Consider the following 287,695-nt stretch of genomic DNA (forward strand, 5'->3'; position numbering starts at 1 on the left):
AAGGCAAGCACGACTTTATGACAGAGTATAACATGTGTGGGGAAAGTAATGGTAGGAAACATAATTAGTGAAGGAAGGTTGGAGATACGATTTTGGAAAGCCTTACATATTGTACCAAGGAACTTACAGGTGGCAGTACTGGGGCTTCAAATACAATAGAATTTAAAACATGAGAATGACAATCAGATTTGTGCTTTGAACAGACAGCTTTGGATGGAGAGTGAAGCATAGATTAAAATGGGAAGAGCTCATAGGAGGAAAACTGTTTAGTATGTTACTATAATACACAAGCCTGTTAACTTGCAGTGTTCCTCAGTAACACGCAGCAACACCACAGAAGCAAAGAATGTGCTTGGTTGGATTCATCCAGGATTGGAAATTGGTGGGATGAGAGGGGCCTAAGAAAAAGAGGTAAGTGACCTGAAAGAGTTCCCGAAAGGATCCTTGAAGTGAAGGACTGTGGGGCACAGGCTAGGAAGGGGAGGGAGTCACGTTAAGCAGTTGACAGAAGGAGACAGAGGAGCTGATGAAGTTAAAGACATGCTGAGGTCGGAGAGTAATTTATGGCGCCATAACCAACCTTCATTCTTTTGATTTGGGCAAATGAATAAAATCTTTTTTTTTTCCCTAAAGCTTCATCGACTAGAAAATGTGAAGATAAATGTTTTCAAGTTACATGTCTTCTAAAAGAAGAAATTCAATTCTTATTTGTGTTACCACAAGACATTTATGAAGAAAAAAAAATGACTGTACCTTAAACCTACGTAGATATTTTATTCAATTTAAACTATATTGTTGGTTTTCTTCTATATTAACAAATGTAACTATAGCTCAAGCATAAAGAATGGATTTTTGATCATTTAATAGATAAAATGACTTAAGTCCCCAATTCAATGTCAAGCATATCTGAAACTGACAAAGGTAAGATGAAAATGACAAAAGAATAACAAATAGTACAGGAAACCAGTTTATTTAGGTAAGGAATAATCAATTTAAGCAATCTTTATCTTGAAGGTATATGTTTTGTCTATATAGTTAGCATTAGACCTTTGTGAATAATGATGATGCTTTCTTCTTGTTATGGTCCCTTAAGCACAAAATTAAAATCCCCAGTGTTGCCATGGGAAGCACTTAAAATGTCCATGATTTTGTTTCCCTTGTATCGATTAAAATGGCAGATTCAAATTATCTTAAAAGTTAGTACAAGCAGTGGCCAACTTTTCAAAAACATTTTATTTTTTATTGATTTTAGAGAGAGAGAGAAGGGACAATTTGTTGTTCCACTTGTTTATGCATTTACTGGTTGATTCTGGTATGTGCCCTGACCGGGGAACTGAACCCATAAGCCTGGTACATAAGGATGATTTAGGTTGAGCGCTTTTTGGTGAGACTTTCTCATACATGTACTGGTGATTAGACCTAACATACTATAGAACCAATGAAGCAAACGGCAATGTTTCTGAGAAACACAAACTTTCATTTTGGGATGTGAGTAACACTTCGAAAACAGGAATCAAGGTCTTTTTTTTTTTTTTTTCCCCTACCTCTTGGCCACAGATGGCTCCAGGGGCGTGGCTGGAAATGACACAGGGTAGGCAGGGTTCAGGCACTATAAAGCTAAGTAGTGCCTGATAGCATAGTCTTTGGCTACTTTTCAGTCAGGCACTACCTTGTCAGGCTAACACTTTCTTTCCTTTCATCACAAAGATTAAAGATGCCTGCAGTTGGTTCCCTTTCCACTGAAGCAGCAACTGCCTTCAAGGGGGGTAGTTGGGCAGGAAGGAAAAGGGCATTTCCCCCTGATTTGGATTTGAAGTGAGCAAACAGCTCTTTTATGATTTTTATTACTAACAGTGAGAAAATACAAAAAGTTTAAAAGCTCCTTCTTAAAGTACTTCTGCATGCACGTACTTTTTTTTCCTTCCCAAATGGAAAGACATTTCTGTACCCAGACATTAATCAGTTTTGGGGCACCAGTTTTTCTAGAAAGAAAAAAGAACTTAGGCTAGCATGTAAAAGAGACTCCTGGGTTCAAGGGCAGAATTTTCCTGGTACGGAGAAAGGAAAAAGGAAGTGGGTAAGAACCAAAGCGCTCACTGGTTGTCACTGCCAGCCTTCGTAGACCTCAGCAAGGGGATTTCCGGGGAGGAGACTGATATTCTCAGCAGCTGCATCGAGGAAGAGGAGGACTTCATATTACCTTTGGGCCAGCTAGCTACAGAGACTTGCCCCAAGTAGTTGCTGGCTTAGAATTGGGGTAGATGAATTGGGAAATGCCCATACAGTATAGTTAGGAAGGATCTACATAAAACTTGCTGGAAGCTGAATTTTTTTTTAATTTTTAAAAAGATTTTATTTATTTATTTTTAGAGAGGGGGAGGGAGAAAGAGAGGAAGAGAAACATCAGTAGGTTGCCTCTCGCACACCCCCAACCAGAGACCTTTAACCCAGGCATGTGCTGACAGGGACTGAAACCAGCAACCTTTCCGTTCGCAGGCCAGCACTCAATCCACTGAGCCACACCAGCCGGGGCTGAATTCTTTATTGACATGGTCACTAAAACATTCATGGCAGAGTGGACCACAAAGACCCAACACAGCACACCTACTAAACACATTCAAATCAGACCTATTAAATGTGACTCCTTTTGACTGCCAATTTTGTACAACGATCACCCATCCACTCAGTTTTTGGAGTCAAACAGCTTGCTCCAAATTTTCAAAATGACAGGCTAAAAGACAAACTCATTAACTGAAATAAGCTATTAGGCCTAATCAAGAATAGCTTAATATATTTCACTCTCTTCTTTGAACATTTTACTTAAGTGCTTTACTAGAGCTACTAGCTCAGGGTTCCCTCCAAGTTCATCAATTTGTTTATAGGCTTTAGATTCAAGCTCTTTAAGAGTATTCCGAGTGTATTCAAAAGAACCTACAGTCTCAAGATAATGCACACAGTATTTTTTAATATCTATGTTTTCGGTTCTCTGGCGCAAGATATTCTGCACCTGGGTGCTTTCAGGCCTCAACCAAATAGCATGAATAGTAGGGAATGAGAACTTTCCCTCTGTTAGATCTTCACAAAAGCTTTTGTTTTCACTATATTCTTTGGAGTGTAGATTAGCATAATCATCCCTAATTTGGAAAAAGAGCCCAAGTGTATCCAGTATTGGCTTTAAATCTTCTTTGTAATCAGAGAACAACTGCATGAGGCCCACTGCTAACCCAAAGAGTCCACCTGTTTTCTGCAGCACCATAGCTTTGTACTCGTCTTCAGTGGGGCAAGTGTAGTTATCCCTCCAGTATATGTCCAGGCCTTGTCCCTGATGGAGTTCCAAAAGCTGGCGGGTAAAAAGCTTGACTGCATCCGGGTGATCGAGGGTTAAGACTTTCTCTAGGCCAAGAAAATACACGTAATTGGCAGAATTGATGACAGATGGAATTCCATAGATGCTGTGTGCCACTGGAAAGCCACGTCGGAGTTTTGAATTGTCTTCAATATCATCAATGAGTAAACTGGCATTATGCAACATTTCTGTCACTTCGATGATAATCTAAAAAAGACAGTTGAAAATTTCATTTTTAAAAAATATTTGAACTATTACATTAACAGAGGAGGGCCTCAAGTGTCTTAGTTTTCAAAAGTAGTAATTACTTAGCAACCTCAATTTAAAACAATATATTGCATAAGCATTAAATACAATTAAGAGCTAGGAGTAGTTGTATGTGATGTCATAAATTTCTTGGGGATTAAGAATGAAGTTAGAATTGCCTAGATACCTGTAGCTTGTCTTCTGGGACTTTTAGCCAATGATTAAATGCCTGTGAAAGTTTGGATCTCACTTGTTTACCTGCAATTAAAAAAATAAAATTTGGCAATAAATGCTTTAATTATTTTAAAAAATCAGAAATTTTCTCTAAAACCAATCAGACTAGATAAATCCATCTCCATCAATCCACTACCCACTACAGAGCTTGCCTTCTACTGCTGGGCCACTACTGGCGCCTTCTGTCAAAATTCACATTACAAAACAACCAACCTTAAAATTAGGGCAGGCAAAAGGGATTCCAAATACTTCAGTAGCCTACTAGTAAGCCTACTACTTTCTTTTAAATAAATAAATAAATTAATTAATTAATTAATTTTAGAGAGAGGGGAAAGGGGGGAGAAAGAGAAGTAAAGAAACATCAATGTGTGGTTGCCTCTCATGCGCTACCCCACCAGGGACCTGGCCTGCAACCAAGGCATGTGCCCTGACTGGGAATCGAACCAGTGACCCCTTAGTTTGCAGGCCAGCACTCAGTCCACTGAGACACACCAGCCAAAGCTGGCCCACTACTTTTATCTCAACTTGTATCTACAATTTTGGAATGGAATGGGGTTTTAGGACTCCTGATCTAACTTATTCCCTTTGAAAAGGATGTCAGTCTAGTTAGTGGCAGTAAATGAAGCTCTGTCCATTTCAGAGAACATATTAGAGAATACAGGTATTTTTAATGAAATGTACATTGCTGCTGAATTGCCTCATACAATTACCTCTTAAAATTATCTACCATTCCTTGCCCTGGCTGGCGTAGCTCAGCGGATTGAGCACAGGCTGCGAACCAAAGCGTCGCAGGTTCGATTCCCAGTCAGGGTACATGCCTGGGTTGCAGGCCATGGCCCCCAGCAACCTCACATTGATGTTTCTCTCTCTCTCTCTTTCTCCCTCCCTTCCCTCTCTAAAAAATGAAATAAAAATAAAATCTTTAAAAAAAATTATCTACCATTCCTTTAAATTAAGGTTTTAGAGATTGGATAGCTCTGCTGCTTTCCTACCAAAAAGTGAGACTACCATACCCTGGAGTATTGCCCTTTAACATCCGAGTTTGACCAGGGCCATTTATTTTCTAAATATTATCTTTTTCTTATGTGGAAAGCTCAAGAGATCTCAGGTAGTAGTTATCACCATAAGTCATTGTAGCTCAAATATAAAGGAACGAGAGACAAAACCCACAACCAGTTCATTCAATAAAAATGCTCTATTAAGCTCTCCACTAAAGTGAATGCATGGACATTTGATTTGCAGAGTAGGTATCAGAAAAAAGTTACATAAAAAGTTTCAGTAAACAAAAACAATATTTTCTAAGTCTTATCTATGTTTTTTTCTCTGCACCAATCACCCAAACAAATGAAGATGCAAACTGTCATCACATATGCAAATGGGACAGTTTCGTTTTCTGGGAGCAGTCTAACAGAAGGACCTCGTAGGGTTCAAGGAGCACTATCTTCTGTTTACTAACACTTCAGGTGGACATGGGCTGGGTAGTAATTATATACTTAACACGTCTGACTACTTTCCAGTTTAACAAAGGTCATTCTGGGCCATCCTTACAATGTACAACAGTGCAAAGTCACCCATGCCACTTTAAAAAGCACATTTAGAAGATGAAGAACATAGACAATCACGGTAGAATCACATTTTTTCCTTCACTTCAGAATTTATGCAGGAAACAGTACAGTCAATGGCCTGATTACAGGTGCCGTAGTTTTAATATATCCCCCCCTACTCTGGACAGACTCTAGGGTCAGGCTCGATACTCCTAGTCCCCAAATAGTTTGTAACGGAGGCTGGCCGCAGAGATCCTCCAAAAGTAAAACCAACCACAATTACTGTGTTCTTTTTAAGACCTTGAAATGGCCAACACCCTCCTGCAGTCCCTCTTCTTCCTCCACTCCCAACTCACCCTCTACCACCCACTGCAAAGGCCTGGGGCCTTGTACTAGGGCAAATAAGCAAACATCAACTGCACCAATTTCAGAAAATCCTAATATCAACAATCATAATTCTGTTAGCAAAAGTACCTTTATAACAGAATAAATGGTCTGGCCCACCTCTAAGTCACTTTAGTAACCCCAAAACTTTTTCTGAAAAATGAGTTTATTATGCATAATAGAATTTCCTATTTCTTTAGGTTATATTCTATCATGGATGCAAGAGTACATTTGATTTAAAAAAGGTGAGATACCTAATGACAGTTTTATTTAATTTTCAAAAACTTTATTCATGACACATATTTTACAAAAAACTCCCTCCCCCTGTAAATGAGCTAAAAAAATAAAATCCACCTCCCTGTGCTCACCTCCTCCCATTCCCTCCAAATAAAAGGGAAAACAAGGGGAAAAAAACCCCAAAACTGGGGAAAAAAAGTCCCCAAACCCCTCAAAACAAGGTGGCATATTTCCCCTGGGGGAAGGGGAATTTATACCAGAGCTGCTGGGAGCTAAGGATATCTGGCTCTAGAAACCTGCAAATAAAGACAATCAAAACAGCCCCCCCCCCCCCAAAAAAAAGAAACAAAACAGATCAGCAGTCAATCCGGAGGGGCAGGGAGCCACACGGGGGCGGGGTGGGGGCAGACCTGGAAAGACAGAAGCAGGTGGGAGGGACTGTGCGAGTCAAGGAGGAGATGGAGAGGAGGTAACAAGCAGGACAGTTTGGTGTCATTCCAGAGCCCTGGGTTAAAGAAACAAACACCTACCACCTACCCCTGGGCAGCCCCCAAGGGGGTGAAGTGAGACAGGGAAACAGGGAGCGCAGCTTGGGCAGCTGAGTCCACAGCACATCCCCAGAATGAGGGAGCAGCCCCTGCCCCACTCCCTACAGCAGATCCCTCCTCAGCAGCTAGGTATGGGATTCTCCTCCTTCCACAGCATCTCTCTCTCTCTTTTTTATCAAGGTCATCTTCTGTTTTTACATGTTATCTAGAACACACATGAAGGACCCATGGGCATGGACAATGGTGTGTGGACTGACTATGGAAGTGGGGGTGCACTGGGGGTGCACCGGGTGGAGGGGCAAAGGCGGGAAATTGGAACAACTATGACAGGATAAACAAGAAAATATTGTTAAAAAACTTGTTATCTAATTGTTTAAGATATCACTTCTAGATAATGAGGGTTAAAGAAGTGATACAGAAGTTCATTATATAGGGTAACCACTAAGGTTGAAGTGTAAGTAAAGGTAGTCCCTGCTTTGCACAGCAGCAGAGTGTCTGAAGTGGGAGATGCTTTTTAGACTCTTTTTAGCACTGATAACAGATTCCAGCCAGTGTTTGCCAACTTGTTACAAAAGGAATCAAGCATCGGATGGGTACAGTGCAGGAGAAGCAGTGCCACGTTTCTCAATGGAAGACCCTGAAATAGGCAAAGCTACTAGCTGCTGAATGAATGCCACTCAAAAGCAGTCTTCTTATAGCTTTTTCTTAAACAAAAGGTGACCTTCCTTTGCATTTTCCATTTCTGTCTTCCCTCCATTCTTTTGAAGCACTGACATTAGCAGGGGTGTCTCCATTAGGACCTACCGTAAGAAAAATGACACTACGCACAATGGTTTCCAAGGTGTAGCTGGGGAGGTTCTACACTTTTGGCTCTGATGACCATATTTATCCCCTCAGACTCAAAAAGAATAGAAATGCACATACTACCACTGAGGCCTGCTCACTAAGGTATGTATTGCAGAACAGAAATTAAAATGTGTTTATTGTGATGGAGCTGAGAACATCATTAAAGTCAAGCCACATTATGGGTTAAATAGGTTTTTGTGGTTGTTAACTTATCACCTTTTATATTATTTCTATGAGAAAGAGCATTTTAAGTAATTGGTTTATAAATAAATTTTTATTCCAAGAACTCACACTTACTATATGCATGCATTTTACTATTATTTCTCCAAAGTTAAGAAATAGTGCAATAAAACATGTACATACACATAAACATGATTAGGCAGGTTTAACTGTAGGAAGCCATGTCCAGGTGGTCCATCTTTATATAGGAATAATGATAGTTATGCTTTTAAGTAATTTAGATGTTACCATTGGCTCTTAAAGGAACTAGTAGTAAGAAACGCAGCATATGTGTGTAGCGGAAGGTAAATGAAGCTTTTTGTCTTTGCATGAACTAGCATAGCTTTCCTTACTCTCTATATAGCAATATGTGGCATCCATAAAGAATAAAACCTCCAAAAAAGTACTCAAGTGTTTTAAGTATATTTATTTTTTTAGGTATGTTATATACTTGGATATTTTTTAAAGGGTACCTCAAACATGTCCCTTTTAAGAACAGAGGTTCATTTTTCTTATGTGTATAACCTTAAATAGAAAAATCTCAAAAGCTGGCAAGTCTAACCTTTCCTGTATGCTGACACCTGAATGACCCCTACTATATAAAAACCACCCTCTATGGACGGTAATGCTACCTGGTAATTGAAGCAAGTACTTGTACGGTTCTAGAAGAATCCTCTGGACTTTTTCTTGAGTCTTCTCCATTGTTTCTGAATTTCAAAGCTAATCTGTTAAGAAAGAGAAACATGTATGATCTCATTAACTAGATTATCTTTGAGTGTCAAACTGCAAATAAATTTTTATCTCAAGGTGTTTTTGTAAAGCCAATATTTCAGTCTGTCTAAAATTTATACACATGAAATCTTGAAAACATTATGCTAAGTGAAAGCCAGTCACAAAAGACCACATACTGTAAGATTCCATTTATATGAAATGTTCAAAACAGGCAAATCTATAGAGACAGAAAGCAGATTAATAATTGCCTAGGGCTAGGGAAGGGGGGATAGGGAGTGTCAGCTAACAAGAACCCGGTTTCTTTTGGGGGGCATCAAAATGTTCTAAAATTAGACTGTGGTGGTGGTTGTACAACCCAGTGAGTATGCTAAAATCCATCTAATTATATACTTTAAACAGATGATGTAATATGTAAATTATATCTCATTTAAAAAAAGGAAAGCTTTCACTCAAGTAATTGATCAAAGTGTTCACTTGTATTTTCAAGTTACAAAACTTGTATTAAGCCTTTCCTTTTTACTGGACTATAAAAGGCTTATATTGTTGCATTAAATCAACGTTAAAACAAATCTACAGAATTTGATTTTATGTTTAATTGAGTATGTAAATTAGTAAACATACTTTTTTCTATGAGCATTGATGAATGCTTTATATACTATTAAAATTTAAGAGGAAACGTTTCTCCTCTATTTTCTGTACAATCAATCCATTTCAGAGATTTTTTTTTTTTTAGGATTTTATTTATTTGTTTTTACAGAGTGGGAAAGGGAGGTTTGACAACCAGACATCAATGTGTGGTTGCCTCTCACATGGCCCCCACTGGGGACCTGGCCCACAACCTAGGCATGTGCTCTGACTGGGAAGCCAACTAGCGAGCAAACCTTTGGTTGGCAGGCTGGCACTCAATCCACTGAGCCATACCAGCCAGGGCCCATTTCAGAGTTCTGATTTAAGACATGCATTAACTGGAATGCAATTATATTATTAAAAATATTCCCCTGGCATTATTATTCTGAATTTTACATTTACTTCAATATTTCCCAGCATACCAATAACTCATTGTCTTCCTAGAATCTTCCTTTATTACTGAATCTCTCTTGCTGTGTAAAAAATCTACTATTTTTATTTGTCCTCACATTAGGAGTTTTCTAACTGCTCTCACATTTGTGGTACAGTTGAGATTTTTCCTTTTTATCTGCTTTCTTTTGCTTCTTGGGACAATGATTTTATCTTTAGGATCATGAATGTAAAGAATTGAAAAGTAAGTTTTAAAATAATTTACTCTTCAATATGTAGGTGAAACAATCATAAAAATGTTAGCACCCCATTAAGTAAATTATCTTAGTAGTATGATTTCAAAGAGAACATTCCATACAGAAAATTTCTACATTTGCCTTGACCGATAATTAATACTAAGTATATCGCAAGGGAAATAAAGTCTAGAAAATATTTTGAAATAATCTAAAAACCAGTTTAGTAACCAATTATCTATACTGTTTAAAATTTGACATAGGTTATCTCATTCTCTTTTTAAAATAATTAATTAATTTATTTTTAGACAAAGGGGAAGGGAGGAAGAAAGAGAGGGAGAAAAACATCAATAAGTGGTTGCTTCATTTGGACCTCTACTGGAGACCTGGCCCGCAACCCAGGCACGTGCCCTGACTAGGAATAGAACAGGCAACCCTTTGGTTCGCAGGCCAGGGCTCATTCTTGAGAGATGAAAGAAAATGATATGCAGGAATAATAACTGCTTACGTAAAAGACAAATATTTACAGATATAACAGAATAGCAAAAAACATCTCTTATAGACTTCTAGAAACCAATTGGTCCCCATTTCTTCCCTTGCTTATCTTCTTCACAGCCTCCAGAATACATTTGACTTAAATTAAAAATCAGTAAGACCGTCATTCAAGAATTCGCCTTTGTCTCTGGATCAGTAACATGTAACTCTGTTGAACTGTTTCAATTTTTAGTGGATGTTATTTTTTGACTTAAAATATTAGTTACAGATGTTTAAAAATTATTCTTTCCTTAGCTCACTCAGGTAAGTTTAAGAACATTCACTTAACAAGTCAATGTTCCTTTCCCAAAGGACTTTATACACAAGTAGTCTCAGCAGTGGGAAAACATAGGAATCTCAGTATTTCTAGGTATTTCAAGGTCTAAGGGTTTCTACACCCTGTGGCACATGGTCTGACCTGCCTTTTTTTTGGGTTAAACTCAAAGATAATAAACTATCTTGTACTAGACTTAAATGTAAAGAACTATTAACTTGTTACTGATCTCTATTAATTTATTAAATTAAATAACAGTACAGAATGCCTATGTGAATCTGAAACTACTCACTTTCAAAACTAAAACTGCTTTAAAATTGTTGAAACAATGGATGGATGAATAAATACGAAAAACAGGTTCTGTCCTACTGACTACAATAACTTCCAGATTGGGTTCCACCCTGCATTAGCTAGTGATCTTTGCAAAATTCAAATCTTCAAAAGGGAGATCTCTTTCCACCACACAAAACACCTTAACAAATTGTGTAAGGTTCTGCGTCCCCACCCCTTCAGCCTCAGCTCCTCATACTTCAAAAGCTCCCTTTTGACACATGGCTTCCCAACATGTTAATCTTTCCGCCTGAAATGTTCTTCCTTAGTTAACTCCTGCCAACACTTCTACTCTCAGGTCGATCCTCTCTAGCTCGGGTAAGCCTTCCCTTAGGTCCCTAACCCAAAATTCCCTAGACCACATTCCCCGATTACCGAGTACCATAACTCTGCTCCGTAGCACTCACCGCTGTTGGAATTTCACACTCGCACGGGTGTCCATTTAGTGCTCAGTAAATACTCGAAGAACTGATCTAACGAACGGAAAGTGTTTTCTAACGCCTTAAGAAGATGAAATCATGCACGTGAAAAATGAAAACAGCAGAAGAAGGGTCTAGTTTCAGAATATCTATATAGAGACATACAAATGTAAGCGCAGCTGTGAAGCGCAGGGATCCCTTCCACTTAACTCCGGGAGATGACGGGTCTGCAGAAAACGGCCTGAGATGCTGGCGGGGGATTTAAACAACTCTGAAGCCGACTTCCAGAACTGGCTTGGCAGAGCGCCTCCAAGAGTCGCTCTGCCTGCAGAGTCGCAGGGTCCGGCAGGGTCCGCGAGGGTCTGCGAAGCCCCGCTTACTTTCCGCTCAAATGCCCCCTTCCGCTCCGCTCCGTGCCCTCCTGCTCCTCCCCTTCTCCAGCTAGCGGACGGAAAATTCATACACAATCCGGTTCAGCATCCGGGTCTTCACCCTCCTTCTTTCTTTACTGCAGGCCCCCCCCCCCCCCCCCGCATCCGGGTCTCCGCAGCCACCACCGCCACAGCCACTCACGGTTCAACGATGAGATCACAGCTTTCGCGGTGCCGTTCAGGGAGTAGCAGTACCCAGCATCAACTTCCCATTTTATAGTTCAAACCGCGGCTCTTCCTGACGCCTACACGAACCCCTCCCCCTACTTCATCACTCAACTCTCCGCCCTCCTCAGCCACCAGCCCCGCCGCATTACTCGGTGCGAGAAAATGCGCCATCCCGCTCATACTGCGCAGGCGTCGTTGCCACCTCCCCTCTGCTGTGTCGCCCCGCCCCTTCCCCCTCCCCCAGTCTCACGCAGGCGCGGGGCGTTGCGGGTCTTGCAGTTTTTGAGGCCGAGGGCTTGCGCACTGACTCCACAAGTCGGACTACATTTCCCGGGAAGCTTTGAGGTAAAACTTTCTGTTTCCATAGAACTGGTGGGAAAATGGCGTCGTTGTTTGTATCTAGGGGACCAATACAGACAAGGTATAGGCGGGTTCTAAAAATCCCTAGCCAATCCGAGGTCGTCTAAGAGGCCATCCGGGAAAGAGGTAGGGAGGGAAACAGCCTAGGGGAGGGGAGAGCGGAGGGAAGGGGGGATTCGGGGCGGGGGGAGCGATGTTTGCCCGTCAGTCGAGTTCGGAGTGAGGAGCTCGGGCGCCGGAGCGGAGGAGACTCCTCAGCTTAGCTTGCCGCCGCCACGGCCACCGCCTGGACCTTTGCCCGGAGGGAGCCGCAGAGGGTCTGTGGCCGCAGTCCTCTGGAGGGCAGTGCGACGGGGGCCCGGACTCCAGTCCGGGAGGATTTTTCGTCGTCCCCCTCCCCCCAGCGAGGGAGCCCGAGCGGCCGCTAAACAAAGGTACCAGTCGCCGCCGCGGGAGGAGGAGGAGCCGGAGCTTCAACCTCGGCTCCGCTGGACCCGCCGCCCTTCTCCCCCATCTCTTCCCCGGGCCTGTTGGTTTGGGGGGGGGCCGTGGAGGGGACTCTGGACGCGCTGGGGTTGGCGCTCGCCTCAGAGGAAGGTAGGGCATTTCTGAGGCTTTCGCGGGCTCGTCAGGGGTCCTTTAGGGAGCCTCCGGGCCCAGCGAACGAGCGGGGAGGATCGTTGTAGTGGGCTCGCCGGACGCCCGAATTCTGGGCCTCCGCCTGCAGAGCCCCCGCCCCCCCGCGGTCGCCCCAGCCCGGCGGCCCCGCTCACGGTTCGGCGAGGGCCGCGGTGGGGGCTCAGCGAGCGCGGGGGCTGCGCTCCCTCCCGGTCCTCTCTTCCCGTCCCCTGTCCCCAAGGCCCGCAGGCGGGGTCTGTTCGGCTGGTCGGTCCCCATCTCGGAACGGGACGTGGGCAGCGGCCCGGCGGGTCAGTCCTGCTGCGACCCGCGGGGCCCTTCGGGCCGCTGCCCGCTCGGACGCCGGGTGAGCCGAGGCCCGGCCGGAGCCGGCTTGTTTTGAGTTTCTTCTCTGACAGAAATGGCGTCATTGTCGGAGACGGGAAACTCCGTCGGGTCCCGACAATGGGGACGCTAAGCTGTCGTGCTGTGTGGGTGGCGGGGTGTGCTGGGTGGCGAGGCCAGAGCGAGCCCCGCAAAGGCGTCTCGCGGGTTCGACGGTCTGTCTTGGTTTCTCCGCCTCCGCCGGTGCAGCGGGTGCCTGTAGCGTTGACGGGGTGTCTTTTGTTTCCCCTCCAGGTGCAGGTGAATCTGGTGTTTTCGAGGGCATCGCGGTCCCGGAATCATCATGAAGGTAAGATTGCCCACGGAAAACGAATCTCTGGGGTTGTAGGATTCAGAAGTGGGGGCTGTTGGATCGAGGTCGTGTGTGGGGGGCTCCGAGTGTCGTGCTTGGCGCTGGGTGCCGAGCCTTCCCCGGGAGACGAGGGGTTACTGGTGTGGACATTTGCGCTGTGAGTTGGAGCCGGTTTCACGGTATCGCACTGAGGATGGTTGTCCCATATAGAACGTCTCTTTTTGCCGGAAATAACTATGTTAGAGTGTTAGAAAAGGTAAAACAGAAAAAGCAGGTCAAGTAATTTGACTCTAGAACCTGAACTGTATTGTGGTTCTATCAGTTACACTGATGAAAGAAAATCTCATTTATTGTGTTTAACAGTACTGTGAATTTCAAGCAGAAGACCTATTTCATTAGCCACGAAAATAGTCTTGAAAGATTTTTCAAGAGAATGTTTCTCATTTTTGCACAGCTGAGAGATAGCAGTTGTTCCTTGTATTTCCAGGATTATTTGGTTTATTTTTCTTTGTTGATCTATTTGGTCTGAGAATTGTCAGATGCAGTGATGCATTGTGATAAAACGGATGGCCAGGTTCCTATTAAGTGTAAACATGTTAACTGAATGGAAGATATTGTCCAGAAAGTACAATTTGCTTAATTGGTGGAAGAAATTCTAGCAATAAAAGTAAGTATAGGCTGTTTTTTCACTTTAGAGAATATGTAAGTGAATGTTGTCATTTTTAAAGGCACCCTAGACTAAAAGCCTTAGGAACCTGAAATGACTCGATTCAACTGGTGGAACTGAAGAGGCCTGCAGATATTTTTTACCCGTCCCAAATTCAGAAGTGCTTGAAAAGGGTAGTAGTGTGTGTTCACCAGTAGAGAAGTGCAACAGATAGTATGTTAAAATGTAAATGTCATCTACTTTTGACTGTTCCTTTGAACAATTTTTAAACAAATTTACTTCACTCTTCAGATTCAAGACTGCTTTTATAGTACTGCATCCAAATTAAAATTTGTGATGCTTGTGTTTAGGGAAGAAAGTAAAAGCGGTGGCTACTTAAATATTCATCAACTATACGAAATAATTAAGTTCAGTCCAGTTACTTTTTAGGCTTTTCACTTTTGACTTTGGGGTGCTCTAAAGTACCTAACATGTTTGTGTCTGCCGACTGCTTACCTCATCTTCATGTGAATGAAAACCAGTCAGTAATGTTTCTGAATGAGTACTTTTTTGTTAGTTGCAGATGAGACTAATTCCTGTGACCTGTATAAAACAGTTATGAGTGACTTTGTTAGAAAAAACGTATACCTTGCTGTTGGACAATAATTTAAGAGAAGTGTTGGGTTGAATAAGGTATAATAGGTTCAGAAGCTTGAATAATTAATGCAGGATTTCTCTGGAATGAATGTTGTAATCTCACAGTTCCCAGTGTAGTACCTGTTAATGTCTGGTTAAAAGAAATGTAGTAAGTTGAAGGTCTTTTAGATTTAATTTTTTTCCTTCCTTTCCTTTCTTTCATTTCCTTTTTCTCCTTTTTTCAACTTGTCTTCAAAAAAAAATGAAAGTACATTGGAAACTTTAACCTTAAAAGTTTCATAGTGAGTGTTACGCAAATGCAAATTTTGGGGTATCATTTTAGAACTGCTGCTTACAGATGTTCAGCATTTCCATTATTGCTGCTTATGAAAAGAGATATTAGTAATGTTAAAAGGAGTTGTTAAAGTAAATTTCTAATTTTATACAAGAAGAACTTTCTGTTATATAGTAGGTTTTCTCTTAGAGAACCTGCTAGTTAGGAATCAGTAGTACTAAAAGAGTTAGCTTATTTTTTACAACTGAAATTTCTTGTGTGGTGAGACTTGAGAGGCTGCCCATGATTGGTGTTTTGCTTTAACAAAATTGCAATTCAAAAAGTGTTTAGTATTGATTACTTTGGGCTTAAATTTTCTTTTTTCATGTTCCCAATTTCTATAATGATAACAGAGCTATAAAGGGACTTATGCCATTTATTAGATCTTACTAAACATGTATACTTTGAAGTTTGTTATGTCCTATTAGTTAAAAAAATTTATTGATTGATTTTATAGGGAGTTAGAGGGAGGGAGGGAGAGAGAGACATTGATTTGTTGTTCTGCTTATCTATGCATTCGTTGTTCAATTCTTATGTGAACCCTGATGGGGGACTGAACCCTAAACCTTGGCCTATTGGGACAACACTCTAAATGACTGAGCTACCTGGCCAAGGGCCCAACAATTTTTAGAATTTCATTAAGTGACAGTGTGTTCAGGTAATTGAAAAAGTGTTTAGTAATGTTCTTTTGGTTGTTGCTTTAAATCTTGAGATAAATAAAAAAATATATATATATCTCATTTTAAGTATTACATGTTTTAGAAGCACTTTTCCTCTGGTAACGCCTTCAGGAATTTATTTAAATAAAGCCTCTGTACTGATTGGTATATACTATCTTATATATTTTTTAAAAAGATTTTTTTATTTGTTTTTGGAGAGAGTAAAGGGGAGAAAGAGGGGGAGAATCATTGATCCATTGCTTCTCATACACACCCTGATTATGGATGAACCAGCAACCCAGGCATGTGCCATGTGCTCTGACTGGGGAATCGAACCATAACCTTTCACTTTGCTGAACGATGACCAACTGACTGGGCCATACTGGTCAGGGCTATCTTGTGATATTTTTGTCCAGTGTGTTTTTGAGAAATCTGACTAACCCAGTAACAGTTTTGTGTTTTAACATAGGTGTTATGTTGAATTTATTTTTCATACTTTTTGTTTGAACGTTTTATTTATTTTTAGAGGGGAAGGGAGGGAGGGAGGGAGAGAAACATCAATGTGTGGTTGTCTCTCATGCGCCCCCTACTGGGGACCTGGCCCACAACCCAAGCATGTGCCCTGACTGGAAATGGAACCTGCTACCCTTTGGTTTGCAGGCAGGCACTCAATCCACTGAGCCATATCAGCCAGGGCTGTTTTTCATGATTTTGATAGACCTTTCAAGGTCAGTGATAGCACATTATCAGGAAATGAAAGATTATTAAAGCTTCTAAATCATTCCAAGATTTTAATCATGTCAGGTTTATTTTCTACCTTTTCCCTGCATCTATATTATTTACACTACATTGCAGTAGAATTTCAAGTGAAATTGGATGGATAGGCTAGGCATTTCAGACTCTTTAGGGGGGTAAGTGATACAGATAGTTGTATTTTGAATCTGGGAGATGGGTTTTTCACATGTATCATACTCTCTTCAGTAATCGCTGACTTAGGTCATATACAAATAATGGATTGATTACAAATGCCTGTTTAAATGCCCTTTGCTTGTGTGCATGTTCTTACTTCCTCTTCTCCTCCCTCCCCTCTTCCTTCCCTGCTTTTCTCTGGCTCCCCCTTTCCTTTCTTCCTTTCTTTCCTCCTTTTTCTTCCCTTTCTCCTTTCCTCTCCCCCTCCTCTCTCTCCCCGTGTCCTCTCATCCTTTCCTTTTTTCCTTCCTTCCCCTTTCATAAATCATTTAACAACTCCTACTGTGTGTCATTCAGCATGGAATGAAGGTGAATAAGCATCAGACCTGGTCTCAGTGAGCTCACAGTTTAGCAGAGGACACAGAGAAAACAAAACAAAGTGCATATTGAATTCTAAGAGCATTGATTCGACATAGTATGGTAATTATAAGTGCTGTTGGAGAACAGAAGAGGATGTCTAAATCAGAGAGCCATGGAAAGTCCTCTGGTGGAATTGACATCTAAGCTGAGAGCTAAAGATTTCACTAGGCAAAGAATGGTAGAAAGGAGTGTTTCAGACGGAGAGGAAACAACATTGGAAAACAAAGAAAAAAGCAAGGCAATGTGTTTGGAAACTAAGTAGTTTGTTGTGGATGAATTACTTTAAAGCATGATGTGTTCAAGGTGGCAGCAGGAGAGCAGTGATGGGAGATGATGCTAAGTTAGGGAGTTAAAAATTTTCTTGAAAGTTTTCTTGAAAGTTACATGCAACCGCTGAAGGTTTTTCAGAAGGGGTAAAGATGTTGGGTTTATATGAATACATCAAAAGGGCCTGCCAGTGTGACTCAGTCTGTTGGACTTTGTCCTGCAAGGCAAAAGGTCTCGGGTTGGTTCCCAGTCAGGGCACATTCCTAGGCTACAGGTTTGATCCAGGTCCCTGGTTGGGACGAGTCAGGGAGGCAACTGATCCAACTGATCGGTTTCTCTCTCACATTGATGTTTCTCACCCCGCCCCCCAAATAAATAAATAGATAAATAAATATTTTTAAAAATATAAAGGGATATCTTGGTGGACGGTCTGGAGATGCCAGGCAAGGACCCCAAGAAAGAAGTGAATAAGGGCCTCAACTACTGCACAGGCAGTAGAGCAGAAGGGACAGATCTGAGCTATCTAGGAAGTGGAATGTAGGACCTAGTAGCTTACCCTGGGGTGGGAGGAAGATGGAGGTTCCTTGGGGCATGAGATGGATGTTACTACCGTTTGAACACTTGTTATTTGAGTAATAGTGAGTAAAGATGAATGGGGTTTTGCGTATTTAAAGGACCCATATGAGATCCACATTTAAGTGGGTCTACTTATTAAGATGTAAGATTAAGAGAGCAGGTAGGATGGAGAGAAGTCAGAGGCTTGGTTACCCAGTGTGAATGTTAACTTCATAGTTAATATTTAACTAAAATATTCAAAGGGATTTAGATCCATAATATGACAAATGTATTTTGTCCTATAAATTTGTGGTGTTTTTGATGAAAGGCAATTTTGTAAAATACTGACTTGTTTTCTGTCCAAATTGTTAAGTCTTTGCTTATTGTAGTTTTAAAAATTATGGTAGTTGAGTACATATTTCTCTGAAGAATATGTTTTTGCTAACTTAGCCTATAAATTCAGTCATTGAAGGGATATTGTATACCTTGTTTGTATCAAACATGATTCTAGGTATTGAGGATACATCAGTGAACAAGACAAGAGGTCTAACCCTGAAGAGTTTACTTTTTATTAGGGCAGACAGACACCAAGCCAAAAAAAAAAAAAAGAAAAGAAAAGAAGAGTGGTAATTGCTATGGAGAGAAATAAAGCAGATTCAGGCTAAGAGGTTAGAGTGGCAGAGGGTGTTACTTTAGATTAGATGTAATGAAGGGCCTGTTTGAGGAGATGACATTTAAGCATCACATGAAACAAATGAGGTAGTGAACCATTCATTTATCTGGGGGAAGAGCACTCTAGCCAAAAAGTACAAGTGCAAAGACCCTGTAGTTTGGCCTGTTTGACCTTGGCATATTTAAGGAGCAGGAAGAAAGCCTTTAGGGCAAGAATGGTAGGAGATGAGGCTAAAGAGGTTACAGGGCTAGTACAGTATAGGACCTTGTAGGCCATGGTAAGGACTTTAGGGTAAAATTGGAATGTGCAAGGGGGTTGTTGAAGGGTTTGAGCAAGAGTGCAGTGGTCTGATACATTTTCAGAAAGAACAGTAACTGCTGTGTAGGGAACAAACTGCAGGGAGCAAATGTGGAAGTAGGAGATGTGGCTACCACGTTAGTTCCAGTAAGAGAGGCGATGGAGAGGTGGTGGACCATGGCAAGAGATGGCTATGTTGAAGATAATATTTGAATGGATGGGATATGAAGGGAAAGTTCTGCTTGCTGCTACTTACAGATGACAACCTCACGCCCCTTTAAAATTTTTATTTCTGTTTATTTATTTGTTTGTTTGTTTGTTTTTGCTGTCATTGATTGGTAGATGGGATTCTTAGAACTGAGTACTGCCAAGCAGGTATTCCCAGCTCTTAGCCTTCCCTTATTACTGAGCAGTGAACATTCAGATGAGCATTTTATTTGGTTGTGTTTCTGAGTTTTAGAATATGAGATCAATTTCACTTCTTCGAAGTGTGCAATTCAGTACTTTGTGTTTTCACAAAATTATGCATCCATCACTATTTTCCAACTCCAGAACATTTTCATCTTCCCCCCAAAAATCCTGTACTTACTAGCAGTAACTCCCTTTGCTCCCTTTCCCCTGACCTTCCCCAGGCAATCTCTAACCTACTTTCTGTCGCTCAGGACTTGCCTGTTCTGACCCCTACCACATGAATCATACAGTGCGTGGCCTTGTGTGTCTGACTCCTTTCACTTGGCTTAATATTTTCAGGGGTCATTCATTTTGTATTATATGTCAATTCTTCATTCCTTTTTATTGCTGAATAATATTCCATCTTACATTTTTAAAGTATTTTATTTATTTTTAGAGAGAGGGGAAGCGAGGGAGAAAGAGAGGGAAAGAAATATTACCGTGTGGTTGCCTCTCGTGAGCCTTCTTCTGGGGGACCTGGCCTGTAACCCAGGCATGTGCTCTGACTGGGAATTGAACCAGTGATCCTTTGGCTCACAGGCCTCAGAGGCCGGCACTCAATCCACTGAGCCACATCAGCCAGGGCAATATACTATTTTATTGATATACCACATTTCTTTAGGCTGTTTATTAGTTGCTAGACATATGGATTATTTCTACTTTGCAAACATTTTTTATTTTTTAAAAATATTTTATTTATTTATTTTTAGAGAGGGGAAGGGAGGGAGAAGAGAGGGAAAGAAACATCAGTGTGTGGTTGACTCTTGTGCATCCCCTACTGGGGGCCTGGCCTGCAACCCAGGCATGTGCCCTAGACTGGGAATGGAACCAGTGACCCTTTGGTTCACAGGCTGGCACTCAATCCACTGAGCCACACCAGCCAGGGCTATTTCCACTTTTTGACTGTGAATAATACAGCTTTGAACATTGGTATATAAGCTTTTGTTTGAACATATATTTAAAAAATTTTTGTGTCCTAGGAGTGGACCTTTCTATTTGTAGGGTAGTAACACTACCTGTGGTAACCCTGTTGAGAGCTCAGTGTTTAGCCTCAGATGTTTTGTGTCATTGTAGTAAGTGGCCACCAGGAGTTGGACATTTAAAAAATTCATTCAGCATTTATTATTATTATTATTCCTCATCTAAGGATATATTTATTGGAGAGAGAGAGGAGTAGGTGGAGAAAGAGAGGAGTGGGTAGAGAGAGAGAAAAACATCCGTGAGAGAGAGAAGCATCAATCAGTTGCCTCCCATACACGCCCTGACCGGGGATTGAACTTGCAGCTTAGATATGTGATCTGACTAGGGATTGAACCCTCAGCTTTTTAGTGTATGGGATGACACTTTAGCCAACCAAGCTACCCGACCAGGACCATTTAACATTTATTGAACACTTACAGGCTAGTCTCTGTACTAGCCATTTAGGACATAAAAGTGAACAAAACATGTAGACAGTCCTGGCTCTGTGGATCTTACATTTTAAGGTAGGGGGAGAGTGAGCAGACAAATAAGAATGAACATAAATAAATTATCTAGTTTGTTAGATGATAAGTAGTGTGGAAATAAGATGGGAGCTGGGTAAGGAGGGTAGGAGATGTGGCGGTTCAGGCAGGTTGTAGCATTATGCAAGCTGGTCAGATAGGCTTTATTGAGAAGACTTGATGAGAGTATGTGAGGGACTTGTCATGTGGCTTCGAAGGTAGCTCAGTGAATTGTACAGAGGCCAGGGTAGTTGGAGTGGAGTTGGGAGGGACTGGGGTCAGACAGGTAAAGAGATGCAAGTTGGGGGTAGAACAGATCAGATCAGATCACCTAGTATCTTGAAGGCCTTTATAAGGATTTTGGATTGCACTGTGGTAGAAATACGGGGCAACTGGAGGCTTTGAATAGAAGAGTGATGTGGCCTCATTACAGACTGGCAAGTTACATTTTTAAAGGCTCACTGACTGCTGTGTTGGAAACCAGCTGTAGGCAAGTTGAAGACAGAAGGTGACCATTTAGGAAGCTATTTTAATAATGGATGATGGTGGTAGTGATGGAAGGAGACTTGGGGTGGTGAACACAGAATACGATATACAGATGATGTATTATGGAATTTTATATGTGAAACCTATGTAATTTTATTAACTTACGTCACCCCAGTTTAAGGAAAAAAGAAAAAGGATGGTCCTAGATGGGTGCCGGGTAGCTCAGTTGGTTAGAGCCTTCTCCTGTATACCAAAAGGTTGCAGGTTTGATAACCAGTCAGGGCACATACCGAGGAGGCCACTGATCAATGTTTCTCTCTCACATCGATGTTTCTCTCCCATCCCCCCTCACTGCCCCACACCTTCTTCTCTCTAAAATCAACAGGCATGTCCCCTGAGGAGGATTTATAAAAAAAGATGTTGGTGGTGTATGAGGTGTGCCAGTGAGGGGAGTGAGGAACAGTCAGATTCTAGGTGTCTTTTGAAGGTAGGGCCAACAGGCATTCCTGTCAGACTGAAGGTAGGGGAAAGAGAAAGAGTGAAGGACACCCAAGATTTTCTGCTGGATAACTGGAAAACAAATGAAGTTAGGATTGTATAATTTTTGGAAATAAGCATTTATATTTTGTATTTGTCAAAAATCCTGACTGTTGTATTGCTCTGTGAAGCGTGATTATAAACAAATTATGGATAATGCTGTATTTTTTAGTAACAGACATTTAAAATAATTGAAAACTTTTATTCTTTTTTTTTAAAGTATATTTTATTGATTATGCTATTATAGGGGATGAAGTGACTGGAAAAGGGTGAGTGTCTAGCAAGCCTTCAGCAGCCAGGCAGTGGCATCGTCCCCTCTCTGACCCCTCCCCCACATGCAGAGCCACAAAGCAGTGAAGTGGGTTGTCCTGCCTTGGTGAATACCTAAGGCCCCACCACATTCATCTTAACAAGTGTGCTAAGCAAGGGAATCAGAGCAGCTCCACCTAATACACAGAAACAAACACAAGGAGGCTGCTAAATTGAGGAGACAAATATAGCCCAAATGAAAGAACACATCAAAACTACAGAAAAAGAACTAAGTGAAACAGAGATAGCCAGCCTATCAGATGTAGAGTTCAAAACATTGGTGATAAGGATGCTTAAAGATCTCATTGATTATGGCAAACGCATAAGGCAAGAAATAAAGGCTACACTGAGTGAAATAAAAATCCAGAAGGAACCAACAGTGGAGGGGATGAAGCTGGGTTCAAATCAATGATTTGGAACATACGGAAGAAATAAACAATTAGCACAGAAGAAAGAAACAAGAATTCAAAAAAACAAGGAGAGAATAAGAAGACTCTGGGACATCTCAAGGCATGCCCACATCTGAATCATAGGGATGCCAGGAAGAGAAGAGAAAAAGCAAGAAGTTGAAAACTTATTTGAAAAAATAATGAAAGAAAACTTCCCTGATTTGACAAAGGAAACAGACATGTGAGTTCAGGAAGCACATAGAGTCCCAAACAAGTTGGACCCTAAGAGGGCAATACCAAGACATACCATAATTAAAATGGCAAAGGTTAAAGATAAAGACAGAATCTTAAAAGTAGCAAGAGAAAAGGGGAGTTATCTACAAAGGAGTTCCCATAAGGCTGTCAGCTGATTTCTCAAAAGAAACCTTACAGGCAACAAGGGACTGGCAAGAAGTATTCAAAGTGATGAAAAGCAAGAACCTACAACCAAGATTACTCTATCCAGCAAAGCTATCATTTATTTTTTATTTTTAAGTATTTTTATTGATTATGCTATTATAGTTTTCCCAATTTTTCCCCCTTAATCCCCCCTCCACCCTGCTCCCCCAACCCTCCAGCATCCCCCCCCACTTAGTTCATGTCCATGGGTTGTACAGGTAAGTTCTTTGAGTCCTCTGTTTCCTATACCCTTTTTTTTTTTAGCTCTCCCCATCTATTATATGCCTACTAATTATGATTCTTCTTCCCTGTGCCTTTTCTGCCTATTCCTCCCTATTCCTCCCTTCTCCCTCTCCAGTGAAATCCCTCCTTGTGATGTCCATGTCTCTGATTCTGTTCCAGTTCTAGTTGTTTGCTTAGTTTTTGTTTTTGTTGTTTTCTTTTAGGTTCATTTGTTGATAGTTGTGAGTTTGTTGCCATTGTACTGTTCATATTTTTATCTTTTCCTTAGATAAGTCCCTTGAACATTTCATATAATAATGGCTTGGTGATGATGAACTCTTTTAATTTGACCTTATCTGGGAGCACTTTACCTGCCCTTCTATTTTAAATGAAAGCTTTGCCGGATAGAGTCATCTTGGATGTAGGTCCTTGCCTTTCATGACTTCAAATACTTCTTTCCACCCCCTTCTTGCCTGCAAGGTTTCTTTTGAGAAATCAGCTGATACCCTAATGGGCACTCTTTTGTAGGCAACTTTCTCCTTTCCTCTTGCTTTTTTTAGGGTTTTCTCTTTATCTTTAATCCTGGGTAAATTGATGATGTGCCTTGGTGTGTTCCTCTTTGGGTCCAACTTCTTTGGGACTCTCTTGGCTTCCTGCACTTCCTGGAAGTCTATTTCCTTTGCCAGATTGGGGAAGTTTTCCTTCATTATTTGTTCAAATAAGTTTTCAATTTCTTGCTGCTGTTCTTCTCCTTTTGGCACCCTGTAATTAGGATATTGGGACATTTCAGGTTGTCCCAGAGGTTTGTTTGTAAGACTTTCTTCACTTTTTTGAATTCTTGTTTCTTCATTTTGTTCTGGATGGATGTTTATTTTTTCCTTTTGTTCCCAATCATTGATTTGAGTCCTCCTGGTTTCCTTCCTGTCACTGTTGGTTCCCTGAATATTTTGCTTTATTTCACTTTGGATATCCTTCGTTTGTTTTTTCATTTTTCAACCAAGCTAAATCAGATCTGTGAACATTTTGATTACTAGGGGCTTTAAATTCTCCATCAGATAAGGTTGGCGATCTCCTCCTTGCTTAGTTTTCTTTCTGAGGTTTTGCTCTGTTTCATTTGGGCCATATTTCTCTGTCTTGATGCACCTGAGAAGTTGTAAGAGGGTGGGACCTTAGGTATTCACCTGGGCAGGGCAACCTGCCCTCTGCTGCCCTGGTGGTGCTGCCTGTGAGGGAGGGGCTAGAGAGGGAACAGTGCAGCTCAACTGCTCGTCTCTAGCGCACTTTCCAATAGACTCTCGTGTGAGACTGGGAGTTTCTCCCACCTGGGCAATCCTAGCCATAGTCCACAGTTGGCTCTGAGTCTCAGTTTTCTCTGTAAGTCATCCCCTCCTGTGCAGCCCCCAAGCTGGCAGCCAGCCCCACTCCCATGGTTTTTCTGAGTCGGCCAATGAGGTCCCACTGTCTTACCATCTTAACTGGTCTGGTTGCTTTTTCTTTAATTCCTTGGTTGTCGGAGTTCCATGCAGTTTGATTTTCTGGGGCTTTGGTTGTTGATTGATTTTAAATTGTTACCCTTTTGGTTGTGGGAGGAAGTGAGAGGTTTCTACCTACACCTCCATCTTGGCTGGAACTCCCCAAAGCTATCATTTAGACTTGAAGGACAGATAAAGTGATTCCCAGACAAGGTAAAGCTAAAGGAGTTCATCATCACCAAGCCCTTATTATGTGAAATGTTTAAGGGACTTATTTAAGAAAAATCAAAACTATGAACATTAGAATGACAACAAACTCAAAACTACCAACAACTGAACCTAAAAAACAAAAAGAAAAAAATTAGCAAACAACCAGAACAGGAACAGAATCATAGAAATGGAGATCACATGGAGGGTTATCAGCGAGGAGGGAGAGGGGGAAGAATGGGGGGAAAGGTACAAGGAATAAGAAGCATAATTGGTAGCTACAAAATAGACAGGGGACGGTTAAGAATAGTATAGGAAATGGAGAAGCCTAAGGACTTTTATGTATGACCCATGGATATGAACTAAGAGGGGGATTGCTGGAGGGAAGGGGGATACCAGGCAGAGGGGGGCAAAGGGGGTAAAATTGGGACAACTGTAATAAGCATAATCAGTAAAATATACTTTAAAAAGTACTGTAGGAACCCAGCTCTGTAGTGTCATCTGTTAGTTGATCTGCTGCCAGTTTTCTTAATAGAAGTACAATAGTAGTTTGCATATCTTTCTATTCTTACCATTAAAGAAACAGGTAATCATCTGGTCACTACTCATTTTATATTCTAATTTTCTTTTGTCTACATTGCTATACAACTAGAAAAAGAGTTTTTATTTAATTTCTGAAATGTTAGCATGTACATGATTAGCTTAAAATGTTCAACTTTTTTTTAAAGATTTTATTTATTTATTTTTAGAGAGAGGAGAAGGGAGGGAGAAAAAGAGGGAGAGAAACGTTAATGTGTGGTTGCCTCTCATGCACCCCCTGCTGGGGCCCTGGCCCACAACCCAGGTATGTGCCCCACCGGGAATGGGAGCAGCGACCCTCTGGTTCACAGGCCAGCACTCAAGCCACTGAGCCACACCAGCCAGGGCAAATGTTTGCCTTTTTGAATTTCTAAGAAGAATCCAAATGTTTTCAGTTATAAATAAAGATCCTTTGATTCAGGGAAATATTTTATGACATAACTTTAAAAGGGTGCTCAGAAAATCTGGAAGTGTAGTTTTTACCACACTGGGTATTATTTATGAAACTATTTATTATAAAAGTTAATGTAAGGCCCTGATCGGTGTGGCTCCATTGGGCGTCATCCACAAAGCAAAAGGTTGCCAGTTCGATTCCTGGTCAGGGCACACATATCTGAGTTGTGGGTTCAGTCCCCATATAGGGTGCATCCAGGAGGCAACCCAGTCACTGTTTTTCTTTCACAAGGCTGTTTCTCTCCCTCTCTTTCTCCCTCTCTTCCTGTCTAAAATTAAATAAATAAAATCTTTAAAAAAATGCTAGTGTGTTTGCTCTGGCCTTTTCTGCATTCAGTTATTTGTCTAATGGGGTCATCTGTGGCAAGGATGTACTTAGCTTTAGTATACAGTTTGAGATACATATTAAATTTTGCATTACTCTGCCTGGTGTGAGTGTTTTTCCAGCTTAACATTGGTGTTTGTAGTCAGGTGGTAGAGGCTGGGTCTGTGGGTCATTATTATGATTTGTAAGGAAGAAAATCTTACAGAAAATAGTGTATGTATCACTTTTAAACTATAAATTTAGCAGTTGTCAAAAGAATACTAATTCCGTATATAGTTTTATATTATTAAAATGTGTCAGATTATAGTATATCTTGCACAGTGGAATGGATGCTTTATATAGACTTTTCTTATTTAAGCCATTTTCTTCTAATTTATAGATAAATTTTTGGCAGTGTGACTTAACTCTAGGATGTTTGAAGTCCTGTGTCAAGGTTTTACAAGTAACAGACTGCTGTCTCCTAATTAGTAACCTTGCAGGATAATTGCTTATGAGAGCATAGTCATTAGTAACTGTTTAATAAGTTTCACTGAAAATCACGTTTTATCACCTAATAGCAGAAATGAAGATTATAAACTGTCAAACCTTTGAACAAATGACATTTAAAGAAAAAAATCACTTTGTACTCATGGTAAAAATTATACCTGAATGTGATTATAAGGCCATTTTGGTTTAGTTGGAGTGCCCAGTAAACAGTGTAGTTTAGTGATTATAAAAGCAGTATGGCTGGTGTGTGTGGGGGGGTGGATATCTCAATCCTAGTACTTTTCTCTCTGTACTTTCCTGTTGGAGTTTGGATGAGGTGATTTATTTTTGAAATGAAAGTAGACATCAGTTTCTTTCTTTCTTTTTTTTTTTTTGTAAAATGGGGCTAATATTACCTTACAAGATCCTGTAAGTACTAAATGAAATAACATTTAAAATGCTTTGTGCTGTGTTTGGCAAAGTTCTCAGTAGTCTGTACATGGTAGCAGTATCATCCTGGTAAAAGCCTGTCACTCCTATTTATAAACAGGTAGAATGAGGATTCTTTAATTAAGACCGCTTAGGATTGAATTGGGACTGTTCTTGCTTACCAAGTTGTGGGGAGTTTTCTTAAACTTTCGAAGAAGTCTGGTGGTATTGTCTAGAATGAGGGATGGTTGCGGTACTTACCTCATGGGATTGTTGGGAGTGCCTAAATGTAATAACAGGATCTACTACATAGTAAGTTCTCAATAGATTGCTGCTATTGTTATTAGTTCTATAGAAAGAATGCACAAACTCTTGTGAATTTAGGCTTTCAGTGTGATTTAGTGACTAGATTTTTTTTTTTTTAACTTAAACATTGATTTGGAAGTTTGGGAGAAAAATTGTAATTTTCTGATTAAGATTAAAACTCATTATTTTTGTCTTAGTGGAATCCTTTAAAACAAAATGTTTAATGGAATGTGAAAACCAGATTTCTTTATTCTGAGAACCTGTTGCTCCCATTTATCCTGTCCCTTCCTGTTGCAGAAACTTCCTCTCTTCTAATGTGCTGCTGGCTTGCTCAGATGAGATTCTTTCAAAGGAAAAGTAAATTTTACTTCCAAGCCTAGAGAGTTGTTACTGGATTAGGTGAACCACTGTAGATATTTATTTGCTGGGTAAGCCACCTCTAGTCTTGCTTATTTATGTAGAGCAAAAAAAAATGTTTCTCTTGATCAGATCACTGCTCTGATACGGCATTTAGTCACATGAAGCTGGTTTAGTACGGTGAGCTTGAGGGCGGGGGTGGGGAAGAGTACTGGAGCCCTGCCAAACCTGCAAGTCTCTGCTCTAGAGGAGGAGTAAAAGGGCAGCTGGACAGGCTGGAAGACAAAGGAGCTACTATTGCTGTCAAAGTTTAAATGGGACAGTTTGGCTTATGCTTATTTGAGAGTTTGTTTTTAAATTTAGCTTTTCATATTTTCAGTTTTATCTTGGTAAGGATATCTCACCAAGGACCCATTTCTGTTTTTTATCTAAGTATCCTCCCTTAAAGTAGTTCAATGCTTTTTTTAAAAAAAGTTGTTCAGTGTCAGAGGGCTTTGACATTTACTAAGAGATCTAATTTTGCTTTCTTCCAACTTGGAGAAATATTTTTCTAAGCTAGTTCTGTTTCTAACAAAATTAAGGAAGGTTTTTTATTACTACAAGAGCAATACAAGTTTGTTATAAATAATTAAAAATTACAGAAATGTATACAGTGAAGAGCAAAAGTCATTACCTTCCCCAGTTTTACTTCCTGTTGGCAACTTGAGTTGACAGTTTGGGGTATGTTCTTCCATACCTTTTTATTTGCACATGTAGACTTGTATATGAGTAGTTATTTTGTAATGTTTGCTTTTGCAAAGATGGGCTCATCTATACATACTGTTTGGAAACTTTTTATATCTTTCTATACCAGTACATAACAGATCTATGTCATTTTTTTTTGATGGCTTTAGCAAGATTTTATTTGTATTTAATATGCTATCTTCCTTAACAACAACTGATTTAGGTGGGGCAGCAGTCCCCATCCTTTTTGGCACCAGGGACCAGTTTCCTGGATGATTCAAGTGCATTACATTTCCCTCCTGCTATATGGTCTGGTACAGGTCTGTGGCCGGGGGGGCTGGGAACCCTTGGTGTGGGGCACCACGGTGCTTTTTGGCTTTAAATTTTGGTACATATGTAGAGGCTCACTTACAGCAGTATTTAGCACTCAGTGGTATTGTTACTCAGTACATATTGTTAATTTATTTGAATTAGTAGTAGTACCTAATACTACTAGGTAGTGAATAGTCTTTGAGTCATCTGTAACATTTTTGATAGTGTCTCATAGCCCTATTATTATTATAGCTGCTAAATACTAATGAAATGTAATTGCATGAGATTGCTATTAAAAGGTAAACTTTGAAGGTTAGTGAGGGAGAATCCTGTGCTAAAGAATCTAATGCTGTTCTTGGGATCCCTAGAAGCATTTATTAGAAAGGTTAATTTTGGGACACACCACTGTAGGCAGTGACCCCAGCAGATGGTAGGGTCAAAATATGTGGTTTATGAAGAATTTTTTAACAGTACAGTTATAGTGTCCTAAAATGGCACATTATGTTTCTAAAGTTTCCTATTCATTAGTTATTTCTTATCCCTTTGAGGCAGGTCAGCAGCATTTTTTCCTTTTTTATGAGTGAAGAAGCAGATGCAAAGATGTTGAGTGATTTGCCCACAGGCACACGTTAACTGATGGCAGAGTCTGTTCTCTTGTTAGTAAATGGAAGCATGTTGACTCTACTAGTTATGAGTAGTAAGGTTGTTGCCATGTAGTGACCTTCTGCCGGCTTTGGAATAGTGAATGTAGTTTAGAAATCCTTTACCGGCCCCGGCTGGTACTGTAGCTCAGTGGATTGAGCGCCAGCTGCGAACCAAAGTGTCGCAGGTTCGATTCCCAGTCAGGGTACATGCCTGGGTTGCAGGCCATGACCCCCAGCAACCGCACATTGATGTTTCTCTCTCTCTATCTCCCTTCCTTCCCTTTCTAAGAATAAATAAATAAAATCTTAAAAAAATCCTTTACTTGCTTTCTTCGTTGAAAGAAAGCGGCTTGAGAGCGCGGGCTGGGAACCAAAGTGTCCCAGGTTCGATTCCCAGCCAGGGTACATTCCTGGGTTGCAGGCCATAACCCCCAGCAACCGCACATTGATGTTTGTCTCTCTCTCTCTCTCTCTCTCTCTCTCCCTCCCTTCCCTCTCTAAAAATAAATAAATAAATAAATAAGAAAGCGGCTTGAAAGCTAAAATTTACTTATATTATGGTATTAAATATTTCATGTAAACTTACCCTATTCTCTTAAAAAATAGAAGAAATCATAAAATATATTAAAATTAATCAGTGCACTTAGTTCTTTTGGGAGAACCTTTCTAGCTTGAAAATTAGTATTGTGATTAGATGAGAACAGTATAAAACTTTGAAGAGTTAATATTATGAAGTGGGAGAAAAATTAGTCCTCGGGTTATATGGCCACAAGTAGTTTTGAGTTGAAACATTGTGGCCCACAGAGCCAGAAAAGGCTTTCAGAGACAATTTGTCCCTTTGGATTTAGACCCCCAACTCTAGTGCCAAATGACACCGTAGAAATTTATCTAGGCCAAAAAAGTATTTACAATCTGGGTGGCATCACTTAAATTGTAAGTTTACTTGGAACCATTCTCTATTTACTTGTTTGAACTTGATTTATTAATCTATTCCCTCTCCTCCAATATAGGTTTTTTTCTCTCCTATACATGCAACTTTTTTTCCCCTAGCTGTAATCTTCCTATGTTGGTAGAGGAAGGGTAGGGGCAGTTTTCAAGTAATAAGCAACTATTATATAAAGATTTAACTTAAGAAATCATACAGAACATGAGAATTATATATTCAATTTGAGTAATTGCAGTTTTAAATTACAGTTGTTTATGATTATTTTGTAAGTGCCTAGTTGATATTCTTTCTTTGAAGATAAACTTGGAGAAGTGCTGTTTTTAATATTGTCATTTCTTAATTTTTTGAGCCATCTTTTTACTTAACTCAAAAGTCTTTCAACTCAGAACTCTGGTGCTGTGAGAACGAACATTCAGAGTGAAGGAGTAGGTGGTGGAAACGGCTCTTAGATATGCCTCTCTGGAGTGTATTTTACATATTGTCTTCTTCATTCCTATATGCAGCTTAAAATTTGAGGGTATGCTGCTCTAGAATAAATTTAGCACATTTCTATGTGAATAGTCACTAGGTCATTTTGTAGATATTGTAGATGGTAAGAGAGGTCTGCTAATTCTGTCTCAGTACAAATCTGCTTCAAGTGAGTGATTGAGGTTTTCTCAGTTCTGTGGTTGGGAAAATGGTTTCTTTCTAGATTGCATTGTCATGTGTTCTTTGTACATGTAACTGCAGTTTGAATATGGTTTAATGTGACCAGTGATTTGATTCTTACAGCATGACAGGGTTCTCTTGACTAGAGTATCTTTCCTGATTCAGACCCTTCCCTCTATCATGACACTTACTACGTATTTCTAACAACACAGCTATAAACCACTCAGGACAGGAAGTAAACACGCACAACTATTTATTTTCATAAATACATCAGCACAAAATCAGTTTCAGAAAGTTCTGTGTGCCCTGAGTTGTAAACTTAGGCTCTCAAAGTTTGTTTTACATATATCAAATATTTTGTAGTGTTCTTTAGAATACAGATATGTGAATGATTTGAGTTTGATAGTAGATACAGTACTGTATTGAAATTGCTGTCTAACTTTTTTTTTAAGAGAGGGGAAGGGAGGGAGGTAGAAGGAGAGAAACATCAATGTGTGGTTTCCTCTTGCATGCCCCCTACAACCTGGCTCACAACCCCGCCATGTGCCCTAGACTGGAATCGAACCAGTGACTCTTGGTTCGCAGGCCAGCTCTCAATCTACTGAACCACACTAGCCAGGGCTGTTGTTTAACCTTTTAAAAGTTAACTGTTAGTGCCTCATTTTAATGGAAGTGGTAATTTCAAGCACTACTCTTGTTAAACTTCATCAGAGGTGTATTAGAAGCAAAAGATGTGATGTGTGTCAGGGTACACTGTCACTTGCCTCATCACCCTGATGATAGGTAATATAGTGAAATAGGATTTGTTACATTTAAATCTGCTTGCCTCTTAACTAGTTGCATGACCTTAGGCAATTTATTTCTTTGAAACTTATTTTCAGCACATGAAACATGGGGAAAATAATATTTGTTGTTTTGTTATCAATTAAATAAGATCATACATGCAGAATACTTATTACCATGTTTGGTTTATAAGTGCCAAAAATAATAGCTATAATATATTGGTGGGGGGAAAGCCTCTTTACTATGTGTCTTCAAATTGTTGTGTTTTTTTTTTAAGATTTTATTTATTTACTTTTAGAGAAAGGGGAAGGGAGGCAAAAAGAGAGGGAGAGAAACATCAGTGTGTGAAAGATACTCTCGCATACCCCCGACATGGCCTGCAACCCAGGTATGGGCCCTGACTGGGAATCAAACCAGTGACCTTTTGGTTTGCAGACTGGTGCTCAATCCACTGAGCCACAACAGCCAAGGCAAATTGTTAATTATTTAGATAGACTTTGTGTGATCAGTGTGCATTGCACTGGCATAAAATAGAGTGCTTATTACCTATTACCTGTGCACCTAGTTACTGAAAACCAAATTCATATAGTTTTGTTCAGTCTTTGTCCTTGGAGCCCCACATTTTTTTCCCTTTCCTAGTTCCTTTTTTTCTCTCTGGCGTTTAATAAAAAGAGAATTAAATAGAAATTTTCTACTGGAAAATATGTGTTTTGGGGGCAGTGTCTTTTTAATAGTGTAAAATTCAGGCCATGGCTGGGTAACTTAGTTGGTTAGAACATCATCATGATATGCCAAAGTTGTGGGTTTGATTCCTTTGATTCCCGGTCGGGGCACATAAAAGAATCAATCACTGCATGCATACAGAAGTGGAACAACAAATCGATGTTTCTCTCTCCGTAGTATAGTTTTCATCTCTTACCATACATTTGACCCTGTTTACGCATTTCCCACTTTCTCCATTCCACTTCTCCTTTTGTAATCACCATTTGTGGTCTAAATTTGTGAGTTTGTTTTTGTTTTGCTTAGTTAGTTTGCTACCTTTTTGTTCTGTATTACACATGTAAGTGAAATTATATGGTTTTTGCCCTTTTCTAGCTGACTTGTTTCACTCAGCATAATGGTCTCAAGATCTATCATGTTGCAAATGGTGGTATTTCATCTTTTCTTGTGGCTGAATAGTAGTCTATTGTGTATATGAGGATGTATATGTATATATCACATCTTCTTTATGCAGTTGATCTAAGAATACCTAGGTTGTTTCCGTATCTTGGTATTGTAAATAATGCTGCAGTGAATATAAGGGTACACACATCTTTTTCAAATCAGTGTTTTCATATTCTTCAGATAAATATCCAGAAAGGGAGTTTTTGGATCATATAATATTTCTGTTCTGAATTTTTGGGGGAACTGTCTTGCTGTCTTCCATAGTGGTTACTCCAATTTACAATCCCACCATCATTAAGAGTACACACTTTCAAATCAGGCTCAATTCTCATCCTGGCACTATTATTGACTTGTGACGTTGGGCAAATGACTTAAGCTTCTCTGGTGCTTAATGTAAAATTCTGAAATGAGGATAGTGATAAAACCTACTTCCTACTTTGGAAGGATTGAATGCAATAATTCATGTAAAACATTTAGCATGGTGTCTAATATTGGTGAGCAAGAGCTGTTAATTATTTTTATTAATAATGATAAATAGGAGAAGAGATAAGTAGTGGATGGGTATCAGACTCTAGGGTGTGTTGTTTAGAGCAGTGCCATCATTAGGAATACAATGCAAGCCATTTGTCATGTAAATGTTCTAGTAGCTGCATTTTTTAAAGGTAAATTTATTTTAATAATATTTTGTTTAACTTGGAATATCCAAAAATATTGTCATTTAACATGTCATCAATGTAAAATTATTGAGATAATTTACATTTTTTCATATTAAGTCTTTGAAGTGTGGTGTGTATTTTATATTTGTAGCATATTTTAATTTGAAGTCGAAATTTTCATTGGAGATACATGATCTGTATTGAGTTCATAAAATTTATCATTGTAAAAGTAGATTCACTTAGAACAGGATGTTCTAAACATTCATAAAAGTTTTTTAATAACCCAACTGAATATTAACATTTAAGTTTGAATTAACTAAAATTACTGGATCCTATGGTAGTCTTATTATTAATTTTTTAAGGAAACTTTGTATGTTTTCCATCGTGGCTGTACCTGCTGTGTACCCCGATGTTCATTGTGGAGCTTGCCTTCTTAACAGCCACACCACCTCTTACTTTGCTGGGTGGAGTGAAAAAACAAAGGGAAATGTTTCTCTCCCCTTAGAAGTTTTTCTGGGTTTCTTTTATGGAAGAGCTGGAATGGAGTGATGTAGAGGAAAGTGAACAGTCTTTCAGCTGTTCGTTTGGGTGTTTAAGAACAGGACTAAATACTTAAATTCCTGTTGGGCATTAAAAAGATACCCAGTAAAGCCACATTCTTTTCCACATCCAGATTTTTTGTATTATATGTTTAAAAGCTGTCAGGGATTCTGAAGACTCTTTTCAGATGCCAGGATAGTGCTTTAGGCAACTTACCAACCACCACTAGATAAGAATTATGGATTCAAACTCTGATGTAGTCCAATCTTCTCACTTGGCTCACTTGATTCATAATCCAGTACTCCTTTCCATTATATCCTAGAGAACTGCCCCACTTCTAAACCAGCACCGGGATTCAGATTGCCTCATCCGCAAGAAGTGTTTGTATGAGTTCCTAACACAGCTCCTTGATATGTTAGTGTCTGGTGTTAATTTTTGACTAGGCTGAACTCTCAGCTTTTGTTGTCATTAAACTTTTGGATAATTTTTAAAAATGCAGTTTTTCCCCCTAGGAGAACACTGAAAACCTTTATATATATATGAACTTGGATTGGGTTCAGACATTAAGGTGGTTGTAGAAAGTACAGTGAGAGACTTATAAGACTGCAGCTTTTGGTGAATGGAATGCCTGTGTGTGTGGATTGAAGCCAGCTTTCATGGCAGATGTTAACAGTGTGGTTTAGTTCCCCATCTCTGTGTCCCTGAGTTCTAACTTAACTTGTCCTGATTGCAGTGTTAGCTGTGATTATGTATTGATGAAACAAACTTGGGTCCTAATTAAGTCTCAAGTAAAATTAAAATGGAACAGTATGCTACCTAAGCACTAATCTGCTAAACAAATATTTAATTCAGTCTAGTGCCTAGGCACAGTGACTTTATAATGCAGGTAGTAATTTTTACATATATTTAATATGATGTAATTAATTTTTGACTAATGTAAATATCTTATTTGAAACATTATAAAGTTTTAAATTTTTGGAAAATTCTGGTGATACTCAAATTATGGAGACTCAAAGTAATAACAGTAGAGGATTAGAGATGAATACACTTCAGATAACAAACATGTTGTACTATTAAAACTTTATTGTGGAAATTTGTCCTGACTAGAGTGGCTCAGTGAATTGAGTGCCGGCCTGTGAACCAAAGGGTCACCAGTTTGATTCCCAGTCAGGGCACATGCCTGGGTTGCAGGACAGGTCCCCAGTAGAGGGCACGCAACAGGCAACCACACATTGATGTTTCCCTCTCTCCCTCCCTTCCCCTCTAAATTGACATGTAATGCTAGATTGATTCACTTTTAGTGTTGCTAAGACAGGTTAGTGGTTTCAGGTGTTGTCAGCCTTATCTATCTGTTATAAAGTTCCTATTTCATTCCTTGATTTTAGTAGTCACTAGTGATTGTTAACTGATCCATTATATAAGGATTGCAAACTGGTGTTCTAATTATATCTCTTTTGACATCATATGTATTTATTGATTTTATAATACAGAAGTGCAGGATAAATGATTATTTTTCTTCTCACTTTGCTGGTTTTTTAGAATAATGGGTTTGTGCCCTAGGAACCTCCTAAAATGACCAGGAAATCTTTTTTGTTTTCTTTTAGTTGTTTTCTTTTTATTTATTTATTTATTTAAAATTACTTTATTGTTATTCAATTATAGTTGTCTGCATTTTCTCCCCACCCCTCCCTTCCACCCCAGCCAAACCTCCCTCCCTCCCCCTTGGTTTTGTCCATGTGTCCTTTATGGTACTTCCTGAAAACTCTAGTTTTTTAAATATCATGGATTTTAATGTATTATATGTGTTTTAATCCATTGTGGTTGCTGTTTTTGATATTTCAGTTGTCTTATCTTGGACTAGTTGGATCCCTTCAAATGGATTCCTGTGTTCTTTTGAACATGATCCGTTTAGTTTTTGATAACTTCCTTGCTTTCTGGCACAAGGAGCTTAGATTCATCTTGTACATTTCCTGTCCCAGACCTGGGGTCAGATATTACTTCAAGGAGCCTTGGTATTCTCAAGTGGTGATGGTTTTTAGAAACCACAAGTAGGGTTTTAGGGGTGTTCATTGCTACTGGTTTTGTATTGCTTTTAGGCTTTTTTTAGTGTTTAGACCCAGGAAATGAGGTGGTTTTTGTTTCTTTGTTTTTAAAGGGAAAGATAAATGACTTCGTACTGATATTTCCAGTTCCCATGAAAAAATCACACTTTTGACTTACATTATTTATTTATTTATTTTCCCCCGCAACGCTGTCTAAGTCTGTATAACGGCTTGTCTCATGGAGGAGAGTGCCGGAATAGGTTAGAGTCCATTGCTGTAGCAAGCTTTAAATTATTTTTTGTGTCTTTAATTTTATGCTGAGAATCTTAGTTCCTAACAATTTTAATATATTACATATCACATATATAAGTTTTGAAATACCAGTACTAGTCTTTTTAAGAAGGTTTTTATTGGATTTATTGGGATGATGTTGGCTAATAAAATTATGTAGATTTCAGGTGTACAGATCCATAATACATCATCTATATATTGTATGTGTGCCTACCATCCAAAGTTGTCTTTTTAAAATTTTCATTGTTGTTCAAGTACAATTTTCCATTTTTTACTCCCATTCCAGCCCACCCACCCAACCCTCCCCACCTCCCTCCCATTTCCATCCACCCCTAGTTTTTGTCCATGTGTCCTTTATACTTATTCCTGTAAACCCTTCCCCTTTTCCTCTGAAATTCCCTCCCCTCTCCCCTCTAGACACTGTCAGCCTGTTCTCTATTTCAGTGTCTTGGTTATATTTTGCTTGTTTCTTTGTTTTGTTGTTTAGGTTCCTGTTAAAGGTGAGATCACATGGTATTTGTCTTTCACCGCCTGGCTTATTTCGCTTAGCATAATGCTTTCTAGCTCCATCCATGCTGTAGCAAAGAGTAGGAGCTCCTTTCTTTCTGCTGCATAGAATTCTATTGTGTAAATGTACTATAGTTTTTTTGACCCATTCATTCACTGATGGGCACCTAGGGTGCTTTCAACACTTGGCTATTGTAAATTGTGCTGCTATGAACTTTAGGGTGCATAGGTTCTTTTGGATTGATGTTTCAGGGTTCTTAGGATATAATCCTAGCAGTGGAATTGCTGGGTCAAAAGGCAGATCCATTTTTAGTTTTGTGAGGAAATTCCGTACTGTTTTCCATAGTGGTTGTACCAGTCTACAATCCCACCAACAGTGCAATAGGGTCCCTTTTCTCCATAACCTCTCCAACACTTTTTGTTTGTTGCTTTGTTTATGATGGCCATTCTGACTGGTATAAAGTGGTATCTCATTGGGGTTTTAATTTGCATCTCTCTGATAGCTAGCGATATTGAGCATCTTTTCATGTGTCTCTGGATCCTCTGTATGTCCTCCTTGGAGAAGTGTCTGTTCAAGTCCTTTGCCCATTTTTTAATTGGGTTGCTTGTCTTCTTAGAGTGGAGTCATATAAGTTCTTTATATATTTTGGAGATTAAACCCTTGTCTGACATGTCCTTGGCAAATATGTTTCCCCATACAGTTGGTTCTCTTTTTATTTTAATACTGTTTTCTTTAGCTGTATAGCAGCTTTTTATTTTGATGAGATCCCATTTATTTATTCTTTCCTTTATGTCCCTTGCTCTGGGGGACATATCAGTAAAAATGTTGCTGCGTGAAATATCTGAGATTTTCCTGCCTATGTTCTCCTCTAGGACTGTAATAGTGTCATGGTGTATATTTAAATCTTTTATCCACCTTAAAGTTGTCTCTTTCTGTCACCACTTACCCCCCATTTCCCTCTTCTGTCTCCCTCATCCCCTTTCCGTCTTGTAATCACCATACTGTTTGTTTCTATGAGTTTTTTGTTTTGTTTTGTTTTGTTTTGGCTTAGTCCCTTAACCTTTTTTCACCCAGCTGCCAACCCCTCTGGCTGTGAGTCTGTTCACTGTATCTATGATCTGTTTCTATTTTGCTTGTTTATTTTATTCCTTAAATTCCACATACAAGTAAAATCATATGGTACTTGTCTTTCACTGACTGGTTTATTTCACTTAGCATAATGCTCTCCAGGGTAGTCTGTGCTATAATACTAGTCTTGTAAGACTAATTAATGCAATTTAAAATTTCTTTGTGTTTTGTTTTGTCATCAGTTGTATTCCACTAGGGATTCAAGGAGAAAATAATTATTTTAAAGTGACTTGAAATAATAATTGTTCCTTTGTTCTTATACTGCCAGTTGATAAACAGGTCATTTATTTCAGTTTGTCTTCTATTTTTTAGGGATTACCCTGTGTTTTCCTTTTTAACTTTTTTTTCATGTAAAGTATTTATATGGTTTCATAATGTTGGGGGCATTTTTAAAATGCTACTGGTTGGCATATCATCTTTCTTTGCATGTTGTACCACTAACTAAAAAAATGAAGTCTTATTTCACTGTGTTTTTATTTAAAATTTAATTTATGCTTGCATGAGTTTCACCCTAACCCCCCAACTCATGTGAGTTTGTTTTTATTGGGATGTTGCATTCCCATCTTCCTGGGAGAGCTTCCGGAGCTCTTTCTGTTTCTTGGAGCTGCTGCTCCTGCTGCCAGCAGCTGCTTCAGGTCCACTGCTGATTGACTGCTCCTTCGAAGAGAATTTGCTCTTTTTCTTGGGGACACTGCTGTTTCCGGCCTCTTCAGGTCACTGACTGGTTCCTCTTTGGGGGAAGAGTTCTTCCTCTTGGGAAGACTTTCACTGCCAGTTGTCTCCTCAAGATCTCTACTAACCAGCTCCTCCTTGGAAACCGGTTTCCTTCTCTTGGGATGAGATGGAGATAGTGGGCCTTCCATTCCCTTCTCCTACAGAGCCTCCTGGAGCTTTTGGTTTTTCTTCTTTTGGGTTTTTTACCTCCTCCAGGCACACAGCCAAAAACAAACAGCAGGATTTTACACTGCCCCACCCCGACCCTCCAGTTGAGGACTTCTGAGAGGCAACTGGGGACAGAACCCCTTGGCCCAGGACACAGAGGTATACTCCAGTCAGCTCTGTGGGTGTTTGTGTGAGCTTTCAAGGTTCAGATTTAAAAGTTTGGTGTACTTTTTCCCTCTGACCAGGTGGTTGCTAGATGGCAGTAACTGGTTCTTGTTTATATATTGCTTTTTAAACCTTCAAATATTTTACTGGGTTTTGAACATATTGTATGTCATTAGAAGGCAGATGGAACTGTAATTGCTTAAAAGTTGTGTTTGTGATATCTGCAGATAATCAATAAATATTCCCTGTAATCCCTCCTCAATTAATTAATGATTTAAAAATGTTTTGCAGGCTGATACAGTATATTGGATTTATGATATAGAGTCAAACTTCTGGATTATGTGACTCAAATTTGCCAGACTAGGCACTTTTCTTATTGCCTAGCTGCCATGGAAATAGATGTTAAAATCAGCTCTTGAGTAGGTAGGTGGTGACAAACTGGCTATACTGTTATACTGGGTTGCTAGACTTTATTTGGCCCTGTCTTCCTCTCATCCTTTTCTTTCTCCTTTTCTTAAGTATCTGTGCTCTTTAGAATATTTTATCTGGCAAAATCCCAAGGTGACGTCCCTAGGTTTGGGAAATGGCTTTTCTTTGCTTACATTTGTACTGTTTAGGTAAGATGCTTTACCTCATGGATTACTGAATTGGCATTTAAAAAAATCAGTTCTTACTAGTTTAATATAGTTAAGGGATACAGACTGCTACATAGACTTTTTTCCCTCTTTATTGAAATAGGTACATTAATTGTTTTTTAAAAATATTTTATTTATTTGTTTTTAGACAGAGGGGAAGAGGGGGAGAAAAAGAGGGAGAGAAACATCAATGTTTGGTTGCCTCTTGCACGCCCCACAATGGGGAGCCTGGCCCGCAACCCAGGCATGTGCCCTGACTGGGAATTGAACTAGTGACCCTTTGGTTCACAGGCTGGCGCTGAATCCACTGAACCACACCGATCAGGGCGAAATAGGTACATTAATTGTTAATACTTCCTAGGAAAGGTCTAGAAGGACCTATAACAAGTTGTCAACAGTGATTATCTCTAGAGCATGAGAGTATAGAAGATGTTTACGTCTACTTTGTGCGGTTATGATGTTTGATTTTTTTATTAGCGTGTACTATTTTATTATAAAATTTTTCCACTTCTAAAAGTAGTCAGTAATTCAAATGTAGAAAAAACTAAGGGAGGAAAAGTAGAAATCATCTCTTGTAACATGTATATTTTTGGCTTTGAGTCTGACACTTAATTGTGTGATGTTGATTTTTACTGTACTTAGGTTCTAAGGAAAACATTACCTATGTCATACTGTTGTGAGAGTAAATTGGATGATACTACAAAAGCTTAGTGTCTGGCACTTGGTGAACAATCAATAGAATAGGAGCTCTGGTCTTTGTAGACCCTAGATTTGCTGTCCTGTAGGTTTTGGAGAGGCAGTAGTATAGCTGTATAGATGTCAGGAGTGTATTGTGGGCATCTTAGAAGAGTTCGTAATTTGAGTCTATAACTCTTTCTTGGAACCTTTTTCTTGACTGTTTCTATTTCAGCTTCTCTCTCCTATAAGTATATTCTCAAAGGGCTCATTTCCAGTGTTTCTGCCCAGCAGAGACATTGGGGTCCACTTTGTACCTGTTCTGTTATGGTTACCTACCAATAGATGTAAAAATTTACTTCACCCAGTAAAAATTTAAAAGATGGCACCAAAGCAGGAGGGTTTGTCTTACATTGCCTCCCAAAAGCAAACTGAAAATAAAAGTAAATAGGGGAACAAACACTTGAAATAAACAACTAAAGATTACCTGAAGAGAAGACACTTAGCCAAGGACAGTCAGAAACAGCCTCGAGACTGGTAGAAGGGTCAGGGACACAAAAGGGGCCAGCACTCTCTCACAGGTGGAGGCCAAGGTTGAGGCATGACTGTGGGAGCTTCCCCCTGAGAAGAGTGAAGCCTGGACTGCAGGCTGGGCTCCCAAGCTCAGAGAGCCAGCGCTGGGATCACCTGCCCACACAGGATCAGCTGGTGAAGGGCTGTGGGGGTTTTTTCCCCGCTGGAGAGGGATGGAGCCAGCTGGAGACAAAGCCACTTTTTCATTTTTTTAAGGGCCCAATGCGCAGGATTAGCATGCACAGCCACACACCTTGGGCTTGGGTGAAGGAGGGCAGTGCAGTCAAGTCTCATGAGGAGAGTTTAGAGTGGGGGTTTGGCTGCCGGCTTCCTGGTGCTAGGACATACCTCCATACCCGCAGCAACCATTTTTCTTGACAAGAGCAGGTCCCTCCCAGGGGAAAAACAACAGCATCCACCCTGTGGGAATCCTATTACCCTACTCTCTGGAATCCTCCTAGCCCCATCCTCTGGAATCCCACTAGCTCTACCTTCTGGAATCCTGCTCACCCTACCCTGCATTCTTTTTTTTTTTTTCTTTTAAGTTTTTAAACTTATTTTTATTTTTATTATTGTTTTTCTTTCTTACTTTCCTCCAACCTGCATTTTATCCCCTGCTCAGGAGACAGCCATATAGGCAGGCTCAGGGGTCTTAGAAACTGGTTTTAGGGCACAGCCATTGTACACTTCCCCAGGAACTGGACTAGCGCTTCCCCTTCATGAGAGAGCCTAGGAACACCCTCCTGGTTTCTGGCAGACACAAGTTCTGGGCTCTGGAGGCCCTACACTCTTTCTTACTAGGGTTTTCATCCTGCTGAGATCAGGGAAATAGTTTGGGACAAACTCAGATGTATGATACAGGGATGGGGGAATACACCTACCATCTTCCCTGAAGTCTGGCACCTCCCACGGGAGATCCAGGGATCCTATCCTTCTGATTCCACCAGAAGCTGTCTCAGAAACAGATGGGTCAGCAGCTAGACGACCGGCAGAACCACAGGCAGAGGAAGGTGGAGGTGGATCCTGCAGTGCCTTCAGTCATTAGTTGACCCACCCCTGGGCCCTGTGCTGATAAAAAGCCAGCCTTTTAGAGCAGTGAGGCCAATCCCAGACACAGCCAAGCCCAAAGGAGACAGCCACAAACTGGATCACTTGTACCTTCAAACAGGATGCCTAGAGCTACACATGGATGATGTCTGACTTTGACGTACACCAGCTTCAAACAACATCAGGGATGTATTAAGAGGGAGAACCCACCAGGCAAACACTAAACCCTGCTGTGATGAATTTGACTTTGTTCTATTTCATTTTTTTTCTTTGCATAGCTTTTTATCATTTTTTGTTTTTCTTAAAATTTTTAATTTTTTCTCTATTTGCTTTCAAATGTTGTATTTTATTCTTCCCTTACTCCATTTTCCCTTCTTTCCTTTTATTTTTTTAAATTTTATTTTTCCCTTTCTTTGTTCTGTGGCGATTCCCTGTTTCTATTCTGTACTCTTGATGTTTCTCTTCCCTCTATCCTCTCATAATCATTTTTCTTTCCTTTGGTCATCTCATATTTGTCTTTTTCCTATAATATTTTATTTCTCTTTAAACTTTTATTATTATTATTTGCTCTTTCATCATTGATTATGTTCTTTTCTTTTCTTTTTTTCTGGCCTGTGTGGGTTTTGTTTTCTGTATTGTTTTCTGTCAGTATCTGTACAACAGCATGCAAGATGTGGTGGGAGTTGAGCCTCACAAACAGCCAGCTGGTGGGGAGAACCCACCAATTCATGGCCAACAACAATCAAGACCCAAATACAATGGGAAAGCCAACATAAACTGTACAAGGAGCATTCCTAGAGCATCCAGGTCAGGAAATCAAGGGGCCTGCACCTGTGAGTCCCACAGGACTCCTACCACATAAGGCCACCTGTGAAAACAGGAAGTAAAAGCAAATCTAATATGTAGAAAATAACAAAAACAGTTAGCTAAAATGAGGAGACAGAAAGAAATAACCCCCAATGAAAGAAAAGGAGGAATCCCCGAAAAAAAGCTAAGTGAAATTGAGGTAAACAGTTTATTTGACATAGAGTGCAAAGTAACGGTTATAACAATGCTTAAGAAACTTAGAACTACAAGGAACTTAGTGGAAACAACATCAGCATGGAAAAGGACATAGAAATCATGAATAAGAATCAGTCAGAAGTGAAGAATGCAGTATCTGAAATGAAGAATACACTAGAAGGAATTAGAAACAGGCTAGATGAATAGAGGATTGAATCAGCGATTTGGAAGACAAGGCACAGAAAAAACAGCAAATCAGAGCAACAAAAATAAAGACATAAAAGGAATGAGGGTGGTTTAATGGAACTTTGGGACAACATGAAACATAACAATGTTCACATCATAGGAATACCAGAAGGACAAAAAAGTGAGCAAGAAATAGAAAACCTGATTGGAGAAATAATGATAGAAAACTTCCCTAACCTGGTGAAGCAAAAAGTCAAAAAGGTCAGGAAGCACAGAATCCCAATCAAGATGAACCCTAAGAGACACACACCAAGACGCATCATATTAAAATGGCAAAGTTTAAACATAAAGAGAGAATCTTAAAGGCAGCAAGAGAGAAACAGTTATCTACAAGGGAACTCCAATAAGACTATCAGCTGATTTTTCAACAGAAAGGCTTCAGGCCAGAAGGGATTGGCATGGAGTATTCAAAGTATTAAAAAGCAAGGATCTTCTTCCATGACTACTCTATCCAGTAAGGCTATCATATAAAATTGGTCATAAAATAAAGAGCTTCCCAGAAAAAAAAAAGACTAAAGGAGTTCATCATACCAGACCAGCATTGCAAGACGTGTTAAAGGGACAGCTTTATTTATTTATTTATTTACTTGTAAACACAATCTCATTTATTGTTCTGTGGTTGTTAAATTGTATTATAATACAGATTTTCAGACAAACTAAGAATCTTGACTGCAGGCATTACCTCAAAATCAAAGGTTGCTAATCAGAGATAAAGTGATACAAAGTGGTTGTAATCTGTTGATCTCCACAGACAGACTCTATACTTACCCATGTGCCATGCCAAAGTTAAAGGGATTGCTCTAAGAAGAAGTAATGCAAAGAGAGGGACATTGATATAAAGGAACAAAATGGCAGTGATAAGGACTTATCAATAACATTAAATGTAAATGGATTAATTGCTCTAATCAAAAGACATAAGGTAGCTGACTGGATAAGAAAACATAACCCGTATATATGCTGTCTACAAGAGACCCATCTCAGAACAAAAGACTTACACAGAATGAAACTAAAGGGATGGAAGAAAATATCCGTGCGAGTGGAGACAAAAAGAAAAAAGCTGGGCGACCAATACTTATATCTAATAAGGTAGACTTCAAAACAAAGGCCATAAGAGACAAAGAAGGTCACTACATAATACTGAAGGGGTTGGTCTTACAAGAGGATGTAACCCTTATAAACATGTACATGCCTAATATAGGAGCACCTAAATACATAAAGAAAATCTTGATGGACTAAAAGGCAGAGCTCAACAGCAATACAGTGATTTTAGGGGATTTTAATAACCCACTGTCACCGTTGGATAGATCTCGCAAACAATAAATCAGCAAGGAAACAGCAACTTTAAATGACAAACTAGGTCGAATGGATTTAATATTTACAGAACATTTCTTCGCAAAGCATCAGAACACACATTCTCCTCAAGTGCACATGAATCATTCTCAAAGATAGACCACATGGTAGGACACAAAATAAGTCTGAACAAATTAAGAAAATTGAAATTGTATCAAGCATTTTCTCAGATCACAAGAACATGAAACTAGAAATCAACCTCAATAAAAAACAATCATTCAACTACATGGAAGCTACGTAGCATATTATTAAATGCTGAATGGGTCATCAGTGAGATCAAGGAAGGAATCAAAAAGTACCTGGAAACATGAAAATTAACATACAACAACCCAAAGCCTGTGGGACACACCAGAAGAAGTCATGAGAGAGAAGTATATAGCATTATGGGTGTATCTCAAGAACATAGAAAATCTCAACATTCTAACCCTACGCCTAAAAAGAACTACAGAAACAACAACAAACAAAGCCCAAAAGAAGTGGAAGAAAGGATATAACCTCAAGATCAGAGTGGAAATAAATGACATGGAGAATAAAAATACAATTCAAAAGATCAATGAATCTGGGAGCTGGTTCTTTGAACATATAAACTATTGATAAACCTTTAACCAAACTTATCAAGAAAAAAGAGAGAGGACCTAAATAAAGTCAGAAATAAAAGAGGGGAAATAACAAGGGATACCACAGAAATACAAAAGATTGTAAGAAAATATTGCAAACAACTATATGCCGACAGGTTGGACAACCTGGTTGAAATGCATGAATTTCTGGACTCATACAATCTCCTAAATTGAATCAGGAAGAAACAGAATACATGAGTAGACAGACAACAACTAATGAAATTGATAGTATCCAAAAAACTCCCAGCAGTCAAAGGGCTTGGACCAGATGGCTTCACAGGCAGATTTTACCAATCATTCAAAGAAGAACTAACACCTATCTTCAAATTATTTCAAAAAATCCAAGAAGAGGGAAGGCTTCTAAGCTCTTTTTACAAAGCCAGTATTATCTTAATTCCAGAACCAGGTAAAGACACAGAAAAGAAAAAAAAACTGTAGGCCAATATCCCTGATGAACATTGGTGCCAAAACCATCAAAATATTGAAAATCAGAATCAGCTATACATTAAAAAGATCATACAGCATGATCAGATAGGGTTTATTTTAGGAATGTAAGTTGCTACCATATTCGCAGATCAATAAATGTAATATATCATATAAAATGAAAGCTAAAAATCACATGATCATATCTTTCCTTAGCTGGAAGAAAAAGCATTTGATAAAATTTAGCACCCATTTATGGCTTAGCAAAGTGGGAATAAAGGCATCATACCTCAACATAATAAAAGTCATATGTGAAAAGTAAAGGTCAACATCATACTCAGTGGACAAAACCTAAAGCTTTTCCTCTAAGATCAGGAGCATGACAGGGGTGTCCATTTTCACCACTCTTATTGAGCATGATATGGAAGTCATAGCCACAGCAATCAGACAAGAAGAAATAAAAGCCATACAAATTGGAAAGGAGGAAGTAAAACTATCATTTGCAATTGATAATATTGTACATTGAAAACCCTATAGGATCCACCAAAGAACTACTAGGCCTAATAAATGAATTGAGTAAAGTAGAGGAATACAAAATCAATACTCAGAACTTGATGGCATTTCTGTATGCCAGTAATGAACTATCAGAAAGAGAAACAAACATCTCATTTACTATTGTATTAAAAAAAAAAAGTAGGACCTAGGAATAAATTTAACCAAGGAGGTAAAAGACTAAGTATTCAGAAAACTATAGGACAGTGAAGAAACTGGTGAAGATACAAATAAGTGTTCATGGATTGGGAGGATTAACACCATAAAAATGTCAGTACTACCTAAGTCAATCTATAGATCTCACTTATAACTGGAATCAAATGAACCAAATAAACAAATGAACGTAATAGAATTAGAGGCACAGGAACATGAAACAGACTGACAGCTGTAAGAGTGGAGAGAGTAGGGGCAATGGTTGAAAGAAGATGAAGGGATTAGCCAAAGAATATGTATGCATGATTCATGGATATGGGCTCCATGGTTTGGGGACTGACTGTGGGAAAAGGGTGTGGGCTGGGGGAATGTGCCCAAGGGGGAAAAATGGGGACAACTGTAATAACATAAACAATAATCAAGACTTAAAGCCTATAATAAAATAAATAAAATAATGTAGAAACTGGAAAAATTAAAAGTCATTATTTCAAGTTTTATGTATATTGTAGAGGAGTCTCCTTCCCCAACCTTAAAGTGGGTCATGTTATTTTATTTAAAAAAATATTTTTGGTCCTTTTTCCAGGTGTCATTGTAGATATAACCTAGAATAGTTGAAATTTCCAAGAGCCTTTATTGATAAATAAATCAGTAATGTTGGAATCGAACCTTTGAAACTGGAACCGTTCCTAGAGGAACCTTTCCTAGAATATTGGGGATGCAAGGTTTCTGGAAGCACATACAGCTCTTCACAAAAGCAGACAGACTCTTGGGGACATTCAGGGTGATGGAAACATTATATCAAATGTAATGAAATGCAGGAGCAGTCAATGTATATTATAGGATATATTCATATTGTTGATGTCCAAATATCTATTTTTTAATTTAATTTTTTAAGTGGTTAAAATACTTACATGGCAGTAAAGTTAAAAGAAATATAAAGTAACATAGTAAAGAACGTTTTATCCCACCTCTTTCCACTTTCTGAGTTTTTTTCTTTATGGGCAGAGAACCACTGTTGTTTTCTTATGTATCATTTTGGTGTTACTTATGCATATAAAAAGGAAACACAAATTTGCCTCCTGGTTTTAAGCTTCACTTTAAAATCATAATAATCTGTGTTTTTTAGTTTTGTCTCTTAACACATCTGTGAGATCTTTCTGTATCAGTGCATGAAGAATGCCCTCATTTCTGTCTGTTTTTATTTTATTTATGTACTTTTTAAATTATATTTTATTGATTATGCTATTACAGTTGTCCCAGTTTCCCCCCCTTTCCCCCCTCCACATAGCACTGCCCACTCCCTCAGGCAATCCTCCCACCATTGATCATGCCCATGGGTCATGCATATAAATTCTTTGGCTACTGCATTTTCTTTACTGTACATCACCATGGCTATTCTGTAATTACCTATTTGTATTTCTTAATCTCCTCACCTCTTCACCTATTTCCCCTTATGCCTCTCGCATTTGGCAACAATCAAAACACTCTCCATATTTATGATTCTGTCTCTGTTCTGCTTGTTTCTTTAGTTTGTTTTTTAGACTCAATTGTCGATAGATACGTATTTATTGCCATTTTATTGTTCATAGTTTTGATCCTCATCTTTTTCTTAAATAAGTCTCTAACATTTCATATAATAATGGTTTGGTGATGATGAGTTCCTTTAGTTTTTTTCTTGTCTGGGAAACTCTTTATCTGCCCTTTGATCCTAAATGATAGCTTTCCTGGGTAGACCAATCTTGGCTGTAGGTCCCTGCTTTTCATGAGTTTGAATATTTCGAATATTTCTTGCCAGTCCTTTCTAACCTGCAAAGTTTCTTTAGAGAAATCAGCTGATAGTCTCATGGGAGCTCCTCTGTAGGGAACTAACTGCTTTCCTCGTACTGCATTTAAGATTCTCTTTATCCTTTGGCATTTTAATTATGGTGTGTCTTGGTGTGGACCTCCTTGCATCCATCTTGTTTGGGACTCTCTGTGGTTCATGGGCTTGCATGTCTATTTCTTTCACCAAATTAGGGAATTCTTCTTTCACTATTTTTCAAATAGATTATTAATTTCTTGCTCTTCATCTTCTTCTGGCATTCCTATGATACAGGTGTTGGAATGCTTGAAGTTGTCCCAGAGGTTGCTTACACTACCCTTGTTTTTTTGGATTTTTGTTGTTGTTCCAATTGGGTGTGTTTTGCTCCTTATGTTCCAAATCATTGATTTTATTCTCAGCTTCATCTACTTTCCTGTTGTTTCCTGTAAATTGTTCTTTATTTCAATTAGTGTATCCTTCATTTTTGACTGATTCCTTTTTATAGTGTTGAGATCCTCACTAAGTTCCTTGAGCATCCTTATAACCAGTGTTTTGAACTTTGCATCTGATAGATTGCTTATCCTCATTTTGTTTAGTTCTTTTTCTGGAGTTTTGAGCTGTTCGTTCATTTGGGCCATGTTTCTTTGTCACCTCATTTTGGCAGCCTCCCTGTGTTTGTTTCTGTGTATTAGGTGGAGCTACTGTGGCTCCCTATCTTGGTTGCATGGCTTAATGTAGTAGGTGTCCTCTAGGTTCCAGTGGCATAGTCTCCTCTATCACCCAAGCTGAGTACTCAAGTTGTACCCTTCATGTGGGCTATGGGCTAAAAGGTGGGCTATACTCTCCTCTTGTTGGTACTTGATTGCTGGTGGCAGGTCAATGGGAGGGAGTTACCCAGGCCAGTCAGCTGCAAGGATCGGCTGTAACCACTGACCACCAACCTCTGTCCTTCGTGGGAGATCAGTTGTGCAGGGGCAGGGTGGTGGTGCTCCTCGTAGTCTATAGCTGTCCACTGGGTGTGCAGGCCCTGGGGTTTCCTGGATGGTGCAGGCCAAGGTCAGCCCCATCCTGTGTTCTGCCCAGGGCCACCCTTCATGAGCTATAAAGCAATCTGAGATGGCTGCTACTTGTGCTAGGCTTGGAGATCCCCAGGTGAAGCCAAGCTATGAATCTAGGCTGGCTGTTGCTAGTTTTGTGCCAGGGTCTACTTAGCAAGAGGTATCAGGGCTGGGGACTTACTGTGGCTGGCTCTTGCTTTTTGGTGGGATTTTTGAAGTTGTGAAGCAGGAGCCAAGACCAGCCATTCACATGGAGAAATCATGATGAACAGTTTCGGTGGGCCCATAAGTTGGGTGGGATGGAGCACCAGGGCATCTCTAGGGCGGGGCAAACAGTTTTAGCAAGTTGATGAAGTCTCAGATATGGCACCTGCCTGTCAGCTCTGTGGCTCTGTTGGGAGAGGGCTCAGAAAAGAGACATTGGCCACCACCCACCTTTATGTCTGGGAGAAAGCTGTTCCCCACCTCCCGCCTTGATGCCAGATACTTCAGTTCTTCCCTGTATGCCACTGATGCCTTTCAAACTGGTAATAGAGCTCCCAGTAATGGAACTCCATGGGAGGGAGTCTAGTAAGTCTGTGTGTGGGTTCTTTAAAGGGAACTGCTTGGGACTCTAGTGGTTTCTTCCACCCACTCAATACTCACTGTTTTTTGCAGCCAAAAGTTATGGGGACTCATCTTCCTGGCACTGGAGCCCTAGGCTGGGGGATGTGGTATTGGGTCGGGACCCCTCACTCCTGAGATATCCCTCCAAAATTTATTTATTTATATAAATAAATAAATAAATAAATAAATAGGTATTTATTTAGGTGTATGTAGGTATGTAGGTATGCATTGTTTATGCATACAGTATGTATTGTTTATACATATTGTTATTACTGCTGTCCCAATTTTTCCCCCATTTGCCCCCATCCACCCAGCCTACCTCTCTTGCCCACAGTCAGCCCTCTTTCCATTGTCCATGTTCATGAGTCATGTTTTTTGACTAATCCGTTCCTCTTTCTTCTACCATTCTCCCTCTCCTTCTCCCCCTCATGCAGTTATCAGTCTGTTCCATGTTTTCATGTCTTTGGTCTGTTTTTCTTGTTAGTTTATTTTGTTCATTAGATTTCAGTTTAAGTGAGGTCATACAGTGTTTGTCTTTTGCCAGCCGGCTTATTACATTAGCATAATAGTCTCCAGTTCCATCCATTCTGTCACAAAAGGTAGGATTTCCTGCTTTCTCCCTGCTGTGTAGTATTCCATCACTTAAATGTACTATAGTTTTTCTATCCACTCATGTACTGATGGGTACTTGGGCTATTTCCAACACTTAGCTATTGTAAGTAGCATTGCTATGAACATAAGGGTGTGTAAGTTTTTTTGAATTGGTATTTCAGGATTCTTAGCATACACTCCCAGCAGTGGAATTACTGGGTGGTAAGGCAGTTCCATTTTTAATTTTTTGAGGAAATTCCATACTCTTTTCCATAGCAGTCTGTATTTCCACCAACAGTGCACTAGGACTCCCTTTTCTCCACATCCTTGTCAGCACTTGCTGTTTGTTGATTTAGTTATGATAGCCATTCTGACGGGTGTGACGTGATATCCCATTGTGGTTTTAATTTGCCTCTTTCTGATGGCTGGTGATGCTGAGCATTTTTTCATATATTTATGGGCCATCTGTATGTCCTCCTTGAGAAGTGTCTATTCAGGTTGTTTTCCCATTTTTTAATTGGATTATTTGTTTTCCTGGTGTTGAGTTGTATGAGTTCATAGTACATTTTGGAGATTAGACTCTTGTCCAGTGTATCATTGGCAACTATGTTGTCCTGTACAGTTGGTTCCCTTTTTAATTTGCTGAGGATTTCCTTAGTCGTGTAGAAAGCTTTTAACTTTTTAAAAAGGTTTTATTTATTTTTGGAGAGAGAAGAAGGGAGGGAGAAAGGGAGGGAGAAAGGCATCAATGTGTGAGAGATATATCAATCAGTTGCCTCTCACACACCCCCAAGCTGGGGACTTGGCCCACCACCCTGGCATGTGCCCTGACTGGGAATTGAACCAGTGACCTTTTGGTTCGCAGGCTGGTACTCAGTCCACTGAGCCACACCAGCCAGAGCTAGAGACTTTTTAATTTGATGTAGTCCCATATGTTTATTTTTCCCTTTGTTTCTCTTGCCCTAGGAGAAATATTGGCAAAAATATTGCTTCGTGGGATGTTTGAAATTTTATGTCCTATGTTTTTAACTAGGACTTTTATGGTATCATGACTCATATTTAAGTGCTTTTTCCATTTTCAGTTTATTCTGGTGTATGGTACAAGTTGGTGTTCTAGTTTCATTATTTTGCAAGTATCAGTCCAGTTCTCCCAACACCATTTATTGAAGAGACTGTTTGCCTCCTGAATTTTTAACCGCCACAGTGTGTATGTGGGACCAGACCATCCCATGTCTCTGCCCCTCCTAGCATTCTGGAGGGGTGTGATTTCTTTAATTCTGTAGTTGTCAGACTTACATTCAACTCAGTTTCTGACAGTTCTTAGTGATAATTGTTCTGTATTTTTAATTGCAAATTTGATGTGGTTGTGTGAGAAGGCGGGCCATATGTAACTAACAATGCTGCCATCTTGATTCGAAGTCTCTGTTTCTTTAACAACTTTACTGATGTATGATTCTTACAACAAAAATCAGCCATTCAAAAAAATGTATAGGGTTGTGCATTCGTTACCACGGTCTGGTTTTAGAGCATTATTCACCCCAAAAAAGTTCCCTCCTGCCCATCTACAGATAGTCCTTGTTCCCATCTTCAGCCCTAGCCACCCCCAGATCATCTCATTTGTTTTTGCAGTACTATATTAATTAGTCTATGGATGTAGTGTAATTTATTTTACCATTCCCCCTACTTTTGGACCTTTGGGTTGTTGTCCACCCTTTGCTTTTGCAGCAGTTCAGACATGTGCAATAGTATCTGTAGGATAAATTCCCTAAGGTAGGGTTACTGGTTAAAAGGTATACACATTTTTTATTTTGATAATTACTGCCAATATTTCTTCATACAGGTTATAGAAATTTCCATTCTCCCCAGCAATGTGACTCCTTGTTTTTTCAAACCTTACCATCTAGTATGTACCCAACTTCTGAAATTTTGCCTGCGCAATAGTGAAAAACAGTCTCTTAGAGTAGTTTTTATTTTCATTTCTCTTATGAATGAATTTTATCATTTTTTCATATGTTTAAGAACCACTTAATTTTCTATGTCAACTACCTCTTCCTATAAAATGTCCATTTTTCTGAATGGTTAAAAATGACTAATTCCCAGGTATTCTTCCTATATGGGAGATTATTAGCTCTTTGTTACTAGTATGTATTACAAATGATTTTGTTAGGGTTTGTCATTTGTGGTTGGATTTGATAGCTTTGTGTAGGTATTTTGTTATTGTTTTTGTAGCCATGCAGAGTTTTTTATGGTTAAATTTATCACCATTTTTTAATAGCTTCTGAATTTTGAGGTAATTTGCCATTTAAAGTGAGGGACGTACGGAATTTCCTTCTAAGGTCATAACTCATCATTTTTAATTAAATTAGAGATTTATCTAGATCCACTGACTTGCATCTGTGGTGAATACCTTAGAATATAAGCTGTGTCGCACATGTACGATTATATCTGTTGGATAAACTTAGAGTGTATGTTCCTGAGGCTAGGGTTATATGTGTTTTTAATTTTGATAATTATCATCAAATCAAATACGTGTATCTTCCAAGCATATTAAGGTTTTGCATTGCTAATAACTGGTAAAGAGATGATTATTGATTTGTGTTCAAGATGCCAGATTGTTAAATTCCCCCAGCACTGGAAAAGCTTTGGTTGAAGATGGAACACTTTCCTGTAAATAAGAATCTTCTTTTTCTTATTATGTTTTAGCCTTCAGGGGACCAGAATTATATTTTAGAAATTATTGGAGAATTTGCTTTATCTCCTAAAATAAATGCATATTCTATTTTTCTCTCTTGACATCTGCCCTAGAGCAACACTTGCACAGGTCTGTAAGAAATACATATGGACATGTTTATTGCAGCCTTGTCTGTTCTAATGAAAAACTAGAAGTCATTTAATATCATTAGTAGAGGAGAAGCCAAACAAACCATGGTAAATTTCTACAATGGTTACACCACAGGAATAATTTGAGAGCCAGTGTTTATTGATTGGAAAGGTTGCCCAAATAATTTTTGAGTGAAAAGGAGAAGTTGAAAGACAGTGTATTAAATATAGTACAAATTATGTAAAAATATTCTCAGAATATTACATATGGATACTTCTACATGCATATAAATGGAAGAGTCTGGGAAAAAAATCTGGAAGGACATATGCCAAATTAGTAGATGGGGAGGGGACTGGGATTGGGTATAGTAATTTAGGATTTACTTTAACCTTTTATTATTTGTACAAGGATAATAGTTTCATAGACTGCATAACTAAGAGCTAATTTTAAACATCTGTTGGCATTAAAAGTGTTTTTTTTTAAGATTTTATGTATTTCTAGGGAGGGAAGGGAGGGAGGGGGAGAGAGAGAGAGGGAGGGAGGCATCAATGTGCGGTTGCTGGGGGTTATGGCCTGCAACCCAGGAATGTACCCTGGCTGGGAATCGAACCTGGGACACATTGGTTCCCAGCCCGCACTCAATCCACTAAGCTACGCCAGCCAGGGCTAAAAGTGTGTTGTTCTGAGCACAGATTCTGGTAAATGCAAAAAAGGAGACTAGACGGTACCTGACACAGGTTGACAGTAGTTATGTTGATGAGAGGTGTGAGACTGGGAAGGTGAAGGGGGGAGACATTTACTTTTTGTATATGTCTGTATTTTTATATTTTTGTAAAGCAAATGAATATGTGTATTAACCTGTGTGATTAAAGGAAGACTTCATTTTGGGGGACCAAGAATTCATATGAGAACATGATCACATTTTATCAGGCTCATTTAACAGTTCTTAATGAAAATAGTAGCTACTAGTTGAATCACTAGATAGAGAACAAAGGTATAGTTTACTAATTTGCTGATAATTAGTCCTTCATTTGCTGGATATGATGCATATTCATCATTTCAGGGCAGATACATGAATAAAAATAAGTAGACCCTTTCCTACATACCATTATGAATGTTAGTAGTTTCTAATACATGCAAGATGGTAAACATAGAGCTCTTCTTCCCTTGTAGCCTCATCTGGAATTTTCTTTTGTTTTCTGTCTTGTTTCTGCTGCCTCTCTTGCAGTCTGGATCTCTCTCTAGTTTACTTTTGTTAATTTACTGGTCCAGAATCCAGATCTGTTCTTATAAAATGGGAATCAACAGTGGGAAGAAGAATGATGAAATCCTTCTTTATCCGTTTATTCAGTTAGTTTCTAAATACAAAAATGTTTCTAGTTAATCCTTCTCTCTCCATCCCTACCTTAAAACTCATTCTAGATTATGACAAGAGAACCCTAACTGGGTTTCTCTGACTTTGTCTTATATTCTTGGAGTCCACTTTCCACAGTGATCTAAGACATCAGATTGGGTTATTTCTCTGCATAAAATTTTGCAATGATTTTCCTGTTGCTTTTAGGCCATACTTCTCCCTTGGCTATCAAAATACTTCTTGATATGGTCATTAATAATTGTATCTCTTTTATTGCCACCTCTCCCCTTGTATTAGAGTTCTCCAGACTCTCTGTTTCTAATTTCAGGTCATTACATATCTTGATTCTTTTTCCCAGACTATCAATCTGGGGAAAACCAGGTACAAGTTTCCAGAGTATTCTCCCAGTAGAGTTACACAGGACGCAATGAATTGTCATAATATACCTGGAATGTTGCCAACAAGAAAGCTTGTTAGAGACTTGGGCCCAGTGATTTCATTGGAGGGCAGTCACATAGGCACGCCTTGCCTGACACAAACCCAAATTTTCAGCTCTGAGAATGAAAGCAGGTGTCCAGCATGAAATATATTGTTTGTACATACGGTTTAGGCACAGTGAACCACTTAGTTGGTTAATTGTGGGAACCACCCTGAAATCCATGTCCCCATAAATTCCCAGATGCAATCCAGTGGCCCTACAAGTAGGCCAAAAGTAGCAGTGAGGCCTGCTGTAGTACTTTCTTTTTGTAGAGAAGTATTAGCTTTATCTTTTCTTAGTTTTTACTTTTTGCATGGATTTTATATTAGTTTCTGACATTTTTTGCTAGAATCTTCTTTCACCACTTTTTCTGTATTATTTTAAATGAATCTGCTTTTATTGCCTGAGTTCTGTGTATATATTAAGTATTTTTTTATTATTTAAAAAAAATTTTTTTTTTGAGTTTTTTTAAAGATTTTATTTATTTATTTTTAGAGAGGGAAGGGAGGGAGGGGGAGAGAGAGAGAGAGAGAGAGAGAGGGAGAGAGGGAGAGAGGGAGAGAGGGAGAGAGGGAGAGAGAGAAACATCAATGTGCGGTTGCTGGGGGTTATGGCCTGCAACCCAGGAATGTACCCTGGCTGGGAATCGAACCTGGGACACTTTGGTTCCCAGCCCGCACTCAATCCACTGAGCTACGCCAGCCAGGGCTTTTAAGTATTTTTTTTAACTATCACCATCCTGACATCTTTCAAGTCTTATGGCTTTCACTTTGGGTCTGGAAACCAAATAGAAATTCTGTTACAGGTTCCCAGTGAGAACCTAGAGAGAGAACCTCTAGGTCATGGGTTCTCAAACTGTGGGGTGCATCAGAGTTCCCTAGAAGGCTTGCTAAAACACGAGTTGCTGATTCTCCCCCTCAGAGTTTATGCCTAATTCAGGATGTCTGGAGTGGAGCCTGATAATTTTGCTTTTCTAACAAGGTCTTAGGTGATGCCGATGCTGTTGGCCACGGGAAAACACTTTGAGCACTTCTTTTCTAGTTTATAATATAATCCGCAAACTATGTAAACCAGAATAACGTAATCTGCAAAAGTTACCTTTGGGGCACGCCTACCTAACACAGTACACTGAAAGTGAATGAATAGTCGAAGACCACCTTCAACCCCTCTGTGTTGTGCAGCTGCCACTTTTCCCACAGAATGTGTGTGTTCACAAGACACAATATAAGAAATTTTATTAGAAAAGCTTACTTTCAGCCCTGGCTGGCGTAGCTCAGTGGATAGAGCGCGGGCTGGGAACCAAAGTGTCCCAGGTTTGATTCCCAGCCAGGGTACATTCCTGGGTTGCAGGCCATAACCCCCAGCAACCGCACATTGATGTCTCTCTCTCTCTCTCTCTCTCTCTCTCTCTCCCCCCCTTCCCTCCCTAAAAATAAATAAATAAAATCTTAAAAAAAAAGAAAAGAAAAGCTTACTTTCTTCTTTTAAGATAAATAAGTAAAAGATTTCATATTTTTGTGTGCTCAGTGAATCCTCTCCACACCACTTAGAATTTATTATACCTGGGTAATCACAGTCCAGTGGATTCTCTCAGTATTTTGGGGGGGGAAATAGATTATCAAGTAGAATTTATTTTTGTTTGTTTTTTTTACAGCTAGGAATGCTTATGGAAAAAGATGCCATTGAAATATTTTTCATGACCTCAGTGTGGTCAGAGAACCCCAAGGAGGCAGAGTTTATCTGGTGGCTAAGTGAGCATGGTCCTCTCAGTAGGTGGCAGGGCAGGTTTGACAATGAAATTCTGAAAATGTTCCGATACACATGGGATCCTGAGGTTGATGAGCAACCTTTTAACTTGTTCGATTGGTATAATTTTTCTAAATGTCCAGGTCTGATGAGCAATCTGATGTAAGCTACCCTGTTAGAATGCCTCAAAACTGAGTCTTTTTGGCTCTCAGAGCCCATTGAAAGGAGGCAAGATGGAATACCCTGGAAGGCCTGTTACATATCTCTGGATATTGTCTGATCCTTCCTCCTGCCTTCACTAATGATACCTTGTGTTCATTTATTTAAATAACTGTGCAGTGGGAAAAGGGAAATAGTTCTCCAAATGTGGGAGAGAACTGTTGGGTATTGGCTTTGATATAACAGCAATTTCTGGCAACTCAGCACACTACCAAAGTGATCTAGCAATAAGACTAGATGCATATGGAGAGTCAGGAGATAAGAGTTTTGGCCTAAGTATATTCCTCTACCCCTATCCCGAAATTATTTTTTTTAGTCCTAAGTAAATAGATATCCCTAGCAACTAACAGAATCTCCATTTACTGTGATGTAATACTGTAGGAATTGCCAAATAAAAGCCATTTGGTGCTGCCAGTAAAAGCTTGAAAGAGGCTGGGATGATGGTCGGGAAAAACAAAGCCCCAAACAACACAACACAACAATAACAACAACAACAACAAAACAAAAAGGAAAAAAAACTAAAACATGCATACACGAAAATAGGGCATTAAATAGTCTCACAATATCACTGTTTATCTTCCCTTGTAGGTACTGATTTTGAAGCTGATGCATTTGACCTCTCAATAAAAGCTGCCTCCCAGCATATAAAGTGTTTTTGAAATAGAAATAATTTTACCTTAAGGGAAATTTCATGTAGTGCAGGGCTCTGCTATTGTCTAACTACTTTGGTTCAGTAAATCTTTCTTGAACTCCTCCTATCGTAGGTGCAATTCTAGGACCGGGGCATCCAAAGATGAATTAGATGCTATTTCTGCCGTCAGTTGCTCAATCTAGGAAAGAAGACAGCTACAAATCATTAAAATTCAGTGAGAAATGTTCACTTCTACCTTATGTTCGGATCCATTTTGACAAGCAAAGCCAGTATATAGTATGGCAATGAGTATTGTAGCATTGGTGATCAAAGGGGTTAATACATTAGCACTCTGATAGAACGAATTCTGTGATTTAGAATGTTTATTACATTCTGTGTGGGTCAATTTCTTTTAGTCACTAGACAGGTAATGGATAGATTTTCAAGTGATCATTACTCATTCTTTTTGATGGCTTCTTTCAAGGTCATGTTTTTGAGGATGTGAAACAGGTAAATACTTGGTTGGTGGGCCACATAATGGTCAAGTGGGAAAAAAATAGCCATAGCTCCATTAGTAATGTCATGGGCCCAATGCAGGCTACCCAGGACTCAGAGCTCAGTGAAAGGCCCAGTTATCTGTCAACAGGAGAAAATGTACATAGGTGGAGTTGGAGCCCTGTGGGCCAGAGTGACTAGTAGTGCAAAGCTGGGTCTTGCTCATGGGCAGTGCGGTAGGAGTTCCATCTGAGCGAATTATGGAACAGGATGTACTGTTAGGTGTCTGCGCTGTTGCTCTGTGGTTTCCCAGTTGCTTAAAAGGAGAAAATGGGGGGGAGAGGTAAAAAAAAAAAAGGAGAAAATGTTAGATTGAGCCATGTATGTAAAATTGCCAATATTTGTCCGTTTTTTGATCTATAAAGATAGCAATTTCATATGATTTAATCTAACATTTGTTGAGTACTTATCCAGGACTTGTCAACCTCTTAAAGACTTTAAATGTTACCTAATTTAATTAAAAACTTGTAAGTACCCTGCAAGATAAATTGCCAGCCCTTGGAGAGGAAACCAAAGATCAGTGTGGTGGGTTGACATGCTCCAAGACTGTTACTAAGTATATGAATTGCATTCTCTCCAGTTCCAAAGCCAGAGAATGTTCAAATTTGCCAGGGCCTTAGTGTGTACACTGAGCAGGTCCGGTAGACAACAACCACTTTGAAATTAGATAACAAACAGAAGTGGATTGCATCAGGAGAGCTAGTGGACCAAAACCCAGACCTCCAAGTTCACAGGATTTCCCTCATTATTCTCTCTGCTTCTGGTCACGACCATCTCCCTGCCTTTACTTCTGTCTGCTTGTCATTCAGGGGTCCCTAACCCCCTGGCCCGGGACCGGGACCGGTTCTGGTACTGGTACCAGGCAGCATCTAAGGAGGTGAGCGGCTGGCCCTCAGGGAAGCTCATTTGTGTTTACAGCCACTCCCCATCCTCACATTACTGCTGGAGCAGTTCACCCCTGCCTCCTTTCAGATCAGCATTAGATTCTCATAGGAGCGCAAACCCTGCTGTGAACTGCAGCAAGGGGTCTGGGTTGCGCTCCTTCTGAGAATCAAATGCCTGAGGATCTGAGGTGGAGCTGAAGCAGGGATGCTAGTGCTTGGGGAGCAGCTACAAATACAGATTATCATTAGTAGAGATGTTTGACTGCACAGAGACCGTAATAAATCAATTGCTTGCAGACTCATATCAAATCCTATCAGTGAGTGGCAGGTACCAATTAAGCTGTTTCTGGTGACAGGCTAGAAAGTCATTCCCTACCCCCTTTCCCCCAACCCATGGAAAAAATTGTCTTCCACAAAACTGGCCCCTGGTGCCAAAAAGGCTGGGGACTGCTGTTCTGTTGCATTTATCCTCTTCTCTCACACCTTCCCTACCTCTGTCTCCCTCTTCTGCAATCATGAAGAACAAGGTACACGAAGGTTGCTACAGCACAGGTAAGACTATATAATAATTATCAATCACTTTATATTGTAGAATCACATTTAAAATATGGAAGAACATTCAGACTTTCTTAAGTGAAGAATAAAAATTTATAATTAAGAGTAGTTGATCAAACTATCTGTCATCAATCTATCTGGTTAGTTATTTTGCTAGGGAAAATATCTGGGATGGTTGGTATTCTAATAGTCACCTTGAGAAGACGACACTTAGGCGAATCTGATTTTTTTCCTTAGTGTTTTACCATTATTTTTATTGCAGTGAAACAAAATATTGTTATTTTCAAGTCATCAAAAAAAATTTGGTTGGATGGAGAGTTTTAAGGATGATTAATATTTTTTTGTAATAAAGCACACTCTTAGAAAATATTCTCTAGATATACCCATAGTGACTTATCTTGTGACAATTCAAAATGTTATACTTATTGCCTGTTAATTCATGCCAGTAGATCTCACTAACATTCCCAGATAGATATAAACCATAACAATGTCAGTTTATAACTTCTCTTTGTAATTACGACTTTTGAACTGGCTGCACCAATAGGCTTCTCTAATTTCCAGATCTTAAAGTTTAAATATTATAAATAAGCAGGGTGTGTACAGAGATTGATGATACCTTAAAGCAGATGCATTTTTAAGTACCTCTTAGAACAATGTCTTAAATACAACAGGGATTTAATAAGTGTGCTACTCAGTTTATTTCTCTCATACCTCTTTGCTGGTGGTGAGCATTCTAGTTAGAATGTCTATTTTGAGCCATTTAAACTTGTAGAAAAATGCAGGTACTTTCTGTTAATGTCTATGAGTATGCATCGCATGCATCTCTCTGGTTAATAGATGTGGATCTAAATCCCGTGGAATAACTTAAATTTTAGGAGGAATGTTAGGAAATATAGGTAGTGTTCAGAGGATATTTTTTATTTGGAGGAAAGTGTTCCTTTTCTTTTCTAGTACACCAGAACTTTTACAATCCAGTTTTATAAAAAAAGTAACTCAGAAAGATGGGTAAAGAACATAAATCGGCAATTCATAGAAAAAGATATGCAAATGGCCAATAAATATATAGTACTTTAAAAATAATTTATTTTCATCCTGGCTGGTGTGGCTCGGTGGTTTAAGCACTGGCCTGGGGGCAGAAAGGTCGCTGATTCGATTCACAATGTGAGGGCACACACCTGGGTTGCCGGACAGGTCCCCAGTTGGGGGCGTGTGAGAGGCAGTGGGTCGGTGTATCACTGGCACATTGACGTTTCTCTCCCTCCCTCTCTTTCTCTTTCCCTTTCCATCTCTCCAAAAATAAATACATAAAATCTTTTTTAAAAAACCTTTAAAATAATTTATTTTCAAATAATTTCAAATTTGTAATACAGACAATTCATACAGTCTATCATTATCTTTACACTTTTTGAGAGAGAGCTTCAGGAATGATGTCCTGAGCACCCTAAATACTCTCCTGTATAATTCCCAACAGAAAGGACACTCTTCTTTCTACCCTGTACTCAGCCCTGTGAGTAAATCAGCATTGCTGTACCACTGCCATCCTCTCCACAGAGCCCTTTCGGGTTTCACCAACTCCCCTAATAATGTCTCCTTTTTTTCTTTTTGCTTCTCTGGTGCCCACTCTATCCAGGAATACATGTTGAATTTGATTATCATGTCTCTGCAGACTACTTCAGTCTAAACTGTTTCCCGGTGTTCCCATATTTCATGTCCTTCGGAGTTTTAAGGAGTACAAACCTTATATTCTATAGCATAACTTCAACCTGGGTCTGTCTGATTTTTCTCATTATTAAGGTCACTCTTGGCAGAGGTATACCACAGAAAGGAAGCTCTTTATTCTCATTGTATCACATTATTCCACCACTGATAATTGAGTGGTATTCCACGATTGTGCCAGGATCCTGTTCTTCCTCAGACCTTCACTGATCAGTTCAGCATCTATTGACAACTCTGCTACATTTTTAACATTAATATTTTGTTATAAGGAGGAACTTTTCTCTTTTTACCATTTATTATTTATCGGCATTTATTCATTTATGTGTCAGTATGGACTCATGGATGCTGGTTTAATTGAATGGGTGGTAATTTGTTATTAATTTTTTAAACTTGAGGTGTAATTTATTTAAAATGGAGTACACACATCTTAAGTCAATTAGTTTTGACATATGTATACATCCCTAACCAGATAATAGGACAACCAGTACTTATTTTAACGCTCAAAAGTTTCCCCCATTTGGCCATTAGGAGTCCCTTCAAGGTGACTCCAGGTCCCTTTGAAATGTCACCATCATTCATTGAGTATTTCCTTACTTTCTGGCACAAGTTGTTTCAGATTCTTCTTGTAATTTCCCTAACTTTGAAATCAGCCATTTCTCCAAGGACACCTGGTTCCTTTAACTATGTGATAGGATTTAGAAATCAGGAAAGCTGTTGCTATGCTTTTTGTTACTGGGCTGTCAGATGCTCTGAGGCCTTATTGGTGGACAGTTAGGAACATATGTGAATGTGTATATACTCACACATACACAGAGACAGTCAAATATATATGCATGTGCACATGTACATCTGTTAATACTGTTTATTTTTTCTGTGTGTATGTGTTATCCATTATATGACCATGCATTCACATTTCTAACTTCAGTCCAATACCTTAGACTTCCTTATAGCCTTTCCCCTTCCTTTCTTTTAAATTTCTTTGGCAGTGAGAAACACGGCCCCACTATCCTTGGTGTATTTACTTATTTGACCAATCAGTTTGCTTATTTGGTCAGTGTGGCAAATCTTCCAATGATGCTGAAAATTTCCTCTGTCCCTACTCAGCTTCTACCGTGTCTTCAGCCACAGGGACTGCCTGCGTTTCCATGTGGCTCCCGCACAATTCTCTATGCCTTGTATACTCAGCGTCTACACCGTTACCTCCTGTGTCTCTCCAACCCTTACCCTGCACCGCCCCATGTCCTGGGATGCCATAAAAAGGAAGAGAGTAAAATCAGATTGGACGTTTTTATTGCCTCAGTGCACCCATTTTTGTATGTCCTAAAAAAATGTGCATTTAAGTTTTAAGCTTAGTTTTTAAGTGATACACCACATCCTTTGGTATATTAGGTGTATTTTTTCATTCATCTGTTATAATTAACTCCATCATGGTTTTAATGCTTCTTTGAGATTGTCATATACAAAAAGGTCATTTTTTAATAGATTTATTTGTGTGTTGAAGTAAATACCGGAGGTTTTAGCATCAAATTTAACACTCTTGTTTTCTGATTTCTCCTGGATGCATTGGCACTGCCTAGTAACTAGTTCGAATGCTAACTCTTTTAAGGAAACTATCTCAATAAAGTGTCCTCTAGCATGTTTTTCTTTTTAATAAATAGATCTTGAATAACTGAACATTTCCTAGGCTGTGTCAGCGTCAGCCGCTTGGAGAATTGAGTCAGCTGCTCTTTTTCTACAGCGTTTCGTGTGTTGGTGCACTGCAGCCCAGGGCACAGGAGTGATCTCTGTCCGGCTGTTGGTTCATTTGTGCACTTACACATTTCCCTGGCATTTTGGCTTCTTGAAGGATTAGTATGCACCATAGCTAATTTAAGATTGCTTATGCTTTTTAGTGTTCCCATGGAATTCAATGGTTTTTAGGTGCCAGTGAGGACATTTGGTAGGTTGACTAGAAAAATAATTGTTTAAGCAATGCTGATAACTGTGAAGGTAGCTGTTGCCTTGACAACTAGGAAACTGTTCTGTTTGCTAAACAAAGGGACGGTAATTTAGTAGTGTAATTTCCTTTTGGCATGGAGGTGCTACATAAAACATTTTATTTTAACCTCTGAGATGGTCCATATTATTGACCGAAATCAGAGAAGCAGAACAAAAAGAGAAGGTAAGAGGTTTTTTTGATTTGTTTTTGGTTATACACATGTTTACCTACCAGGGTAGGTGTTGATAAAAGGGCTGCTCTGTTAATCAGCTTACTTTGTGTATCTCTACTTGGACCAAAGTACAGTAGCCTCAGAATAGTTATATACATATAGTTGTGTCTTTCTGCCACACTAAAGGGTTGTGCTACACTTCCTTACGGAGCACCTTCACCAGGACTTAACCTCTCTTGCTATAGAATGCAACACGATTATTTCTGAATTGAATAAAGGGGTTAATATTTAAATACCCCCTCATATATGCACACAATTATACTGGCATCTGCTCTTTATGTGGGATCTTCATTTGTAGAGGACTTACACATTTTTTTAACTCATAATTTTCTCCCAGATTACTAAGTAATAACAACAGACTTTATCTGACACTGTTTGCTGGGCCCTACACTTTTCATGTGACATTGTAGTCCTCATCCCTGTGAGATCACTGTTATTTTTTAAAAATATATTTTAATGATTATGTTATTACAGCTATCCCATTTTCCCCCCTTCACTCCCCTTCACCCAGCACCCCACTACCTACTCACATTCTCCCCCTTTAGTTCATGCCCATGTGTCATACTTATAAGTTCTTTAGCTTCTACATTTCCCATATTATTCTTACCCTCCTCCTGTCCATTTTCTACCTACCGTCTATGCTACTCATTCTCTGTACCTTTTCCCCCTCTCTCTTCCTCCCACTCCCCTGTTGCTAACCCTCCATGTGATCTCCATTTCTGTGGTTCTGTTCCTGTTCTAGTTTGCTTAGTTTGTTTTGGTTTTTGCTCTAGGTGTGGTTGTTAATAATTGTGACTTTGCTGTCGTTTTACTATACATGTTTTTTATCTTCTTAGATAAGTCCCTTTAACATTGCATATAATAAGGGCTTGGTGATGATGAACTCCTTTAACTTGACCTTATCTGAGAAATACTTGATCTGCCCTTCCTTTCTGAATGAAAGCTTTGCTGGACAGAGCAATCTTGGATGTAGGTCCTTGCCTTTCATGACTTGGAATACTTCTTGCCAGCCCCTTCTTGCCTGTAAGGTCTCTTTTGAGAAATCAGCTGACAGTCTGATGGGAACTCTTTTGTAGGTTACTGTCTCCTTATCTCTTGCTGCTTCTAGGATTCTCTCCTTCATTTTTACCTTGGCTAATGTAATGATGATGTGCCTTGGTGTGTTCCTCCTTGGGTCCAACTTCTTTGGGACTCTCTGAGCTTCCTGGACTTCCTGGAAGTCTGTTTCCTTTGCCAGATTGGGGGAGTTCTCCTTTATTATGTGTTCAAATAACTTTTCTACTTGTTGCTCTTCCTCTTCTTGTATCCCTATAATTCAGATGTTGGAACGTTTAAAGATGTCCTGGAGGTTCCTAAGCCGCCTCATTTTTTTGAATCTTATTTCTTTATTCTTTTCTGGTTGGATGGTTCTTTCTTCCTTCTGGTCCATACTGTTGATTTGAGTCCCAGTTTCCTTCCCATCATTGTTGGTTGCCTGTACATTTTCCTTTATTTCACTTAGTATAGCCTTCATTTTTTCATCTAATTTGCGGCCGAAATTGACCAATTCTGTGAGCATCCTGACTACCAGTGTTTTGAACTATGTATCTAATAGGTTGGCCATCTCTTCATCACTTAGTTTTATTTTGGGGGGAGCTTTGATCTGTTCTTTCATTTGGGACTTTTTTTTTTGTCTTGTTATGCCTCTTAGGTAGTGAGGGGCAGAGCCTTAGGTGTTCACCAGGGTGGGTCAACCCAGTTGCTAGGTTGTGACTCTGTATGTGGGGGCTGGGTCAGAGAGGGAACAAAAGCACCTACTCCTCTCTCTGCTGGATTTCAGTCACTTCCCCTGCTTCCCACAAGCAAATTGGGCCCTTCTGGTGCTGATTCCTATGTGGGTGGGTTTGTGTACGTTCTGGGACCCTGTGGATCTCTCCAAAGAATGCTCCTATGAGGCTGGGAGTTTCTCCGGGCACCTCAACCCCCACAGGTGTTTTCAATCAGTGGTTTGAGGCTTTATTTCCCTTCACTGGGGCTCTGGGTTGTGTGGTCTGTCTCACTCCCTAGTTTTGCCTGGTTTATCTGCATGTGAATGTGGGACTGCCTGGTCCACTAGCTGCCTTGTGTACGACGCCCCTCCACAATCTGCTGCCTACCTGGGTCCTCCCTTTGCTTCCCAGGGTCTGCCAGCCACTGCTTTGCCGGGACCCCTCTCCTCCTGGCCACCCGACTGCACTTCTCCTACCGGTCTGGATGAATGTGCCATCTTTAACTCCTTGGTTGTTAGACTTCCATACAGTTCAATTTTCTGTTGGTACTGGTTGTTTTTTGTTTCTAAATTGTTGTCCTTATTTTGGTTGTGTGAGGAGGCACAGTGTGTCTACCTACGCCTCCATCTTGGCCGGAAGTCCTGAGATCACTGTTATTATCCTGAAGCACGGAGGTCCTAGCTCAAGGTCACCTAGCTATTAGGTGGTAGATTTGACCCTAAACATCTAATTCAAGAGTCTGTGTGCTTGATAACTGTATTATACTGATTCTCATTAATAAGGTCATCCAAAGACATTGGAGAATATAGAAAAATATTAGTAAGAAAATTCAAAATAACCCATAATCCCATTTGTTACAGATTATACTTTTTATTGTTCTGATGAAGTAATATAACATCTGGGGTTTCCTTTAAAATAATCAAGAGGGTTTTTTTTTTTTTTTTTTTTTTTTTTAAGAATGGGTAGGGGTATAGATGAGACAAAAATGTCTGAGTTAATTATTATAGGAACCAGATTATGAGTATATGGGGGATTTATTAATATAGTTCTGTTCCTTAGAATACATTTTAAAGAGCAAAGGGTACATGCCAACTGCAAAAAAACAAACAAAAAAGAACATTTTTAAATTTATTTCTTTTAGTAGCTTATTTTTTATTACATTTTTTCCAGTACAACTTACTCCCTTTTATACCTTCTTCCACCTCCACCAACCCCCGCTCCCTCACACAGAATGAACCTTTTAAAAAATAAAAACACATTTTGAATACACATACTTACTCGTTTTACAACTCCCTTTCCCATAGGTTAACTCTAACTGTTGTTACTGTCTTTATGATGTATGTTTTTTCCTATATGTATAATATATACATGTACCTTTGATTATTTCTGCATGTCTAGGACTAGGAAAAAGTATACTATTTTAAAGATATATACATATTACCAAGTATCTTGTGGTATGTTCTCATTAGATTTAGTACTGAAAAATATATTCTGAGGAATATTGACATTAGTTGAAGAAGCGAGGAAAGAGGTTTAACTTTTAACTTGCACTTATGATAAGCAGTAACCTTATTTAAAATGAGGTTTTGCATTTTAAAAAGAAAAAAATGTCAGGGTGTCAAATCTGAATTTACATTACAGGGTGGACAATTGATTGCCCACATTGAGTGTTTTATAATATTAATAGTAATTGTTAACAGCTAAATACTTTAGGCATCGTAACTGATTGTTTCTAATATTGACCATATTTTCCTGATGTGAAGACAAGTTTAAAGTTGTCTACAGAAACGTACCAAGTTACTGTGAGGAAAGAGCTGGTATTAGGATCCCATGCTTTGAAAGCCTGTGCTGTTAGTCTGCTTTATACTACCCTATGCTACACTGTGATAGAGTGATTTATGCTCTGTTAAAACTACATAAACAGACCTGATCATGTAGAATATAGATTTTGTTTTTCTGTACAAAATCTCATTCATATTTTGGTTAGCCTAGTTTTACTTCTAGATGATTATGTGTCTTGAAAAGTCCCATTTTGACCATCTTTGTAACCACGATGCTTTGAATAGGGTTTGTTAAACAGATGTATGCAGACCAAGTAATGATGAGAATTTAGAAACAAAGAAGTAACTTACCTAGTGTGGTCCAGAAAATAATAGAGGCAGAAGATCAGAGCATAGATCTTTGCTTTTTTTCCTATGCACTTTTTAACAAATTAGCACTGCTCTAGCCATGAATTTATTATACATTTGGGATTTTATTATATTTTAGTTTCCTTTGTAAGTTTTTTCTAATAGACATATTCTTTATATGCCTTGCTAATTTCTTTTCATGTGTTCTAGCTTGAAGGGTGGAAACTGTTACCCTTCACAATACTAATTTGCCCCCACAATATTTGAGGTAATTACTACTTTTTTCTGTCAACATGGATTTTCATTTTTTATAAGGATGTGGGGTGGACCTAGTTTGGAGGGAAAAAAATCCCCTCTCTCAAATTCAAATGGAATGAATCTGCTCAATAAGCATACTTATAGTTTGCTATAGTGGGAATGTTGCCAGTGTTTAATATAAACATTAATGAAAAGAATTCATAAGTGGGTTTCTGTGTCCTAGTAATCCAAATATATTACTATTTTATTCCTCTTTTTGTTAAAAATTCTCTATAATAAAAATATCTGAAAAGCTTATTTATTTGTTCCTGAGTAGACACAAATGTATAACTTTTAGTTGATTTCTTGTTCTCATCTATGTTTCACAATTTCTGGTTCCCTATAACTTTACTATATTTGTCTGTGAAAATAAAATTTTACTGGCTACTAAGGTGCAAACCATGTTAATGGGAGTGGTTGCATGTTGTGAGCACTAATGAGCCTGTATGATGAAGATTGTCCCACTGGGTTTTCATGTCTTTTAAATTTTTTCTTAAAATTTCTGAGTGAAGTACCATGAGTCATTTCATATTCTTGCTAAAATAAAGCCACTAGCTTGTCTGGAATGTAACCATATTTTCATCAAGGAAAATGACATTTTAGGAGGGCTGGGGCAGGTAGGTAAAGTAGAAATGCATTTATTGTTAACTTTAAGTGCAAGAGCAGTGTAAAGTTACAATTATAGTTAATTAATGATATCCTTAAATTTAAAAAGTAGTAATGTAGAAGTGTAGAAAATATCTTCATGAGAATACACTTCTGTTAGGGCATAAGTAGATTGAAATAACAGGCATTTTCCTAAGTAGATTTTAAAAATTGTATACCTGATGTGTTTTATGTTTCTTTATTCTTTCTTTTTTTAAAGTATTTTATTTATTTATTTTTAGAGAGGGAGATGGTAAGGGAGGGAGAGAAACATCAATGTGTGAGAAACACATCAATCGGTTGTTTGCTCATCACATGCCCCCAATGGTAACCTGCCCCACAACCCAGGCATGCGCCCTGACCGACAATGGAACTGGCGACCCTTCAGTTTGCAGGCTGTTTGTTACTCAGTCCACTGAACACACCAGCCAGGGCTCTTCTTTATTCTTAATGACTGAGTTGCCAGTAAGGACGTTGGCCTGATATTTTTAGTTGTAGCACCCTTGTCTTGGTTTATGTAATACTTGCCCACCTTTAAAAAGGGTTATTAAAATTATTTGATATGCTGATGGGCATTTTTGTTATATAGCATTAGAATATCTTTCTTTTTTCTTTTTTTCTTTTTGAGATGTTAGCCACAACTATTAGGGATAAAGTTCTTTTAAGATCTAAATGAAATTGATATTTCATTATTTGTTGTTGTATGACAGTGTTTTCTCCCTAATGTTTTATGGAATTTCTTCAGGATAGTAATGTTAATAGGAGGGAGAAAAGGCTCTTTGGACAAATAAATTGGGAAATAATGAGGCAGAGTGGGAATTCATTCCATAATCCAGTTTCTTTTTGGTGGAACTTCTTGGGATATTAGTTTTCCTTAAAACACTTTGGTAAAAGCTACTTACACAATCTTTCTTTGGCTATAGAATTGATGAATATAAGGAGAACTCCTTCGAAATGTAGATCCTATGCAGAAATGTACCTGATTGTAAAACGTCAGAGCAGCTAGAATACGACTATTAAAAACTAAATCACAAGTAGGGAGAACTAAAATACTATTTACTCTAGAAGGATAAACAGACAGTGAACTCACACCCCAAAGCATTTGAGACATTTTTGCTAATTTTTACTTGAAACCTCCCAGATTGAATATTGTAGTTTGAATACATGTAATTCCCCATGCCCCTTTTGTGCCATTCTGTCTAAGAATTGTCTAGTTAGGGGCATAACAAAATTATTCTCAATTTGGGTGCTTATAAAGACATACCCTATTTTAAAAGAAAAATTTCTCAGACTTTGAACTTTTAAGAATCTGTCTTGTGGTTATATAGTAAATATGTATTTGAATGGATGGTGGATGGAGGAGGGAGGAATGGTATGTACTTGTGATTGAGCTAATTCATATTATGGACTGTATATTTTGTATAGAGAAAAATGTGCTTTTATATTTTATATGATGTACATTTATGCATTTATATAGACCTTATTATACATACTTTACTTATTTTTAGGGTATTTTATAGATTGTTCTTGTTAACAAATACACTCAACTATTATAATTTCCATGGCTTTAACAGGATTGGATCTGCCCTTCTGAGATCTGAGTGTGGGAAAGAATTAGAGAGTTTAAATCTAATTTCTTTTCATTTTTAGGCCCTTGATGAGCCTCCCTATTTGACAGTGGGCACTGATGTGAGTGCTAAATACAGAGGAGCTTTTTGTGAAGCCAAGATCAAGACAGCAAAAAGACTGGTCAAAGTCAAGGTACAGTATATGTAGATTTTATAAGTTGTATGTTCAGTATTTAATATTTAAACTTTAGTTTGGTGAGTACATTTAATAATTTTTTTGCAGGGTGAGTTTAGTTTCTAGGAGTAATGGTTGTAAAAATACCTGAGAAAAAGCATTGTGATTTTTGGTATTCCATTTGGAATGGAATTAGATTAGTACAGTTGGTTTTTTTTTTTTTTTTTTTTTTTTAAAGATTTTATTTATTTTTAGAGAGAGGGAGGGAGGGAGAAAGAGAGGGAGAGAAACATCAATGTATGGTTGCCTCTCATGTGCCCCCACTGGGGACCTGGCCCGCAACCCAGGCATGTGCCCTGACTGGGAATCGAACTGGTGATCCCTTGGTTCGCAGCCCACGCTCAATCCAGTGAGCTACACCAGCCAGGGCTACAGTTGGTATTTTTTTAATGTCACTTTACTATATACATTTGTTATTGTTTGTATATAGTAAACAATGCTTTTGTTAGCATTTAGTAAACAATGCTTTTGTTAGCATTTTGCAGCTGGAAAGGACCCTAGAAGTAATGTTTTGGCTTAGCCAAAAATTGATTTTTGTTTTTTTCCCATAAGATGGCTGTGGTAGCACTTAGTTGTCTTTCAATTTCATTTGAAACAATTTTGTTAGATTGTTACAACTGTCATATCAGCGTGCATTTTATTTTGTTTTTTAAAGATTTTATTTATTTTTTAGAGAGAGGGGAAGGGAAGCAGAAAGAGAGGGAGAGAAACATCAATGTGTGGTTGCCCCTCACACACCCCTTACTGGGGATCTGGTCCATAAGCCAGCCATGTGCCCTGACTGGGAATTGAACCAGTGATCCTTTGGTTTGCAGGCCTGTGCTCAAGCCACTGAGCTACACCAGCCGGGCCTCAGCATGCATTTAAAATAAAATTTATTAAAATTGGTGAATTTTATATATATATATATTTTTTTAAAGATCTTATTTATTTTTAGAGAGAGGGGGAGGGGAGGAGAAAGAGGGAGAGAAGAGACAGCAGTGTGTGGTTGCCCCTCACATGCTCCCCCCACTGGGGACCTGGCCCACAAGCCAGGCAGTGCCCTCACTGGGAATCAAACAGGTGACCCTTTGGTTCAACAGGCCTCCACTAAGCCACACCAGCCAGGGCAAAATTGGTGAATTTTTACGTAGACATTTTAATATTGAAAATGGAAGAAAATACACAATATCTTTGGCATATTATGCTTGATTATTTCAAGAAAGGTAAAAATGCCACTGAAATGTAAAAAGAGACTTGTGCAATGTATAGAAAAGGTCCTTTTGACTGATGAAACATGTCAGAAGTGGTTTGCAAAGTTTCATGCTGGAGTTTGCTCTCTGGTTGTTGCTCCACGGTTAGGTAGACCAGTTAAAATTGGTAGCAATCAAATCGAGACATTGAGAATAGTCCGTGTTATACCACACAAGAGGTAGCTGACATACTCAAAATACTCAAATCAGTCAAGTTATTGCTGAAAATGAAAAATGTGTCTTTTATTTTATAGAAAAACTAAAAGGACTTTTTGGCCAACCCAATAGTTTAGTTCCTTAATTTTATTATAAGAAAAATGAGGCTCATAAAGGGTTAGTGATTTCTCCAAGGCTATTATAGCAAATGTGGCAGAGTGGGAATTATCCTAGTTCATTAATTTTAAGACCCTCTCCTCCATTTTATTCATGAAATTGTGATGCAATTTATAATTGATGGTGCCTTAGGTAACTGAACTATGGTAGTTGTTGATTTCTTATCTCTGCCTTCCTTGAAAAGTCTTTCTAAAATATTTGTGTTTTGTCTCAGATAATAACAGGAAAAGAGCTGTAACTGTTTACATTTTAATAAATTATTAGTATTGAAAAACATGGGCCAAGTGAAATATTTGAAGGTAGATACTTATTTGTCAGCTATTGAATGGCAAACCTTGCAAGGAACTCTGTTAGGTGAGGAAGGGGGGGTATGAAGATGACTTCTGTCCTCAGGGATTTATAATCCAGATGACCAGATACCCTGTAAAACATTGGTTTAACTATCACCAATTAAACAGGCCATAGAGGTGTTGCACTTCCAGTGCAGAGGATCACTGTCCCTTTTGAAGCTTTTTTCATGCCCACGTTCCTTCCTTTCTCCGTCCATCCATCTATCCTTCCCTCCCCTCCCTCCCTCCCTTTGGTGTTTAAATAAAGTTTCCTGGATGATTCTAATTTTTATACTCCCTAGTTAAGAATTGTGGTGATAAGGCCTTTTAACAGTTAGCCTGTAAGATGTTAGTCTAGGACACACCCTATATTCAGTTTTAACATGCCTGGTGCCTGTGAGCTCTTTTGTGATTTGAGTATGTGGGTACTCTTACAGTGCTCTTACAGAGAGAGGCATTTCCTGTTCTGACTTCACACACTGGTGTTTCCTGAGCACTCCTTTTTTTTTTTCGTTTTTACTACTGTCTTAGAGATGAAGAGAAAGGTTGTTACAGTTTTCTCACTCTCAGGGACAGGGCTAATATTAGCACATGTAACACCTTAGTGTGAATTAGACAGAAGCCCTGCTTCCCAGTGGAGAGCCTCCTTAGCAGAGCCTGAGGTCCACATGAGCATTTTTGTGCTAGTTAGAAAAAGGTGTTCCCTTTGGGCAGGAAAACAGTGTTACTCCAGGACCCATGCTTTGGTCTGCAGAACAGACTAGATTTTAGCCTGAAATTGCAATCTCAGCTGGTTTCTCTCTGTAATGAATAAACCAGCTAAATGACATGTAGCACTTCTGCCATTTCTTCCTATTAATATAAGGCAGAAAACTGCCTCTGTTGATAGCACAGACTACCAAGTACTACCTTGTGCTTTATAAATAATGGGCATCTAAAAATTATTATTGGCCCTGGCTGGTAGCTCTGTTGGTTAAAGCATTGTTTTGATAAACCAAGGTTGCGGGTTTGATCCCTGGTCAGGGCACATACGAGAGACAACTAATGAATGCATCAGTAAGTGGAACAACAAAATCCATGTTGCTTGCTCCCTCTCTCCCTCCCTCTTTCCCTTTCCTCTTTTTCTGTAAAAATCAGTCAATAAAAAATTAAAATTTGATGTTTTGTTTTGTTTGTTTGTTTTTGCTGCTCCACAATCTGTTTATAATTTGCCCCAACTGGGTAGCTTGGTTAGAGAGTCATTTGAATCACCAAGGTTGCAGGTTTGGTCTCCAGTGAGGGCACAGGCAAGGGTCAGCCAATGAGTGTGTTGGGATAAAACAGCAAGTCGGTGTTTCCCTCTCCTCTTCTCTTCCCTTCTCTTCTCTTCTCTTCTCTTCTCTTCTCTTCTCTTCTCTTCTCTTCTCTTCTCTTCTCTTCTCTTCTCTTCTCTTCTCTTCTCTTTTCTCCTCTCTCGTCAGTAAATAAGCTTTTTTAAACAGTAAAGTCTGTTTATAATTCAAAGTTAATGATTTTCTCAACATAATGGTAGTATATTTTTTACCAGTTTTATTTCATTTATGATTCAAAGTTAGTAAGTTTTACAATTTGTTGATAAGCTTTTTCACCACCAGTTTTTATTTATTGAGCATTTACTGTGTGCTAAGCACTATATAAGGTATTGAAACTCTAGTGTTAAGACCCAGTCTCCATCCTTAAATGGCTTAGAGTCTAGGTGATTGACACAGTTGCCTAAACATATTATCTATCTATCCATCTATCCATCCATTTAATTTTTTGTCCTTTCATTTTTCCTAGAGAGAGGGGAGGGAAGAAGTTGAGGGAGATAAACATCGATCAGTTGCCTCTTGCATGTGCCCCAGCCAGGGACTGAATTTGCAACCCAGGCATGTGTCCTTACTGGGACTGTACCCACGGTCTTTTGATCTGCCAGATGACACCCAGCTAGCCAGGACTAAACACATAATTTGAATAAAGGGCTTTTGTGAGGCGGAAATGCCTTCAGTGCTATAGGTATAGGACATCTCCTTTCATAGCTGGTTGTGAGCCTATTAATGGTTTAATTCCTGTAAGAACTCTTGCTTTGTATAGGGAAAACAACTTTTACTATACTGAATACTGGAAGCTATCTTGTTTTTCACCAGCTAAATATTAAACTTGAACCCTTTATTTTAGCATACTGTCCTCACATCAGGTTTCCCATTCTCTGGTTTCTATACTGATCTAAGAGAGTACAGTACAAGTTCTGGAACTAGACTGCTTGAGTGTGAATATTAACCTCAACCCTGTAGCAGTTCTGGTATCTTGGACCAGTTACTACTTATATTTTTGTTCCTCAGTTTTCTTATCAAAATGGGAACAGTTATACCTACCTAATAAGATTGTTGTGGAGATTAGATGTTTGATACTTGAGCCTGATACTCAACTCTCATTAAATGTTCATTGCTACTGCTTATTATTAAGCTAGACCATCACAAAATGATATATATTAGACCCTTGAACAACATGGATTTGAACTGTGTGGGTCTGTTTATATGCGGATTTTTTTTCAATAAACACTGTAAATGGATTTTTTGTTTTTTATGATTTTTCTTAACTTTTTTTCCTCTAGCCTCATGTGTTGTAAGAATGCAATATGTAATACATATAACACAGAATTTGTATTAATCAGCTGTTTATGTTATTGGTAAAACTTCTTTCTGGTCATCAGCAGGTGATTAGTAGTTACATTCAGGGGGAGTCAAGTTAATACATGGATTTTTCAACTGCAAGGGGGTGCTGGCTCCCCAACCCCTTTGCTGTTGTGCAGGGTCAGCTGTAGTACTCGTAGCCTTAGATCTCTGCCTCTTTCTTCCTCATATTTTAGAAAAAGAAATTATTCAGCTAAACTAATAACTAGTAGTATTGAATAAAGTATATGTGAAACATCAAGTAATTTAATCTGGGAAATTGTTTAAATAATAAAATTTTCAGTTAATCTACTCAGGGATTGAGATTTTATATAAAGTTAGGCAGAGCTTGGTTTAGATTACTTGTAATAAAAATGAATTCATGTGGGTGATGAGCTTGTGTTGCTTTGTGTATGCGTGTCTGTGTGTGGCTAATTAAATTTATAATCTCTAGGTAACGTTTAGGCATGATTCTTCAACAGTGGAAGTTCAAGATGACCACATAAAGGGCCCACTAAAGGTAATTCATTTATTTATTCATTATTAATTCCAGTGCTTCAGTGGGAAACATTAATACTTACACTTGGTCATTTCTTTTTAATTCATTGAGTATTTTGTTAATGCGTTGATAAATAGGTATTTCTTTCTAAAGAGACTAATAGAAAAAAAGTAGATTTAATGCTCAATAAAGCCTGATAAGATAGATAGTAAAACCTAGCTGTTTAGAAACCAAATGAACATCAAGGAAGCACTGACTGCTTTTTATTTACATACCTGTTTCAGTCAACATGTTTCACTGATTTTTAGTGAATGATGGATTTTCCAGAATAGGTGATGTAATCTATTTACATCATTAAGATTAAGAGATGTACATTCTGTGATGATGTGAAAAGTGGGAAAAACAAAATCCAGAGTGTTTAACTCTTTGGAGCAACTACCACAAATGAAATTTTGGGGGAGAGTCATCAGGCAGTTATAAGTGATGAATATGTTTATATGTGCAAATAGTGTTATTTCTTTGTGTTCATTTTTTGTCACTGGCCGGAGAAATAAGTGCTGCCTTACTTTCTTGCTTACCAGGGAGCAAGCCACAGGGAATGTGTGGGTAGCTTACCATGTGCTCTTTGGTTCTTTCGAATGTCTGAAAATGGACATTGGCCTGGCTGGGCGAATTTAAAGGAATGCTAACAGAATTGAAGAAACATTTGTAAACACAAGAAAAATCCTTTATTCATGAAGCCGTAGTTTTAAGAGGTTTAGATTGATGTGTGTATTTATCAGTTTTTGTTTGTAGTTGATTTAAACACTTAATTGGATCCACAAGGCATTGGTACCTTGCATGTGTATTAGGTACTGTGGCAAACTAAAACTTCTAAGTTTTTTCTGTTTTGCCTATGTAAATAATTTTTCATCATTTTTTATTTTGTAGGTGTTATTAACATTACATGCACAACTTTATCACTTCAGGACAAAGGAACAACAACATGCCCACTTATGACATAAGTCACTATTTATTTAGTAGTTAGTATGTGCTAGTACTAGACATCTTCTGCATGCATTGTCTTTTATAATCCTCATAAATGCTCTTCACAGAAGAGGAAACTGAAGGAGGTAATCTGACCAAGGTCTTGCTGCCAGTAATGGTAGGACCAAACCTCTGCAGGCTCACAGCCTATGTAACTGAAGCACTGTGTGCTCTGGATGTTCAGAACACATATGCCTCCATGCTTTATTTGTGTTTTTGCCTCATAAGCATAGTTTGTAGTTGCCTGACTTGCCTGTTCACTGGGCAGAGGCCAGCTGGTACCAGCTACAAAAAATGTTCAATGTTGTGAAGGGATAGAAAAGGCAACCACTTCATATCTTCAAGCGTCTTGCTCTCCTCGTGCTCCAGCCTCTTTGTAGCATAGTTGGTTTATTTTACTGGGTTGGCTTTTATTTTCTTAAAATCAAAAATTATTTGTGATTTATTATTATTTTTGATTAGGACTTAGAGAACCATTTTGATTTTGACATAGGCAAGCATGTTAAAATTTGGTCTCAAGATTGTTAAAATATTATTTACTATAGTTTTTTTGTATGTAGATTTTTGAATTGTTCCCTAATATCCTCAGTTGATAGAAAGCATCGACATTTGGATAAATGGTTCTGTTAGAGAAAATAAAAGTAATGGTCATTTGATCTAAATTTATTTTTAATGAGTTCACATGAAAATAATACCTAGACCACTTGAGTATTAAATTAAAAAATCATACTGTGTATTTGTTGACTGTAGTCATTTTACATGAGTTCTGTTAATTCTACAGTTTCCTTCCCTCCTTTGGGCATTATGTGGAGTTAACAGTCTCTTCTCTGAACAAGTTAATTTTGTTAATACTGTAAAGACCATATACATTTCATTTTATTTTTATTGAGGTATAATCAACATAACATTATATTAGTTTCAGGTGTACAACATAATGGTTCTATTTTTGTATGCATTTCAAACTGTCTGTCACAATAAATGTAGTTAACATCAACCACATGTAATCACCAAATATTTTCTTTTTCTTGTGACAAGGACTTTTAAAATTGTCCTGTGAGCAACTTTCAAACATGTGATGATATGGTATCATTGACTGTAATCACCGTGCTATAAATTATATCCTCATGACTAATTTTATAACTGGAATTTTGTACCTTTTGACCCTCTTCACCAGTCCCCCACCCTCACCTTTGTGGCAACCCCCAATCTGTTCTCTGTAGCTGTGAGCTTGGCTCGTTTGTTTAGGTTCCTCACACTAGTGGTCTCGGTCAGTGTTTGCCCTTCTCTGCCTGGCATTACATGTATTTCACTTTTGCACATATTATCTTCTATAATTTTCATGATGTTCTCAGGTTCCATCCATGTTACATGGCAGGATTTCCTTTTTTATGCTAAATAGTTACATATACACACCACCTATTTAAAACTTTATTCGTCGTATCACCGGACACCTAGGTTGCGCCCATGACTTCTTGACTCTTGTAAATAATGTTACATTGAACATGGAAGTGCATATATCTTTTCAAATTTAGCATCTTCATTTTTTTTCTAATAAATACCCAGAAGCATAATTGCTGGGTCCTATGGTAGTTTTACTTTTATTTTTTGAATTACTTCCATTGCTTGCTGTAGTGGCTTCTCTAATGTACACTCTATCGACAGTGCACAATGGTTCCCCCTTTGCCACATGCTTGCTGACACTGATTTCTTGTTGATACTAGCCATTCCAACAGGTGCGAGTTACTGTCTTACTGTGGGTGGATGTGCTTTTCTCTGATGTTTAGTGATCACTTTTTCATCTGTATGTCTTGGAACATCTGTTGGCTCTCTATCTGTATGTCTTTGGAAAAATGTCTGTCAGATTCTCTGCCCATTTTTTTATTTGTTTTGCTGTTGAGTTGTATGAGTTCTTTATATATTTTGGATATTAACCCTTTATTAGATTAATGATTTGCAGTATTTTTTCCCCATTCAGTAGATTGGCTTTTCATTTTCTGATAGTTTCCTTTGCTATGCAGGAGCTTTTAAATTTGATGTAGTTATAAAGACCATGTAAATGTAAAATAACTCAGCACTTGAGACTTCAAAGCTATTTTTTAATTATCCCTACCCTTCCCCAGCTTTCTTCAAAGAGGAGTGGAGAGATGGGGCAGGGACAATTTCACATCCAGTGGTTTTGGTTCTCAAAGTGAGGTCTAAGGACCCCAGCTGGTTCCCAAGACCCTTTTAGGGCACAACAGACATGACTGTTTTATAATAATACTTAGGTATTATTTGCCTTATTACTTTGTTGATATTTTTGCTGTTGGTACAGAAACAGTGGTAGATGAAACTGCTGGCACCTCAACATAAATCAGTAATTTTATTCTTTGCCACCACGACTCGATTTTTAAAAAATAAAGCCACTTTTTGTTTTGCTCACTTGTCTTCTAAAAACTTTTCTAATTTTTTAAAATACTTTAGGTCGGAGCTATTGTGGAAGTGAAGAATCTTGATGGTGCATATCAGGAAGCTGTTATTAATAAATTAACAGATGCAAGTTGGTACACTGTAGGTAAGGGAATAACTCTTTTTAAAATGTATTTTTGAAGATAATACAAACAAAGCAAAGTTTCCTTGATTTACTTTATCCCCTAGTACCACAGACATTATTATTGTTAATGGTTAACTTTCCAGATATTTAAAATTTTATTACATTAATATGTGCATAACATAATTTGAAATTATTTACTTGTATGTATTATACAATTAGATTTCTACTTTTTTTCACTTCAGAGTGTATGTTAGAGAATTTTTTCTGTCTTTAACTGTTTTTAAATGTACATTTAAGTATGTTTATCTTATACAACAGATAGAGGAGTTTATTAGTAATACATTTTATAATACTTGATATACTAGAACTTGTTTTCTTTTATCAATGATATTCCAGTGTGGTTTTTTTTTTTTTTGCTATTAAAATAAATACTGAATTATGCTGAATTAAGTGTCTTCTGTACATGCCCATTATTCTCTTTCCGTGGTGTACACATTGAGTACTAGACAGGGACTGACGTGAAATGTACTTTTAAAACCTCAGTTAGGTAGCCCTGGCTGGTGTGGCTTAGTGGATGGATTGAGTGCTGGCCTGTGAACCAAAGGGTCGCTGGTTCATTTCCAGTCAGGGCACATGCCTGAGTTGTAGCCGGGTCCCCGGTTGGGGATATATGAGAAGAAACCACACATTGGTGTTTCTCTCCCTCTCTTTCTCCATCCCTTTCCCTGTCTCTAAAAATAAAGAAGTAAAATCTTAAAAAAGAAAAAAAAAGTAGGTAATGAAAACTGCCTTCTTTAAAGACTATTAATTTATACTCCCTGAACAGTGTATGAGTGTACATGTTTTTCCAGTCATTGTCAAAGTTGATGGTTGTAATCTTTTCAATTTTCGCCCATCTGGACACAAAATAGTCTCAAGAGTTTTGTTTTAATACACCCCTCCCATGATTTACTAGTGAGATTAAACATCTTTTCACGTGTTTATCAAAAGAAACATATATACAGGATGGGGGCAAAAGTAGTTTTATACTTATTCATATGGCAAATAGTACAGTAATTAAGAAATAATAATAATACAAGAATAAACTGTGTTTTGTGCACTTACAGCTGTGCTTTTGCCCTACCTGTGTGTTTTGAATTGCTAATTTATAGTATCTTCCCATTCTTCTTTTTCCTCTTAGGATGATTATCTCTTTCTTATTATTTTTGGGGTGTGAGTTCTTTATATATTCTGAATATTAATGCATTGCTGCTTTAGTTGCAAGTATTTTTCTCGTACTGCTTTACTCTTATCTCTACTATCAATTTTCATGTCACTTTACCTGTCACTTCTTCCTTTGTAGTTTAATTTTGAATCTTGTTTAAGAAGACCTTCCTTTCATCGCTGTTAAATTTATTTTCCAGTGTAGTCTTCAATTTATAGTTTCATGTTTGTTTTACAAACAACTTTTTATTCCACCTGTCATTGATTTTTTTAAACATTCTGAAATACAGTAAAAAATTTTTTTCAAATTGATAGCCAGTTATACTGAATGGTCATAGTTTCTATGTTTTAATGACCGCAGAGATAAGAGTAAACACCTAATTAAATGTTTTTGGTAGCGTCAAAATTTGATGGAGCTTTGAAATAGTATAGATGAGTTCTTATATTTTTGTGGGATGAGGAAAAAACCTGATTAAGAGAGAGGAAAGTTTTGATTTTTGACACATAAAGAAGTATTTGACTTTGTATAGGTTACAAAACTGAGCAATTCTGTGTAGTAAATTTTTATGGTAATTAGGTGTGGTTGTTAGTCTCATAAATGTGGCACTTTTACTATTGAATATTTTAGTTATAGCAGTAAAATAATGTACTAAATTATTTATCCAGCCTCACATAAATGTGAAGTTTCATACATTATCTAAAGACACTTTTGGTATTTAGGTAAAAACCGCTGTTTCTAAAATCAAGGCCTAGCAATGTTTTTAAAACGGAGGTACCCTCTTTCCATGATTTGTGAGTAGTGCAATATATGCTAAAATTTTATCATAAAATACACATATGTTCTGTGTATGTACAAACTTGTAGTGAATTTGGTGGGACATTTTAGGACTTGAAGTAAGTAGCTGAAAACTACTTATTTGGTGAACGAGAGGCAAGTTCATCGGTCAGGGAACATTTGGCAGTGTCTGGAGGCTTTTCGGTTATACAGCTGGGAAGGGGGTGCTACTGGCATCTAGTGGCCAAGGGTACGTGTGGTGGTGTACAGTGCACAGGTCAGCCCGCGGGAGAACATGACCTGGTCCAAAATGGTAGTGCTGGGGCCAAGAAACCCTGCTTTAAATAAAAATAGGGTAGTTTTTTTAAGGGCAGTCTGAATATATAAACTTTGTGCTTTTTCTGCTTCTTAGGTATTTGCCAGCAGGAAAACTTGACTTTCCTTGACCACATTGAGAAGGGTTAATTAGCATTTAAGTAGTTTTGTCTTGAAATGCTTACTTATTTTTATTTGGTATTTCAGAATAAATGCTTATTTATAAGTGAATGCTTATTTATTTTATTTGGTATTTTATTTGGTACTTTTTTAAGGTATATTATTTTTTGCTAGAAATAGGAAGAGATACTGTAGGTTTGAAGTTGTCCATTAGAAAACATAAAATGTAAACTGAATTTCAAATGTAATCTTTTTAAACAATAGCTCTATTTGCACTCAAAAATTAAATAATTTATATCATTGTGTTAACCTTTGAAAAACTCTTCAGTAGTTTCCGCTTTTACCTCCTCTCTAGTTTTCGACGATGGAGATGAGAAGACCCTGAGGCGGTCCTCCCTGTGCCTCAAAGGGGAGCGGCATTTCGCGGAGAGTGAAGTAAGTCACCGTCTAATGAGTGGACGCCTCCTAATAACTGCTACTGTGGGGAGCACAGTTTTGCTTCCTCAAATCAAGCAACTTATTTGTTAATCAGAAAAATGCATCAATACATAATACCATTATAATATAATCTGTGAAGCCTGTTTAGGGCCTTGTGTGTGAGTGCCAGGTTCTGTATTCTCTGCCTAATATTTTGTAAGCATTTGTCCACAAAGAAAATACAATGGGCTTATTTACTTGTTATCTTCAGGTCATTTTTACATAGATTCCTTTAATTGTAAATGAGTATATAAAAGAGATGTCTGATTCATAATCCACTTGAACCCCATATGTAGTTACTTACTATAAGCAATCCCTAGCTACTTCAGCTAATAGGTGATATGATTACGGCCTCTCCTTAAAGAAGTCTTGCTTGACTGTTCTTTCTAAAATTGTCCCTTATTAATTTTGGGGCATTGGTTTCATTTTCTTTATAGCATGGATCATTCTCTGACATCAAAATATGAGTAGGTGCTTAATTATTTGTTTACTGTCTGCCTTTCGCACTGGAATGTATCACAGGGGCAGGGACTTGTATGTCTTGTTCACTACTTTGTTCCCAGTTCCTAGAACAGTGTCTGTCTGGCACAGGGTAGGAACTGAATAAGTGGTAGCTGGACGATTAAATGAGGGAACTACATGCACTTCTCAGTGCTTTAGAGGTGTGCATACATTATTGCATATACATTATGAAACAGAAACCATTCTTTTCTTCTACTTACAGATGCTGGTTAGAGATGGTTCTCAAACCCGTACTTTCTAGTACCAAATCTATGCTCTGAAATTAAAAGGTGTTCTTCAGTTACTAAGAATGGAGAGTTCACCAGGTTTTGTAAATCTGTAGTCTGCTGTTCAGAATTTTTTAAGTGGACATACTATTATAAATAGTGTTATATTCTCTAGTCCCCCAAGTCTATAAAAATTAGCGCACAGTATGCCCCAACCATGATTTTTTTCTAGTCACTATTTAAAACAGTGTTTGTGGGGGACATTTAATATTACTTATCAAACCATTAGACTTTATATTATGGGATTTTTGGGGGTCATTTTGAAAATATTTGTCCTTCCCTTAAACAATTGAATTTCTATTTCAATTCAGAATCTGTATTATGATTCCAGCCTATCTTTTCAGTCTCATATTCTACCATCTCCCTGTATGTCGCCCTTAGAAGACTACTTGGTATTTCCTGATTGTGGTTTATACTTTGTTTGGCTTCTGCTGAGCCCTGTTCCCTTTAAGGCCGCTAGAAATGCTTCCTCCTCCATGATGTCCTTCCTGAGCTCTCTGACCAAATTTGATCTCTTTATCCTTTGATGCTTTTGCCCTTCCCTTATTTGATGGTGTTTTGGTTACTTTTCTTATTTTCTCTATTTGTTATCTTAATAGACTCTCCTTTTCCCAGCAGTATTTTCTACACAAAAGCCTTTAATAAATATTTTTTGAATTAATTGTGAAGGTTTAAACATAGGAAATGCATACAGCTTTAGGGCAGATGCAGTGAATTTGGCTTCTTCCACTGATGAAGTAACAATTCTTTCTGAGTTTAGGTAATTCTTAGAAATAATTTCATTTTCCTTAGAACAGATGTACAATTGTAGTGAGTCAGTGAATATAGAAGGCTTGAAAACTTGATTTTGTTACGTGAAGGCATGTGTCTTATTTAATCCAGAGAAATATCTAAAATATTAATTTTGCTTTTGCAGGAGAATTTTTAAGTTGGAGTAGCTAATAAGACAGTTGCAGTGTAAAGGCTGAAGCAGTACAGACAAGTACCTTCCTGGTTCCTCTTGCCCTCTAGGAGGCTCGGTTTTACTGTGTACATCTTACACACGAGGGCGGCTGGAATGCTGGCACAGTTTTCCTTTCCCTGGTGCCACATGCCAGGTGCTGCGCTAGGCAATGGGGACACAAGGGCAACGTGGCACCTGTTAGAGGAGAAAAGGCATTAAACAAACAAACATATTTTAAGATTGTAAGTGCATTAAGCTCTGTAAAGACCTGGCCAGGAGTGTATTTATTTAATCTACCATCTATATATTTTTTCCCTTTGATATTTTTAAAAAATAGCTTTAATTTTTTGCAAGATTACTCAGCATCGTTATTATTAGTAATAACGTTGGCCTGTGAGAGAAAATTTCATTATGCCGACTTTATTTTGAGTCACATATCCTATCAGTAAGCCACATACCTAAACAAAGACTTAAATTCAAGATTTCCATGATAAGAGATCACAGCAGCACTTCAGTCCGTTGGAATTCCAACGTTAAAATCGCTGGTTCTGGCCTTGACCAGTTCAGTGAGGGTGTTGCCCACCACTGACATCTGTTGGAGTGGTTGGGTATTTCTACAGATGATTCACAGTTTGAATATTATCCAAAAGTGGTTTCATCAGCTGGTATTCTCTGTGTAGTTACTACGTGGAATTGAAACCTCTAAGGAAAGGTTTGATAAGATCCCAGCTTCGTTATTTCCTGCAGCGCATTTTTGGTAACAGGGCCACAGCCAGTTTTCTTCTAGACCTGGGTGTCAAACTCATTTTCACTGGGAGCCACATCAGGCTTGCGGTTGCCTTCAAAAGGCCAAATGTAATGTGAGGACTGTATAAATGTAACTACTCCTTAAGTAGGGGCAAGGAGCTTGGCGCTGCTGCCGGGTAGAAACAAGGTGCCAGGCCACATAAAACAAGGTTGAGGGCCAGATTCGGCCCACAGGCCTTGTGTTTGCCACCTGTGCCTTAGGCCTATGGCATTTTCTTTGGCCTTTAGTATAGCTAGGAGTCTCTGGTTTTTGCTCTTTTGCAGTGAGACAGGACAATTTCTACCCTCCCTCAGTCTTTTTCATCACTTGAAGTAAAAGGCTGTCCTGTGCTTAATGCAGATTGAGGCCAGGCCAGAGATACAGCTTCTTACTGTTCTCATTCTTTGTTACATACCAGGGAGAGAACACAGTTTATTTGAAAATTCCTATATGTGGTTCCTAGATAACTCTCCAGAAATCCTGGGGTTTTTTTTTTTTCCTCAACAAGTTTATTTGAAAATTCCTGTATGTGGTTCCTAGATAAGTCTTCAGAAACCCTGAATTTTTTTTTTCCTGAACAAGTAAAATGACAAGCAGATGCTTAGAATGGAAATCACAGTGTACAGGATGGGCAAAGGTAGGTTCATAGTTGTAATACAAATAAATAATACAACAATAAATTAATAATAATAATACAAGAACAAACTGTTTTGCATACTCTCAGCTGTAAACCTACATTTACCCACCCTGTAAAGTAATAGGAATCTCTGCTTACAAGAGTGCAACCTTAATAAATGCTGAAGGGGCATTTAATTCACCTGTGAGCTTGGCAGAAAGTAAATCCAGATTAATTTATTTTCCCTGTTTACCAAATACAGTACTTTGAAATTTTTACCCTTGGGAAGTGTATTTAGGAATTAATCACAGGTGACTTCTAAATTTCTGCTGGCATGTTATTGTATTTCGGCCAACTTCTGTCTCCAAATACTTTTAAATGCCCATTTACAAACTAAATTTGAGAGATTAGGTTTATTTGATGCTTTATGGCTAGCACTGTTTTCCTGTACTGTATTCATTGTTGTTGGATGTGTAAGTATCTCAAATACATTTATGTATACTCTAATGAATTATACAAAGTAGATTGTTAATATACTTCCCTTTTTCACAGTTTATCATGGTCTCAACAAAATTACCTCAATACTACAAATAAAGTTAAAAATTTCCTTTTAAATATTAGCATTAGTGTATATTTAGATATCTGATCTTTAAATCTAAGTTGATGGGCAGTGTTTGATATAACATCGTGGTTTGTAAGTTTGAGAAGTCTTTATCCTAAGTAGTTCCTCACTCTGACTTTTTTTATCCTGGCAGTTTTCCTGGGACCTTTAGTTTTCCCATGTTTAAGAAACTGTAATAGCAAAGGTTTTATTGGAAGGATGAAAGGAATAGCAATTGTGGAAAATCTTTAAAATGTAGAAAAATAGGAATATTATCAGAATTGATATTCAGAGAAGTAAAGTTGGAATAACATCTTCAGAAATCATTTTAGAATCCCTTTTTCTTCATTTTGCTTTTTAATCATCAGCCACTTCCTTGGCTGGACATCATAATTTTGATGGGGTTAGGGACAAATGGATTGACATGAATAGTCAGTTGATAAGAAGGAAGAGATGTTCATTTATTATTATCTTTATACTAAGCACAACATTGGATACTGCATATTGGAAAGGAGGGAAAATGATAAGGTATAGAAAAACTGATTTTTACATTTTTTTTAGCAAATGTTTATTGCAAAAAATGTTTGCAAAGTAATAATAAAGCCTATCTCAAGTTTTTTTTTCCAAGCGGTTGGATGCTTATTCTGATCATTTTGTTTCTGTTACTTATTTAAAAATTTATTTCATGTATAACAGTTCCCTGTGTGCCAAGAAAAATTTGAGCCACAATTGGCCCCAATCTAGGAGTATACACCCTGTGTATAGGTGTTGTTTCTCTCAAACCTGCATTTCCACTGAGTTGTGTTTGTTCAGTTTTGTATTTTAATCATTGTTAGAAGTCTGTCAACCTTCAAATAGATAATGATGTCATCTAGAGAGAACACCTATGCTTCTTTCCACCTTTTTTTCAGTATTGGACTCAAATCATTTTTATTCTAGTATCTTTGAAATGAGAGTTTCTATCTTTAGGAAAGTTGTATTTTAGTCTTCCTTGGGAGGAGTTTTTAACCTCAAAATTGAAGCATATTCTTAAACTGATTTGGTTTAAAGCGAAGAAAGAACTTGCAACGTAATAACTTTTTATGGGTTTATGTTCTTACCCACAGACATTAGACCAGCTCCCACTCACCAACCCTGAACATTTTGGCACTCCAGTCATAGGAAAGAAAACAAATAGAGGAAGAAGATCTAATCATATGTAAGTCCATTTTCATAACTGTTAGTTAACCCTGAATTAATTTCTCCTTTTAGTATTGTTTTAATAATTACTAATTTTAAATTGTAATTTACAAAATGCTAACTGGATCTAATAGTAATTTTAAATCTAATAATAATGGCAGACTCCATAGCATGGGTTCTTGTGGTTCTCCATGTTCAACCAACCTTAACAGCTGTGTGTCTACCTCCTGTTTCTTCCTACATGTACCTCGATGTTGTAGTCAAAATGGAGCTACTCAGCATTCCCTGAATACATTGTTTTCTTGATATCGTGCTTTTATTCATGCTTTCTTGTCTCAGATGCCACCCTTCCATGTCACTGTCTCACTCATTCATTAGTTCTCAACAGAAATGCCCCTATTTTTATGTGAACCATTTGTGTCTTTTCTACTCTTTCTTTGAAAACAGACGTTTTTTATCCTCTGAACTTCCTCTATATTCTTTGCATTTACTTAATGTCATCGACACTATTTCACCTCTTATTATAATGTTTTCCCTTCCTGATAGTTTTACTCTCACTGACAGGAACTGTCTTACTTATTTTCATGTTGCCTTGTGGTTGTGTCACATATTCTACACATTTAACAAATCACTTTCAATGAAATGTGCCCAGGCTCCAAAAGGCTAAATTAAAAAGGAACACGGGATCAAGGGGTCATGAAATTTCAGGACATCAGAGATAAAGAAGCAATCTTCAGACAGTTCCAGGAAAAAAAAATTATTACAAGGGCCTGGGAGACAGAATGGCGTCAGACTGCTCCAGAATAACTCTAGATAGTAGTCGTCAGTGGAATGCAGAATGGAAGAATAGAAGTCTCTATTAAAAAGGAGGACTTGATTCCTAGTATAGTGGAATATTTATGGGGGACATTCAGTAATTCCTCCCCAAAAATTATATAAGAAAAGAAAACTATATCATTAAGGTGGAGGGTGGGAGGTGGTTTAAATATAAAAGTTATGTCCTTGTAACAATGGCAAGTCAATAGAATAAAAGTCTAAAATGTATAAGTAAAGAAATACCAGCATAAGAATATTATTTAGAGGTAAGATAGTAACTATCAGAGGAACACCTGAGTTAAAAACAGTTGCCTCCATGGACCTGAAGAAAGTTGGAAGGAATGGGGCAGGAGGATATAGTTTTTCATTAAATCTATTGGAGGTTGTTTTGAAAACAGTTTTGAATATTTTACTTTGATGAAATTTTAATGTGGCTTAAGCCCAAATATTGTTAGAATAGCTATAAATAAATATTAGATGAATCATTGAAAACTTTAGTGTAAGCCAGTGCTTTCTCATTCAGTATACAGAATCATATATTAAATGTAATTGTGACCAAGCTTTGGAGATAGAAATTGGGTAAGCACTATTTTTCATATTACTTAGTTTCAGCCTTAGAGCAAACCCATGAAGGTAGGTATTAGTTTTATCCTTATTAAAAATTGGGGAAATTGGCCACAGAGACAGTAAGTATCTAATTCAAAGGACACAGGAAAGAAAAGGACCAGGACTTGAACTCAGCGGTGTCCTGTAGGCCTTTTCCGATTCAGTCAGTTGACTCTCCTTTGTTTAGAGTATTTCGGTTACTTTCCAAATTAGTTTTAACAGTAAATAGTTAACGACTCGTTTGAAGGAGGAAATTAAGACTTAATCCTTGCATTGAAAAAAATATTTAACATTTTTTACTTTTCTACTATACTTAAGATTCAAGCCATGAGGGTTTTTTTCCCCCCTCACTGAATCTTTTAGAAAATGTTTTTCCTGCCCTGGCTGGCATAGCTCAGTGGATGGAGCTCCGGCTGTGAACCAAAGTGTCGCAGGTTCAATTCCCAGTCAGGGTACATGCCTGGGTTGCAGGCCATAACCCCCAGCAACCGCACATTGATGTTTCTCTCTCTCTCCCTCCCTTCCCTCTCTAAAAATAAATAAATAAAATCTTTTAAAAAAAGAAAATGTTTTTCCTAATTACCAGGTGAACAATTTCTTTCACTTGTGATTTAGCTTGCTGGTGACTTTTAGGCTGGTGAGCCTAAAAATTTAGGCTACTAAGGTTGTAACTGTAACTGTTATTTACTTTACTACATATGTCATTGTAAAATGAGTGTTCTAGTTTAAAAGAAAAATGTACAATGGCATTATTAATATGAAAGAGTTCTGTTGTGATTATTAGATACTATTATTTAATATTGCTTCCAGTTTTTTGTTCCAGAGGGCTGTTACATTGCCTTAGAATACTCACTGAAACCCTGATAAATTAAATCTTTTGAAATTTCTTTGAAAATTAATGACTTCAATTGTGAATTAAAACTTTTATCTGCTGTTGGTCTTGAGAATTTTCCTGTAGTTGTATAGTCAGATCTTAATTAACTGTGCCTGCTGATCTCAGAACAGTGAGGTTGGGGGTATTTAATGTAAAATTACTTCATTAGTGAAGGTTTCCACTGCTCTAGCTCTCGAGAGTAATGATGTGGCTTAGAGTTGTTGCAAAGGCTAAATGAATGAAAAAATTCTCGTCAAACTACTAGTATGTAACATGATTTAGTTTATAGGTGAGTACATAAAAATTCTGCTTACTAGCATTTATGTTTGACAGGCAGGACTGTTTTGGACTATATTATTTTTAAAAACAACATTCCAGGCCCTGGCTGGCGTAGCTCAGTGGATTGAGCACGGGCTGTGAACCAAAGTGTCGCAGGTTCGATTCCCAGTCAGGGTACATGCCTGGGTTGCAGGCCACGGCCCCCAGCAACCGCACATTGATGTTTCTCTCTCTCTCTCTCTTTTTTCCTCCCCTCTCTGAAAATAAATAAATAAAATATTTAAAAAAAACATTCCCATATTATTTTCTATTATATACATATTACAGGAAAAAGTTGTTTAATCCATCAGTAATTTCTTTTAATTTTGAAAGTAATGCATTCCATATTTAGATATATTTTACCTTTCTACAAATGTTATCCAGAAGTATAAAAATAAATTTAAAATAAGTTAATTTATAGACTATCAAATACATTTACAAAAATGTATTTGACCAAAATACATTTGGTCAGATACAGATAAATGTATGGCCAAAAATTATATCTATTAAAAAGTCTGTTATGTTTCTTAGTTAAGGTCCCCTTTTCTTGAGTACCTGAAAATAAAAATGCAGTTTTCACTGAGCAGGTTGATCTTTGCTTTCTAAAGACTCTAGCAAACATCCTAAGTCAGAGATTTCCATGTTACAATCTCTGTGTGTAATGAGAGATTTGATGTTGGAATTGTGTTCTACTTGTGCAACATAGAAGGGTGTGCAACGCTCACCCTTCAGGCAAACTAAAGGGTGAGTGTTTAAAAAAAACCAGTATAGGAGATGAAGCCGAGCTCATCAGTGTTCTTGTGCTTGCTGTTTCTGCCCCTCATCACCATGGTCAATCCCACTGCCAAGAGATAATGTTCTTGCTTTGCGCTTAGTATAAGCTTCGGTGTGTACACACCACAGGCAAGCACTGCAGTGAAATGTCCATCTCCTTGATTACACTTCCTCAGACTTTTCTTCCCAGAATCACTCTTTCACTTTTCAGAGTGATTTTCTACAACAGTCTTTTTTTTTTTTTGACCTTCATTTCCTCTTCCATCGTAAGCACCTCCCCCCAAAAATAGATGTTCATTATGATTCTCTGATTGCCATTTATAACTTATTTTTGCGCAAAGATAAATAAGGTTATCTCTTTCCCAGGATTCCCAGGATTCCCTAGACTCCATTGTTACAATAGTATATCACTACCTTTGTTTTCTGTTAACAGCTGTTAATTCACATACCAGTAGTTTGCCTCAGGTATTCCAAAATTGATTATTTTTGACACCTTCCTTTAATTGACTTTTAATTGAATGTATAGTCTATCTTTAATTAACCCTAATATATTCAAGTATATATACTTGAACCATTTTTTTCAATTTTAAGGATTTTATTTATTTTCGGAAAGAGGGGAAGGGAGGGAGAAAAAGAGAGAAACATCTGTGTGCAAGAGTAACATCAGTTAGTTGCCTCTCACACGCCCCCAACGAGGGACCTGGCCCACAACCCAGGTGTGTGCCCTGACCAGGAATCAAACTGGCGACCCCTTGGTTCACAGGCTGGTGCTCAATCCACTGAGCTACACCAGCCATGGCCAAGCATTTTCTTTTTTAATGATTATCATCCTTTAATGCAAAAATTTTCATGCAAGTTGTTGATTGTTTTGATCAGTGTATAACTTGACTGAATTTTGTTTTTATAATTTACCCATCATGTGCAGAGGTTTTGTTTGATTCTGCCTAGAGAATATAATGCCTGAAATTGTAGAACTATTTGTGTTCCCTCCCCCACCCAGTTTTCTCCAGTAACCTGGGAAATGTGTATGTGCACCTGCTACGGTAGGAAAGCAGTCTACCTGCTCTTTCCCCTTTAGAAAAAGAATAAAGCATAATAAGGGCTATGAGGATTCTTGTTAGGGATTATTTATGGATACAGGTTTTGCCCATTGAGGGTGCTGAGATTTTCCCAGTAAAGTAGTGATTTGAAGTTGGTATATTTACAGGTCTGCAGATCTTTAAAAAAAAATCATTAAGCTATAATTCACATATCATAAACTACAGTCTTTTAAAAGTGTACAGTGTTTAAAAAAAAAAAAGCTATGGCTCATGTGGCGCAGTTGGTTGTATCGTCATCCCATAGACTTAAAGGTTGTGAGTTCGATTCCTACTCAGGGCACATACCCAGGTTGCAGGTTCAGTCCCTGGTCAGGGGCATGTAGAGAGGCAACCAATTAATGTTTCTCTCTAAAAGCAATGGGAAAATGTTCTCCAGTGAGGATAAATAAATAAGTAAATGTGTACAGTGTTTGGTGTTTTTTAATATGTTCTCACAAATTTGTGCAACTAGCACCATTATGTAATTCCAGAAGATCTTTTTATTATTTGCTGCTTTATTTTGATATGTGGATTTGATATATGGATTTGATATGTGGATTACATATTTAGATATGTAAGTATATACATGTCCATATATTCTGTATGTTTTAATCTCTAAGAAGCTATAATTGTTGGTCTTTCTAATACCAACTAATAGAGATTTTTAATTCACTGTACAAAATTTGAAATGAGTTAATTACTTGCCCGAAATAATAAGGACAATTGAAGTAAGAACTGCATTTCAAAGACTGAGCTTCTAAAGTTCCTGGCTCAGTTTTCTATTTGCATCTGATCATTTGCTATTCTGTGGCACATGTCTTGTCTAAAGTTCTTCTCATTTGATTTACAATTAATTTAAAATTAGTAGTGGTGTGTGTTTGGCTGTTTGTTTTGGTAAACATCTCCATGTCATTAGCTTTGTTTCCAGTGGCATCATCAGATGTGGCTCTGTAAACAAATACCTTGTCACCAAAGAAGCAACCGTGTCGGAGGGGAATAAACACCGAGAAGGTTCTCAGTCTGCTCTCTTTGCTCCTTATTTTAGTTCATCAGTTTATTAAGCACTTGTGTGTAGATAATTTCCTAGCTAAGCTTCTCTAAAAGGAAGACTTAAAGGAGTCTTAGGCACAGTGGTGTGATTTATCTTGGTTGTGTACATTACAGTGATTGTATACATTTTGTGATTTTGGGAGAAATAAAATCAGAAGTACTACAGTAGAAAAAATTCAGTCTATTCAGTTCATTTGTTTAGTCAACAGATATTTATCGAACATCTACGCTGTGCCAAGCACTGTTCAGATACTTGGAATTTATCAGTGAACAAAATGGGCAATTACAAAATGTCTGCCTTTAGAGCTTATATTCATTCTCTTATATGAGGGGATATAAAGAATAAAGTAAAAATGGGAGAAACAAATAAATTATATGATATGCTAGATTTGTAAGTGTGGAAGTAACAAGAGACTGGGGCGGGCAGGTTGTAAACTTGAATAAAACGGTCAGGGTAGCCTAATTGAGATGACATTTGAACAGAGACTTAGGCGAGGTGAAAGTAGAGGCTTCCAGGCTCTTCTGCAGAGTGGTAGGGAAATGGGGTGTAGTCTCTGGTGGAGAAAGTGAAGTCGGGATTTTTTTTTAAGTGGGAGAAATAATGTCATGCTATGGAAGTAACAGTATGTTGGTGCACTCAATCTGATGGAGGCAGAAGAATGGGCACAGGAGAGAAGCACGCGTTGCTGGAATGAAGTCTGGAATGCATGACAGGGGAAGGGAATCTAGTCCCTAAGTGGGGAATGGCGTTCGAGTGGAATGCGGACATTTACTGAGGAAGGCATTTACTGAGGAAGGTGGGTAGATGTTTTATGTTGCCCGTCAGTGTGTGTAGCTTTCTGGCACTGAAGCCTTCACACTTCGTAAGTCTTAAGAAAGAAATTAGAACTTCTATGAAGGTGCAGATGACTTTGTTAACCAAGTAAAGCCCAGTTTTCTCTTTCTGTGTTTTATGGATATGAGATGTTGTCTGTGACATTGTGCCTTTCTCTCTTGCTAATGATAATGACATAAAGGACATCCATAAAACCCTAGCTGAATGAGTCTTCTGTGACTCCTTTAGAGCAGTAGTTACAGTTTTAAGGCTGGTTGTATCTATAGTCATTAGAAAGCGGAGGGATAAAAGTCATTGCTCTGAGATGTTCTGCTGCTCAGGTGTAGGAGTCAGGCTTGTGAAGTCCGTCGTTACTATCCCAAGTTATGTGCCTGTTTTAAGGTTTTATGCTCTGCTAATATGAAGATAGTTGGTTTTTCCTACTACCTCTGACCTACTTTCTAAGTTGGGTTAAACTGCTTTAAGTGTCACTTGAACTACAGTATTTCTCAGTAGCAAACTTGGAAGATTTATTTTTTTCTCCCCCAGGGGATAATTTTTAAGTTATTTGATGATTGAAATCAAATAGTGATATTCTCTATGTTACTCACTATAAAATCTTTACTATTATAATAATTTTTGCTTTCTTTATATTTATATTTATATTGAGATGTATAAATATAAAAGGGTGACATTTATATTGTCATCCCTTTGGAAAGGCATGAAGACAAATATAGAATATGCTGGGTTCATCCTAGCCAACCAAATAGAAAAATCCTATTTAAAGTTTTTTTTCCCAATCTGTCACCCTGGCTGGTATGGCTCAGCGGATTGAGCGATGGCCTGGGAACCAGAAAGTTGCCCTTTCGATGCCCAGTCAGGGCCCATGCGGGGTTGCAGGCCAGGCCCCCAGGTGGGGGTGTGTGAGAGGCGACTGGTCAATGTTTCTCTCACACATCAGTGTTTCTCTCCCTCTTTTACTCCCTCCCTTCCCCTTTCTCTAAAAATAAATAAAATATTTTTTAAAAGTTTGTCAATTTACATTTTTGTCAGTAAACTTGGTCATTGCCAACTATCTCAACAATGTTTTCATCCCTGTAGTTAAGCAGTAATAGTCATTATTCTGTTTTATTTTATAAAAAGAACTTACATTGCAGTCTATTCAACATTTTTTAGTGTCTTATTCTGAGAGAATTGCTATGATTTTTACTTCCTTTAATATCGATTGTGGGCCTTCTTAGCCACCGGAGTTAGAGAATTTTTTGTTTTATGTTTCTTTGTCCTTTTAAGTAATTTTACTTTTTATTCTACTTTTCTCTAACATTAAATAGACAGTGTTAGATCCTTTTCCTGACATCTTTCTAATTTACTAGTTCAATATACAATATGATTGGAAGGAATTTTTAACATAATATGAAAGAATCATATCGTGCACTTGATGAATATTTGTGTACATGACACTGATGATCACAGTGATGCTGTCTTACCAGGGTGTCTCCTGTCCCTTCTCTGGCCCCCAGTGATAAAGATCTGCCTTCCCCCTTTTAAAATTAGCTTTGTACTGAAAGTGTGAAATTCTTCTCTCTAATTTCCATAATCGGAGAGTAGGATCTAGTATATTTTGCTGGATATAGAAAACTAAAATTTAAATGAGCTAGTCTGTAGATATAAGAAATGGGATAAGATTTCTAGAATACCTATATTCATCAACTTGGTATGTTTATTCTTTGTGAAATTAAGTGGAAATATCTTATTGTTTTCTTTCCCTAGACCAGAAGAAGAGTCTTCTTCATCCTCCAGTGATGAAGATGAGGATGATAGGAAACAGATTGATGAGCTGCTAGGAAAAGTTGTATGTGTAGATTACATTAGTTTGGATAAAAAGAAAGCACTATATTTTCCTGCATTGGTGAGTAACTTTAGTATAAAAGAGCTTAATTTTCAACTGTGTAAGTTCATGAAAAAAAATCATCTTAGTGTTTTTCATGGTACAAAATGACAAATGATTTTAGCATTATTTAGTTCTGACAAACATTACTTTCAAAATCATTTTTTGAGTACACAGAACTCTTAAAGTCATTTAAGAAACGCAAAATCATTGTAACTTTAGCAGGGGTGTCCAATCTATGTCCTGTGGGCCGCACACGGCCCAGGATGACTATGAATGCAGCCCAACACAAAATTGTAAATTTACTTAAAACATTATGAGATTTTTTTTGTTTTGTTTTCATTAGTGTTTGTGTGTTTAATGTGTGGCCCAAGACAACCCTTCTTCCAGTGTGGCCCAGAGATGCTAAAAGACACCTCTGCTTTAGAGGCTAGGTATGTGGGAGTTAAATGAACTGCTCTTTATGTTGGGAAATTTATAATGCAGACTTTGAAAAGTCATAAATCCACCATGTATAAGATTGCAAAAGAAGAACAGAATCTTCCTTGCTGCTGTTGTCTGCAAATGATGTCTATTTGTCATTTTTTCAGTGAACATATTTTGTGTTCTTTATTTTAAGTGCTTAGTGTAGTGTTTTGTGCAAAATAAGTGCTCAATAAATTATGATTAAAACCAGTGAGGGCCATTATTTAACAAACAAATACTTGATGGTACATATGTACTTCTGTATGTTTCTACCTATCCATTCAACATTTATTGGATACCTATTATGTGCAGGATTGTGCTAAGACTTTTACAAGGATTGCAGGGTAGGTGTAATTATATATCCTCATTTAGATAGAAATATGGAAATGAAGTAGCAGGAGGTTAAGTAATCTGTCAAGCTTTGGTAATGGCAGTCTGCTTAAATGTTAGTGTATGTGATCATTCTTTCCTGAAGCACTAAGATTTTTTATAAGAATTTCTTTTGTAAACATGTTTTTTAAAAGTTTTGGGTTTTTTTTTAAACAACAGGAATATTAAATTTTTTACTGTTAATATTTTCATTATCAATTAAAGATTCACCATAATTTCTAAACAGTTTCTTTGATAATGAGAAAAATATTTGTGGGTTTATGATATGGAAAGGTCAGTAATCTGCTTAACTGTACATTTTATTAATGTTTTAAAAATAGGATTATTGATATATGTTTTCCTCCTCCCACAATTGAGATCTTTTGGACAGTTATGAATAATTTTGTCAACCAGAGTATGACATTGTGTTCTAAATCTGACAATCTTGACATAATCACATAATCAATATTTGCATTTGTGTTTTTAAAATTTTTATAAACTGAGTAAGTTTTACAAGTGTTTGGTAACATCATCATGTTAGAAAACAGTTGCACACTCTTACAAACTGTAAATAACCGAACGTGTACCAATTGCATTTACTCTGCTCAGGTACTGTGCTAAGATTAACATAAGTGGTTGCATTCAGTCCTGATTGAGGCTGGAAAGTATGTGGCGTTGACCCCCATTTTAAAGGGAGGACATCTTAGCTTCTGTGACTCATACAGTCTTCCTTTTCAGTTTTTTTCACTGTTTTTTCTCTAACCAAACTTTACATGTGTTCTTCAAGGTATAGAATAATCACTTTATGTCCTGCTTAGGGTGATGTCATCCACCTTCATAGCATTGGTTGTAGAGATAACAAACCTCTACAAATTGGTTGTAGAGAAATGCCTTAGGGACCAAGAAAGTAATGTAAACCAGTGAACAGGATAGAGTAGGGATTGTGGCGTCTGTCAGAAGGGAGTGAGCCCATGAGTCAGTCGCCACTGTCAGCACTGGACAGAATTATTGTATGTGTAGTTGCCAAAACCCTCAGCTCAGGAGCAAAAAAACAAAGTGCTAGATTTGGCTTACAGTTTTAGACCTAAGGTTGAGACTCCTGATATTGAGGTTGTTGGCTCTTAAGTTTATATCTTAGAGTTCGAATCTCTGTTCTCAGCTCTATCCTGGGCATCTTTCCACTCAGTATTTCCACTTGCATGTTGTTTACCCACCACTGCATTTAATAAGCCAGCCTAAAAGTACATTTATTCTCTCCTTCCCCATTTTCAAACTTGGTCCTTCTCCGTTGTTTCCCTTCACAGTGAATGACACCATTTGCACGAGGCAGAAACCTAAGCATTCTCTTCTCTCTCGCCTCGTCACTTCCCTAATTATGTCTACTATTTCTCCTTCCTTTAATTTGCCATTGCCACCACTCAGCTAGGTGTTTGTAGTAGCTTAGTCTCTTTCAACTCTTACTCTTCTCCAGTCTTTTTTTTTTAATGACAAAGTAATTTTTTTAAAAGGCAAATCTATGATATTATCCTACTTCAGACTCTTCCTTTTAAGATTTTAGATTTTGTCTTAAGAATTACCATGGCCTCCAGACCGGAACATCTGAATCCTGCTTATCTCTCTCCTTCAGCCCAGGCAGAAAGTCAGCCGCACTGACCTTTTGCTTCCTGGAGTGGTTCCAGCGGTTGTGTTCTCAGGGCCTTCTCATAACCCCTTCCCTCTGCTTGCAGTGCAGCCTGCACAGCTGAGCGTCAGTGTTGTCTCCTCCAGAAAGCAGGCTCTGACCATCAGATAAGAACTTAACACAATAGCGATGACGTAATGTGCCCTTATTTGTTTAGTGTTCCTCTGCCGGCCAGAGTGTAAGCTCCACGTGGGGCGGCGCAGTGGCCGCCCGCCCTGTGTCTTGCTCAGCATCCAGCACAGTACCTCGGTGTAGTAGTTAGTGTCTGTAGAATGACTGACACGAGTGACTGAGCCAGTATTAAGTATTATTTCAGGACTTTTTTGAAGTGACAGGAAAATTCCCTAGATGCTGTGAAAGACTTCGCATATAAGAGACTTTCATCAGTGAATTAATTGAGGATGCTATCAGTGTTTAAGAAATGCTTATTGATGCAGGGCAATTAATTTCATACAATTAGGAAAATTGTTAACTAACTTTTTCAAAGATTGAAGTAGAACTCACCTGTTTTGGGCTCCTCTGTGGCCTGTGGTGAGAGTACATGCCTTTATGTACCTACTGGCGTGTCATTTTTCAGAGCTACTGAGACAGGCCTTTAAACAACCAGTCCTGCTTACTTAGCCCAGTTTTCATTCAGAAATGTACTATCTCATTAACTTGTTCTTGATATACCTAGAGGACTATCTTGGAGTTAAAATAATCAAAATTCATAGGCCTCTTGAATTAGCATTGCTTTGGGAAGACATACTTTATCCTCACTGTAAATAGCAGCTGAGGCGATTTCAAATAAAATAAACTTCTAGTGTTAGTAATAAATCTTACACAGACTCTAGAAAGGTACCCATTTGGAAGTGTTTACTTTTTAGAGTGAGTAGTATTTGAAGAAATGTAACAAGTGTTAAAGTGTATATTTAAATATAAATAATGGTAGAACCTTATCTCAGGCCTTTTTTTAGGATGGAGACTGCTCGGATTAGGGTTCTATATCTGATCCCATCTGGGTTCCTGTCCTCCTCTCAGCCGTGGTGCAGACCCTCGGCTAAGGCCCTGGCTGTCCATGCCTGGCCAGGATGTGGTCCACAGCTGGAGTCTAATCTGGCCAGGCTTCTGCTCTCAGCACCGTGCCTGTGCGGAAACGGTGCGGGCGGCCCGAGGCAGGGAGGATGTAGGATAAAAATTTAAGGTTATTTCTGCGTGTTCTCACATGTGTGTACCTGTTCGCCCCAAAACTAAATTTGTTTTTTAAACTAAGCTGAAAATATTTCATAAAAGGATTTAAATAATTGGTACTTATGTAACTCTCTATAGATATGCTTTTAGTTACAATACTTTCGTACTTTTTTTAAAAGGTGGTTTGTCCTGATTGTAGTGATGAAATTGCTGTGAAAAAAGATAATATTCTTGTTCGATCTTTCAAAGATGGCAAATTGTAAGTATAATTCATTTGGTATGAAAAAAATATGCTGTTTTTCCAAATTAGAAGGGTAAATGATACATTTGTTATTTCCAGTGATGTTACTCTTTTACTTTTTATCATTGAGAATGTTTCAACATATGAACATTTTTCATACTGTTAGTGTGTGTAGTTTTATAGTATGTCTTTCCTCGTTCGTTTTGGTCTGTGCTAAACTGTATTCTTTTTAAACTATACTAATTTGTGAATTTTGCCTTGAGATTTGTTGGGGCAAATTTGATATATCTATCATATCTACCACTTGATTGATATATTAATTGATATATTTATTCTTAAATGTCTTATTAAGAATCTTTAATATTTTCCATTGTGTGTAAATGGTTGTGTTGATAACCTGTTGTATAACATTGACCTCTGCAGTAGTCTGAGGATTAAAATGGGTTGCTATACATGTATATCAAGTGTTAAGTGCTAAGAAAGTGATTTTTCGTGTAGAACTTTCTTAGAACTGAGTTACGAATTTCTATGGGTTTTTTTTCTCTAAGAATTAATGACCAGAAAAACCATATACAGGGTTTAAAACAAGTAATGTCCCCTTTTTATTATAAAATCTTTTATTATAAAATCATAAGCATATAATTCTGTAATATAACAATATCACACTGTATGACATTTTAGGTGAAATGTTTCAAATTAAAACCATAAATTATTACATCCATATTATTACCCTGTCAACCACATTCAAGCAGGCCTTACTTCTGCTGGAACCTGTATTTTAAAAGGATGATGATGTTTTAAGATTGGTGTTCAGGTTTTCAAGTTCTGAAAAGTGATTTTTAAAAACAATCTATGAAAATCATGTTAACAAAATTGAGATAATCAGAAATTTAAACCTGGAAATTGAATACTGGTTTGATGATATTAAGAAATTATTAACTTTAAAATGTGATAATGGTATGATTATATTTTTAAAAATAATTTTAAAGCTCTATAATGAAATACCATAAATTAAGTTACAGAATACTTGAGATTTGCTTTAGAATAACCAGTTGCGGTGGGAGGGAGTAGCTAGGGGTGTAGATGAAGCAGTGATGATGAGTTCACGATTATTGTACTGGGTGATTGTAGGGGTTCATTGCACTATTCAACCTACTTTTGTGTATATTTGAAATTTTTTAAGTAAAAGTTAAAAGACATAGGCAAGCTGAAAAATGTTTTTGAAATAATTTTCAGGCTTTTTTGGCTTGAGTGACACAAGCCAAATGGAGGAAAGCTGAACAATAACTTATTAGTGCAAAATAGGAAATACATATGATGTGGGATAGAATTTCTTACAGTTATTTGCACCCTTATAGTTGAGGAGTTCTACAAAGTATTTTAAATTGTATATTAGAAGTTTGCCTGTGAATCTAAAATACAGTTTGAAAAATTGTTAAAGGAACATGTACAAAATAAATAAGTACATTTTCTCCCAGTATTAAAGTTAGTAATTTCTTATGATTGTCCTCAGATAATGGCAGATTCTTACTGTTTGACTTTTTATTTACTGGGTTCATGCACTCTGCTCTCCAAACATATCATTTATTGTTATTTTTAGTAATTCAGTATTTTAGTGTTCCTTTTAGCTAAGGGCCCTCAATATTTGAGAATACCTGTTGTTTATAAAACACTTCTTAAAGGTGGGGTCCTTTTGTAGATGATGTTTACATACATTAAGCCCCTACCTAACATTTTATTTGGAACTTGCAACCCTGTGTGCAGTCACTTTCACTGTAAATGTCAGTATTTCCATATTTTCAGTAGCTTTCTGTGGTGTATAATTAGACTCTTCTTTAATGTCTGTTGTATTTTTGTGTTTTTTTCTTTAAAATTAAAAAAATAATACAGTACTTCAGTACCGAGAAAGGATGTCCATGAAATTACTAGTGACACTGCACCAAAGCCTGATGCCGTATTAAAACAAGGTAAGGGTAATCTTGGAATAAATGACAGTTAATTTAAACACTGATAAAGTGTTTTTGAAGATTAAATTTTCTTTTGGTCTTTAAAGAATATTTTTTCAAAGTAGTCATTAAAGTTATACTTGGGTTCTCTGTGACTTTGACTTTCATAAACCCATGTGTCTTTTTTTGGGTGGTGCTTTGTTCTTTTTAATAAAGCACACAGGGTAGGTAAAATTAAAGCAATACCTGTAGCTCTTTATTTTTCTTTTCAAAAATTCTTTTTTATTTATTTTTAGACATGTCTCTTGTTATCATAGGTTTCCCTTTTCTTTTTCCAGCTTACTATTATTTAAAAGTGTGAAAGAATTCTATCAGTGGCTATTATTATAGTCTGGCTTTTTCCTTTAAATAAAATGTTAGTTTTTGAGGATGGTAGAAACAGGAATCAAAGTAATCTTGATTTGGCATTTCTTATAATGTAACAACTGTTTTGTTATGTTGTCATGTTATGTCACGTTATGTGACACTACGTTATAGTAGATGCTGTAATTGCATTTCTTACTAGATTTTTGCCGTTTTGAATGGCCATACATTTTCTCTTTGTGTATATTCATCAAATCCAATAATGTGCTGGGTAGACTGGTTAAAAATCATAAAGAATTTATGATTTAGTCCTCACCAGTTTAGCTTGGTTGGTTAGGCATCGTCCTGCAAACTAAAAGGTCTCAAGTTTGTGGGTTTGGTTCCCAGTTGGGGTGTGTGCAAGAGGCAGTTGATTAATGTTTCTCTCTCTTTCTCCTTCCCTCCCCCTCTCTCTAGAATCAATAAAAGGGAAAAAAAGGAATCTGTGATTTAGGGTTTATTTTCATGTATTATAAAATGAGAATGACTATGTAATTAAAATTGATGCTAATTGTTAATATAATTTAGGTTTAACTAGAGATGTAGAGAGCATATTTATAGTATATTTTCAGGTGTTATATGTTCATCACAATGGCTCTGCCTGGTATGTAATACTGTTTCATTGTCAGTTTGTTAGATAAACAATGAAAGATTTACCCATCTAGTTCTGGCTGGGTGGCTCAGTTGGGTTGGAGCATCATCCTGTGCACCAAAAGGTTGAGGGTTCAATATCTGGTCAGGGAGCATGTCTAGGTTGCAGGTTCAGTCCTATGTCAGAGCACGTACAGGAGGCAACCAATATATTTCTGTCTCTCTCTTTCTCTCTCTCTTTCCTCTCCCTCCTTCACTTCTTCTCTCAAAAATCAATAAACATATTTTTGGGTGAGAATTTAAGAAATTAGAAACCAGGAAGATTTACCTATCTTACAGTTGTTTATTTTTTACTTTATTTTTTAATATTTTTAAAATATATTTTATTGACTAGGCTGTTACAGTTGTCCCATTTTCCCCCTTCTTTCCCCTCTACCCTGTACACCCTCTCCCACCCACATTCCCCCTGCTTTAGTTCATGTCCATGCGTCATGAGTTCTTTAGTTTCTACATTTCCCATACTATTCTTGCCCTCCCCCTGTCTATTTTCTACCTACCATCTATGCTACTTATTCTCTGTACCTTTGCCCCCTCTCTCCTCCTCCCACTCCCCTGTTGCTAACCCTCCATGTGATCTCCATTTTTGTGGCTCTGTTCCTGTTATAGTTGTTTGCTTAGTTTGCTTTTGTTTTTGTTTTAGGTGTGGTTGTTAATAATTGTGAGTTTGCTGTCATTTTATTATACATGTTTTTTATCTTCTTTTTCTTAGATAAGTCCCTTTAACATTTCATATAATAAGGGCGTGGTGATGATGAATTCATTTAACTTGACCTTATCTGAGAAGCACATTATCTGCCCTTCCATGCTAAATGAAAGCTTTGCTGGATAGAGCAATCTTGGATGTGGGTCCTTGCCTTTCATGACTTGGAATACTTCTTTCCAGCCCCTTCTTGCCTGTAAGGTCTCTTTGGAGAAATCAGCTGACAGTCTGATGGGAACTCCTTTGTAGGTTACTGTCCCCTTATCTCTTGCTGCTTCTAGGATTCTCTCCTTCATTTTAACATTGGGTAATGTAATGATGATGTGCCTTGGTGTGTTCCTCCTTGGGTCCAACTTCTTTGGGACTCTCTGAGCTTCCTGGAAGTCTATTTTCTTTGCCAGAATGGAGAAGTTTTCCTTCATTATTTGTTCAAATAACTTTTCCACTTGCTGCTCTTCCTTTTCCCCTTCTGGTACCCTTATAATTCAGATGTTGGAATGTTTAAAGATGTCCTGGAGGTTCCTAAGCCTCTCCTCATTTTTTTGAATTCTTGTTTCTTCATTCTTTTCTGTTTGGTTGTTTCTTCCTTCTGGTCCACTCCATTGATTTGAGCCCCAGTTTTCTTCGCATCTGTATTGGTTCCGTGTGCATTTTCCTTCATTTCATTTAGTATAGCCTTCATTTTTTCATCTAATTTGCAACCAAAATCAACCAATTCTGTGAGCATCCTGATCACCAGTGTTTTGAACTGTGCATCTGATAGGTTGGCTATCTCTTGGTCGCTTAGTTGTATTTGTTGTGGTGGTTTGATCTGTTCTTCTGTTTGGGCTTTTTTTTTTTTTTTTTTGTCTTGTCATGCCTGTTACGTGTGAGAGGCGGAACCTTAGGTGTTCACTAGGGCATGGCAACCCAGTTACTGGTTGTGACGCTCTGTGTGGGGGCGGGGTACGAGATGGAACAATGGCACTTGCTCTGCTCTCTGTTGGATTTCAGTCCCTTTTGCTGCTTCCCCCAAGTGAACTGGGCCTTTCTGGTGCTAATTCTTGTGTGGGTGGGCTTGTGCACGTTCTAGGACCCCGTGGGTCTCTCCAATGAACTCTTCTGTGAGGCTGGGTATCTCTCCCTGCGCCTCAACCCCCACAGGCATTTTCAGTCACTACCCTGAGGCTCTATTTCCCGGCGCTGGGACCGCTGGGTCAGTCAGCCACCTTGTGCGCAGTACCTTGCTTCACAATTGCCTCCTGGCTGGGTCTGCCCGTTGCCACCATGGGCCCAGGGTCTGCCAGCTGCTGCCTGCACACCCAGGGTTAGCCCGCTGCTGTTTTGTGTGCCCAGGGTGCCTTGCACGCCCAGTGCCACCACTTTTTGTGCCTTGACTCCTCTCTGCCCGGCTGCCTGACTCTACCCTTCCTACCAGTCTAGATGAATGTTTCTGTTTTAACTTCTTGGTTGTCCGACTTCCATACAGTTTAATTTCCTGTCAGTTCTGGTGGTTATCTTGTTTCTAAATTGTTACTGTCCTTATTTTGGTTGTGGAGGAGGTACAGGGTGTCTACTTACGCCTCCATCTTGGCCGGAAGTCCTGTTTTTAATAGGCGTGCTTAATTTTTGTTTAAAAGAAGAAAACGGTTTTCTCTTGTATTTGTTTGAACCTCGGTCACCTTCCAATGGTAGCAATTTCGCCATCTATAAAAATGGTGGCTTGATGCTTAAGATTGTTAGGACTAAAGGAGCTTCTACACGGAAGACCAGTTAGCTCAGTGTCTGCCACATAGCAGACACTTCCTGTCCGCAGTGTTTGCACAATAGTTACGTTTTTGTAGACAAGTCAGTTGTCCAGTTTCTCCAGTTCATGTAGTTTATGATCTCTTTCCAGCCTTTGATCAGGCCCTTGAATTTCACAAAAGTAGAACTATTCCTGCTAACTGGAAGACTGAATTAAAAGAAGATAGCTCTAGCAGTGAAGCAGAGGAAGAAGAGGAAGAGGAAGATGATGAAAAAGGAAAGGAGGATAACAGCAGTGAGGAGGAGGTAAGTAAATGCGTTTGATGCCTTTTACATTAAAAATTATAGTTGTGATGTGGCAGAGGAGTAAAAAATTACAATTGGGTTTCCTTTGTGATTTAGGATTTGGCATAGAGTCTCATTAATCACTTAAATAGTTTTAGTGTTAGAATTATTTCATAATAAAATCATATTTGTGATACTCATCATAATCAAGTACTTTGCTTTGCTTACCATAAAATAGAAATACTGTTTTGTAAAATTAAAAATAAGTATAGTTATCCCAGTAACTTCAGAAACATTTTTTAAATTTTATTTATTAATTTTTAGGGAGAGAGGAACGGAGGGAGAAATAGAGGGAGAGAAACATCAATGTATGGTTACCTCTCACATTCCTGCAACTGGGGACCTGGCCTGCAATGCAGGCATGTGTCCTGACTGGGAATCGAACTGGTGACCTTTTGGTTCACAGGCTAGCACTCAATCCATAGAGCCACACCAACCAAGGCAACATTTCTTACTTTTGCTGTGCTTTTGGTTTATTAGATGATTAAGGAAGCATCCATGTACTATAGCAGAACTTTCATATGCTTTTCACTGTTGTGTAGACAGCTGTCACTTTATAAAGTGTTTACACTACATCTGCATATTTTATTGAAATTCCCAGAATAGCATGAAATATATATTCCATCTAGCATTAAAAAATAATCAGCAAAAAAGTAAAGATCAATTATAATCTTAAGTGATTTTATCTAATATAAGTAGATGGTTAGTTCTGATTAGATCATAAATAAGACATCTGAATTTATATGGATCAAGGAGCTGAAATGTTAGATTTTTGTTGTAGCTGGTACTTTAGGTCTAGAGTGACAAGTACAAGAAAAAGACGTTCATGATATTATAGTGATGTCATACCACTGTACTCTTTAGTGGTTTGTTGAACAACTTCATAAAAGTTTTAGGTGAGAAGTACAGGTAGTGAAGTCACCTCTGTATTTCATCATGAAGTGAATTGTATTTAATGTTTTCAGCAAATTAAATTAATGTCAATATATGATGTTTTAGGTAAGTTATGGAATTCTGCCGTGTAACTGTAGTAAACAACGATTAATGACATAGGGTTGTTTTAGAGCTTGTTTTATGATATGATGATCTGCAATGACAATGTGCAGTATAACAGTTTCGCTGGCTCTAGTTCTGTCCCATACAGCTTTCTGTTTAAAAAATCCCTTGCTTAAAACCTTTCAGGTGGCTTCTTATTCTAAAAGTCAAGCTTCACTTATAAGATCGCCTTTATAATCCAACCCCTTCTTCCTTCCTTCCTTCCTTCCTTCCTTCCTTCCTTCCTTCCTTCCTCTTTCTCTCTCCCTCTCTCTCTCTCTTTCTTTCTTTCTCCTTCCTCCCTCCCTCCCTCCCCACTTGGAACTTTATGTTGTAGCAGTATCAAATTACATGCCTGCTTCTACTCGCCTGTGTACATATAGGACCTCTGCCTACAATGCCCTTTTCTTCCTTCCGCTCGTCAGCCTGGCACACTCCTGTTCAGTTTTCAAGCCCAAACGTACATGTCACCATTCTAAAGGGAAACCTCATTTGCTAGTCTAAACTACTACAGTTCCTTATACATATTTTGTCATTTGTGTGTATACATACACACACATACATTCATACATAAGTACATTGATATATGTCTGCTTCTTAACTCCCCTACTAATCTATAAGCTCCTCGAGGGTGGGGTCCTTGTCTTACTGGGGCCCTCACATCCAGAGGTGTCTGACATAGTATGCAATATTATATAACAGATGATCCATAAATGTTAATTACCAAACTTTTGGTGCTTAGATTTGTGTTTCATAAATGTTTTTGCAAGAGCAAGTCTGGTTTCCAGTATAAAGATTTTCTTATGTTATATACCAAGTGGGCTTAAAATTTTTCCATCGGGAATAAATTTGTCAGTTTATGAAAATCAAATATTATGCCACAGGGACATTTAAGGTAATATCTAGAAAACAGATTTTCTTAGACTTACATCAGACTACTTTACCAAAATACAACATATGTAGACCGTGTTTAAATTGAGAAATACAGATTTATCATAAGCAAATTAATAAATTTCATTTATTCTTCTCTGCCCAACAAGCAAAGCTAATAGTTTCTCCACTTGAGTTTTTGTCTTTAACTGGCCTTCCTCTGATATGCTAGCTTTTAACATAAAGGGGTAAATTTCACTCAAACAGTGGCATTAGACACGTGATTTTTAAAAATTAAAATGATTTAGACTACCGATAGAAAAGTATGCTCCAGATTTTTAGTATTAGAAATACATTTGCCTCAGCCAGAGTAACTGTGAAGTCTCGGTGTATATTTTGGACCACTTCTCTGCAGTTACTCCAAGTCAGTGTGCATTTTTCTTTCATTTGATTCAGCACCGACCTAGTGCCTCCACTTACTGGTGCTCATTGAATGTTTGTTGAATGGATGATAGTCACTGAATCGATGAGTTCCTCAATCTCACCTACTACCCTGCTCCTTGCAGGTTGCGTCAGGACCAGCTCCCTACTGCCACAGCCCCTGGCCACAGCAGCAAGAAGCTAGTCCTTCCCTTGTAATTGATAAATCGGGGAACTATTTTATTACTTGAAGATTTCCCTAAGTCTGAATCTTCAGGTATTGTAGATCAAGTTCGTTCCCCACTTCACTGATTTTACAAGCTTGAAGTACTACACAGTGGGGCTGTGTGTAATGAGGATACTTGTAGGTATAGCTCCTGGGACCCACACTTGTACAGTTCCATGAGGAGCAGTAATCGAGTCAGTTTTGATGTTAAGTTTAAACCCTTACCCCACTTGAATAGCTGAGAGAAGGTCTTCTTGAGCCTGTGACTGTGACTTAAAGAATTGATCTCTTATGTGGTAAAAAGTTGATGGACCATCTATGTAGTCTCGTTTCTCAAATGAGAATTTACATTTGGGATGGTCACTATGGAGATACCTTTTAGGACATACTCCTCTCTAAAGCATGAAATGCCTACACTTTTCTGGATTTGAACAGCTTAGTACCAAGAAATAATTTTTATTTGGTAAAAGCCTTTGAAATATTTTAGCGAGTATTATTAGTCTTTGCTCTTGGTAGGAAATCTGCTTGTATTATTAAATGCTTAACTAAGGAAAATATTCTGTTCTGTGACTAAAATTAGGAAGAAATAGAACCATTTCCAGAAGAAAGGGAAAACTTCCTTCAGCAGTTGTACAAATTCATGGAGGATAGAGGTGAGTGTTTTTTTCTTTTTTTTTTTTATGTTAATGTTATAGGTATCGGATAGATAGCTAACGCTTGGAAAATAATACTCCTGTTTATCAAGCTTCACGTCACTGGTAATGGCTGTCTTTTTGATTGCCAATAGCATGGTGTCCGTCACATAGAAAATGGAATGAAGAATTTGTATTTTGATAGATATCATGGCCACGGATCCATACATATGTGTGTGTTGTCCTTTTTTCACACCCATCAGTAGGATCCCGATGAATTCTTACACTAGGGACCAGCAGCAGAGTAGGAATCCTAGTAGCACCATTGTATTTGTACCTGCACAGATGCCACTAGTCAGAGGCCTCCTTCTCCAGAGTCATTGTTGGATATACTTGGGCACGGGGTGTGTGGTATGTGGCTACAGTCTTAAGATGGGCCGCAAGTCTTTTTATAAGAATTGCTGCATACAGGGAGAGCCAGAAATAGAGAAATGTGGCAGCATCTCAAGGTGAGCCTTGGCTTAGCTTATTGAGTCTGCCTAGTGTTGATGACATGAAAGGGTTGTGGGTAGGAAGAATGGGTAAACAGCCTGCAGTGGTGACCGAGTCCTCTGGTGACTGCTCTTCACTGCTGTTCAGAGTGTAGTTTCTCTTTCCTGGGAAGATGCGAGCAAAGGAAGGGAGTCAAGAGAGGCAGAAAGCTTTCTAGCTCGAGCAAAAGGAAAAAAATGAATGAATAATATTTGGTAATTAATGATTTTTAAATCCTTGTTTACATTGCTGATGAGTAGAAACTGCTTTTGTCTTTTGCTCTTATAAGTGATAATGGCTACTATAATATAGTTGTCTTTTGTTTAATACACATTGTCCTTGATTCCTGTGTTATTTCTTTTATGAACGGAGGCTTGGCCTAAGAAGGTAGGCTATTTCTTAGGCTTTTGTATAAGATAAATTAAAAAGTAAAGAAAATGAATAAAATCTAATATTAGAATAGTGATAAAGGAAGATTATGCCATCATAAATTTTTTAGAAAGGGCCACAGGTTGTGTATGTCTGTCCTTCCTGTTATTTCCTCTACCACTTCTAACGTTTCCTGGTTGTAGTGTCCTTGCCCTACATTTTCCCTTGTTAGAATGAAAGAAAACTATAGCTTTACGCGAGAAGCATGTAGAGTAGTAGTGATTTAGTAAAGTGCAAAGAAAGTATCACAAAAATAACTCACTGTGGAACAGTGCCCTTCACTCATTTCAGTGCTTTCTTCAGTTCTACCAAACCTTGTTTCCCCGATTTTTAAAACTTTTGTTTCATTGGTATTTTATTTTGCTTCCTTTGGTAGTTATTCTTTAACTTATTAGGGGAATGAAAGTGGAATGAAATCAAATACAGTTTTGAAAGTTTGGTGTGAGAAAAAAATTTAAATGAAAGGGGCTTAAGTAGTAGAGATGTTTTTGATTATAACAAGGGATTTTTTTTTCCCTTATATATACATGGTGGGGCAAAGTAGATTTACACTTGTGAGTTCTCAAGACCTAGTTTATTCTTGTATTAGCATTTATTAATTGTGTTATTGTCCATGAGAACAACTGTGACCCTACTTTTGCCCACCCTGAGTGCACGTGTGTGCACATGCATATGCCTTCAGCTCTGTTGGAGGTGATGTGTAAGTCTTGAAATTTTAAATAAAATTTTAAAGGTTTTTAAATTTTAGGTTTTGATTGGGGGGGGGGGCGGGGGGGAGGGAGAAACATCAGTGTGTTGTTCCACTTACTCATACATTCACCGGTTGATTCTTACATGCACCCTGACCAGGATCAAACCTGTAACCTTGGCTGGGCTGCTAACTAGCTGGGCTGCCCGGCCAGGGCTGTAGCATGGTTTTAATATATTTTGTTTTCCTCAACAGGCACACCTATTAACAAACGACCTGTACTTGGATATCGAAATTTGAATCTTTTTAAGTTATTCAGACTTGTACACAAACTTGGAGGATTTGATAATGTAAGTATTACAATCAGAAGTGCAACTTTTTTATCGTGTTTTTTTTATCTAAGATTCTTCTATTCCAGTTAGTAAAAATGGAAAGTACAAGTTAGAAAAACAGCTAGCCTCCTCAGACCAAATTTAAATTTAATTAAAGATTTTTTAAAATAAGCTTTCTGACTTACTGATAAGTTTGTCAAACTTTCATAAACCACCTGTGTATGTCTGAGTCACAGCATAACCATATATTGGTGGCAATTCCTGCTTTTTATGTCTTCCACTAGACTGTCCAGTCCTGGGGGGACAGGGGTCTGTGTTAGTATTCTTTGTATCTCTTCCATTGTGCCTTCCGTATATATATAAGTATATATGTATTTATAGATACACATTTATAGATACACATATGTATCTATAAATACATATATGATATAGAAATGTTTTATGTTTATGTTTTATATTTATATATCCATATCTCTCTCTCTCTCTCTCTCTCTTTTAAGATTTTACATATTTATTTTTATACAGGGGAAAGGAGGGAGAAAGAGAGGAGAGAAACATCAATGAGAGGCAACATCAATTGCCTCTCATGTGCCCCCCTCACTGGGGACCTGGCCTGCAACCCAGGCATGTGCCCTGACTGGGAATTGAACTGGTGACCCTTTGGTTCACAGACCGGTGTTCATTCCACTGAGCCACACCAGCCAGTGCCCAAAATCTTTTTTTGAACTGAGGAAATTATCTTAATTTTGCCATGATGTATGGGGCCCATCTGATTAAGACTATTCTGTGAAACAAATTTGTATAGAATAAAATGCTTTAGTAAAATCCATAGAATTCTTTGACTTACTAGCTTTTAAGTTTTATGGGACATGATATATCATTTTAAAATTTTTATCTCTGTTTCTTCATTATAAATTTTGATTTAGGAAAATGGATGTTTTATTTACTATAGCAGGGTTTATTTAAAAGTCAAATGGCCTAATATGTCAACGTTTGTAACTCTTGAGATTTGTAAGAGTACTAAAACTCAACTTTAAAATATTGTCAACCAATTTTTGATTTAGAATTCATTGAAATTGATGTTTTTCATTCCTTTTGAGACTAGAACCAATAAATATAAACATTTATTTATATATACTGTAGTTATCAAGATCCTATTACGTTCCTACCTTTAATTTGGGAGTTTGCATTTCATTTTGTCCATTAGATTGAAAGTGGAGCTGTTTGGAAGCAAGTCTACCAAGATCTTGGAATCCCTGTCTTAAATTCGGCTGCAGGATACAACGTTAAATGTGCTTATAAAAAGTAAGTCACTGTACTTGATATAGCTATATTCATTTTTTTTTTTTGTCTAGAAGGCATGAAGGAATTTATTGTAAAACTGAAGCTAATTCTTCTAAGAAGAAATCAGAAATCTTTACTATCGTAAGGATTTCCTAGAGTGTATTCTATGAATACTAGATCTATGAAACAGTCTGTGAAGAAAGGTTTTGTGGCCAAGTGTATCTGGAAAGTACTTTGTAGAGTTTAAATGCCAACGTTTTAAAATTCAACTAAACCTAAGTTTGAATCCTGGTTCTGTCAGCTCTCAGCTGTGGGTGCCCTTGGACCATTTATTTCTTCTCCAAGCCTCAGTTTCCCCATTTGTAGATTGGGATAATATTTGTCTCACGGGATTACTCTGATGGTATTTTACATGTACGGTGAGACCCAGCGCCTGGCATACAGGCAAGTGCTCAGCAAATAGAGAGATGGTATCACTAGTCCTTCTAATAGCTACTGCTGTTACAATTACTGTATTTAAAACTTACGACTGTCTTTTCCCTTTTAGCATAGTTTTTTTAAAAACATTTTATTTATTTATTTCTAGAGAGAGGGGAGGGAAGGGAGAAAGAGAGGGAGAGAAAGAATGCTCAGTTGCCTCTCGTACATGCCCCAACCCAGGGGCCAAACCTGCAACCCAGACACGTGCCCTGACAGGGAATCAGACTAGCACCTCTTCACTTTGTGGGGCAGCACCCAACCAACTGAGCCACACTGACCAGGGCATAGTTTTGTTTTTGTTTTTGTTTTGTTTGTTTTATGATTTCTTTTTGAAAAATGTTTCTGTTTGGGTTTAAAAGGTTGGGAAGAACTGAACTAGAATAAATTAAAATATTGATAAGGCTTAGTATCTGAAAACTTAAAAGAAGTGAACACATTTTTTAAAAAACAACTCTGCAGTAATATTTTGAAATATTTTTCCAAATGAAATTTCTCTTCTTGTTTATAGATACTTATATGGTTTTGAGGAGTACTGTAGGTCGGCCAATATTGAATTTCAGATGGCACTGCCAGAGAAAGTTGTTAATAAGCCCTGTAAGGAGTGTGAAAATGTAAAAGAAATAAAAGTTAAGGAAGAAAATGAACCAGAGATCAAAGAAATAAAGATTGAAGAAGAGGAGAAGATAATACTGAAAGAAGAAAAGTCTCCTGAAGATGACATTGAAAGAAAGGAAAATATTAAACCCACTCTGGTAAATCAGATATTGTCCTTTGCTGCCTTTGGTTCATTTTCTGCATCCTCTGTAAAGTTTTTGTAGTTAGTTTATTGTATAATTTTATATTTTACTCTTTGTGCATCTTCTTCAGGAAGTGCTATTTTTGTGTTTAAAATAGCTGTTTGCTATTTTTGCCTGGTGTTTTAGTAATGGCAGGAGTTTCTTAAAATAACTAATAATTTTCTCAGTATTAGTATTGGTCGGTACTTCCTTTTGCTAACAAATAGGTCATGGAATTAGGTTGACAGTATTTACTTTTGTTGGTTTAGTTGCTCTGATCTTTTTCTAGGGAAGTAAAAAGAATTTATTAGACTGTATGCCTACACAAACTGATCAGGAAAAAGAAGTTAATATGAGAAAAACAGGAGAAAATGAAAATCTGGACAATAAAGATGATGAGATAACTGGGGTAGATGAGCCCCTCAGCATAAAGGTAGAAGCTGAAGAAGAAAAAGCAAAATCTGGGTAAGAAATTTGTTTTTGGTTAAGATGCATTTGGCTGAATGAATTCTTGTAATTTGCTCTTTGTATGTGTGTATATGTATAAATCTAATTTTGATTGACAAAATATAGAATAATCGACTGATTTGCATTTATTACATTAATAGCAGTTTCTTCAGAGACCCTACTAATGTAAATGTATAGCAAAAGATCATAATTTTGATTCATTCTTCTTGCTCTCATCATGGAAATTTACAAAATTTTGAGCTAGAGAAAAGCACTTCTTACTGTATTAAGCTCTGCTAAATAACCAGATAATATAAATTTGGGGAGATGGCTTTACACAATGTTTTATAGATGATATGTTGGTTATAGATTTTGACAGTTGTGCTCATTTCTTATGCAAAAAATAAGAATGGAAAAGTGCTAATAGTTAATTTTTAAAAGACCAGAATTCTTATTTTGTGTTTTATGTGATAGTAGCATTTACTTATTTTGGTCAGTTTGGAATAAAGAATTATTAAACAGTATAACTTTATGCACTGCCAGTGGGCCCCTGGATTTTATAGGTGATCTTTGATGTCTAATCTTATTTCTAAGGTTTAAAAAACCTAAACATCCCTCATTGTTAATAGTCCATTTAAGTAAGTACAGCAAATTTTCTTTTATCAATTTAGTATTTTTCTGACATTTGGCCAAAACATGAAGCAAAGGAGGAGGAGAATAAAAAGAAGAACATGCTTAGATGAATATAGTAAAAGGTGTTTGTTAATCTTTGTTACATATCTGTGTGTAGAAATGTATATTTTAAATATTCCATACTGTTATTGGAAGTTACTTTGACTACTAAGAAACTTAGTATTCAGCCTTTTGCCTAAAATCTCTTGACATTTTTAGTGTTCTTTTGAAATTTTGACCTCAGCATATAGATAATCTTGGAAGGAAAAAAGTGGGTTTAGGTGAATATAGTATAAGTGTTTGCTTATTCTACTTGGTTACAGTTCTCTGTATGTAAATGTTTATTTGAAGTATTCCCATGCTGCTACTGGAGACTATATAGCTGTTAAGAACTTAGTAAGGATTCACCCTTTTGCCTAAAAATTTGACTTTTAAATCTGTAGATATTTTTGTAGCATCTACTGTGTGGAAGGCACTCTGATAAGCCTATATTTTTTTCTTTGTTACTAATATTATCTTAATTTTTCAAACTAGTACTTTAAAAATCTTATTTTATTATAAATGTATTTTATAGGTTTTTGGTAATTCATTTAATTTTTCACCTATATGGCTTTTTTGGTTACTACAGGTATATGTCATACCACAAACTGAAATTATCCTGGTGTGACTACTATAATTTGATAGATGTTCTTTAGAAGCATTGTGTGTTAAAATGTCCAAAAGTGATTTCTGAATTGTATTAGATCAGTGCATAGAAAAATTTACAATTATAAAGAATTAACATATAAGTATTTTTCTAGTGTGTCAACTTTAAGTAATTAGCTACTACCAAGAACTTTCAGTAACTTGCCTTCCTGCTGCAGGAAAGGGGGATTAAATAAGGTAATTGATCTAAAATGCCTGGTTCAGTGCCTGGCCCATAGTAGGTATTAATCACTTGGAGCTTTTTTCTTTAATTTGTTTCATTGTAAGGAGCGTGACATCAAACTGGGAACATTTGATATTTCTTTGTAAATTCAGATGAAAAACTCTTCCTGGTGCATTTGGTTTCCCAAAATGTAGTTGTCTAAAAGATAAAATGTGTGTGTATGCGCATGTGTGTAATGCATTCACCAACCTAATTTCTTTAACCCATGTGCTGGTTTGTTCTACACTTTCAAAGGCAGTCTTTCTTGGCATTCTGTGTTCTGGCTGGTTTAGTGCATTTACCTCTGATTTTGCCACTGAGTTCTTAGAGTAGAATTTTCTATGGCTGATTCAAGCCAGTAATTGTGTTGTCTGCTTCTTTATACTTCAGTGTATTATTTACATGGCTTTTATTTGGTTTGTGTCTGAAATTGATGGTAAATGTGAAATTTTTATTTTTAATTTTTTTGCTTTGATTTATTAATCCAGAGTATTAGATTTTATTCAAGATTAAATAAAGGTTCCTTTGGCTGCCACTTAAAGTAGGGTTGTGCTTGCAATCTTGTCATTTACCAGTTGTGCTCAGTGTATTATGTAATGTAAGGTACAGTTCAGAGTTTTTTCATTTTTTAAAAATTTTATACTCTTTATTTTATGTCTCTCTCATATGATGATGCTGAGGTGCATAATAAATCTCTTTGGTGCATAGTAAATCTCTTGTTATGGTAACTACAATACAGTTCCTTTTCTTCCTAATATTTTAACTGCTTTAATTTTATATGTGTATATTGTATATATTATACATATAAAACATTTATCTAAATTTGTTCATAGCAATTGTATTATTCAGTGGAGGACCTCATTTATCACTGCTCAGAAAAACAAAACAGAAACACATTTTATGGTGGTTACGTTTGAAAATCTCTTGCTTTTTCATGTGGACTACAATGTGCAAAGGAAAATTCACTCTCATTCCCTCATGTTTTAGATCGAGCCTTCCTTTGTGACGCTTACCCATTTTTGTTGCTCTTGGATGTAGTTAAGTTCTCTGAGATAATTTATAAGAAACAAACTGTGGAAGAGGGTATAAGAGGGATAAATGGTATTGAAAAAATACAATAAAAAATAAAAAGAAAGAAAAATAAATAAATTTGTTAATAGCTTATTATCCACAACACCCTTTCTGATAATTTCTTGGATATTTTAGCCATACTAATAATTCTTTCGTTATGGAGCTGTTACTGTATTTTCAATAATAGAGTTCATAGTGTTTTTTTAAGATTATAGTTGGTTTTATTTAGGTTTAAATTCTTAACTACCTATTTGTTTAACTGTAGATGAACCTTTTTTTTTTAAATCCTCATCTGAGGACATGTTATTGTATTTAAAGAGAGGGGAAGGAAGGGAAACATCAGTGTGAGAGAGAAAACATCAATCAGTTGCCTCGCATATATCCCTCCACCGGGGACTGAACCTGCAACCCAGGCATGTGCCCTGACTGGGAATCAAACCCTTGACCTTTCGGGTTGTGAGATGATGCTTGAATCAAGTGAACCAAGCTGGCTAGGGCTGACTGTAGATGAGTCTTTAAAGTAGGAATAATTCCTGCAAATCTTTGTAGACTTGGTGATGTATTTTTTCAGAGAAAAGTGATACTTGTGGTACTTTGTGAACTTAGACTTGATGTCACAAGTCTTTTATGGTTTTCTTCATCCCTTACTATGTAGAAGGAAAGAGGTAGGAAAATAAAAAAGCATTATAGTGCTGCTTGTATCACTATTTATAGATTGTTTCTGTTGCCTATATAGTTACATAATTAGGAATGGTAAAATATGTTATTGCTAAAAATGTCGCATATAAGTGTAAAATTGAAATTATCAGTCGAGGTAGGCTTTTTGTATAAATATTATTTCTATTAACTTTTAAAGCTTAATTACTTAGCTGTCTTGTGATTCTGTTTTATGATGTTTATTCATTTCTCAGCTGTAAAGTGATAAATTCTTTTTGAGAAAAAACTTGTAATAAGTATATGTATACTGCAGAGCAGATAAAAACTTAACTAAATATAGTTGAGTTTTATACTAAAGCTTGGTTTTTTAATCTAGTGCTTGGAAAGATTTATGATTTGTGGCTCATATAAAATGAATATGAATACTCAATTTTAGAAAGAACATGATATTGAGAAGATCAGAATGTTTGCAGTGCTGCTTCTGAATGGTTTAACTCCTAGTTTCATTTAGCACTTTCACGTTGAGAGAATCAGAAGAGAATTTTAGTGAATATGTGGTACAGAGCAGAAACTAGGGTGAAGTTTAGAAGCATAGAAAGAAAAAAAACAACATGATATTATTGCGAAGTTGGTAGACTATACTTGTGAAAGGTAAAATGTTTTAGTGCATAACATTTGAAAATTTGCTTGGAGCACCTTTTAAAGTTATTTAAGACTAGCCATTGGCCAGTAAACATCTTTGTTTTAAACAACCTGAGGCTGGAAATACTTGAATGAAAAATAATTTTAGTCAGAAAATGTCTGAAGTGTAATGATTTTTGTTTTTTGTTAACTGAGGTGTAAAACACTTTTATAATAAAACATGAGAAAATTGTTACAGTCAACTGAGCTAGTTTCTTGCTGTTCAGCACAACTGCTGTTCTTCTGACTGTTGGAAATTTTCTTTTAATGCACTTACTTTTCAGTGTTCATTTTCTCTAAATGTATCTCTTCTCTAACCATGGTCATCTTAATACAGTTTTAGTTTTTAATATAAATTGAAAATCAGAGAATTTCATACACATGGAACCTGCTGTGCCCGGAACAATCACAGCCACAATTTTTATCAATTTATGTGGTTTGGAACTGAAAAGCTTATGAAGTATCTTTTATTAACTGCAATTTTTTAAACCTTTCAAGAGATGAAACGAATAAAGAGGAAGATGAAGATGATGAAGAAGCAGAAGAAGAGGAGGAGGAGGAGGAGGAAGAGGAAGATGAGGATGACAACAATGAGGAAGAGGAGTTTGAATGCTATCCACCAGGCATGAAAGTCCAAGTGCGGTATGGACGAGGGAAAAATCAAAAAACCTATGAAGCTAGTATTAAAGATTCTGATGTCGAAGGTGGAGAGGTCCTTTACTTGGTGCATTACTGCGGATGGAATGTGAGGTAACTTGAGTTTTAGCTAGTGATTGCTACCTAAAAACACTCATAAAATAATTTCCTATTTTAAAATTTAATTAAATTACAGTCTTATTAGTATTTCAATTGAGGTCATAGCATCACATAAAAATAGTTTTTAGCATGTAAATGCCATGCTTAGTGACTTCCTACCTACTGTTTTCAGTACTCAGAAGATATCCTTAGTGTCTAGAACACCGGATCCCCACAATTGGTTTTTACGTTACTTATGTAGATTAATAAAAGCAACATTTGGTGAAAATGATAGGAAAACCTCTTAGAAAAGTGTGAAAGAGATTTAAGCTTCTTGATCTCCATAAACCAATTATCAGACTTCTTTCAACTACCTTGCTGTAGTAACCTCTTGTAATCTTCTTAAGCCATCATATTTCTTTCCTTCAGTAGGCAGGGATTTTAAAGTGAGGTTTCTCAGGAAGCTTTAGCTATTTCAAGAAGGCCTTATCTCCTCTTTAACATTGCTTGTGTTACAGCATTTTTCAGAAGCCTCGGAAATTTATTTTCATGTTTGAAACAATGTGGATATAATGTAAGCAGGTCTGCTTAACTAAAATAGAGTGCATTTTCTCACTTCTGACCTAGGGAAGTGAAGGGCAAGACAAAGGTTTGGTTTTAGGTTGTATTCAATGACTGAAGTTTTTTTCTTACACAAGTTTCCTTTGGTTTATCCAAAGAAATTTTGTATTTTAATTTTATTCAAAGTTTATAAGTTAATTTGGCATCTCATCATTTAGGTATCTTTTAAGGTAAACATATCATTTTGGAATGTTTAATATTATATTTGAAATATAGCCTATAATAGAGTTGTAGTCCTTGGAAAGGTAACCATAGAGTTTTAAGTAGTGGTTTCATGGTATGCCTAGTGTCTTCAAGGAGTACAGTTCTCATGCTTAATAAATTGTAGTGTGTGGTTTGGGAAGTTACTAAGAAAATATCATCTCAAATTTTCTTTAAAAAATACTGTGTTTCTTAAAAGTACCTTTTGTGTTGTCCTGTTGCAGCAATAGGAAGCTCTAGAAACATGTCTAATCTGATTTCCTTTCTTATTTTGAGGAAAGTACCATTCTGATCCATTCTGGAGCTTGGGGAAGAAAATAGCAACTTAAGTAATAAGGAAATATTATTTAGGAGAGGTGGGGGGGACTTTGTTGTTCATTTCTAGCCAACAAGAGTAACAGAGTTTTGAATTTTAAGAATATCTACAATCAGTGTTGTCCTGAAACAAGCTTTTCCAGATACTACTTTTAACATCATAATGAATCCTTTTTGGCTTTTGGTTCTTCTTCTGCCTCTATGGTGCACAATTTCTCTCCACTGAAGGGCTGGCTGTTCCTATGTTCAAAGGAAGACACTCGAAATCTCAGATATAGCTGCTCTTAAGAATCTTTTACCCAGTCTTTTGATATTTAATCATTCTACTAAATGATCTTATTAAATATAAATGTAGAGGGAGTTCCATTTTTGCCTAGGATATAAATATTAAATATGTTATTTTAAAATTAGGAGAAAATTGAGTCAGCAAAAAATTAATAATTTCTACTAATTCCCATAAGGTAGATGAAAGCCACATCATCTTTTGCCCTTTCCTTTCAGTTCTGGTTATTTTGCTAGTTTATATACCAAGGCTGTTTTCCTAGTAACCTTTATAAAATGCTTTAAATGCTGTGATGGAGGGATAGAATTTAGACATTCTCTTACTTTCACTATAATTAGGGCTTGGTTATTTCCTATTAATTGTCTCATTAAACAAGAGAAGCTTAGTATATATGTGAGTCAAGATATTCATAAAAGTACTCTGCAGTTAAGATTCAACTTTCAGTTTTGTTAGGAAAAGATTAACTAAAGGAAAATATCCTGTCCTAAGAGCACTTGGATTTTAGAGGGTAGAAAGAACACTCAAATTCAGTATTTTAGCTTTGAAATTGATAGTGGGTTGGGTAGGATAACAGAAGATTTTAATTGAGGCATTCATGTTTTTAATAAAATAAAAAGGAAAATGAGAACTAGTTCAACAAGACATGCTTTTGTCACTGAGAAGGATGCAATCTCCTCCTGACAACTCAAGCATTTGTATGGTGTGAACGTTGAAAAGAAGAAAACTTACCATCTTGGTGAAGACCTGTAGGGTGGATCTCTACACACTCCAGCATCGTAGAGAAAACAGCTGTACTTCAGTAGATTAAGCCATTAATTTTCCTATAGTCAATATAGCAGCATTCTTCCTTCTCTCTACAATGATAACCAAAGTCTATCCCATTGATGCATAAGAAATCACTTATGGGGAGCTTTTGAGATCTTGCTCCCCAGCATGTGTCGTCAGTTTGGCTCAAATAAAATCTTACAAAAAGGAAAAAAAAGAAATCACGTATGATTCTTGCTACTCCTTCATGTCTGAAGCTAATCTAATGAGGACCACAACAAGTCCTCATCAGCTCTACAACTATTTTCACATTATTTTGGGAAATTCAGCTTGATCTCTGAATTTACACTTGACGTGTGAAATTAAAAATGAAGATTTATACATGAACATTCACGAAAATAGTTTTATCTTCAGTGGCAGTCATTCATTACAATAGCAACTTAGGAAATTTCATGTGCAGCTGTTTATGTGAGTTTTGTGTGATCTGAAATATTATTTTCTACCAAACAGATTTTTCTTAAAAAAAGAAAGTATTTTAGTTTTTAAAAATACTATTTGCTTGTAATTTCCACATTATTCTTTTTTCCCTAAAGTGCTATATAAACCTTTACATTAATTTTATTTTATACTGGTATTTCACAGCTGAGATATGTTAATTTTCATTAAACAAAGGATAATATCTGGATCAATTAGTGTTGTTTTTTATGAAAAAAAAAGACATTTTTACATGCTTACATTAATTTTACTGGAAATAGCCAGAGGTCTGGATGCTAAACCACAGAATGAACTGTAAATGGTACAGTGCTGCTATAGAAATTTCAGATGTGATGACCATACATGAAACTATTTTTCAAAACTATAGAATTTACAGAGTCACCACATGTTTGGAGTAAGTTTTTGCTTTTTTATAAATTTTTTTAAATTTCTAGAAGTATCATTTAATCTAGAAATATAGGAAAATGCATAAAAGTAGAAAGAGATTACTATTAATATTGTAGTGTGTTCTCTTGTAGTCTTTTAAAACGTATATCTCTGACATTTATAAAAATTAATCATACTTTAGTAATTTTTAATAGTAGGCTCTCTGTTGTATTTAATTTCTGTTGATGATGTTAATATTTTATGTGCATTTTTAGTATCACTAGCTAATTGATCTTTTCACTTACAAGTTTCTAAGTCATGCCATAAATGTGGGATTGCTTTTTGAAAATAAAGTTACACTTTGAAATTCACCTACCATAAATTCTGTTATGTGTGTTGGTTTTATCCTTGTTTATAACAACTCTTCTTGTTCAGTAATAAAGCTAAGTGTATTGGAATGATCTAGACTATTTAGCATGGGATTTAAAACATCAATATTTTATGTGTTGATGCCGATTCGTTTTTCTTCATTCATTTCCAGTTTGGCTTTCCATTATCAAGGATTTGGGAATTTGATACGGGAATATTATTTTTTATTTTGAGGATCACCAGCTGCATTAAGAGATACCCTTAAATAAAAGAGAAAGAGGAAAGAGAATAAAATTTCAACTGTAAAACTCTTAAAGCAGTAACACAACAGTTAATTCTACTTCATATTATAAGTATAGAAAACAAATACTTAAATATGTAATTTGAAATAAAAATATATTTCACTTAAAAAACACTTTATTTCTCTGAGCAAATTCCCTTGGAGGGAATTTGGGGTAGGGGAATACTAGTAAAAAGTTTTCACAAGCAAATGGGTTCAGTCCCACTTTTGTGAACATTTAGCTGCTGTTTATCAAGCATTATTCCCTTATTTGGCAAACATAAGTTCAACTTCTATGTGCCAAATAGTATGCTTGGCATTAAAGACACAAATAAATGGTCTCTGTTTAAGAATCTATTGTCCAGGGTAGGAAATTACCCATCAGGATGTACAGCCCATTGATCCTACTACCCCTGCCCCTAATGCCCTCAGCCCTCTCCTCAGGCTGCTTTTGTTCTTGTCACTTGTTAGAATGATGTCTCCTGACCCCATCCTGTTCTGTTGCTCTGTACTACTGTACTCCCTGGCAGAACCACAAGAACCCTGATTAAACCTAACTCCGAGTCCTTGCCTGCACCTAAGCAGCTGATCTTGGGTGGAAGAAAGCAAGCACCCACTGGCTGGTTTTATTTTAAATTTGTGGCTCTGAACCTCAAGTGGGCACTTGGTATTCTTCCATTTACCCTCCTACTTTCTTAGAAGACTATTTTATACTGTTTCTGGTTTTGTTTCTTTGAATTATTTTTTAAGGTATAATTGACTACATTATATTAGTTTCAAGTGTACAACATAATTATTTTATATTTGTTGGTGAAAGGATCACAATAAGTCTAATTAACATCTGCCACTGTAAAAACAGTTGCAACTGTTTTTCTTGTTTATTTTTCTTTTATACCTGTCTCAAAATTAAGGAACCATTAATCACTTGTCCTATCATTTGTCTTTTTCTGTTTGTGTGTTTTCTCCCTTCTAATTATTCCCTCCTTTTATCCTTCTGATGTCCATTTTAACTTCTGTTCTTTGCCTGTTTTTCTGGTCCTAATTTGAACTGATTTCCTGATACTGAATTTTTCTAAATTACATTTTGGAGCCAAAGGGATTTGAGTTCCTGGAATATAACTTCCACGTAGGACTGTGGGTAAATTTTTTTTCAGTGTTCAAGCTTTCTACATTACTTCACATTATGAAAGTACATTTAATTTTAAAACATAAGGGGGAAGTCCCAGTTCCATATCCCCTCCATTAATATCCCTTACCGTATGTAGAACAGTACGTGCCTAGGATATGATAACTAGTGAGTGAATATTGAACTAAATTGGACCTCCTGGCAACAGAATGGGAGTAGAGCAGAGATTAAAATCCAAATAAGAAGGCTACAGAGACTAAATGGATCAGGACAGATGTGGCCTGGCTCTCACTGTAGCCCTTTAGGTTCTGTTATATAGGGTAACTCTTAATTTTCCGGGGGCCTGTCAAACTGTTTTCTAGAGACACTACACACCATTCTCCATTCTTACCAGCAGCGTATTAGGGTTCCATTTTCTCCATATCCTCACCAACATTTATTTTTTGTTTTTAAAAAATGTTTATTATAGCTAACCTAGTGGGTGTCTCCTTGTGCTTTTGTTTAGCATTTCCCTCATAACTAGTGATGTTGAGCATCTTTTCATGTCGTACTACTTACTGGCTATTTGTGTATCTTCTTGGGGAAATGTCTCTTGAAGCCTTTGCCTAGTTTTGAATTGCTTGGGTTTTGTTGTTGAGTTTTAGGCATTTCTTCATACGTGCAGTGTATTAATCCCTTATCAGATATATGATCTGAAAATATTCCCTCTCGTTCTGTGAACTCACAGAATTGTGTTTTCATTCTCTTGATAGTGTCTTTTGATATAGAAACATTGTTAATTTTCATAAGGTCTGATTTATTTTTTCTTTATTGTTTGTATTTTTGGTGTTGTATCCTAGAAAATATCACTAGATCCAGTGTTATGAAAATTTCTCCCATGTTTTCTTCTAAGAATTTTATAGTTTTAGCTCTAATGCCTAAGTTTTTGATCCATTTTGAGGTAATTTTTATGTGATCGTGATAGTCAGTTCTTTTTAATGACCTCTTTGGGTCATACTCAGGGCCTATCTCCTGATTAGCGCCAAAATGGGGTTGAAAATGAGAGACTGGAGTAGATCTGATTGGAAATACTCATGTCCTGTGACATACCTTCCCCTTTGTCTCTTTTTGTCCCTTTAAACGATTTTGTCACTTAATTTTAAGCTTAATTTCTCCCTTCTCCAGTACATGGACCTTCTTCCTTTTTTCCTTTACCTCCATGTAATCTGATCCCTGCCATACTTTTATTGTATATGCTGTTGGATTTAGAAATATTAATTAAAGAGTACAAATATGTTCTGTTCATGGGCTCTGAAGTAATTGTTCTGGTAATGATAGAAAGGAAAGTGAGGAGATCTAGGGAATTGTCTGCTTTATTTCTGTAGGGTGAAAGTTAAAGAATTTTAAGTGAGGACCAGTTGACTTTGATTTCCCAGTAAGTACGAATGTGCGAACTCGTTCTAGGGGTAGAAAGGGAACATTGCCCTGGCCTTGTCACCAGGCCTTCCTGTTCCCTTGGCATGTTCCCCATGTGCCATTCTTCTGCTCCTGCTACCTCATAGTGGCCTTCTCCTCCTCCTCCCTCACCTCTGCAGACCCTGTATTAGTCTCCTAGCCTAGTCACTTACGCTTATGACATAAAATATATTAAAATAGAAAAGTACCATGGCCATCAAAAGGCTATGAAAAGCTCTTTTGCTGCATGCGAGATGCTTTGTATCAGATAGTCCTTAAGGTGAGAGTAATTTGAACACAAAGTAATTTTTACTTAAAAAATGACTTTTGAGTTGACTGGTTTTTCAGTGCAAGTGAAAAACATTTTCTTTGTGATAAAGGATGAATAATGAGAGAGAGAGCAAGCGGGTAAGAGACAGACACATGAATGTGAGAAAGGAACATTAATCGGCTGCCTCTTGTACCTGCCTTGACTGGGGATCGAACCCACGACCTAGATATGTGCCCTGACTAGGGATCAAACCTGCATCCCTTTGATGCACAGGACAACATTCCACCCGAGCCACGTGGCCAGGGCTTGGCTGCTTTTAAAAGCCACTAATCTGAGTCACAAAATACAGTGAGTGTCACAGTTGCTAAGCAGTTGCAGTGGTCTTTATAAATAAAACCTGGCACAACGCTCTGTAATTGTTCTTCACACTACATATTACCTCTACCTGAAGACCTATACTACCTTTGTTTCATTTTAAATGCTCTAGGAAAACCGGTTGATATAATTACTGTACAATTCTCCTGGGGTGGTTGTGTCAAATCCTAAATTATGCTATAATATTCATGTTTCTGTCATTATGCTGTTACTCTCTTTATTATGATGAACACCATTCCTGTGTCTTTGTGGATTTAACGGTGTTACATGAAGTAGGAATATGAAATGTTAATAGCATGCTTAGAATTTTAGTTTTGCAATAATACTTTTTCTTTTGTTATATCTTAAGTATTAAATTACTACTAAATTATTACTAAAAGCATTAGATTCTGTTCAGCGTGCCTTCATAAATTTTGCTTTAGATATTCTCTCAGATTAAAAATATATGTGTAAATTGAGATTATTATGGAAAACTTCAGCAAGTAGATAAGCATCAATAAAATTGCTTGTAAAGTTTATTATTTATAGCTAGTACTTTTTTCATCATGACTTGGTCTTTTTCTATACAGTGTCATACTTTTTCCCCCATAGTTTATTTTTAAAGATTTTTATTTATTTTTGGAGATAAGGGAAGGGAAGGAGAAAGAGAGGGAGAGAAACATCGATCAGTTGCCTCTTGTGTCACCCCAGAGGGGGACCAGCTCGAACCCCAGGCATGTGCCCTGAATGGGAGTTAAACTGGTGACCTTTGGCTTTGTGGGACGCTCAACCAACTGAGCTACACCTGTGAGGGATCCTATAGTTTCTTAATTAAGGGAGGAAACTTCCTTGCCTTGCAAAGATAGTGTAAATTTCCACTTAGATGTGAGGTTTTTAAAAGCTTAGTTGTATTGACATATCTTAACTGTTTGTGTTTGGGTAAGCAAGATATAAAATACACATCGCTCAGCAGTTACTGAGTCTGTCCATTACAGAAAACAAAATATAAGTGATTTAAATATTTTACTTAATAGTTATTAGATTTTATCTTCTATAATATATGCATATTTCAGGTAGTAATTATTTTAGTATTATGTCAGTTTGGTTTTGCTTATGAAATTATTTAAAAATATCTTTATTCTGCTTGTAATTACTTTTTAATCACTAAGATTATGTCTTTTGGGTATATATTAATGTATGTTGATGATAATTCTTTGGAAATGATTTATTTGGGTTTAAGAAGAACCAAAATCTCAATTGATTCTTGTATCTAATTGACTAGCATTCTTTTCCATTTTTATTACTGCTTAGTGGTTCCTTGGGTAATTTGCCAACACGTCCAAACAAAAATTATTTTCTTTTTTGAATTTTATTTTTCTCTGGTGAGAGCAAGTATGTTACGGGGTCTCTGAATGGTTTCTTCTAGTTTTGTATATTTTAACTCATCACATTTTTAAAATTCAAATTCTTACGTGGCTTCTTTCAGAAGGTTCGGAAGGTTTGTATTGTGCCTTTTGTAATTACCATTTAGTGTTGTCGTCTTTGTATGATGGTAAGCTCCCCGTGGGCGGGGGCTGTGGTGCATTTGTGCTGAGCGCCCAGAGCCCTGGGCAGAGCCCATCGTGTACTAGATACCTCACACGTGTGTGTCGGGTGAGTCTGTCCTTGGACATACTTCTGGTCTTGAATTCACAGAATTTCTCATTTCAGGGCCCTCTGGTGCAACTCCTTCATCTCACATTGGTCGGGGGGGGGCAGGCTTTGGAAGTTCAATGAGTTTCTCGTACATCTTTTTTTTTTCATGTTTGTTTCATTAGTTAGATGATCTTAGCAAAAATATTCTTATGTCAGTCATGTATATGTTTGAAACTATTTTCCTTAGTACTTTAGTTTAAATATCAGGTAAAATACTTGTCTAGATCCTGTGCATTAATTACAATGAATTTATTGATAATCAAATTTAAAAAGTAATGTCTAATCACTAACAGACTTAATTTTCTCAGTATTGGTTTTTAATATGTGTCTCAATATATGTTATTCTTTGTTTTTAAATTAATTTAGTAATCCTCTTTTCCTGGCAAACTATGTTTTGTTATGAAGAAGCCAATTGCTCTCTTTTGATCATAATTTCTGAAGGTAAAGTCCAGTAAAGGCAGGATAGCTTATATCAATAACCCAAACTACCTGTGTTTTCCCAGATATTCTCATAAAACTCTGTTGCTTGGATCTAAAATTGCAAACCATTTTGTTCATAGGCCAACCACTTGGTTTAAATTTTTTCCCTAGTTCTAAAGCTACATTGTCACAAAACAAGATAGCTGACAGCAACAGGCCTGCTGTCCTTGGAGAGGAATCTAGGTGTTTAACAGTCAGGGGGACTCTCTGGGGACCTATTTCCCTAAATAGCTCTTACATAGTGTTCTTCCCAGGCAGCAAGAGATCACATCAAAATATGCACACTAAGGTCTGGATTCCATCTGTGGTGGTTAAAGCAGGGTCAGAAACACTGGACAGCCCCTGTACAGGGGTACCCATTGCAGCTGAGGGGAGGACAGTGTGCTGTGTATTTGGGGATGTCTGAAGAAAGGACTAGAAGCATTGTAAAACCAAGAAATCTGCATTTGACTTAGTTATTAAGATTCTTATATTTTTTAAATTCCCACCCAAGGATGTGTTTACTGATTTTAAAAGTAAAAAATCAGTGGGCGGAGGCAGACGGATGTGGATGTGAGAGAGAAACCTCGATTGGCTGCCTCCCATATATGCCCTGACCAGGGATCGAACCCACCACCTTTTTGATGTGTGGACAACACTCCAGCCAACGGAGCCACCCTGCCAGGGCAATATCCTTGTGTTCTTTAAGAACGTATCTAGAGGGATGAATGGATGGTACCCTTAGGAAAAACTGAGAAATTTTATGGTCCTCTGTTTCTTAGCTGCAGTTTGCTGCTCTTTGTTCCTTCCCAGTAATTTCCATTTTAATGATAGTCAAGAATTTTGAGCTAAGTTTATCCTGTCTTCATTAACTACTTTCTTATATATTATGCCTAAAATTAATTTATTGTAGTCTGAAGTCTCTTTTTAATATATATTAAATATACTGTATAAAAAGTTCAAGTTTATAAAGAATAAACAAGATCAACTGCAGCTTTTTCTTGCAGTTCTGAACTCAGTTCTCTTCATTAAAGTCTTTACTTTAGGTTTTTGATAGGGAATCAGAGATCTTGACCCACTAATATTGCCTCCTTTATTTAAATTAACTGACAGTAGTAAAATCAAAACTAAATTGGCCTAGCCCTTTGTTACATAATTTAGTGTCTGTAGGAAATATTATTCTTTTGTACCTGTTTTTGTTTTTTCCGCACCTGAATTTATAATTCTCTCCCTCCTGTTCTTTAAAAGTGTTCTGTAAAGAATACATTACAGAAAGAACACTTGAATAACACTCTGTAATTACATAAAAGGGAAGGAACATTTCCTGTTTTTAAAATATAATGTCAGTTATAGTGTTGGTTTATTTTCTGATCACCTTTTTTTTTTTTTTTAACCCTGGTTAAGATTTAATCAGGCAAGTAAAGTGCTATTTAGAACCTCATTAAGTTTTGAAATATTTGTTATCAGTGGTCTCAACCTCTGTTTGCTAAGGGCATTTGAAGTTTGAAAAGCTCCCTTCACCAAAGTTCTCACACATTGTTTTCACCCCTTCTCCCTCTTCATACTGTGCGTTTTTAATGAGGTGTTTTCAGTTGCTGCTTCATCTTCCTGGTATCGCACAGTTGTAACAGGCAGTCCATTTCCCCTGCTCTAACTCTCCACGTGGTGCTTTTTGACAAACCTATAGCTTGCGAGGTCAATTTGCCTCCATGGATTCAGTTTCTTTTTAAAAAATATTTATTTATTTATTTTTAGAGTGAAGAGAAGGGAGCGAGAAAGAGAGGGAGAGAAACATTGACATGTTAGAGAGACATCAGTCAGTTGCCTCTTGCACGTGCCCCCCAAATGGGGACCAGGCCTGCAGCCCAGGCATGTGCCCTGAACGGAATCGAACTGGCAACCTTTCGCTTTGTGGGTTTATGTTCAACCAACTGAGCCACTCCGGTCGGCAGGACTGGATTGAGTTTCTTAATGTGTGAAAAGAACTCATTGATTTTTAAGGCATGGTCCTAGTTCCAAAAGCTATTATTCATTTTATTGAAAAAGAACATAAATCTGACTCAGAAAAGAACAAATCTTAAAAGGGTACTGTTAGAACACAGGGATATCTCAACAAACTAACAAAAAGCACTGAGAAGCCAACTAATCAAGAAATCGTTGGTCTTTCTCTTTTGCCTTTTCTTATTTCTTTTATTCTTCTTCCTTTTTCACCTCTTTTTTTTTCCATTCCTGCTTTTTAGTTCATTCTTTCACCATAATTTGAAATTAAAGTCATTTCAAATCAAATAGCAAAAATAAAGGAGGGGGGGGAGAGAGAAAAGAAAAAGAAAAGAAAGGAAGGAATGAATCATATTAGCTAGTATTTATAGAACCATAAGTTACCACATAATTATTCCAATGGGAAACATCTAAAGAATTTTTCAAGGAATCACCTAAAATCATACAGAATATTATGCAATATTAAAGCAAAAATTTTAGCTAGAATAGTAAGGCCCTAGTATTTGATTACTACTATTCAAATATTTTAGAAGTGTACATAGCTTGTTTCATGTAATTCCAGAAGTTTTTTGTTTTCTGTGTAGTCCAGCACTCTTTCCACATACAGTTGTACTCACTAGTTCTTCTAATGACCAGTCCTCTCATAACATCCTTACTTTATAATTGGGTAGAGGAGAAATGATTACTGATAAGGAGAACATTCTGAGAATGTCCTAAATTAAGTTACAGCAGGACAGAGGTAGAAAGTTAATCAGTTAACAACTGTGGGGAAAACCCCAGAAAAACAGCTTACACTCCTGAATTTGTGTTGGAGCCTTGAGTTAACTTCCAGTGGCCATTTCCATGATGGGCATCCTAGAGAGCATAGCGGAATAGCTGACCACCAGGTGCCACCGCGTCCCGCTTGGGCAGCCAGCTCTTTTCTTCCACGCTGCATACACCAATTCCAGAACTAGCTCCACTTCATCTTACTCCATCTCCTTTATCTTTAGCCGATGTAAACTTGTTCAAGACAACTTACATTTGCCCTCCCCAACTCATTGTATAGAAGAGTCCCGTCGGCCCCAGGACGGTGGGCTTGTTGTCTTTTCCATCCAGCCCTGCTGCTGCTGGTCTAGACGGATGCCCCAGGACCTGGTCATTTCCTGGCTGGTGTGTGGCTCCATAAAGCCTCTCTCTCAGAAAAACAAGATCTGAGAGATCTTATTTAACCTTACCACACAGCATGTGTGCGCTGGTTGGTGTAACTTAGGCGGTGGGTGTTGGCCTGTACCATCCCCAGTAGCTGTTATTTCATTATGTGTGTGTTCCTTCTGTCTTGTTCCTAAGAGAATGTAAGCAGCGTGTGTTATCTCTGAGTCAGAGAAGTCTTACTTCATCCCAGTGAACATTTTAACCATGGAGGCAATAACTGTTTTTTGCTTGTTTGATGTGTTTCATGCCCTGTGTAAAATACAGAAGTGTATATCATGGTGGTAGTCTTTTTTAAAAATTGATTTTAGAGAGAGGAAATGGGGGAGAGAAAGAGAAACATTGCTTTGTTCTACTTGTTTGTGTATTCATTAGTTGATTCTTGTATGTGTCCTTACCAGGGATTGAACCCGCAATGTTGGCGCAGCAGGGTGGTGTGTGCTGCCTGGCCAGGGCAGTCATGGGGGTAGCTTTAAACTGAAAGCTACCCTAATTCTACCCTAATTTGAAATACAATTCATGTCAAAAACCAAGCTGAATTAAGTAGTATTCTTGTTGGTAGTAAAAATGTCTGGTATTGTAAAACTCAACATAGCAGATAGTCTGGCTAAGAAAGGTTAAAAAAAACCCTAAGAAAATAAAAACTTGTTTTCTTTTAAAGAAAGTACAACTACATTAAAATAAGAGGAACTTTTAGGAATTCACGTTCAACTTTGCAGAGAGTGGAGATATTTTTCTCTTTGTTCTCTACCACTACAATTTTGGAAGGAACGAGATTGCTTTCTTCTCAAGAATGATGCAATTTTCAGTATTAATGGGAAAGTTAAAAATACTGCACATATACAAGTAGGTGCTGCGGTGCCAGCATAAGTACCAAAAGGAGTGTGTTTAGTTAGAAGAAAAATATTTGCTTTAAAACTTCTTAGAGTACTTACCAAATATTTGATCCTGAAAAAACCATATGTGGTATGCAGTCTTATTTTTATATATTTTTAAATGCAGTTTTACATTAGACATAAAAAACTGATATTTGAGAATGACTTGACCAGAGGCACATACCTAGTTATAGGGAATGTAAGGACTTTCCTGGAACTCATTCCAGTCCTTTCTCATTCTCTATCGCTGTGGCCTCAACAGCTGCCAGCAGATACAGACACTCCCCTGGTGCGGTTGAGCCCTGAGCTTTCCTGCAGCCAGTGGTGTAGCTGACTCTGCCCGGGAGTCATTACACATACTTTCTAGGTGCAATCTAGAGCAAGAATGTAATGTATTTTATTAGTCAAGTAATAGCCCAAGTCATTTACGTACTGACTTAGGGCCTCTATTACTTCATTTAGTACATCTATAATGAGGATATTTTAATTTAAAAGCTCATTTTTAGTTGATCATGTTGTGGAGTTAAAAAATGCCAGTGAGTTTCCATTTTCCACAATAATGTATATAACTTTTGAATGTAAAGTGTGGTTAATTTATTCTTTCTTAATTGAATTTATTAGGGAGGTTAATTTGTTCTTAATGTTCCTTCTTTCCAGCTGAGTTTTTACAAAAGTGAACTGCCCCTTTTTTGCTTTAAACAAATAGCTTTATTGTAGTCGGCAGTGATTTGCGTCCTGCATGCAGGGAGCATTTCAGAACACTGAGAAACCTGGCAGAGCAGTGCTTTCCTAGCCGTTTTTTTCTAGATGATATTTGGGGAAAAAAATATCTCCTAGATATTTTTCCTAGGTGACTTTGCATTATCCATATGTTATTATACAGTGCTCTCTGGCATACAATGTCATTTCAAACTGGAGCATATTACCTTAGCTTCTAGCTGACACTGTGCCCTCGGGCAAGTCACTTCATCTGTCTCTTTGGTCCTTGGCAGCTTTGTGCATCAAACCAGGAAGTAACTAAATGATCTCCAGGGTCATTTCCAGTTCTAAAGTGTTGTCATTCTATTCATGAGTTTCACTTTGATACGGCATAAGTATTTCTGGGGTGTGTATTTTGCTTATGTATATTCATTTCCTTTAATTTTAGATATGATGAATGGATTAAAGCAGATAAAATAGTAAGGCCTGCTGATAAAAATGTGCCAAAGATAAAACATCGGAAGAAAATAAAGGTAAGTACTTATTTTTCTCTATATTATAACTTTTATTTTAAAGTATATTTTATTGATTATGCTATTACAGTTGTCCCATTGCTTTCTCCCCTTTATTCCCCTCCGCCTTGCACCCCCCTTCCCACCAGCATTCCCCTCCCTCCTTAAATTCATGTCCATGGGATGTATATATATGTTCTTTGGCTTCTCCATTTCCTATACTATTCTTAACCTCCCCCTGTCTATTTTGTACCTACCAATTAATGCTTCTTATTCCCTGTACCTCCCCGCCCCCATTCTTCCTCCAACCCCTCCCCACTGATAACCTTCCATGTGATCTCCATATCTGTGGTTCTGCTCCTGTTCTAGTTGTTTTTGTTTAGGTTCAGTTGTTGATAGTTGTGAGTTTGTTGCCATTTTCCTATTCAGGTTTTTGATCTTCTTTTTCTTAGATAAGTCCCTTTAATATTTCGTATAATAATGGCTTGGTGAGGAAGAACTCCTTTAACTTGACCTTATCTGGGAAGCACTTTATCTACCCTTCCATTCTCAATGATAGCTTTGTTGGATATAGTAACTTGGATGTAGGTCCTTGCCTTTCATGACTTCAAATACTTCTTTCCAGCCCCTTCCTGCCTGCAAGGTTTCTTTTGAGAAATCAGCTGATAGTCTTATGGGAACTCCTCTGTAGGTAACTGTCTCCTTTTCTCTTGCTGCTTTTGAGATTCTCTCCTTATCTTTAATCTTGAGTAATGTAATTATGATGTACCTTGGTGTGTGCTTCCTTGGGTCCCACTACTTTGGGAATCTCTGAGCTTCCTGGATTTCCTGGAAATCTGTTTCCTTTGTGAGGTTGGGGAAGTTCTCCATTGTTATGTTTTCAAATAACGTTTCCATTTCTTGTGCTTCCTCTTCTTCTGGCACCTTATGATTCGGATGTTGGAACATTTAAAGCTGTCCCAGGGGTTCCTTAGTCCTCATTTTTTTTGAATTCTCATTTCTACATTCTGTTACAGTTGAATGTTTATTTCTTCCTTCTGTTCCAAATCATTGACTTGAATCCTAGTTTCCTTCCCTTCACTCTTGGTTCCCTGTATATTTTTTCTTTATTTCACTTTGCATAGCCTTAACTTCTTCCTCTATTTTGCGACCATACTCGATCATTTACATGAACATCCTGATTACCAGTGTTTTGAACTCTGCATCTCATATGTTGGCTATCTCCTTGTCACTTAGTTCTTTTTCTGGAGTTTTGATCTGTTCTTTCATTTGGGCCATATTTCTTTGTCTCAGCATACCTGTTGTGTTATAAAGGGTGGAGTCTTAGGTATTTACCAGGGCTGGGCAACCCCACTTGGCTCTGTCGGGGAGGTGTTTTACAAGGAACAATGCAGCTTGCTCCACTCTCAGCCAGTTTTCAATAACTCCTCCCTCTCGTTACCCACAAGCAAATTGGGCCTTTCTGGTCCTGATTCCTGGGTGGGTGGGTTTATGTATATTCTAGGACCCTGTGGCTCTTTCCAACGAACTCTCCTGTGAGGCTGGAAGTTTCTTCTGCCGCTACAACCCACACAAGTGTTTATAGCCAGATGTTTTGAGGCTTTATTTCCCCTCACTGGAACCCTGGGTTGCACTGTGCATCTCGCTCCCCAGTTTTTCCAGCTTATCCACCCACAGATGTGGGATATCCTGGTTCACCTGCCCAGTTTCAGGTTTTAAAACTACCAGGTTGAAATTGTTTCTTTTTTAAGTGAATATTTAAGCCTATTTTGATTTAATATTGAAGAGTTTGTAACACCAATTATTAGCAGTGTCTTGCTAGTCTTGGCTATCTGGTTGCTAATTTATTTTAACTATGCAAATGTAAATATTAGACAAAAACTTTTTGCTCATTCTGCAGTGTTTGTTAAATAACTTTGAAAAACATCTCTTGCTCTTTTTGAGGGGCTTTTCATATATTTTTATGTTATTTAATAATATATTTTATAACTGAAGAACTAAAGTTAGTATTAACAATGTTACTAATAAATGTCATGATAAATGATGGCTAACATGAAATATTTTTTCTTTAACCTAGAATAAATTAGACAAAGAAAAAGACAAAGATGATAAATATTCTCCTAAAAACTGTAAACTTCGGCGCTTGTCAAAACCACCATTTCAGACAAATTCCTCTCCTGAAATGGCATCTAAACTGGATCTGACTGATGCCAAGAACTCTGAAACAGCTCATATAAAATCCATAGAAATTACTTCTATCCTCAATGGGCTTCAAGGTAAATATAACAGATATACTGTTGCAAGTAAGTTGTTGTTGTTCTTCATTTTGTAAATCAAATTCCATAAAATTAATTCAGTGAAACTTATCAAATTGTTTTTTTAATTGAGCCAGAATTTTGGGGGGCTCTGTTATTACTTGAAATAAAACCAGTTATTGATTGAGGTTTGGAAATATTTCTGTTAATATACCCGGGGACACCATTAAATTTTAGTTAAACCTTAATATTCATCCTATTGTACTGATACTGTGCTTTTTTCAGGTACCATTCTTTCTGTCGCCAAGTATAGTTTGTTATGCCCTAATAGACTGAAGTCATGTTGACTTTTTGGGTGAAGAATAATTAACTTTGCTTATCTTGATTACGTTTATTATGTCCTCTTTTTATGATAGCATTACTGCTTAATATTGAAGGCAAAATGAAGTCTAACTATTAATAAAAGTGATGAGAACAGATGGAGGGGGAGATTTAGTAAATCTGTTGGGGGGGGGGTCTGGTCTATATCTCCATAAAAAGTATTTTATATTTTTCATAACTTGAGTTCAGGTTTTTTTATAATTTTGAGTGTAATGGAAATTGGTTTTTGTCTAACTTCAGATGGATATTTACTTGAACTTGTTCTGTAAGCCAAATGCTTTAAATATATTAAAACATTTTTCATAATTTCCTAATGTATCAGACATGCAGAACAATATATGGGAATATATATATATATATATATATATATATATATAAAATTTAAAGAATAATGTGAACATTTTTATATGTATCACAGTGGTGAATGACTGACTAGTATTTACTTAAAATAATTCCGAATAATCTAACCACTACGCTGTATACCCGAAGCCAATACATAACAGTCAACCAAAGATGCCTTCATGCCATTCAATGAATGTAATAAAGATGCTGGTAAAATAGCATTTGCATTGAATTTGGAGAAAATAGAGTTACTGAGAATATTAATAAATAATAAATCTCAACAAAAAGAGTTTAGTATATCTCACCCAGAAGTAATTAATATCCTGATTTTAGTGTAATAATTACTTTTTTAGCATTGCATTAAAAAAATATATATATATATTCCTAAAGAGGATAATTGTTTTAAAAAACTGAGTAGCGGTCTTAAGCTTGGCTGTATAAGAAAAAAACACTATTTCCACTCAGACGAAGGCTCCCTGAGAATGCTATCTGAAGAGTCTTCAGGTCATTTTCTGGTTTCATATTCCTCTTCTCGAAGAGTGTACAAAAGCCATTTTAAGGGAAGTCAGAGGGGACACGGTCATAAGGGAGTCTGAAAAACATCAGTTGTCATCGTACAAGATGTAGTCGTACTGGATGATCAACAGGAATATGCTCTAGGGGTGTAGTAAGCTGCTCTGTATTTTTCAATTCTAGGCTTATCATATATATCTCTAGCTTTCAGGTGTCGGTCAAAACAAAATGTTTTAGCTGGGTAAAATGATGTGGTCAGCTGATCCCAGTATTGGGTCACAATACGTGGAGCGGGGTGGAGAGCAGGAAGTTCACCACCACGTGGTTAAAACAAGCTTAACACAGATAAAGAATCTAGTCAAGTTCAAAGACTGTCGGGCCATCAGGCATCTCGGGGATGCCAGCTCTCGGACTGGCCCCCTTTGGCAGTAACCCAGTGCTAGTCGAACTGCTTTCCTTCTGCCTCTGGTACAGGCTTTCTTCTGGGGGCGGGGGGTAGGGGGGGGCGGCTATTCGAGGGGACACTCCTCAGAGTGCTCCTTGGGACTTTTCGGTTCGGGTTGCTCACATCTTTTTCACTCTTCGATACAATCTCTTTGTTCTGGAGCACGTCCCCTAGTAACTTTTTAAGAAATCATTAAGAGGGGAGGTAATTTTTTAGAGACCTTGTCTGAAAATGTCTTTATTCTATTCATGTTTTAGCTGGGTTGGAAGTTTTTCCTTCATAATATTATTGGCGTTGTTCAATTGTTTTCTGTTTTGTTTTGTTTTTTGCTTCCAATGTTGTTTCTGTGAAGTCCAGAGCTCTTCCAGTTTCTGATTCCTAGTATGTGGCATGTTTTATCTAATCAGTTCATTATAGAAGACATTCAGGATATTTGTTATTTTTCCTTTTGCAAACAATTCAGTAGTGAACATCACATTGAGGTACTTTTAACATTTCAGATATTTTCTTTTCCTTTGGCCATAGGTTAGACACCTCAGATATTTCCAGTTAGAAAACGATTATTGCTATGAATGTGTATGGATATACATATAGAAAGTAAAATTGAGCCCTGGCCAGGTAGTTCTGTTGGTTAGAGGCTTGTCCTGATACGCCAAGGTTGTGAGTTTGATTCCTGATCAGGGCACACAGAAGAAGCAACCAATGAGTGCATAACAAGTGGAACAACAAATCGATGTTTCTCTCTCCCTCCCTCCCTCTCTCTCTCTAAAAGTCAGTTAAAAAAAGAAAGTAAAAGAAAAATTAATCCCACCTGTGAATGTAGAACACAAATAGGCGTTTATACTCTGGGCATGAGATGGGCTGGGAACAGAATGAGAAGGGCAGGTGGAGTTTGGAGTTCTCCGGAGAAGCTGAATGTCTCCAGACAGCAGTCTTTCAGGTGTTGGCACTAGATACCCCCTTGAGTAAATGCGATCCCTGATGAATCCCCTTGTGGAAACTTATCCATGAATAAACTGTCAACACAGAGGTGCCAGTGAAGTTTTAGTAGGTCATCCTTACATGTGAATAATCAAAGAGAACTCCAGCATAAAAGATGGAGACAAAAACAAACAGAAGAAATGACCTTTGAAGAGAGGGATAATGAAGGTAACAAAAAATGAACTATTGTGTCTCTGATTACGAAATAATCTCAGACAACCTATGAGTATCTGCTGATTACTAAATAATTGCAGAGAACCTGTAAGTATCTGGAAACCAAGAATGACATGAAAAGAAACAAAGAACAAGAAAAACTTGAAATTAAAAGTGGAAATTAAAATTCAGTAGAGCACTTAGAATTTAAAATTAAGGAAATCTTCCAGACAGTATAAGAAGGCAGTGATAGAAATTTTAGAGAAGAGATAAGTGACAAAGAGTGTCACTCCAGGAACAGTGAAAACAGGAAGAAATTAGCAAGTTTCTCTCTCTCTCTCTCACACACACACACACACACACACAGACGCTGGTCTTTGAATGTACTCATGTGTTTATATCTCTTTTTGTGTTTCATGTTGGGGATACTCTAGCACTGCTTCTAAAATCACCTAATACCATGAGGAATTGGGAAGCCATGGAAATTTATCTAGTTATGCATATCTGGTTATGTGTCACTAAAAAAATGAATTTTAAAAAATAAATAACAAAAACCGACTAGGGTTTTGTTATGAACTGTCTCACAACTGTATTATTGACTTTGTGATTTGTACCTCATTCCTTAGCAAGTGTTAGATATAGAGCTTGTTTTCTCACTCTCTTTCTTGGTGTATGTGTGTATGTGTGTGTATCTGACTAATGTCAAATAAGCCTTGAGGGAGGGAGAAATTAGCAAGTAACTAAAAGAGAAAATATGTTTAGAACTGACATAAATTTTTAAGTGGAAAGAGCCCACCAAGTACTTGAAGTAATGAAGAAAAAGCCATGCTTTTATTATATTATAATATCATAATGTTATATAATAGCAGGACTACAAAAGTCACCACAAAGGAACGAGAAAACAAATAAAAGTAGTGCTTTCAACACAATATGCAAACGAGTCTGTTGTACCTTCAGAATTTTGAAGGAGAGTAATTTTCAACTTGGAATTCTGTACCTGACTAAACTAGTCATCACATAATGAAGTTTGAGGGTCAGGATGTACTCAGACGTATAAAGACAGAGAATATTTTTTCTTCCATGTATCTGTTTGAGGAAACAGCTAGGTAAAGTGCTCCAACACAATATGAGAATAAACCAAAGAAAAAGGAAGATGTGAGATTCATTTACCAGTGGGTCTAGGTCAAAAGCAAGCGTGCAGGGAATTCGCTTGGGATGACGGCTGCTAGAACTGACCTGGAGAGCAGCCCGTCAGGTGGAGTAGAAAATAGGCCTCCAGAGTAGAGATTCAGTAAGTAAGGAGACTGGACAGGATGCTTGACTTCATGGAGCAATCGGAATAAACGTGAGAGACATGAAAATGGAAGACAGAATGTGTAGGAAAGGATGTTAGGAAACTCTTGGAAAAATCAGAGGCTGTATAGGAAAGGAAATACTGAGTGTACTATTTATTTCTTCAGTGAACCACATTTATATATGTTATAAATACTATAATTAACATGTATATAAATTAAGTATGGTGAAGGGGGGATAAGGATGTTAATAAGAGAAAATCCTCATTGCTTAAAGCAGGCTAAACTTCATAAATCAGCAAATAGAATATTGAGATGATGGTGATAACTGTCAGAAGAAATAGTTATTACCATATATATGTATTGCTTTGATAATTTAAAAACTTAGTTATGTAAGAGCACATTGTAAAGTTAAAACATTTTTAACCATCTTAACTGTATCGATTTTTTTTTTTTTTTTGCTTTTAACATACTTAGCTAAAGAACATACTATGTGAATTTCTCAGTACAGTGTTATAGTTAAGATTTTGAATTCTGGAGTCAAGTGACTTAGATTTCATCTTGACTTTTTCTAGCTCTTTGGGGTAGTTTAACCTCTAAATTCTAGTTTTCTAAACTATAAAACAGGGCTGATAAAAACATATGCCTCACAGGGTTATTGTGAGAGTGAATGAGAATATCTGTGAAAAGCTTATCAGAGTACCTAGCGTGAAGCAATTTCTCAATAAATGTTAAAGTCATAATAAAAGCTATTTTTTTTACTCTTAATTGAATTTATTTACTATAACATTTAAAAATAGTATGAATATTTTTTATATAAGATCGTTAGTTGTGTCATTCTTTAAAGAATTTGTTGTGGAAATCCCTTGTGTACAAAAATCTTTGAATACTCATTGCTATGAGGAAAAGGAAGGCTACACTTTTGTAAGAATATAGGTTTTGGGGTTAGAGCAGCCCGAGACTATATCCTGAGTCCACTGTTTTCTGCTCATTGGTTGGAGAAGTTTCTTTTTTACAATCAGCTTTATTCAAGTGTAATTTACGGACAATAATATTCACGGCTTTTAGGTTTACAACTTTATGAATTACGGCAACAGAATATAGTAGTAAAACTATATGGCATGATACAGCCATTTCCACCATTGGGTGAGTGTCTTCACTCTGTGAAGCCGTTTCCTCACTTTTCTGTTTACTGTTTACAATAAAATGTAATAAAACCTGTCAAGTGGGATGGCTAAAGCATAGGGGCCAATACATAAAATTCCTGGCACAGAGGAGACATTGCTAGTTGTCTTAGCATACTCATCATTTTTCCTGTTTCTTCTTTTCCAGCTTCTGAAAGTTCTGCTGAAGACAGTGAGCAGGAGGACGAAACGGGGGTGCACGACCCAGGCAGTAATGGCAAAGAGGAATGTAAGACCGATTATCTGACCCACGCCAGAAACGACCTTCTTTCAAAAGAGCAACAGAACAGTTCATCTTTGCTGGAAGAGAGCAAGGTGCATGCAGACTTGGTAATATCTAAACCAGTGTCAAAATCTCCAGAAAGATTGAGGAAGGATATAGAAGGATTGTCTGAAGATTCCGATTATGAAGAAGATGAAGTCACAAAAAAGAGAAAGGATGTCAAGAAGGACAACACAGATAAATCCTCAAAGCCACAAGTAAAACGTGGGAAAAGAAGGTATTGCAATACAGAGGAGTGCACAAAAACTGGATCACCCAGCAAAAAGGATGAGAAGGCCAAAAACAAAGAATCGCTTTGCGTAGAAAATAGTAGCAACAGCTCGTCAGATGAAGATGAAGAAGAAAAATCAAAAGCAAAGCTGACACCAACTAAAAAATACAACGGTTTGGAGGAAAAAAGAAAATCTCTGCGGACGACTGGTTTCTACTCAGGATTTTCAGAAGTGGCAGAAAAAAGGATAAAACTTCTAAATAACTCTGATGAAAGACTTCAGAACAGCCGAGCTAAAGATCGGAAAGATGTCTGGTCAAGTATTCAAGGACAGTGGCCTAAAAAAACACTGAAGGAGCTCTTTTCAGACTCTGACACTGAGGCTGCGGCCTCCCCGCCGCACCCTGCCTCCGAGGAGGGCCCAGCTGAGGGGGTCCTGCAGACCGTGGCCGAGGAGGAGAGCTGCTCCCCTAGCACCGAGCTGGAGACCCCTACGCCCACCAGTGCCGACAGTCAGGCCCCTGAGGAGAAGCCCATGGAAATCAGTGACAGAAAAGCGGAGTTTCCAAGTAGTGGCAGCAATTCAGTGCTCAATACCCCGCCTACCACCCCTGAGTCGCCCTCCTCAGTCACTGTCACGGATGCCGGTCGCCAGCAGTCTTCCGTCACAGTATCAGAAGCGCTGGCCCCAAACCAAGAGGAGGTTCGGAGCATCAAGAGTGAAACCGATAGCACCATCGAGGTGGACAGTGTGGCAGGGGAGCTGCAGGACCTGCAGTCGGAGGGGAACAGCTCGCCCACGGGCTGCGACGCCAGCGTGAGCTCCAGCAGCAGCGCTCCGCCCGAGGCGGAGCACCCCGAGAAAGGTGAGGGGCGGGCGGCCTCGCCTGGTGTGAGTGTGGGGAGAGTGGAAATCGGACCAGTAATTTGAGTAGTGAATAGAGGAAGGCATCTCAAAGCTCGAGAAGGATCTGATGTCCTTGGCACCAGGCCGCAGTCCAGACCTGTCTGAGACTGCATTGTGCCCTGGTGGACTTGAGCGGCTTAAATGTGTTTCTGGAACATTCTCTTTGCAATTGTAAAATGCGGTTTGTCACAGACATTTCGGTTTATGGACAGACCCTCCACCCTTAACCAGATGCTGTGCGTAGGGGTTTGGAGCAGCCTCCCGTCCCAGCACAGCTCATCCATCTGACTGATGGGGTGCGTCTGTGGAAGAGTGGGGTACTTTCCTGGGTGCGTATCTGCAAGCGAAAGACCAGTGTGTACATTAAAACCTACACTAATACTTTTTGATTTTCTGTGAAGATGTGAAAAGTGGAAATTCAAATTGGTACTTGCCAAAAGTTTTGATACTTATTGGGAGTGCTATTACTATACTTCTGTCATCACTTTTCTTACAAACCACTTCATTTGGGTGTCAAAATCAGAATACTCTGGTCTGACAGTTGGCTTCAGAGCACACTTTTCCACTGTGAATGTAAAGTACTAGGTAGGGTATGTCTTGTATATGACATGCCGGGTTTTACTGGGCTAGCTTTGGGTTTTTAGCTAAGCTTAAAGAGATACAAAAGTCCCAGTTTTCTCAGACAAATCTCCCCCCCCTCCCGCTTTATTGAGATATTGACATAACCTCGTCACACAAATCTTGATTTAAAACATTTATTCTTGAAAAATAAGTTTTAAGTAAAAAAAATAGTTGCAGTTCAATTGGGATATTCTCTGTTCTTCCATAGTCACAGGAACAGGTTCTCTGATTGTATTTGTGTGCCATGCTACCTCATGGAACTGAACTGTCCAGACATAAGTAATCGTCAGAACTAAAAAAGCCTTTGTCAATAGATGATTACAGAGGCTTTCAACAATAATATTAAATTTTAATGATTATAATTCTTAAGAGATTGTACCCTTAACTGTGTTTCTCATATTTCGTGAAAGATTAAAATTTTTTTTAAAGATAAGGTAGCCCTAGATGGTGTGGCTTAGTGGATTGAGTACCAGCCTGCAAACCAAAGGGTTGTTGGTTCGATTCTCAGTCAGGCCACATGCCTGGGTTGTGGGCCAGGCCTCCAGTGGGGGGGGGGTACAGGAGAGGCAACCACACATTGAGGTTTCTTTCCTTCTCTTTCCCTTCTCCTCTCTAAAAATCAATAAATAAAAATTAGGGTCATCAAGGAACATATATAAAGGACCCATAGACAAAGCCAAAGGGGGTGTAGGATTGAGGGTAGGGGTGGGTGGGAGGGAAGTGGTAGCAGGTAATGGAGACAACTGTACTTGAACAATAAAAACTGCAAAAAAATGTAAATAAATAAAATCCTTTAAAAAAAGATAAGATAGCCTGTCCTTTCATAGACTAAGTCAATATTACCCTTTTGAATTTTAATCTTGATTAGGTTAAAAAGTAAGAAACATGAGGACTTCAAAATTAGGGCATCAGAGACCATCTGCTTTATCTAATCAAAGCACATAGTATTTTTTTAGACGTTATATTTTTTTGGGTATAAAATTTTGAATGCCTATTTCATATGACCTCATTTTAATAAAAGTGCCTGATATTAGAGAATTTACATTATATTAAAAGTTAAAATGTAAGTCTTGCTATTGCGATTTAGATTTAGGATTTTCCTCCAGTTTATTCTACATTAAGCTATTTGTTTCTTGCAGTTGAAAGTTTTCCAAATTAAATTCCTGAAGAAAAATCAGGCACATATTTTTGAGAGTTTGTGCTTCAGTATAGTCAATATTTAAGTCACCTTGTTTACGTTTCATTTTGTTATATTAAAGTAGTTTTAGGAAAAGTTAACAGTAGATACAGCCCACTAAAAAAAAAACTAGGAAGTTGCAAACTTCCATTTTGACCAAGGAAGCCATGTCTTGTTAACTCAGAGTTGATTTTACCATTGATAATAGGGCTAAGAAACTTTTTCTTAGCAAAAATGGCATAATTCTATTCTAATATTAATTGTATCATGCCATTGCAGCATCTGACATTGGAACTGCATAGATAGGACTTTATCCATCTCTGGAAAAAAAAGCTTACTGTATAGTGTGGGAGAAAATAGTACAGTTAGAATCAGAAACACAGCAGATGCTGAGGACCAAATTAGTAAAGAGAAAAATGTAGAGACTACAGTTTGGAGCAGTGATTAATCATTGAAGCCTGAGCACCAGGGAAGGTTAGTGAAGATTCAGGACTTGGGCTAGTCCTCGAAGACAAGGGAGACATTTGTAATGTTTTTGGGTAATTTCTTGCCAAGAGGATGAACCAGTTTTTACAAATGTGCTGGATTTGTAAATGGTTTTTGTGTTAACCCGTTCCTTGGGAACTAAATTATTGTGAATTACTACTAAAATTCATCCCATTACATCATTTAAAATTATGTTAATATCATTATAAGATATATCATTAATATTTTAACCTGTAATTAAATCTTAATATTTTGCTTTTACTGAATTTTAACAAAATTTAGTTTTTATTTTCAGTATATACCTGTATTTGAATTACTACTACATTTCATAAATTCTCAGTACTATATGGAGAGCTATTTTCAGTTTATATCTGATTTTTCTAAGAAGGATGTTCACACTATTTGCTTTTCAAAAAACTAACATTTTTTTGTGTTCAATAAGTCAGCTCATTAATAATAACTTATTTTTTAAGTAATACTAAATTCTATACTAATTTATAATCTTCTAAAGAACATGTGTAGTTTCAGAATTGGTCTGTGCTTGTAAAATGCGGCATTAATTTATACCTAGGAAAAGGTTGGTTTTATTTTGTGTTACTTAATAATTTCTTTCCTCTTGTAGCCTGTACAGGTCAGAAAAGAGGGAAAGAAGCTCAGGGAGGAGGAAGTTCATCGAAAAAGCAGAAACGAAGCCATAAAGCAACAGCGGTAAACAACAAAAAGAAGGGGAAAGGCAGTAAGTGTGAAACCTCTAATGTTTTAAATACAAAAGTTATGGCGGATATGGTGATCACTTTGTAAGGTATATAAATGTTGAATCCTGGTATAGGCCTGAAAGCAATTATTGCATGTCAATTATAATTTAAAAATTATGGCAGATATATTTTTCCCCATTAAGGAAAGAGTGTTCAGGATATGGGAGTGGTCAATATTTTAATTTTGTCACTACCTTCAGAAAAGTCACACAGAAATCTTCTGATCCTAGGTAAATTCTAGGATTAAGCAATTTGGTCTTATTCAGCAGTGGTACTGATTGCTGTTGAATGAGCAGGTAATCCTTTTTAAAATAACATCAAATATAATATAAACAAGAACATCTCCATGTGAGTTGTGTGTCCCATAGTTCTTTCCCCTTGTCATTTCACATTATGAAATGCTTCAATTGTGTATTATTTTTACTATGATGAAATTGATTGCTTTGTAATTCTTCAAGGCAAAAACAGCCTAAAAGAGAACAATCAAGGTAGCCTTAGAGCTTTCATCCCAACAACTCCAGTTACCACCTTTACCTCTGGTACTTCCGACTGTGTGGCCAGGAGTTGCTATGCACAATATATATACATTGGTTAAGTGTGCTCTAACTAAAGCCTTAACTTTAGCAATGACTCTGTTCATTGACCTACAGGAATATATATACTGTATTTCTCCTGAGGCTGCACATTTTATCTCTCTTTTGTAGACAAAGTGAGAAGCAGAAAATATGTAAAGAATTTTTTTTCAGGTGCCCCACACTGACCTCCTGCTGCTCTTCCAGGAGATTCCTGCCACCTCCACTGCCTGACCTTTGCTATCGGCCGGCTTGGCTGCACTTCAGTGCAGAAAAGGGTTATGCGGCCAGCTCCCCGAGGTTCTGCTGAGCCCATATGACTTCCAGGCGGTGAATATGGCGTTCCTTGGGGCCCCGGGCGGCTGTGCTCAGCAAGGCCATGAAAGCCAGGCTGAGGCAGACCACTGCATCAGAGTGAGGCCAGGCCTTGGGGGCTTAGTTAGGAGTTGCCAGGGGTCCCAGAGCAGCAGTGGGGGGATGGGGAGGGGAATTGATTAAAGAGTGTGTTACGAGTGTGGAGTTTCTTTATTCTTGAAACACCACTATGGGAGGAGTTGCTGTGTACCTTTCCTATCTGGAATATTTTTCAGGCCTTGAGAGCCTAACTGTACTTTTTTTTTTCTTTTTTTTTTTTTGTTAAATGAAGAAACAATAAATACATACCAGTTTGATCATCATGTATTTGGAGTAACTGACAGGATATTTAAACCATTTTTTATTATACTATGATATTTTTGTCTTCAAGATTTTACCATTTAATGACATTTCCTAAGAAGTGTCATCTTCAGCAAGCCAGTTAATGTCCGTGTAATATAGAGATATAGCTGTTAATTGTATTCTCACATTTTAATTATTGGGCTTACACCTTGGTAAATCAGAATGAGGATACCACTGTCTGAAAATAATTTAACTCTCATGTAATCTAAACTAACACATCACAATCCAGAAAGGTAATTGATGGGAGTATCGGTGCCATCTCCTAGTCACATGATAAACTGACAAGGTGTTAAGTAAGCACTTCCATTCTGTTACTGAGGCTTTAGTCAGCAAAGACAGATGTAACATAATATTACATAGACTTCAGAATTTTTCCTAAATCACTGAATAGATTTACTAGGTTAAAACTGATGCTTTATTCAGTCCTCAGGCTCTTAAGAAATTCACTGTATATATCAAAGTTTAGAGTTTACTCCCGAATAATCCGTACTGAATATGATGATTAATGCATCATTGTGGCCAAAGTAGTAGCATACATATATGCAATCTAAAATGTTAAAATTAAGAATTTTCTATAATAAGCTTTTTTTAATAATTTTTTAAGTTTATTTATTTTTAGACAGGGGGAAGGGTGGGAGAAAGAGAGGAAGAGAAACACCAGTGTGTGGCTGCCTCTCACATGACCTCCACCAAGGACCTGGCCCATGACCCAGGCATGTGCTCTGACTGGGAATCAAACCGGCCACCCTTTGGTTTGCAGCCTGCACTCAATCCACTGAGTTACATCAGCCAGGGCAATAATAAATAATGTTAAAAGATTCTGTATTCTAATTTGTGTATGTTAACATAATAGAATAAAAGGCCATTTATATAATTACTGTATATTTGATAGTCTACCAACTATAATGGAAGATTAGTTAGGATTTTTTTTTTTTAATATTAGTGGCAATTCAGGTAAGAAGAATTTTTGTTTTTGTTTTGCTTAATTGTAATGCTGGTGCATTTGTACATGATGGTTTTCCAGGTTTTTAGGCAGGATCTATAAAACAACTTGTTTACTGTAGTAATATTTAAATGGTTAATTTTAAATTGTCCATTAAAATCTGTGACAAATTCTTTGTTACTTTCCTGTTTACTAATGCTTTTCTTTCTCTCTTTCTTTCAGCAAACAGTAGTGATAGTGAAGAACTTTCTGCTGGTGAAAGTGTAACTAAGACTCAACCAGTCAAGTCTGTTTCTGCTGGAATGAAGTCCCATAGTACCAAATCTCCTGCAAGGACGCAGTCTCCAGGAAAATGTGGGAAGAATGGTGATAAGGACCCTGATCTCAAGGAACCCAGTAATCGATTACCCAAAGTTTACAAGTGGAGCTTTCAGATGTGTAAGTGACAGATATTAAATCGACAGTTAATCTGTAGAAACTTTACCTTAGTAGCTCTTGGTGCTAGTAATTCTGAAAAAGAGGTTATAACCAAACTTAGACACAATAACCAGTTGCATTGTAGAGACTTTGTTTGGATATTGATTTGAATAAACAAATTGCTAAAAGAAAAAAATGTAAGGCAGTTGAGGAAAATTTATCCACATTCTTGACAGTTAAAAATATATACAATTTTAACATTTTGGTGTCTTCTTAGTCTTTTTTCTAAGTATGATTTTTAATGATATATTGTGCTGATACTATACATGAATATGGAATTTTAGCACATATTTAGGTTATAAGGTCTTTAATTCTATACACTTATTAGTTCAACAAATACTGTGCATATATTGTGTACCAGGCATTGTTCTAGGCTAGGAAAAAAACCTTAGGGAAACGTGATTTACAAGCCTTATTTTTAGTTTTTCTGTCTTAACCTCATTCTACAACTACACTCTATGTTGTTTCTTTTGTATGTTAAAATTTTGTTAAAAATACATATTAATGAAAGTTTTAACTCCATAGCGGACCTTGAAAATATGACAAGTGCTGAACGCATCACAGTTCTTCAAGAAAAACTGCAAGAAATCAGAAAACATTATCTGTCATTAAAATCTGAAGTCGCTTCCATTGATCGGAGAAGAAAGCGTTTGAAGAAGAAAGAGAGAGAAAGTAAGTGTTTTGACCTTGCATTACTTAAACATAAAGTAGCTCATGACTCCGCTGTTCAACTCACGTGAGTTTGTGTATCTTCAGGCAAGTTCTTTAATCTCTCTGACTTACTTTCCTCATCTGTAAAGTGGAAACATTTGTCTAAAGAAAAATCTCTCAAAGAATAATGTTCACTTTCCTAGAGCTTACAGTCTGCCCCTTCAAAAGTCCTAATACAATTTCAGTTAGTGAAAACCACTAAAGAGAGAATGGAGTGGATCTGAGGGAAAGACCTTGGCTTGATTTCCGCTCGGCCGCCATAACGGAGTGCATGGTTACAGCGGGAGTGTGTTTCCATGCCGTGCCAGAGGCTGGACGTCTACGGTCAGGGTGTCAGCAGGTTTGGTTTCTCCTGAAGTCTGTCCTTGGTTTGCACATGGCCGCCTTCCTGTGGCGTCCTCTGTGCACAGGGAGATAGAAAGAACCTCTGGTGTCATGTCTCCTTCTACAAGGACACCAGTCTTGCTGGATTAGGGCCTATCCTTGTGACCTCACTTAACTTTAATTACCTCTCCAAAAGCCTGATGCAAATACAGTCACATTGAGAGGCAGGGATTCAACATAAAATTTTGGGGGGGGCACCATTCAGTCTATAAAAGGGTCCTAGGCAGAAAGAGAGAACAGAAAGTATTCCCTAAAATAGAGTTTCTCAGATTTAAAACCGGTGACATTTTGGGCCAGATAATTCATTGCTGTGGGGGGCTGTCCTTTAGGATGTTTAGCACCCTCTGTGGCCTCTACCCACTGCATGCCCCTAGCACCTCTCAGTTATGACAACCAAAAATATCTCCAGACATTGTCAGATACCCTCTAGGGGGCAGAATCACTTCAGCTTGAGAACAACTGCTCTAAGGTGGGAACACACTTGGTACCTTCAGGAGTGGAAAGAAAATCATTGTGGTGATAAAGTGGTAGAAATACCAGCTGGATAAGCACAACCAGGAGTTCAGGCTTATTCTAAGTAGATGGACATCTATTTGAAATGACATGATCTATTTATAGTTATTCAAAGAACTCTGTTTGCCATGTGGAAAGTGGACTCTGGTGGGGGGGGGGCAGTGGTAGAATCAGTGTTGACCAGGGAGCCCCCCTGCAATAGTGAGATGGTGGGAACTTGTACCAGGGTGGCTTCGATAAAGATGGAGAGCAACGAATATCGGGTTACCAGCACTTGTTGGTGAGTTAAATGTGGCGGACGGAAAAGAGTTTGGGTGACTTGTTGGTTTTTGGCTGGAACAACTGGATACTCCACACCAGAAATGAAGAAGACCTAGAAAATACAGGTTGTAAGTTGGGGAGCACACAGAGGATTGATTAGGCATTCTGTTTTACTCCTGTTACTTTTTAAAATGCCTATTAGGCATCCAACGGCACCAACTGGAATGTCAGATAGTGGGATATTTAAGTTTGTAGCTCAGGGGAGAAGTCAGGACTAGGGATATAATTTTCAAATCATTTGCATGTCTATAGTATAACAGTTACTACAAATGGTTTTTAAAGTCGTTAAGAAAGTCACCTAGGAAAGAAGTATGGGTAGGAAAGCTGGGGTGAGCCAACTTAGAGAGTGAGGCTGAAGAGAAGTCAGAAGCAGCAAGACTTGAGAAGAAGCCTTGAATGAAGAAACCGGAGAAGGTGGCTAAGGAAAGAGTCTTGGGGGGCGGGGAGTGGTGTGGTCAGCTGTGCCAGAGGCAGTAGTACAGCTGTGGACCCTTTTATTTCATCCTGAAGAAGCATTAGTCTTCCATTCTCATTACCAAGTAAATTCATAAGAATCTCCAAACATAGAAAGATATAGGAGTTAGGAGGGGGGGGAAGATGGTTGGGTGGATTACAGATTTTTCCTGTTGGATTCAAAGCTCCTTTTGACATTTTTTTCATTATTACAGAAAGCTTACTCTCCGTTTTATTTCCATGTGCTGACAGACTGGGCACGTGACGTTTCTCCGTCTGGCCCGGCCAGGAGCGTATCTTGGTCTATCCTTCTCCATTCTGTCTGTGGTTTGGCACGGTCTAGCCACGTGAGAGACACTAGGTTTTCCTTTGTTTACCATATGAGATTGTGAGACTCAACTGCTCTTTTTTTGTAATTTATTGAGTTGACTGGGGTGACATTGGTTAATACAATTATATAGGTTTCGGGTAGAATAGACTGCTCTTGTAAGCTAAATGATTTTGGAGAGTACAGCAGAATTGTGTGGTCTAGTGTTTTATTTCTTATTATTGTGGTATACATGTTTTATTAAGCTGTTGATTTGGTTTCCCTTTCCTTAGGTGCTGCTACATCCTCATCCTCTTCTTCACCTTCATCCAGTTCCATAACAGCTGCTGTTATGTTAACTTTAGCTGAACCATCCATGTCCAGCGCATCACAAAATGGAATGTCAGTTGAGTGCAGGTGACAGCAGGACTTGCTAAAGCACTTTGCACTTAATGGCTGTTGAGGGCCACGTCTTTTTTATACTGCACAGTGGCACAAAAAATCAGACAAAGCACTATTTTATATTTAAGAATTGTTTCTTGACAAGCTGACTTGGCACTTAAGTGCACTTTTTTATGAAGAAAAAGTACAATGAACTGCTTTTCCTCAAGCAATAATTGTTTCCAACTTGTCTGGGAATGTGTGTCTGGTGACTTGAAGGCCTTCCACTATGGCGGAGGGGGGCTTTTCACTGCCTGTAGAGACAACACAGTAAACGTAGTCACTGGTGGGCCAGAACACGGTAAGGTAACTTACTGTATATCTATTCCCTTGTATTTTGTTAAAGCTGGAACATTTGATATTTTTCCATTTATTTATGAAAAAATATGAACCTATTTTCATTTGTACAAGCTAATTGTTTTTTAAAGAGGGTCACCTCAGGGTGGCTTTAATTGTATAAGTCAAGCACATGTAATAACTTCAAAACCTGCAGTTAACAGGATAGCAGACATCAATCCTGGTAACCAAATATTAAAGATTCTCTTTAAAAAAGACTGAACATGTTTACAGGTTTGAATTAGGCTAAAAGGTGTTGCAGTGGCTTTTCATACCCCTTCAAATTGGAATGGAACTACTGTACTTTGCCATTTTTCTATAAATCAGTATTTTTTTTTAATTTTGATATAATACATTGTGTGAAAAAAGAAAATGGCTAATAAACTGTATTAAATCTTAAACAATGTATAAAGATTGTACTTAGCCAGTTCAAAGTGTATATTTATTCATAATGAATTATAACAGTTATATTTTTGTGTTTTCTTGTAAATGTTTCTTTTCCTTAAATACAGATAATTCATTTGTATTGCTTATTTTATTATGAGCTACAACAAGAGGACTTCAGGAACAAGTAAACTGTATTAGTATGGTTCAAGGTTGTTGATATAAACTGTCTCAAAAGGATGGTTGTTATTTTAAGTATAAATAGCTAATCGGGTGGTAGGCCTATAAAATTAAATGCCTTGTATAAAATCCAAAATGAACACAGAATTGTTCTCACTTGTATTGACTTTATGTTGTATGATTCCAATCTCTGTTCTGTTTGGCACTTGTATTTAATTCTACACCTTTGTAAGACATTTGTATATTGCGGATGTGTTCATTCAAGCTATTTAATACCTGGCACTGTTAATACACAGTACTTTACTGTACAGACTGTTTTACTGTTTTAATTGTAGTTCTGTGTACTTTTTTTGAATGGGGCTGGCATGTTTCATTTGTTTTCTGGCAATACGACGTGAGAATTTCGAAGCGTTTTGTTGTAGATGCTAACGTGTCAGAATCCTTTACATTCAACTTTTCTAAGAAAAGCATTTTCAGTCTTGTAGTGTGTGCTTACAGTAACTAATTTTGTTGAAAATGGTTTCAAGTTACTCAGATTTGTACAGGACTGTAAAGATTTGTTGAACAGCAAAACATTGAAAAAAAGCTTATAGAATAAAAGCTATAAAGTATATATTAGGATCTGCAAACAGTGAAGAATTATGTAATATATTGTACAAATGTAAGCAAAGGCTCTGAAATAAAATGCCATAGTTTGTGAATCATTGATTCTGTTTCTAAAAGATTAAATAATTTTAGTATATTTCTGTATGTGATGACAGATTGAAACATAACATCTCCAGCCTGTGTTGTCAGGAGGGGTTAATTGACGTACAAAAAGGGGAATGTTCTACCTAGAAAAATTAAAAGTTCACTAACTAGATAGAGGATTTATTAGGCATTCTTGCATCTTTGTACATACTGTTTTGCTTGAGACTGAGCATGATGAATACTTAAGATTTGTTATCTAAAAGAGAAAAATCAAAAATTATTTTTCTTTAACATACTTGAAACCATTAACAGCAGCTGCCCTTTTTTTTTTTGTCTTTTGATTTACAAGACCCTTTTTGGTCTCTGACTAGTGCACTGTACCGGTCGCACATTAGGATCGCTGGCCTTTGTTAAAACAGTAGTCAGTAGTCAGGCCCCCCCCCGCCCCAAAGTCCTGTTCAATTAGTTTGGGATGACACCTACATATTGATCATCTTTTAAAGGTCTTCAGTGATCTTAATATGCCTTGGGATTAAGAATCACTGCTTTACTTCAAACCTTTTAAAATCAATAATTAGTTTTTTGTCCCATTTAATGAACTTTCCACAAAGAAAAAACTTCTTTAAAACAAAAGAAAATACACTATTTTAAGGCCTAGAAAGCTCAAATGGGTATTTTTAAAGCACCTTTGGGATGACCCTTTATTTTCACAGAAATTAGTTTAACTTCTAAGGGATGAATTTAAAAAAACTATGGAATAGTGCATCCCAAAATTACTGTCCTAAAATACTGGATCCCAGAAATGCTCTGGGAGTTCATTGTCAAATGTATTTTGGAAATGCTATGTATAGCACATTCCCTTCTTAGAGCCTCAGTGTTAGCATATTAAAAACTTTGAGAAGACCTATAAGGAGATACCTGACCAACCTTCTTTATCCTACTATCTGCAGTTTTACCTGATCATGAAACCCTGTTTCTCAAGGAACTACTAATATCATCCACTTTGTGTGTTATAGAAACTGTGTTCTAAAAGAGAATGATTCCAAACTTTGTTGGAGTTTTACATCCCTAGGCTTCTCTGCCCTCTTCCTGCCTGCCCTCCCTTCTTCCCAGCCTCTCTGGAGAGTTTTAAGAATTTCATGGTATTACTAGAATTTTGACTTGTTTCCTCCTGATGACCCAAACTGTATTTTATCAACCTAGTTTACAGTCTCTTATACAATTAATATTTTTTTTTCTTCTTTACAGTGTTCTCCCAAACCTTTTTTCCTACTGAAATAACTAACCTCAGGGTGAAGTCTTGTTACATTTCTTAACCTGAGAGATTAGGGAAGATGGAGCAAATTCTATGAACCCCTGACACTTTTGTTTATATTTTTCTTTTTTTAACTTTTTTAAAAGATTTTATTTATTTATTTTTAGAGAGGGGAGGGAGAGAGAGAGAGAGAGAGAGACATCAATGTGTGGTTGCTGGGGGTTATGGCCTGCAACCCAGGAATGTACCCTGGCTGGGAATCGAACCTGGGACACTTTGGTTCCCAGCCCGCGCTCAATCCACTGAGCTACGCCAGCCAGGGCTACTTTTTTTTAACTTTTTAAAAATTTATTGATTTTAGAGCGAGAAGAGAGGGTGGGGAAGAGATTTGTTGTTCTACTTATTTACACATTCACTGGCTGGTTCTTTTATGTGCCCTGACTGGGGATTAAACCCATGACCTTGGTATATTGAGACATAGTTCTAACCAACTGAGCTACCCCACCAAGGCTTGTTTGTATTTTTCTATGATGAGTCCTTATACTTTAAGAAAGTCTTCAAAAGGGATTAAGTGATCGCTAAACGATTAAAAACCAGTTCTGAACAGCAATGGGGATCATTTAATTTTAACCTGCTATTTTCAGAGTTTTGGCTAACATGATGGGTTTTGTATGTATAAGATGTAATCCCCCAGAGGAGTAGTTTCATGGTTTAGTTTTTTGGAAGTAGCATACAAAGTATAAAATAGTGTATTTAACAAGTCCATAAGAGGTTAAAGGGGACAGTGTATGAGCATACAAGAACGTGATGGCTGATGCTCTAGTGACACAGGAGATGTAAATATTAATTAACATCCAAGGCAGGGAGTAGGGAGGCCGGGTCACTGGAAATGGCATATGTGGAGGAAGAGGAAGGCCAAGATGTGAAGAAGTTGCAGTATGTGGATAGGAAGTGATTTTTTTTTTTATAAAATTAGGCAGAATGGGTAAGGAATGGGATTGGGAGACATAGATGGAGATGCTTGAGTAACACATGGGGACAGTGGGATTTTTCTCATCTTTGTGAAATACCATAGATCACAATTATGAAAAATCAAAATAAGGGGCTCAAAAATCAAAACCAGGTCCAAGCAGCTTGGTTTTATTTTTTCTTGAACTCACCTGAGGTTGTCTATAAAAGGTTGCATATATGCCCAGTGACTTGACTTCTGTAAAGCAGCTTTCAAAAAGCCAAGTCTGTTCCCATAGATTCAAAGTCAAACCCTATTTTACCACCAAAACTACTGAATTCAATGATTTATCTAATTACAACCTAATAATTGGGTTGGCCAAAAAGTCCATATGCTTTTTATTTTTTTGAAAAATAAAAGACACATTTTTCATTTTCACCAATAACTTTATTGATTTGAATACTTTGAAGTATGTTGGTTATCTCCCACTATTGGCTTCTCTAGTGGGTAGAGGCCAGGGGTGTTGCTAAATGTCTTTCACAGCAAAGAATTATTTGGCCAAAATGTCAATAGTACCAAGAAGCTTTGCAAACAACTTCTCACATTCAATCAGTCACAGCACCTTCTCCATACACTGCACAAATCTTTTTTTGTGTTTCAGTTGCATCTTTACCTTTCTTGAAATAATAAAGTGTGACATGCCAAATAGGTATATCTTCAATATAAAAATGACTGCACAAAAATGGATCAATTTTGGTAAGTTTTTTAAAAATATTTGATTTTAGAGAGATGGAGGGGGGGGAGAAAGGGAAACGTTGATGTGAGAGATACGGTGATCAGTTGCGCCTTACTTGTGTCCAGCTGGGGACCAGACTTGCAACCTAGGCATGTGTCCTGACTGGGAATTGAACCGGCAACCTTTCAGTTCTCAGGCCAGCACTCCATCTACTGAGTCACACCAGCCACAGTGGTAAATTTTTTTTTTTTTAACGCAGGCTGCTATGACAGCTGTCACAAAACAGTCTAACAAAATGTTTTAAATGAAGTTAAAGACAACTAAGCGCTACTAGAGCCATCTTACAGAAAAAATTAAATGAACGTTTATGGCCAACCCAAAATTTATCTTTTATTACCTAAAAGTCAACTTATGAAATATTCACTAGATATAGCATATAGGGATAGAGAATATGGGATGAATAAGACTTATTTACATCTAGAGACACTTTGAGTAACATTAATGCAAATAAATACTTGAGGCTTGGAAAAATATGTTCATATATTATAAATGCCCAGAAATTTTTGTAATGAGATGGTAGCTAAGCTGGTCTTTGAAGGATGGGTACAATTTTGCAGGTGGAAATGAGGGGGTAAAGAGTAAGAGGGCAAGTTGGGGAGAAGGAATAACGGGGAAAAGGAAAAATGGAAAGAACAGAAAAAGCTAGAATATAAGGGTTTGGAAGGAGATGAATCTGTGAAGCTAGAAGAAAAAGTTTAGATTGTCAAAACACCTACTTTTCCCAGTAGAATGGCAGGTTAGAGTGATGGTCTCCAACTATTTTTAACTTTATTTTGAAATAATGTCCAATTTCAAAAAAGTTGCACGAGTAGAACGAAGTCCGTGTACCCTTCACACCCATTCGCCAGTTAACACTGTGTTACCCTCATCCCTGCAACCGCCTTCCTCTCCAACAATTTCGGGGTTTCCAGCGTGCTCTCCACCTGCTGGGACTGACCCCTCCAGACCCGGTCTGACTGATTGTCATTCATACTGAGGACCTCGGCTACTCCTGGGAGACCCCTCATTCCCCAAGACTAGGTTTCCGTCGAACAGAACCGGGAAGAACGTAATTCCCGCGCTCGGCCCGCCTCGGCGGAAGCAACGTGGTTCTCGGCGGAAGTTGCCGGGACGCGGAAGTGCGGGCCTCTGTGCTGCATTTACCGGAGGCCTCAGGGTGAGGATGGCCCTAAAGGGGAAGGACAAAAGGAGGAAAGAGGAGAGTGCCGCGGCGGGGCGAGTGGCTCGGGCGGGTGACCGGCGCCGCGGTGTCGCGGAACCTCAGGCGTCGGTCTCTGGGCGGAGCCCGGACGGCGGCGGCGGCGGCGGGAGGCCTGCGAAGGCTGACTACCTGGTGGGACAGGTGGCCGACAGCTTGGCCCGCAGCGGGCGGCGCTCTGGAGGCGGCACCGGTCGGCTGGCGGCGCTCTTCAGCAGCGGAGAGTCGCAGCTCCAACCCCTTTACGTGCCCGTGCCTCCTGTAAGTCACCGGGTTGTGTGCCCAATGACCCGTCCGAATAGCTTTATCACGAGAGTACGGCTGGGAGGGCCTGGTTCGAAGGCGGGGTGGAGAGGATGACTTCTTGCCCTTTCGTCCCTGGGCCTGTCTGTGAAAGAGAGAGGATGCTACTTTAGGCGACTAATTATCAAAACAGGATGCGATCTCACATGTAACTTCACACTTTTAAAAGGAAACCACCAAGAAAAGGAAGCGGGATGAGAAGGAAGAAAGTGCATCCCAGATTCCAAGGCCACTTTTGCAAGAACCTGCAAAAAAGGCGAAGGTGAAGAAACTTTCTGATGCAGACAAACAATTGGCCTACAGGTTGGTAAATTTCCCTCTTAGTTGGTTAAAGCATTTAGATGGTAAAGAAACTGAGATTTTTAAACCTGCAATAGCCATCTTAATTTTTTTTTCTCGTTTCATAGTTCTAATTTTAACAAAATTTATAGTATGGGAAACCTCATCTGTATTCAAAACTTGAAAAGATAATTATCTCCATGTACGGATCAACAGCAGTTAGGAATACTGGGTCAGTCGTCTTCGCCCATGTATATCCCCTCCTTATGTGGAAGCAAACCAAAGACTTACGTTTCATCTATAAATATTTCAGCATCTTTATAAAAGATGGGTTGGTCTTCTTAAACTTCTTCAGGGAGCACATTCCCCTCATTTGCTTAGATGTTGTTCTTTTTGACAGTTTATTTGAATCAGGATCCAAATAGTACCAACACAGGTTCCCAGTTAACTTTCTTCTTAGGTCTGTGAGGCCTCTTACTTCTCTGTTCTCTCTCAGCAGGTGGTCTTTGCCCATTCTGGAAGCTACTAGTTGCTAAGGGTTTTAAAACTACTCCTTTTTATTCTCCTACTTAGTATATCTGTGCATGTCCTTAATTTCTTCCCCCTTTTCTCAGAAGAGTGTCTTCCACCTTGTCCAAGGTTGATCAGTCACCTGTGCTGTGTCTAGCTCATACCTTTCTCTTTGATCTGCCCACCATATAAATGTACTTAAAAATCTCATCAAAAAAAAAAAAAAAAGAAATCCAGCCGAACAAAATCCTTAGTCTGCAGTCACGTGTCTTTGTTTGGCACTGTTGCCTCTGCCCTTCCCTCCATAGTCAGGCTGTCAGAAGAAGTCTGCGTGTGTGCTCTCTCCCTTGTCTTCGTCTGTTTTCCCTTTCAGGTGTTTGCAGTCTGGCCGTTGTGTTTGTTTTTATAGGGTCTGACCATATTTCTGAAACAGTGCTCACTGAAGCCATCCTGACCTACTTGTCGTATTTAATAGGCAGTACAGACTTTGTCTTACAAGGTTTCTCTGTTTCATTAAGAGAATTTTTTAAAATTTATTGACTTTACAGAGAGAGAAACACTGATTTGCTGTTTCGCCCATTTAAGCATTCATTGGTTGATTCCTGTATGTGCCCTGACTGGGGATCGAACCATGACCCTGGGGCACTGGGATGATGCTCCAGCCAATGGAGCTACCTGGACAGGGCTTCTCTGTTACACTTTACATGGCTGCTTTTCTTTTCAAAGCTGTTGGTTTCTTTCATAGCAGCCTCTTATGATTGTCTTTTTGTCTGTTACTTTTCAGTGTTATTTTTGGTAACTTTACTTTTGACTGCTGCTTTTAAAAAAATACATTTTATTGGTTATGCTATTACAGTTGTCCTATTTTCTCCCCTTTACTCCCCTCCACCCTGCACACCCCCTCCCACCCATATCCCCCCTCTTTAGTTCATGTCCGTGGGTCATACATATAAGTTCTTTGGCTTCAACATTTCCTATACTATTCTTACCCTCCTCCTATTTTCTACCTACCATCTATGCTACTTATTCTCTGCACTGTTTCCCCCCCTTTCCCCAGCCCACTCCCCTGTGGATAACCCTCCATGTGATCTCCATTTCTGTGGTTCTGGTCCTCTTCTAGTTGTTTGCTTAGTTTGCTTTTGTTTTTGCTTTAGGTGTGGTTGTTAATAATTGTGAGTTTGCTGTCATTTTACTATACATATTTTTTATCTTCTTTTTCTTAGCTAAATCCCTTTAACATTTCATATAATAAGGGTTTGGTGATGATGAACTCCTTTAACTTGACCTTATCTGGGTAGCACTTGATCTGTCCTTCCATTCTAAATGAAAGCTTTGCTGGGTAGAGCAATCTTGGATGTAGGTCCTTGCCCTTCATGACTTGGAATGCTTCTTGCCGGCCCCTTCTTGCCTGTAAGGTCTCTTTTGAGAAATCAGCTGACAGTCTGATGGGAACTCCTTTGTAGGTTACTGTCCCCTTATCTCTTGCTGTTTCTAGGATTCTCTCCTTCATTTTTACCTTGGCTAATGTAATGATGATGTGCCTTGGTGTGTTCCTCCTTGGGTCCAACTTCTCTGGGACTCTCTGAGCTTCCTGGACTTCCTAGAAGTCTATTTCCTTTGTCAGATTGGGGGAGTTCCCCTTTATTATTTGTTCAAATAGTTTTCCACTTGCTGCTCTTCCTCTTCTCCTTCTGGTACCCCTATAATTCAGATGTTGGAACGTTTAAAGATGTCCTGGAGGTTCCTAAGCCTCTCCTTATTTTTTTGAATTCTTATTTCTTCATTCTTTTCTGTTTGGTTGTTTCTTCCTCCTGGTCCACTCCATTAATCTGAGTCCCAGTTTCCTTCCCATCACTATTGGTTGCCTGTACATTTTCCTTTATTTCACTTAGCATAGCCTTCATTTTTTCATGTAATTTGTGACCAAAATCAACCAATTCTGTGAGCATCCTGATTACCAGTGCTTTGAACTGTGCATCTGATAAGTTGGCTATCTCTTTGTCTCTTAGTTGTAATATTTCTGGAGCTTTGATCTGTTCTTTTGTTTGGGCCATTTTTTTGTCTTGATGTGTCTGTTAGGTAGTGAGGGGCAGAGCCTTAGGTGTTCACAGGACGGGGCAACCCAAGTGACTGCCTTGTAACACTCTATGTGGGGAAGGGGTCTAAGAGGGAACAGTGGTGCTTGCTCCACTCTCTACTGGATTTCAGTTACTTCCCCCACTTCCTGCAAGCAAATTGGGCCCTTCTGGTGCAGATTTCCATGTGGGTGGTCTTGTGAACGTTCTAGGACCCTGTGGATCTCTTCAACGAACTCTCCTGTGAGGCTGGGAGTTTATTCCGGAACTTCCACTCCCAACCCCCACCGATGTTTTCAGTCAGTGGTTTGAGGCTTATTTCCCCAAGCTGGGACCCTGGGTTGTACCGTCAGTCCTGCCCCCCAGTTTCACCTGGTTTATCTGTGCACAAATGTGGGACCACCCGGGTCGCCAGCCACCACCTTGGCATGAGTCCTCTCCAGCTGGCTGCCTGACTCTGCCCCTCTTACCCCTCTGGATGAATGTTTCTTCTTTAACTCCTTGGCTGTCGGACTTCCATACAGTTCAATTTTCTGGCAGTTTTTAAATTGTTGTTGTCCTTCTTTTGGTTGTTCTAGGAGGCACAGTGTGTCTACTTATGCCTCCATCTTGGCCGGAAGTTCTTACTGCTTCTTAAATAGTGATTTTCCTCAGGATTCTGTTGGCTGTTGTATCATGACCCTTTTTCACTCTTCATTCTGGCCCATGTCATTTGTGCCCAGGAGCCACCATTCTGACCTTGCTCCTGATCTCTAAACCTGTGTGTCTGTTTGCCACCCAGTGCCGGTGTGTTCCACGCACACCTTCATGTCAGAAGTCCTCACACTGACCTCATTGTCCTCATCAAGCCTGTGCTCTGCGTGGGTGAGACCACCAGCCTCCCAGTTGCCTGAGCCAGGGGCTTGGGAGTCATCTTACACTCCTGCTTTTCCCTGAAAGTCTAACCAGTGGCCCAGTCCTGAGGATGTTGTCTTTTAATTATCTTTTAAATCTGGCTTCCCCTCTCCGCCTCCTCCCTTGCTCTGGCTGGTCTGTTGTCTTCTCAGCTACATGCAGTTATAACTGTCTCCTTGCTGGTCTCCCTGGTCCAGCCTCCTCCTCTTCCCAGTCATCTACTCTGCGGCCCACGTGATCCTGTTCGGGCATTTTTGAAGTCTTCAGTGGCTGCCCATCCTCGGTAGGCACAGTCCTGTAGACCTGGTTCCCACCTTATTGTTCTCTCTCTCAGTTCCTTGCACTCCTGCTGGGTGCTTTTGCACACCACAGCGAGCAAAACGCTGATGCGGCGGACCTCTCCGTGGTGGAGCTCAGGCTTTAGCAGAGAAGCAGTCATCAGTATTTGCTGAGGACTGACTGTGTGGGAGGTGCTGCCTCTCCTCTGAGGGGTCTTGTTTCTCTCGTTTCTTTTCTTTTTTTTTTAAGATTTTATTTTTATTTATGTTTAGGGAGAGAGAGGAAGGAAGAGAAAAGGAGGGAGAGAAACACTGATGTGTGAGAGAAAGATGTGCATCGATCAATTGCCTCACATCAGGACCTGGCCTGCAACCCGAGCATGTGCCCTGACAGGGAATCGAACCTTCGACCTTTCGGTTCATAGGCTGGTGCTCAGTCCACTGAGCCACACCAACCAGGGCTTTTTTATGTTTCAGGGTTTCTATACCACATATTATAGATGTTACCATTTTATCATGAACTTTCCTTATTTCTTCAGAGACTGGACTTCCGAAAGGACTTTGATGGTCTCTACTGGCAGAGGCTAGAACTAGTAGGAACCCAGGAGATACTAAAAGAATGAATGACTCCTACTCCCTGTTCTCTCCCTGCACTCCTTAAGATTCCGGATCAGTTTTCTTGTTGGACTGATGCTCAGACCTCGTTTTATCTATGTGCCCCAAGACTGTATATTGTATTAGCCATTTCAGGACTTACTTTTGACAAGCAGAATTTTTCCTGGTGGCCAGATTGCTTTTATAAGGTGCTTTGCAGGCATATTGACCTTTATAGACCCCTAGGGGGTGCTGCAGTACTCCTAGAGTTCCTGAGAAGAGAATGGAATTAAGCATTGAGATAGTATCAACTAAACTCTGAGAACATTATCTAAACCCACTTTTGTTTAAACAAATTTTTGTTGTTCTGCTGTTACTTGGCAGTTGTAACATGTCTTCAAAAATGGAGCTTCACTTTTTCTGACTGTTGCGTTTTCTAAAGATACTAGTTTCCTTTTGATAACACTACTTTTAAAATTTAGATATATTGGCAAATGGTATGTTGATACTGAGGAAAGCCAGAAATAGGAAGTATTTTTCTAATCACTGTGCTTTGTCAAATACTGGGCCTGACTTTCATGACTCATTTCTTCCCTTCCACCTTTTTCTTCTTTTTTTGCCTTAAAAAGAGAAAATGCTTTAGCAAGTGCTGATTTAGAAGAAGAAACTCACCAGAAACAAGGGCAGAAAAGGAAAATGTCTCAGCCTGGTGTTCAAGTAGCAGATGCAAAAGTACTTGATGATGTAGATCACCCAGCTGTCAGTCAAAGGAAGAAAATTCCAATCAACCCAGAAGAAGAGAGGTTAAAGAATGAGAGAACTGTGTTTGTGGGGAATTTGCCCGTCACATGTAATAAGAAGGTGAGTGTGTAGTCTGAATGCTATAAGGATTCAGAGAAGGTAATAACTCGTAGCTTTGTTTACTGTTCCTTTATTGAGTAAGCACACAGTAAGTCACTGGTATCTACCTTCATTATAAATGACTGCGGCAGGCCTTACTGGTGTGGCTCAGTTGGTTGAGTGTTGTTCCACAAAGCGAGAGGTCGCCTGTTGGACTCCCGGTCAGGACACTTGTCTGGGTTGCAGGCCCAGTCCCCGGTTGGGGCGAGAGGCAACTGATTGATGTTCCTCTCCCTCTCTTTCTCTCTCCCTTCTCCTCTCTCTAAAAAAATAAATAAATAAATAAAGCCTTTTTTTTTTTTAAATTTTAAAAAATGACTACATAAATCATTCTGCACATTGCTTCTATTATCCACTCCTCCATTCCGTGCCCATAGTCACTGCCCTCATTCAGGCTTTTGCAAATCTTATTTTATTCATTTATTTAATTTTCATTTTTCTTTACTATTGATAATGCTATTACAGTTGTCCCCACTTTTTTCCCCTTGGCTCACCTCCTCCCAGCCCTCCCCCCACCCGTTGTCCGTGTCCATGGGTCATGCATGTATGTTCTGCAAGTCTTATTTGAGTTCGGTGACCCAGACTTACCTTCTGTCACATGCCAGTAGGTGCAGGGGTGTTGATCTCTTTCCTTCGCTGTCTTTTTCTGGCACTTGAAACAGTTCCCCACACATAGTAGAGGCTCAATCAACGTTTATTGTGTAACTGAATGAATGTGTCCAAGGTTTCCTCCATTATGTGGGGCTCACTAAACCAAAACGTGCCCTTTCCTTTCTGTGAGTTCTTGTGACAGTCACGCCATTGGCATTGTCTTATGTCAAAATCCTGCTCCTTTTTTATTTTTAATGTTCTTTAAATTTTTAAAAAAATTTATTTTTGAAAGAGAAGGAGGCATTGATTTGTTGTTCCACTTACTCACTTATTTGTGCATTCATTGGTTGCTTCTTGTACGTGCCCTGACTGGAGATCGAACCCACCACCTCGGCGTTTTGGGATGACGTTCTAACCAGTTGAGTTACTTGGCCAGGGCCCTGCTCATCTTTTGAAGGACAATTTAAGTTCCACTTCTTTAAAAACAAAGCAGTACAAAAAAAAACTGACTTCCTGGTTTATCCCTCTCCTTCTTACACCATTATCTCCTTGCATTCAATGTGTGATTATTATAGAACAGAACATATTCGTAGAATAGTTTTGGTTATTGATCTTCTTGTTAGATTATAACAGGCTTCAGGGAAGGGAGTGTGTGTGTGGTGCTTTGCACGTTCAAAATATTACTTACAAATTAGAATCGATTGTACTTCTAGCTGCGGAACATGTATTCTAAACATCCTGAGCCAGTCGTTAAGAACAGTGTGTAAAATTCACACCAGATCTTTCTCTTCAGTCCCATGGTCCTAATTCCAGACCTCTGGGGAATTTCTCCTGGTGGTGTGAACATTAGAATTAATTTCTAGTTTAAGCCTATGTGAGAAAATAAAAGAATCTATAGAATTTATAATCTTAGTTTAACATGTGGTAAAGATTACCAAAGATTGGAACACTAAAATGTTGTGTACCTCGTGAATAGTAACATGAACTTCTGTTGCATTTTCTTTTTCGCTAAGTTTCAGTAAAATTTGTCTTCCAACTTGAATGTCACCTGCTTTTTCTGAAATGTTCTTAAAATAAAGCCTGGCAGGGAAAGAGTGTCAGACAGTTGTACTTGATTACTTTTTGTAACACTTATTTGATGTTCTGAAAATAAACTAAAGTATATACATATTTTTTATTTTAGAAACTGAAGTCGTTTTTTAAAGAGTATGGACCAATAGAATCTGTACGATTTCGTTCTGTGGTATGTCTTCTTTCCCCTTAAAACTGCATAATCCTACGTGGGGTGGGCTGGGATGGGACTAAAAGGCAGAAAACTGTACTTGAACAACAATTAAAATAAAAATAAATACATAAATAAAATTGCATAATCTTGAGACATACTGCATTTACATCAGACTCATTACCATGGTGGTATTAGTGAGGTGGATAAGCACTTGACTTGAACCTTTTCCATCAAGATAAGAGTTGCTCGTAGCATTTGTTGCTGACTCTCATCTTTGTTAAATAATTTAGTGAGTCTACACAGTAAACAATACCCTTGTAACTCAGACCAACGCTGTATTCTGCAGGGCGGACGGGTGGCTTGCGTTTGCCACATCAGGGGAGTAGGCAGGAAAGTTAATACTTCCTGAACAGCATTTATGGGATCGTAGGCTTTCACTGTGGGCCTTTGTGTGGCTGCTGTGCACAGTACCTACCCTCTGAACCTAGAAAGACGAAGTATGTTTTAAGAAGTCAGTTCAGTGTTAACACTGCACAAGTAAGTGGTATCTGACTTCACCAAGGGAGCACTCTGGAGACCCGTAGGAGCCCTGTTTCTTGGAGCCTGAAATGAGCATCATCGTATCTTTTAAATGCAATTAATGTGTGTTAGAACCCAGGAAATGTTATTCCTCGTCTCGAACTGTTTCTCACGTGGCTCTCTGACATGGGCTTTTTCAGCCGTGGCACTGTTACCATTGTGCCAATGATTCTTTGCTGCCGGCGGCTGTCCTGTGCATTACAGGACACCTAGCAGCACCCTGCCCACCCCAGCTGTAACAACCAAAAACATCTCCAGACATTGCCACGTGGCCCAGGGGGCAAAACTGCCCCCGTCTCTAAAAGTAGACGTTTCCCAAGGCTGTAAGCACAGTTTCCAGAATTCTTATCATGGTGTTTTTTCCTTACTTTTATCACATGTGTTTTTTCTGCCCTTCTGAGTCCCACTTCCCCACATCAGATGCACTTGGGTGTCTTGCCGGGATCCCTGTGCTTTCCCCATCTGGCCTTTGCTGCTTACTGAATTTCTATATGATTTAATGCCACCAAGCTGCCTTGTCATTGCCCTTGACTCTTCATCCCACCCAGATTAATTTATTGATTTGAGAAGGAAATATCAATTTGTTTTTCCACTTATTTATGCATTTATTGGTTGCTTCTTGTATGTGCCCTGACCAGGGATCAAACCCATAACTTGGGCGTATCAGGATGGTGCTCTGACCAACTGAGCTTCTTGGGCAGGGCATACCTGCCTCTTTTTCAGCTGTGGTTTCTTCGCAAGATGAGTCATTCATTCCTCTTTCCATCCGAGTTCTCATTACCTCTTGTCAGAGTAGCTGCGGAGGTCTGTTATGGTCCCTACCTGCTGTTAACCTCACGTTATCCAACATGCCCCTGTCAACTAAATGTCCTAAAGGACTTCTCCTTCCTGTGACACCTGCCTTCCACTGCCCCCCCAACCCCCCCGCCCACACGAATGTCACAGCACAAGTGTTTCTGAGCCAGTGTTTCCCTAGAATGCGTTCAGTCACATTATATCAGCCAGGTATTTAGAATTTAGTTAGTTAAAATGTAACTAATTTGAAGTACTATTTCAAATAATGAATTTTTTAATACTTTTTTTTTTCCTTTTAAAAGATTCCAGCAGAGGGAACTATGTCCAAAAAGTTGGCTGTAATCAAGTAAGTTTATAATTAGAGAAAGGGAGTACTTTTAAACTCTCTTCCATTTGGGTTAAAATAGAGATCATTTCTTTGCTTCGCAGGTTTTTGTATTTGGACAGTGCGTCATGCTTTCCTATCTCCTACGTCCGTCATAGCACTTAAATTTGTCCAGTGTTTGTGTTTAAGCCTTAACGTGAATTGTAGGGTCACAGGAAGTGTCGTAAAACAATCTGCTAGACGAGGTGCCATGAGGAACTTCAAGGATGTTTAATTAGCTGTAGTGTTGAAGAGCATAAGAAAATTGTGCGCCCAAATATTTTAGTATAAATCATGTCATATTTCATCAGTTGTAAGTTACACATTTTCCCCAATTGTAACATTTTTGAAATTAAGATGCTTCATAAAATCAGGGTTGCCCCATTTGGTTGCTGTTGGCTGCCCAGGAATTCCAGAAGAATTCCTGATTGTTTCCAGTGGCCCCCTGGGGGGACCGCCCCCCGCCAGGACCTCTCTTAGTTCTCTGTGTGAGTGTTTGGAGACCAGCCTGGTGGTGTGGCTGGTGCTTCAGGTTCTCAGGGAACCTTCCCTGCCCTCCGTCCCACCTGGGCCCAAGGGTGAGACATGCAGGTTTCCTTCCTCTCCCTTTATTTTTCATTTTTTTTAATTGAAATAAAATTGGTATATAACATGTAAGTTTAAGGCATACAATCTATATTTTTAATTTAACTGCAGTTTTATGCAGGGTTTTCCATTAGTCTCCCAGTCTTGGTTATGTTTTCTTTCTTTTTTTTCCTTAATAAGATTTTTATTTACTTTTAGAGAGAGGGGAAGGGAAAAAGAGAGGGAAAGAAACATCAGTGTGTGGTTGCCTCTTTTTGTGCCCCCTACTGGGAACCTGGCCCACAACCCAGGCAGGTGCCCTGACTGGGAATCAAACTAGTGACCCTTTGGTTCACAGGCTGGCTCTCAATTCACTGAGCCGCACCAACCAGGGCTCTTTTCTTTGTTACTGGTACATGAAATGATGGATTTTACAAGCAGAGGTGTATAAATTACACATTAGATTTATACACATTAGATTTATATATAGAAATCATTATGTTAGATAAAATATAGTAGTGTAAGCCCTGGCTGGTATGGCTCAGTGGATTTAGTGCCAGACTGACTGAACCCACAACCTAGCTGTGTGCTCAGACCGGGGATGGAACCTGTGACCTTTCGGTGCCTGGGACGGTGCGCCAACCAACTGAGCCAGTGGGCCAGGGCTGCCTTCGTAGTTCTGAGTGCTCTCCTGCAGAGATGGTAACCTACCAACACTCCCACACCTTTACCAACAGTACGTTTTTGAGCTCTTTAATCGTGGCACCCTGGTAGGTGAAAGTGGTACTTTTTACTTGTATTTCTCTTATGTCATTGCATTCAAATCATCGGTGCTTCCTTTCACCTGACTTGTTGCTCTCATTTACACATTTTTTTCTTTGAATGGCTTCTTATTTTGTCTTTCATAATTGAGAGTTTGTTAGTTGTTTGGAGGATAAGTAGACAGGCATTTCTATTTGTACACAATTCTTAGCATACGTACCAAAACCTAAAGAGTCATGTAGTTATGATTCTCTTCTGAACAGTTATTCCCATGACTTTCCAGCTTAAAATTTGGAGGCAGATTTTTCTTAATAGAATATCAAATGCCAATATCTTCAGATATTGATACTCTGTAATGTGACTGTCCCACTTGTTAATAATTTAATAGCATGTACACTGCATAGTCAAATTATTAATGTTTCATGGCACATCGACAAAATTACTGGGAAAACTAGACTTTTTAACAATTTATTTTAATGATGCCTTTTTGTCATTTTATTTATTTATTTTTAGTGAGAATGGAAGGGAGGGAGAAAGAGAAACATCGATCAAAAGAGAAACACCGATCAGTTGCCTCCCACATGCCTACAACCAGGGACTTGGCCTGTAACCCAGGCCCCGACGGGGAACCACACCAGCGACCCCGTGTTTCACAGGCTGATGCTCAACCCACTGAGCCATGCCAGCCAGTGCTATACCTGTTTTTTTCCTTCTGGTCAGATTAGCAGAAACTAATTTTTTTAAAGATTTTATTCATTTATTTATTTTTAGAAGGGAAGGGAGGGAGAAAGAGAGAGAGAATCAATGTGTGGTTGCCTCTCACATGGCCCCCACTGGGGACCTGGCCTGCAACCCAGGCATGTGCCCTGACTGGGAATCGAACCTGCGATGCTTTGGTTCGCAGCCCGAGCTCAGTCCACTGAGCTACACCAGCCAGGGCTACAAAAACTATTTTTTACTGTGTTGCAGAATTTTAGTAATTAGTTTATGTGTGCCATGAGATTTAAAAAAAAAGGGGGGTTGAAATCCTCTTGGGCAGTGTGGGAGTGGCGGGCTGGGCGTGTGCTGGGCACCTTAGAGACGGCAGCTGCATGGTCGCTGCCACCCGAGCTCCTGGGACCCGCCGCACTGCTGCTCTTACTGATCTGTGGGGTGTTCACAGAACATGTCCTTTCTGATTTCAGCTACAAAGATCCTATTTTCATTTGCTGTTTTGGTCGGCTTATGGGGAATTTTGCCATGTAAAATTTTTTTTGCTTTTTCATATAGTCAAAAAAAAGTTTAAACCTTTTTCCTTATGGTATAATTTACCTTCAGTAAATCGCACAGACTTGAAGCCTACAGCTTTGTGATTTTTCATTTGTACGCACTTGTGAAATCATTGCTACCATCAAGATCCTGAATACGCGATCACCCCAAGTGTCATCACCACCCCACCCTGTCCCCAGTGACCACCGAGTTGCTTCCTGTCTGTATGCTGGTTTGCATTTTCTAGAATTTTGTGTGGTGGACTTACCATCCAGGATGTGCTCTTGTCTGACTCCTCTTGCCCAGAGTGATGGTTCGAGGTCCGTCCATCTTGCTGGCTGCTCAGTGTGACCTGTGCCAGGTGATAGACATTCAGGTTATTCCCAGCGTTTGGCTGTCATGAATAAAGGTAGCAAAACTAGGTCATTTCTACTGAAGAAGTACCTGCAGTTCTTCTGGGAGGTACTTGCTGGGTCTGATGATGGGTGTATCCTAACTTTCTAAGAATGCAAATTATTTTACCTTAAAATTATGTACCATTTTACGGTCCCACCAGCAGAGTCGGGAAACTCTGCCTGCTTCATAGCCTCAGCAGCACTTGGCGTTGGCGGGCATTCGTTTTAGCCATTCTAGAAGTTTGTTGTTGTGGCTCTAGTTAGTATTTTGCTAAAGACTGAAGATGTTAAACATCTTTTCATGTGCTTATTTGGCAATCCTTTGGTGAAATGCCTTTGGTTCATAAATTTTGCCTATTTTTTAGTGGCTTGTTTGTCTTATTACTGAGGTGTAAAGAGTTCTTTGTGTATATTGGATACAAAACCTTTTTCTGATATGTATGTTTTGGGTGTTTGCCCTAGTCTGTGGCTAGCCTTTTTAAGGGTGTTTTCTTTTTTTTAAAGGGCACGAGTTTTCAGTGGGGTTGAAGGTGCAGTCCAGAGGGCGCTGTTTGGAGGCTGGTGCAGCAGTGGCCCAGCCTCTGGTGCAGGTTCTCTGTTTCTGGGAATCACACCTGGGCCTGATGGGCTCTCCTTCCTTTGGCTGCCAAACTCTGCCTTATGCCTTCGGTGGATCTTGCCAGGTGGCAGGAGGCCTCCCTCCCTCTGGCCGCAAGGGGTCTTCCCTGTGCTGGGGGTAAGAGGTGAGGTGGGGTGGAGAGTTTGCTGCTCCCGCCCCAGCAGCTTAGCTGCCTCCCCTCTTGGGGAGCAGAGTCTTGGCGGGGCTTTGAGTCTGCCACACACCACCTTTGGCCCACCTGTTCTCCAGGTTTGTGCCCCTCCCCCATGGATGTTCTTGGGCTCCTCCCTGCCCTCAGTCTTTCCTGCAGACCCCAGGGGAGCAGATGAGTGGGCACCCATCCTCTGTCAGCGGCCTCCAGGGGTTCCATGTAGGCCCAGCCTGCACTTTGACTTAAGATTTCTGTAAAATAGTAGCTGGAACCTTTCCGGCCCACCTGGGCTTGTCTGGGGCCCAGCCTGTGAGCCAGTGCTCCCCAGATGGGCCTGTCCTCCCCAGACGGGCCTGTCCTCCCCAGATGGGCCTGTCCTCCCCAGATGGGCCTGTCCTTGCTTGTTTCCAGGCAGTCAGCTTCCCCTTCTGCTCTCTGCTGACTCAACACAAGTCATGATGCCGTAGCTTACTGGCTTCTTCTTCCTTACGGCAGGCAGGAGTTATGCTCCTCCTGGCTCTCTCCCTCCGGGGTAGAAGGAGAGCTCTGTGTGTCATGAACACCTGCGTGTCTGCATGTCATAAGTGCAGCCTTCTCCATCATGCTTCACACAGACCTGTTCTTGCTGTGACGCAGGGGCAGAGCCACAAGCTCTCGCTTTGTAGTCCCTGCGCCAAGGAGGTCATTTCTCACAGAGTAACAGAGTACACTACAATTAGGGTTTTTTAAAATGTTACTTTCTATTTATGTTGTCTTGGGGTTTGTCTTAGTTTTTGAGGCTGCCATAACAAAATGTCACAGACTGGGTGGCCTGTAAACAACAGAAACTTGTTTTTTCGGCATTGGAGGCTGGGAAGTCTGAGGTCAGGGTGCAGCAGGTTGCGTTGTGGTGAGGGCCAGCTCTTCTGGCCGTGTCCACACATGGCTGAAGCGTCCCAGAGCCCGTGGGGTCTCTATTATAAGAGCACTAATCCTATTTATGAGGACCTCACCTTCATGACCTAAACATCTTGCAAAAACGCACCTCCTGTTGCCATCATACTGGTCACTGAATGGGTTTCGACTTAGGAATTTGGGAGTGAGCCAACCATGAAGACACTAGAGTTGTGCTGGGATACGCTGGTTTCGGGTGTTGGCAGCAGCACTGTGTTGCATGCAACAAGCAGAAGGTCTGGAGTCAGCCAGACTTGGCTTAAGTCCGAGGTTGGCCACCCGTTAGCTTATAATCGTGGCTGTGTAATTCTCCAAACCTCAGCATCCTTATCCGTAAAGCCATGTGGGGTTAAATGAGATTTGTAAAATGTCTCACACATTGTATTAGGCATTCAATAAATCATAGTTGGTGTTAGCAGTACAAATCCGTTAGATAGCATATTATTACAGAATGCTGTGGGTCATTCCTTGACATTATTTTCTAGTATCTTTCTTGGTGATGCTCATTTGTTCATTAGTAATTCTGTTACTTCGAAACATAGGGTGATGTCTTCAGGGAAGGATCTGGGGTCATTACTAGGCCCTTTTGCTAATTGATCACATCTAAATTGTATCAGCAGTTTGCAAACCTAGTGAATTAATAATGATTTTAGGTATTGAGCAATGGCTGCAGTCAATCAAAAAGAGTGAAAACTGGTCCTAACATGCCTCCTTTTGTCAGGACGCTGCCTGCAGTGCTGACAGAGGGGTCACATCTGAGTCTGATCAAGGCTCTGTGTCCAGCTGCCAATTTGCTAGAAATACAAAGGTCAGAGGCACGTGTTGAAGTGCACTGTGAGCCTGCAGTCAGCAGCGTCCCAGCCTGGGAAGTTCCAGACAGTAAGATAAAGACAGAGAAAGGGGGAACCTGTAGCTCAAACAAGACTCAGAAGATGTTCCAAGGGGAAAGTGGACAAGACCAAAGTACAGTGTCTAGGGTCAGACCCTCGGGGGAAAACCACCGGGATGCACAGGAAGGTGGCGCCTGTGAAAGTAGGAACCAGGGAGCGCCAGAGAGCCAGGCTTCAGGGCCAGGCTAAACTGTGTGTGTTTGTGCGGTGTTTATTTTACGGTAAAAAGGAGAAATCAGGTTGCCTTTCATTCTGTTCATGTGTGTGGTGGATACAGAGCATCAGCTAAGGGCATGGTTTCCAGCCTGCGGTGTGCCCCGGGGGGCCCTGCTCCTTCACAGTGAGCATTGGTAAGAAGGCACCGGTTCTGTGTTTTGGCCAATGTCTGTATAAGTATATAAGTGGCGTGTTGTTTTTGAGTAATTACTAAACATTTATTGAAAGTGATCAAACTTTCTCCAGGAATTCTTGTCATATGTGCTGATCAAGAGTAGAAAATAGGCTGTTTTTATATTGGCAACTTTGAGATGAACAAATTTTACATTGTCTTGTTTTTTTCTTTCTTGTTTTTGGTCTAGACGTAAAATTCACCCCGATCAGAAAAATATCAATGCTTATGTTGTATTTAAGGATGAAAGAGCTGCTACTAAAGCATTGAACAGGTAATTTTATCTCTTTGAGGTCTGACAGAGTTATTTAAGTGTTTGTGAGTACCCTTTAATCCTTTGGTTTCACTTGAGACCAAATATTGCAGTAACTCAGTGCTCGTTTTTAACAGCCACTTTTCCTTCGTGTGTGCAATATAGAAACGGAGCCCAAATTGCCGACGGATTCCGTATTCGAGTAGACCTCGCGTCAGAGACCTCGTCTGTAAGTACGACAGGACGTGAGTTGTTTAAAGAGCTTAGCTAGAGTCTTGTAGAGGGAATCGTTTTCTCCTGCGATTCCGCTTGAAGAGGAATGGAGTTGGCAGTTTGAGCGAAGCACAGAAGGGAACAGCCTTTGCCCTCTGGTCACAGCGTTGGTCCCTAGAACGATGGGAATTAAATCACATTAGCTTTAGGAACGCAGCCCCCACCCCCCTATCAAGTTAAGTTATCATGGACAGTCAGGCTGGCAGGCATGTTAGAGATTACCAGGGCAAGCACCGTATTTCCTAGACTGCAGCGTAGGAAGTTCACTTATTTATTAAGTTTTTGAATCTTTGCTGGGCGTCAGGCGTACAGTGCTAACAAGGTAGTCTCAGGTCTCCGGGTCCCGGGGTGAAGGTGAAGAGCGGGTGGGCTGGTTGTGGCATTACTGTTCTGTGACGAATTCTCCGCAAATGCTCAGAATGCGGCATTTGAGTCAGGAAGGTGCCGGCGAGAAGGGACAAAGGAGGGTCTCCAGGAGAACAGGTGTTACATCAGTGTTGCAAGATGAGTCGGTGTTACCTGGAGTGGGGGAAGGAGCCAGAGGATGAGGATATTCGGGCAGGAAAAACAGCAGAGATGGTGGGGAGCAAAACTTAATTTGCTCAAGGGACAGCAAGAGCTTGCGGCCCCGGTTGTTTCGGGGTAGAGTGGGCGGGGGCAGTAATGAGTGCTGGTGGGCAGAGAGGTTGAGGCCCTGGGCTCCACGGCGAGCCTGGGTTTGTCGGGAAGCTGTGTCACAGATTCAAGCAGAGTTGGGGGACCAGGTCTACTCTTTGAAATGGTCTCGTGCAGCGAGCGAAGGATGGTTAGAAGAGCCCACCGCGGAAACCTGGAGTGTGTCGCTGGTGGTGTCAGAGCAACCTAGCGGGACAGTGACGAATGCCTGGTGACCTCCCTGGCTGTGGACCTAGCACCGAGTCCCCAAACCTAGCATGAGGGCCGAGTCCACTTGCCCGCTGCCCTTTTAAATACCGTCGTATTAGCACTCAGCCACTCCATTAGGTTACTGTGCACAGTGGCAGAGGCGAGTAGGCGCAATAGCGCGTGGCCCATGAAGCCAGAAAGAATTGCTGTCTGGCCCTTCACCCCAAACATAGCACCCCTTCTTGAGCACTGCCAAGTGTCGGTCTCGTTCCCTGTAAACAAAAGCCCACTCCCACTCCAGCGGGGAAGACGGAAGAGGACGGGCTCAAATGAGCCTGGTGTGTGGTCAGCACGGGAGGTCCCGTGCATGGGCCGAGGGAGAGGCTGGGCTTGAGATGACTCCGTTGTCTGTTTCAGTGAGTGATTTTCCTGTCTTTGTGTTTCAGAGGGACAAGAGATCAGTGTTTGTGGGGAATCTTCCATATAGTAAGTTTGTTTAAACAAAGTACCAGTTTATTGTTAAATTAATGGAAATAACCACGGAGCAGTAACTGTTTTAAGAGTAACTTTAGGACTCGTGGAATGTAACCTGACTAATTTTCATGGGCCGTGTAACTTGCTGTGTTATGAAACCTCTGCAGCTTCCTAAGGTGATCCCGAGGCTTTGCTTCCACTTTGGTTGGATGTGTTTTTAGGAGTTGAAGAGTCTGCGGTTGAGGGCCACTTTTTGGACTGTGGGAACATCGTGGCAGTGAGGATCGTGAGAGACCCGCTGACAGGTGTTGGCAGAGGCTTTGGCTACGTGCTCTTCGAGGTATGTGCTGTCACTGTTCTTCAAAAGAACATGCGCCGGGAGGGCTGTCACCCTCAATCAAGTCCCCGACGTCAGAAGCTGCCATAATAGAATACTGTAGCTGCACCTGAACATGTTCCAAGTCCCCACTGTCCATGTCAGTGTCAGTGAATGACTTTTAAATATTGAACATTAAAGGTGTCACCTCTCTGAACCTCCACCTCATAAAATGGAGAAGAGACTGACGTGTCACTCGGGTAGAAGAAAGTTTTAGTCTTTGTGTGAAACCGGTTCCATTTAGTTCTCTGAATCTCAGTCAGCGTTCCATGCCTGACCCTGGAATATACTTACAGTTAGAATATACATACCAATTGATGGCCCTTCGTTACTCTTCCATCACAGCATTACTGCATTTCCTTTCCATTATTTCTTGTGCCTTCGGGTTTTTTTTAAGATTTTTAAAAATTTATTTATAGAGAGGGAAGGGAGGGAGAGAGAGACAGAGAGAGAGAGAGAGAAACATCAGTGTTCAGTTGCTGGGGGCCGAGGCCTGCAACCCAGGCATGTACCCTGACTGGGAATGGAACCTGCGACACTTTGGTTCACAGCCCATGCTCAATCCACTGAGCTACGCCAGCCAGCGCCTGCCTTTGGTTTTTTTTTGTTTTGTTTTGTTTTGTTTGAGTTGAACCTACACCTGTGAACATACAGTTTTGCAACCCGCTTTACGTTTTCTGTTGTATAAGCATGTCCTGTTGAACAATGGAACATAGTTTATACTGTCTTTTCCCTAATGCTTCCCAAATGTTAGACATTTGCAGTGCTCTCTATTTTTCTCTGTAATAATGAAATAGGAGTGATTATGTTTTTTCTCCAAACATTTGCTTGCATTTTTGTATTGCTTCTTTAAGATAGATCCCAACGGGCTGTTGCAGACCAGTCAAGATATGTGACCATCCTTAAGACTTGTGACATGTATTATCAGATGGCTTTAGAAAAGCTGCCACAGCCTCTGTCCCTGTCATTACTGTGTCGTAGTTATCTATTTCTATGTTCCCTGTCTTCTGTGACCTGATAAATTTCTAAACTTCTTCTAAAAACATCTCATGTATATCCAGGGCTGTTTGCATTTTAGTAGTTCTCATTAGAGTAAAAGAATGATAGGGTTTGGGATCTAAGTGAAACTGCACAAGGCATGTAGTCCGACACCTCAGGCACTGTAGCAGACAGAGTCAGCTGAAACATCAGGCCTTCTGCAGAAAGAGCCTTGTGCAAAAGGGGCTCATTGATTTGTAAAAGGTTGCCCATGACTGACTAGTTAGTTGGAAGTTCATTTCACAGTGAGAAAAAGGAAGGCTGTTGGGCCGTGACTTATCTGATAACTTGGCAAGGCAGCTTGAGTGCGTCATGGGGAAAAGTGTGTGGGGAGCGTGACTGAAAGGAGACCACGGCACGGCCGCTGACCGCCAGGACCGGGCTTCCCAGACGTGCAAGTGGGAGGGCTCCCACATGTGCGGGCTGTTGGGGTGCAGTAAAGGTCGTCATTTCTTTGCAGATAAGTTTCTGGTTGGAATTTACACGCATACACACATACACATATATGTATATATATAATCTGATACAAATATATACTTGTGTATTTATATATTTGTGCATGTTATGTCTGATACATGTATATAAACATACACATATATATACACACATATATATATTTTTGTTTTGCAGAATACAGATGCTGTTCATCTTGCTCTGAAGTTAAATAATTCTGAACTGATGGGAAGAAAACTCCGAGTCATGCGTTCTGTTAATAAAGAAAAACTAAAACAAAATTCAAATCCCAATTTGAAGAATGCCAGTAAACCTAAGAAGGGATTTAATTTTGCTTCAAAAAATGTAGGACATTCTAAAAGTTTATTTGTTGGAGAAAAAGCTGTTCTTGTCAAGAAGAAAAAGAAAGGACAGAAGAAAAGTGGACGAACTAAGAAACAGAAAAAACAGAAGTAGCCATCTGAATTGTTTTTTCCTACTGAGTACTATTAATAAAAGTGTGGTGAACCCGTGTATTGAGTTTCAGAATTTTTTATGGGTGGTGTATGTGAACATGGAAACGTTTTCAGTTTATTTGCATTGTAACAGTACCTTTGAAGCATCTGTGTTAAGATGTCGGCAGGTTAGTTACCACCAGTTATGTGTTACTGCTAATGATGAAAGAGATGATTTTAGAGTTAGGGTAAACATTTAGAATTTTAGTGGTTATGTATTATTTTAGTGTATGATACAGATACATAATTAACACATAAGACAGTTATTTCAAGAATTACTTTGAAATGAGAGAATAAATTAAAAAGTAAATTTAAAGAAAAATAAAACGCCAGCCCCGAGGTTGCTGGTTGATTCCCAGTGAGGGCACATGCGGGGGTTGCAGGTTCAGTCCCAGGTCTGGGTGTGTGTGGAAGGCAACCAACCAGTCAATGTTTCTCTCCCTCTATCTCTCCCTACCCCTCTCTCTAAAATCAAAATAAATAAAATAGCCTTGTCTGACGTAGCTCAGTGGATTGAGCGCGGGCTGCGAACCAAAGTGTTGCAGGTTCAATTCCCAGTCAGGGTACATGCCTGGGTTGCAGCCTATGACCCCCAGCAACCACACATTGATGTTTCTCTCTCTCTCTCTCTCTCTCTCTCTCTCTCTCTCTCTCTCTCTCTCTCTCTCTCTCCCCCTTCCCTCTCTAAAAATAAATAAAATCTTTAAAAATTGTTTTTAATTAAAAAAAATTTAAGAAAATTAAAATAATAAATAAAACATTAAACTTTCTTACTGATTGGACCTAGTCAAAGTATCTAAACAGCTACAATGGGAATACTGATAAGGTCTAATTACAGTCCCTAAAAAGGGGTTTGAGGGCTTTTATATAAAACAGCCACTAATTTTTCTTCCTTTCTCTTACACTTGTGATAATTGGAGTTCTGGGTTTTTATTTTATCAACCAAATGATAAAACAAACAGGAATATGAAGTATTATGTGTTGCTAAACCCCCACCTAGACTAAGGCTAAAGGAATGCCCTTGGAACCATAAGCCAGCAAGGAGACAAAAGCTTATCTCCCTGGCAGGAGTGCTGCTTCTGCTGCTTCATTCATAACTGAACCCCAAAGCTTAGTCGGTTAGCCAATGACGGGTAGGATTCCCCATGGGGGGGAACAACCTAAGACAGGCACGATCACGTGGGAGGCCGCTAAGGAAGGACTTTGGGAGCTACAGCAAAAGGGGGTGATGGGCCCTGGCTCCTCAGCTTTGACATAGCCTGAGTTCTCATCTTCTGGGAGAAAATCTCCTTATCTCTTGGCTGCCTTAGTTCCCTTGCTCCACCTAAGCCTGAAATAATGACAGGGTGGTGCAGCTCTGTGCTGAAAAGGGAGGTTCCCCGGGTGATGAGGCCTAAGAAAGAATATGTAAATTACTGTGAAACCTGCTTTGTTTAGAATGCTCTCAGTTGAATGAGAAGGGTCCAAGAAGGAAGTTAGTTTGTTCCTTAAAGTTTTACAGCTCTTTGATCCTGCCTCAAAATAGGCCCTCAGACTTCCTTGTTATCTATTGTTTGATCCTTACTTCCTAGCAATGAGTAAAGAGCTTTTACCTGAATTCTTATGCAAATGAAACCAATAAAAAGCCTCTCCGGAGGGGCAACAGGGCGCTCTCCCCACCAGGGAGGGTGGCCAAGTGGCGCGCTCCCCACATGAGGAGTGGCCCTGCTGTTCCTATTCCCCCATAGGACCTGGTTGTCTTTGTGCATGTTTTTCTCGAGTTTTGACGAGCCATCCGCAGCGTTCCGTGATCACTGCTGACCAGTGACCCATGCATCAATTATGTAAAATGTTGCTCTTCTTGTTTGTTAACCAGTGATTACACTGGTTATTAAAGCCCTCGGCAAATTGGCTATAAGCAGGTTTCTATTTTTATTTCTATTCTTTCATTTGAAAGGTACTCTCCTAGGAAACCATGTGATTCTTCAGTTTATGTTGCCCATAGAATGAAACAGTCTTTCAAAAAAATCGTATTTAAAGGAAACATCGTCTGATACAAATGGTGATTAAGTCACAGTGTATAAAAGTTCAACAAGGGACAAGAATATCATTGCATTCCCTTGAGACTTAACTTGGTGACACAGCTGGTGTCCCTGCTCACAAATCCTACCAAGACAGCTAAGATACCAAGTCTGTGCCCAGTAGGGAGGAGTAGGAATAAACCAGAGGGTGCCAGGGGCTGACTGGAGGCAGGCAGAATCGGACACGTATCATCCTCCTCAGGTGGATAAGGGGACTGGGAGACTTATTACTGATTATTTTGACAATCCTGTCTTGGTATAGCACAAGGAAAACTTCATGAATCTTTACAGTGTGGCTCTGTAGAAAACAGCTCCATTGTCCTGTATCCAAGGGTTGAGTATTTTTTATGGTTACGTAGCCTCTCTAGTGCTTAGAACCTTGTTTTTTCATAAGTATATCCTTATTACTTGGTGTGTGAACATTTTTGCACATATTTCCAATTAAATTTAAAGATGCATTATCTATAAACTACATGGACTAGATCTATAGTATACAATTTGACTGGGTATATTTTATTTATAGGGTACATTATATGTAGTTATGTGTTCCGTATAGTAAAAATGTCTATAGATTCATATAATTTTAGTGTCCTGAACATGGTGGGGTTTTTTTTGATTTCTCAGGTTTTCATATAAAGAGCCCTGGACTAGGGTGTCAGGGCATGTGATTCTTAACCCAGAGGGCTGTATGTGACCTTGGACAAGTCTCTATCTAAATATCTTGGTTGGTGAAATAAGGGTCTTGGTCTAGATCAGTGGTGTCACACTTTTCTGACTCTGACCTACAGTAACTTTAATTTTACACTGTGGCCAGTACAAAGATGGGGGCAGGTAACTGACACGAAAGTTTCATATACTGATCTTAACTACAAGTGTCGGTGTCAGATATTTTATTTTATTGGAAACACTGGTAATGGCCCACCAAGGTCATTCCACAACCCACGAATGATTCCACTCACAAACAAGTGTCTAGGGGACTTCCAGACTGTTTCTACTGCAGGATTCTTATGACAGATACTTAGAAATGTAGTGGGTAAGGGCTTCACAGGTGCTGATGTTGCTCTGCTTTGTGTAACATGTCACCCGGTCTCTTGCACCTCATAGCAGTGACCTCCACATTCATGTTGTATTTACTATGCACAGCGTGGGGACAGGGAAGGGTAGTCCATCTAGGGGCCATGTAATGTCCCGTTTTCAAGAGGGTCAAGTTCTCAGCATTGGGTCACCTGTGTAGCCTTCCTTGGACAAGCCTTTTGTGTTCCAGTGCACCTGGGGCTCAGGATACACCTCTATCCAATGACGTTCCCTGACAGCTTTTAGGGATGGGAAGAATAAAGAATGTTTGTGTGCAGGGTACAAAGAATGTGCAGTCCTCTGATCTCAATAATTTGCTTCAGTACATACGCACCTTCGAGCCCTTCTTACCCCACCCCAGTCCAGGCACTGCACTTGTGTGTTGGGTCCAATTTCCAGTCTTCCATAGGGTCTCCACTTCGGAGAGTGGAGTTGTCATTTAAGCTGAAGGGCCTTCCCAGGCTCCAGGTTAGGGCTTCCAGCCTAATGTTTCCAAGGCACCCTTGCAGTAACTTCTGACACCAACTACCCAGGGTTAGCCCAAACTTCACAGGTTAAGGGCACAGTCCCTACAGGACAACCCTCACTTTAGACAGCTGTCACAAATTGGAGGGGGAGGGGATGCCCTGGGCCACTGTTCTGAGCAGCCAGTCAATGTTAGTGAGGACTGGGGGTCCTCACTAACCCCAGGTTCAACAACCCACTGTAAGGACTCACAACTGAGGAATGTCCTGTAGCTATGATAGGTTTTATTATAGCAAAAGGATACAAATCAAAGCCCGCCAAAGAGAAAGCGGCGTGGGGAGAGGCCTGGGAATGTGCAAAGGTTCCATCGTCCCCTCCCTGGGGGGTCGGCACCCCTCCCGGCCCTAGACGTGGCACACCGATGTAACCCTGGGAGCTCCTGGGCTCCGTGCCCAGAGTTTTTATTCGGGTTTCACCGTGTAGGACCCAAAGTTGAATTCAACCCCCGCCCCCCTCGACTCCCAGATATGACCCGGATCAAAGTACCAACTCCACACTCGCACTGTCCGCTAGCCCCTGGGCCAGCCCTTCGGCGTAACTCCCAGCCAGGGCCGCAGAGAATATGTTACGGAGTTTGAAGTCAGGAAAGGAAGGATTTAAGGAGATGGCGCCATGCCCGGAGTCACAGGTACCTCCTACTCAGAGACCTGGCTTCCAGGGGCTTCCGGGGGATGAATTACACAGGGAGACATCGGTTTTCGTGGTGCCTGAGAGTGGAGTCGGGTCCCGGTCTCCACCGCCCGGGGGCTGCCAGGGCGGGGCGTGCTTGGCCACCACATCGGCCTCTGCGGTCGGCCGTGGAGTTGTTCCACCCAGCTTTGCAACGGTTTGTTCTGTGTGAAAGTTCTCCTTTCATGGGTCCAGAGCCCAAACAACTGAGGCCGTTTAGTTTGACCCAGCACCTGGTTTCTAAGACTTACTGGATGCTGAGCGAGCCTCATAGTCCTGAGGTCTTAACGATTACTAGGTAGGGCCACTTTGAGTCAACGGGGGAAAAAAAAAAATCAAAACCAAAGGCTGGATTAAAGAAAGTAAGGTGTCTGCGGGCTTAACAAACAGCGACCTTCCTGTCACTCGGGGCGCAGCGCTTCGGCGCACCGGCCCAGCAGCGGGCAGAGGACCCAGGGCCCTGGGCTGGACTGCCGTCTGGTATCTGCCCAAGGTTTTGTCTTTTAAAATTTAACCTACATATATAATGTTTCGTGTGGCTATAAAACTCACGTTTTCTTTTCTCCTTCAATCTCTCTTACCGGTTATATTTTTCTAGCATTGCTGCATCTTGTTTTCTTCCACCTGGAATACCGTATTGTAACATTCTTTTGAAACTCAATAACTAGTTATGGTGCTTTTTGCAAGATGGGTTGTGACTGGACTAGAAACAAGTCGCAGGCTGGCAACACTTCAAAAGAAAGTGAAGCATTTGACGTCAGCAACCTTGCACCCCCGCCAGCTCCAGTCGTGCGTACGTGCACGACCTCTCGCACACTCTGGATGCAGACTCGCACACCACTGCAGGCGTCTCAGAGACCCCGCCCACGCCCCCTGCGCAGACGCAGAAGCGGTTCGCGCGCCACCGCGCAGGCACTGCGGCGGGCGGCCCGGGGGCCTCCGCGCAGGCACTGCCCGGGACTGACGGTGGTTAGGGGTCTTCTGCTCAGGCACTGCCGCGGACGGCCCGGGGGCCTCAGGTGACGGGGCCGGAAATGGCGCGCTCGGCCTTTCCTTTTCCTCCGCAGCGAGCGCCAGTTTGAGCGGTGCGGTCCGCTCCGCTGCGAGGGTTCGTAGCCAACGGCTTCTTCTTTGGACCCCACGGCTGCGGACCCCTTACTGCGGTCGAGAAAAGATGGTGGGCCGGAACAGCGCCATCGCTGCCGGCGTGTGCGGGGCCCTCTTCATCGGGTACTGCATCTACTTCGACCGCAAGAGACGGAGTGACCCCAACTTCAAGAACAGGCTGCGAGAACGTGAGTGGGCCCCCTGCCCCGAGCCTGCTGTCTCCCGCCATGGCCGCCGCTCCACCTGTGCTCCCTCCCCGCCGGGTGGGCCCGGGGCGGCGGGTCGCCGCGTGGTGTTTAGGGCCTGGGGCGAGGAGCCACCAACCGGAAAAAGGTGTCGGCGCTGTCGCGCGCCCCCAGGGCTGCTCTTTTCCCTGCGTGATCCCTCCATTTTGGTGGAACGGGAACGATTTTCCCATTTTGTTTTCCCCACTTAGGTCGTATAAATGCACTCTTGTCTGTATTAAAACTTATGGCGTGTGTTGTGGGGAGCTTGGGTTTCTTTCTTGGCGTTCACCTTTTAAAACCTATTTTTAACGGAAAAGTCTCGTTTTTTATATTTTACGAGTTTCTGGGTGAGCCCAAGTCCTCAAATACGACGCAGTATCGTCGTTGCATTCTTAAACCCTCTTGGGAGCTTCGCTCTAAGTGCTTCCAAGATATGAGTGAATGCTACAGAAATTGCAGGAGAGTCCAAAGGACTGCGCTTCTCTTGTGGCTCAGTCTTATTTCATACCTGCGACATCTTTTGTGAGGATTTTTCACGAGAGGGAAATCACGTCACCACAACCTTTGTGATCTTTGAATTCTGGAGGCATACTCACTTGCAACAATAGAAGAGCACATATGTTGGAATGAGAAATAGTTTGTAACTTACCTGGTTGCTGAAACAGTTATTGAAGTTAAATTTGATATGTAAGTTATTGAAGCTCAGGAAGAACAAAGTGATTCTATTTCATAAGATTTCTTTAAACTCGATGTGTTCAGCAGCCACGTGTAGCTAGTGACTTCCGCAATGGACCACGCTGACCTCATACCATCTACAGCATGACAGCGAATTCCCAATCTCACGTCTTAGGCTGGCAGAGACAAAGAGATAATTTATCTAATTTAAGGTTAGGTAGACTAATGGAAAGAATGCTATTTTGGATTTGGCACTGAGTTTCCAGGCCTCGTTTAGTCACAGGTTAGCAGCATAATCTTGGGATTTCTGAATCTTATTTTTTTAGGTTGTAAAGTCAAGTGAGGTAATGCCACTTGGCTTCTCGTTGGTTTTGTGAGGAGTAAGATGTTTGAAGTGTCCGCCACCGTTCCTGACTGAGGGGAAGGTCCTCCATTAATAAGCCGGCCATAAGTGTAACTATCGGAATTTCGATCAGTTTCCCCTAGTTTCAAAAGTAGGTGCAGATGCAAAGCTCTGTACAGAATGGATTAACACTTTCTCCTTTGGGAATGCTGCAGTCCTTACTGTTGGAAACCTTGAGCAAACTAATTTTTGGTTTAAATAAAAACTACGATTTTAGGCAGATTAAGAAACCTGCCCTTTCAAAATTTATTTTCCATCTTTAATTCATTAATTTACCCTCTCATTTGAGCAGTAGCCTAATGATTTAAGTGGTCAGGTTTAAATTATTAGCTGAGTAACCTTGGGCAACCTACTTCAAGGTTTAGTTTCACTTTTGTAAAATGGTATAATAAAGGTGGAGTTCCATAGAGGCCTGTCCCGTAGTAATTGATGAATGCTGAAGATTGATTATGAATATAATTTATTTGATATTTCTTAAGCAATTAAAACTTTAATCCAGAGTAGTTTTGTAATCTGATTAAAGATAATTGTGTGATTGGCTGATCTTTAAGAACTTGAGGGTGTCTTGCATTTGTGTAATTCAGTGTAGTTAATTTTGAGTTTTTATAGTCTAATTTCTAATAGTTGTATCTGCAGAGTTTCTCAGAGGGTTCACTTTGGCTTGTTAGCTTTTTAAATTTTTTTTAAGGAGTCTTTAGGTTTAAAATAAGGTTTGAAATTAGATCAGGGATTCTAATTTATTTGGATTTTTGTGTCTCAATAGCAGCAGATTATGAGGCCTGTTGTGGCATAATTTTTATTAATTCAGCTAATCATTAATAAGTGAAAATTATTTATAATAACTTCCAAATTATTATTCTCACCACAGGTGTGTTTTTATACAGTACTGTATAAAGCGATTCATCATTTTAAAATATATTAAGTAATCTTGGTTAAATGAATGCTACTAGAATGACTTAAATTTGGGACTTCTTGTTAGCTTATATTTTTTCTGTATTTTTTATTTTGTTTGTAAAATATTGATTGATTGATTGATTGATTGATTTAGAGTGGGGAAGGGAGGGAGAAAAAGAGGGAGAGAAACACCATACGCCCCCAGACCCCAACCGGGTACCTGGCCTGGAACCCAGGCAGGTGCCCTGGCGGTTCAACTGGCAACCTTGTGGTTTCCAGGCGAGTGCTCAACCCACTGAGCCACACCAGCCAGGGCTTTAATATGTACTTTTTAAAAAGTAGACAGTTTGACCCTTTAGGCTTACACAATAGCCCTTGAGACATCTAGCCAATACTGAGTCAAGGCCTGATTTTGCTGATTGGTTTGCTAGCCTGTTACCATCTGTCCCTTTATCATAGAGATACTGTATCTGAAAATAAGTTAATGTAACAAGTTGTCTTATGAAACTAAAGCCAGAATTGTAATCTTATTGCTAGAAATTTAGAGCAATTAACAATCTTTAAAGTTGATAATTGTATCCAACATTCAGCAACAACACACTCCTCTCCACTCTGTAAAAGAGCAGTTATAAAAGTGGATAGTAATGGAAACTAAGTTTCTCTCTACTGTTTTTTTTTCTTTTTTACCATTTTTGTCATTTTACATAAATTATAGCTGTGGTATTTCTCTGTTTACTCCGTGAACTTGCCATGTTCCTTTCTGAGGTGACTTTTACTTTGATGGAAACATCTTCACTTCTGCAGCATTTAGAGGCAGCTTAGAGTAATGCTGGAGCGAGTATACGCGCTGTGCAGTTCAGCTGCCTGGGTCCGAGTACCCGTGTACCTCTTAACTAGTTGTGACCTTGGTCGATGTTCTCATCTGTAAAATGGGAGTGATAATAGCACATGTCTTCATGTTACTGTGAGGATTAAATAAGCTAACTATATCATTTAGAATAGCGTCCTGGCATTATAGTATTTAAAACTTACCGAGTGCTTACCTTAACATCAGCCGTTCCTTGCCTTCACGTCAGTTTCCTCTGTGAAGTCTTCCTTCCATCCTCTCCTGGTTTGGGCGCTCTCCTTGAAGCACTAGTCTGTGCTGTGATGCTTAGGAATTAGTTAACCTAGTCTGGTGTCATTCACTATTTCCTGCCGAAAGAGGGCAAGTTGAGGGTAGAAAATATTACGTGTTCTTTTTCCCCACAGTTAGTTGCCCAGTGATGAACAGTGAGGAAAGGTGGTTTGTTAGGAAAAATGGGCAGTCTTCAAATTAATATGCAAGATCCACTTTAACCTGTAGTTTGCTGTTGAAACTGCTAAAATTGTATTAAACCATATAATAGTAGCACTTTGTTTTATGGGGGTGGGGGTTGGCAAGAGATATGGGTGTGGTTAAAGCCAGTTTGAAAGGTTAGTTAAAAAAGAAGGAAGGCTCCCTGACCACAGTAAATTACGAGGCGAACAGCTCGCACTGCTTCTTCATTCACGGTAGGGATTCGGATTTGTGGAGCACGTTTGCTTGCTTGCTTACTTGCTTTATTATGGCTTTGTTCTCACAGTAGTAAAGTTAAGGGAGCTTTGTCTTTGGAAAGCAGGGATTTATGTGCTTGAGATCATCCAAGTAATAAGTATTAGAGCCTTACTTTCTTAGGAATGCCATATGGCTATTCTCCGTGTCACTGGCAGTTTTTAGCTCAGGAATTAGTATTGAACTAGATCAATAACAAATGCTTATATCACTTGTTATGAACCAGGCACTGTTAAAAAGTACTTTACCCACAGTAACTCATTGTATCCTCACAGCACTAGCGCGGATACTGTTCTTAGACCAGTTTTGCATAGGAGAGAAAGTGGGGCCAGGTCACTGTAGCTTGTCCAGGCGGCACTGCTAGTAAGGGGAAGAGCTGGCGTGTAAACAAAGCCTGTGCTTCCTCTGTGCCAGCACCTTCACGGGGGGTGTGCGATTAACCAGCAGTTTAAACGCTGTTCGAGTCCTATTTGGTTTTAAGGGTTGACTAAGTGACAATTAAGATTTTAAACATCTCGTACTCCTGAGATGTAATATTGCTGTTCCATAGCAAACACAAGACAAAAAAAAAAAAAACATCTTAGAGACTGTAGGCAGAGGTTTGTTTTCCTCATTTAGCCAGCAATAGTTGAATTAGAAATTTAGCATTTTTGTCAAATGTGTAAACTCTTTTCTTTTTTCTCCCCTCCCCCTTGTCCATGTCTCTCTCTCTCTCTCTCTCTCTCTCTTCCCCTCCCTCCCTTCCTTCCTCTTTAGAGAGAGGGGGAGGGAGGGAAAAATACAGAGATAGAGACATTGATGTGTGAGAGATACATCCATCAGTTACTTCTCACATGCCCCCAGCTGGGCACCCAGGCATGTGCCCTGGCCGGGAATTGAACCAGGTGGGCATTCAGTCTACAGAGCCACACCAGCCAGGGCTATTTTTTTATTTTATTTTTATTTTTTGTAAAGAAAATTTTCTTGCCCTGGCTGGGTAGATCATTTGATTAGACCATTGTCCCAATATGTCAAGGTTGTTGGTTCAATCCCTCATCAAGAGACATACAGGAATCAACCAATAAATGTATAAATAAGTGAAACAACAAACTGATGTTTCTCTTTCCTTTCCCCACTCTCTCTCAAAAAATCAATAAATAAAAAAATAAATAAAAAAAATTTCAAATGCTGAGTCCCCCCGCCCCCATTTAAGAATGCCAGTCAGTGTTCAACATTCAATAAATAGAATCTGTTACATTTCAGTAATGAAACTCCCTAACAGTGGTGGCTTAATTCTTGCTGATGTTTCATGGCCTGGGAAGGTTGCAGGGGAAGGCTTGCTCTTCTTGTAATTTACTCAAGAGACCCAGCTGTTAGAGCTGCCTCCATCCTGTAAATGACGGATCCTAAAGCCCCTGGTCAGGAAATGTGACATTGCCCAGCTCCTTGACCAGTGGACCTATTTGTGTGACCTGACCAGCAGGTTGCAAGGAGACCTGAGAGCCCAAGCGTCAGTAATGTTTTGGAAAGGCAATGAATGGCTGCCACCGCATTTAGACTTATTTTGATTCTCATTTTACCAATGACAAAATGAACATATTTCATTTCTTACAGGAAGAAAGAAACAAAAGCTTGCCAAAGAGAGAGCTGGACTTTCCAAGGTAATCACTTAATCTGTTTTTTGTTTAAATTGTACAGGGGCAGGCAAAAATAGGTTTCCAGTTGTGAGTAGGAGAAACAGTTCATTCTTGTATCATTATTATTGTATTTTCCATATGAACAACTGTAAACCTACTTTGCCCACCCTTGTATCATATACTTCATAGGAATAATTACTTAAAACTACTTCAAGTATATATTTTGAGAAAGCTAGCTTGATGATCTATTTTAAACTATAGCTTGCTGTTTTTAGGAATAGTTAAGTGAGTTCAATTGTAGATTATCCATCCAGTCCTTCCTTTCCCCCGCCCCCCCTTTTTTGGCAATAATAGCAGACACCTTACTGTCTGAGCCGTATTTAAGGGGCACTAAGGTGGTAGTCTCCAGAAGACATTTAAACTAGTGGGCTCAGACATCACTCAGCTGCTTCAAAATAATAAAGTAAAACATTTATTAATTTTTTTCTTTAGAAGAACCACGTGCAATTCATTTCAAAAGTTATGTAAGATTATTCGCACCCACTGATCCAGAATCTCATCACTTGACATTTTTTCACTTAGATGTAATATGTAAATGTAGATATAAATCTTTTTATTCATTTTTTTCTTTTCATAGATCCTGTGTTCATGATTATTTTAAATGACCACATAGGTTTATCTGCTTGATAAAAAAATGTCTGTGACATGTGTAAGTAAATTAAGTAAGTAAATGTTAATCAATGTGAACATAGCTTTTCTATTTTATTGACATTAGTTCCATTGTCTGGATTCCCAGGACTTGGACTACTGGATCAGGAGTGGTTCTTTTTGAAGCCAGTTGAGGCAAGACAAAATTTTTTTTTAAATCTATATTTTTCAATTGGTAGAATTTCTATCATTTATTAGTTAATTTTTTAAAGATTTTATTTGTTTATTTTTAGAGGGGAAGGGAGGGAGATAGATAGATAGAGATAGAGATAGAGAGAGAGAGAGAGAGAGACAGACAGACATCAATGTGCGGTTGTTGGGGGTTATGGCCTACAACCCAGGCATGTACCCTGGCTGGGAATCGAACCTGGGACACTTTGGTTCCCAGTCCGCGCTCAATCCACTGAGCTACGCCAGCCAGGTGAGGCAAGACAAAATTTAATGGATAAATGTTGCATTTTGTTATTTTGAAATATTTGTAATCAGTGCAGCAAACTGCCTGGGCATGATCATAGCAAAGTTGGTAACTGGGAGACAACCACATGCTTGTTCTGTTGTGTCTACACTACCTTTCTGAGATGTGTCCATCACGTTTTTAGTGGTCAATTCAAGGGTAGAGGAAATAGGTATATTAAAGACATGTGTCGGTATGTATTTTTAGATTCAGGTATGATCAAATTCTTGCTGTAGGTTGGGGTAGTCAATGAGAGATGCCTTCACTTTCAGAAATTAAAATCTTTTTCACCCATGTTGGATAATGGGAGTGATACATAATATAATCCAAAAACCAAAACCTTACAGTAGTAGGACTCTAGGGTTTTAAATAAAAAGGAACTTTTTAATAGTAAGTTTACATTTTTAAAAAGACACACTAAATAGCTGGTGGTATTATATATTATCATAATCATTTGGTCTGGTGATGTGTAACAAACTGTAAAACAAAAACACAGAAATGCAGGCTTGTTTAAATAAAGCTGCTTACAACTGTAATAGCAAAAAATTAAAAATACCTCAAATGCCCAGCAATGATTATGCAACTGTATATTCCTTAGGGGTATATTCTATTACCATTTAAAAATCATCTTTCAGGGCATGTAAAATGTATACAAAATAATGTTGGAATAGAAGAATGTATTGAGTACAGTTACATAAAAATCTATGATAATGATGGTCAAAAAATGGTAATGTGTGTGTTATATGGTAGAGGTATTTATTCCTTTTTTACTTCAGGTTTGACTCACAGCTTTCTAAGAACTGTTCAATACCAGTTTGATCAATAAATTTTTTTTCTTACATTTATTTCAATGCAGATACTAAACTAATCCTTATGAGTTTTGTTGAAGAGTAAATTTCAATTTTTGGTTTTATTTTTAGTGGTATGATTGTCTGTGTATTGGTTATGTCCCCTGACATAATTTTGTTATCAATTATTGACTATTCTGCTTCTAGTTACCTGACCTTAAAGATGCTGAAGCTGTTCAGAAATTCTTCCTTGAAGAGATTCAGCTTGGTGAAGAGTTACTAGCCCAAGGTAATAGTCGTGTAAGAAAACAAAATTCAACCAAGAAAATTTGACATCTACGTGGCTTTATTAAGCGGTTTATGAATAGGGCAGCATCCTGTCTAGCAACTAGAAGGACGCTCTTTCCAAGGAGTTATACAAAATGGAAGGTTTTTATAGGAAGCAGGGTGGGACATGGGAGCTGTTAGTAAAAGAAAAAGGGTTCTGTTGGGGACATCTTTTCTTGGTGGGGGGGAGAGGAAGGGTTCTTACCATGCAGATTGCTTTTTTCTGTGGGGCTGGGGGAGGGCCTAGATGACAGAGTACTTTATTGGTTCTTGACCAGAAAATTGCAGACTGGTTCATTAAGATTATGTTTCGGGGAGAGGTTGGAAATGCAGTTAGATCAGACGTGAAATCTAGGTTTGGTATCGGGTTTTTTTTAAGACAAGTGACACTGTAGGGCCAATGTAATTTTCTTCAATAGTTATTAAAAGGCTAGAAAACTAGGTAGAACTCTCCCCGCTGATGTAAGTTTTTGATGATAAGGGGCTTTTTCGGTGTGCTGTTGTCACCACACCTGGTGTTCTGTTGCCCATTGCACACAGAGGAGACACTGCTCTGAGGCAGCAGGTCCTCCACGGAGGACAAGGTTGACCTGGCAGGCAGCCAGGCAGGACCAGAGACAAGGCTCGGGTTCGTCTCCCCGAGTGAGGACTTGGAGGGAGTTCAGAGGGGCAGAAGGAGGAACTACACGTGCTGTGTGTTCTGACTCGGGAGTCTTGGGTGGACAGTCTAGGAGCCAAGCCATCTAGGGAGCAATGGGGAAGGTGAGAAGAAACAGAAAAGAATTCCGGGTGGGCCGGGTCGTTCACTGAGATCCGGGTGCGGCAGCCTTGCTTCTGGGTCCTGACCGCAGGGCGGGTCTGTGCACAAAGGCCCCGCCACAGGTGGGTTTGGGTTCTGGCTGCCACGGGGCCAGCTGGACCTATTTGTTGCCTCTCGGGCCTGGGTGAGCCCCCGGGACCCGTCTGACCCAGCCTGGTCCAGGGTCTCTGGACGCTGCGGAGAAGGCCTGCTGTTACCTCCCAGAAGACACTAAACACTAGGGAACACTACCAGGTTCTGGCCTCGGTGTTAGGGCCCTGTTTTCAGTACAGCTGTTTCTTAAACAGTTACTCTAACTTCTGTCTAAATACAGTCTTGTGCCCTGGCAGGTATGTCTCAGTGGGTTGGGCACTGGCCTGCGAACCCAAGGGTCACCAATTTGATCCCTGATCAGGGCACATGCCTGGGTTGTGGGCCATGTCCCCAGTTGGGGACGTGCAGGAGGCAACTAATCCATGTTTTTCTCCTTCCTTCCTCTCTTCCCCTCCCTCTAAAAATAAATAAATAAAACCTTTTAAAGTAAATACAGTCTTGCGTTGTCATGTAATGACATTTTGGTCAAGGGTGGACTACATATGCAACGCTCAACCCTTAAGATTATAGTGGAGCTGAAAACTTCTTGTTGCCTAGGAACATTGTAGATGTTGCTAGGCAACGGGGTGTTCAGCCACACATTACTTACGTGTTTGTTGTCATGCCTGGTCTAAGCTGTAGGGAACAGGATTTGTCACCCCAAATTGTCTCTTCGGCAAAAGGGTTATTTTAGGCTGGGTAATTTTAAGAAACACTGACATGGGAGCAGCTCTGAAAACGAAGGAGAAGGTGCCCTATGTGAAAAGTATCTACATGTGTAAGGGAAATCTCCCTTTGTCAGGGGGTCTCCCTCTCCTTGTACTGGGAAGAGGGTGACCTTATCTCTAGAAACTTATCAGTGCAGAAGACGGTGACTTCAGTCTAGAATAGTCTTACCTTGTTTACTGTGCTTTTCCCGGTCACCTCCTATAACCGACTTCTCCCCACCTCCATCCTCTTCTGTCTTCTGCTGGAGAGGGTGTTTAAGGGGGTGGCTTCAGCCACCTTGGTGAGGTTCTCCGTTTTGTTGGGTCTCTCAGGAATACAGATAAACAGCTTTTGTTTTTCTCCTGCACAAAACCTGCTGCCCTGCCAGTTGTATAAAGTTACAATACCTTTCTATGTTTAGATACGCCAATACTTAGCACTGTGTTACAGTTGCCTACAGTGTTCAGTACAGTAACCTGCTGTACAGGCTCGTAGCATGGGAGGTGTGTAGTAAGCTCTGCCGCCTGGGTGTGTGTAAGTAAGTGCATGCTGACGTTCGCACACTGCTGAAATTGCGTAACGACGTATTTCTCAGAATGCAGCCCCATCATTAGGCAGTGTGTGACTGTTCCAAGACAAGCTGTTAGGCATTTAGTAATGTGAGGGTTGTGTTATTTAAGACTGGCTCTAGAAATTAATGTTTCTTGTGTCGATACATTTTGAGTGAGTCTTATGTTCACTTGATACAGAGAAGGTAATGAATAATCTTTACAATGGGGACATTTTAAGTTGTTTAGAGAATATAGTCATTGCACAATACTTAAAAAATTTCTGTTGTGAAATTGAAATGATCAAATTGAAAAATGTGAGAACTATAATTCATTCAGTAATTTAGTCTTAAAATATTTACAGATATTTTTAGTGTTAAATTAGCTCTTCTCTCAGAAGTAGCTTTAAAGTAATTGCTGTCATTAATTTAAAATGTATTAAGTTTTGCCCTGGCCAGTGTGGCTTAGTTGGTTGGGTGTTGTCCCATAAACTGCCAAGTCACGGGTTCGGTCCTCAGTCCGGATATGTACAGGTGGCATCTCACAGATCTCTCTCACACATCGATGTTTCGCTCCCTCTCTTTTTCCCTCCCTTCTCCTCTCTCAGCATGTCCTGGGGCAAGGTTTTTTTGTTTGTTTGTTTGGTTTTGGTTTTTGTTGGTTTGTTTTAAGCTTCAAGTTTTTCTTACACTCATCACTGTATCGTAAGAGATAAAGACAGTATTGCACTGTATGCTTTTGGTTTTTTGATTCCTTTATGAGAACAGACTAAAAGTTTAAGATGGTGACAAACCATCTTTACCTTTTGTTGTATCTTTCCCAAGAAATAACTTTTTGCCCTGGCTGATGTGGCTCAGTGGATTGAGTGCCAGCCTGTGAACCAAAAGGGTACTGGTTCAGTGCCCACTCAGGGCACATGCCTGGGTTTGCTTGTGGGTGAGGTCCCCGGTTGGGAGTGTGCAGGACAAACCAGTCGATGTTTCTTTCTCCCTCCTTCCCCTCTTTTTAAAATTAAATAAATCTTTTAAAAATTAAAAATAACTGGGTTTTTTGAGGAAGTGATTATCTTTGGATTGTGAAGTAGGCGATAAGTAAAAAATGGGAAAATGACTTAACAGAAAATAATTATGTGACTTTTTTTCCCCAATACAAATAAGAAAAATGTGAGGTTTAATCATAGAGCACTGAAATCATCACAAGGATTATTTGAGAGGATATAATTATGTTACTTTAAAAAAACTTTATTAATTTTAGAGAGAGGGGAAGGGAGGGAGAAAAGAGAGGCTGAGAAACATCAAACAGTTTCTTTTTGCTTATGCCCCAGCTGGGGACTGAACCCACAACTCAGGCAGGTGTCCTGACCCAACAGCGAACTGGCAACTTTCCCTCTTTGCAGGATGATACCCAACCAACTGAGCCACACCAGTCAGGGTAATTATATTACTTTAATATCTGAATAGAAGATTTTGCATGTGTAGTGATTCATATCTGTTTTTAAGGATTATAATGTTTCAGTTTATGCAGAACATTCTCAAGTAAATGATGTTCTTCATGCTCATAAAGATGTCTATACTACCAAAATTTTCTTCTAACTCCCCCAAAATACAAACATTTTAAATTAATTTACACAGATAGTAGAATATAGTGTACTCCTTATTACTTACATTTCCATTATCTTAGAGATTCGTGCACTGTGGCCCTTTGTCTGATTTGAGCTGTTAGATCCAGATTGAGGACAGTTACCCATGGTGATGGGGCAGGTTAAGGAGGGACAGGGAACAGTTGATCTTTTGTCCAAGTTCAGTCCTACACTTCAGCCCAGCACACCCAGAGAATTACTTAGCTGCCCAGCTTGCTTTCTTTTGGTGGAAACTAACAAGCCAGCCAGAGGTAGAAGACTCAGGTGGTGAGGATCAGAGTACAGGTCAGTATCAGAGTAAGCCAGGTGGGGAAGCATAAGCACTGTGGGCGGTGAACTTCATTGCTCAACAGGTTCCCCTTCATCCAGGCCTCTTCCCTACATGTGTCCCTTTAACTGAGTAAGGTCTTATCTCAGGCTGTGTGACTGGGGGCAGGCCGCACGTGCAGACAGGAAACGGCTTCACCTGCACTGAGGGGCTGCGGTTGCTCACACACTGTTCACAGTGGATTTGGAGATCTGGGAGGCATCTCAGTGATCCCCTGTGTTCCACGCATACCACTGTGGTAGCTGTTTCCACTTGATACCTGTGTCTAAAGATACAGGTTGTGATGCATCGATTCACGCAAACACATTTTCAAGTACATTTTGTCCTTCGTGCTCATAAAGATGTCTAAGTTACTACCGAGACTTCTACTGTCCCCAGGCAACCATGTAATTCCCCTTGGTGCCTGTAAGTCAATGGCTGAAGTGAGTATTCCATGGCCAAGCGGCACCTTAATTTTCAAGTCAGTGGAGCCATTACTGAGTCTGTTGATGGAAGTGCAAGCCCATGCAAAAGACCCAAGTCTTGTATTTTAGATTTTCTGTTTTATTTTTAATGCTTCTTTGCTGAATTCTGCTTTTTAAACAATTTTTAAAGGTTTTATTTATTTATTTTTACAGATACAGGAAGAGAGGGGGACAGAGAGAGACACTGATGTACAAGAGAAACATTGATTGGTTGCCTCTCGCATGCCCCTAACTGGGGGACCTGGCTTGCAACCCAGGCATGTGCCCTGACTGGGAATTGAACTGGCATCCCTTTGGTTCACAGGCTGGCACTCAATCCACTGAGTTACAACAGCCAGGGGGTTTTGTTTGCTTGTTTGTTTAAAAGAAAATATAATTTCTTTTTAATTTTATTGTGAACCTTGAACTGCTCTAAAAAATTTGTAATAAAAAAGATTTCAAATAGAGGATTTTTAATAATGTACATTAAAAGGACTTCCTGCGTTGAAAAGTCCTGTATAGAATATTTAATTTTAAACTGTATTTAATAGTGTAAAATTCATTTGCTCTGAGAATTTGGGGCAGTCTTTGGAGTATGATTTCAAATGGAATTAACTGAGAATAGGGGCCACCTCTCAAGTACTTACTCAGTTAGGGAAACCTTCAAAAACTATATACCTGGTGTAATTTTTTTTCTTTCAAAAGTAGTACAACTATTGCAGGAATTTTTTTAAAGATTTTATTCATTTATTTTTTAGAGAGGGAAGGGAGGGAGAGAGAAACATCAATGTGCAGTTGCTGGGAACCATGGCCTGCAACCCAGGCATGTGCCCTGACCGGGAACCGAACCTGCGACACTTTGGTTCGCAGCCCGAGCTCAATTCCCTGAGCCACACCAGCCAGGGCTATTGCGGAAAATTTGTAGGTAAATAAAAAGACTAAATCCTACTACTCAGAGATAACCACTGTTTTTTTACCTGCTTCTTCCTGCCACTTCTATTAGTATGACCATTTTGCTTATAGCATCACTTAACACATATTTTTTAACTTACATGTGGTAATACAGTACCAGGGATTAGTTTAAGATGAAATTGGCTCTCTCTCTTTCTGCCTCAGTCCCCAACTTCCTGTTCTCCCTTCTCATAGAAGGGTGTTCCATTGTTAGCAATTTCTTATGTAATCTTTCAGAAATATTCTGACTTACAAATAGTAATATACGTGGACGTTTCTGCACCTTAATTTTCCCCCTTTTGTATGTGTATTGGAGATACCTCATACCAGCGCATACAGGCTGGCCCGTCCTTGTTAATGGCTTCATAATATCAGTTACATGAATGTACTGTAGATTATTTTCAAGTTCTTACTTACATGGTGTTTTTGGTCTGTACCGATTAGAGGTGCAGTGAAGACTGTAGAGTTGAATTCCTGACAAAGGCAGAGGCTTTTCAGGTTCTGTGTGTTTTCCTGTCCACCTTCCAGGCGAATACGAAAAGGGCGTGGACCACCTGACCAATGCGATCGCCGTGTGCGGACAGCCGCAGCAGCTGCTGCAGGTGCTGCAGCAGACACTCCCCCCGCCGGTGTTCCAGATGCTTCTGACTAAGCTTCCCACGATCAGTCAGGTGAGGATTTGAAACGTCATGTGATAAAAGCAGAACCTGAGAATTCAGTGTTTTGGGGACATTAGCATTTAAAAATGAACCTAGTGAAATGGTGGAATCATGAAACTCATCCATATAATGAAAATAGTACTCGAGACAATAGTGCTTGGAATTTTCTTCCTGAGTGGAAAAACATCCAGGTGACTGGGAGTAAGACCTAGTGATCGTGTCTGAGAGATGGATCCGGAAGTGTGCCTCTGAGAGTGACGTCAGACCGTAGTATTCCAATCCCAGAATTCAGGCCATTCTCAACTACTTCTTGACACTGGCTTTCTGCCCCCTCTCATGTGCGGCCCTGCATGCAGGTCCGAGGCATGATGGAGGAGCCGGGATGGCATAGCCTGGCGAGTAGGTTGTAAAGGACCCTGGACCCCTCTGACCTCGCTTGTCGAAAGGCCCCAGCGCCTCACGTCTGCCAGGGTGGGGCTTGGGTTCAGCATTGTTTCACTACATCCCCAGATCCCTACTGAATAGGGCGAAAGGTGACACCATTTGTGTACACAACCCGTAACTGAAGAGTTGAGTAAAGCTCCTGCTGTTCCTTTTTAATCCTTTCCAAGTGAATCTACTTGTTGGAAGGGCATATCTGTTACATGTTTTAATTTCTACATTTGGTATGATTAAAAACTCACTAAAATGATGGTGTAATTCTTCAAAATGATCTTTACTCCACTGAATTGGAAAGGGGTGAAAGAAGACAGATCCCAGAGATTTATTAGGGGAGAGGGTTGAAAAACCAAGGAGTTGGTCTTAATCTTTTTTATTTTGACTGATGTGGTTCCCCGCCTGTATTAGAACCCTTTATTAAACGTTATTTGCACTTTGAAAAGCAGCCTAGTATGTAGAGCTTTGGGGAAATTGACTTGAGGGGGATGTGATATCTTGAAATATGGATGAATTCGGGATGAAGCCTTAATTCCTTTCTATAAAGATGACCTTTTTCACTCAGCTAACTTGTCTCATGTTATCTAGAAATGTTGTTTTCAAGGTACTAATTGGAGAATACTGCATTCTTTCTTCATATAAGGATTTGGAGCATTTCCAGGCCAAGAAGGGAAATATTTGGAGCATAGAATGCTCAGCATTCTTAGCACTCATCCGTATTTTCAGTTTATGTAGGAATACAGAGAGATTTTGAATTCATTTTCACTTCAGTTATGTAATTGTCGCACATGTTATGTAACATGTAGCACAATAAAATGGTATGCCTCCTTTACTTGTTTGAATTTTGAAATGAGACTGACAGTAGTTATGATCATTATTTTCTTAGATGGTAATGTATAAAGTGTTTAATGTTGAAATCTCAGAATAGGTAAACTTTAGGTAGATCTATTTCTTGGAATACAAAAGGCATCTCCTTTTTTAATTTTTATTTAAACAAAGGGCATTTTTGTTGAACCTGATTATATCCTTATACTTTGTAAGAGTTAAACATATTTTTCTTCTTTCAGAGAATTGTAAGTGCTCAGAGCTTGGCTGAAGATGATGTGGAATGAGACAAATGTCAACACAATAATCTCCATTAAAAGATGTTTTTAAAATCTTAACTTGGAAGATGAGCAGCTCTGGGGGAATAAGGGCAACTAGGCTTGGTATGGACTGTCCTACACTAAATCTACCAAAGTCAACTTCTACTTTGTGTAGATCCATTCGTCTTTTATTTATTTTTCCCAGTGAAGAGTGTATTTTGATAGAGCTTTTCATTTTATAAATACACTATCAGTTACTGAAATATCATGGATTTTGTTTATTCCTAAAATGTGTAATTAAAATGTACATATAACATCATATTACGTACATCAGAAATATCCAGTGCTCAGTTTTGAAAGGCATTGAAAGCAGGGGGAAGCTGAAGAATGGACTTTTTTTAAGCTAGTACACTTGGCTGCACATCAGGAAATTGGGTGGAAACATGATTGTGTTTATCAAAACTGGGCATTAAAGTCTTTGAGACCACGCCTTTGCGCTTAATCCCGCAAACGTGTAAGATGTGCTGCTGTGCGGAGCTAACGGCCTCACCCGCCCTGCGCATCGGTCTGGAAACGTTTTGTTGGAGGTGGTGGCTTACTGTGCTCTGGATATTATCTCCTGGTGTTGTAGGTGCATGAACTTGCAAATAGCACTGGGAACTAGATCTCTGTGTGCCCCAGTGTAGCTGTCCAGCTTCTCCAGTCACTGCTGCCTGCCCACTTGCCTCACTCACGAGATGAGGGGGTTGGCGTGCGCACCCAGAGAAGCGTCCCTTGCAGCTCTTCATTTGGTCGTGCTTCAGCATTATGAAATCCACCCTTCTGAGGGGCAATCAGGCCTTGCATTTTTTTATTCTCTAAATTTTGCATGCTTGCCTGGCTTAGTATTTCTGAAAGTATTTTTTTAAGGTATTGTAACATTGTTTTTCACTGGAATCATGTGGTTCTGTCACTGCTCTTGTAAATTAATCTGAAATTTAACCTTTAACTGAGATGATATGCTTGTAAAAACCTATTTCTTTGCTTTTATCTTATGTACCTCCTTAATCCTTTAATCTGATCCATTTATCTTGTTGTGACGAGAATAAGGTATAGCCTGTGGCTGGAGACGTGAGAAGACTGGAGGTGATGGGACCTCTTATTGACAAAATAGTGACATTATCTGCAGTCACAGATTCGGTATCAGACCTGAGCATAAGGGTCTTGGGCACTAATAATGATCTGCTGAACCAAACAGCATCTCTGCTTCTGTTCTGTCTAAAAATCTCTGCAGCGATCTCAAAGTCTCTTCCTACGTGTACTAGGCTTTTTATTTTGTTTTACTTACAAACTTCTTGAACCTCGGGCTTTGCAGTGGCTGTGGTCCAGAGGAAAGAGTTTGGGATACGACTCCAGTTTCTGTCTCTGGACCGCCACCCCGGCCTTGGACAAGTCGTGTGGCATCTCTGAACTTCTGTTATCCCCTTGTACAAAAAGAGGACCAGGCGACTCACACATTTAACGACTTCCCCAGGTTCCTTCCAGGCTTGTGATCCTGAACCTTAAAACAGTGCTTTTTTTACTACACCTAGCACACGCTTTTTGGGGTGACCAGTAGAAACATGCTAGTTAGTCAATTTTACTAATAGAATCCCCAGTCCAAAGCAGAGGGTCAGTTGGTCATTGGTCAGTGAGTAGCAACAGTCTTCTAGCTTGTACCCGCCCAAACAAAAAAGTGTAGAGAACAGAGGCCACCAGAAGGTAGAGAAGAAGGAACATAGGGCCAGAGGGAATGTGGGGTTGGGGGGGAGATCAAGAGAACAGGCCTGGAAACCCTGGGGACTGGCAGGGGCCTGGGGGAGGGAGCCCCGGAGCCTGGAGTGCATCCTAGCGGGAGGTCACTGTCACTCGCTTGCAGCTGAAGCCTGGCTCTGATGAAGGCTTGCTGCGGGGGCAGTGGCCTCTGCACTTCAGAGCTGACTCAGCCAAGTGCACATTCTTATTTAAATAAATGAGAGCTTTGGTGCTTTAAAAATAGGTACCACTTTTGAAAGCCAGCTGTGTTAGGTTAAAAAGAAAATTTGCCCCCAGCACATAATTGCTGAACAGTCCCCTGGAACCAGGCAGTCACGCTGATGCTGGCCACATGGTGCGCAGCCCCAGATGGGAGCGGAGTGGTGGCCGCCGGCCTGTTCCCCTGTGCTCGTGTTGCACACGTAAAATCTTCGGATATGGGAATAATAAGTGCACATTGGCATGCCTTTGGGGGAGGAGGTCTGTTTGGTTCCACGATCTGTACTTCAAGGGAAAGCATTCGAACGGGCTCGCCTGGTAGCAGCGCTGCTCTATTAACAGATTCCCAGGACTTGTGTCCACACCTCACATGTAAAACCTCGTACAGTGTGCATAGTAGGCTAGCAGGCCGTCGACCTGCTGCTTTCTGACCCTGTTGAATCAATCTGTGGCCCAGAGTGTGCAAATGAAATGTTATTGCAGAAGAGATTATGAGATAATCGGTATATCGTACAAAATTTTCTTTCTAGTAACATAAATGCAGTTTATCATTGCTTGTGCCTCAACTGTTTAAGTGACTATTAAAGGGCTTGGAGAACATTTTGGCTTGGTGTTTATTTGCAGAAGTGAATTCTGAACCGGGTGACTCCCAGGTCGTGGCACCCAAGTGTTTAGGTTTCAGCCTCCCTCCGAGGGTGTTGGCAGCTGCGCAGCTTCTCCCCAGGAATGTGCACATTTGCCTTTGATTTCAGGGGGTTCACAGATTCAGGCTAGGAGGCCCCTGCCTGGATGTCAGGCAGGCGAGGACTCTGCAGCCGTGGCTGTCCAGCTGCAGCAGGTGTCGGAACCACCTGGAAGGCTGTGACAGCAGACTGCCAGGCACTGGGCTGGGCCAGGAGCAGCAGGACCATTGGGCCCTTCTGTCGGGTTCCCAGGGTTCGATGCTGCTGCTGGTGGGGGGTCCTGCCATGAATGAGACAGACAGGGACGCTCAGCGGTGATGTGGAAGAGGTGACAGGACGTTCCTGTCACTGTCACTGCTGGCTGTGGTCAGACGGGGCCCTCCAGCCCTCTGTGACAGTAACAGTGAAAGTGATTGAAACGCCAGCACTCGAGTGAGCATGATCTGAAGCATGAAGACCGTCATGCTCAGGTGATGCATTTAAGAGGCCAGTCCATTACAGGGTGCTCGAGGGGAGTTTCTCCAAACTGGACGTGATGTTGCTTGCTCAGAAATTACTCTCCGTAAGCATTTTAGTAGGGAGTCTTTAAATTTCTATTCTAGCTTTGGGGCAAATCAAATAGATTTTTCCCCTTTGGGGTACAAGGTTTCTAGGACTGTGTGTGTGTGTGTGTTTGCCTTTTAAAGGCCATAGCAGTGTTCTGGAAACAGCCCGGAGGCATTGTGGGGGCACTAAACACTTTAATTCCCACCGGTAGTGGTCAACTACTTTGATGTCAGGCTAACAAGCTAGGAGTTGGGCTGGACAGAGGGAACTGGGGAGGAGGCTGTGGTTACGCTGGAGCTTGATCTGGCACCTGGTGTTGAGCGGTGTCCCCATGTGTCACGTGCTGGCACGCGGGCACGTTCAGGGAGAAGTGGATCCCGCTGGAACTGGGCTGAGATCGGGGTCCGTGCAGCCCTGCCTGCTCTCCACACAGGAGGGGACGGACGGAACTGAGCTGCCTGCGCTTGCTCCCTGGCGGTGGGCGTCTCCGCAGAACTTTTCTCAGTTCACTCAGAGCCACACAGAAGAGCAGTCCCCAGAGAGGTTGCTCGCCCTGCTCAGCATTCAAGGAGGACAACTTTGTGGTGCTAGCAGAGGCTGATTTCCTCTTTAAGACCAGTTGTTTCAACATCCCGTTCCTAGAGGGCACGCAGTGGCTTCCAGCAGCATCCGCTGCGGTTCCACTGTTAAGCAGGGCTCTGGTGGCAAGTGTAGAAACCCCGTGGGGAAGAGGGGTCCAGCTGGGGGCACGGGCAGCTCCAGCCCACGCAGACGAGGTCAGGAACATTGCGGAGCTCCAGGAAGTGCCGGCCCAGCCTGAGAAACCTGCCCGGTGTCCTGCAGTGAACGGAAGACTCCTGGTCACCCCCTGCCCCCCGCAGCTTTACACATACAGCTTACATGTGTTTAAGATGTGCAAGGGGTGTTTTTGATGGACTGCATTGTGAAATGATGACCACCTTCAACCTCCTTAACATCTGTCACCTTGTCGTCACCTTGGTGTGCGTGGTGAGACTACGTAAGACCTACAGATTTCAAGTGTGCAGTGCGTACTCACTGTCGTTGCACACTCTACGCTAGATCTCTTCCCACCTGGGAGTCTACCCTTCGACCACCGCCTCCTCGTTTCCTCCAGCCCCCACCCCAGCTCTTGGTAACCACCCTTCTTCCACTCTGTTTCTGTGGACTTGAGGTTTTTGGATTCAACGCATGAGATGCAGCGTTGGCCTTTCTGTGTCCGGCTCATTTCACTTAGCGTGTCCTGCAGGTGCATTCGTGTTGGATGTGGAGGAATTTCCGTTGAAGGCCGACTGCCATTGTATGTGTGAGTCACATGTCCCGTGTGCGTCCATCCACAGACAGACACTGAGGTTGTCTCCTGGCTCGGCTGCTGTACACAGTGCAGGCACCTCCGAGACGGGGGTTCCACTTCCTCCAGACGTACACCCAGAAGTGGGATCGCTGGGTCATGAGGCAGTTCTGTGTCCAGCTTGTGGAGGACCCTCCACGCTGCTTCCCACACTGGCGGCACGAGGCTGCATTAGCACCTCCAGTGCACGAGGGTTCCCTTCTCCCCGCACCCTCACCCACTTCTGACTTCGCGATCCCAGCCCTTCCGGCAGGTGTGAGGTGGTTTTGTGGTTTTGATTTGATTTGGTTGTGGTTTTGATTTCCTCTCCCTGATGATGAGTGATGCCGAGCACCTTCTCGTACACATGTTGGCCATGTGTCTGTCTCTGGAAAAAAGCATTCAGGTCGTGGGCCCGTCGTAAAACTGGGTTGGGTTGGGTTTTTGTTTGGCTATCCAGCTGTATGAGCGTCTTACATTTTTTGGATATTAACCACTTATCAGATACGTGTTTTGCAGCTATTTTCTCCTCTTCTGTAGGTTGTCTCTTCTTCATGTTGCTGATGGTTTCCTTTGCTGTGCAGAAGGTTTTAGTTTGACTGAGTCCCAGCTTATTTTTGCTGTTGGTGTCAAACACAAAAAACCGTCGCCAAGGCATGTCAGAAAGTGTTGAACTCTTGAATCCGTTTCGAGTTGATGTTCATGTATGGTGCAAGTAAGGCCCCATTTCTTGTGTTTGTGTTGGGAGCCAGTTTTCCCAGCACCGTTCATTGGAGAGTTGGCCTTTCCCTGTTGTATATTCTTGGCTTTTCCGTCTAGGATGAGTTGGCTGTAAGATTCAAGGTTTATTTAAATCAGGGACGGTAACCTGCACTGTGTGTAGCAGAGGAGGGCTGTTTCTGTTTATTTGTAAGAGTCGGAGCACTTTCCACTTAGAAGAGGAGACCTGATGAGCAAACGGAACGCCGCTATGCGACTCAGGTTGCAGGGGGAGCGGCTGCTGCTGTTCTCGTGGGAACACGGAGCTCGAGGAGGCGTGAAAGCACACAGTGTCCCCGAAGTCTTGTCAAAGCTTTTTATAAGACGAACGTTTTTGTTCTTTATAATTGTGCAGTGTCTGACATGAAAAGTCTTTGCCTGCCCCCAAGTCACTGAGTGACATAAAGCTCGTGCCTCGTGAGTGTAGGTCGTGACTTCCCAGGCTCCCATCGCAGGCTGGACGGGTGGGCAGACCCGAGTGTGCAAAGGCAGGGTGGGGAGCAGGTGACCTGCAGCAGGTCTGGGGTGAGCCGGGGTGGGAGCCGGGACCCTGGGAGGGGCCTCGGGGCAGGCAGCTGGGCTCCTGCTAGAACCGAACCCTCGCAGACCCCTTGTGTCTAGAAATTCTCCCTCGCTTCTCCATGCTTCCTGTGTGATGACTTCTCTCTGGCTTCAGTGGCACCTGTACCTGACGACCCCCTCCTGAGCCCAGGTGGGTATGTCCGCGGGCACCTCAGGTGACGTGTATGGAACTGAATTCACCCCCCCCCCGCCACCCCAAGCCTGTTGCTTCTGAGCCTGCTTCTACTTGACCATCATCCTCAGACCTGACTGCATTCCATTGGTGAAGGAACCTTGCCTGTCCCCAGTCTCAAATCCAGCCCACTTCCCTCTGGCCTGGGCGCTGATCCTCGGGCTGCTGCCTGAGGGGTTGTTCTGGAACATGTCCCTCCCTCGTGTGACGCCCGAGCCCATACCGTCCTGATTCGCTCTCCGACCTCGTCCCTTTGTGCACAGAGGGCAGGGAAAGCATCCCCTCCAGCCTGGCAACTAACAGAGCTCATTAGGGGAGACGTACAGGCACGTTTTGGGGGGTTGGAGATGAGTGGCTAGCCCCTGTGCTTGACCGGGTCAGGGCAGTGGCCCGTTCTGAGAGACCAGCCAGCTGTGGGGCGAGCAAGGGTACTGGCCTATGTCAGACACTCCAGTGTCATCTCCTGCCTCTGGACCTTTGCACGTGACATGCCTGTGCTAATGGCCCATGCCCTCACTGGTGTCACCTTCAGGTTGACAGGTTCTATGATGCCCTCCCAGGGCAGGTTGACGTGCCCCTTGGGGGGTTCCTGTAGAACGCTAGGGTGTTCCTCCTGTGGCCCAGGATCTCGGGAACTTGTCCCCCTTTTCCTGCTAGGTCACTCCTAGGGATGCATGTCATCGTCGTTGGATTTCCCAGCATCTGCATAGCTGCACGCTTAGTAAATCCTTCGTGGATGAACAGAAATCCAAGCAGGCAGAAGTAGGCTCAGAACTTTTCCCGATGAAGTTAGTGTAAGCTTCTTTGACCACGCCGCAGGGGAGGCTGACGTGGGAGTGTTGAGTGAGGGGCGATGAAATCTGTCTTTAACGCTGCTCAGTGGCTGAGTCACTGGGTCATTAGAAATACACAGAGGCTGAGAATAGAAGGGAACATACCTGGTTATTCTTACATTTGACAGCCTCCTCGTTTAGCAAAATGGCAAAAATAAATTTTCAGAAGCTAGTCTGACAGTCACTGAAGTAGCGTTTATGAGGTTTTCAAAAAACAACTTAGAGTCATCCTAAACTATTTAATTCACCCTTGAAAGCTTGTGAAATGTGGGGGTGAGTTGTGTGTAAGGCTGCTGCTCCGTGGGCCGGTCTGTACCCTGGCTCCCCAGTCCCCTCCGCAGGATGGGGGCCTCGCCGTGGTCCCCCTGAGCAGGACGGATGTCGCACAGCCCAGGTTGCACCTCACGCAGCACTTGGAGGTCTCGGAGTTCAGTCAGCTTTCACGGATGACTTATTTCTAAATTTGCTTTTGTATTCAGAAAAGAGGCTAGCTAGATGATCCTATCCTCAATAAATGCTTGATGACAAAAGACAAGACTTTCCAAACTTCCTGACTTCCAAGTTACTTTCTTAGACAGTCACAAGCTCAGTTTCAACAGTATTACAACCTCGGAGGGACTGCGGTCTCAGGAGCGTGTTGTGGTTTGAGTTTGGCTCTGTCACGCACAGGCTGTCTGACTCGGGGTAATGAGTCACTTGGGCACTTGATTTTTTAAAAAAGTATTTATTTATTTTTAAAGAGAGGGAGAGAAACATTGATGTGAGAGAGAAACACGGATTGGTTGCCCCCTGTACACGCCTGGAACCCAGGCATGTGCCCTGACCAGGAATCAAACCAGCGACCTTTCAATTTGCAGGACGACACCCACAGGGGTCAAGTTTCTCAGAAATACTTCCTGAGCGTTGGGTCCTCGTCAGTAGAACGGAGAGAAGGTGAGATAATGTAACGATGTGCTCGGATGCTCCCTTCGCTGCTAGGGCAGGAGTTTTTACTATGACCTGCCAGTAGGCGGGAAGTAAATACTCACTGAACTGCCCTGGCGTCGGGGGGCATGAGCAGTCAGGTTATTTGACCTGGATTAAACTGTTCTAGAACTTGGCAGTGTTAGAGCTGACTTTCCTCTGTGGGCTCAACCTTACACTGACTCGTTCCATTAAAAGTTTCAGCCCTGGCCAGGTAGTTCGGTGGGTTAAAGTGTCTCCCTGTGCTCCAAAAGGTTGGGGGTTCGATTCCCGGTCGGGGTATACAGGCAGCAACTGATAGATGTGTCTCTCCCACACTGATGCTCCTCTCTTCAAAACCAATAAAGATATTGTCAGTGAGGATTACATTTTTTAAAATGAGTTTCAGGGTGGAACGTAAGCCAGCAAAAGGTTTACCCTTTCTTTTTTATCAAAGACAGTACCAACACTCAGATGTTGCTAAATTTGCTTTTGTATTCAGAAAAGAAGCTAGCTAGATGATCCTATCCTCAATAATGCTTGATGACAAAAGACAAGACTTTCCAAACTTCCTGACTTCCAATTTACTTTCTTAGACAGTCACAAGCTCAGTTTCAACAGTATTACAACCTCGGAGGGACGATGTTGCTAGATTCCCTCCTAAACACTCCTGGCGTGAGGGTTTCCTCAGACGTGAGAGTAGACCCGGGCACTCATCTGAGGCCCACCCCGAGCACGTGTGGGTAGGTGGGGGCGGGAGGCCGTGTGGCCATTTCTCACGGAGACATTTTTGGCCGGTGGTCTTTGCCTTTCATTTGGGTCAGTAAGGGAGGACGTTTCTCTCCATTCTCCATCTGAAAGGAAATGGCCAGCCAGAATGCCTGCTGGGTTAAGGGGGACTTCCAGCAGGAAATTTGCAAAATTCGCATGTTCTTTTGCCACGTGCAACTTCTCTCCTGCAACGAAGGCTTACAGATCGGGCTGTCCTTGCTTAAGAAGGAAGTTCCACCCGTTTCTGGTGGGAGAGGGGGAGCTGTTGCACGTGCAGCCTCCAGGCGGTGGGAGAACTGAGTGCTGCGTGGGGAGGGGGCGCCGCGCAGGCATCAGAACAGCCGTCCCTGCAGCAGGAGGTCACAGTCCCACTGACCGCTCACCCGGCGTGCTCTGCAGGCCTCCTGCTGCCTGGCTCACATCATCTCAGCACACGGCTAGGGTCCTCGCTTCTCTGAGAGGTTCTGGGGCACCCTCAAGTGCACAGTCACACAGGGACACCTCAGAGGACTCCCACCTCTGTGTCACTGCATCGCGGCCTCGAGCTGGTGCACAGTGCTGCCTGGGCCTGCAGGGCTGGGCTCCCTCACCACGGCTGGGTGAAGTGTCCTTCCACCCTCCGGGGGGCCGTCCTGCTGGGAGACGCCCCGACACTGGACTCCTTTCTGAGAGACAGCACCCCTCGCCAGTCCCTGGAGAGATGCTTAGGCTCTCCTAGGCTCTCTCTCGATACTCTGCTTCAGAGAGATAACAGTCGGAAGTAAGCATTTTTTATCAGGCCTGCAGCCCGATCTTGTCTCTTGACACTGACTTGGAGAATCATCATCATCATGTTTCCCTTGTTTTAGCTTAGCTGATGCTCTCCCTAAATAACGTTTTGTAACATTAAAAAAACACCCTGCATTTGTTCATGGTTTTAACAGCTCTAGATGTTTTTATATTGCATTCTCAAGGCTGGGTGGAAGGCAAGGCTTTTAACAGAGTACCCCACAGTGTGGAACTGGCGAGTCACTTGTTTGGCATCTCCGAGAATTAGCGATGAAAATGTGTCTGGGTTGGTCTGTCTGGGGTGCCCCGCGCCACCCTGCTGCAGGCCGCGCTGCGGCAGAACAGTGTTACGTGCTGTGCAACAGGAAGCGGACACACTCCTCCCCTTGGCAGGAGCTCCTGCAAAAACCCACCGCTGGTTTTCTCCAGCTGGAGGTGACCCTGGACCACAGTGCATCCCTTCCGGTTTCATTTGTGCTGCGTGCCTGGTGCTTCTCGTGGTTTCTGGGAGCATGCAGTCAAAGCTGATGAATTAGACACAGGTCCCACCTACAAAATCTGGTAGAGCCTGACGGAGAAAACCTGCCTATGCCGAATAAACAAATACGTAAAGCAGCGTAAGTTCATACTGGGAAGTGCTTGCCAACACGAAATACCTTTGGAGGGCTCGTTCCTCTCAGCTGCACGTCACTCCAACCGTGCCTCTGCTCTCCCAGAGCAAAGGGCCCCCCTGGCTCAGTGACTTAAGGTTCCGTGGTCAGTGGCAGTCCCGGGAGACGGCTGAGCAGGCATGTGCTCAGCAGCCCAGAGCCATGTGTATGTGGAGCGCACGCATCATCAACTGTGTCCTCTGACCTGTTTAAAACAGTCACGATCCCACACGTGGCTCACTCCGTGCAGGAGGGTGTTGGCAGGTGCCAGTGGCTGCAGGAAGCCCACACTCACCGAGTCAGGGAAGAGTGCCCCACCCTCACGGGCCTGGGTGTGTGTGGGCGTCGTACATAATGGGCTTCACATGGGATACTGCCGCACTGGCCGGCTGTCCTTGGGGCCCCTGCAAGGTTTGGGGGTTTCTTTTAATCCTCACCCACAGAGGGGGAGAGAAACAGCAGTTGGTTGCCTCCCCACACACCTGGGATTGAACCCACGGCCCTTCGGTGCACAGGATGACGCTCCTACCAACAGCCACCTGGGCAGGGCGCACATCGGCCTTTTGGGGCAGGCTTGTCACCGCCAGCTGTCATTTCGAGCCTCCTTGAGCCGGTCGTGTGTCCCGTGTCACCATGAAGTGGAAGGGCAGTGCCCGGTGAGCTGTTTCCTCCGTGAGCAACCCACAGCTACCGCCGCACCGCGAGGAATCTCCAGCTCCCTGCATTGGGCTCCACGCCACGGGGTTGACCCTGGACCAGCCTTTTGTGAAGCAAACACCAGAAAGTGGTGTGGTGTCAGGTGCATTTTTGCAGAAGCACAGCCCCCTGCTCTGTTCTGCATGGCCGTGGGCACAGTGCTGGTCATGGCTGCCGTATGAGAATCATATTTTTCAGGTCTGTTCTTTCCCGCCAGGTGGGGGCGTTAGACATGCGAGAGGAGGCGCCAACACGACCCCTAGCCGGTGAGCGGCAGAAGCGGAGGGGAACGTCGGCACCTGTGGCGGCTGGAGCACAAGGCCCAGCGGGTCACCCTGGGCGACGGTGGTGCTGCCCACTGGCTGGGGACATGGAATCAACAGCTAGGCTGAGCTTAGAAGCTCAGAGTCCTTGGCTCTGGAACGAGGTTCTAGTCACGAGATGAAACGCTGGAGCATTTATTTCTTTAGGAAAAGAAAAGTTCATCCTGGAAAATGCGGCAGGATGGCATTCTGTGAGGCGGTGTCTCAGGTCCCCATAAATTACAGCTTTATGTGGGAACGTGCCAACCGAGAGGGTGTGATTTGGAAACGTAGTCGGACAGAATTCCAGGTTGGTCTTCAGAGCGCTTCAAAGCAACCCGTGTGGCTTCTATATTAAAAGCAAAGAATAAAATGTAGCGGAGGGCGTGTAGCTCTTAACGCCCCAAGTCTGTATGATCAGAGCAGCAGTCGGGTTGGGGGGCCACCACGGGGCGGGGAGCAAACATGCTCTCTGGGGTCAGAGACAGGGCGTGAGTCCGGGGCCTGCCGCCTGCGAGGGGACGCGCCCCCCTGGGGCTGCAGTCACTGCCTTCCCGCGGCCGCGCGCCCCCGCCCACGTGACGTGCCCGGGCGCGTGCTCCAACACCTGCGTCTGCGCAGACTCAGACACGACATGACGTCTCCCATCTTACAAGCGCCTCTTGACCCCCTTTCTCCTGCAAACTTGGCCCCCCGTTTCTGTCCTCACTTGACGTTAGAGCAGAGCGTCTCCAGCCCGTGTGCACTGTCTCCTTCTCGTGCGTTCTCTGGGGACCCCCTCCCCGCTCAGAACTCGCGCCTGGCCCCTTCAGCAAGGCTGCTTCTGCCAGGGACACCAGCGACCTCCCTGGTGCGGGATTCTGGGACCGGTTCTCAGTCTCGGGCCCTGTGGCCCCTCAGCAGTGCTGGGGGCGCCCCGGCCCTGCTGCTGGGAGCCTGTGCTCTGGGCTTCAGGGCTGGGCCCTCTCCGGTCCTCCGCCCGCCGCGCTGGCCGCTCTCTCCCTGGTTCCCTCGCTGGGTCCTTGCACGTCTCTTCCTGCTCTGCTCGCTCCTCGCTGACCCTGTCCAGGCCCCAAGCCTTCAGGTTCCTCCAGACACCCTGACGGCTTCACCCTGAGCTGCGACCCGGGTCCCCACTTCCCACCGTGCGCGTCTCAGAGACCTCTCCCTCGGGAGGTGTGGGAATCGAACCCTGTCTCCAGACCCGCTCCCTGGGGTCCCCTCTGCCCCAGTTAACAGTCCCTTCAGCCTCCCAGATGCTCAGGCTCAAGCCTGGGGAGGCCACCTTCCGCCCTCTCTCACCCTGACGTCCAGCCTGCAGGAGACCCTGTTGCCTCTGCCTGTGCTGTGCCCGGAGTCCAGCCTCTCCCACCACCGCCCCTGTCACTCTGGCCTGCGCTACAGCCCGCGTGACGAGCTGTGTGTTTTGTTCCATTTATCTATGTAACACCTGTCTCCTCCACAAAAACGTGCTCCAGGAGGGCCGAGTCCTCCTCTCCAGTTGGGTGCCCTGCCGAATCCCCAGGGCTTAGTAACTGTTGGTGCCCTCACTGGTGCAGCTCAGTGGGTTGGACATCATCCTGCAAAGCCAAGGGTCCCTGGTTCGATTCCCCGTCAGGGTACATGTCTGGGCCGTGGGCCAAGTCCCCTGGTCTGGGCGCAAACGAGAGGCCACCAATCAATGTTTCTCTCCCTCCCATCCTCCCTCCCTTTCTCTCTCTCTTAATTCGCAAATGAAGGCCTAAATGAAGCAGTTGGTGAACAGCAGGTACTTGATAGATGGGTAAATGGTAGGTATTATTTTTGTCCTTAGATATCAAATTTTGAACAGGAAATTTAAAGAGAAACATTGCTCCATAAGGGAGCAAAAAGACACAGCCCGAAGGTGGGCTTTTGTGCTGGACCAGTTCCTTCCAGTTACTCAAAATTTCACAAAGGGAGAAGGGGGGAGGGGGATGTTCTGGAGGAAGAGAATTCAAAGGCTCTGACACTGGATGCATTGTGTGGTCCTCGACTGTTTGAGCAAAACAACTTTAAAAGCCATTTGTATAATATACAGGGAGATCTGAATATGAGGTGGTATTAGACAACACTGAAAATTATATTGTCTTAGCTATTTTAATAAAAACTGATTATGTACTACAATAACCATTTTGTTTATATATAAAAATTAATAGACTTCCGGCCAAGATGGAGGTATAGGTAGATACTGTGCCTCCTCACACAACCAAAAGGACAACAACAAATTTAAAAACAAAAAACAATCAGAACTGCCAGAAAGTCAAACTGTATGGAAGTCCAACAACCAAGGAGTTAAAGAAGAAATGTTCCTCCAGACCAGAAGGAGGGGTGGAGATGGACAGCTGAGGGGAGGGGACTTGTGGCAAGGCAGCGGCTGGAGGAGCAGTGGTCCCACATTTGCAGGCTGATAAACCGGGAGGAAAACTGGAGAGTGACACAGACCGCACAACCCAGGGCCCCAGCTTGGGGAAATAAAACCTCAAACCTCTGAAAAACCTGTGGGGGTTGCAGCAATGGGAGAAACTCCCAGCCTCACAGGGTCCTAGAATGCACATGAACCCACCCACCTGGGAATCGGCACCAGAAGGGCCTGGTTTGCTTGTGGGTAGTAGGGGAAGTGACTGAAAACCCAGCGAGAGCCTAGCAAGCAGCATTGTTCCCTGTCTGGCCCCTCCCCCACAGACAGCACCACAACCCAACGTGATTGCCCTGCTCTGGGCCAATACCTAAGGCTCTGCCCCTTCCTACATAACAGACCTGCAGAGACAAAAAATATATATATATATATATATATAATATATATATATATATATATATATATATATGGCTCAAATGAAAGAACAGATCAAAGCTCCAGGAAAAACACAATTAAGTGATAAAGAGATAGCCAACCTACCAGATGATTAGGATGCTCACAGAAATGGTTGAGTATGGTTGCAAAATAGAGGAAAAAGTGAAGGCTATGCAAAATGAAATAAAGGAAAGTGTACAGGGAACCAACAATGACAGGAAGGAAACCAGGACTCAAATGGTTTGGACCAGGAGGAACAAATAAACAGTCAACCAGAACAGAATAAAGAAACAAGAATTCAAAAATATGAGGAGAGGCTTAGGAACCTCCAGGACAACTTTAAAAGTTCCAACATCCAAATCATAGGGGTGCCAGAAGGAGAACAGGAAGAGCAAAAAATTGAAAACTTATTTGAAAACATAATGAAGGAGAACTCCCCCAATCTGGCAAAGGAAAGAGACTTCCAGGAAGTCCAGGAAGCTCAGAGAGTCCCAAAGAAGTTGGACCCAAGGAGGAACACACCAAGGCACACCCATAATTACATTAGCCAAGATTAAAGATAAGGAGAGAATCTTAAAAACAGCAAGAGAAAATGAAAGAGTTACCTACAAAGGAGTGCCCATTAGACTATGCACTGATTCTCAAAAGAAACCTTGCAGGCAAGAAGGGCTGGAAAGAAGTATTACAAGTCATGAAAGGCAAGGACCTCCATCCAAGATTACTCTATCCAGCAAAGCTTTCATTTAGAATGGAAGGGCAGATAAAGTGCTTCCCAGATAAGGTCAAGTTAAAGAAGTTCATCATCACCAAGCCTTTATTATATGAAATGTTAAAAGGATTTATCTAAGAAAAGGAGATCAAAAGTATGAACAGTAAAATGACAACAAACTCACAACTATCAACACCCGAGCCTAAACAACACAAAAACAAACTAAGCAAAGAAGTAGAACAGGATCACAGAAATGGAGATCACATGGAGGTTATTAGTGGGGAGGGGTAGAGGGGAGGATGTGGAAAAGGCACAGGGAATAAGAAGCATAACTGGCAGGTACTAAATAGACAGGGGGCGGTCAGGAATAGCATGGGAAATGGAGAAGCTAAAGAACATATATGTACGACCCATGGACATGAACCAAGTGGGGAGGATACAGATGGGGGGGTGCAGGGTGGAGGGGAATAAAGCAGGGGAAGTGTGGCAACTGTAACAGCATAATCAATAAAATATATTTAAAAAATAAAATGCTGTGAAATTTCATTTTGGAGGTGAAATAACACGATGTCTACAACCGACTTAAGACCCCGCAGCAAGACGAGAAGTACACGCAGCCGAGCTGGCAAACCCAACAACTGCGCGATGCAGGCAGCGCACACGCAGCGGTTCGCTGGGCTGGTCTTTCCGCTCCTTCCGTGTGTCTGAAAGTTTTCACAAGGAAATGTCACGGAAAACACGCTGTGAGCTTTCATGGAAAATTAGGTGCAGCAGAAGTTTTATTAGAGTGCTTTTTTTTTAGAGGAAGGGAAGGAGAAAGAGAGGGAGAGAAACATGAATGTGCGGTTGCCTATCTCGTGTCCCCAGCAGGGGGCCTGGCCTGTGTCCTGACTGGGGAACAAACTGGCGACCCTTTGGTTCGCAGTTCCACTCCGGCTCGCACTCAGTCCACTGAGCTACAGCAGCCAGGGCTGTGGATGGATACTAGCCAGCAGTATCCATCTCGGCTGGCAGGATGTTTGTCAACACTCGAGAAAAACATGCACAGATGACAACCAGGTCCTGTGGGGGAATAGGAACAGCAGGGTCACTCCTCATGGGGGATGCGCCTTGGCCACCCTCCCTGGTGGGGAGAGCGTCCTGTTCCCCCCCCCCCCCCCCCCGCTGGAGAGGCTTTTATGGTTTCATTTGCATAAGAATTCATGTAAAAGCTCATTACTCATTGCTGGGAAGTAAGAATCAAACAATAGATAACGAGGAAGTCTGAGGGCCTATTTGAGTCAGGGTCAAAGAGCTGTAAAACTTTGAGGAACTAACTTACTTCTTGCCTCGGACCCTTATCATTCAACTGAGAGCATTCTAAACAAAGCAGGTATCACAGATTTACATATTCTTTCTTAGGCCTGATCACCCGGGGAACCCACCCTCATCCAGCACAGGGCGGCACCACCCTGTCATTGTTTCAGGCTTAGGTGGAGCAAGGGAACTAAGGCAACCAAGAGATAGGAGATTTTCTCCCAGAAGATGAGGACTCAGGCTATGTCAAAGCCCAGGAGCGAGGGTCTATCACCCCCTTTTGCTGTAGCCCCAAAGTCCTTGTTTTGGGGGCCTCCCATGTGATTGTGCCTGTCTTAGATCGTTCCCCCTTTGGGAATCTTACCTGTCTTTGGCTAACCGACCAAGCTTTGGGGTTCAGTTATGAATGAAGCAGCAGAAGCAGTGCTCCTGCCAGGGATATAAGCTTTTGTCTCCTTGCTGGCTTAGGGTCCAAGGTCACTCCCTCAGCCTTAGCCTTGGCGGGGTTACAGATTCTGATACCAGGCAGGGCAGTTCCCAACACAGGGCTAGAGTGCTCTTGATGGAGCGCTTGATGGAGCGCGACCTGCCCCGCCACGGCCCCCTATTCAGCAAGCCAGGCGCCCAGGTCTGCAGGCTGGTGGACTCAGTGTACCCCCACGCCCGGACAGAGAAGTGCCACACAGCACGGTGGCCCCGGTGCTTCCTCCAGGCAACTTCTCGGTGGCTTCTGAGAGACGGACCTGAAGTGCCAGCTGCTCCTGGGGGACAGGCGCCTCCCTCGTCCAGCTCGGCTGTTCTCAAAGAGTCTGCTCTGGGCCCAGCCCTGCGTGGGGCTGCCTCCCACCAGCCTGTGGTCTCTGGTCCTACAGATTGACGGCTTTTTGAACTTGGAAGCCGGAAAAAGAGCCTTAAATCTAAGTCAAAAGCCGCTAGAACTACCCTCCGAAGGGAAACAGAAACAGACTAAAAACCCTCTCTCGTGCGGTTTAAACGGCCTCACTCACGGTGATAGAGGGTCTGTGTAACTGACGTGTGCCAAGGTGTTCGTGAGTGGTGTTCTTCCTGTCTTCCAAGTACATTTGGGGGACAGTACGTCCATTTTATTATTTCTACGTTATGGGATTTGGTGACACAGATTTTTAAAGGATTTTGTTTTCAGAGAGAGGGGAAGGGAAGGAGGAAGGGAGGGAGAGAAACACTGTTTGCCTCTCATGAGCCCCTACTGCGGAAGTGGCCTGCAGCCCAGCATGTGCCCTGACTGGGAATTGAACCTGCGGCCTTTCGGTGTTAGGCTGGCCCTCAGTCCACTGAGCCACACCAGCCAGGGCATGACATATTTTTTTCTTATTTATACTTTTCTGTATTTTTCAACATTTCTGCCATCACCACCTGTTCTTCTCCCGACAAAACAAAGTGTGGCTTTTTGTACCGGTTGGGACCGGTTCTGCTGTGACTGGTAACAAAGGCAGATCAAAGAGAAGCGGACGGGGCCTTGCTCCCTCGCAGGCAGCGGGGGCTTCAGGTACAGCTGGCCGGGGGCTCCAGGGCCGAGCCGGTCTCCATCCTGTGGGCCTCCCTCTGCGTTTGGCTCCGAGTTCAGGCAGCTGCTGCCTTGTGATCCCAGCACAGCTGTGGCGGCTTCGACGTGTGCCTTCCCCCTTCAGCTTCTGGTGGGAACAGCGTCTAGCTCACGGTTCCTGGCAAGAAGTTCTCTGTGCCTTATTGGCGCTTACACCTAAAAACCAGCACCGTGGCAAGGGAGACAGAGCAACTGATGGGCCGTGTCCAGGCTTCGTGCCTCCCTGAGACCGAGGTGGGACCCTCTGCCCCACACACAGGGGCTCGGTGTGGGGGAGGATAGATTCCCGGAGGGAATTTGGTATCCAGGAAACAGGAGAGGGGAAACAGAAAACCGCAAATACTCAGCCTCCCTCCCTACTTCCAGAACAGTTTGCAACCATGCAGAGAGGAGAAAGCTTGGGCTGAGGGAAAGCTGCTCTAATGAATGGAATTTAGCTTTGAGCTTCCTGGCAGCCAAGGCAAAAGTGAAAAGTCTTTTTCACAGAATGCTAACTCATCAGGCTTACACAGTAAGGAAGGATCGACAACTCTGAAAACTTTGCTGAGATCCCAAGGCTCGTGTAACCCGCTTCTTCCTCTGTTTTCTCTCCATCGCCAACTTTTCTTACTGTTTCACTTTTGTCATACTTGGGCAACCTTCACCTTTTTTCTCATGCCATCCAGATGAGTCCTTGTCCCCTGTCTCTGCCTAGATTACCATGTGGTCTGCTGACCTATCTTCAGCTGAGGGGGAAACCACTGGACAGCCCAGGGGTTTGGACAGCACCTCAAAGCCATCCGCTGCATGCCCCCCACCCTGCCCCTCCCAGAGGCCAGGACCTGTAGCTCCAAAGGCTCGGAGCCTGCTGCTGTTATTGATCAGCCAGGCGAAAGGTCTAGAGACCTGTTTCTCCTTTGGTGTCGCCCCCACCCCCACCCCACCCTCTCCCTCTCCTCCGGAGAGGGATGCCCGGAGGCCAGCCGCTGTGAGCGCCCACCACACGCGGGAAGCAGAGCGCTCCTCGCTGGGACCCATTTCACGATGTCTGTTGCATCAGCGGGGTTTTCGGAGATCTTCCCAGACCACATAGTTTCTCACAGGTCCTGAGAGTTTCACACTCAATTTTTTCCTGTGCTGACAACCGGAGGAAGCACATCTGTTCGGGGCCGGCGGGCTGGCCGGTCTCCCGTCCTCCGGGGCGGTCGCTGCCGCGGGAGCCCAGCCAGAGCAGCAGCTGCGACGCTCAGGGCCCCGTGGGGAGGGGAGCCGGCCGAACGCCGGGGGGTTTTGGGAAAAGAACCCACTGACCGCTGACCCCTCCTTCCCGTCCCCGGCTGGGGTTTGCGACTAGCTCCAGGGGGCTGTCCTTCCCAGAAGTGGGGGAGGGAAGGCACCTTTTGACCCTGCTCCTGTTTGGGAAAGTTTCTCTCCTGGATTTGTCCTGTTTGCTCCTTTTTCATTGTCAGCAATTTGTTTTTCCTGGGCAGGACTAGGAGGAGAATTTGACTGTGGAAAGGGGAACGATGTGTAACCCTTCCTGTGTAATCTGCTCGGTCCCTCCGCTGTTACTCTGAGAGGCTGCGGTCAGTGTTTTAACTTGGAGTCGTGTGGTCTATTGAGCATCTTCGTTTTACTTCAAGCACATGCGTTAGTGGGTAACACTCGTCTTCTTAGAGCGATGAAACCTTCTCCCGGCTGTTCTGTCCATCCCGTCACCGCCCCAAGGACCAAGGGACAGGATGCACAGGCTTCTTCCAAGACAGAGCAGCTAGGTCATTGCTCACGTTACCTGGTGAGAAGCCTTATTATAAAACTCGGGTTACAATGTAGCGTGTATCTCATACTATCAGATATGTTTTCATTCCCATTAGTCTTTGTGAGTCTGTTATAAATGGACTAATTTTGCTTAAAAAGCGGTCTTTTATTATGCTAACCGACAATGTATAAACACGGATGAAAGGTGTTTTTTTTCTCCCCATGAGAATAGCTGCTTAAAAACAACACGAAGAATAATGGGTAATTCTGCTGATGGTGGTGTCACTGTTCGCAGTTCCACGAGGAAAGAAACCCACGGAGCAGCTGAAGCAAGCGTGTGCCGCCCTGCCTTAGCAAGCACTCATTCAGGCTGCCGCTGAGCCTGGGCGGGCCCCCAGGCCCTGCCTGGAGGAGTCGGAACAATTGATGGAACCCAGGAGGCTTCCTTCAAACGGGCATGTGTTTCCAGGGACAGCAGGAATGGAAACACCACTCCAGTTAGTGGATTTGCTCCTTGCTCTTCCTGTGTTGGTTCTAGCTGAGTTCGCTGAGAAGACTTCTCCCTGTGTCTTCCCACTTACTCATCCCCAATTGATACTTACAGTCCATTCACAGGCCTTTAGGGGTTAGCAGCTACTTTTGAAACATTGACTCATGTATTTAACCCACAGGTCAGGATAGCGACTCCCGGAGGCTCGCTCATGGCCGCTGTCCCGGTCTGTTCCCTGCATGGCCCTCCGGGGCTGCGTGTGGGAGAGCACACGGTCGGTGTGGCCTCTGATTTCTTTGAAGGGAAACAGGTCTTTGTTCTGGCACTTTGCTCTCATTACAGGGTGGTGGGAGGGGCCGGGAAGAAAGGAGGGAGGGCGTCTCCATGCAAGACCAGGGCCAGGCTGCACCAGCAGCACCGTGTGTGGTGATTAATTAAAAAAATTTTTTTTAATTGTGTTTATTGATTTTAGAGAGAGAGGAAGGGGGGAGAGAGAGAAATAGGGCGAGAGAGAGACGGACACATCGACTGGGGGGATTGAACTCACAACTAGGTGTGTCCTGAACGGCAATCAAACCCCAAACCTTTTGATCCACAGAAGGACACCCCACCAACTGGGCCGCGCCAGGGAGGGCTGAGGGATTAGTTTCACGTGTCAGCTGGAGCTTGCATTTGGAGGAGATCAGTATTTAAATTGGTGAACTTCGAGTAAAGCTGGTTGCCCTCCTTAAAGTGGGTGGGCCTCACCCAATCAGTCGAAGGCCTGGCTCCTTTAGAGAGAGGGCATTTCCAGCGGAGGCCTTGGACTTCGTCCGCACCGTTGGCGCTCCCGCGTCTCCAGGGAGCAGGCCCGCAGTACAGATTCTGCACTTGCCAGCTCCCTAATGCGTGAGTCAGAGCCCTGGAGTTAATCTCTTTCTGTGCATATCCTAATGGTTCCGTCTCTCTGGAGAACCTGAGTAAGCAGCGTGCCTCCCCGAGACTGGCTCCTTTGGGCACCATCTCAGACTCTCAGTCAACTGCTAACAGTCTTCCCTGGAAACTCCGCGTCGCGGCGGAAACCTGCCTCTTGCCTTTCTGGGAAGCAGCTTCTTCGTGCTCGGCCTGCCATCTAGTGGCAATTTAAGCACTGCAAAGTCCTGGGCTCCCCGCCTCACTGGTCCATCGCCCAACTTTCATTCCCTAAGCAGGTGTTGACCCCGCACTCCTGGGCTTTGTTCACTCTTTTATCCCCTCCACAAACATGTCGTGGGGGCTTGCTCGTGCATAAGGCATTGCAGCAGATGCAAAGACTGCCCAGCCAGGGGTCTCCCCAGGTCACAGAGCTCACAGTCGGCTGCAGATGCGGAATAAAAACCGCCTATTCTAGTCCCGCGGGCCCAGGGCCGAGAGAGCTGTGAGAAGGAGCCAGTCTTTGGGGCCCTGTTTCCCGCGCTCCGGGCGTGGAGTGCAGTTGGCGCGTGCTGCTGGCTTCTCGTCCAAGGGCACAAGCCTTGGTGACAACCTCTGCCAGTGTCACCTGGGCCTCTGCCATTGGGGGGCCTCAGGGATTCGGGTCGTTGGGTGGATAACCGGGAGAGGCCAGAAAGGGGGCCGTGTGAGAGCTGGCGTGCGTGTGGATGGTGGCGGGGCCGGGTCCCTCTGGAGTCCTCAGACGAATCCAGACGATGCCTGGTGACTCGGAGCCCTCCCCACACTTCCCGCCCTGCAAGAGGCAGGGGTGCTGTGGGGTCAGGACAGAGTGTGACAGCTTGTCCTGCTGTCCCCTTGGTGTGATCATGGTCAGTGTCCTGGGGCAGGTGGTTAGGATGAGCTGGAGTTGGGAGATGAGTGATTTTAAAATATCGGTTTATTTTTTAATGGTCGATGACCACGCTCAGGTGCTTTCCCACTGAGAGGCTGGGGAGATGGGCTCGGGGGGCTGTGGAGGCCGTGGGTGAGTTCTCAGAGGCCAGTGGTAGTCCGAGGGGGAGGGAGGTGGAGGGGGACAGGATGAGTTGTCAAGTGCCCAGCCAGCCCTGCCACAGCCTTCTGTGGGGGTGGGGGGGGGGTAGGGGGCACTGCAGCTGCCGGTTTCCGCTCCCGACTGGGAGGCTGGCCGCGTTGTGATATGAGGAGGTAGTTCCCTGCCCTCCTCCCTGCTCTCATCAAGGTGGGCACCTGGGCTCTGGGCTTGGGGTAGGTGGGTAGCGGGGTTGGGGGACACCCCAGATCCAGCGAGGGTGAGGCTGGCCAGGCCTGGGGCCGGGGTGGGGATCCAGTGGGCAGGGAGGGGCCCATGGGAAAGTAGGACTGAAGAAAGTGGTCGAGGGGGAGGGGCAGGCCCAGGCCGAGGGCTCCAGGGAAGGGGGTGTGGCCAGCCCCTCGGCCACTTCCCCAGTGGCCTTCGTTCAACACCTGCACGGCAGGCGCCGGCCACCTCACGGAGGAGACAGGCCAGCTCCTTCCCTCCTGGCTCACAGGGGGTGGAGCGGAACATCCCCAGAGGCCCGGACAGAGTGGGGCTTCCTCTGAGGAGCACCACCGGGCAATGTCATGTGAGGGGAGCGGCCCCATTTTATGTCCTCGGCCCCTGCCAGGGCCTCCGTGTGGGCCCACCTCCCTGCCTGGCTGGCATCCCCTCCTGGCAGCCGAGCTGCGGCGGCACCACCGACCCAGCAAGCCCTGACTGAAGACTTGGGTTCTGTGTCACTGTCCACGCTTCCCGGCCTTAGCACCCGCATCTGTCGAGTAGAACCTTGGATTTGCAGGGGTGTTGTCTGGGGTTGGAGGGTGTCTGGGACGGGGCTCTGGATGTTGGGACCCCTTGTGGAATAGAAGGGCCGCCTTCCCATTCAGGTTAAACTTTGGGGTGTTTACTTCTGAGGCTTACAGAATCTCACTGTCCAGAGGGGGTGTTCCAATTCTCCAGCCAGGCCTGTCATCCCCAGGTGAGGGTGGGTGGCTGTCCTCCCTGGGTGCCAGCAGCAGAGTGGGGCTGTGGCCCTGGTGTCTGCCTCGAGGTGCGGTCAGGTGGGAAAGTGTGCGGGAGGCCGGGTGTCCCTGCTCTGCCCCAGGGGCCTGGGTGGACGGTGCAAGCTCAGGTGGTGGATGGTGCAAGCTCAGGGAGACATCTGGCCTCCAGTGAGAGGCTGCCCGGGCCCGGGGCCTCCTGCTCTGGGCGGGACAGAAGTTTGTGCATCCTCAGACTCCGGGCCTGGGTCCTGGTCCGCTGGGGACACAGCTCTCCTGCTCGGTGACATCTTGTGCAGATCAGCCAGTTCCATCTGAGACGTGGATCCTGATAAAATCAGTGACACGCACCCAGCTTTCCCCGCCGGGACCACGCTCATCTTCACGTGTTGCCACATCCCTGCTTCTCTGTGACTGGTCAGGAGGTCGTCCTGCTGCTGAGCATCCCGTGCATCCCAAGCGTCTGCGCCCCAGCGATGCGCGCGCCGGCCGTGCCTCTGGCGCTCGAGCCTTTCCGTTTCCGCTTCCGCTTCCGCACCTCGGCTCCTGCCACCCCGCCTCTCCCGCCAGCCTCTCCCATCGTTCATCTTGACACTCGAGTTTCCGTCCGACTGTCCTGAAATGCCACAGCTGCCCTTGTCCCTTGCCAGGTGTGGATTGCTGAGGACCCCAGGACGTGGGCAGTGGCGAGCCAGCACCTGTGCAGGGACTCGGGCTGTCCCTCCCTCGGCCGGGCCGAGCCCCGGCTCCCGGCCTCCGCCTCTCACCAGCCAGGCCCCGCGTTCCCTTCTTGCATCTCGCAGGGTCAGCCCCAGCACCAGGAGTTTCCGCGCTGCTGCGCCCCAAATCTTACCATGGAACCACCGTCCACTGCTGCTCAGATGGCCCAGAAATCGAAGAGACGCACTTCTGGCTTTGTTTTTCCTAGCCGTTCCCAGGCTTCTGGGTTCACGGCCGGCACGGGCAACCACGCTTCATTTTGCCTGTGAAGGCAGACACGAAACAGAACTCCCCCCACACGCACAATTCTCCCTGAGGGAGAGCACACTTCCTGCCGGGAAAGCGGTGCAAAAGGGGCCAGAATCAGAGCAAAGACCAGTGTTGCCGGGTGAGGATGACCCTCACGGTGCTGATTCCCTGCGGTAACAGCCAGCGGAGCAGCGTTTCTGGGCGTGACTCCTCGGACTCTGGGTCCTGTTAAAGTGCAGATTCTCACTCCTTGGAACGCAGGCCAGCTCCCAGGTCCTTGGTCTGGGTATGGAGTCTGCTCTGCTTGATGCCAGCAGAAATCCTGTGCTTTGTCCTACCAGTGAAAAAAGGCAAAATGGTTTTTTGTGTCATGCGAACGAAATTTCAACTGAATTCTCTGCTATAAGACTTCTGGGCAGATCCCCCCATCTGAGCCCAGTACCAGCTCAACCACTGACCGGGGCTTTCAAGCCCAGCTTCCCGGCTCTGCCACCACTCCCCCCCAGCCACCTGTTCCTCACCCCCCAACCCCAAACCAAAGCCAAAGGGAAGCCAGATGGCTGTGCGGCCGTGCACTGGGGATCCAGCGGTGAGGATGGGGCTGGTGGTGCTCTGCCACAGGCACCCAAGACTGCGTCGGTCTGGAAAGTTCCTGTGGCTCTGCTGGCGCTGGGACAAGCGGAATGATGTGCAGGTGGCCCTGGTGCTGCATCCCAGGCACGCGTGTGGGTTGGGCGGAGGGAGGGTGGCACCGTGGGGCCGCAGCCCACAGCCTGTGTGTCCTGCACCCTCCCTGGTGCACACGCACTGAGGTAACTGAGGTCGGGTTTCCTATCACACTGCAGCCCGACTGCGTCTGACACACTCCAGTTTAAGCAAAAAACCCCTAAAATGCTGGTTCTGATTCACTACATGGATTTCAGGGCCCACTCTCGGGTGGGCCAGAGTTTGACAAACACTCAAGGACCTTGACAACCTTTCCTCCGAGTGAGAATGTGGCTCTTCAGTCCGTGAAGGAGGAAGGCACAGTCTCCTCTGATTCACGAAAACTGAATTTAGGAAAACGCACCGCAAATTCGGGCTTCTGCAGACTGCACCCTGGAAGGCCCTAGGCAAAGGGGTTGCACCTGTGTGTCTGGCGCACCTCGGAGCATCGAAGGAAACGGGCGAACGGTGGGTGAGCGCAGGAACGCATCGGAGCATGTTTCCAGGCACCTAAGTCCTTGGTTGGAAGGTTTCAGGACAGGTATATTTTAAAAAGTGTTATTGGTAGGGATGGCCAAGCAGATACGGACAACTAAATGCTTCTGAAATGAAAACTTACAGCAGTTTACTGAGACGCATGCCTGCTGTAGGAAACGTCTCAGTGCGCACGGTCGCACAGTCTGTTTGGAAACTGCCCTTTACTCCCAAGGACGGAACGTGGCTCTGGGAGCTGAGCTGCACCGCACTGAGGGCCTTGCTCCTCGAGCAGCAGGAAGAGCTCTCTAAGCCTTGCACAGGGGCCCTTCCTGCAGGAGCCTGGGCTCCTCCATCCGGCATCCAAGTGGCTGCCCCTGTGGCCACCAGCCTGACTCTGACCCGCTCCAGCCCCATTGCAAATTCAAGGGAGGGAGCATCCGATGGGCTCCCCTGGGGCGGGTGTTAGGCTCACCTGGGGCGGGTGTCTGTCTCTGCCGCAGTGAGTGGCAGTCCAGGTCTTGGGTCACTAAGGGCAACCACAGTGTTAGGGCGTCCGCTCCACCCGCGTGGTGGGCCGTGCTGAGAGTTGTGGTCTGGGCGGACACCTCAGAGGTGGCCGTGACGCCGTGGAGCCCTTTGTTCACGTGACGGACTCGAAGAGTGGTTCCGGTAAAGGGATGGAGGCCAGCCCCACCGAGTCACCACCCTCCCCTGGGGCTGAGGAGCCTAGTCAACGTAAGGACGTCCAACCCTGTACGAGTTTTTATGAGCTTGTTTGAGCCAAGTTGACAATTGCTGGGAAGCAAAACCTCAATGGATTGAGAAGATACTTCAGAAAATGGCAGTCTGCACCTTATTTTATCCATTACAATCAAAGGGAGGCCTGCCCTGATGGGTGTGGCTCGGTTGGTTGAGTGTCATCGCAAATCAAAAGGTCACAGGTTCGATTCCCGGTCAGGGCACATGCCTAGGTTGTGGGCCAGGTCCCCAGCTGGGCCAGGGGGCATGTAAGAGGCAACTGATGGATGTTTCTCCCTCACATCGATGTTTCTCTTCCCTTTCTCTCTCGCTTTCCCTCTCTCTAAAAATAAAATTTTTTTAAAGAGGAAGCGTAAGGGGCTTACATGAAGTCCATTGGTGATAGATTAGGGAGGCGGGAGAAAGCAAAGCAGGGCAACCTCCGGGCGGGTTGAGGAGTGAGATGACAGGCACGCACTTCACGCAGGTGGGCAGAGGACAGCCAGCGGTCAGCAGCCACCATGATAACAACGACTGGGAGGGGATCTATCCTGTGCTTCCACTGGGTGCTCGCACTGAGGGGTCCAGAGAAAGGAAATGTGACGCCCCACAGGTGTGTCATCATAGAGGCAACAAGACAACAGACAGCCTTAGTCAAGGTGAAGATTGCCTGGGACGTGACTACCTGTCATGACCTGCTCGTGGTTAGAAAGTTTTAATTTCGGAGCCTCCCGTGTGGTTCTTTTCGGCGTCTGAGTTGTAAGGCGGAGAGGGTTAGTGTGCGGCCCCTTTTCCTCCGCAGTAGTTTTGAGAACCACGGGCCTAGGCCTACGCCTGCTTTTACAGAAAAAGGAGCGCAGAGAGGGCGGCCACCTCCTGGGACACGCACCGCGCGGGTCAGCGACTCCGTATGGAAGTTCTCGCCAGTCGATCTGGCTCCCAGACGCGCGACCGCTGGGGAAGTCCGGGTTCTTTGTCCTGACGCCCCCAGCGATGGCTCTGTGTGTGCGCCGAGAGGCTAGAGGCGGGCCATGCTGCGCTGGATCGCCCAGACCCATCGGAGTTACTGTGCACCCGCTTGGGGGCCTCGTCCCCACCTCCTGGGGCGGTTCTAGGGAAGGTGTTTGGCTGTGTGCGTGCCTGAGGGGTGACAGGCTGGCCGCTGGCAGCGAGCAGGGTGCCCTCCGCCCAGCCCGGGCCCTCTGCGCGGGGTCAGCTGGGCTCCGGGGCTCTGCCCTGCGCGCGCCGGAACAGCCACTGGGTGGCGCTGTAGAACTGGAGAAGAGAGGCTGCTTCCAGGCACCGTCCGGGTCGGATCCTGCAAACTGTCATTTCCACCCACCTCCTTCCAAACAGAGCAGAACAGAGCTACTTCCTGCAGTTTTGCTCCCCCGGCCTTGCGTCCCCCTGCTGGGGGCAAAGACGCAGTAGTCCCTCTGCCCGCGGTCCTGCTCCCATCCCCACGTCCCCTTTCTCGGGCCTTGATCCTTCTCTGTGTCTGGGGAGCCCTAGGCTTCCGCGTCACCTGCAAGAGAAAGGGCACGGAAACCTGGGGACTGAGGGGGAGCGGAGCGCCTGAGCTCCTGGCCGCAGGACATGTTTTCTGGAAGCAGGACGGCCGCGGCTGCGGGGAGAAGGTGCTGGGAGAACCTTGCAGAACCGGGGCCGCTTTCCTCCGAGTCTGGCCTGAGGTTGTGCGGCCTCAGGGTCCTCCTTGCCCGGCTCCGGCTGCCACGGGGTCAAACCCCGGATGGAGTCGAGGGCTGGGTGGGAGCGTGCCACAGAGGACCCTGCCTTCAGCCACTAGTTTTGGCCGCTGGCTCTTGCTGCCGCTGCTCCCCTCTTCCTGGGAGCTGGGGCTTGGGGACACTCAAGCAGATCCCAGCTCCACAAGGACCCTCAGGGCCCACAGAGGGAGGAGAAAAGGCCTTTGTTTTGGAGGACTTAGCTTGAGAGAAAAGTGTCTTCCCCAAGCAAATGAGCGAGAAACACTGTCCTCCTGACTTTCTTTCTTCTGCGTCCTGGCAGTTATGTGGGAGAGTGTCAAACCGTGTGAGTGCTGAGACGAGATGCCCGCAGCAGTGACCTTGCCCAGCAGAGGGGCAAGGCCTCCTGGTGTCCCCCTGGATGGGGCTACAGGTGTTCTCCACACCCCCGTGGCCACCGTGACCCTCGGGCAGGGCCAGGGCTCACCCTGACGGCCCCGCAGGTGGGTGGGCAGGCGGTCATCCTCTGCTGACTCAAGCACAGTGGCAAGTGCTGCCACCCACCTGTGAGCACAGCCGGCTCTTCATCTTCAAAGGGCCTTGCCGCCATTAACCGGTTAGTCACGGGGAAAGCTACTTAGCCGGTCATTACTGTCTCCTTTCAGCCCAGGTTGGGGAAGAAGTAAGCACAGTCCCCCACCCGGACAGGAGAGTCTGGACTTGGGTGCAGGTGAGCAGCTGCTCAGGATGCCTGGCGTGGGGTGGGAGGGGGTCATGAACCCAGAACATGAAGACGAGGCTGGAGCAGGGTGGGGTGCACGGAGGGGTGAGGGGTCATCCAGGCTTGAGCCAGTGGAGTGGGTACCTGTCAGACCCAAGCCAGGGGGCGGAAGTCTTTGACCCAGGCTGACCCCGCACGTTCAGGCCCGCGCAGGCTCCTCCAGGCGCCTCGGACCTGTGGGAGCCGCCTTGCTTTTGCCTGGATGATGCTGCCCTCCAGCCACCCAGATACATGAGAAATGAGCCTTGGAACACTTATTTTCTTTGTATCTGTGTGAGGATGTCAAAGGACTGAGGATGATGAAGCGCATGTCACTCCAGCCTTTGGCAGGGCCAACCGGGGTGAGGTGGCTTTGAGGAGCAGAGCCCAGGGACTGTCCGGGTCACTCGAGCCGGGGGCTGGCCCTCTCCCGGGTGCGTGATGCCCGCGGGGTCTTAGGAGGTCAAACCTGTGTCCTGGTGGCACTGGGGACCGAGGGCCCCTGGGGAGCCAGACAGCAGAGCGATCCCTTCAGTCGGCCCTGTCTGCAGCTGCTTTTATAAACCTGGCATGAACACGTGCTCGGGAACGCCTGGGCAGTGTATCTGGAAAATATTTTCTGCCCTGCGAACACACACACATACACACACACACACACGCACACACGCACACACGCCTGGAAGGAGAAAAACACAACGGGACTGGAGCATAAAGCAGAGTTCACTTGTGGTTTTTTCCATGACTTCCTTAGTTCATTTTTCTGCTGCCAATTTTAGATCATAGTTGTTGTTAAACTTTGTCAGTTAAAATGTAACTCTAAGAACCAGTCATATGACATGTCCAAGCCCAGTGGCCTTCTGGGGAGAGGTGGTGGGGGAGGGCGTGCCTTCGCCAGAGGGTGTGCTGGGTGCCGTGCGGGGTGCCCCTCCCGGCCCAGAGTTGTCACCTGTGCCACAGTGCAAGGGCCACCTGTCCCAGGAGAGCAGGTGCGAGGAGTCCAGTTTTCAGCCTTGGCTTTGGTGACCCAGGAGCAGAATGTGGGGCCACTAAAGGGGATTCATTACAAGTTCCTGGCTTTTCTTTCTCCTGGAAACTGGATCCACTTTCTCATAAACCCAACCCAGCAGAACCAGCCACTGAGGCCGAAGGGAGGACTTGGCAGTGCTGGAGGCGGGGCGGGGTGCTGCTCCTGGGCCTCAGGCGGGTGGGGCGTGGGCGGGGCTGCGCCGCCCGGACTCTCTGCTGCGTGGGAGCCTCGGGGTGTCCCACGGCTCCCCGGCCGCCCTGGGCTGAGGGCCGTGCTGTGGACGCCGTCAGCACTTACACATGTCTGTGCTGCCAACCAGGACAAAAGGGCAAACACCCACCAGCCCATCTAGATCACCGTCCGCCTTCAGAGGAGGCTGCTGCCCTCCTCTCTGTCCCCACCTCTGTGTGTCCTTCTGTCCGTCTTCCCTGCCTCAGTCTCACTGCCACTGAAGCCACCTTGGGGGCTTGGAGAGAGCCAGGGAAAGCTAGGGTAGGGACGGGCAAGGGGGACTTTCTCGGTGGCCAGGCTCCTAAACTTGGAGGCTGGCTGCCATCTAAAATGAGAGTTGGGGCCGTTGCTCTGAAAGCCAGACCGAGACTTAGGGCCAACCGGCAGGCCTGGTCCCACACTCTGCCCTGGGACTGCTGGCCTGGAGCGGGGCGTCTCTGTTCCTGAGCGCCACAGTCTGCAGGGGGCTCAGCCCCCACCTGCTGCCCGGGCCGTCCCTGGCACTGCACTGTCCCTCGGCAGCACTGGCAGAGGCTGCGCCGCCGCCCGGTGGCCAGGCATTCCAGGTCAGGGTGTTCGCGGGTTGCCCAGCTGGTCCCCAGTTCAGCATGAACCTGCCGCACCTTGGCTGGCATGCCTGAGACCCCCATGCTCCTCTTTCCGCCTTCCTCCGCCCTCCTCCCCCTGCCCCCCCACAGATGCCCGCTGCAGGCTCCGTGCTGGCCACAGCGCCGTCTGCGAGCAGGGCTGGCCCGTCTCCACTGCGTCTCCCTCCTAGTCAGGGGAGACAGACAGGTGGACACCTCCTGTGCGTGACGCGACCGCGCGGTGCAGGAGAGGGCCGGATGTCTGCGAGCGTGGGACGGGGGACATCTGGTCTGCGGGGACAGGGACGGCCAGCCCGTGGGGACAGGGCAGGGCGCCCAACCCATGCAATGGGCCGCGCCAAGCCGGTGAAACAACACGTGTGACAAGGCACCTGGGGTGTCGGCGGCTCCCAGGCTCTCCTGGGTCCCTAACTGTCAGCCACCAGGTGCGTTTTCTGCTTCTGTTGCGAACAAGCGGACTGGATGATCCACTCTCCAGGGGACAAACAGGGAAGCCCACTCCCGACCACTGGCCTGCAAACCCTTTCTGGGGAGGGAGGTGGGGCCCGGCGGTGGCGGTGAGGAGCCTGGTGGGCACGGGCTCTGGCTGTGCTCCCTGTGCGCGGCCCGCCTGAGACGCTGTGCCCTCCGGCCACGGCTCCCCTGCGCTCAGTCCGCAGGGAAACAGTTCAGAGACTCAGGAAATGAAGTCACGTTTTTCCCTCTCCCTCCCTTTTCCAAAACAGTGCAGCCTTCCTGGAAGAAAGCAAACAAAACAAGTGTGACTGTTTAAAAAATTATTGGAAAACGGGCGTCCTGAACACTTTGATTTGGCTCTGCTGGGCGGATGTCACCATCATTTCCCTTTGCTCTCCCCGGGGGAGGGGGCGGGGCACTGTGTGGCCGGCGGGGGGTGGGGTGGGGGGGAGCTGCCTGGCAGAGAGGCCCATGATCAGGGCCCCTGAAACAAGCGTGTGCACGCAGGCGTCCAGCACGGACACGGGTGTGAGGCCCGCGTGCAGCTGCACTTCGACAGTGCGGCTATCCAGTCGCCCGGCTGTGCCTGTGGGACCGTCTTGGGTTTCCAGGTGTTCTCGTCGGACGAATGACACCGCTGGCCGCCTGGGGGCTGAGGACAGGCCTTTGCGGTGTGGCCATCCGGTCAGGAGACTCTTCCTTTGATGTCGCAGCTGGAAGGTCGCCTCCTGATTCAGGGGGTGGCAGGCCCGGGGGCTCAGCCAGGCTACGGGCGGGCGGGCGCGCGCCCGGGAGGGCCTTGCGCAGGGGCCGTGCTTTGGCGCCCCGTTCAGGCGCCGACCGGGAAGGACTCTGCGCCAGGAAAGCCGCCTGAGGTGCGCGCCCTGGTCGCCGGGCGCGGAGGCTCTCTGTTGTCGGGTGGTGATGCGGCGCAGACAGACACCCTTCAGAGACGCTCTTCTGCTTTCCGTAACAACGCGGGGCTGTTCGGAGTCGTCTGCAGCGCACCCCCGTTGGCAAATCAGTGTAATTGGTCACAGGCAGACATGCTGTATGTGGCCAGGCCCTCCCGGCCGGGAGAGCGACAGTTAACTGTGCACGCGGTCTGCCGCTCCTGGCCTGTGCCCCGGGCACGGCGCCTGGGCCATGGCTTCCGGGAGCCCTGCTGGGCCCAGAGCGCGGTGCCCACTCGGAAGCGGGTCCGGGCTGTCAGCTGAAGGGCAGACGCGCCCCTGTCCCCTCCACTGCTGGCGTCTGGGTTTCCCTGCCTAAGGCACGGTCTGCTGGGGGCAGAGTGCCCGTGCCCAGTGTGGCTGGTCACGGTAATGGGGGGCTGCTGCCAATGCTGCTGGTGGGGGCACCTGAGTGCCCGCAGGTCAAGACCCGCCTCCCCAGGCCGGGAGCCAGGACGGCAGGCCCGTGTTCCCTGCCTGCTCGCCCCTGCTCCGGCAGGCTATCCCAGGTGACCCGCGTCCAGGCACAGGCCAGGCTGGCCAGAGGGGCCCCTGTCCGGCCCACAGAGAGCTCCTGTTCTGCTGAAACCAGTAGGTCAGGCAGCGCCGGGAATCCACACACACCTCGTGGTCACAGTGACACACAGCACAGCCAGCAGACTCGGTGGCACAGGCTCAGGGACACAGAGGAGGCCATGCACCTCCAGCCCGCGGGCAGGCGGGCGAGGCGGTGACCGGGTGACTGCTTGGCACGGTCCCCTGGCCTGGATCGAGTGTAGCAGGCGTCATCGGAGCCACGGCACCTTTCCCCGAGTTGCTCAAAGTGTTTTCCGAGCAACAGCGGTTTCGTAACGCCCGTGAGAAGTAGGTGGGGTGACAGAGCGTTCTTTGTCCCCGTTCTCCAGATGGGCGCGTCGAGAAGCCGGCCCGGTGGGGCGGCGAGGCCGGGTGAGGGAGCAGGGTGCTCTCCACCCGGGGCTCCGGGGCCTGAGGCCGCACACTCACACTCAGTCTGTCCCTAGCTCGGGGGCAGAGGGCAGCCGGGGAGACTCAGGCCGCCCCCTCAGCCCTGGGGCCCTCTGACGCAAGCCAGAAAGTGGGTCACGCCCGGAGTCTGAGGTGTCAACACGGGCGCTGGTGCCCCGGGAGGTGCCAGGACTCGTCCAAGCACAGTTTGCTCGAAGTTATTGGACTCTCGGGGGTGGGAGGGCTGAGAGGCCTTTGTTCCCGGCACCGGGGGTGCAGCAGGGAACGAGGCAGACACGGGCCCTGGTCCCCGGGAGCTCACAGCACACAGACCGACGGTCACACTGTGACATTAACAGGAAGTCATTTTGGAGAGTGCCATGTGCTATGAGCAACGTAAAACAGTCACGTGACAGCGATCCGCCAGAGGGGCGGCCAGGGGGAGCGAACTTTAGTTGCAGGAGCAGAGCTAATCCCGAATAACGAGAAGGATCCAGACCCAGGGACATGGGACAAGTGTTCCCAAGGGAAGGGACAGCTGTGCAGAGGCACCGAGAGAGGAGTGACAGTGGTCTGCTCAAAGGCTGGGGGGGCGCTGCTCCTGGGTGGGGGCAGGAGACTGGCAGGGGCCTGGCCTTGGGCGGGGGTGGGTGAGGGCCAGGTGTGACCATGGGTGGGCGTGGGGCGGTGCTGAGCAGTGTGGCAGAGGTAGCACGGACCCACCTGCCTGATGGCTGCTGTGGTTCGGGGGCAGAGGGATTCAGGAGGGCCGCCGGGCTCCGTCTGAGCTGGAGACAGAGTTGCAGGTCACGATGGGGGGAGGCTGCTAGGGGGGCACAGGGGAAACAGGGAGGGCGGCTGGGGCACGGGGAGGCCAGGTGCCTGGTGCAGGTGGTTGTGGTAGGGCTTGGACATCGGTGCTACTTAAACCCACCCTCGCAGGTCCAGGAGAAGGACAGAGGGCTGCCCAGCACCTGCCAGTGCTCGGACCTGTGGTTTCAAGGGGGGGTCAGACCCCTGCCCTCTGCGCTCCCTGTGGTGGGCCTCTGTGATGGCTGGCTTACAGCACGGGGGGGCTCGGGGAGGCGGGCCGAGGCGGGGGTGAGTGATGTGGCCGGCAGCCTTCCCATCCAGCCCGCCACCACTCACAGGTGAGTCCTTGCTCACTCGTCCTGGGCTGCCCTAATGAGGCCGGTCTCACCGCCAGCAGGGGAGGAAGGACCCACGTCTGTCTCTGTTCCGGCTGATAACCTGGAACAGAGACTGTTTGCAGCCTGTGCTGGAAAAGCATGGCCGGTCTGGGCTGGTCAGCCCTTGACCAGTGTCGGGCCGCCGGGCCCATGGGCAGGGAGCTTGGTGGCCCCCGGCTCGACTTGGGGCTCCATCTTCCTGCTGTGGCAACTGGGAATGGGCGGCCTTGCAGCACAGACAGTCTGAGCCCCCAGTGGGCCACCTGCGTCACAGCAGGGTCTGCTGGAGCCATGGGAGCCGGGCAGGGGCCAGCCGTGGGTCTCCCGGGCGTGACGCTGGGGCCCAGGCTGCACTCTAACATGGACACCTATCAGGGCTCCCTGGCATCTGCAATGCTTCTCGGTGAGGCGTGGGCTTCACATCCCATGTGCATAGGGGAAGCTCAGGTGCCCACGTCCTAGAAACGGTTTCTTCTTAGGCTTCCGTCCCCGTCGTGGGAATGGACGCAGGCATGTCAGTGCTCAGACCCCAGAGCGCCACGGTAACGACACAGAAGCTCACCCATCAGGGCCAGTTTCCGGCCGGACAGAGCTGCTTCCCCGCCACGCTCTTGCGTGACCCTCCCCCACTCACACCACCGGCGGCCTGCAGGGGCAGGGGCAGGCGCGGCAGCTAAGAGGGGTCGAGTTCTCTGTCCACAGCCATGCAGCAGAAGGGGAGCTGGGGTGCGCCCTGGTCCTCTGGCCTCTCCTCCCCCGCTTTCCCACGTCCCCGTCACTGTGAGTTTGGTGGCAGTGGGCCAGGGCGGGCCTGGGCACCTGGGCTGGCAGTGGCGCAGCCCGGGAGGCGGCCGAATTCCCTGAGCTGGCCCCGGGGAACCAGCTCACAGGGCCCGTGTTGCAACCTGACCAGTGCGGGAGGGGCGGAGACCGAAGCAATGACTTCACCCCCGGGAGCCGAGGCCAGGCGTCCCCTGCGGAAGCGCTCAGGGCCGGGACACTCAGGCAGGAGGCATGCTGCTCCCGAGCCAAGCCCGCCGTGTGGCCTGGCACCGTCCCCATGTGGCAGGGCGGAGACGCTTTGGGAAATGAGGGCATGCGAGGAGACCAGGCCCCGAGCCCAGAGCCTAGAGCCCAGGGGTCCCTGGCCACACCTGAACCCACTCCTCTTTGGAAAGAAGCCCAAATGCTCTGTGAGGGTCGTCCCCACGAGCCGGGGTGAGGGAGCCAGGCCATGGGGGGGTGGGCAGGAGTTGGCTTGGTGCCATCACTGGCCGGGGTCTTTTGGATTCTGCGACAGGTGGACTGAGGGTCAGCGACTCCTGACCGTATGCTGTCACCTGAGGCCGTCACAGAGATGCCCTAGTTTATCAGGCTGGCTGTCTTTTTGGTGAGGGTGTCTGGAGCGTTCCACTTACAACACCGTCTGTGATGGCGCTGCACCTCAGAGTGGGTGGCGCTCCCGGTGGGGGCTGGGCCCAGGGCCCTCCTGGGGCAGAGGCTGAGACACTGTGGCCCGTGCTCTGGGCCCTGAATGCCATGTCCGATGCTAGGTCTTCCATCTCACTCTAGCAACACCAGCCTCTGCCGCACAGACCTCACTCAGGCATCCCTTCCTCCGGGATGCCCTCCCTGATACATAGGAGCCTGCCGGCCAGTCTGGTTCTCCATGGCTCTTTGCACGACCAGAGCCAGTTCCTACATTTGTTTGCTTGCTCCTGACGCCTCCTCTCACCGGGGTTAGCACCGTGAGGGCTGGTCCTTGACACCTGGCGGAGAGCCTGGTGCTAGGGACAGGCCATGTGTATCCCTGAATGAATGAGTGAATGAAGGAAGGAAGGAATGAAACAAGTAGTTGGCATGGGGGAGGGGGCCAGGAGGGGCAGGGTGAGATGAGCAGAGGCTCCTGGGAGCCACCCCCAGCACGGGCCCCTGTGGGCTCTGGGGCCCTTCAGCCTCCCCAGGGCTGAGCAGGAGGTATGTCCCAGGGCCACCACCTGGTGGTGAGTGGGCCGTGTGGGCGACCAAACAGGGACCTCCTGGAGGTCAGGCGTAATTCGGCCTCAGAAACTGCACATGTCCAGGGCTCGAGGAGCCAGGAATGTGTTTTTCGCTGAAGTGAACCTGCCGCAGTGGACCACACCTGCCTGCCGCCCCAGGAACGTGGGAAAGGGAGGCCCGGCTGGCGTGGCAGCCGCGGAGCCGGTCCCGGTGGCAGCGTGCCCGTCCTCTGATTCAGAGCGGGAGGCGCTGGGCCCGCGCCTGGGGACCGCGGGCGAGCTCTCCCAGGGCAGCTTGCCCTTCCTGTCAGCGCTCCCGCAAGCGACCTGTTCGGACAAGAACTCGCCTTGGGGACGGAACAGCCTGTCTTCTGTCCGGACCCGTCCTTTGAATGAGAGGCACAAAGCACCTTCGCAGAGGAAGTCACGGGGTGGGGAGGAGGAGACTGTGTCTCACCTGGACACACCAGCCGTCCATCCCGCCCAGAGAGGGTCTGTCCCTTGCCCCTCTGGCGCCCACACGGTGCCCCGTCCCTTAGCTCCCGGCCAGGGCACCCAAGGCTCCCTGCCCATAGTCAGCCACAGTCTCCCAGTCTCCTCACCTCCCCCCGCCCCCCCCCAGCTCTCCTGCCAAGAAGCTGGCAGGAGTGCACCCGCCACCGTCCAGCCAGCCCGGACATCTGCCTGGTCCGGAGACCCTTCAGGTTCAGGGAGCAGGACCCCAGAAGCCACCGCCTCAGGGTGACAATGTGTGACCCAAGGGGCTCTTGTGTGGAGCCAGGTGACACTCTTGCCCCTCGCCGCTCTGGTCTCTCCCTTGCCCACATGAGCTGGTGGCAGCTATGACTGCCTTTTCTCTGCAGGGGGGTGGCCGTCTTGATGCACTCTGGGCAAGGCATCGGCACTTTGCAGACATTGGTCACGTCTGTGCCCGTGCGGTGGGCGGAGTCACGACCCAGTAATTTGTCCTGGAGCGTGAGGCCAGGGCAATGTGTGGAGCAGAGGGGTCACCGGGGGGAGGGCCACCTTGCCTGTCTGCAGGGACCTGCGGTCAGAGCGGCCCAGGTGTGGCCACCCTTCTCCCCCCCGCATGCTGACATGGCCACAAGTCCCCACTTGGTCAAATGAGCACTCGACACCTCGATTCTTGAAAATACTGTTCATGTTGATTTCTCCTTATTGTTCTTCCAAGCTTCAAATTTCTCAGCACCTTTTGAAAGTCTTCAAAAGGCCCTCAAACTTCTGTCCTCCAAAGCCCTTTACTCCCCCTGCACGGGGCGGGGGGCAGGGGGTGCCTCTGCTTTGGGAGGGTGACGTGTGTGTGTGGTTCTTGAGCTGGGGGCGTTTGTCAGAGCAGACGCCAAGATGGACAGCCTTCTCAGAGCAGCCGCAACTCATGGGCCATTTTCCTAGGTTTCAATTATTTTAAGTGTGGGAGAGGGGCAAAGTCTGTATGCCACAAGATGTTCAGAGGTTTCATCTGCTGGAACCCATTGTTTTTAGGGTTTACAGGCATCTCAGTGACATGATTCCATGCGGGCGGGTCTGGGAGGGTCCAGCCCACAGCACCTGGTGGGTGAGCCTGGCCGGGAGGGGCAGGCCTGTTGCGCTGAGAGTCACTCTACCTTCTGAAGAGCCTCTTACCCGCCCGTTTTCACAAACATCGCCAGGTCCCCTAGATAACATTTGTTAAGCCCTCTTTCCATAAAGGAGTACAAAACACAGTTCTCGTTCTTGTCCCCGTTCATCCCAACGGACCATGTTACCACGCCACCTCTGTCTCCATGTTCCGTCTCTCGTTTTGCTCCGGGAACTGAGAGCCTTTCCTGCTCTCAACTGCATCTGGGCCTCCCGGCGATGGAGGAGCCCTGCCACCCCCTACCCCAACACCCGCTGGGGCTGGTCACACCCCAAGGAAGCCTGTTCCATGACCCTGCCGGACCCCGGCCCTTCCTCTCCTCCACAGCTGACGAGTGAAGTTTGAGGGGCTCACACTCTTCCTCTTCACTTCCCCCAGCTCACTGCTCCACTTGGCATTCCTCTCCTGCCCCAGCTGTCACTCTGCCCTCTTTGCCACACTCATGGTTCCAGGTTTTCGACAGACACCTGCCCATGGCCATGTGCACACGGCCGCAGGGCCGTCCTGCATGACCTCAGAGTTGAGACGGCGAGGAGACCTGTGCAACCTCGCTCCACAGGTCTGCTCACCTCCCCAGATGGGGAACCTGGGCAGCATCCTACCCGGCCTCACCTCCAAGCTCGATCACCGACGAGGCTGGGTCACCTCCCACCTGGCCTTCTCCAACAGCTGGGGGCCCCTCTCGGGCCCACATCTCTCTGGCTGGACTGTTGAGGCTGCTGATGTATTGGTCCCCTTTGAAACCCTCGGCAGACCCGAGGGGACTGACTCCTGGAAGTGGGAATCCCACCCGCCACCTCTGGTGAGGGGCTTCCACATCCCCGACTGGTTATGGGTGTCGTCTGAGCACGGCGGGCGGCGCTGGTCCCTGACCCCGCACCGGTTTATGTCTCTGGATGCGTGTCTTGACACTCTGTGACCTGGAAGAACTGAGCAACTTGGCATCTCCATCATCTGCCCGCTGGTCCTGCCTTCTGTCTTGATGGGTGTGGCCTCTTTGCCAGGGATAACTCCTAATTGCTCGGCTGCCCGACAAACTCCTATTCATCCTGCAAAACCCTCACCCAGGGCTCACCACAGGTTCGTCCAGTGGGGGTGGCGTCAGTGGGGGACTTGGGCCCAGGGCTGCCGCTGGCCTGCACCAAAGCTCTTGGGGCATCGGACAAGGCTTGCAGGGACCTCACCCTGCAGCCACTGTGTGTGAGACTGTGTCACTAGCTGCCTCGGCTCTCGACTGCTGCCACTCCTGGGGTCCTCAACGTTCGCATCCCCCCGCGGGAGATTCCTCTGAACTGGCTGTCCAGCACGCTCCAAGTTTTGTGCCAGAGTCCTCTGCACACACTCGACTCCCTTCTGCATGTTCAGGTGGCTCTCAGGCAGCAGTCGCCTGCTGACTGTACGCCCGTCATGGGCTTTCCCGGGTGGCTGCAACCCTGTCCCCGGCCTGGCTTCGTCTCCAGGAGAGACTCTGCTCTTCTGCTCACCCGTATCCACCTTTACTCACTCACCCACTCACTCCCGCCCCAGTGCACCAGGCACCTCCCCAGCCCGGTGCTCTGCGGAGCCTGGGTGTATGGACAGACGTGGGCTCTGGCCCCAGCCTGGAGAGCTGGTGGGGACCTCGGCAGGGAGGGGCAAGGAGCTGAGAAAGGGCGTGTCTGGGGCTGTCAGCGCTGCGGCTCAGCCCTCTCCATAGTGAACAGAGCGAGGCCCTCGATGGCATCTGGCCTGTCATCATTAGCTGTGAAACGCCACCCTTGTGCATATACTGAGTGTCCCCGAAGGTCTCCCGGGACAGGTGACACTGAGGTGTGGGAACTCTTGGCATCGATATTGTCATCAAAAGCACCCAGACCAGTCTATACCCATCAGTGCAAAGGTAATACTACTCTCTCTCTTTTTTTTTGGTTAAAACGTGGCTCAGTGGAGGAGTTTTGTGGACCAGTCATAGTGTGCAAGGAGGACTTTCTACACCCTCCTCGGCAGCCCGTGAGGGGGGAGACCCGGGTGAGGGTGGCGTGCAGGCCAGGGCCCTGGCCCCGGGGAATCTCCCACAATACCCCTCACCTGGGCAAACACACATTTGCATATCGATGTAGGGATTCCGGACTTTCTCAGGAGTGGGAGGTGCCCTGTTACACACACAGGCGGACAAACAGCCCCGAGCCTTCAAACCCCGTGAAACAGAGGAGGCCCTGGGTGCTCGGAGCCCCAGGCCAGCCTGCGCGCCGCTCTCCCTCGTGCCTGTGGTTCTGTTTTGTAACTCGCCCGGCCTTCCGGCCCGAGAGGCCGGGCTGGCTCCTGCCAGGTTTCAAAGTCACGTTTGGAGCCAGTCGTTATGAAAAAGCCTGGGACACGGAGAGGAAGAATGAGCTCACCAGGTACGCATGGAGCCTTTCAGACCGGCTGAATTGAATGTCAGGCCTTGACCTTGGGGCCTCACACTGCCGCCGCTGATGTGGGGAGCAGGTGTGAGGCCCTGGGAATATCGTGTGCAGAGAACAGGTGGACAGGTGACCTGGTCGCTGCAGGTGCCCGAGGGAGGCGGCGCCCTGCTGCCCGCCAGCAGCGGGGCCCGCAGGTCAACCCAGGCCTGTTCCTGCCGGCCGACACCGGCGAGTTAGAGCCGATGACAGTTGACGCACATCAGCGCAGTTTCCTCCGCAGCAATAATTAAACTGCGGAAACCGTGCGGGCGCAGGTGTTTGAGGCGAGCGACCTGGCGATGCAGAAGGCAGACCCGCGTTTTCTCGGCTCCCCTGTGATCTGCTCCGCCTTCCAGCGTGCGCTCAGTTCCGGCGGCTCGTTCCCATGAAAAACCTCCTGAACTGAATCGCTGGGGCCGGGAAAGTTGAAGTGGGTGGGGCTTGGGGGCGTGGGGGCGGGGCCTGCTCCGCAGCGGGCACTTCCATTCGCACTCAAGGATCAGAGGCCTGAGCTGTGGCCTCCGGGCAGCAGTGACCTGGTGTCCAGCCACTTGGAGAACAGGACGGCCTCCTCCTGCCCTCCGCGTGTGATTACAGGTGGTGGGGCTCTTTTGGGGGACTGTGTGGCCCAGTGAACCCAGGGCTCTCGGAGTACTCGGGCCTGCTTTCCCCGTTTTGATCCCGGCAACGGGCACAAGGTCCTCAAGACCCAGGAACCTTTTGTGGGAAGAGGGAGGAGAGAGAGAAGGAAGACACCTTCCCCAGAAACCCCTTTTAATGTTTTTTAAAGATTTTTATTTTTAGAGAGAGGAGAACAGAGGAAGAAAGAGAAGGAGAAAAACAGCAACATGTGGTTGCTTCTCTCACGCCCCCTACTGGGGACCTGGCCTGCAACCCAGGCATGTGCCCTACCTGGGAATCGAACCGGCCACCCTTTGGTTTGCAGACTGGCACTCAGTCCACTGAGCCACACCAGCCAGGGCCCCAGACACCCTTCTTTATAACTGAGCCAAACCCTGCCTGCCTCAGCTCACCACATTCTTGGTGTCTTGCTCTTTATTTCCACCGAGCCCTTGGACATGTCTTTAATTGGTTCTAACACCCCTCAAAGAGCATCGTGAGAGAAGTCAAGTCCACCGTCTGCCTGTGAGGCATCAGGCCATCCGGGCCGGGGAAGGGAAGGCCCGAGTCAGTGGAGCCAGGGTCCCTGCCGGGAACTCGGTCACCCCCATGCCCCTCGAGCACCTGTGCCTTCCCCTTCCTGGAGCGTGTGCTTGGCAGGGGCCAGTGAGGCTGGTCCTGAGGGGCGCAGAGGCCCCCCCAGTCAGGCTCCTAGAAATCTAGAAGTGACCCTGGATTCCAGAATGATGAGTGTGCATTTCCTTTACTTCCACGCGGAGGCTGATTCCGCTGGGGTTGTTCTGGGCGTGAGTGCGGTGGCATGACTGTACCAAGGTGCCTGCACTCCCAAGGGCAGACGCCAGTAGGTCATTCTTATCTTCAGCCATCTTGACGTTGAGTTTCGCTGGAAAAGAGTATTAACATATTCCGTTGCTTCAAGCCCTATGAGTAACTGTGGAATGAAAGAGGTTTTCCCTTTACAGGAATTCAAAACCTAGAGGTCAGCTGGTGGCCGGGACTGCATGTCTCTGTCCCCTAAACCCCTAGGTGGAAACCCGAACTCCCATGTGGTGGCGTTAGGAGGCGGGGCCTTTGGGAGGTGATTAGGTCAAGGGCTTGCAACTCTCCTGATGGGATATATGTTGCCTTTATGAAGAGACCCCCGAGAGCCCCCTCAGCCCTTTCCGATTGGTGGGGACACGGCGAGAAAGCAGCCGTCTTCAAACCAGGAGAGCCCTCGCCAGCCACCGAATCTGCTGTGTTTCCCAACCTCCAGAACCAAGAGGAGCAGCGCCTGGTGATTGTAAGCCCCCAGTTTATGGTGTTTTTGTTACAGCAGCCTGCGTGGACTAAGACAAAGCCCTAACAAACCCATATGATAAATTCATTCCAAGGGAAGCAGATTTAAATGAACTCCCTTGGATGTGTGTGTGTGTGTGCGTGTGAGAGAGAGAGAGAGAGAGAAGCATCGGCAGAGGCAGCCCTGTGTCGACAGCGCTGACGTCCTTTGTCCTCCTCTAAGCAGCCTGGGGAAGGAACCAGATAAAAGGAAGAACTTCAAGCTCCAGATTGTTTGATACCTAAGGGTCGAGGTCTGTGTTCGGGCCTGGCTGTCACGCAGTGGAGGGCCGCGGGCACAGCTCCTGGGTTCTCTGAGCCCCTCCGAGGGCCCCAGAAGGCAGGAGGGACCCTCTCTGCTCCATCTGCAGCAGCCACCTGCTGCTGAAGGGCAGGCATAAAGCGCGACTTAAAACAGAGGCGTCTGAGCCCGGAATGAGGGGTCACCGCATGCTGCACAAGGGAGCCGAGAACGCCACCGAATGGGGAAAGAGGAGTCTTTCTCAAGAAAAGGCGCGGGGGAAAACTGAATATCCACCCGCAGAAAAATAGAATTGGACCCGTATGTTACACCAGTCACAGAAGGGAACTTGAAATGAACCAAAGACTCAAACGAAAGACCTGAAACCGTAAAACTTCTAGGAGGAAACATAAGGAAGCAGCTCCTTGATATTGGTCTTGGCAATGAGTTTTTGGATTTAACACCAAAAGTGCAAAAAAAACAATAGCAAAAATCAACAAGTGGGAGCACATCAAACTTCAAAGCTTCTGCATATTAGCAAAAGAAACAACAAAATGAAAAGACAAGCTACAGAATGGGAGAAAATGTTTGCAAAACATATATCTGGTAAAGGACTGATATCCAAAATTTAGAAAGAAGTCCTGTGACTCAATAAGAAAAAAAAACAATTAAAAACATGGGCAGAGGAGCTAAATAGACATTTTTTCAAAGAAGACATCAAAATGGCCAACAGGTACATGAAAACGCGCTCAGCATCACTCGCCATGAGGAAAATGCAAATCGAAACCGTGATACCACCTCACGTCCGTCAGAACATCTATTGTCATCAAGACGGAAGGATGTGGAGGAAGGGGACCCTCGTGCAGTGTCCGAGGGAACATAAATTGGTGCAGCCATGGTGGGAAATGGGATGGATATCATTAAAAATTTAAAAATAGAACTACCTTATGACCCAGCACGTTCACTTTGGGGTGTACGCCCAAAGGCTATAAAAGCAGAATATCAAAGAGATCCACACTTTCCGTGTTTACCGCAGCCTTCTCCAGATCCGCGAAGACGCATTCAGTAGAAACGACCCGAGTGGCTGTCACCTGACCAATGGATGGAGATGCACAGCCTGTCACTCGGCCCCAAGAAAGAATGAAGTTCTGCCATTGGTGACAACGTGGCTGGACCCTGAGGGCACTAGGCAGAGGCAAGCCAGACGGAGACAAGTACTGTAGTATGTTCTCACTTTTACGTGGAATCTAAAAAAGCCGTACTCACAACAACAGAGCAGAATGGCGGGGAGCGGGAGCTGGGAGGTGGGGGAGAGGAGAGGGGCTGTTTCAGGTGCAGACTTGCCCTGAGCAGATAAGCGGGCGCTGGGACCCCACGCACACAACGTGGTGAGGACGGGCAACACTGTGGTGCTGTGTTCACCAGACCTGCCGGGAGACCGGGTCTTCGCTGCTCCCGCCACAGAGAGGAACTGGCAGAGTGTGAGCCGCCAGAGGGGCTGCCCGCCTGCAAGGGAATCGTCTTACAATGGACTGGCATAAATCGTCAAATCAAGATGTTGTCTCTCTTAAACTTACATGATGTTACATGTCAAATTTATTTCAGTTAAAAAATTAAAAACGGAAAGGAGGATTCTGCACGCTTGACTTCCGGCCCCCAAAGTACAGAAAGCCAGGGCTGTTATTCTCCCCCAAGCTGCGACCCCATGGTCACCAAGAGCTCAGGGTCTTGACCGTCACCTCGTCCCCAGAGACATCTGGGCTGCAATGGGTCTCACGTTGCCTCACCCTGGCCTCCTGCGACCCTCAGCAGCCGGGCCTGGTCTGGGGACAGGAGCGGTCAGAATACACGCGTTCTGAGGTACTCGTTGCGTGTGCACCTCGTGTCAGGCGCCCTGTGACAGCCTGACACATTTCTTCCATTTGCTCCTCGTGACGATGCTGTGGGGCAGGGACTCCCACCTCCATTTCAGAGATGAGGAAACCGAGGCTCTGAGGGACGACGAGCACCCAGCTGGGCGGGGCGGGTGACGGGAGTCCCTGAGTCTGTCCCTGTCACGTTCCGGCACCCGAGCCTCTGATTTCCTTCCCTTCCCTTTGGAGTCTGCACGGTGGACAGCGTCTCTGCGTCCTTGGGGGCTGGAGCCTGCCGCCCCCCCATCCCCCGCTGAGCCAGGACCAGGGTGGTGCTCCAGGGAGAGCGGCCCAGGTGTTTGCAGGGAAACGTGCAAGGCACCCAGGTAAACTCAAACTGGATTTCAGGTTCACCATGAGTTCTTTTCCGCATCGCTGTGCTGCATGTTGCATGTTTGGGATACATTTATGCTAAAAAGCAATCCCTGTTTATCTAAAACCCAAACTGAACGGGCACCCTGGAACTGTGACTGGGCACCCAGCTCCAGGGGAAGCTGGCACTTGGTCTAATGCCGAAGGGGCCGGTTTGCCCGAGGCCCGGCGGACGCAGCTTAGCCCCTTGGCTCTGCAGGTTCTCGAACGTTCTGTCTGCAACCAGCCTCACCATCCACACTCAGGGTCACAAACTGGCAACCTGGGCCGAATCGAACCAGCCACAATGTTAACTAAAAATAGTCAGGCCCTGACCGGTGCAGCTCAGTTGGTTGGTTGGTGTCCTGCAGAGCGAGAGGTCGCTGGCTCCGTTTCCGGTCAGGGCACGTGCCTGGGTTGTGGGTCAGCTCCTGGTCAGGGTGTGGACAAGAAGAGGCAGCTAATCGATGTTTCTCTCCCTCTCTCTCTCTTCCTCCCTTCCCCTCTCTCTAAAAATAAATGAATAAAATCTTAAAAAAATAAAAATAATCCGTCCACTTTTTGAAACCAGGAGATTTTGACAGCTGAGCTCCCCAGGTGGCCAGCAAGATGCTGGTGGCCATGGGTCCCCACGGGCAGCCCCGGCCAAGGAGCTCTGGCCACGGGAAGATGGCCTTGTGGCGCGTGGCAGCCTGCCCTCTTCCGGACTTTTTCCTGTCTCGGGACTGGGATGCAGGGTTGGGAGTGGACGGGCGGCGTTGGGAAAACCGTGACGCAGAGCGGCGGCATCTCCGGCACATGCATGGCTACCGGGGTGGGCGTCGGTGCTGATCAAGGCAAGGGCGGGCCGCTTCCACCCCATCCCATCGGTCCCAGCCCGTGTACTATAATAAGAGACTCTGAGCAGTCAAAAAGAATCAGAAGACTTCACATAGGAATCTAAGTTTGACATTCTTGAAAAACAAGCCATCTGCAAACCCTTCAGATGACAGGGCAGCAGTCACTTGAGGCAGGGCGCGTGTCCAAGGTCACTGCCGTGGTCACCTCCTGTCCACTCCACTTGCTCCTGCTGTGCAGCCTGCAGGCGAGAGGTTCGGGCTCCCGACCGACGCCGTGGGCTGGGAAGTCTCCCTCATGCAGGGAAAGGTGCCGAGCGTTTCCAGTGCCCATGTCCCCCATTTCACTGTCTCCCTTCCCACCCCCTCCTTCCATGTGCTGATGTCCCCGCGGGTTGTTGGTTACCCCCCCCCCAGGACTGCCAGCCTGACCCCCAGAGCCAACCCACTGGCACAGCTTCCTTGAAGGTGGCTCCAGGAACCTGGCCCCGAGCCCAGGACCCTCTGAGCACTGGGAGTCGCACAGCCGTGTGGGTGAAGAATCATCCTGTAGATTAGGGAACAGGAGAGGTGACTCTCAGACACTGTACATGGCCGGACCGCTGAAGCTGTGAATCCCGTTCAGGCCATGGGGGAGTGGGAGGGTCTCACCTACCAGGTGCCGTCCGTGGGGATCCAGTCTCAGTGCTCTGGTGTCCCCAGTGTGTGACCCTGCACCTCGGGCTTGCTGAATTCCCTCCCCCATCAGAGGGACTGATTGATTGATTGATTGATTGATCGATGGCTAAAACAGGCAGCAACCTGGGCAGAGCAGTGCTCACTGTGGAGCAAGGCCTCGTGAGCCCAGCGGTCTCTAGAGCCTACGTCCGGGGAGCTCACTGTCTCCTTCAGGTCACGTAGCAATGCCTGCATCCCCGGTCATAGGATAGGGACCCAAGAAAGTGTCCCATTGGTATGGTGGGGGGACAGGAACCAGGGAGGGCACTCCAGCCCATTCCCCAGCCCTCGAATTGCTTCTCTGACACCCAAGTCACGGCTTAGGGAGGGTCATTCTCTCCTGGGACCAGACCAAGGAATCCACTCGTTCCTGTCCCCTTGCATTTTAATGGATGTTCCAAACAGTTCACCTAAGGACCATGTCTGCGAGTGGCACTGTGGACAGGTGTGGCACCATCTCTGGCCTGGTAAGCGGTTGGTCCCACCGGGCTTCCTGGAGAAGGGCCTGCTCCGTGCTGTGGGGGCCCCCTCAGCCAGACTGGGCTGACAGGGTGCCCCTCCCTGCCCCCGGGTGCAGGAAGGGGCTGGGAAGCCCAGGGTCGGGTGGGGGTGGCTGCGCAGGTCCAGGGAGGGCCAGACGACAGTCGGCAGGCCACCATGGTCCCAGCCCGGGAACACCCCGGGGAAGCCAGGGAGCCTGACTCCTCGTCTTGCTTTCCCGGACTTTGCTGTCAGACCAGTGACAAGGGGCGTCCATCCAGGGCTCCGGGACCCCTGCTCTGTGTACCTCAGAAAACAGCTTTCACAAGGGCGCCTGCGTCCCAGGAGAATGGGACGGGGGCCGTGGGGGCACGGTCCTGTCTCCAGCCTCTCTCTGTGGGTTCCCCCAGGCCCCCCGTTGTGAGGCGGGGCTGAGGGTCCCTCGCTCAGTGTTCCTGGTCCCGGTGGAGGCGGGGCTGTGAGTTATGGATGGGCAGCAAGTGTTTTTAATCCCCCGTGAAACACAAGCAGTGTCTCCTGGGCCGTGGCCGGGGCCGCAGGAGGAAGCCGGCAGCTGCCCCGAGATGCTGCCCCGGGCTGATGTCAGTGCAGACCAGCCAGGCCAGCCTCCGCTGGGGAAGCTTCAAAGGGGCACCGAGAGCCACTCTGCATCCTTCCCTTCCACGCAGCCCGGCCGTGCTCGCGTGCACCGGGGCGTTCCCACCAGCCCCCTGCGCGAGGCCGCCCCCACGGCATGGGGTCGGCGGCGGTTGTGCTCCCTGGCCCCGGACGACCGGGCTGGCGCCCCTCGTAGGAAACAGTGTGTCCTGAGGACGCTTTGAATGGAAACCAGTTTTAACTTGGAATTCGAATGTCCGGGCCAAGATATTAGTCAAAACTCTGCACTCTGACGTCTGCTGTGCTTCTGGCCAGCTCAGCGGCTCGGGCTGGAGGCCGGCTGTGTGTGTGTGTGGGGGGGGTGGGGTGGTTGCTGTGCTGGATGGCTGTGCTCCTGCCTCCCGCTGCTCCCCAGGATGGAGTGGGGGAGGGCAGGGGCTGCGTGTGAGAGCTGACCAGGCCGTCCCTGGAGCCGGCCCAAGCTTTCAGGTTGACCCTGCCCCTGGGTGGGGTTCTCCAAGTCCCCACACTTCTCTGGCCATCTGGAGGTGTCCCCTCTGCCGGGTGGTCACCTATGACTTCCTCCTCTGGCGTTTACTTCTAGCTTCCTGCTGCTGGGCTCTCGCCCCTCCCGGTGGCCCTGGTGGTCAGCCCTCTGGACGTCACCCCACTGGACGTCCCCGAGTGGCCCACATCTGACTCTAATCTTCACGTATCACCCGCTCTGACACATGCTGGGGCGGAGGGGGACCCCCGCCCAGGCGCTCCGTGCTGGCCCTGCCTCCCTGCTCATTAGTTCCCGGAGGAAGCTGGAACGGATTACCGCAGACGCGATGGCTCTGAAGAAGAGAGGCGTGCTCCCCCACAGTTCCGAGGACCGAAGTCTGAAACCATCGCCTTGTGTCAGCCAAGCCAGATCGGGGAAGCGGGGCTCCCTGAGGCTGGAGGATGCTCGCTCTTCGCCTGTCAGGCTCCTGAGGCTGCCGGCTGCCACCGGCTGTGGCCCCGTCACTGTCCCTGCCTCTGGTCACGTCGCCTTCTCCTGTGAGTGTGCAGAGACGCCCCTGGGCCTCGCCCTCCGCAGGACGCCTGCCGCTGTGTTCAGGGCTCGTCTGGGCAAACCAGGGGCATTTCCCCACCTCGAGGTCCTTAACCTAATCTCACGGGCAAAGACCTCCTTCCAAAGCGGGTCTGGTCTGCAGGACCCAGGGCTCAGAGCCGACACCGTGGTGGTTGATGCAGCCCGCTGCAGCCCAGTGCCCCCCTCTGGGGCCCTGGCTGGGAGTGGGACGCAGCTTCACCTGCCCACAGCTGGAGGGGCTCACGTGCGGAGCTGTCCAGGGGCGTCCTGGAAACTAGTCCTGTTTGGGGGGCAGCTCCCACCTTCTCTGTACGAAGCACAGCCGTCTCCAGAGATACTCCTCTGAGAAAGTCCTCTTCGACACCCTGTCTCTCAACAAGCTGACTTTGCATCTTCTGGGAGGGGGCTCCAGGGGGGGTCTCGACCACTTCCTGGGAACACTCTTTTTGCTTTTGGATTTCACAGTGAAAAGGAGGTTGGTGCCCGGAGTGCCACCCTCAACGTGCTGCTGCCTTTGTTTGTTGATGGTCAGTGTTGCTGGGACGTGGCCTGCAAGGTCCTGCAGGGCCGTGGCCTGTGTACATGGCCCACGGAGCAGCCACTTGGCTGGAATCTTGGCCACGCTCCACCTGACCGGCCTGGGGAGGCCTGCCCTTCTGTGGGAGCTTGGGGCTCCTTCTGTGAGTTCACACCACAACCTGAGGGGCCCCCACCCCATGCTTCAGTCTGCACCCTTCCCCGGAGGGTGCGCCGTGCCCGGTCCTCATGCAGGGAAGGGACTTCCAGTGGGAGCCGCAGCGCTGCAGGGTGCCGTGCGACCTCAGAGCCCTAGGGACGCCTGACGCAGACCCGCTCCGTCACTGGGCTCCCAGCGTGCAGCTGGTGTGCCCCCCCAGCAGCTCTCATTCCGGGGTTCGCAGGCTGCCCTTTGATGAGGAGGGTTCAGTGTCGCTGTGGACGGGCTGGTCCGGCAAGAACAATGATCTGCTCAGCTCTCCAGTGTGGGTCCAGGTTTTAGGGGAAAAAAAAAACCCCAAAACCAGGACCAATTTGTTTGGAAAGTTCTGGAATGTTCAGGTGATAAGTCCTTTCATCTCCTTCTGCCTCTGCAAGGACAAGTGGCTGGTGTCTTGGCTGCTAGAACGGGGAGTGGAGACTCGGAAGACGGGGCTGAGTCCCTGCGGATGGGGAGATGGGCCGTGCTGGCGAAGGTGAAGCCTGGTCACTCGCTCCCAGTCACCTGGGACACCTGCAGCTCAGAGAAGGAACCGACAGTTATCGGTGAGCATGGTGTTTGCACGACGCCGTGGCCATGGTGGAGGCTGCCCAGGGACCCACGTGCCGGGGTTCAAATCCCCGTGTGTCCCTCTAACCTTCATCCTCCTCTCGCAGAGGACCCGCCACCGGGTCGGGGCGGCTTCTGAGCGGACCTGTCTCTCTTGTTCCGGAAATTCTGGGGGTCCTGAGGAAGATTTGGGGGCAGCCTCTGCAGCCAGGTTTGCTCTAGTGGGATCGGCCTGAACCTGCTCCCTGTGTGCGTGTCAGTCTGCCAGGGCCGCCCGAACCAAGGAGCATAGGCTGGACCCGCAGACACTGATCCCCCCAGTTCTGGAGCCTGAAGTCTGAGACCAGGGGTGGGCAGGGCCGGGTCCTCCTGCAGCTCTCTCCCCGGCCTGTAGTTGGCCGTCTCCTCCTGGTGTCTTCAAGTGGCCCCCTCTGTGCGTGTCTTATCTCCTGTTGGCACCAGGACCCCGGGCACAGTGGATTGGCACTCCACCCTAACGGCCTCGTTTTTCCCCGAGTCCCTCTGCAGAGGCCCCGTCTCCAACTGCGGTGTCACACTGAAGTCCTGGGGGTCAGGGCTTCAGCATATATGTTCTGTGGGACCTAAGTCAGCTCCTGGCCCATGGGAACCCTGGTGGGCCAGATGGGGGCCGAATTCCAGGGAAGCAGTGGCTGTGGCCACACTTCCCTGCTCACAGCCCCGGCCCCGCTCCACGGAGTCCCCCAGGCTCTTCCCTCTGCGGTGCACCCCAGCCTCCAGCCGCTCCCCTCCCCAGCCTCGAGTCAGGGCAGCACTGGCCCTGGCTGTGAACGTCCCAGCTCCTTCATACCCTCTGTCTTTCCTAGGAACTGGGCACCTCTCCAGTTCCTGCCAGAGCAGACAACCAGAGCTGCCGCAGGGATAAGGAGGCATGGTAGGCGATGGACAGGGTGGCAGAAGAAGGTTTGGCCGACTACACTGCACATGTGACCCTCAGTGAATTACTCTTGGTGCCAGCAGCAAGAGTGACAGGCCACCTTCTCCCCTCTGCACCCCAGCCCAGGAAGCCCTGGTGTGACTCATGTGTCTGCTATTTGCCAGGTGTGTGGCCACAGCCTGGTGACCTCATGGTCTCGGCCTCGGTTTCATCACGGGGACGTGGGAACAGTGCTGTTTACCCCATGGTGTCACTGGGAGGGTTCCTTGAAGTCACGCCTGCAAGGTACCTGCCACCTGGGGTTCTGTGCTCACCGAATCATGTCCCCCAAAACTCGTACTTGAAGTGCTCACCCCCAGGACCTCAGCAGGTGACTATTTGGAGACTGGGATCTTCAAAGAGGCAGTTGAGGTAAAATGAGGTCATTCATTCATTGTGGGCCCTAATCCGCCATGCCCGGGGGCCTCCCGAGAACAGGAGACTGGGGCACAGGGAGGGGGACCGTGTGAGGACTCAGGAGGAAGATGGCCGTGGACACGCCAAGGAGAGAGTCGCAGCAGGAACCGGCCCCGCCACACCTTGACACCTTGATCCCAGACCTACGGCCTCCCGGCCTCCAGCACTGGGAGGAAATAAACTTCTGGTTTAGCTGCCCAGCTTTGGCACTTGGTTACGGCCGCGGAGCAAACAAATACACCTGGGAATACACCTGGTGTATGAACAGCTGGCTTCCTTTCTCCTGCCCCCCCCCCCCCCCAACACAACCTGGACTGGCCCTACAGCCCGCTCTGCCAGGACCGTTTGCAAACATGCGGAGGAAGGCTACACACAGAACCAGACACAGCACAAAGGAAAAACAAAAGAGATGTTAGACAAACAACAAGCACCTAAAAATCACCTGGAAGTTGGTCCCCTAAAAATGACGAAAGTGCGCTCTCAGGCAGGGTCACTTTTTTGGGTTTCTCTGAAGTTCCCTGCTGAGCCCCGGTCCCCACCCTTCTCCGGGGGCTCCTGGTGAGCCCCCGAGTTAGTCCTGCCCAGTCCTGAGCCCTCGTTTGGGGGAATCGGCCGTTTCTCGATACTGAGTCTCCTAATCCCGGAACAAGGCATCTCTCCCCATTCGTTTGTTCCTTCATGTCTTTCAACAAACACTTATCGTTCTCTTCCCTACAAACTGGCACATCTGTCGTTACTTTGTATTTCTAAGCATTTTTATTTCTTCACGCTTTTGGAAGTGGGTTTCTTAATTTCTAAACATTTCAGGTTTTTTAAACTTATCTTTTTATTATTGAGTTCTAACTCCATTGCATTCTAGTTAGAAAGTATGATTTGTTGAATACCGACCTTTTGACGTGTCTCGGCACTGTCCCTGTTGACGGGTTTGCGGTGTTTTTTTCTGAACGTTCGCATGTTCTTGCAGTCGCGTGTCCCGTGCCGTGTCAGCCGCGGGTTTTCTGTGCGGAGCCCTGGGCCAGCCAGTCAGCGGTGATGTCAGAATACGCTGCGTTCTGCCTTCTCAGCCGTTCACTCCGAGAGCAGAAGGGCTGGGATCGCCTGCTGTCTCGTAGCTTTGTCCCTCCGCGTAGCTCGTTCAGTGTTTCCTTTGCATGCTTCCAGTCTCTGTCGTCAGGTGGGCGCACGTTCAGAATTGTATCCTTTACCATCACGTTCTGACTCTTATCTCGGACAACTACTTTTTTGCCTCGCAGTTTATTTTATATGAATGACTGACATACGAATAAACAACTTACCATCCTAACCTAAAATTTACTGTCTTTACATGAAATTTGCCCCTTAACCATTTTAAAGTTTATGGTTCACATTATTGGGCAGCCAGTCTCAGACTTTTTTTTAGGCACATTTGGCATGTTGCTTTCTATCTTTCTATTTTTAATTCTTTCTGATTCTTATACACATATGTATACTTTAAAGATTTTATTTATGTAATTTTAGAGAGGGAAAGAAACATCAATGTGTGGTTGCTTCTCATGCGCCCCTACTGGAGACTTGACCCACAGCCCATGCATGTGCCCTGAGTTGCAATCGAACCAGCGACCCTTTGGTTCACAGGCTGTCACTCAATCTGCTGAGCCACACCAGCCAGGGTTGATTTTTATATTTAAGCTGTGTCTCTTATGAACACCACATGGATGGATTAATTTCTCACCTGAAATCTGACAATCTTTGTCTTTTAATTGGAGTGTTTAATTTGTTTGCATTTATTGATGGTAAAATACCAATTATAATTTTTGGATTTATTTTGACCATCTTTTGTGATTCTTCTTTGTCCTGCATTTTTTCTTTAATTTTTCCATCTTTCTTGACTTTCTTGAAATTGAATAAGTATTTTTACTTATTTCACTTATTTCCCTCCACAAGTTGAGATGATGTATTTATGTTTATTATTTCTATTATTTTAAGGTTGACCTTGAACTTCTAACATGCGAAGTTAAGTCCCGCCTTTAGCTTCCTGATCAAGGCAGAGACCTTGGAGCGCCCGAGTGCCCGTCACTGGCTCTCGACAGCTGCGCCGTTACTGTCGGGCACCCTGGTTCTGACTCGTTTTATTTTACCCCCACAAGTCGAACAGAATTATTATTGTTTTATACCATCTCGTTTTATGTAGATTCATCCACACAAATTTCCATTTTGTAAAGTTTTCTTTTCTTTTATTGATCTTGGAGAGAGACAGAGAAACACCTATTTGCTGTTTCACTGACTTACCCATTCATCGGTTGGTTCTTGCATGTGCCCTGAGCAGGCATGGACCCCTCACCCTGGGTGGACAGGGACGACTCCCAACCAACTGGGCGACTCCACCAGGGCACACATTTCCACTCCGTCTGTTTGTCATTCCTTCGCATCCGGTGTTATGGTGTCACTTAGCCACGCCCTGCCTTGCCAGGGTGTCTTCGCTACCCTCCCGCTCCCCGGGGCTCCGGGGACCTTGGCTTCCCTCCCCAGGCCGCCCCAGCTCTCCTGCCGGCGCACTGGCAGCTGGGGCCACACGGTGCGGGCACCAGGTGGGGAAAGCGGCCACCTTCTCCCCAGGTCAGCGGGATTTGGAATTTTGGTTTTCTTACCCAATCTGTTCGCTATTCTTAACTTTTCAGAGTGGGGCATGCTCGTGGTCGCAGTTTTCAGGGTAAACGTCTTCCCCTCCATGCGTGGCAAGGGTTGAGGTGGGCGACCTCTGAGTGCCCGGTGGAAGTCACTCCGACCCTGAGGCGGCCGCTGTGCAGCAGCTGCGGGTGGTTCTCATCAGACTCCCTGCCTGGTCGCCTGCTCCCTGCACTGCTCAGGACCTGGGGGGGGTGGGGAGGAGCTCAAGTTACCAAGTGAGGCCAGGGGCCTCCGGGAAGAAGCCGGCTTTGGGGTTCTGGGTGATTAAAGCTCTTCAGGTTGCCTTCGAAGTGTTCCTTCCTTTCTCGAGCCTCTGAAAGCTTATTCTTTTCAAAATATTTTGTCCCACAGTTGAGTTGTTTTCCGCAGTTGTGTCGGTCAGGGCATGTGTCTGCTGTGTGGCCGGATGCGACGTGTAAGTAGAAACAGGTTTTGAGCTCCTAATTATGCCGCCGCTTTGCTGATCTTGTAAAAGATAACTTCAGGCATGTGAGCTCTTTTCCTTAAGGGACTTCCTGTTTCTATGTATTTATTTAGTTTGTCATTGAAAGCGGTGTTTGAAGGTGATAATGAAACAAACAGCCTTTTTTTAAGGCTTTAATCAAACAGTCAATATATTTGTCAGTAAAAATGCACACTGATAAAAAGTGAAATAAGACACGTGGAAACACTCTGAAGTTGGGAAACACCGTATGACTGTAAAATACTATTAAATAATTTAAAATTTCTTTTGATCTAATCCGGTCGTCGGTTACCGGTGAGGCCTGAATGAAACAGAAAATTCATAATAAATACCTGAGTGGCATCCCCCAGGCTAATGAGGACCAGCTGTGCCTCTGACACCGCACCTGTCTTTTATAGGTTTCTAGAACCTCCTGCGTGGGAATCTGAACCAGACTTCCTTACGGAGTAGGCAGAGGGAGTTGGGTAGGCAGTGCACCCCTCGGGATGCTCGCCGCCGACCTTGGTCTGTGTGTGTGTGGTGGGGGGGACTGTGGTCTGCCCCGAGGGTGTGTGAGGTCTCTTTGTAGGGACGGAAGGCCTGCCCCTGCACTCTGGGCTGCGCTTGCAGGGCCTGGCGTCAGGAACCCACCCTGCCCCTGCACCCCAGGGCCCTGTTCTCGTCGGCTCCTTGGTGGTGGTGCGTCGACACTCCACGTCTGAGTTGGCCGTGAAGGGTGGCATTCCCGGGGTGCCCGGCTGAAACCCAGGGGCACGCAGTCAGGAATGATCTAGAACGTGGGCTTCGTGGGCAGACCCGCGTGGGGACCTGTTCCAGTTGTGCGGCAGAATCTCTGAGTGTCGGGGGGGCTGATGTTCATCGAGGCTGAGGCCCCTGGGGGCAGGAGGGTGGGAGTGCAGGCCCGGGAAGATGCTGGTGTTTCCGCAGGAGCACCTTCCGCCACCCATCTTGCTCGCCACCCCCCCCACCACGGGTCTCGAGGGGACAACCTGGGGCATAGCTGCGTGGCCTTTACCTGATGGGGGCGGGGAAGCCCACTGCGTGCAAGGGCCCCGAGGGGCAGGGGGGAGTGGAGGAAGACCATGGAGGCTGCGGAAGGAGGGCGCGGAGGCCGGTGCAGGGGCAGGAGAGGGACACGTGTGGAGACCACGGGACGTGAGTGACTAAGATCGCTCTGGCCTCGAGGAGGGAAAAGCAGGCTGTTGCTGCACCTCAGAGAGACAGGCGGCGGGAGCTCACTGTGAGGAGGAGCAGATGGACGTGGGAGACACTGGGGGAAACGGAAAGGATGCGGGGGGTTGGAGGGGCAGAGCGGGACCCTGGGCCCGGGCAGGAGAGGGGCCCAGCGGTGCCCAGGAGGTGTGACCGTGGGTGTCCGCTCTGTGCTGGGGCCTCAGCTGCCCAGCTGAAATGAGGGGCTGGAGCAGCGCCCTCGTGAGCCTGTGCCCGGGCCCCACACGTGAAGGGCCTCCTGCCCAGGAGACTGGCCGCTCCTCTGGCTCCCGAAGGCCCGAGGTGTGTCCCTCTGCGTCCCTCTCAAACTTGTCCCCGCGCTCAGAGGGGCGGCACTTCCCCGAGGGACGTCAGCGGCCGTCACCCTGTGCTTGGGCTCGGAGAAGCCTGCGGCAGGCTCCGGAGCTGCCGGGGCTGGTTCGGTTCTCCGGACGGCGGTGCAGGCGCCATCCTCATGGCCCCTGCTCAAGCCGTGACAGTGAGGACCCCCCCACCCCAAAGAACCTCCGATGGGTTCTGCTGCCCTCGTTCAGGGGCTGGCCTCGGGTAGACAGTCTTAGAACTGGGATGAGGCGTTGATGTCTCTCTGCCGATCCCGTGTCACTGGGTCCCCTTCTCAGGGTGCGGTGGAGGCGACTGTGCAGCTGGCAGAGCTTCGCCCCACCCTGCAGACCCCGCCAAGTCTGTGCTCCCCGGCTCTCTGCGCTTCGGCCCTCGCCATCCGGGGCCCAGCCTTCCTCCTCCTGTGCCTCTCTCCACAGTGGGCCCTCCCTGGGGGTTTGCTCCTTGGTATTCAGAGACAGTCATTACTTTTTGCACGTTCATTTGCATTTAGGCCTTACGTCTGACCTTGAAGTGAAAGGCTGGCTTCCTTGTAAATGAACGTCAAGTCTCAGAGGTCAGCTGTGCTCTGGGCCGCATGGTCGTGTCCTCCAAGGTCATACATTAAAATCCTGACTTTCAGTGAGGTCAGGTGAGGAGGTGGGGTTCCTGGGAGGTGATTAGATCATGGGGTGGAGCCCCACGATGGCATTAGTGTCCTCATGGGTGCAGTGAGAAGGTGGCCGTCCGCAAGCCAGAGGAGGGTCCTCACCAGAGCCGATCTGCTGACACCTGGACTCGGACTCTGGGCCTCCGGAACTGCGCGAAGCGAGTGTCTGTTGTCTAGCCCCCCGGTCTGCGGCGTTCTGCCACGGGAGCCCCAGCTGACGGGTGGGCGGGCACTTCGAGCTGGAGGAGGGCTTTCCCACTGCCCCCGACCCCAGGTGCCCACAGACTGGCTGCCCCGTCTCGGGGAGCACATCCGTGTGAGTCTGCTCGGCAGCCACAGCCAAGCACCGCGGCCCAGGAGGCTGAAACCACAGAAATGATCTTCTCACGGTTCGGGAGCCAGAAGCCCAAGGTCAAGGTGTCGGCAGCGTTGGTTCCTCATGGGGCCTCTCTCCTTGGCGGGCAGGCGGCTGTCTCCTCCCTGTGTCCTCCCATGGTCCCCCCTCTGTGTGTCTGTGTCCTCTCTCCTCTTCTTGCAAGGACCCCTGTCAGGCTGGGTGGGGCCCACCTCATCTCCTCATTTCACCTCAGTTACCTCTTCTTTTTTAAAGATTTTATTTATTTATTTTTAGAGAGGGAAAGGAGGGAGAAAGAGAGAGAGAAACATCAATGTTTCTGGGTTGCTGGGGGTCGTGGCCTGCAACCCAGGCATGTGCCCTGACTGGGAACTGAACCTGCGATGCTTTGGTTTGCAGCCCGCGCTCAATCCACTGAGATATGCCAGCCAGGGCTCAGTTACCTCTTTTAAGACCCCATCTGCAAACACAGGCCCAGGGCTGGATGGCTAAGATGCCTGTGGACAGTATTTGTTGGGTTAAAGTCATGACTATAACGGGCTGGTGGTGGGCTGGGTGTGCACGTGGGGGTGTGGTTTCTCCCCAACTCACACGGCAGAGCTAAGTCGCCCAGCTTGTGGGGACCCCCCACCCCCACGGGGTCCATTGTTTGGAGACCTTTCCTAAAACATGTTTTCATTTGCTTACCTTTAAAAACAACTGCTGAAAACATCACATCAAGATAGGGTAACACTTGATGTGGTCCATTGAATCTCTAGTACACCCATTACAAAGTATCGCTGTTATTTTTTAAAGGTGCCAATTGAATAAGAATTGAGAGAAATCACCCTGGCTGGCGTAGCTCAGTGGATTGAGCACAGGCTGTGAACCAAAGTGTCACAGGTTCGATTCCCAGTCAGGGCACATGCCTGGGTTGCAGGCCATGACCCCCAGCAACTGCACATTGATGTTTCTCTCTCTCTCTTTTTTTCTCCCTCCCTTCTCTCTCTGGAAAATAAATAAATAAAATCTTAAAAACAAAAGAAGTGAGAGAAATCATACATCAGAGCTGCAATTCCAACAGGCTTTGGAATAGTCCTTTGTGTTGGTTATTATAAGCAGATTTCTACTGAAAAAAAATGCTTTAAAACTCAAGTTAGATGATCATTTTGCGTAACTTATTTTTTAATAATTCACACTAAAGCCCTGGCTGGGTGGTTCAGTTGGTTGGAACGTTGTCCTGGACACCAAAGAACTGAGGGCTTGATTCCCCCATCAGGGCACATACCTAGGTTGCGGGTTCAGTCCCCAGTCAGGGTGCATGCAGGAGGCAAGCAGTTTATGTTTCACTCTCACATCGATGTTTCTCCCTCTCTCTTTCCTTTCTCTCTACAAATCAATAAACAGATCCTTGGGTAAGGATGAAAAACACTCATACTAAAATAAGCAATGGGCTGACCCCTATTGATTTCCCCACAGGTCTGTTTTCCTTAGACTGACGCGTGGAGCCACACTGTGTGTGGGACTGTGACCCGGTTTCACCCATGGGACCCTTGGTCTCACGGGGACACAGGCAAGCAAGCTATTGATGACAGCCCACTGCGAGCTGGGCTAGGGTCACCGCCAACAAACGTCTGTTGAATGAATCTCCACTGAGCTTTTCTCCCAACCCACCATCTGCGGGGGATTCGCCGCCAAGATGCAGATTTTCGTGAGAACCCTTATGCAGAGCACTGTCGCGCTCGAGGCTGAACCCTCGGATGCAGTGGGAAATGTGAAGGCCAGGGTCCGGGGTGAGGAGCAGCTCCCCCTGATCAGCAAAGACTGAGCTTTGCGGGCACGCACCTGGAAGACGGGCGTGCTTTGCCCGACGGCAGCATCCTGAAGGAGTCCACTCTCCCCGGGGGGGCTGAGACTTTGTGGCGGGGCCAAGGAGAGGAGGACGTCTGGTGTCACTCCCGGGGAGAGCGAGTGTTCCAGGGGAAGGAGGGCGAAAGCTGGCTGTCCTGAGATGCTACAAAGTGGAGGAGAATGGCGACATCAGTCCCCTTCGTTGGGAGTGCTGGGGTTTCTGTGGCCGGCCACTGGGACAGGCATTATTGTGGCAAATGGCGTCTGACCCATTGCTTTGGAAGCTGGAAGACAAGTAGGTTAACAAAAGGTATGAACTCACAACAACAACAACAGAAGTCTTCACTGAATGTAAGGGAGCTGGAAATATGTGCGCACTCTCTTCATGCACAATCATGCGGGTCTTCTGCACAGAACTGCAGTAGCTGTGCTGTCCCACAAGGAGGATGGCCTCGGGAGAGGTTACGTGGCTTCTCGGAGTGCATCAAAGGTCTAGACAGCCAGGTTGAGGAGCCCGAGGGAGGAGCCCCATCTCTCTGGGCATGGCGTCCACAGCCAGCCCCCTATACCCTGTCACCAAGAGGCCGCCCCTAGGGTTTGCGGGAGTCCCCCAAGGACACCGTCCAGTGTGAGAGCTGGGTGTAGGTTGAGAGATAAATCCCTTCCTCATGGTGCTGCCTTTCCGAGGCAGCTGCGAGGGAGGGACCGTGGCGTGGAAGGTGCACACGGCAGCCTCTGCCAGGGCTGACAGTGATGGAAAGGCGACAGGTGGGAGCGTGGAAGAGGAGAGGCCAGGATGCCTGGGGTCAGAGGTTGCTGCAAAAACAGCTCGGGTGGCCCCCTCAACCTCCAGCATTCACAGTGCCCCCCTCCCCACCCCCACCGGCTGCAGCTGCCCGGCCACCCCTCCCGTCCCTGGGACTGGACCGCACCCAGGAGCCCGGTTCTGGTGGCAGCTGAGCGCAGGACAGCGCGGATCGGGGGAGTGTGCGCGTGAGAAGGACAGGGGCACAGCTGCTTCGGTTCGGGCCAGTGTCGGCACACCAGCCTCAGAGTCTGGAGGGGCGGGGTCTCAAGACAGACCCCCTCCCTTGTTGGAGAGCTCGGCTGCACAGCTAAGGTAGCGATTTACAGATGGGGTGGAACCTCACTAAGGGGTCCCAGTGACTTCACTGGGCCAAGAAAGGAAGACTTGGTCCCAAGGCCCTGGTCCATGTGGGGAGGGCTGTTAGGACACAGATCACAGGGACTGTCCAGGGGCGGGGCCTGCAGGAGCGCCGGACCCTGAGGGAAGTGGCTCAGCAGAAGCTCAGGTGCTTTCGTTACTTTTTCTGCGCAGAGATGGAAGCCCCCAGGGGCCGTGCTCCTGGGGCCCGGAGGCTCTGCCCAGCTCCATGGGCCCCACCAGCTTGTTGAAGCTCCACGCCCCAAGCTCTGGCCTTCCGGGACACAGCTAGAGCAGCACCCTTCCCACCCCTGCTCCCCGTGACGAGTCATTCCTGATACTCAGCAGACACCCCCCTTTTTCCATTTCACCCCATTACTCCCAGAGCACGAATACCCCCGGGGCCCCGCCGAACAGGACTTTCCGTGTCTGCGGCGGCCCCGGCCCCCCGGGGCGATGCCCGTCTGGCTCTGCCCGGGTGCTCCCCCAAGGCTGCCCGCCACGGGCTGCTCTAGCTCATTAATCATCTCTGCCGCTTTCCTCTGAATTTTCTCCGAGTTGTTCACGAGTTTCCTGGACAGAGGGGCACAGAACAGCTGCCGCTTGCCCAGGCGGAGCAGAGAAGAGGGCCCTCTGTCCGCTCGCACAATGGCCCCTCTCCTCCGAAGCCGGTCCGGGTGACTGCACCTGGGTGGCCCGGAAATGCCGTCAGCTTCCGGGGACGCTGTGTCAGTGGGTCTGTCTGGGACTCTTTTCAAGCAGAAGGTTTACATTTTTTCAGTATTAAAGGGGTTCGTTATGGGAAGGAGATCTCTCACCTTGTAAAGGGCCTGTGCCGGGGGTGGGGACAAAGCAAACACTGTTGAGAGGAGGCCGAGGGCGTCCAGAGGGACAGTCCTCACTCTGCAGGGGACGTGCAGCGAGCACGCTGACCTCTGCCCGGCCCGGGTCTCGGGCAGGGACTGGGGGCCGGGGTGGGGGGCTCCAGGGACAGAAGGGTGAGCACAAAACCATCAGGCCCTCAGAGTCAGAGGGCTGGAGCTGCCACTCACCACCGGGGAGGTCCCGGCAGGTCCTTTAACTTCTCTGGGCCCAAGAGCATCATGGTGGTGAGGGCGAGGGTGATGATAATGACCGAGCTGACACAGGCTTCCCTGCGATCCGAAAGTAGCGTGTTCCTGTGAAAGCCGTCATAAGCCGAGATGGTGTGAAGAGAAGGAGCCATTCTCATGAAATCACATGGAAAATTCTGAGTCTTCCCAGACTCCCCAAACAGCCTAAAAATCACACCAAATAACACAGGAAACCTAAAATAACACTAACAATAGTACAAGCAGGAATGCACAAAATAAATGGCGATAAAGCTCAGACGCTCCCAGCCAGGTCAAAGAGCAGGCGGCTGGATGCTGAGCGAGGTTGGGCGGGCGGGGGGGGGGGGTGAAGAGGTGGGGGGTGGGGAGGAGCTCGGCCAGGCTCCTTTGCTGCTGGGGTGCACACTCTCTCTGTGACGCTGCATGCACAACAAACACTGAGGACTACCTTTGCTTTCTGCCGTTTTTCATAAAAGCAAAAATTCTCTTTGGATTTCTCTCGGTTAGTGAAAACATAGGCACTAACGTAGGCCTTTCATAAAGTGAAGTGGCTCAATACAAACTCTCGGAAGGCAGGGGTAGACCTGTAATGATGATGATGATGATGATGATGATGATAGTGGCGATGAAGACGACGGTGAAGAAGATGATGGTGATGAAGATAGAGATGAAGATGCTGCTGTTGCTGATGATGATGGTGGAGATGACGGTGATGACGGTGATGATGATAGTGATGGTGGAAAGTTGGCATCTAATCTGGTCTGTTCCCGCCTCGAGTGTCTCCAGGGTGCCCCGCTGACCCCAAAGAGCAGGAGTGGGAGCTCTTCCTTTTCTCATTGCGGCGGGTCCAGGGCCCTGGCAGGGCTCACGAGCATCTGTGATGTTTGGGTGGCTGAGTCCTGGCATGCAAGTGGGGGCACTGCTTGATCCCACTCCGGGGATGGCCGAGAGATCTCATCCCAACTGGGCGGGCTCTTACTAGGGGTTGGCTGCCTTCCTTTCTCAGAGCTAGGCTTGGCTCTCTGGTCCTGCCCCTCCACTTGGATGTGTTGGAGTCACTCTCCTCAACCTGCCCCTTGTCCCCGGCATTGCCTTCAGAGCTTCTGGGGCCCCTGACTGTCTATGAGCCCCTTCTCTCTATCCCAGCTCCTTTCCTCTTCGGAGTCCCCCACAACAGCCCTGCTATGTGGTTCCTCCAGACCACTATGTGACACTACGCCCTGAGGACCACAAAGACTTGTTCATCTTCCTGGAGGATGAGGAGGCCCTGGCCCTCAGCAGGGCTGAGGGGGAGAAGGTTGCCGTTCCTTCTGCAAGGAGAGACAGAAGGGCGTGGCTAAGGCCGGTAGATGTGAGTCAGACCGCATTGCGCCAGGCTGACCTTGCGTGGTTTTTGTGAGAATCCGTTGAGACAATACAGGTAAAAATGCCTCTGAAACCTAAGCGTGTGATACAAATATGAGCTGTTGTTTCTTCAGTGTGAAAACACTTCATAGGAAAGTAGCCCAGGGCCCCAGTCCTTAGGGCCACAAGCTTTTGTCAAGCATGTCTGGGCTGGTCACCAGAGCAGAGTTGGGACCTGCCTTGGAGGGGTGGGGGGTAGTTAAAGGGGAAAATATCATCATGGGATGCATGTCCTCAGTCTCAACACTCTTATAAGGGACGGCAATCCCGGGGAGAACAAGGTTGTCTGGTGCTGTCGTGTTGAATGTCACTGCATTGCTCCATAAAGGCACCTTCTGCTACACTCTTCTACACTTGGAAATCTTTACATTCAGAGGTGCAGACTTTCTTTCTTTCTTTCTTTCTTTTTTTTTTAAGATTTTATTTACGTTTTAGAGAGGGGAAGGGAAGGAGAAATAGAGGGAGAGAAACATTGATATGTGGTTGCCTCTTGCACGCCCCCTATGGAGGACCTGGCCCACAACTCAGCCATGTGCCCTGACTGGGAATCGAACCAGCGACCCTTTGATTCGCAGGCTGGCACTCAATCCACTGAGCCACACCAGCCAGGGCAAAGGTGCAGCCATTCTTTACAGTGTTGTTTACCATGACATTTGACTTGTAGAAGAGAAGACTTGGGCTTCTATTAACATTTGTCTTAAAATCATCTCTGTCTCCTCTCTGTGATTTTTCAAGACTTGTCTGCAATGTGTGACTCTGGTATCACAGCCGGTCACACGAGAGCCAGGCCCGTCTGGCCCCTCCCGAACACGCCCTTTCCTCTGGGCAGTTTGTGTCTCCCTGGGTGTGATGGGCTCGCCGTCTAGACTGGGGATTCCTGGTGGCTTTTCCGCACCACATACTCCACATGCCCCCCCCCCCACCTCTGCCCATGCAGTTCTCACAGCCATTCCTTGAATAAATATGCTCTGTCTCTACGGCAGACTTTATCCCCTCGATGTCCAAGGAAACTGATTCATCACACTGAGGTTTCCGCCTGGGAACCGCTTCCAGACAACCCCAGCCTGTCCTGGCCTGCGTGTGGGGTCTGGGTGTGGGGCTGGTCCTCCTCTCTCTTTGTTTTGCTTCGCTTGCTCTCCCTCCGGGATGTGGTCTCTGCCTTTTTCTGTCCCGTTATTTCACACAGTCCCATGCCCAGCCTTAGACTCATGCCAAGAGAAGTTCTTGTCGGTCAGTGTGACGCGAGGCGCTGGAAACACAGCGCTGGGTGCTCATGCACATGTAACTCTCCTCCGGAGTCAGGCACACTCGGGCCACAGGGTGATCTGTGGGCATCAGTATGAGCAACCAGGGGCAGCTGCGTTTCCAGTCATTCGGTTTCCTGTCTCCACTCAGTATTATTCAACAATCTTGGTAGCATTTTTAGGGGCTTTGATGGTGAAGGGCAAGCAATTCTTTCCGTTTGGGAAAATAACTGCTCAGTTCAGCTTGGAATTAACTTTCTTGGTCCAATTATTTTCAATCAAGCAGCATTGTGAAGAAGCCACTGTGAGCTTGCTTAATAATCCCCTGTTGCGTTTTTTCCCCCTGATGTTCAGAAAAATGTCATCCCTGTAAGAGGTCCTGGCAAGAGGTTACAGAGGATTAACAGGGACCAGGTTGTAAACGGGGGATGGACGGTCCGTCATGGAGGAGGGGCCGCTGACAGATTGTGAAGCCCTGCTGTGAAGAGGGAGACACTGTTCTCCATGTGGTGGAACCAGGGTCTGATATTAAGCGCAGACTTCTTGATATATAGTGGAACAGCTGAGAATTCAGGCAGTTAGGGGCAGGGGAAGATGGAACAAGGCATTCACAGGTCTACAGAGGGACATTAGGAGACAATCAATTCTTCTCCCGGGCAGCTGGTAACAGGCTCGGGAAGAACCGCTCAGCATTGAGAGTGTCTCAGGCAACGTGGCAGTCTGTGGCCCCCAAATCCTTTGATTCTTTTATCCCTTAAGTGATAGAGTCTATGTCCCTCCTCTTGACAGACTTGAGGCCACTTTGACCAGTGAAGCATGGAGGAGATGACATTGTATAGCTTGTGACTCTGGGTCACAAAAGGCAATGCATGTGTCTTGTTTGCTGGGACAATGCCCTTACATCGCTGGGACCAGTAGTAGGTCTGACTGTGCTGTGGCTGCCATGCTGTGAGGAGGCCCGGCCTCGTGGAGGGGCCCCGTGGAGACCTTGGGTCCACACTCCTAGTGTTTGAGTTCATGGAGCCCAGATGCCAGGTACCTGAGTGAGCAGCATGCAGATGACCCCAAACCCTCACTGTGAGTCACCCTGAGACTCTGTCTTCCCAGATGCTGTAGAGCAGAGCCAACCTCCTCTCTGAGTCCTGCCCGTAATTTTGACCCACAGAACCCACATGCATAATAAGATGGTTGTGTTAAGCTGCTAGGTTCTTGGGTAACTTGTTCACGCAGCAGTAGAAACTCTAACAGGCAGCCTGTGAGTAGTGGAGAAACAGAGCAGATTAAGGGGTGGCTACTTCGGACAGGGTGTCAGTAGGCTTCTCTGAGGGGCTCACATTTAAGCAGAGGGTTGAATGATGGGAGCATGTTTATCTGGGGGGGACAGATCTTGGTCCCAGGGAACAGTGAGTGCAGGGACAGCAAGATGTCCCATTGCCCAGAACTGAGAGGGTGGGGTGGGGAGTGACAGGAAGTGCGAGGGGGCCACGTGCAGGGCTTTGTGGACCGTGACGAAGGGCTGTATTTGATGGTAAGCCATGTGAGGGTTTGAATGGGGGTGCTATTCTCTGCCCTCACTGCCTCACTAAGTTTATCCAGCCTCATGACCTCAAATAGCTTCTATATGCTAACGATTTCTGAATATGTATGCTTCTAATCTAGACTGCAGCTCTGAATTCTGGATTCCTCATATAGCTGCCTAGTCAGCTCTCCCCATGGATTATTAATAGATATTTAGGATGTAATGTGTACATATTATTACTTTTCCCCCTGTATTAAACCTCCTCCTTCCACATCCTACCCTGTGTCACTCAGTGGCAGCTCCATCTCCTAGTCACTTTGGTCATCTTTGGCTCCTCCACTCACATCCTTGTCTGACCCATCAGGACGTCCTATTGGTTCTGATTCCTGTCAGCTCTTCCTGCTTCCTTTCTCCCCTCCTTCCCACGTGTTCTCCTGACACAAGTGCGGCTGCTGGAAAGGCTGATGATGATGTGACTCCCCTTGTGTCTTATTGCCTGAACGCCCAAGGGGTTTTGTATTTTTCTTTAAGGTCTAGAAATTATACCAGAATATAGTTTGCTGTTACTCATTCTGAGTTTATTTTGACTTTATATATTCAGTTTCAATTTTCTGATTATTTAAGAAAATTTTCTTGGATTGTAGTTGTTAGTTCTTGTTCTTGTTCTCTTTTTTGATTTCTTTCTTTTTTTTTTTTTTTTGATTCAGAGACTCCTATTATACAAATGGTGAATCTTCTTTGCTTGTCTTCTATATTTGTTGTTTTCAAATTGCTTTTCACTCTTCATTTTTTGCATTTACTTTTTTCCTTTACATGTTCTATTTCTCTCAAGGCATTGTCTGCTGGATTTATGCATTCTTGCTACTATTGTGATCTGTTTCTGCTCAGAGCACTTCTGACACCAAACGTATGGGTTTTCTATACCAAATGATTCTCCAATTCCCTATAATTTAACTAAATTCAGACACTAACTACCCAGAGTTAGTGCGGACACCACAGATTAAAGGTTCAGTCCCATAAGACTGCCTTCACTTCAGATGCCAATCACATGTAGTGGGTCCCCAGTTTACCCACAATTCTCTCTGACTGGGCTACAAATTGGGGATTCCCATGAGCCCCTCCGCAGGTTCTGTAATTTGCTATAAATAGCCCATGGAACCAAGGGAAACACTTTAACAGCTTGGTGAAAAGGTAGATAGGGCAAGGCACGGACGAGTCTCAAGATCAGGGGTATGGGACCCATCACCCTCCTGGGCTGTGGGTACGTTCTACAAAGTGGAGACTCTGGCTGATTATCTAGGTTTTTTTAATGGTTATTTTTTAAAAAGATTTTATTGATTTATTTTTAGAGAGGGAAGAGAGGGAGAAAGAGAGAGTGAGAGAAACATCAATGTGTGGTTTCCGGGGGTCATGGCCTACAACCCAGGCATGTACCCTGACTGGGAGTAGAACCTGGGACACTTTGGTTCGCAGCCCATGCTCAATCCACTGAGCTACGCCAGCCAGGGCGTCATAGCTAGTTTTTTTTATGGCGGTTCCATGACGTGGGCACGATTGATTGAATCATTGACTATTGGTGATTGACTCAATCCCTGTCCTTCTTCCCTCTTTGAAGAATGGGGAGTAAGGCTGAAAGTGCTAAACCTCCAGTCCCGTGGCTGGTCCCTCTGGCAGCCGGCCCCACCTGAGGCTATCTGGAGTTCCCCAAGTGTCTCCTCATTAGCAAACACTTGGGTGTGGTTGGAAGAGGCTTATTCAGAATAACAACAGATGCTCCTCTCACCCCTATTCCTCAGAAAATTGGGAAGGTTTTAGGGGCTGTGTGCCAGGGACCGGAGATGAAGACCAAACCTATATTTCTTATCATATCACAATGTCAATAATCTTGTCCTGTTTTAATTTAATCTAATGTCTGCTATGAGTATAAAATTTCTAACGCTTTCCTGAATCTATTATTTTACTTCAGAGTTTTGTTTTTGCTCTGGTTTATGTTGTTCTTTTAGCTTTTTTTTGAAGTAAGTTATAGATTTCATTTGTTTTGTGGGGATGTCTTTCTGGCATGTTTTATGGCCTGTAGGGATGAGATTCTGTTTTTTTACCTTTTTTCCTAAATAACTTTGATTATTATTTTCGTGTGCTAAAATTTTTTACATGAAATTAGTTTTTTTTTTTGTCTCTAGATAATATACTTCCACTTGACTTCTCTAACTCATTACTTTATTTAAAAAAAGTCTAACTCATTGCTCTGGGGCAGTGATTTTCAGCCTTTTTCACCCCTTGGCACACGTGAACTAATTACTAAAATTCTGCAGCACACCAAAAAACATATTTTTTGCTGATCTGACAAAACAATAGGTATAATTTTTATTCATCCACACCAGATGCTATTGGTATGTTGGCTGTTGTCATTTTTAAAATTTGACCGTATGAGGGAAGAGGTCAGTGCCTCTGACTCAATAGTCAGGAACTGCGTGTTTTAAACGTTCTGGCGGCGCATCAGTTGAAGATTGCTGCTCTAGAATTTCCTCTTCTGTTGTTTCCGTGTTGTGTTCAGGGGATGGTGGCTTTTCCCCGAGTATTGTAGACTCTGCTTGCCTCACTTTTTCATTTGTCGCAGATAGCTCTAGCCCTTTCAGACCTTGACTGCAATCCCCTTGAACTTGTCCACTACCTGAGTGAGCAAAACCTTCCAGCCTGGCTGTTGTCTGATCCGCTCTCTCGGCTTCCCACAGGGTAACCTGTTGGGTATTGTGGGATTTTCAGGTTTGCCAGATCCCTGATTCTCTCCTTTGCTTCCTTTTGCACAGATGTTAATACTACTCAGGTCTTGCATCTGGAGTGGTTTGTCCTCATCCTTTTATATTTTGGGAATCCTGGGGATACCTTGTTAGTGTTATGGTACATATTTCCCATGGGTTTTTGGTTTTGCTCCCTATGTTCTATGGTGGAACCTGGAAAGATTCAACAATGATGCTACGGGCATCGACCCAATGTGTGATCAATCTATTACCCGGAGTGGCACCACTGAACTGCACACGGGGCCATGTCCCCGCTTCCTGGCCATTCATGTCACTGTGGTGAAAGCCTAAGTCCTTCCGCTGGCTTTTAAGGTGCTGTGTGACCCGACTTTCTCCACTGCTCTTTCCTGTCACCTCCCTGAACTGATCTCCTGCGACTCTCACCTTGCTTGTCATACTGCGGCTGCTCTGGCCCCTCCCTGTTCTGGAAGGATGCCAGGAGTGGCTCTGCCTTTGGGCCTGGACACTTGCTCTTCCTGTGGCTCTCACTCCAATGTCACCATCACACTGCCACCTCCCCTGGCCACCCTCTCTAAGACAGCTAACCCTCCCAGCACTGCCTGTTTCCCTCCGCCTTTCCTGCCTCATCTTTTTCTCAGCACTTGTCGCCACACATTTTATCTGTTAATTTTCAAACCAGCAACTGGCATGCAAATTCCACCGAGGTCGCTATTTCTGGTCAAAACTAAACCTCTATGAAATGAGTGAGTGCATTTTACAAGTCCCTCTGGTTTCACTGTGGAGCATGGCAACAGAACGAGACGGGAGAGACCAATCAGGAGGCTCCCGCAATTCCCCGGCAGGAAGCTGTGCAGGGAATGAGGAGTCGGCTGTAGGATCTGTCTTAGAGGTAGGACAGGCAGGGTTGCTGATTACTGACCGAGGTCGTAGGAGCTGCTTGACTGGGTGATGGGATGAGCTAGTGTACCATGAGGGCATGAAAATGACTTCACGACAGGTTGGCCGCAGCTCCTGGTCCCCAGGAACCGTTAGTTTTTCACGGAATAATTCGCCAGGTGTGGCAAGGGGAAATCCAAGAGCCCCCAAGGACATTTCGGAGGTGGGGTTAGGGAAGGTGTTTCAGTAAGAATTTGCTACATAATAAATCAGCCTAAGCCGTAGTGACCCAACACAATAAACATTTATTATTTTTCTGTGACTTTATGTGTTGGCTACGGTTTCTCTGGTGATTTTGCCTGGGCTCACCCATGGGGTTTCACGTAGCCAGAGGCTCAGCTGGGCTGGGAGGTCATCTCAGGATGGCGTCTCTCACGCGCCTGGCAGCTGGGGTTGGCTGGCGGTCTCGCTGGGGGAAGCTCGCTTCCCCTCCCTGCGGCCTCTCCCCTCCTGGTGGGCTAGGCCCGCTGCCGTACCTGGAGGTCCCAGAGGGCAAAAGTGGAAGTTGCGAGGACTTGCCTTGGACGTCACACAGTTATGTCTGCTGGCTCCTGTGGGTCAGAGCGAGGCCCAGGCCAGCCTGGCGTCACGAGAGGAGGGAAGTCAAGGCGGTTGCCGCTGTTCCTCTCTCCTTCCAGTGCTGATGCCGGTCCGGTCCCGTGTCGGTGCCAGACAGACAGGGACTCCGCTGGTTCTGCCAGGCCGGTTTGCCTTCTCACCGGCCCGCTTTCTCTCCTTTGCAGATTGAACCAGTTCCGCGCCTTCTCAGGGGGCCGTTTGGTCCAATGAGCACCATGCACCATGGGTCCCTGTACAGGGGCCGCAGGCCTGCCCACGGTGAGCCCTGCTCCCTAGACACGGGGCTGCTGGTTGCCCAGGCTGCTCTGAGTCGCTGGTCTGGCCGATGTCCTCTGTCTTGCGAGACCGACCTCCTGTCCCCGGTGTCTTTGTCAGGGGTTTTCTTTGCTGCAGGTCCCTGCCCAGTAGAGCTGTCCTGACCTTTGAAAGGTGCCACCAGGGAGAGTCCTGAGGAGCGTGGGGCTGCAGTTCAGCTGCGGGGCAGCCTCCCTGCGGCGGGCAGGCTGTGGGTGGGTTTGCCCCCTGCCTCCACTTCCTGTTTCCTGGTTGGGGGGGAGGTGAGTAAGGGTTTCTTCTCTCTGGGGAGGAGACGAGGACTGTTTAAGCCCACAGCTCTGTCTGCCACGCTGGCCTCTGCTTCCCGTTCCGTCCAGGCAGAGGCTGCGATGGGTGAGAGCACTTTCGGACAGAAGCAGGTTTTTCACCTCCTGCCGACCACGTGCCCTGGCACAGCCCGTGACAGCCTCAGACCGCTGTCACCTGCATGGTCCCCCGAGAACCCTGCACTGCCCCCAAGAGGTGGGCAGGGAGGGTGGCTGTGCTCACATTTCAGGCATGAGGATGGGTTTTTGCAGCCACCCCGTTAGACCTGAGGCTCAAACCCGGCTTCGTCCATCTTCAAGTTCCCCTTTTCTGTCCCTGCCCTGGGCTGCCTCCCAGAATCAGGGTGTGAGCTGGGGAGCGAGGGACGCACAGATGGCCTGTATCTGTCCCTGGGATCTCCTCAGCGCTACCTGGAAGCCAGCAGTTCTGGTGTGACCGCAGTCTCTGTGCAGTGACAGCTGCCTGTGCTCCGTGGGTGGGTTGGCGTGCGGGCGGCCTGGGGAATCCCACCGGTGACAACACAGCATCCTTTCTCGCTGACGCGGCAGCAGACGCCCCAGACCGACTGCAAGCCTGACGGCTCCTCCGCGGAGCTTGTGAGGGGACGGCAGACGTCAGGGCCCGCCCACAAGTCACCTTCACGAAGATCCTCTGTGGTCGATTCGCTGATGACTCATTTATAACCTGGTTTCAACATTGTGAGTCAAAACACACCACTTTCATTAAAAATAACATTCACTGGGGGCTAACGGCTTTCTTTTTTCTGTTTTTTACTGTGCCGTGTGGTTTCTGGACGGGAAGCTGTCAGGTGGCAGGCACTCTCTGGGCAGGCTTGACACCATCACACGCGCCTTTGCAGACTCTGGGCACTCAGGGGCGCTGCAGCAAAGGGTCCCGCAGCCCCCTGAACGGTGTTCTCGGGCAGTGGGAGCCCATGGGAGTGTGCGTAGTGACGCATGAACGCGGGTGACGGACCACGTCTCCGCCCTGGGAGACTCTGGCTCCCACACAGATCCGGAAGCATCCGTGTCACCCGGGTTGCTTGTGAAAAGTGCTGCATCCTGAGCCTCACCTCACACCCCGGGGTGGGGCCTGGACAAATTTCTCAGGAGAATTTCAGGCACAGTCGAGTTGAGAGCCTTGGCCTTGGGTCAGGGGGCAGACCTTCTCTGGATGCAGGGCAGAGGCAGGCGGGGCTGCAAGACTGAGAGTCTGTGTAGGAGGGAGAGAGGAAACCGTGAAGGGAGGGAGGGGGGCGGTGGCCCCAAGGGCAAAGTGGGCCCCAGAGTGCCCGGGGCACCGCACTGAAATCCCCTGTTGTACATGATGCGCCCACACTCTCTATGGTTTGGGGACCAGGACTTGGGCATCCCCTGCCTCCCGGGTGAGAAAACCCACGCAGACTGGTTTTGGGCGTGCGCAGGGTGAGCAAGGCCTTGCTCCCTGTACGCTGCGCTCATCAGCAACGCCGGGAACGTGGGTGGGAAAGACACAAGGTCTGGCAGAGCTCTGACCTTCAGGAGAGTCTCATGTACCCCACTGCAAGGGACAGCAGTCTGGGGGCCACCATTTGATTTCAGTCTTTTGTAACTTTCTTCTCCTGTTTTTGCTGTTGTGTCCTGAAGTTTCATTTCATGCTGGTGTCCCCCAAGCCCAAGGGGCCGTGTGATCTGACCCGCGTGGGTCACCGCCCCCTCCTCGGTGGGCCCTCTCTCCAAGAGCTCCTGGTGCCCAGGCCGACAGGAAGTGATGGGGTGTGAGGTCTGGGCCGGGGGAGGCTCCAAGTGGAGGGGGGTGTTTCATCTCGGGGGCCCTGCTGCCAATGGTGGGGGGCTTTGCCATCCTGCGTCTCCACCCTGACCTGGCCCCGCTGCCCAAACGCTCAGCCCAGCCCCTGACGGGGGCCCACCGCAGTCCTCACCTCCTGCCTCCCTGTTGGCCCCCTGCACCGCCCCCACCCAGGCTGGAGCCCTCTGCGCGGTGCCCGTGCCTGCTGCGGCCCGTGGCCTAGACTCGTTCCTCCTCAGCTGCCCTGCTCTGCGGGGCTTGGCCCACTCTAATTACTGTATCTTGCCACGTATCATGTGCACCTTTTGCCCAGATTTTTGAGGGGAGAATAAGGATGCGCATTATACATGGGTGTGATGATTACATACGATGGGCATAATAACTCCGTGTAGATAATACACAGAAACGTGGGTGTGCCTTACACACGGCAACAAGATGGTACTTCCACAGCAAGGGACCTCCAGGACACTTCCCCAGCACCAGCTCACGTGGCTGCCATTCGTGCTGTGTTACCCGCTCTTCTGGAAGGACACCGGGTGTGGGAGCAGAGCCCTGGTGCTGAGGAAGGGACCTCGCCCTTCCTTGCCCTCACTCCCCGCTCCTTGTTGGTCAGCTGCATCTTGAGGCCAATGGCCGAAGGTTAGGGGAGGGTCTCACCTGGGGCCCGTCTCTCAGTGCTTATCAGTAAACAGCCTACTTCAGCTGAGTTGATTATTGGGGTTTTGCCGTTGACTTTGGAGTTGTTTTGGGGAGGGGATTTGGTAAGAAAGGAGAAGCAACATGGGGAATTTGGCTAAGAGTCCGAATCTGGACCCAACGTGCTTGGGTTCCAATGCGGGCTGTGCCTTGTGTGGCTGTGTGAACTTGGCAGGTGACTTCGTCTCTCTGTACTTTTTTTTACCCACAAAATGGGGATGACAGTAGTGTTGCCAGTGTCTGAGAGTTTACTGGGGATTAATCAGTTAAAATCTGGGAAGCACAAGGAACACCGCTGGGTGCATAGCGTGATGTGGCTGGGTTCACTGTGTTTCCTTCACTCGCACGAGGCGCTGACAGACCCGGGGAGGAGCAGCGAGTCGGTAGCACGGCCAGTGCTGGGCCAGGGGTCTTCCCAGCCCCTCCTCCTGCAGGGTCCCCGAGGCCGACGACCGAGGACACGACCCAGGCTCTCCCATCCACGTGTGTACAGTTTTAACCGCGGCAGGTCTCCGCCCGGGGTGCAGCTCTTGGTTCCGCAGTTGTGTGAGGTGCCCAGGCAGAAGCCGGGTGCCAGGCTTGACTCCTCCCTTGCACCGGCTCCAGATCCCGCCAGCAGTGCCTCCTGGCAGCTCTAGAGCCGACCCCCACGGCCTGTCATCTGGTCCATGCCACTTCTGCAGTGTCCTCACGGATACGGTGGCCCCTGAAGGCAGGCCCCAGTCCACAGAACCCGTCACGCCACCTTCTCTGGGACAGTTTTTGCAGGTGTGATTAAGTTAAGGATTAAAAAAAATGAGGTTGTGGTAGAATATACCACCTAATGTTTGCCATTTTAACCATTTTTTTCGGTGTACGGTTCAATGGCATTAAGTGCATTCATGGGGTTGTGCCACCACCATCACCATCCACAGAGACATCGTGGAAAACTGGAACTGTGTCCTCATGGAGCTCCCCATTCTCCCCGATCCCTGCTCCAGCCCCGGCAACCACCATCCTGGCATCTGTCACTTGGGCTGTGACTATGCCGGAGACCTCAGGTGAGTGGAGTCGTACAGTGTTTGTCTGTACGTGGCTCACTTCACGCAGGGTAATGGCCTCAAGGACGTTCACTCACGTTGGAGCACGAGTCAGAATTCCTTCCTTTACGAGACCGGATGACGTTTCGCTGCAGAGACAGGCCACACTCGTTATCCATTCGTCGGCCGGTGGACACGTGAGTGGGGTTGCGTCCCTCTTCTGTCTGCCGTGAGCAGTGTGCTGTGAACACGGGTGAGCACGCGTCTCTTTTAGGCTCGGCCTTAAATTCTTTAGGGTGTGTGCCCGTGGAATTGCTGGGTCATGTCGTGGTTCTATGTCCGTTGTTTGAGGGATTGTCACGCTTCTCTGTCACAGCTGCTACAGCCTGCATTTCCACCAGCAGTGAACAAGGGTCCCCGTGTTCCTTCCTCACTAACTCCCGAAGTTTCGATGGCTTTTGTAGGTTTTTACTGACTATTTCTCGGTGGAGGGTGGAGGGAGATCGTGATATTTCATGTGATATCACAAATGTTTCTAAAAATGTTCCTCGAGCATCTCTCGCTTCCCCTGGGATCCCATCCTGGCAGCTGGGGGCCCTTCTTTCCCACCCTCCTCCTCACCTGCGGGAGCTCCCTGCTTGTCTTAGCTTCCCTGTCATCATTCATGGTTTCAAACTATTTTAAAGCTTTTTAAAAAAGATTTTATTTTATTATTTTTATTTTTTTAGAGAGGGAAGGGAGGGAGAAAGAGAGAGAAACATCAATGTGCGGTTGCTGGGGGTCATGGCCTGCAACCAGGCATGCACCCTGACTGGGAATCGAACCTGCAACACTTTGTTTCGCAGCCCGTGCTCAATCCACTGAGTTACGCCAGCCAGGGCTTAAAGCTTTAAACCCCCCCCCTTTTTAGAGCTGCTTAAGGTTCACAGCAAACTGGGAGGAAGGTACAGAGACCTCCCATATGCTTGCCATCATGCACCTCCCCGCACAGCCTCCCCACTATCAACACCTCTATCAGGTGGAACCTTTGTTACAGCGAATGAACCCACGTTGACATGTCACTGTCACCCAGAGTCCACAGTTGACAGACATTGGGGCTCACCCTTGGTGTTGTGCCTTCTCTGGGTTTGGACAGGTGTGTCATGACACGCACCCATCAGTGTCGAGTCATGCAGATGACTTTCACTGCCCCGAAAACCCTCGTGCAAGTGCTTTTTGATTAGGCATTTGTTCACGTGGTCCAACCCTGGAAACGTCCCTCACCTGGGTCCATTCCCCCAAAGGCCGTTTAGTCTCCTTCCGGAGAATGTGTTTGGAGGTACTTTATGCACGTAACGTAGAAGAGCAAATCGCTGAGGGGTAAAGTGAGGCATGAAACAGGGAAGTATTGACAGGTTAAGGCTGGCACCAAAGGCCGAACCAAGAGTGCACACGCAGGGAAAATCAGGTCCGCCAGCACCCACTGAGCTCCTGAGATGCAATGGAAAGTGACCAGCCGGTCCTGTGCATGACTTGCATCCCAGAAGTCCAGTCTGGGACAGAGACAGTTCGCAAAGGCAGTTACTGTCACAGAGGCACCGGTAGGACTGTCTGGGGGGCGGTGGCCTGGACCCCCTAAGGAGATCTCAAGTAGAATCTGGGAAGACCCCACAGAAGGCACAGAATGACAGGGAGACTTGGTATTTGGATAAACATATAACCGAGCGTGGAGGTTTGACACACCCAGGGTCCTGCAGGCTTGCTGCTCCCCCCTTTCCTCCCCACACCCTAGGTGATCCGTGCCAACGTGGACGGCTCACTTGGGCAGCGCCAGGGTGCTTCCCCGCCCCACCCTGCCAGAGGGGCTCACTGAGAGGGCAGCTGCAGCTGGCAGTGGGGGCCGTTGCTTTGCTTGTGCTCGTGAATATCAGTTCTCTCCTTCCCTGGTGCACAGCTCATCCCTCCATTGTGGGGAGCCCTGGCCAGCTTTCACCCTCAGTATAGGATAGGAGGTGACACTGCCTTCTGCAGATGGCAGGGTCCCCGGGACAACTTCACCCAGGTGGAGCTGGCCATGATCCAGTAAAAAACTATGTCCTTGACCTCTACAATCTCCTGCCTTCACATCCACCATTAATGTATAAGTATTTATTCTTTTGGCAAGCACATTGTTAGCTTGCTGCTTTTAAAAAAATTGTATTTTTGATTTTTGGGAGGGGAAGGAAGGGAGAAAGAGAGGGAGAGAAACATCGATGTGAGAGAGAAACCTTGATTGACTGCCTCTCGCATGTGCCCTGACCACGGACAGAGCCACAAACCAGGAATGTGTCCCAACCAGGAGTCAAATCAGGAACCTTTTGGTTTGCTGGACGATACCCAACCAACTGAGCCATACTGGCCAGGGCAAGAATAAGTATATATTCCTTATTTCATCATTGAGGTCATTCAACAAGCAGCTCCTGAACTCAGAACTGCAGGGGCCGTGTCTCCCTCAGTGGACAGAGTGGGGTTGCAGTGCGGGGCTGTGGCCCAGGACCCCCAAGTCTATTGAGATACGTCTTTCCTCTTCACGGGGTGCCTCAGAGAGTGGTCATTCACGTTAGTGGCAGTGAGCCAATGCCTGGTAGGTCTTGAGAAGTACCGGTAGCCTGTTCCAGTTCAGGGCTAGATAAGAGTTCCCAGTCCTGAATTCACACGCTGCCACAGAGAACCTTCGCTGAACAATGCCTCTAGCCCTGAGCAGTGTGGCTCAGTTGGTTGGGCATTGTCCCACAAAGCGAAAGGCCTTGGGTTTGATTCCCGGTCAGGGCGCCTGCCGGGCTTGTGGATTTGGTTCCTGGTGGGAGAAGCAGCTGATGGATGATTCTCTCTCACATCCAGGTTTCTTTCCCTCTCTTTCTCCCTCCCTTCCCCTCTCTAAAAACAAATGAATAAAACCTTTACCTCACCCAAACAATGGTTCCAGCTGTAGGGGTGGAGCTGCGGGTTGCCACGCGGTGCAGCTGGTCCTGGGCGTCTGGTCCCCTCCATCACACTCCCAGCGTCCTCTGCAGTTCCCGCCTCCCCTCCCTCACCCATCAGTCAGGGGGACCGATCCCACCCTCATTGTGATGGCGTCTGTGGGCGACAATAATCAAAGCCAAATAGAATTTCTTAGATCTCCCCCCTGGTTAAAAAAAGATTCTAGTAATATCTGTTGGTCAAGGCCCATGGTACAAAAGAATTGTACTTAGTAATGTATGCACATAGATATAGAAGGTGCGTGCTTTGACCTGACTCAAATTTAACAAGACGGGTAGGACCATGAACAATTAAATATGTTTTTCATGGATCCAGGCTTCTGGCAACAGTATTTATTTAATGGGCGGACACGCTGACGGCTGTCCTCAGGTGCGTGAAAGACAGAGAGAGCCACGTGCTGGGGGCGGGGCCTGGGGGGTGGGTGTGTCGTCGGCACAGACCACAAGAGAGCGTTTTGGAGGCCATACTCTCGCGAGAGGACATCCTGCTCTGCACCTGCAGAGCCCAGAGAGTCGCGCAGGCGCCTTGGCAACCGCCCGTTCCCGTTGCCAAGTCTTGCGGGTCTGTTCCAAGCCCTTGGTGACCTCTTTCCGCACGCTCTGCAGAAACCGGGGACGACGGCTGGCATTCTCGCTGTTTCCTCTTAATTAAGCTCCTATCAAAAGTTGTCAGTGGAGTGATGAAACGGATATAGGTAGGATTCCAGAAAGAAAACCGCCCAGGCAAAGCGAGGATTCTTCTATTCTTCAAGTGACATTTGGCGAGACTGGTTAATTTGTCACGAAGTGACCAGGATCCTCTTTTAATCTTCCCATGAAAAGCTGTGTACTTTGGGATTCAGTCACATGCATCTTTGCCTGACAGAAATGTAAATGTTTTGGGAAGGCTGTGTCTTTGCGAGTTTGAGCCACTGCAGAGGCCGGGGGGCCAGCGGGTGGAAGGTGGGTGGGGTGTGTTGATGTTCTGGGAAATTTCTAACTCTGATGAGACACAGATCTCCCCCACACCCCCGCCCCCGCCCCACGTGTCCCGTCGCCTTCAGCAGACACCTGGTTTGTAGGGCCATGGAGGTGATGTCCCCTTCTTCCTGACTGGGGCCCATTTTGACATGGGGCTGAGGAGCTACAGGAGACCCCCGGTTTAAATCCAAACAATGGTTTACATCATCACTATACCTCGACCCTTCTTTACAGGGTTGGGGGGGGGCGGAAGTGTGGGAGGTGGCCTCAGGCTCCTTCGTTAGTTTACACTGGGCGTGTCTGACCCAAGTGGGCAGCCTGTAAGTACCCCCAGAACAGGGCCCCCCAGCCATCAGGTCCCTGAGTCTGAGTGAGGGGAAAAGCACAAGAGAATGGAGCTTAACTGGGAGTCATCAGGTGGTTGGGAGTTAATGAAATCTGGCTGACCCCCTCTTTGCCGAAATGGGGAAGAAACAGGCCTTCCTACTTTGCTAATTCTTGTTCTCCGGCTTGGCAGGTAGGCTAGAGTATCTGCTGGCGGCAGCAGGTGAGGGCCGCCCTTGGTGGTGCTGTGTCCTGCTGTGTGAGCACGCACCACGGAGATGCGGAGCTGCTGAAAGGGGCCCCGGGCTTGGTGTCAGGAGAGCAGCCCGGCTCTGCCAGTCTGAGCTCTGTGGCTGTGGGCAGGCTGTTCCTCAGCTGCAGCCGGGGGTTGTACCACAGGCGCTGCCCACATCATCGAGGTGTGTGGCAAGGTGCCCATGGGCAAGGGGATTGGGTGGTTCTGGGGGCTTTTGAGGGTGGCTCGTCTGACAGCTGAGCGGGCTGGGCCTCGTCTGGAGATGTGGAAACCCAGTGTGGAGTGTCGTAGACTTCCATATGCTGGAGCTGGACAGAAATGCGGCAAATATTCACTCCAGCCCTTCCCTTGGACAGACATGGGCCTGAGTCTCAGAGAAGGGGAGCCGCTTGGAGGGTGGGCTGGGGCCCCTGGAACAGCCTGGGAAGGGCCCTGGGGAGGCTGTCCTTCACTGTGGGACCGAGTCCCACCCGGGGCGATGGCTGGGCCCAGGGACTCCTAACCACCTCCAGACAAGGAGCACCTTGCCAGGCCAGGGGATACAGGGTCTTGCCCATTGAAATAGCAGAACTGACAACCTGGAAGACAAATGGTGGAGCTAAGGGATCAGAGCCCTCGTGAGGAATGAAGGCCAAGGGCATAGACCAAGGGTATGGACCAAGGGCAGGACCCAGAGGGCTCTGCTGCTCCTGCTCCCTGTGGAGAGTCCCCGGCCCTGTGAGCACAGGTGTGCCTTGGTCAGCTCGCCCATGTCCCAGAGCAGCCTGAGGACTGCTCATGGGGTGACCCAGAGCAAATGTGCCTGCTAATGGCGGCCCCCCAGGCTGGGCAGGGCCCTGAGGAAGCTATGCCTCATGGGCTCTGTCTGCCGGAGGCCTCTTTCTCCATGGCCAATGGCTCTGGTGGAGACTTATAAGTGTGGACGAGACCAATCTTAAAGGCCGAGACTTCACAGGGCAGGAACAAAGGCTGATGCCGGGTGTCTACTGACGGTGTGAGGGCAGCAGGACCCCTTGACTTTACCCAGAGAGGCCCTGGCTTGTCCAGCGGGGAGGCAGACGTGGCAGACAGCAAACTGAAACCCACATGCTGGCCCAGGGAACAGAGGCCTCGTCTCTGCAGAGATCTGTGTGTGCGCTGACCCTGGGTCTCCGTGCTTGGAGACAACTGACGCCAGCAACGCCAGTCACATGGGGACAGCTGGGCAGGGACAGCTGTGTCCTTGCTGCCTCTGGAATGTCAGAAACTCTGCTTCGGGAAGGATGATAATCTTCCACTCTCTCCCATCGTCTACCCACCCCCAGGAGGCCAGTGGGCCCGGGGCCGCTGCTGTTGGTCGGTTGGAGCTCCGGGCTGACCAACCAGAGGAAGGTGGGGGTCCCTCACACGTTTGCTGGGAACATGGGGGCCCAGGAGCTCGGCGAGGGAGGCCTTGCCTTCTGCCCTGAGGCAGAGACTGAGGACGCAACAGCCATGCTCTTTCTGGAGGCCATGGGCAGGTGGCCCTTGGGCCTGGGAGCTTCCGTGGGGCCCTTTCTGAAGGATGGGCAGAGCCCGCAGTGCATGTCAGTGAGGGGACACCACCCCGGTCCCTGAAGCAGGGTCCGTGCAGGGAGTGACTCAGAGGGAAAGCCACTTCTCACCCTGGAGTGGGGCCAGGGCACGAGGGTGGACTTTGCTAAAAATACACCATTCATGTTTGGACAGCATGCTCCGTGTCCTCGGAGACTGGGCACTTCGCGCCAGGCTGGCTCCTGTGACACCCTGGGGGTCGAGGCCAGGGACAGACTCCGGGAGGAGCCATTTCCTTGACTTTTTCTGCCAGGGAGGGTGCAGAGGAGGCCTGGCCGGGTGGTGAGTCTCCCCACTGGTGCCTTGGGGGCTTGCAGGAGCAGGAGCTGTGTAGACTGGGGCCCCTCCGGGCGTCAGGGGGGTTGCTCCCCCAGGGCTGTTCCCCTCCCAGAGGCCAGCAGACCCCTGGCGCCTCTGAACGCTGACACTGCGCACCAGCTGTTGGGGTGGGCGGGCACTGTGAGCAGTCTCATTCCAAAATTAAAATAAAGTTACTGTTATTTTTTAAATGGAAAATTGAAATAGTCATTATTTTTTAAGAAAAATCAAACATATGAGGAAGAAATTAAGAAATCGCCTCTATCTCCCTTCTCCCAAACCTTTCTAGAGGAAATAGATGTATTTCATACACAAATATGCGTGTTGGGTGGAATGTACTTTCTTTTTATAGAAAACCTTCAGACTAAGAATGGGACTAAGTCGACACTTCCTGGTGGCTGGTTTTCTTATGTCGCAGTGTGGCTGGCGAGGAGGCCTCCTGATTTCACCCGGGGCCGGCTGACTCCGGGGCCGACTGCGGGGCCAGCCTGCACAGCCAGTGCTTTCAGTTTGCAGCCAGATGGTCTCTGCTGCAGCTACTCCTCTCTGCAGTTCCGGCCCCTGCGTGGTCCAGGATGATCTGTGAAAGATGCAAATGAACAGGTGTGGCTACGTTCCAGCTCATCTTTATTTATACAGACAGGCCTCGTGTGGACCGGTATTCATGTGTGTGAGTGAGTGCCCACTCACACATGCACACAGAGGGTGAGCTAGAGCAGGCATTCTTTTTCTGGGATTCCAGAGGGGAGGTTGTAACCTAGGTGGGGGTTCTCTTTGCTCTCCTGAGCTTTCGTCTCAGACTCTGCTCACGACCACGTTTCGACCAGGCCTTGACCGAAAACTGGGCGTTGAAAGGTGTCTCCTTCAGGTCTCCCCTGCGAACACCGCATTTCTGTCAGAGGGCCCCCACCTCCAAGGAGGAAACTCTTGTTCTGCCAGCCCTCCCGAGGCTCTGAGAAGAGGAGTGCGGGGGAGTCCCTCCCTCCAGGACACAGCGCTCTTGTGGGGCTCCGGGCCCAGGCCGGAGCTGGGCGCGGGGCCCTGGTAGAGCCAGCCGGCCACTCTGCGAGAGACCTGTGAGGGCACACGCTTTTTACAGAGCACCCAGGGGAGGTGGGGACCAGGCCGAAAAGACGGGGGACAGCATCTGACCTCCAGGAGTTTTCTCTAAGGGACGAGAAGCAGAGCCACCCTTGCGAAGTGTGACCCTGCCGCTCTGATGAGCAGCATCCCAGGGACCTGGTGCAAAGGGGTCCCTGGTGGGGCTGGCCCCTGGGAGGCCCCTACTCCGCTGACGTTTCCAGCAGGAGCTTGGCCTTGTCCCAGGGGCCTCTATCTGAGGGGCCTGTCCTGAGTGAACGTGGGCTGGTCCCGAGGGCCGGTGCTGGCGGAAGGCCGCCGAGTGCTCTGGAGGGGCACTGATGAGTGGGTGCTGGCCAAAGACAAGTGGCAGGAGATGTTTGGGGGGCATTGAGCAAGGAGGGAGGTCACACCGGGGTTGGTTGTGGGTCACTGAGCTTCTCGGGCCTCAGTGTCCTTATCCATGATGATGGGGCCCTGAGGAGGGGTCTGTGAGTAAAACATGAAGGCAGAAACACATGTAGGCATGCACACACATGCACATGAGCAGTGCGCACACCCATTTGCACGCACGCCCACGAGCACATGTGTGTAGCAGAAACAGAGTCCTTTTCATTCTCTATCAACCAGCACGAGGTGTGTGTGCCAGTCCTCCCATGTCTGTACTGTGCCTGGCCCCTGGGAGGGCCGGTGGCACACACATGGGCTGGGCGGCCCGGGCTGTCGGGCTGGGGGCAGGGGGTCTTTGCACACAGTTCGGTTCACCCTGGGGGCCCGGGCTCAGTGGCAAGGCCTCCAGGGCCCCCTCCAAGTAGAACTCGTGGTCCCAGGAGCGAGACGCATTGCTCGGTCTGAAGGTTTGGGAAGCCTTCGAAGGCTCAGATCAGCTGGTGTGACCTTTGCCCTTTGAGAGGGGGAAGACAAAGTCTCAGAGGATCTGGAGATTCACAGTGAAAGCTCCAGGGAGTGGTGGGGGCCGGGCCTGGTGGGGTGCGGGTTCTGTCCCACGCTGCAGCCTCACAGGCTTCCCCCACACCCACGTCCTCCTCATCCCGATGGCTGGCTGGTCAGTTGTTCTGGCTTCCAGCTCTGGAAAGGGAAGAAGTTTCCTGGAGCCTGTCCCGTTGTCCTGTCGTGTGGGACCAGCCTCTAAATTGATGCTTCACTAGGTAGCAGGAGGCTTTTTGCAAAGGCTGCTAGTTCTCAGCTGTCGTTGAGGGCGATTTATGAATGTCCTCCAGTTCAGCTCCGTCCCACACTGCAAGGCCCCCTTGCATGTGCCCCGACCTGGAGGTGAAGCAGCGACCTTTTGCTTGGCAGGACGACGCCCAACCCGCTGACCCTCACCGGCCGGGGCGGCTCCCTGCCCTTCAAGGCTGAGAGATGGCCCCTTGCATGTATGGACCACACCTCCTCCCTCTAGTCCTGCATCGCAGGACACTGGGGTCGTCTCCGTGTCTTGGCTGTTGTGAGTAGTGCTGCAGTGAACACGGGGGTCCAGACATCGCTTTGAGATCTTGATTTCAATTCTTTTGGATAAATACCCAGAAGTAGGATTGCTGGATCCCGTGCTAATTCTAGTTTTCATTCTTTGAGGACCCGCCACACTGCTTTCCACAGGGGCTTCGGCAGCCTGCGTTCCCACCAGCAGTGCACAAGGGTTCCCTTTTCTCCACAGCCTCGCCAGCACTTGTTGTCTTTAAAAAATAGAAATAAAAATAACAGTCGTTCTGACAGGTGTGAGGTAATAGCTCTTTGTGGTTCTCATTTGCATGTCCCTGACTCGTATTTGGTGTCCTCCAGATTCACACACTGAAATCCCCGTGCCCAGCGAGATGGCCTTAGGGGGTGGGGCCCTGGAAGGTGCTTGGATCTTGAGGGTGGAGCCCTCGTAAATGGGAGCAGTGCTCTTATAAAAGGGACCCCAGAGGGCTCCCTCGCCCCGCCCACTAAGTGCCCTGGGAGGGCGCAGTGAGAAGTCAGCTGTCTGCAGCCCAGAAGCGGGGCTCTCACCTGGACCGGGCCATGCTGGCATCCTCATCTCAACCTTCCAGCCTCCAAAGCCATGAGAAAGTCATGTCGCAGCCCAGCTGGACTAAGAAACTTCTGAGTAATTAGGGTAAGAAACAGGCCAGTCGGCTGACCCAGGCAGGGGAGCAGTCAACACCTCCACCCAGTCCGAGCCCTGCAGAGGGGTTGGGAGTGGGGTCAGAGGGGCAGGCGGGGAAGGGAGAAGGGCAGGCCGGCCGACAGTGCGTGGATGGAGAGGAGCAGGCACCCTGGCTTGTAGTCTGGAGGGAGGTGCTGGGTGGGGTGGGGATGAGCTGGAGAGAGGTAGGGCTGATGTTTGGGTGAATGTGGGCTCTTGTCTTGGAAGGGCGCTAAGGTTGAGCTGGCTGTGAGTGGGCCACAGGGTGTCAGGGACAGGCAGGGGCCCATCTCTGGGGGGGCCCTCGGAATGAGGCATTGGGACCGAGGGGCGGTGGTTCGGTCTGGAACAGACCTAGGTGTCCACGGGGACCCTCTTGGGAAGCCAGAGGTAGCAGACACAGGGCCACACTCTGGAGGGCGGTGGCCGGTGGAGACCCAGCTCTGGGGCCTTCACAGACAGCTTCCTCTGGGGTGGGTTCAGCACTCCTTCTCACGTCCCTGGGCCACCGTGTGGGGGGTGAGGACACAGCCGGTGGAGAATGCAGTTAGGAGGCCCCTCCAGGGCTCAGAGGAGGTGATGGCAGGGAGGTGGCCAGAAGCAGGGCATCGGTGACAGATGTTGAAGCTCAAGCCAGCCTTGCTGAGGACGAGAGAGTAAGGGGGCAGGGGAAGTCAGGGGAGGGGGGCTGGTGTGCTTCCTTGAGGTGGAAACACCATTCACTAAACTGAGTCTGCTGCTCTGGGGTGAGGCTGAGGCTGGAGACACATATTTGAGGGTCCCCGGGAACAGATGACATTTAAGGCCACAGAGTGGGAGCCCAGCATCGGTCCTGAGTCTTGATGACACTTTTGAGGGCGTCTTGCTGTAGGTGAAAGCAGACAAACTGAGGAGAGTTGTGGCTTGAACTGTGCCCCCCTCAAAGATGTTGAATTGAAGTGTTCGCCCCAGCACCTGTGGGTGTGACCTTATTTGGATATAGGTCTTTGCAGATGATTCAGTTAAAATGAGGTCATGAGGGTGGACCCTACTCCGATGTGACTGGTGTCCTGGTAAGAAGGGAAAGTTTGGACCCAGAGGCAGACACGCACGGAGGGCAGACGCTGTGCAGAGATGCAGGGAGAGGACAGCCCCCTGCAGGCCCACAGAGGGGCCCGGAGCAGGCCCTTGCCCAGGGCCTTGGAAGCAACCAGCCCTGCGGACGCCTTGGTCTCGGACTTCTTGGCCTTCGGAGCTGTGAGACGATTCCCTTCTGTTGTTTTATGTGACCTGGTCTGTGGTGCCCTGTTAGGGCAGCCCAGGCAGGCAGAGGGGCAGACGTGGGGTTCACCGGAGGTCTTCTAAGAGGGGGACGGAACGTCGAGTTTGTAAGAAAACGAGAGGGATCCAGGGTTGAGGGTAAAATAGGGGGATGTGTGAGAATGAAGGGACAGTTCCTGGAAAGATCAGGGTCTTCAGATCTTGGGCCTTCATAGGCGGGGCCCCCTCCGCCCCCTCTGACCCTCCCCACAGCCCAGAGCACCTCTCTGGAGGGCCCTGCAGCTCTCCCCGCAGCCCCAGCCGCACTCCCCACCTCTGCTCTGGGCACGCTGGTTTGCCCCCACGAACGTGGAACACTGCATCCTCGTCCCCACTGCCTGGCGCTCTGCGAGGGGCCAGGACTCGGGACCTGAGCCCAGCCGTGGGAGGGGGCTCGGGAACACGATTCGAACAGATGAACGTGGAGTCCTTCTAGACTGTTTGTGTGCACAGGGCACCGGCTTTAGAGGTTGTTTTGGAAAATCGGCGCTGGCACACTCCGGTCTCCGCAGACCAGCTGGGTTTGTTCTGTGTGTATCCCGCGCTCCAGGGGCTATAAATCCAGAGACACGCCACCAGGAACCTCAAACTGGGGCAGACCCTGTGAACTGCGTAACCTTGAGCAAGCTACTTAACCTCCACCACCCTTGGTTTTTCCATTAGTCACCCGAGGTGAAGACCCGTGCTCTCTTGGCCTCGTGGCGGAGGCGGCGGCAGCCCCAGCTTAGCGCTCAGACAGAAACACGGGTGGGGGATGCGTGATTGCGTGTGGGCTGCGCTTGACAGTCACAGGGAAGGGCTTTCTCCGAGGAGAGCTGGTGTGTGTGTGTGTGTGTGTGTGTGTGTGCAGGGAGGAGGCGGGTTCCGTCTCGATATGACTTACTCTGAACTCTGCATTTTAAACATGTGTGATGGTGGCAAAACACACATAACACAGAATCTACCCTCTTCACTGTTTCTAAGTGGCATTAGCCTCATCCACATTCCTGAGCAGCCATTGCCATCCTCCGTCTCCAGAACCTTCCATCCTCCCAAACGGAAACTGCGCCCTCTTTAGATTCCCCACCCCACCTCCCGCCCCAACCCCTGGCACCCACTGTTCTGCTTTGCGTCTCTACGGATTTGCCTACTCCACAGGATTCACAGTTCACATCGTGTTCCCCTTCTGTGACTGGCTCGCTTCACTCAGCGTAATGCCTGCAGGATTCCTCCGAGGTGCGTCCACGTGCCAGAATCTGTCTCCGTTTCAGGCCGAAGGACATTCCGTGGAGCGGATGGATCACGTTTCTGGGTCCCGCCATCGATGGACACGTGGGCGGCTCGCGCCCTTCGGCGAACGTGAACGATGCAGCTGTGGCACGAGAATGTAGGCAGAACTCTGCATTTTATATTCTGGGTTCACTTGCATGCATGCTGTCTCTGACCTTGGCTTTCTCAGCCCGGTGGTTTGGTTCACCGCAGGGTCCGAGGAGCCTGGCATCACGTGGGCTCCAGCACAGCCCGAAACTTCATCTGCTTGTCAGCATCTCCGAGAGGCCTCTGCTGAGGGAGCGAGCGAGGCGTTAAATAACTCGGGGTGTTATGGTTTTGGAGTTAGGCCACTTTTTTTGTTTTGTTTTGTTTTGACTAGAGGATCATCTGTTTTATCTCCCCTTGGCTTTTCAAAAATGCTGGAACCGTTTTTTTGATTGAACACGAAGGTTTTTTTTTTTTCTTTGACGTTTATACGACGGAAGGTGGAAAAAGAAGGCCTTTGCTTATTAACAAGATGAATCAATCTCTTTCCCCCAGGGGAAACTGAAAACAATTTAGAGAACAGAGTAAACTTTAGATTTTCCTGTGATGTGAATTCCGCTGACCTTTCCTCGAGGTAAGATTTAGGGGAGACCCAGCCAGGCCCCACAGGCAGCGATGGAGGATGCAGCGGCTGTCAGCAGGTCTCCAAACCCCACCCCCAGAGAGAGCAGAGCAGGACCCGGGCGGGTTCTGCGTGTCAGCGAAGGTCACACGGGGGGCGGTGCTCAACCGGAGCCCTTCATCCTGCTGCGCTGGACAGCTGCTCGGAACAGGCGGTCCTCAGAGGCTGTGGGGGTTTATTGTCTGGTGTCTTTCTTCCTTTTTCCTTCGTCTGTGCCATGCGGGTTTGGGGGAATTCCCCACGAGAAGGGGTGCGTGGTTAACACCTCCTTTGTTGGACTGGGTCGCATGTTCCCCCTGTGCAGCTGGTGGCCACTGGAGTTTCCAACCTGTGCGACCTGGAGCCACAGCCCGTGGTTTGGTGCTCCGGCAGGTCGTGGGGAGGTGGTCTCCCCGGGCCTGCCCCCACCACCCACCGGGTACTTGCCCAGGAGTGGGGGAGCAGAGAAGAAACAAGGAGACTGTTGGAAACAGGAGTGTGGAACTGAGGAGAGACTTAGAAAAATGGCCCGGAGCTGGCACCCACGCTCTCTGGGAATGCCAAGAATGCTGGGCCCAGAGGAGGGGACGGACAGAGGAAAGAAGGGAAAAGAACAGTTCGTCGCCAGCACCAGGGTGCACTGCTGGCCAGGCTAGTTGTCAAAACAAAGCAAAGGGATAAGGCCCTTGGCCCCAAACAAAAGTGCATCAGAAAGCAAAAACAATCATTACCAACATTTGCATTTATACTCGTAGATGTTGAGCAAAGATCTTCAAAAGCAACTCTCAGTCATTTCAGTTTCCCCTTTCGGGGTGAGGGAGCAGCTGGGGGCTTAAGGGAAAGGATTTGCTGAGCGCGCACAGGGAGCGGGGGAGCTGAGACAGGGTCTCTGGGTGTCAGAGCACTGCTTGGGATCGGTGACGTGCTTCCCAGTTTGAGTGGAAGTTCATGATGAAGGACAAAAGGTCGAAGGGTACACTGTGGGGGAGCAAAACAAAACAAAAACAGGAAGTGGCCAACTCTGGGATTTTCCGTGGGAAGGCTGGGAAACGTGTCCAGATACAGGAGGACAAGGAAGAAGAAAGGGGACCTCTGAATCTTCTGGAAGCCGCTTGAGATGCTGGGGAGTGGGGTCCCAGCAGCATCCCTCTGGGGGGAGGTGTGGAGGACCAGGCTCCCCAGGTGGGACCCCCGGGCCCCGGACTCAGCACCGGCTTGTCCTTGGCATGCCAGCAGATTTCCCACTGCCTCCCTCTCTCAGAAGGAGAGCTTCTCACGCCTGTGTCCCTTAGAGAAGTGTGTTCGCCTGTGTCCCAATGCTGAAGTGTGCAAAGAGGTCTGAATAACCCAAAAAACGTATCCAACCTCTAAGCATCTCATGTATATGGACACAGGGTGCTTAGAACAAATGGGAAAACGCATGTTCTACCTACCTTTCACTTTTAGGATGTTTTGCTACCAGAATTTGGAAGGGGCGAGGCCAGAGATGGGGCTGGGGGAGGCCGAGGGAGGCTGCCCTGTGGTGCGTTCCCAGGGCAAGATGTGCCCCTTTCCCCCTTGTAATCAGGACGGGGGTGGTCTGCTCTAGGACACAGCGGTCTCTCTCTCTGTGTCTGCCTTCTCAGGGGTGATGAGTGAGAGTCTCAGGCAGGGAGGGAGGGGTCCTGGTGGGGGGTCCAGCAGAGGAGAGATTCCTCGTTGCTGTCTGTAAATGTCAGCTTTCATCCGGGAGCAGAGGCAGATGTCCCGCTCTGTGCTGTGGCCCACCCTCCCCACAGGGCCCCGCTCGGGGAATGCAGGGGGCTCAGTGCTTGCTTCCGGACTTCAGTCCAAGAGGGTGTTTGCCAACAGCAGGAGGGGATCTGTTTCTTCCTGGCCATGTTCTGTTTTGAGATCTTGTTTTAGTACCTACTTCATCAAGGAAGTCAGAATTTTACGTGAAAAGAAAAGAATGTGTCAGCGTGTTTCTACCACGGTGTATGCAAATGAGCCAGTAAAGTATTTTGCAGGCAGCCGCCAGAGGTCAAAAGTCACCCTCCTCGGTCAACAATTATTTTGCTTAAACAGGCAAGCAGGACTGCAGGAAATGAGTTGCAGCAACCTTAACTCATGTGTGAAAGTTTCCAATTAAGAATTCAAAGAACTTGTTGTTTAGTGAAAAAGTGAAACGAATTCCTTTTTTTGTGTTTCTTCACTTCCTGGGTGGTCCCTGGCTGGGAGCTGGACCCACTGGCAGGAATATCATTGTCAGCCAGCTCCCCCGAGAGGAGGGGCGGGTGTGGGAAGCAGTTACACAACCAGAAGTAGAATCTGACGCACGGGAAAGGTCGTTGATCAGATCTTCTAGTTTGGGGGCTGGCAAACTACTGCCTGGACCAAGTCTGGCCCCCAGCCTGTTTTTATAAATAAAGTTTTATTGGCACACAGTGCACCCATTTGTTTGTGTGCTATCTATGGATGCTTTTCCTGGTACAAGGGCAGAGTTGAGACCACATAGCTTGAAAAGCCTAACTATTTCCACCCTGGCTGGTGTGCCTGAGTGAATTGAGTGTCAGCCTGCAAACCAAAGGGTTGCTTGTTTGATTCCCAGTCGGCACGTGCCTGGGTTGTGGGCCAGGTCCCCAGTGGGGAGTGTGTGAGAGGCAGCCACACATTGATATTTCTCTCCCTCTCTTTCTCCCTCCCTTCCCCTCTCTCTGAAAATAAATAAATACATAAAATCTTTTTAAAAGGCCTAAATATTTCTTCATGATCCATGTGAATACTTTTCTCTGGCTGGGGATATAGATTTCTGAGATTATTTTTAAAGGCCGCGTAGTATTTCACCAAATGTACTATAATTACTGCTCAATCACGTCTGACTATTTCAGTTTCTTGTTTGTGTTTATTTACCACACTGCGATGGTCTCTGCACTTGGTGCCTTTTTCTGGCTGAATTCCCAAGGATAAATTTCCAGTCTTGAAATCAAGGAGTCAGAGGTCGCTCAATAAAGGTAATGCAGAGGGTCCGACCGCCCCCGGGGAACGCGTAGCGCTCTGTGCCCCAGCAGTGCGGGCCCCGCTGTTCCCACTCTCTGGCTGGCCCCGGCCGCTGCCGCCGTCCATATTTAAAGCTCTGGTCGATCTGATAGGTTGAAACGGATGTGACGTCACTGCGTGGATTTGCATTTCCTAGATCATTTTTCTTTTGGACGGCGCCGCCTGTGGCGACACAGGGGCACGGACCATGGCGTCTCACGGGGCTCTCTTTCTAGGAGGGGGCCAGGCGCAGACCAGACCGAAGCTCCTTCACTGATGTTTTCATTCACAGACTCGCTGGCCACCGCGCTGGGGCACTTGATGAAGGGTGACTAGAAGGTCACGTGGTCCTGATCAAAAAGGGGACGGCATTTCCATCATGACTGCAAGGCTGATTGCAGGCAGAGAGCTGACTCCTCTGACCCGGTGGCTGCCCTGCTCGGGGCTGCACGCACTTGACCTCAGTGCCCTTGGTCCTGGAGGGACCTGCCACTTCTGTCCCTCCAAAGACTGGAAGAGGGCAGCATTGCTTTAGCCGGTGTAACCAAGGTGGCCGCTAGAGGAGTTGGAGATGCCCGGTGTTGCCCGTGACCTAGTGTGAGAGGGGGTCGGAGAGTCAGTGTGGGAAAGCTGAGTGTCGGGCCCGGCAGCTCTGTCCAGCAGCCTTGGCTGTGGCCTTGTGTCACGATGACCAGCGGGGCAGAGAGGGCTGCTGTGGCAAGCCGCTCCTTCTCGGTCTGGTGTGCAGTGGTTTCCGGCCTCGCGGAGTGGCCGTTGCTCCGTGGTGATGACTCACGGCATTTGGAAAGGGTGTCTGCGTCCCGAACAGGGAAGTGAGAAACAGCACTGCCGAGGGCAGTGCCGGCAGGCTGTCACAAGATGGGAAGCCTCGCTCTGGAAAAGGCAGGAGGCTGGGGAGCCACGGTGAAGGCGGTGGTGGTGGCCGACGCCGCATGAGTGTGGCCCTGCCCGCTCTTCCTCGGGGCATCAGCTTTTCCGAGTGGCAGTCACTGAGTCGCCCCTCGGAAGTGGCGGCGGGTCTTGGCTGAGCCGCTGCGGGCGGAGGAAGTAGACGGGTGATTCAGTGAATGTCGGCTTCCTCTCTGACTCAGGGTTGAATCCGTTCCTTAGGGTGGTGCCAGGGGCCCATGTGGCTTTAGCTAGCTTCTTTGAACTTGGAGTCAAAACGGAGGCTCTGACCCCTGTGGTTGCTGGCGCTCCTTTCACCATTTCCAGCGAGTGAGGGGATTAAGCTGGCTTCTGCGGCCTCTCTGCACATTGGGTGGACCCTCTGATTTGGGTCTTCCTGTGTCCCAGCTGCAGGGAGCAGGGACTCGGGACCTGAGGCTCTTCCTGGGTCTGCGCCCACCTCGGGGGCTCCCTCTTATTTGGGAGTCGTGTTCAGGCCAGTGCTGGGTCCAGATGTGAGATGACGGAGGATACAGCTGAGCTGGCTCTCCTGGAGTCCATTTGTCCACTCAGCCAAGAATATGAAGCAGTAGGGGGGCAGCTGCCACCTTCCGGCTGCTCAGTCCAGAGTGTGGGGTTTTCCAAGGGGCTGTTGTCTGTGGGCTGCCAAATGGCTGTCACCTGAAACTTGTTCTAAGAAACACTTCGATTATGCAGGTAGCTGCCTCTGCCCCTGAGAACACGGTCAGGAAAGGGCTGACTTGGTGAAGACTGACGTCTCACAACTGCGACAGGGTGTCTGTGTTCCGTGCCCTAGTAACCTGGAACACTGGTCTTCTTCCAGGTCAGTTCCGTCTCGCCTCCTTCCCGCCCCTCTGCCCCCTCCTGTTTCCATGGCCAGCGCAGAGGTCAGCCGGTCCAGCTCAGGCAGGGTTTTAATGAGACTCTATTATTAACCACATGCCAGAGAAATGCAGCTCCGACCAGCTGGGGCTTCCAGGGGGCTCTGTGCGGCAACTGTGAGGGGGCAGGGCTGTGAGGGCACCTGCCGCCGGGACCCGGCCCTGCTTGGTGCTCTCCTGCGTCTCCGACCACCTTCCGCCAGCTTCCGATTTCAGTGTCTTGGGTGTTCCTTCTCCACACGGCAGGGAGTGTGCCCAGTGGCAGCTTCTGCTCATCACTCCTCACTGCTCCCTCGCCAGAGGGACCAAGGGTGCGAGCGAGTCCCAGAGTGAGGCTGTGATGGCCCTCCCTGGGGTCAGGTGACTGTCACTGGCTCAGTCACTGTGTCTGGGGGAGGGTCTCTGAGCAGACGGCAGCTCACATCTGGACCCCGTGATTATCGAGAGAAGAAGGATTTTCCAGAAGAAGGGACTCCTGTCCTAGGCAGACTGGCATTAGGCCACCATCCCTCCACTGCCTCCCCTGGGCCGGTGGTGAGGGGCACAGCCTGGGGACATGTTCCCTCTGTCCCAAAGCCCAGGGCTTGAGAAACCCTGAAAAATGGGGGGATCCTGTCTGAGGCCGCAGCTGTGTGACTTTCTGAGCAGACTGCCTTGGAGGGTGTAAGCAACAAGGGAAGGGAGAACAAAGGAGCCATTCTCAGAAGTGCGGGGGCAAAAATGAAACCGAATGAAAACCCCATAAAAATCCCTCCGAGGGCAGAGGAAATACCAGCTCACTGCTCTGAGCCCCATGCTTGTTGGCAAAGCAGAGAGTCAAGGGCAGGCCATCCTGAGGCCGCTGTGCTGGCAGCCAGCTTGAGGAAGCTTCGTACATGCGGGTACTTGTGTGTTTGCGAGTTTGCTGTTCAATCCAGAGCTGAGCAGGGTTCACGGGGAGCCTGGAAGACAGGACAGGAGCCGGTTCAAAGTTTGCACGCACGGCGGGGTCAGATGACAGTCAGCTGGCCTGCCCCTGCCAGCTCTGAGTGACGGTGGGAGGAACTCTGGCCTCCGTGTAGTCACAAAAATACCCGTTTGGAAATGTCTTTGAAGATTGACTAAGTAAACACTCACCGCTCAGATAATAATAACAACCGAGTGACAGCTGAAGCGTTCGCAGGAAGTGGAAGAATGCGCTGATGATGCAGCCGGCGGGCCTGCTGTCTTTCTGTTCCTCTCCCTCGGCTTCCTTGCTATGGCCGCAGTTTCGGGCTCAGGCAGTGTTTTACAGGGACGGAGTTGAGGATGTGGACACTTTCACTCTCATGTCACGGGTCTGATAAGATCTCAGAGACAGAGCACCACCCTGCCACCACACAGCAGCTGGCGGTGGCCTGTGGCAGGTAGCCTCATCCAGGAACCTTAGGTGCTGCCTGAGGGGGCTTTCCACCCGGTTCGTGGCCTTGGGCTGCTGTGACCCACAGTGGACTGTGTCCCCCGCCCCCCCTGAGGGGGAGGAGCAGCAGGGGGAGCATGAAGGAGAGAGTCTGCTTTCCATCTGGGGGGTTGCACCTCTGTGCACGGGGCTCCTGCTCTCGGTTTTGGCCA

The 287,695-nt window shown here is 44.4% G+C and overlaps 4 protein-coding genes, 1 long non-coding RNA gene and 1 other non-coding gene across 17 annotated transcripts; 5 read left to right on the forward strand and 1 right to left on the reverse strand.

Annotated features, from left to right (window-relative positions):
* Nucleotides 1–1,260: 1,260 nt before the first annotated feature.
* Nucleotides 1,261–11,956, reverse strand: GGPS1 (geranylgeranyl diphosphate synthase 1). 8 transcript variants are annotated; one of them, XM_036016208.1, is made up of 5 exons: nucleotides 11,717–11,943; nucleotides 11,132–11,225; nucleotides 8,234–8,329; nucleotides 3,780–3,850; nucleotides 2,526–3,553 (listed from the first exon to the last, which is right to left on the reverse strand). In XM_036016208.1, the coding sequence occupies exons 3-5, from the start codon at nucleotides 8,304–8,306 to the stop codon at nucleotides 2,786–2,788; spliced, it is 912 nt and encodes a 303-aa protein (XP_035872101.1). In that variant the 5' UTR covers nucleotides 8,307–8,329; nucleotides 11,132–11,225; nucleotides 11,717–11,943; the 3' UTR covers nucleotides 2,526–2,785. The 8 variants fall into 8 exon arrangements, with proteins under 8 accessions (XP_028386984.1, XP_035872101.1, XP_028386983.1 ...); XM_028531183.2 differs by lacking the exon at nucleotides 11,717–11,943 and having other exon boundaries at nucleotides 1,261–3,553; nucleotides 8,237–8,329; nucleotides 11,132–11,619; XM_028531182.2 differs by lacking the exon at nucleotides 11,132–11,225 and having other exon boundaries at nucleotides 8,237–8,329; nucleotides 11,717–11,956.
* Nucleotides 11,957–12,252: 296 nt separating this feature from the next.
* ARID4B (AT-rich interaction domain 4B) lies at nucleotides 12,253–151,217 on the forward strand. Of its 5 annotated transcripts, none has more exons than XM_028531184.2 (24): nucleotides 12,257–12,536; nucleotides 13,360–13,414; nucleotides 70,118–70,228; nucleotides 75,288–75,353; nucleotides 78,822–78,912; nucleotides 81,660–81,739; nucleotides 86,623–86,714; nucleotides 94,797–94,935; nucleotides 98,779–98,858; nucleotides 100,731–100,807; nucleotides 104,416–104,570; nucleotides 107,741–107,813; nucleotides 109,696–109,790; nucleotides 110,980–111,077; nucleotides 112,045–112,288; nucleotides 112,602–112,777; nucleotides 117,246–117,497; nucleotides 131,728–131,812; nucleotides 133,869–134,067; nucleotides 139,486–140,697; nucleotides 143,645–143,758; nucleotides 146,232–146,447; nucleotides 147,012–147,158; nucleotides 149,469–151,217. In XM_028531184.2, the coding sequence occupies exons 2-24, from the start codon at nucleotides 13,409–13,411 to the stop codon at nucleotides 149,594–149,596; spliced, it is 3,936 nt and encodes a 1,311-aa protein (XP_028386985.1). In that variant the 5' UTR covers nucleotides 12,257–12,536; nucleotides 13,360–13,408; the 3' UTR covers nucleotides 149,597–151,217. The 5 variants fall into 5 exon arrangements, 4 of the variants coding, with proteins under 4 accessions (XP_028386987.1, XP_028386985.1, XP_035872098.1 ...); XM_036016205.1 differs by having other exon boundaries at nucleotides 12,278–12,536; nucleotides 117,246–117,389; XM_036016204.1 differs by lacking the exon at nucleotides 12,257–12,536 and adding an exon at nucleotides 12,566–12,699.
* Nucleotides 29,923–54,746, forward strand: LOC118498353. Its single transcript, XR_004900854.1, has 3 exons — nucleotides 29,923–30,449; nucleotides 54,038–54,044; nucleotides 54,734–54,746. It is a non-coding gene; the product is annotated as an uncharacterized LOC118498353 (long non-coding RNA).
* Nucleotides 151,218–155,296: 4,079 nt separating the features above from the next.
* Nucleotides 155,297–174,985, forward strand: RBM34 (RNA binding motif protein 34). Its single transcript, XM_028531215.2, has 10 exons — nucleotides 155,297–155,665; nucleotides 155,877–156,010; nucleotides 160,967–161,198; nucleotides 163,012–163,071; nucleotides 164,730–164,773; nucleotides 170,932–171,015; nucleotides 171,160–171,223; nucleotides 172,578–172,617; nucleotides 172,827–172,945; nucleotides 174,650–174,985. Exons 1-10 carry the CDS (start codon nucleotides 155,369–155,371, stop codon nucleotides 174,926–174,928), a joined length of 1,353 nt encoding a protein of 450 aa, XP_028387016.1. The 5' UTR covers nucleotides 155,297–155,368; the 3' UTR covers nucleotides 174,929–174,985.
* A 5,194-nt stretch (nucleotides 174,986–180,179) lies between these two features.
* TOMM20 (translocase of outer mitochondrial membrane 20) lies at nucleotides 180,180–198,344 on the forward strand. Its single transcript, XM_028531363.2, has 5 exons — nucleotides 180,180–180,589; nucleotides 185,767–185,813; nucleotides 187,947–188,028; nucleotides 194,104–194,246; nucleotides 195,737–198,344. Exons 1-5 carry the CDS (start codon nucleotides 180,469–180,471, stop codon nucleotides 195,779–195,781), a joined length of 438 nt encoding a protein of 145 aa, XP_028387164.1. The 5' UTR covers nucleotides 180,180–180,468; the 3' UTR covers nucleotides 195,782–198,344.
* On the forward strand, nucleotides 181,013–181,147 carry LOC114512498. Its single transcript, XR_003685805.1, has one exon. It is a non-coding gene; the product is annotated as a small nucleolar RNA SNORA14 (small nucleolar RNA).
* Nucleotides 198,345–287,695: the final 89,351 nt, after the last annotated feature.

The sequence above is a fragment of the Phyllostomus discolor genome, chromosome 15, assembly GCF_004126475.2.
Source record: "Phyllostomus discolor isolate MPI-MPIP mPhyDis1 chromosome 15, mPhyDis1.pri.v3, whole genome shotgun sequence".
Taxonomy (NCBI): domain Eukaryota; kingdom Metazoa; phylum Chordata; class Mammalia; order Chiroptera; family Phyllostomidae; genus Phyllostomus; species Phyllostomus discolor.

Bases quoted from the DNA above. Each gene is read 5' to 3' on its own strand.
- ARID4B (XM_028531184.2), top strand. The intron at 134,068-139,485 runs GTAAATATAACA...CTTCTTTTCCAG, and splicing joins TATCCTCAATGGGCTTCAAG to CTTCTGAAAGTTCTGCTGAA. The intron at 146,448-147,011 runs GTAAGTGACAGA...TTAACTCCATAG, and splicing joins CAAGTGGAGCTTTCAGATGT to CGGACCTTGAAAATATGACA.
- RBM34 (XM_028531215.2), top strand. From the start codon at position 155,369: ATGGCCCTAAAGGGGAAGGACAAAAGGAGGAAAGAGGAGAGTGCCGCG. The intron at 163,072-164,729 runs GTATGTCTTCTT...TCCTTTTAAAAG, and splicing joins CTGTACGATTTCGTTCTGTG to ATTCCAGCAGAGGGAACTAT. The intron at 171,016-171,159 runs GTAATTTTATCT...TGTGCAATATAG, and splicing joins GCTACTAAAGCATTGAACAG to AAACGGAGCCCAAATTGCCG.
- TOMM20 (XM_028531363.2), top strand. From the start codon at position 180,469: ATGGTGGGCCGGAACAGCGCCATCGCTGCCGGCGTGTGCGGGGCCCTC. The intron at 185,814-187,946 runs GTAATCACTTAA...TTCTGCTTCTAG, and splicing joins AGAGAGCTGGACTTTCCAAG to TTACCTGACCTTAAAGATGC. The intron at 194,247-195,736 runs GTGAGGATTTGA...TTCTTCTTTCAG, and splicing joins AGCTTCCCACGATCAGTCAG to AGAATTGTAAGTGCTCAGAG.
- GGPS1 (XM_036016207.1), bottom strand. From the start codon at position 8,306: ATGGAGAAGACTCAAGAAAAAGTCCAGAGGATTCTTCTAGAACCGTAC. The intron at 3,851-8,233 runs GCATTACCGTCC...TTTTAATTGCAG, and splicing joins CTTGCTTCAATTACCAGGTA to GTAAACAAGTGAGATCCAAA. The intron at 3,554-3,779 runs GTATCTAGGCAA...TGTCTTTTTTAG, and splicing joins TCCCAGAAGACAAGCTACAG to ATTATCATCGAAGTGACAGA.